The sequence below is a fragment of the Sturnus vulgaris genome, chromosome 5 (genome assembly GCF_052056855.1).
Source record: "Sturnus vulgaris isolate bStuVul1 chromosome 5, bStuVul1.hap1, whole genome shotgun sequence".
Lineage (NCBI taxonomy): Eukaryota > Metazoa > Chordata > Aves > Passeriformes > Sturnidae > Sturnus > Sturnus vulgaris.
The window spans coordinates 9915761-10204118 of NC_142247.1; the positions used below are offsets into that span (position 1 = coordinate 9915761).

At 43.4% G+C, this 288358-nt stretch overlaps 4 protein-coding genes and 3 long non-coding RNA genes across 34 annotated transcripts; 1 reads left to right on the plus strand and 6 right to left on the minus strand.

The window, feature by feature from the left end:
• Positions 1-14081: 14081 nt before the first annotated feature.
• Positions 14082-29247, minus strand: NOBOX (NOBOX oogenesis homeobox). The gene is made up of 9 exons (XM_088166052.1): positions 29193-29247; positions 26109-26732; positions 25621-25727; positions 25404-25489; positions 24364-24497; positions 18127-18400; positions 17324-17631; positions 14942-15246; positions 14082-14377 (listed from the first exon to the last, which is right to left on the minus strand). Exons 1-9 carry the CDS (start codon positions 29245-29247, stop codon positions 14339-14341), a joined length of 1932 nt encoding a protein of 643 aa, XP_088022178.1. The 3' UTR covers positions 14082-14338.
• A 3303-nt stretch (positions 29248-32550) lies between these two features.
• Positions 32551-64914, minus strand: ARHGEF5 (Rho guanine nucleotide exchange factor 5). 2 transcript variants are annotated; one of them, XM_014880868.2, is made up of 15 exons: positions 64782-64914; positions 43637-47168; positions 42192-42273; positions 41759-41823; positions 41219-41478; positions 40142-40302; positions 39181-39333; positions 38408-38537; positions 37395-37469; positions 36505-36594; positions 36035-36189; positions 35221-35382; positions 34776-34846; positions 34341-34445; positions 32551-34130 (listed from the first exon to the last, which is right to left on the minus strand). In XM_014880868.2, exons 2-15 carry the CDS (start codon positions 47151-47153, stop codon positions 33976-33978), a joined length of 5181 nt encoding a protein of 1726 aa, XP_014736354.2. In that variant the 5' UTR covers positions 47154-47168; positions 64782-64914; the 3' UTR covers positions 32551-33975. The 2 variants fall into 2 exon arrangements, with proteins under 2 accessions (XP_014736354.2, XP_088020949.1); XM_088164823.1 differs by lacking the exon at positions 64782-64914 and having other exon boundaries at positions 43637-44003; positions 44307-47291.
• Positions 64915-66084: 1170 nt separating this feature from the next.
• Positions 66085-82622, plus strand: LOC106855896 (uncharacterized). 14 transcript variants are annotated; one of them, XR_015803696.1, is made up of 8 exons: positions 66088-67791; positions 67897-67964; positions 68562-68642; positions 69261-69388; positions 72425-72545; positions 73232-73391; positions 77532-77700; positions 78937-82622. It is a non-coding gene; the product is annotated as an uncharacterized LOC106855896 (long non-coding RNA). The 14 variants fall into 14 exon arrangements; XR_015803687.1 differs by having other exon boundaries at positions 66085-67791; positions 68562-69388; XR_015803692.1 differs by lacking the exon at positions 68562-68642 and having other exon boundaries at positions 66092-67791.
• Positions 82623-89810: 7188 nt separating this feature from the next.
• LOC148223546 (uncharacterized) lies at positions 89811-95820 on the minus strand. The gene is made up of 5 exons (XM_088166053.1): positions 95748-95820; positions 94898-94960; positions 93458-94078; positions 91908-92009; positions 89811-91832 (listed from the first exon to the last, which is right to left on the minus strand). The coding sequence occupies exons 1-5, from the start codon at positions 95818-95820 to the stop codon at positions 91477-91479; spliced, it is 1215 nt and encodes a 404-aa protein (XP_088022179.1). The 3' UTR covers positions 89811-91476.
• Positions 95821-103599: 7779 nt separating this feature from the next.
• On the minus strand, positions 103600-224095 carry FAR2 (fatty acyl-CoA reductase 2). Of its 6 annotated transcripts, none has more exons than XM_014880831.2 (13): positions 223979-224043; positions 223379-223454; positions 165151-165376; positions 132485-132660; positions 129396-129575; positions 124595-124772; positions 123432-123476; positions 118651-118769; positions 117545-117612; positions 114042-114213; positions 110116-110245; positions 109161-109288; positions 103600-108162 (listed from the first exon to the last, which is right to left on the minus strand). In XM_014880831.2, exons 3-13 carry the CDS (start codon positions 165337-165339, stop codon positions 108000-108002), a joined length of 1548 nt encoding a protein of 515 aa, XP_014736317.1. In that variant the 5' UTR covers positions 165340-165376; positions 223379-223454; positions 223979-224043; the 3' UTR covers positions 103600-107999. The 6 variants fall into 6 exon arrangements, with proteins under 6 accessions (XP_014736317.1, XP_088020951.1, XP_088020952.1 ...); XM_088164825.1 differs by lacking the exon at positions 223979-224043 and adding an exon at positions 223553-223570; XM_088164826.1 differs by lacking the exon at positions 223379-223454 and having other exon boundaries at positions 223979-224095.
• Positions 224096-238411: 14316 nt separating this feature from the next.
• Positions 238412-246584, minus strand: LOC148223547 (uncharacterized). Of its 6 annotated transcripts, none has more exons than XR_015803704.1 (6): positions 246522-246584; positions 245501-245642; positions 244660-244873; positions 240365-241221; positions 239856-240022; positions 238412-239403 (listed from the first exon to the last, which is right to left on the minus strand). It is a non-coding gene; the product is annotated as an uncharacterized LOC148223547 (long non-coding RNA). The 6 variants fall into 6 exon arrangements; XR_015803705.1 differs by having other exon boundaries at positions 244660-244767; positions 246406-246577; XR_015803703.1 differs by having other exon boundaries at positions 246406-246577.
• A 10832-nt stretch (positions 246585-257416) lies between these two features.
• LOC148223548 (uncharacterized) lies at positions 257417-269508 on the minus strand. Of its 4 annotated transcripts, none has more exons than XR_015803707.1 (6): positions 269424-269508; positions 269046-269265; positions 268395-268540; positions 267375-268266; positions 262972-263095; positions 257417-260114 (listed from the first exon to the last, which is right to left on the minus strand). It is a non-coding gene; the product is annotated as an uncharacterized LOC148223548 (long non-coding RNA). The 4 variants fall into 4 exon arrangements; XR_015803709.1 differs by having other exon boundaries at positions 257417-259888; positions 260038-260114; positions 269046-269486; XR_015803708.1 differs by having other exon boundaries at positions 267375-267509; positions 269046-269486.
• Between the last annotated feature and the right edge of the window lie 18850 nt (positions 269509-288358).

The window sequence follows — 288358 nt, forward strand, 5'->3', positions numbered from 1 at the left end:
TGCCACGTCCAGTCCTGAAGAAATGGGTTCTAAGGAATGGCAGCCCTAAAAATGTGTGTGTGGCACTGACTCTAAACAGGGAGTAAGTTCCTGTCTTTGAGTTAGGTCAGGAATAGAATGTGACTTGTGAGGTTAGTACAGAGGCAAAAAGGGTAACAATTAGGTTGTTCTGGAAAACAGGAATGGGAGATTGTCCTAAGCACTGTTTCCCCTTCAGTATAGCAATGTCAGAGCTCTGGCAAAAGTGGTGAAATGCTTGTGGAGGGAGGGAGAGAAGGATTCCTCTGAGGAATACATCTGCCCAGATTCAGAGGGTCAGCAGAGAAGCAAGTATTGATGCTGGGGAAAAAAGGAGCAGGGAAAAATTAATCTAGGATGGCATGTCGACATGTCTATTGGGAGGAAAAGATAGGATGGAGGAAGACATACAAAAGTAAAACACTTTATCTTTTCTTTGTCATCCTTCCCCATCAGTAAACAAAGGTGCAGCTATGTTAAGACCTTAAAGCCTGCCTGGAATGTGAGAAACCACTCCAGAAAGAAAAAGGGCTTAAGCAGCTTTGTTTCCAAATAAAAGCAGATTTCTTCTTTACACCCAGGTGCTACTAATTCTTTGTTGCAAATGTGCTTAAAATAGCTGTGGTTTATGGCCAGATGTGACACTATATATTATATTATCTATGGGATTTGCATGTGGATGGCAAAGAGCTGTGAGGTCTGAGCAATCCTGGTCTAGATATTTTCTTGGACTTGGATGGTAGAAGAGATGCTTACTGGTAATGTAAGTCCTGTTAAGGACTAACATAAAACAGTCTGTAACACTGTTAAATCATAAAATCACAGAATGGTTTGGAGTGAAAGGGACCTTAAACATAATTTCCTTCCAGCCCCCCTGCCATGGACAAGGGCACCTCCCACTTTCCCAGGCTCCTCAGACCCCGTCCAGCCTGGCCTTGGACACTTCCAGGAATGGGAATTGCTCTGAGGCTGCTCTCAGCTGTGCCCCTTGGCTGCTGTGAGGAAAATAGACAGATCAAGCCAAACCACTAAAAGATATGGCTATTTATTTGTTGTAACAGAGCACCATGCAGAATATGGGCATTTGTACCAGCACACAGGCTGTTACAATCTTAAAATAAGTGTTTGACTAAGGGGAAGGGTATAGCAGTGAAGTCCTGAGGAAGGCTGTATTTGATTATCTACAAGGTACTTTTGCCAGAAGAAAAATTTTTAGACTTGGGAAAACTGGAGCTAGCCTGCCTCAAGAATGGAGGGAGCCTCAAGCTAGCTCCATGGTCAGCTCTGTGAGAAAGTGTACCAAGGCAGGGAGAGCCTGGTTTTCCAAAGGGAAGAGTTTATTGCTGGGAAATGTCTTTCTCCTTTACAATGGAGCTGGGAAAGTCATCTGTGGTACAGCATGTTGTCATTTTACAGCAGCCCTGGCACATGAGCACCATAATTGAGTACAGGGAAAAAATGACATTGGGCCCATGAAGAAGTGGGGAAAGGGTGTGGGAAGCAGCTGGCTACAGTGGAAAGAGAGTAGGCCTGACACATTGGGAGGGTTGGAATAAATTCTATCCTCTTGTACACTTCAAAAACTTAAATCCCTATGTTTCAACAATTAACAGTCTTACTCACAGAGGGTGCAGAGATGTGTTTGCAGAAGGGGAGGATGTCATTACCTGTAGGGTGACTTCCAAAAGAGCTCCTAAAAGAGTCAGAAAGAAAACCCTGGATTTATTTGACAGGCTCTCTAAGTCATGACTCCACCCACCAAGAGAAAAGAATAGCAAGTGTTCGCAGACAGTTTTTAGGAACTGCCTGTATCTTTCCACTATTTTTCTTCAGATGAATCTCCAAGCCCAAGCAAGCCTTGCAGAAGCTGGGCTCAGAAAAATTGTCCGGGGGGGGTGGGGGCCGCCCTGCTTAGGAAAGCAGGGCCTAAAATCCCAGTGATTAATGTGAGTCAGATGCTGTTTCCATGGGGGATGTGCTGTGAAATTCAGTCTGAGCCCTGCCCTGTTCTCTTGCAGTCACTTGCAAGCCTATGCAGGGCCAGGCTCCATCTGCAAGCAGTGATTAACACAGTGCCAGGGATCTCTCCTACTGCTCCAGCATCTTTCTCCTCCTGAAGTGCCTGAGAAGGACCTGGGAGTCCCATGAGGGATGTCCCAGGGGACCAGTGCTGTCCCTGGGTGAGAGATGCTGTTCCAGCTGTGGAGTGCAAGCACAGCCCAAGCTGGGGTTTGTTGGGTTTCTATGTTTAGGGGATGGTTTATGCTTATAGCCACTGTATAATTATGATTATAAAATAGCCACCTCTTCAGTTTCTGCCTCTTGGCAGCTTTCAGGAAACGACCTAATTTGAACTGCCACCAGTGAGGACCTTGAACCCTATCAAAAGTCGCTTTTAACTGAACCTAGAACCTCTAGACATTTACCAGGCTCTGCTGTCAGTGACAAAAATAGTTAAGTGAGGTTTTTCCATTGCTGGACACAGGCTCCCACAAAATGAATCCACAAGGCAGCCATTCATGGCATGCTGAATACCTTCTCTTCTCTCACTGCCGACTTTGGGATCAATAAGAATTCAGGCTGGGCTGAGAACTGACCTTTTATGCCTTGTTCTAATGCTGGCCTTTAGTCCTCACCTTGCTGTGCTGTGCTCCTGCTCTGCCCCAGCAGCAGCACTGCTCCCTTTCCAACACCAACAGGGCAGGTCCTGCTGGTTGAAAGGAGCTGACATCTCCAGCTGCTGCTCCTGCAGTGTGTGAGGAAAGAGCAGGGTGGAGGAGAGCTGGGGAAGCTGCACAGGACAGGTTTTTCAGCTTCGGGCTGGCTGCACCTCCAGCTTATACCAGCATCGCCTCTGCTTGTGGAGAGAGACCACAGGCTCACCTCAGCTGCAAGTCTGTAATTAAAAGGAACAGCTTTAAATATCCTGGCAGTGGAGATGCAAGGCAGAGAGAGTTCTCAGCAGGGACTTCTACATGGCCATAGCTCAGGTGATGTCCCACCATCATCATCAGCACAGCAGGGGCAGAGGAGAGGTAGGGCCAGTGTTCAGCAAGTCATGATTCATGGCTTGGGCCACTTGCACAGTGTGAGTGCAAACAGATGGGAAAGGTTGTGGTGGCTGTTCAAAAAAGTGCCTCTTCTTTTTTGGGATTAGCCACTCCTTTGCAGCTCTCTGTGACTTAATTCTGCATGGAAGTGAATGCAGAAAAATCAGGGGTGCCATGGGTCTGTCACTGTTTTCAGGTAGAAGCCACATAGCCATGCCATGGAGTGGGGTGACTGCTCCACAGGTGGGGAATGGCTTTATTTGCAGTGTGAGTTCGAGGGGCAGCTGCTTATCCTGGCTTTTAATACCAGGGGATTGTGCCTGGTGGCTGCTTTGTAGCACAGGGCCATTCTGATTTGTACACCCTCAATCATTAACATCACTGGACTACCAAATAAATAAACTTTTTTCATTGTGGTTTTACTCCTATTTTCCTTCTTTTTAAATTTTTTCTGGAAGACCTATACACCTTCAGCTATTAGGTGAGGCACAGAAAGGCATTTTTCTCCTCATGCACAGACTGTGGCTGCAGCCTTTGTCCTCAGCACCAAGCTGAAGATTTGTGCATGGCGTGCACATCAAGAATGCTCTAGGAAAGAAACCAGGGTGGCAAATATAGTGTAAATAGATGGAAGAGGGAAGGCTGTGTCAAGTCTTCCCCTCCTGATTGTGCAGATCATATTTTTATGGCAAGTGTGTGAGGTGAATGAGTGAGGCCTTTCCTCAGCAGGGTCAGCCATGAAGTCAGAGCAGGTTACTCAGGGCTGCACCTGACCCCATCTTAAAAATCACCAAGGATGGAAACTGCACAATTTCCTGGTCCCTTGGTGGTCTAATGTCCTGATGAGAAAGTTTCTTTCAGGAGTTTGAACTTCTCTGTTTTCAGCCTATGCCTGTTGTCTCACCATGGTGAGCAGCCTGGCTCTTTTTGGTTGTCTCCCCACCGCTACTGGAGGGTTGCCATGAGCCCCCTCCCAACCAAACCCCCTCTTTGCCAGGCTGGACAAGCCCTGTAGCCTGATCATGTTAGTGCAGCCCAGGCTGTCATCATTGCATGGTGGCCCATTAGTAGCCAAGGTCAGAAGAACTTTATCAGTGGAAAACCAATACGCAGTTCCTTCGGTGTTTTATGGCTTGGTGAAGGACAATGTGTCTTCTTCCAGGACTTAATTGTGGAAAAAGAAACAAAACTGAAGGTAAAAACCTTCAGGGTTTCCTGCCCTTCAGGGGCAGAAAAGCTGAGCAAGCAGCAAACACCCCTTGGCAGGTTGTTCCCATCAGGGACTGTTAATCTCACAGGTCCCCTACACAGTGAGCTGCTCCTCCTTGTGAGGGCCAACCTTGCTCCACCCTTGGCTTGGCACTGCAATTAGGAAAAGCTGATTTGTGCTGCCACAGTTCCCCTTCCTGAGCCTTTCAGTGCACCTCGTGAGCTGCCACCTCTGTTTTTCCAGCCCTGCAGGCAGCAGTGAGCACATCCCTTCCCAGAACAGAGCCCCTTGCTCCCTGCTGATGGCACCTCCTCCCCTGGGCCTGCTGGAAGAGCTCCCATCTCACTCCCAGGGAAGATTTCTATTAGTCAGTGTAGATTCTCCTTCTATAAGTGGTTTGTTTTACAGTCTAAGTCACATTTATCTGTAAAATTAACCCTGCAGCTGGTCTTAGTAGTTCCTCCCTACTTTTTGTGATTGGACTGTGTTGTCAGCATCTCATCATTTCCAGAGTTCAAGTGTCTGGGCTAAGACTTTCTCTGCTGCCTCCCTCAAGGTGAGTGGAGTATTTTTTTTATATGTACTGAAGTATCTTTGGTTAGTGCCAAAAATTATTTTAGCAGAAAAACATTGTTTTGCCTGTACTTAAAAAAAAAAAAAAAAAAGCATCAGCTATTTTACTTGAAGCTCAGCCTCTATTTTGGAAGCAGTGCCTGATGGCACAGTGAATGATTTCTGCCTTTTGTTAGAGAGGTGCCTATGGTTTTTTTAGAGGAAAAGTCATGGAAGTGTGAGCTTCTGGGAGACACCTTTATTTTCGAGTCCTGACAGACCAGGAGAGGAAACCACTAAAATACCTGGGCGCCTAAGCTTGTCCTTGGGACTGAGGTGAAGCTCAAGAGCTTCACCTACACTCAGCCCCCAGGCCCCTGGAATGTGCAGATAGTCATCAGGCTCTGCCTGGGAACAGGAGCTGTTGCCTAACGCAAAACAAATTTCCTGAGCCTGGCCAGAGCTGAGTTGAGTGGCTCTTGCCTCAGGCTTGCCCCCAGGAGGAGGTGCCCTCACCTGCCTCCCTGGGAAGGTCTCCCTGTGCAGGAAGGTGCTTCCTAGAGGCTTATGGACAGCTACAGAGTTGCCTGGAGGGTGGCATGCGGTGTAGGTGCTCCAGAGGCAAATTTTCTCACGGACATGGCAGGAGGAAGGGTATTTTATAGAGCAGATTCCCCCCAGAGCCCCCTGTCTGCCCAGGGAATGCATCCCCCTCACCCATCCCTCCAGCTGAGCACCCAGATTCCTTCTCCATGTGCAATCAGCGGAGCAGACCAAGCTTTTTTTCCTTTTTCACAAAGTTCACCCAGGTGCCATGCACACCTCTGCTATCAGCTTTGTGTGGGGGAACACAAACACTTCTGGAGGGACACCATGACCAGCTACAGCCTGGAAGCACCAGACGTGGCACAGCGCTGAGCAGCCAGCCTGCTGACACATATCCTGAGGTGCCACCCTCTCAGGCACAGCTGGAAACAGCCTCTGCCCTGGGACAACACCCTGTGGATTTTCTGGTTTCATTTGGATTCGCCCATTTTTCCCTCTGCCACCCCGGCTGGTGAAACACAAACAGAATGGATGTAGCAAGATTTAAAGCAGGGATTAGTCTTTAGGGAGAGTGTGGGAACACAAGATTGCAAGTGAAGAGAACACAGAAGACAGTCCTGGTCGATCACTAACTGGTCTTTACCTCCTCCAGTTGCCCCAGCCTCTCCTGGCTGGGAGGCACCTGGTGCCCAGGCGTTGCCCCAGACCAGGGCGCCTCATTCTGGGGCATTTTGGAGCTAAGGCCATCAAGGAATATGGGCTTTGGGGATCCTTACTGGTATCCCAAGTGCTCAGCTCTCCATCTCAGGAGGTTCCTCACCAGGAAGGTCTCAGGGGACCTTTCAGGTAAGCCTGGAAGTTTCTCTTGGTCAGCCCTCCTGGTTAACTGGTTCATATCAGTCTCAGCTTTACACCAAACACTCCATGGCAGCTTCCCAGAGGGGTAAAAACTCTTGTTTTTCAACAGAAAAATGCAAAATCCCATGGTAACCAGTGGCCCCTTTCTTTGTGCCAATCCCTAGAGCTACCAAGCAGTGACAGAAGCCATCCCAAAAATCCTGGGAGAGAGCCTCAGCCACTATAACCCAAAGAGAATGAGTAGGGGCTCATTCTCCTTCCACTCCTACTCCCCTTTCTGGCACCATTTTAAAATCCAGCAGTACATCATTCCCTGCGTTTGCTAGGAGCAGCATGGAAAGCTTCCCTAAGTGTCCTGTGCTGGGACCTGGAGCAGGATGTGCTGGGAACAAGGTGGGATTTAGATAAAGGGAAAAGAAGCTGAAGACAGGGGCTTGGAAAGTAAGGGAAGGGAAGGGAGAAAATAGGAGAGGGTCAGTGCTAGAAACAGAGCAGGGAAGGCAAATGCAGAGCACAGATACAAGGATAAAAGTGGGGGGGAACAGCAAGATGTGGGGAATAACAGAACGGGTAATATTTGGGAGAAAATGTAATGGCCTGGGCATACAGGAGATCAAACAAAGTGTAAAATATACAAAGGGCTCTCAGCTTGAAATGCTGGCACCACAACAGGGTCTAGCAAGTGGTTCTTTAGTTCAGATGACGAAATCAAAGACTCCAACCTTCTGATGGTCAATTTGTGGCAGCACAACCTCACACCACAAACTAGCTATTTCCAATTATTGAAAAAGAGAAAAGCAAAAAAATTCCAAATCAAAACCCAAACAAAACCACCAAAAAACCTGGGACAGAAGTAGAGAGCATGTGAGATTAAGACTGCAATCTCAGGTGATGCTGGCATGAAGAGGAACATGCATTGCAATGAAGATCTGCAAGATCTGTGCTTCCCTTGGAGCTCTATGGAACAAATCTAGGAATTCAAGAAAGATAACACAGTTTTGTGATGAAGGCATATCGATGTTGTTCTGCTTCAGATCCAAAGTGATGTGAGGCAAGTCAGAGATTCTTGAGCTAAAAATAATCTTTACTAACTAGATCAAATGTGCATAGGCCCAAAGGAGGCTGAAAAATAAAAAAAAAAAAAAGTTATGCCTTCCTAGCAGCCCTTCCTAATTTTTGAATTATTGGCTAATTTTCTGCATTTTTTGGAAGTGAAGCATTTACACTTTTCAAAGTGCTGTTTTACTCTCTAAAACTGGTTGTGTTAGGCCTTCCTGTCATTGCCTGTTCCATGGAAAGTCTCTAAGTTGGGTTTTGTTTGCTGCCTGCCAGCTCTCTGCCAAGCAGGATATTTTCCATTTTGCATGCAACTGCCAGTAAAAAAAGTCCAAAGAATTCCACGTGTGCCTCTGCACCTCTCCAGATAAGAGCTCCTTTTTATGTTAGTGCAACTATGTTGTAGCTTATTTTGTGCAAGTACCTTTGAGGCCAAAAAGTGCTCCTGAACCAGAAGCTTAATTTAGTCGATGCTGTGTGGGCTCAAGAGTTCCTCACTCATTTTCCCCTGGCTAGGTCGGGTTTTGCAGATCCAAGAAGTTAAACAACCAATTCTTATTTAAGTATTTTATTCAGCAGCATCACATTTATACAGTCACTTTTCAGAGCAAAATAGGGAATTCCCTCTTTTCTTCCTCTTCCCCCTCCTCCTAATTTTTTTCCTGTGCTTACAGTCCCTGAACCAGGACAGGATGGAGGGTTGGTCCAGCACTTCATTGACCAAGAGTTTTGCCCATGGGAGGATTCCTGCCATCAGCCTGGAATATGCTCAGGCTCCAGAGCAAACACTGCTAAAAACAGCTTTCACTAAAGCCAAGCCTGCTGAAAATGCCATTGCCAAATCCAGCAAAAAGATTCTTTAGATCCCTGTAGGACTTGGCGACCTCCCTCTGGCCTGGAGGCAGCACCTCTGTGCTCTGTGTTTCCACAGACACAATCACCTTCTTTCTGCACATGCCAGAGGTGCTGCTGGAGACCCTCTGGCTCACAGCAGCCAAGCAGAGGAATGATGTCACTGGAGTCTGCACCCACACCTGCACAGAATCCCAGGATGGGTTGGAAGGGACCACGGTGGGTCACTGGTGCCACCTCCCTGCTCCAGCAGGGCCATCCCAGAGCACAGGGCACAGGATTGTGTCCAGAGGGGTCTGGAATATCCCCAGTGAGGAGACTCCCCAGCCTCTCTGGTCTGTGTTCAGTGCCCAGGCAGTGCCCAGGGAAGAAGTTGTGCCTCCTGTGCAGGTGGAACCCCCTGGGCTCAGTCCCTGCCCGTGGCTCTGGTGCCATTGCTGGGCCCCCGGAGCAGAGCCTGGGCCCTGCTCGGAGCCCTCCCTGCACACAGGGACACCCAGGGCTGAGGGCCCCTCTCAGCTGGGGCTCCTCTCCAGCCTGGACAGCCCCAGCTCCCTCAGCCTTTCCCTGGCACAGATGCTCCAGGCCCTGAATCATCTCTGCAGCCTCCGCTGGCCCCGCTCCAGGAGCTCCCTGTCCCTCCTGTGCTGATGATCCCAGAGCTGGACACAGCTGCCCAGATGTGCCTCCCAGGGCTGGGCAGAGGGGCAGGATCATTCCCTGACTTTCTCTTCCCAGTACACCCTAGGCTGCATGTCCTGTCCACCCACCCACGGAGGCTCAGTGTAGCTCAGCCTTGGGGCACAAACTATTCCATTGCACAAGGAATGGTCAGAGAGGAACTAAACCCATTCTTGCATTCCTAATTTGTACCCTCTATGACCAGCCACATGCTGCCCACTTCACCCCCACTTTTCCACCTTCATCCAGTTGCTTCTTAGCCACAGTAGAGAGAGACATACATATTCCTTCAATCATTCATTCTTCCCCAATGGAGAGGCTCTCCCGTGGGAGCAGCTCAGCACCACAGGGCAAGTCCCACCTATAGGGAGATGGGGATTCCCTTTCCATTTCCTTCCTTCCTGCAGACAGAGTTTGAAACAGTGTTTATAAACAGTGGAATGACTCAGGAAAGCAGCTCTGGCAGGGTGGGGAGCCTGCTTTGAAAAAAAAAAAAAAAAACAAAAAAAAGCAATGACTTTTGCTTTATAATACATTGGCTGATATTCAGCTATCAGTACACAAAGGGCTCTTGTTCCTGAGCCATTAGCTAAATGAATCAGCAGAGATTTCCAGCAGTGTTTCTCCTGAGCCCCACCTCCTGCTCTCTGAAGGCTGGGAGGGCACGTATCCCTCTGCCACTGCAGGGACAAACAGGACACAAACAGGAAGGTGCCTTTTCAAAATGTAAAAATAAATCATGACTCTTCTGCGGATAACAGCACACACAAATTATGGGAAATATTTTCAGCCTTTGCCATGGCAAAGGGAGCGAATGCAAACAGCCCAGCTGGCACAGCAGGCTGACACCGGCTGTGGGATGGCTCTCAGCCCTGAAGCTCCAAGGCTGCCACAGCATTCCCAGTGTTCCCAGTGCTGTGGTGGGGAGAGGACAATCCCTACGCTTCGGGGGCTCTGATCCAACCAGCCCACTACACCCACACCAGAGCAGGTCACCCAGATTCGGGGTGGGGATCCCCCTGTGAGGGTCTCCAAATAACCTTTATTTCAGTTCCTTCATTCCCAACAGCTGTCCAGAAGTCATTGGAGCACCTTCCCTATGGAGAACAGGCTGGTAAAGTTGGGGCTGTTCAGCCTGGAGAAGGAAAGGTTGGTGTGTGGACACCTCACAGAACCTTCCAGTAGCTGATGGGGCTACAGGGAAGCTGGAGGAGGACTTTTCATCAGGAACTGTAGTGAAAGGGCAAGGAGAATGGCTTCACACTGACACAGAGAAGGTTTAGATGGGATATCAGGAAGAAATTGTTCCCTGTGAGGGTGGTGAGGCCCTGGCAAAGGTTGCCCAGAGAAGCTGTGGCTGCCCCATTCCTAGCAGTGCTCCAGGCCAGGTTGGAGCAACCTGGGATAGTGGAAGGTGTCCCTGCTCATGGCAGGGGGTTGGAACAAGCTGATCTCAAAGATCCCTTCTGACACAAACTCTTCCATGTTTCTGTGGTTCTAAGACTCCCAAGGCACCAGGAAGATTTTGGGCACCTTCTGGAGCCTTGTGTGCTGCAAGGAAGAGGCTGTGCCCAAGCCTCCAGGCAGGCCAGAGAGATTGACACGGGAACACACAGGTCTGCCTCCCCCACTCCCAAAAAAGCAAAAAAAGGAAACATCCAACTTCCCAAAGCAGCTGGGTTGACAAAAAGTGGCCATGTGACTTCCCTGCTTAAGGTAAGTGAGAAATGCAAGGATGAAATCTTCCCACAGAAGAATGGGAGAACTATGGAGAGGCTTTTATCTGTCACAGCAGGGAATGCTGGAGGGTCTGGGTTCCCTCTCTGTCCCAGCACCAGAAGATGAGATGGACCCAAGGGGCATTTTGCTCCAAATCCCTGAAAACAATCAAGGGACAGACTTCTCCACCTTGTTTAAAGTACTGTAAAAATCTACAGTGAGCACAGAGGGCACGGGAAATATCCCAAGAGAATGGCTTCAGTCCTGTATATAACTGGAACTTTTAAATTACTGGCTATTTACAGCTGCCTTGCTGTAAAATCAAACACCTCTCAGCAGTTTTTTTTCTCCAACATCAGCTCTTAGCAGACAGCTATCACACCCCTGGGCTCTGAAAAGCTGTTGCCTTTATGTTCAAAATTTACCAACCCCTTTTTCTGATGGATCAGCCAGACGTGGGATGTGGGACACACAAGAAGATCAAGGAATGTGTCCCAGAAGCTGGTTTGATGACTGAGCTGTGCAGGCTCACCTGGCAGATGCATTATCAGTGCTGAATGTGTGATTATCATTAAGCTAATGAGGTCTCACAGGTGTTTCCAAGCTCAGCACTTGCCTGTGAAGATGGAGGGCAGTGGCAGGTGATTGATTTGGGCTTGTTTTGTTTTGTGGGGGTTTTAAAGTGTTCTGCTTAGCACAGCTGCATGAAGTGAAATCAATATTTATCACCCAGCAACAGATGATTGTCTCATCTGATTTGTAGCAATCTTTATAATACATGCAAAAAATTATTCCTGCTGTTGAACTGAATTAATGCTGATACTTTCTAATGTATCCCACCTTACAAAAACTAAGAGGCCTGTAAGAAAAGATTTCTCTTATTTACTAAAACTGAAGTTAGTTCACGTGAGTTCATGTACTCTCATTACATAAAATGGGACTTGTTTGTAGAAAATACAACAAAAAATTTGTATTTTTGCTGACCAAGGCATACAAGAAAAGGTTAATATACCAAATTTACCTGGTTACACATCAGCTATTTAGAAGCACCAAAAGTTTAAAAATTAATTTTACTAAAATATGCAAATAGAGGATAGACATGCACATATGTGCACTGCCAGCTGAACAGCCACACTTTGGGGAAGTGGGCAAAACCTTGCTTCTGTGAAAATCAGTTTGTGACAATACCCTCACTCCCATTTCTAGTCTTACAGTCACAGTACTGCATGAGTCTAAGAGAAATACATCCACAGTCTGCCTTGTCAACTCAAAAAAACCCCAGCAACACTTGATAACACACAGCTTTCTCTTTGCACCAAGTCTGACTCACTTCAAAATCCTGACTGCTTGGCACTTCCAGTTCAAATAACAATACAGAGGCAAAACAATTCTCCACACTTCAAAGGAGGTGCCAGTCAGGCAGCCATGGAATTTGGAATTTTGATCCTGCCCACTCTAACAAAATGAGCCTTCTTGAGACTTAACATGAAAAGGGAATAGCTAATGAAAGCACCCATGGAGTCTTGTCCAATACACACCTAATTCCACTACAAATTGCAGCAGGGAGAACAGCACGAGGAGCCTGGAATGCTCCTGGGATTCCAATATACCAGTGCAGCATGGATTGCAGGTGTAATAGGGAGGGCCACATGAGGATGGAAGGCTCTTCACCTTGGTGGGACACCTGCCACCATGGTCAAGAGCTGTCACTGCTTCTGCCAGAGGCAGCACTGGGAAAAAAAATCCTGCCTGTGGTTAACCCTGGTTTGGCTCAAAGCCAGCAGGAGCACAGAGGATCAATCTGGCCATCCATGTACTCTCAGGTACCCACCCTTTCCTCCTCTTTCTGATGGGAAAATCTCAGTTCAAAACTCCAAGCCAAATTGAACCTGGCAAGTTTAATGTACAGGCATGGAAATAAAATCAGGCCATTCCCAGAAAAGTTGATGTTTTACCCAAAACCTTAAACACAAAGGATTGGCCATTTCAAAAATTCACTGTGCTCATTCTCCAAACCTTTTGAGACTGCAGCACACAAAACTCAGTGCTTGGTGTCACATTTGGATTGGGAATGCTGTAGGCAGATCATGAGAGCTGAGGCAGGGACTATGCCACCAGACAACATCCCAAAAGCCTGTTTCTGAAAATGTGCATTTCTCAAAAAGCACACTAAATTACTTCTTCGTCATTCTATGAGAAGGAGCAGGTAGGGCTGAACAAGCTGGCATTCTGTTGGTTTTGTCCTTTTCCAAACCTGCAAGAGCTGGTTTGGGATCCAGGCAAGAGTCCCAGCCAGCTTTCACTATGATCAGTTTTGCAGTCATCACCACAAACACCTTTCAGAGTGACTTGTAATTGCAATGAAAACTCCTATTCACACCTCTTGGAAATATTGGTTTAGGCTGTTCAGCTGAGGATGAGTGAAACAAGTGTGAACTAATGCAAATTCCCAACCAGCTTATTACAGGCAAGAATTAATGTTTGCTGGAGGAAAGGGAAATTCTGGAATAGCCACACAAAGCTGCAGTCTCAAAATCTGTCCCTGTCTACTGCTTAGTCCTTCAGCAGTACTAGCTACTGCCAGACATAAACTAGTGTTTTACAGGAGGAAGAAAAAGGAGAGGAGCTGCAGCATCCAGCTCCTGCCAGACACTGCATGGCCAGATTGCAGAGGAACTGAAAAGACCTGGTAATGCCTACTTGCACAAGGTACAAGAGGGGCACCCACATCACAGTAAATATAAAAATGATTTGAGCATTATCTGTGTCAAAAAGCCAGTGGAAAGACTCAGGGTTAAACACAGGAAGTAACAAAGGAAATGCATGTCCCTCTTCCTACAGCACAATGGTCTTTCCTCACAAGAACACAGCCTGACACCCATTTTAGCCACTCCTAGTGTACATCCCATACATCCTACACATCCAGATGGTTCCAGCTGCTCTGGGAAGCACAATTCCTGGGGACTGCAGCTCTCAGAGTGAACAATCTCTTCACTGGAGTCCTCTGCTCCTGCTGCTGACCACTGATTTTAGAGACACATTTCATCTGTTTCCCAAGCAAAGCAGGAGCCGAGACGATCAAGCCAAGTTCTAAGAGATCAATTCAAATGGGATGCTAAAGAAATTAATAATAGACAGGGACCTGCTTACACTGTCAGCAATTATAGTCTTGCTGCTGTTTATTGTTATAGTTTTATTGTTATAGTTTTACAATGAAAATAATTTTTTAGAAGTAATTCAAGGCTAGCAAACACCGAATCACTGGTGGACTTCCAGCGACATTTCTTTTGCTGTCTGGAGTCCCTAAAATCAGGTGTAGTTGCTGGAGGTTCTCCTCCTGCTTTGTATGTATCTTATTCCTCCTGGCTTCTCTTCCTATGTATTCCAGGACAGCAGCCAGACCTTCTGATACTTGCATGATCTGGAATTTTTACCAATAGGATTCTGGTTCCTGTATCAGCTCTTTCTTGTCTGAGGGCTGGTCAAGATTAGAATTAGTTAAGAAGAATAAACAAGTAAACAAGGAGTGAAGCAAAAAAAAAAAAAAAAAAAAAAAAAAAAAGACAGAGCAGAAACTTTTATTGAGTGAAATATCCCTGCTTCTTTCTTCAGCAAGAAGAACAATCATGGCAACAAGAAAAAAAAAATAACAAAAAAAAAAAAGTGCATCTGCTGCAAATAATATCATTCTTATCTTTTTTTGACTCTTCTTATTTTGCAGAGTTTAAAACAGCAATTCTTCCTCTTCCTTTTTTTTTCCCTCAGATTGCAGCATTTTTCCTCTTCCTTTTTTTTCTCAGATTGCAGCATCAGTCATTGGTTTCTTCTTTAGTTTCTGCACAAAAACCCAAACAGATTCATAAGGAAATGTGACACAAAATACACTGAATTTTTCAAATGTTTTATATCTCAAAATTAGATACACATCCCTCACACAGACACCCTTCCAAAGAATATTTATGGCATATGACACCTTTCAACAATTCTAGAGTAAGGTAATTCTGTTTCCAAGATAAAAGCCTTAGACTCCAAACAGAAAACTCTCCCCTCCCCTTCTCCCTTCTTGGTGAAGTTCAGCCCTGAAGAGAGGTGTCTATGCCTCTGGAAATCTTAGAAATAATCAGTTCTGTGTAGCCATACAGCTCACAACAGATGATGTCTGAGGAAACACAGAACTTTGCCATCTATTTTACTGACTTTTCTGTCCCCATTCCCAAAAACAGACGGATCTAAGAACTAGGTATAGGATAGGTATAGGATGATGGGACCTGCCACAGGCAGCAGCTCACAAAAAAATAATGCCACGCTTTCCATCCTGCATTCAGGAGAGCTACTGCTGTCTTAGAACTCTTTTCTTTCCCCCCTCCTTCTGCAAGAAAACAATCAGCTGGTTACCAACAACAGTTTCTCCTTTCTTGCTGCTGTTCTCTACATCCTTTTTTTCAGTGGGTGCTGCCAACTCTGGCTCTGTTTGGTAGCTCTGGTAGGAACTTATCTCTGGTAGTGTCACTCCCTTTTGTTTTCCCGTCTGTGGCATGGATTCCAGTTCTGTTCCATTGGACACTTGAAGGAGATATGGCTCTGTGAAGTACTGTCCTCCTGCCATGCTAGAATAAGGCATTTCGGAATGCAACTGATTGGAGAAAGGAGCTCCCTGCACGTAGAAATCATTCCAGGGGACAGCTGGATAGGCAGGGATGTCTGCTGAGGGAAAAGCCACCAAGAAAAGAAGAATAATGAAAATAATGGAAACACGTCTACATACAAGAAGTGTGTGTTGTGCTTTGCTCAGTGCAAACACAGCACTGCAGCAGACACCACACACACATCAAGGATCACTTTGCTCTTTACATTGTACTTCCAATGTATTTAACCAAAGCATGGTTCTTAGGAAGAAAAGCTTAGGAAGCTCATAGCATTTTTATAATCTAAAAAAAATCCATGCCACTCAGCACTGATCCTGAGCGTATGCAATGATAGTAGAGATTATCATTTTCCCCCCTCCAGTATTTTTTTCTATTCCCATTTTCCAAGTTAGCTCTGCCAGGCATAAGATGGATGCTTAATCTTCACTTTCACTTTTTTTATTTATAAAAGCTGCAAACCAGGAAGTAGAAATGTTTTGTTAATTAATATTGGTAAGTCAACTAGGCTGCTCACTTGTTTATGTGCTGATGTAAGACTCGGTGTGTCTGCACTGACAGACTGGTTTCCAGCCCTGCACTTTAGGAAACCTGGAACCTTTTCAGGAAGAAATGCCTCCCTTGTGAGGGTGGTAAGGTATTGGAATTCAGAGGAGTTGTGGCTGCCCCATCTCTGGAAGTGTTCAAGACCAGGTTTAATGGGGCTCTGAGGAACCTGGTCTAATGGAAGGTGTCCCTGTCCATAGCAGAGGGCTGGAACTGGATGAGAATTAAGGTCCCTTCCAAACCAAGCCATTCCAAGATTCTATGATTCTGTGAATTTGGTCATCCTCACTGCACAACAGAAAAGCCATTTACTTTTGATTGTGCTCTGGACAGAAGTATGGAGTAAGAGAATATCAACTGCCTCTGTTCCTTCAACAACCTTCCAACTTCACCAGCTTGCACCTTTATACACCCCTTGATGCCCATACAACATGCCCCAAGGAATGCAATACACACTTGTGCATCAAGCTAGAAAAAACATCTCATCTGATGCAGTCTGGGACACAGCCCTCTCATTATTTCTGGCACTTCAGACTGAAAAACCACAGAAAAGAATAATTATGCCTTGGAACTAGAGCAGGGAGCCAGGGCCAAGTGCGTTTGATAGCATGGGTGCTGCCAACCTGTCCTGCACAATGTCAGCTGTGAGGAGTGGGGACAGAAGCCAGCTTGCAGCCTGATGTGAGTCAGACTGAGACTTCCCTCCCTGACAAGGTCCACAGAACTGGTACAAAACCAGCAGTAGCATCTGTGGGCTAAACCTCTTTGTTCTCTCATGTCGTAAGACAAGGGATGGAGCTTTTGGAGTGTGACCTTAATTTAACAAACCTGTCAGTCCAAATTAATTAAATACAACAATTTGTCATTTGACTATACTTGGGCTTGAATAACTTCAAAATACAAAGCCCAGACTCAAAACAAGGAGATCAACAATGTCATTTTTACCTAGGTTTTCTGTCTGTTTGCTTTTGTTTTGTTTTTTTTTTCAGAAAATTATGCTAGTGTGCCTTCATCTCAGTGCTGTTGCAAATTCAAGTCAGAGGAAGAATCTATGTTCATACTCTGTTGGTTCCTGTCTCTCTTCTCTTGCACTACCCTATGATAAGTAACATGATTTCAAGCTGGTTTCTGCAGAAGCCAAACAGCGAGAAGGCTGTTTTTCCTCATTATCTCCAACTATCGCATCTGCTGTGGCACCTTTTCCACTTTGCACCCTTGACTCCCACCACATGCAACAAAGGGCTGATTGTGTACACAACAAGACACTCTTGGAAAAGGAAAGTTACTTCTCCAGTCCAGACAAAACCTCTGCACTATCTGACACATTTAATCCTCTTCCTGATGTGTGCAGCAGTTTGGGTAGTAACTTTTGATTCAAATGAATGGGTCACTCAGTACTTTTGAAAAAACCAAGCATACACGCAAATTAAGTGAAAAAAAAAAGATGGGGACATCTACAGATTTGTGTAGGTACGTGGATGTTCCTTCTTTGTGCCACAGCCATCAGTGAATCCACTGATCATGTCGAATGTTTCAGGGTATTATTTAGTTACTGCAGAGGAGCAGGATGCCAAAATATTTCAGAAATTTACCTGAATTGCCATTTGGCTGCTGCGCCATTAGTGGTCCCCCCGTGTGGTTTTGTACATAGTCTTGTGTGGCTCCATAGGATATGGCTCCACTGTTGTCAGGTAAGTCTGGGAAAGGTGGATGGGACTCCAGGGGTGTTGGAGGAGGAAGGTGGTCACTGGAGAACATATTGCTGGCCAGGTGACCTTGGTGACAGAACTGGGAAAGCTGACAGATTCCCCCCTGGATGCTGTACTGACAGTAGGTGGCCTCCAGGCTGTCTGTAGGCTCCAGCTGCTCGGGGTAAGGACAGGAAACTGGTGAACTGAAGCTGCAGAGAGCAAGGAGAGAGGCAATCCAAAGATTAAAGGACAGTCAGCAGCTAATTGTTGTCCAATTAACAACTGTTTTATTGCCAAGCCTTCCTCTCAAATGCCAGGCACAGGACAAAGGCAACAAAAGCCACTTGAGCGAAGAAGAGCTTTTACAGCAAGATTCTTTTGCAATTAGTATTAGTGGGGATTATTTTCCCACTCTCCAAAGCCCACCCCAAAACTTGGAACAGCCTCACTTTCACTTGACAGGAATACAATCCTGAGAGCACACTGAGTACAGGTAGCACCTGTCTCATAGCAGGCACCCTGTCCTATTATACACATTATACAGTTTTTCACACATCCTTTAAAGGATATTGTCACATCTGCATCTCACTTTTCATTAATCCTCCCACCTAATTCCTCATCCCCTGTCCCACATTCACCCTCCCAGGGCTTCTACCCGGGGTCGCTTTTTCACCTCCCTCAAAGACACTCTCATCTGCTCCTACCCTTGGTTCTGGACGCCGTAAGAGAAGGCTTCCCTGGAGCCATTTTCCTGACTGGCCAAGCTGCATTGGCTGCTGGGCGGGTCCAGCATCAGGGGAACATTGTGGCCGTGCGGGTTGAAGGCCAGGCTGAGCGGCAGGCTGGCCCTGCGGATGGGAGGAGGGCTGGAGAAACTAGGGAGGCACTCCACGCCGCTGGAATTGAAGTGCAGCTGCGGCAGCGCCTTGCTCTGAGCTTGTGCTTCACAGGGTGCCACCATTCCTGCCACCGAGGAGGCTGTGAATGAAACAGAGACTGTCACACTGTGCTTGTCGCACTGGGAATGTGCAGGAGCAACCAGAGGGAATGAAAAGAGGAGCAAGAAAAGCAAGATGCCAGCGAAAGAGTGGACGTTAAATGATGAGATTAAAAGCAAATGAGTACCAGCACTGCTGTTGAGAAGCAAAAGGGAGTAGCAGCAAGCTCTCTGGAACACAGGATGATGCTTATTGGTTAAATAAAATTACCTTTGTGATTTCAGTCTCTGCATACTATCTTTATCCAGCTCTCAAGAAGGCAGCCAAATGAAGCAAAGTACTTCTTGGAAAAGAGTCAGGAACAATCCCCCAGTCATCTTCCATTTCTACTGTCCTCTGGGATCAGTAGAAAGCTGCACAGATCACCCTTTTGAAAAAATGAATATGCTTTGAAAGAAACAAAACTGTGCCTTTACAAATCCACAGTCTTGGCTGTTTTGAAACAGATTTTCTCTCCTGGTTTGGCCTCTGATGAGTCATGCCAAAAACAAAAATCAAAAAAGTAGAAATGGCAGCTGAAGGTCCTTGGGAAAAAGAAGATGGGAGACAGAAAAGGAAACCAACATCTTTTGGTTGCTAGAATCTTGTTTGGTGACCTGTCTCCTCAGTCACTGCTGGAAAAGGAGAGAGGAACAGTTTCCTACAGAACAGCCTCTGTAGAAAGAGGACAATAGAGGAAATTAAAGGTCAGAATCAGATATGCTTGTGATCCCAAGTGACAATTATACATGAAGCTCAAGAAGCTTGGGCATGGTGCAAGAAAATAAGCTTCTCTCTTACTGTGGCAATTAGCAAATGGTTTCTCTCTTCACAAATGTAGCCATCACATGTGCAGGAAGATGCAGTGATTTCTCCAGTCTAGCCAGGCTGAACCAGCACAAGGATGAGGAAGAGAAGAGAAAATATCACCAGCTCCTCAGGTGAAGCTCTCCCACACAGGGGAAGTCCGCAGCTGCACTTCACCCTTGCAGGCATAGAGAATAACATCAAATGCACTCCACCAGGTGTAACTCAAAGGCCTTAAACACAAACCTAAACATAAAGATGCCACAACAAGTATTAGCAGCCTTTAGAGAATTTTGGAATGCATATCCTGAGAGCTGATGAGGAGTTTTTACTTCAACATCTTGCAGCACTGTTTCTCAGATTCCCCAGTGTGCTGGGCAGTTTTGTGCCTCATCTTCCCACATTCTGCTCTTTCTAACTTTCTGCAGCCATGAAGAGAAGGAATCACAGTATTTCAATGAAAGCTTTTCAGGTTTTCAATAGCCCTCATTTTGGGCTCAGTCAGAAAACTGAAGCAAGATCTAGGATGGTGTCTCTAAAACATTCACATGCCCAGGCAGTTCTCAGTGGTTTATTTTTTCTGTTTGAACACACTATTTATCCATGCCAGGCTGCAACTCAGATGTACCTGTCACATTCCTGCGTTTTGGCTTAGCCAGAAATGAAACTGAAGATTTCTTCTGATTTTTTTTAATCCTTCTTTAGCACTGGTTCTCCTGACCATTGTGCCCCAGAATGTTCACACAAACATTATGGAACAGCAGCCATGGGGAGGGCACAACTTACCTGAAAAGCAATCTATATCCAGGTAAAACTCCAGTTCAGTAATGAGAGCTGTTCTGCAGATGGCCCTGCTCTTCCTCACGATGAACACAAGCAGCCCAGGAAATCACTTCTAAACCCACTTTCATACCTACTAAGATTTTTTTTTTAATATTTTAAATGCTCAGTGCAAATAATCTTTGTGGATCATAGCAGTAAGACCCCCAGGCAATGAGAGTATGAGACAGCACCCTCAATCTCCAAAGAGCTGGTTCAGCCTTTTCTAAAGTCAGTTCTGCTTCTCTGTCCTTTCAAAGATACACTGAAATTGTGTCTTCTAAATAAAGTCACAAATGCAGTAAGAATAAACAATTCCCAGAGAAGTCATATCTGCTGAATCTGACATATCTACAGAAGATTGCAGAGTTGCTCTATGAAGAATTTTGACCCCTGCCTTGAGATAATACTTATATTGTACAATTCTGTGGCTTTTCCTGACACTGATGTAGAGAGAGAGAGAACCTCAAAAGGCTTTCCAGTGAACACGGGAATGTAACAGCAGGATTTTTATTTCTTGCTTCCATTACTTCTGGGTTCTCAGTCCATGAGACAATCTTGGGAATTTTTGGAGAGCAATTTAATAATTTACAGCTTCAGATCTCTGAACCAGTCCTGGCACTACACTTGACTTAACTCTAGAATGGTTATTCTGTTTCCAGTCTTTACTGGAACATCAAGGACCATAACAAAGCTTTTGATAGATTCATCCTCATCTTGAAATTGTGAGAAAAGGAATTTGTTCCAAATTTGTTTGGAAGCCAGAGTTCTATAAGTGAAGTCATTGGAGCTTGTCATTTATTTATTGTTCTTTGACAGACCATATCCAGATTCATCCAATTGCTCCCTAGATTTCCATTACAATCCCATCTCTGCCAGTGAATTTAATCACCTTTGCTTAAGAGTTACCAGGTTGGGCTCCTGACAGGTGTCCTCAGCAAGGCAGATATCTGAAAAAAGGATTTCCTGCAGAAGCACCAGTGGGGCAGAAAAATCTCCTCCCACAAACCAGAGGCACAAAAAGGAACTCCAAAGAAAACATAAGCCAATGAATCACAGATATACATGTATCTGTAAGAAATCTCAGAAGGCCAAGAAAAGCTTCAAATAACTGCCAGTGTAAAAAAAAAAACAACAAAAAACAAAACAATTTCAATCATGCTGTCTAGCAAAGTAAAAACAACAACAAAACATTTCTAAGATCAAAGCAAGCCCAAATTTGAAGTTTTTGAGGCACAAAAGGCTCTAAAAAGGCAAAGTAGTGTGGCTACTATATCCAAATCAGAAGCCATAACTGCCAGCAGACATCTCAAATACAACTCACTGACATTTTTAATCAGCTTGTTTGGAGAACTGGTGGAAACATCAAAAAACCCAGCAAACCCACAAACCAACAGACAGTACTGGGTACAGCAAGGAAAAACAATGAAAATTGCAGCACTGAACACTCTGCAAAGGTCTCATGCACTTAAATAATTTTCTTGTCCTGCTGAAAGTGGTTAAAAAGAAAAGCACCTGAATAGCCATTCCAGCAGGTCACACTGTGGGCCCAAATGCATCACGATGCACAGATCACAAAGGCTTTTGCTGACACCATCCATGAGCTGTTTCCACAAGGGACACTACTAAGCAATTGGTTTTGCCTTGTAAATTGAAAACTTTTTATATTCATCTGTTTCCTCTTCTGTTTTGCTCCTGTTAATTTGGATTTTATCCTATCCAGGTTTTGTTTCCTTCATTTTCTGAGATATCCTAATAGAGAAAACATGGGTGGCTCTATTTCTAGGCAAGCTTTTTTTTCTGAACAAGGAGTTGAACAGATTCAAACGAAAGATTGCTTTCATTTTCCTTCTCTTTCATTTTTTGCTTTCATTCTTAAAGAGAAGAAGTCTGAATTTGCAATGGTAAACAACAACAAAAAAGTGAGTTTCGTTCCCCATAGCTGTGTTTTCCTGCACCTAGCAAGGCAAAACTGGAACTGGAGTTTTCCAGGTGATTGTGCCATGCAGATTTCTCTTCTACAAGGACTCTCTCCATGTAGTATCAGTCTTTTCCCTCACAGAGGACATTTGCCCTTTTTTCTTCCTTACACATTGCACCAAGAATTCAGATGGGATCTTTCTTTTCTATCAGAAAGATTTGCTTGCGTTTTCCACGTGGAGAGCTGCATCCCAGTGTGCAGATCCCCCAGAAAGAAATGTCTCAATGCAAGCAGAGCACAAGATCATGTCCCTGAATGAAAATTCATTTCTCTGACAGACATCTAACAGGGCAAATGGCTTCATGCTGACAGAGAGCAGGTTTAGACTGGGTATTAGAAGGAACTTCTTTCCTGTGAGGCCGTGGCACAGGTTGCCCAAAGAAGCTGTGGCTGCCCCATCCCTGGAAGTGTTCCAGACCAGGCTGGGGCTCTGAGCAACCTGGGATAGTGAAAGGTGTCCATGCTCATGGCGGGGTGGTGGAAGAAGAAGATCTTTAAGGTCCCTCCCAACACAAACCATTCTGTGATTCCCTGATATTCTCTCCTGACTAAATAGTGTGTCTGCAGAGCTACTTTCGGAAACAGGAGAGGGTCCTAAAGCATAGAAATCAGAGGATATTTGGTTTGTTTCCTTTAAACAAATTCTTGGTTTCTATCCAATACAGGGCTCAACAGACTTCACCACTTCGTCACTCTGAGAGCAGTGAATTACTCAAACACTTTGACCATATTTACTCTGTTGCAAGAAGTGGAAAAACTGGAACTAACTGAATTACAGTCCTATTGCTTAAAAAGGTCATTGGATTGACTAAAGAAACCCTTGCCTTGAGAGGATGACAAGCAAATTTAAATGACAGAAGTACTAGATTAGGTTATAAAGAAAGTATCTCAATTACATACTCTTAGCAACACATGAAGCATTCTAAGCTTGTTGATGCAATCTTTCAGTTGCTTTCCACTGTACCAAAATACCTTTAAAGTAAAACCATTACTAAAACATTGAGTAATTCTTAGAAAATTAGTTTCAGGAACTGCCCTTAATACTGTTAACTAAATACTGATATATTTAGAATACAACGAGGAGACAGATATAATGGCATGAAATTCCAAAGAATTCATTATACTGGGTAGCAACAAAACACACACAGCAGTACCACATGTCAGCACATCTACTGCTTGGGATATCCGTCCCTAAGGAAGTAGTGGAGTCCTCATCACTTAGGAAATCTTTTCATATTGTGCCAGCTTGGAAAAACAAACGTATTTAGGAAATGCTTTTTAGGGAGCACCCCTGACTCTAGGGAATACTCTTGGACTGCACACATCAATCAACAATTAGACAAATCCTCTCTCTCTCATTGCCATCAATCTTTCAACACAGCTCAGGTAGAAAACTGGTTGAACAGCACACCCCACTGACTTAAAAGTCCACTGCAACAGCGATTAAAAATCAGCCCTCAGCTTTGGAACTCAGCTACTCTCACTCCCTCAAGATCTTGCACAAAATGGAAACCTGCCCAGCCTGGAGAAGCCAAGGAAGCCCATTTGGATGTTTTAAGGTGTGGAATACCTGATGGAGTCTCTACAACACCAGCAGTTCACAAGAGTGAACCTTCCTTATGCAGCTCACTTGGCTCAGGCTGTAGCCAAACGTTTCCAGCTAAACCAGAATACGGGGAATGTGTATCTGCCACGGAGAACATCAGAACCAAGAACTCCTTGCTGGCTTGTGCTAAGACAGAAACAAGGACTGCAAATCTGTCTCCAGAATTAGCACAGAGGCACCACGGTGCTGGTACATAACTGGTAGAAACTCAATCAGCAGTGAGCTGCTATACCTACAATCACAGAATCACTGGAAGAGACCTTAAGGACAACCTCATTCCACCCCCCTACCATGGGCAGGGATGCCTTCCACTATCCCAGGCTGCTCAGAGCCCCATCCAACCTGGCCTTGGACACTGTCAGGGATGGGGCAGCCACAGCTTCTCTGTGCCAGTGCCTCACCACCCTTATAGGAAAGAATTTCTTCTAAGTATCTAACCTAAATTTCCCCTCTTTGAGTTTGAAGCCATTCCCTCTTATCCCACCACTACAGTTCCTGATGAAAAGTCCCTCTACAGCTTCCGTGTAGGCCCCTTCAGATGCCAGAAGGCTCCTCTGACGTCTCCACAAAACCTTTTCTCCTTCAGGCAGAACTGCCCCAACTTTCTCAGCCTGTGGAGTGACCTGGTGTCACTTTTTGCACCGATGGCATAAGGCTCTGACAGGGCTTTTCCTAAAGCATTTGGGAACCTCCCAGCTCCACCAGCTAATGCTGCAGCTGTGCAAAACACTCGTGCTGGTCATGGTCTCACCTGAGGCAGAGGTGGGGGATCCAGGGTGTGTGCTGAGCAGGCTGGAGGAGTTCCCAGCTCCAGGGTCTCCTTCCAGCAGGGCAGGCTGGTCTCCAGCAGCATCAGGCAATGGAGGCACAGGCAGAGGAGGTGCCCTGCAGCAGACACAGAGGACAGGCAGGGCATTATGACCAATCATGCACTCTTCTATCTGACAAGAGGCAGATTCTACATCACCAGCAGGTGCAAAGGGAAAGCACTGGCTGACTACAAGGGTAAGAAATGCAGTATCAGAAGTCTTTGGGGAAGCAGCTACAGGTCACTTGTATAGGACAGGCAGCAGGAACAATGCAATGAAGTAAGGTGCTCTCCAATTTTTCACTTTAATTTTTCTTCTTTTCATTGTTTTCTTCATAAGAAGACACTCCAGATTGCCATAAATACATCCCTATGGAGATTGATTTCTCCCCTCACACATTCCCCATCCCTTGAAAGACCATCTATCCTCTCACATATTCCTTTTTCCCCTCTATAAATGTCTTCTGCTCACATATGAAAGATGCTACCTTGTATTTCTCCAAAGAAGTCCATGACTTTCTAAGACTGATCTAAGCAAGCAGCATTTCCATCACCAAGTGAAAATCGGTAGAAATGGAAAGCAGTGGTGGGAGAACTGGGTTAAAAGAATCCCCAAGCACACCCAAAGCACCTGGCCAATGCATTCACACAAACTAAAAATGAAGAGGTGATTTCATAAACTTTTCCATCTCATCCCTTGCTCTCTACATGATTTCAGCCAGGGAAATTTCAACAGTTTCATTTCATAATTAATTTGATTGATTTGCTACAGGTTAATCAAAAGGACTTCTAAGAGGATCCACCACAATTTGCCCAGAAATCTGACAGGCTACCTAGATCCAACTCAGGCCAACTCTTCACTGTTTAAATGTAAAGGGGAAATGGCAAAAGAAAATACTTAATTTCTTAGGTATCAGTTGTGGAGAAATGTCAAAACAGAGAAAGTTCCTCACCCATAGCCCTCTGTTCCATAAGGGAATGACAGAGCTGATGCTGGGTATTTTTCGTTGCCCTTTATACTCAACTTCTGCAATTTCCGCCACTTTGCCCTGCGATTCTGAAACCAGACCTGAAAAATGGGAAGAAAGAAATGCAGTCAGGGAAGAAACCATCTACAAATGGGAACGCTGGCAATGTCCCCGTCCCTGCCCATCCCTGTTCTGCACAGAATCCACAGGCATAGAACACAGCAGGCATTACCAGGATACGCTGTGGTGTCACACCAACCACAGCTGCAATCTCCCTCCTCTTCTCACTGTCAGGGTAGTGGTCTTCCTGGAACATCTTCTCCAGCTCTTCTAGCTGCTCTAGAAATGATGCATTGTCCAAAGAGAGAGAGAGATGGGATGCATGTGACAAGAAAACAAGAAAAAAAATTAACAAGAGAGGGAAACAGAAAAAAAAAGATAGTATTTTTACTATCCTTAGAAATACACAAGTAATATAATGGATTTTTTAAAAATAAACTACAAAAATAAACAAAAATCTTCTTTTGCTGTTTCAAAAGCAAAGAGCATTGCTAGCAATGCTTCAAACGAAAGACACTCAGCTACCTTTATTAATGGAAGTCTTCACACATGTAATGGTGTGGAGTGCAGTGCAATATCAGAGCAGAACAGGGAAGGGAACACCAAGCTCCACTGGCACCACAAGTGTCACCGTGTGCCTGTGTGTGCCCTGGGATCTACCTGCACTGTAGAAGGTGCGCTGCTTCTTCTTGACAGGTAAGGATGTTTTTCCCTTGGCCACATCACAGCTGCCTCTGGACTCCAGGACTGAAGAGCCCTTGTAGGAATTCTGAGCTGCATTGCTGGCTGGAGCACCTCTGGATCGCTGAGGGGCTGGGCCCATCTCCTCCTGCCTGCAGGGAGCTCCAGCCACTCCAATGGATGCTTTCTTAGTTTGTTCCTTCTTTGCCTCCTTTTCAGTCCCAGCAGGGCAGTCACTCTCCGAGTGCTCTTGTGACCCTGACTGACCTGTGGGCTCCTGTGCTAATCCAACCTTTGTGTCACTGCAGAAATCCGATGGTTGCCCACGTGCTGAGGCAAATTCGTGCTGGCCATCGAGGACCATGGAGCCTTGGGAAGATGACCCAGCTGCCTGCAGGGTGTTGTATCCCAAATCTTCTTCCACCTTCTTTACAGAGCTGTTCCTATCTTCTATTCCCAAGTTATCTTCAACTTTTTCTTGTGTGGCTGTGCCTGGGAATGAAGGTAGCACACTGCTCCCCGCACCATGGCCACCAACAGCATCAGCATCCACCACAAAGTGCTCTGTATTCAGCAGCGTGTTCTCCTTCTCATCCTGGCACTCTACAAGGCAAAAATGGGGGAAAAAAAACCCAAACCCCACCCCACAGGCCCATTACCTAAGCTAGATGTGCCTGGATCAGGAGCTTCAGATATGGGGGAAGGAAAAGTCCACACAACAAAACGCAACAGTGACAAGAACCAGAGAGCTCAAAATAAAGACAGGTGTTGCCAGGAAAGCAACAGCAAAGAACCTGATATGGTCAATATTGAGATATTCAAACATGTGATGAGAAAAACCTCATTTTAAAAGCAAGCTGTAAACTACAGAAGAGAGTAATTCCAGACATGGAGAATAAAGGGAAGCTTGCATATTACAAATACAGTAGTGGGAAAACAGCCCCAGGGATAACACAGGTCTCTGGAATAAGCAACAGAAGAAAAATCAATGACCTGGCAAGAGCCTGTCACCTTACTAAAATGAGCAAAAGAAAGACAGAAGCAAAATTCTGGTCTACTGTGTCAGCAGGGATTACCTGACAAATGTCATCACTTTTTTTACTTTTACAGAGTTCTATCATACCAAAGCTGGCTAAGCAAAAAAAAGCCCATTAATTGTACAAACTTCTAATAACTGCCTTAAATTATTTCTCTGTAGTTTCAACCACACTTCTGAATAACAGACTTACAAGATAGGGAATGAAATAGGGGGATAAGGACAAAATTAGGTACAGAAGTCTAACTAAGTTCAACAAAAACCACAAACTGTGCTACAATAAGAGACTGAATAGTAGAAGACAGATCAGAGAGAACACAGCAAGAGAAATAATTGAAATAGGCATCAGAACAATACAAAAGCCTTATACTTTCCCAGCTGGCACATACATTTCCAAAAGTTCCAAAAACCTCCCAAGTGGCTCAGAATGTGTGAGTCTGTGTGATTTCTGCTACTTGAATTTTTTTTTTTAAGTTATTGTTTCATAAGATAGGAAGTAGAATAATAAACCCAAACCCATGTATTTGCCTCTGTCTGGAGAGAAGAAAGCTTGAGCAGACTGTTGGCAGCATTTCAATAGCATGTGACAACAGAGAAACTTGCTAGTTTAATTTTTTGGGGAAAAAGATAAAATAATTTCATTTCGCTGTGCTCTGCTTTTGATATATATTAGTACAATGCCAAAATAAAGGATTTGTTTCTGCCTCAAAGTCTCTTTCTGAAACAAGTGTTAATCAAGGAGGAGCCCCACAATTCCAAGCAGACGAAACTTCATAGAAGTATGAGGGGACTGCAGGCTGCTCCAAGAGCATCTAATTTGCTTTTTACAGGATTAAGAGAACCAAATTAGTTGCAGGGGAAAGAAACAGAAGCAGGAAACTATGCAGCTATAATAATTTGATTTTGTTAAGCAGCAACAAGTTTCCACTGCAGTTAAATGAGATTAAATATCCTGACGGGGAGGGTCAAGAACTGAATGAGGCAGAAGATGTCTCTGGTCTTTTTCCACCATCCTCCTGGTTACATCTGAGCTTGTTTCATTTATTATGTGGGGGAAAAAAAAAAAAAAAGAGTATTTTCACATGATTTGAGCAGGGTTTTTACTTGTTTCTATGCAAATCCCGGTATGCATTTACATCACAAAATAAGTGTCCAGGTCTTACGTGGGTACCTTGTAGCAGAAATAGGCACGTGAGAGTTTAATATTCTTTACAGAAATAATCCTCCAAGTGAATGTAAACTGCTATGTTTTATTTCTAGGACAGATGGCAAAGACCTCACAACCATTCGGGACTGCCAAGGAAAAGAGTTGAAAAGAAAAGCAAGTTTGGAGAGAGAGATGAGCCTTCCTGGTTAACAAAGAGGGAGTTAAAAAACCACTCCTTTCTCACATCATTCAGAGACCAAAGTGGACATCACTTTGTCCTACTTTTAGACAAGCAGAACGTTAAGTAGAAGGGATTTTAACCGAGAGGGAACATCAGGAATAGGTAGTCTGGAACACCTGGTGCACTTGCGGGAAGCCAAGCCCCTTTCTCCATCTCACAGCCACCTCCTTAAACATTCCTCGGAACAAGCCAATCACTTAAACTGCAAGGTTTTTAGGGTTGTTTGGGTCATTTTGTACCAAGCCCCCTGAACACACACACAGGGCAGGGGAAAAGGAACGGCTTCAGAGGTCTCTCCACACGAGGAGGAGGAAAACTGGACAGAGAGGAAAGACGCAAATGAGAAACCCCGAGGCAGCGGGAGCCCCTCGGTGTGGCACAAAGGAAAGAAAAATCCCCCTGCCCTCGGCCAGGTGCTTCGACAAGCCAGGGGACACAAGGGCCGGGGAAACCATCAGTGCCAGCCGCGGGGCCAGCACACGGCAGGGCTGAGGGAGGCTAACGAGGGCCCAGATAACATCGCTGAGGAGCGATTATCCTCCCCCGGCGCTGCTCATTAGGCTCATTGCCGGGTGCCTCCCCCCGGCCATTAATGCGAGCCGGCATCACTCATCCCCCTGCTCTCATCCATATCCTTACCACAACCTATTCCTAGCCCTCCGGCCAACTGCTGCTCCTCGCCCGTCCCGTCCATGCTGGCTCCGACCCGCTCCGCTACGGCCCGGCCCGGCCCGGTTAATGCCCCGCCCGTCCTGTCCTGCCCGGCCCCGGCCGCCTCATCAAGGGCACCTGGGCACAGCGGGAGAGGCCGCCCCAGCCCCACACAGCCCTAGGAACCATCCTGAGTCCTTGTTCCCCACACGGAGGGAACGGGAGTGTTCCAGCAGCGGTGAGCATAGCTCCGTGAGGAGCCGGCTCTGGAAATATCCCGTGTGAGCCTTGGTGCTAAACTCGCCAGCCGTGGGTGAGGGGGGCCTCGCCGTCTGGGCTCCTCAGTACGAGAAGGACAAAGAGCTACTGGAGAGGGTCCAGCGCAGGGAAACAAAGATGATGAGGGGTCTGGAATGCTACAAGGAGAGACTGCAGGGTTCTGGCTGTGCAAGACAGAGAGGGGATCTCATAATCCATATAAATATCTTTAAAGGGGTGGCATAAAGATGGCGCCAGGCTCTTTTCAGTGATGGCCAGCGACAGGACGAGGAGCAATGGCCATAAACTGAAACACAAGAAGTTTAATTTCAACATGATGAAGAACCTTTTTCCATAGAGGGTGGCAGAGCACTGGAACAGCTGACAGGGGAGGGAATGGAGTCTCCCTCTCTGGGGACATTCCACACTCATCTGGACACGCTCCTGTGTCACCTGCTCTGGGTTACCCCGGCTAGAGCATCTCTAGAGGTGCCTCCCAACCCTAGGGATTCCGTGATTTTGTTCTTTTGCAGTGGCCTGGCAGGAAGACATTTATTTTTTAACATGCTCTGGCTGCAGGTGTCCGGCAGCTTGTGGTTCTTCAGCAACCGGGGAAGTTGCAAGGAACAAATGGCACTTCCTGACTTTTGGGCACTGTAATTTGTGTCCTTAATTCTTAATAAAAAGAACAGAACAGTACCAGGTAGTGCTTGCATGAAGAATGAGACTTGCTTGTGTTCTGATGCACCAAAATAGAACGTGCTTCATCTTCCTGTTTATTGGTTCACCATCGTGTTGCTGGCACAGCACTGTTCTCCTCAAACCTCCTGTCTTTGTTTCAAGGTTCACTTTTAGCTTCTAAGGCCTTGCTTCTGCACATGCTTTCACCTGAGTCCTTTCATCAGGTTAAACGTGTGTAAGCTGAAACATCTGTGCCAACGTTTTGGAGCCTGTATAAATATTCTAACAGTGCACCTGGTTCAGCCATCAGCTCCAAGAAGTTTGGGCTAAAATGGCATTTAATTTGTTAACAGCATTCAGCTGACAAGACACAACAATCTTGGAGGGTCATGGGACCTCTTCAATAATAGAAAAAGTGCAAATATAAAAACCACTATCTGCTTTAAAAGTTTTTTCTGAGCAAGATTGTGTTTATTTACTGAACTCTGGTCCTAATGTCATCTTTTTTTTTGTGAATATAATAAGAAGTATGGAGAATGCTTTCATTTATTTTCCTTGAGGAGGGAGCAACATAGGTCTCCAGCACTGGGAGATTTTGGGGTTTTTTTGAGCCTCACATATATGTGTGTATTTTTATATATATATATATATATCTATATATATATATATATCTATCTATATATATATATATATAAAACATGTATATATACTTTATATATATTAAACTACTTTATACTTGAATATATTTTAAACTACTTTATGTGAAAAATGTCAGCAGTCATAAAATTTGATTTTCAGACATACACCATGACTTTCTCAGCTTCTCAACAAAACTTTTTAAATGCATCTTGTACTTCGTTGCTGTCCTCATCACAAAAAGAAACTAGTGTTAAAGGCAACCCTCAGAGGGCAGTTAATTGTTTCTTTTTTTCAGTGTAGAAATCCTGAATTTCTTTTGTCCAGATACACTTTATATCAGTCTCCACAGGTTCCTGGGGAAGATACAGTGGCACCTCTCACTGAGTCCTTGGGAATAGCAGGAAAATGTTGGGATTTGCATGACATACTCTATGCTTCTGTTTAATACGGATTTTCTGGTAACTCAGAATCCACATTAGATAACATGGGGAGAAATCCTCACATTATTAAGACTGTTACAGGACGCAAAAGGCACTCTGCTAACGTGATTCCTGCATTGTGAATGTGCAGCTGGGAGAGATATTGTACTAGTTTGATTAAGTTTGTACAAATCAAAGAGCTGTCAATCAGTTTCAAAAAGCACTTCAGTGTAGATTTGTTTATGGATTTTGGTGGCAGGATGGTGCTGTGGCTAAAAGTTTAACTAAATAGTGAGAAGTTGAGGCCTATCTGAAATGTAAGAAATTAAAGTAACCCGGGGTATAAGCAATTGTTCTTAGAAGTGTAAGCTGACCTTTAAATGCTCCTCAACATAAAAAGGCCTGACATCAGGAAATAAAGGCTGTCCCTGTGACAGGGACAAGTTAACCTTTTATACAACTAGTTAGAAAGAGTATAGAAGTGCTGTCAATCATGACAACAGTACCCTTGAAGTTTCCTATGTCAAGTGGAATTTTAACAACATATGGAATTTAGCACAGAAACCACTTTGGGAGGCTCTAATGAACAATCTGCCTGCTTGCTTTCAAGAGCAGAAATTGAAAGAGTAAAGAACCGTCAACTTGAGGTGTTGAACAAGATGACTTCTAATTTAGGATGGGAATATGTATGGCTGGCTCCTCCTGGATAAAGCAGATGTGGGATGCCTTGACTGCCTGTGTGAGATGACCTTACACAGATGTGCTGAACTGATCCCATGGCAGCATTGTGTGTCCCACCTGAGGCACTGACAATCCTGGGGACTTGGGAACTGCATAAATTCATGACAGCCTGGGACAAGCAGGCATTTGGGATATCTGAACATTGTAGGTCTTCTGGAGGATTATAACCCTTCTTATGTGAATGAAGTAGGTATCTCTGCTTTGGCTTTTAGCTCAGGATGAGCTGCAGTCCTTGTGAGGGGGAGAGAAGGTGTTAGCAGATTGTTTTCTGGACCATAGATTAAAAGTTGAGTAACTGGGTCCTGTCTTTCTGCTTTAGTAGGCTGGACTCCCATTTTCTGTAGTTCATCCCTTCAGCTTACCTTCAGTTATGGATGAGTAACACCGATGTGGAACCTGCAGCATCAGCTCTCCAGGGTTGGAGATAACACTGAACAATCTTAAGGTTGGATAAACGCAGCTCTCCTCACTGCTTCTGCTAAAGAGAGCTGTTTGTACTTGACAGTCACTTAGAAAGGAAAGTTACAGCAAAAAAAAATACTGCATGTATATCCAGTAAATTACTTACATTTGAGAGGAAAAGCTAAGTAACAAGGCAAGCAGAAAGGTTTTTAACTGGAGAAGTGCATGAGTTTATTAGGACTAAAAGCAACTCTTTTTTTTTTCTTTTAATCCAGCTAAAATTATTGATATAAATAGGCTGTAATAAGCTATTCTAGATACAATGTAAATGGGATTTAAAGGCAGAATGTTACAGAGACAGAAAGCTGGAGATATGAAGGTAACTAATTCTTCAAATATATTAAATGCAAGAGGCTACACGTGGCTTTCTCTTTGGTGTATTGATTCTTAAACTTGATCTTGCATTGACTGAGCTGAACACTTTTAACAAAGAAACAGTATTTTACAGTTGAAGGCATATGCTCAAACAGACAAGTTCTGCACAAATGCATGTAAACTGGACTTAAAACCAGAAAGTTCTTAGAAAGTGAACAAAGACCCTGGTGCATATTTTGACTTTATCTACAATGGCTAAATATCTCAGTGTTCTCCGTAAGTGTGCAAAATGGTGCATGCAATACCACATCAGCAATCAGAGTAAGAGCAGCAGTAAAGTGCCACTTCATTACATGTGCCTAGTCCTGGTTATTTTGTACAGGGTGTGTACCAACACAAAATATAAATCTTTGTCAAAAGTCACTGATCTACTTCTGCGGGAGGCAGACTTTAAAAAAAAGTCAGTTCAGATGGCTTAGTGGGACACTTCTTCAGAAGAGAGGTGACCTTTGTGTAGCAGATTCCTCAGCATGATAACCCTTATGTGGGGGAAGTCATCACAGTGGCTTCTGAAAACTCTGCTTAATTCCAGTGAATTTTGTAATGCTGTCAAGGACTCTTAACAGCATTTCAGTACAATGAAATATTTGCCAATCTAAACCCCAGTAGACTTGCATGATCTAATACATAAATTGCCGTAAATGGAAATTACACTATGGAGATCAACGCCATGAAGGTATCCAGAGGATGTTCAAACGGAATATTCTTTCTCAGCTCTGTTGTGCTTTGCACTTAGCACCTTCCTTCTCAGGAATTCGAAGCTCTCAGGCTGCTAATACTAGTGAATTTAGCCTCACAACATGCAGTGAGGTAGGTAAGTTTACCCCCATTTTGCAGATGGCAAAACTGAGGCGGAACTCTGAAGTGACTTGCATAAGGTCCCGCAACTTGTCAGTGGCAAAACCAGGAATATGTTTTCAGAAGTCCAGACCCCAGACCTCTGTCCGATTTAAGTCCCTCCCTACTATCACAAAGCAAGCAATACATGCAACCTTTATTCCTCCTCTTGCTGCCATAGTCCTGCTGACACAGAGGAAGTTTTTCCTGATTGAATTCCCGCTTTTCTTTGGCAAAAAGCACCCAGTCCTGTCAAAGTGCTGTGTATTATGCTCTTCGCAGAGGCAATTCTTCTGAGGCACGATAGAAAAGCCATGGTTTCTCCATGGCAGGGAGACTGTACAAGTCCAAACAGAGTCTTATTTCTTGCAGAAGACCTGCTGCTTGGCATTCTTCACCCGTTGCTCCTCCTTCAGGTTCTTCTGCCGCACGTGTTTACTGGAGATGTTTTCTACATGTTCCGAGGGGAACCAGCCTCTCTCCCGGTCTGAGAGTTTTACTCCTTCTATCCACCCTGCGGTGTGGGGAAAAGCACAACATGAGGCAAAAGTCACATGGTTTTTTTCAGTTTCCCAGAAAAAAAAAAAGCCCCCTCCGAAAAGACCCTAAGAGCAAAGGAAAAGATCTCCTTTCAGCTTCCAAATAAAGCATCCTAAAGAAGATGAAGAATCCCTTTGTACTCTCAATCCTACAGTTTAAGACAGGCATTGTTCATTCTGCTCACCATCATTGCTGTTCTGCATAACCATGACAATATCTGCCTTCTCCAAAGCCAGCTCATCATTTTCCCGAGCCTTGTAAGCCTTTATGCACTGAACCTGTGGTGCATCTGCAGGGGAGGAAAGATCACATTGATATACTGGAAAGCAACAGTAAACCTGTGGGCATCTGCTCTAGAGGAGGTGGAGAATAAGGAGCTGCCCAAATAAAAAGCAGAGAACTGGCAGGGATACTACAGGTCTTCATCTAAAACAAGGAATTAAAATAGGTAAAGTAACTGGCAGCACCTGGCACTGAGGGAAAGCCCATGAGTATGTTCTTCATCTAAAAAAACTCGAGTATTCTGCCTTGGAATCCTTCTAGGGTGTCCCACCTCACAGTGCTTGTGACTCCTGTGAGCCAGCCCACCCCCACTGCTGCAGCAGCAGAGCAGTCTCACCAGGGCATTCCAGGAGATCTGGTTCTCCTCGTGGAGGAGCCAAAGCAGAGATCCACCGCAGCTTCTCACTGCTGGAAAACAGCGCAGGATAGGTGTCAGCATTCAGTGTGAGGGGCAGCAGTCTGGTAACTGAAATAGGGTGGGGTAGGGGGGTGTTTGCTCATACAAAGGGAAGCAGAGAAGGGAGGTTGGAAAAGACAAAAATTCTCATTTTTGGAGGCTGATGGTATGACAATGTGGTAGTATTGTATGAGCAGCTACAATGTGAGAGGAGGAAGGTGGTTCACAAGGAAATAGTTATAGCAAGAGGATGCTTTTCAAGACTTCTGCTCAGCAACTTCATTTGGTATTTCAGCATTTGAGTTAGCTGAGGGACAATGATCAAGCTACTAGGAGGTGTCTGGCCCTGGTAATGGGATATCCAAGGGTAAACTTGAGCTCTTACTGTGTCTCTGTCCGAAACAAGAACTCCACTCTTTTCCCCTGGTTATTCTGAAGCAGAAAGAGACGGAACAGATTCTTGTTTGCCCCGTGGAGTTTCATCTCGCACTTCTCCCCACGCACATACGAGAAAGCAGCGTGGTCAAACACAACAAAGCGTCCACCCCTGCAGGTGAGGAGGAGGAACAAAACAAGGGGTGAGTTTTAAGGTGATGAGGGTTACAAAGTGAGTCCATATAGTCTGCAGGAAAGCAAAAAGGTTTTCATGAGTCTTTATCTCCTTCAGACATCCTAAGCAGTGCTCTTGTTAGAAGTCTCAGAAGGCCAGAGAAAAGAGATTTAATGAAAAGGGTAGAAATACTAAGCTCTGTCCTGTCAGAATTTCATTTGTTAGCTTCAGCTTAAAAACAAACCCACCACCCTCAAAATCCCAACACAACTAACCAACAACTCTCTTGACAAACCAGTGATTTGCACATTTACTAGTCCTCATACTCTGCTTTAGGAAGAAATTATTTACAAGTAAAACTAGAATAAATGGTTATTGTTCAAGTGTTTGACATTGTAGAGATGCAAAGGTAGAAGTGTTGTGTTAGAGACCACAAGGTATGTTTTTATATTATAATATGTAATTAAGAGTTGGGACTATCAATTTCCACATACTTGCATGATACTCACATCAGGTCTGGACAGTAGAGTGACTTGACAAAGGCTGCCACTTGCTGGCAGGCAGAGGGAAAGGATTGTCACCAAAGCACAGACCCCGAAAGAAACAGGTATTTTAGAAGGGGCAGGAAGAATTGTGTTGAAGCACTCACTCCTTGGGCCGAGACAGGAGCAGACAGTCATTGAAAAGGTGCAGGTAGATGGGTCGGGTGGTGACTTTCCATTTTGGACTCAGGTTGTTGAAGTCCAGTGCTGTCAACTCACCACACTTCACAAGTCGCCTCGACTGTGAGATAAGTGGGAATATCTGCAAGACAAACATAAATATTTATGCACAAGAAAACAAGTCTCTGTGAGTTTTGGATTTGCATTTTTGCCTTTCTCTTGAGGAACTGTGCTTTCAGTTTTCCAGCTGGAGAGGTGTAAGTCATGGCAGGCACCTTCATGTGAAGGTTGACATGAATGATTGGGCAAGGGAAGCACTGATGAAGTGTTGGCCTGTGGATGATGTTGTGGTTCAACAGCTCTGTGTATATAGGAGAGGAGAACAAAAAGTGGCTTTGTGGTCAAAGATAGAAAATACATTAGGCTGGAGTAAAGCCCAGGGAATGGATGAGCTCACCTTACACTCAAATTCAATCTTCTGGCTGAGGTAGATCAGCTCTTCAGTGCTCTTCATGCGCTGGACATTCTCATTGCAATCCTTGATGAGCTGCAGAGAAAAACAGATGAGCAGTGAAATGGGAGCAGAACTGCCTGGTGGGATCAGTACTACTCCCACGAGCCCCTCAGGAGTCAGCATTAGTGAGAATTCCTTAGGCATCTTCCTGCAAAAAAAGTATGTATTACAGAATATTCTGAGTTGGAAGGGACAAAGATCATTGAGTCTAACTCCTGGCCCTGCACAGACACTGCAACAATCCCACCCTGTGCATCCCTGAGAGCATTATCCAAACATTCCTGGAGCTCTGGCAGCCTTGGGGCTGTGACCATTCCCTGGGAGCCTGTTCAGTGCCCCACACCCTCTGGGGGAAGAACCTTTCCCTGATATCCAGCCTGACCCTCCCCTGACACAGCTCCAGCCATTCCCCGAGTCCTGTCTCTGGTCCCAGAGAGCAGAGCTCAAGGCCTTCCTCCTCCTCCTCCCCTTGTGAAGAAGTTGCAGCTCTGATCTCTGATCTCAGTCTCCTCCAGCTGAACAGACCAAGTGACATCAGCTACTGCTTTTGTGTCTTTACCTCCAGACCCTTCACCATCCTGGTGGCTCTCCTTTGGAAGTCAAATCATCACCAGACAGAACAATCCACCTTATGAGGCTGTATAAATTGTAGATGACTATTTGTCCCAGAAAACTTTAAACTTTGCCTCTATAATAAACAGGATAAGAGGAAGGGATGCAAGGGAGTACTGCTGTGGGTTTTTTAAAGCAAGATTTTCTTGCAGGGACAAGGGTGGGAGTTGATGATTACTTAGAGACAAAGGTAAGGCTGCAGAAAGGCCAGGCACCTTTACCTTTTCAAGGGCATCATAGGCTTGTGTTGCTTGCACTTCCTCCTCAGACCCAGGACGAGTTCTTTTCAGAATATTCTGTGTGAGAAAAGATGATTTTCATGATGTAAACAAGGAAAGGTGGGCATTACCACCACTGAAGAGTAGAACAAATAATAAAGCAGAAGTAGCTGGTGACATGTGGAGACAAGAAGACCAAAAATTTGAGATGCCGAATATCACTGGTAAGTCACACTGACCAGAGCATTCCTGTAAATTTAAACTGTATTCATTATCACATAGAAATCACATAGCATAAGAAAGCAACCACTAGCTAAAACACAAAGGGATGTATGAACAGAATAGAATTGTCCTTTTCTCCTGTTAAAAAGAGGCTCGAATAATTAAAAAGACGAATTTCATAGAAAGAGCTCAAAATTAATTCTTTAGGAACTGGCTGGTTTCCTGTCTGGATGGCTCCTTATTAGTCAACACTGCAGGCAAAGCATAGACACAGTCTGCCTTCCAGAGGGCAGCCAAAGAACCCTTGCTTTGTTTTCCTAACAGGAAGCCAAAAGGTTCAATAAAATGTAAATCAACATGTTCTGAGAAGACTCCATAAATTCTTTATTAGAGTATAATTGAAGTAGTGTCACAACAAAACTCTCAGTGATTCACAAACAGCACTGCCTCACGCAGTGCCACATCCATAATTTCCTGAACACCTCCAGCAAGGGGACTCCATCATGTCCCCAGGCAGCCCCTTCCAATGCCTGCCAAGCCCTTCTTGCAAGGAATTCTTCCTGATGTCCAACCTGAACCTTCCCTGGTGCAGTTTGTGGTCATTTCCTCTTTCCCTGTCCCTTGTTCCCTGGAAGCAGGGCCCAAACCTCCCCCCCAAGCTGTCCCCTCTTGTCAGGGAATTATGGAGACCCAGAAGGTGCCCCCTGAGCCTCCTTTTCTCCAGGCTGAGCCCCTCCAGCTCCCTCAGCTGCTCCTAGACACAGCTCGAGGGAAGGCAGAGAATCACCAGTTACCTGTAGGAGAAGTTTGAGTCGAGTGATGCGCTGGAAGGGGAGGATGAGGAAGGATTTAAGTGAGAGGCGCTGGCACACTGGATCACTTTCCAATCTCTCCAGGACTTGCTGGAACCCTGCATTTCCATTTCTGTGGGAGTGGCAAAAAAAAAAAAAAAAAAAAGATATCCAGGCATCAGAGTAAATAAATAACCTTCCTAGTATCAGATTTCAGGGAATGTTGGAGTACTCCCAACAGTCAGGTTTTTCCCTGGGGCAAGAAGTGTCAAAAAACTGCACCACTCTGCTGCTGAAGAGCAACTATGGGTTTCTAACAGCTACAGGATGGCAGTACAGCTGTTATTATCTCTCTCCTCTTTCCACAGCCCTCTGCCCTCTAGACTAAGAGCCAGAAGTAACATCTACATTTCAACTCCCTCTATCAGCAGTGCTCCTTTCATGAGTGGTGGTTTGCACTCTGGGTCTCAGTGATCAAGACTGAAAACCATTATCCAGGACAGTCGTATTTGTTCTCTTCAGTAGAGGGCAGACAGAGAACAGTCTGTAACAAGATCAGATATTACATATTATTTTCCTCTCCAACGCTATGGGAGAGAAGCCTGCAGGAACTCCGTCCGTCTGTCCCAAAGGCCATTGAACTGAGGAAGGTTCTTCTGGGGTCGTAGCAAGAGTACTGCTCAACAGCCCATTCCTGCAGCGTTCCCCATCACCTGAAAGAGTCCATATCCATGCAAGTAAGGGGGAGAAGGGTGCAGCAAAGGAGAAAAACTTACAGTAACCTCTGGAAGGTTTGCTCCTGATATGTCTGGTTTGTCACATATGGAAGATACACCCGGCGGAAGTCAGGGGCGTGCTTCAGAGCCACGTCACACACATGGAAGGTGAACATGTCCTCTTCAAATTTCTCCTCCAAGTCAAAGAGGAAACTGCAGCACATGAATGTGATGCCATAAAAGGAGATGGAAATATCAGTATCATTTAGTCTTCTAAAACCCTGACAGCCCACAGATAAGCACAAGACAGCTCTTTAGTTCTAGAGAGAGTGTAATGTTGGGACAATGACAATTTAGGGCTTGGTATCAGCAAGGAAAAAGCAGAGGCAAAAGACCTCTATTCTTAAGAGGTCATGCTTCTATAGGCATGGTCAGGTAACAGCTGGAAACTAAGACCTCACCAGAATAATCCTGCTGGCAGAAATGGAAAAGGTAGCAGCAAATCTTACCAGCTTAGTGATTTATGTAGTCAAGCCTTGCAGGAGGAAAAACAGAACAGAATCCTACAACATACAGGATTCCTTGCATGTGGGGTCATGTCCACATTTCATGAATTACGCTCTATTGATTCACATTAGTTTCTGTCAAGTGATGGTTGTAACTTAATTTTTTTCCCTTTTCTCCCCCTGCTTTTTGTCAGGGCCCATGCAGCTGCCCCTTTTGTCTTGTATTTGGCAGGAGCTGGTTTGGGTTGGGGTCTAGTTAGTCAAGTTTAATTGCAGTTGAAAGCAGTGGCACAAGGCTACGTCACCATCTGCAACATTTTGGTCTCCTGCAATGAGCTCTGTGCACAACTGAGCCATAATATCAGGGATTTAATACCAGAATTTACAATGCCCTGTCACCTAAAAAGGCGACTATGCCTTTCCAGGCAGTGCTGTATCTGCCTTGAACAGTGAGCACGCAGAAGAGGAGTGAGAAATGTTCCTGCTGGACCTGGAAGCAATGTGCCACGTCTCACCTGGCGCTGACATCGCGCACATCGGAGAGGCGGGAGAAGAGCCACTGACGCTCCTGGTTGGTGAGCATCGCCTGGAGCTCTGCTGAGCGCTGGAAGTGATCCACTGCCACGTTCAAACTGCGCAGGTAGGAAGCCTCAGACATTATCAACTCAAATTTGGCCTTGGGAGAGAAAACAAAGGAGCACAGCATCAGTACACTGCGTGAGTCTGTGAGGAATCTTACGCAGAGGAAATGGGGCAAAGCAGGAAACTCCCAGCACATGATGCAAGGAGCGTGTAACTACAGAAGAGAGGCTTTAGAAATGAACAGCAAGCATGCTATTATAGACTGTCTTTAAAAAAACAGACTTGTGGTATGACTTAAAAATAGCTACTTGCTCTCATTTTACTTTTTATTTCCCCTCAACACCACTTTCACGACGTTCCCCATTTTACAAGCTCCCATAAAGTCCAGCATCTGTACCACATGCATTTTTCTCCCTCATCACATTTCCCATGCTGTTGTTTTCACCTTTCTCTGGGTCTTCCTGTCCACTTCTCACATCCTTTCCTTTTCCTCATCCAGTTTCTCTGTACCACTGTGCTGAATCCATACATGTCCCTGTCTCCTCTCAGCCCTGCAGCTCACACAGGCAAATTTGCTAAAACTCACAAGGGTCGATTTGCTAAACTCATATTTTACCATAGAAAATGCAATTTACTGTGGTTTTATTAGCATCTCTCACAAGCTGATGTGTGAGAGAATGCTGCAAGTCTTCTACTTTTATACACCCTTTTGCATTGAGCATACTCAAAACTCCTTCTCTTGTTCCCGCTTTTCCTCATGTTTTCTTGGAATTATTGATACAGTGCAGAGCCCATCCTTCAGTGCTGCTTTTCTCTAAAATTCAGCACTTCAGCATTGCTCTACTTCACATCTTCTCATCTTCACATGCTGCTTCCAGGGGTAGAAGTGACCTCTGCCTCAACCACCTGCATTCCCACATTGCAGTTTTTGCTCTCTGCTTTAACCCCTCTTCCAGGGACTCTTTCTTGATTACAGACCATGCATTTACCATGCCACATCTGCCCCTTACCTCCTGTAGTCTCTGCTCCTCACGGGACATGTTGAGCAGTATTCTGCTGCCCCGTATCATGGGGATGTCCTGCCAGAGGGATGCATTAGATGAGACTGACAGACGTTGCAAATATGAGTCCTGGGGAGGCAGCACTTTCCTCCGTAGCCTCGGGGAACTTGGGAAACTTGACTCTATATCCTCTGGATAATCTGCTCTCTTCTGGCTTTGGATGGCCTTGTTCAGAGCCACATCACTGTACTCCTGGTACAGCAATCTTGCTGTGAAGAAAGACACATACATTTATCTTTTCTGTAGTAGCAACTCACCCTCTGCTTCAGCCTGGAGAAAACTCTGCCCCGCATTGGGACAGCCAAATTCAGGCAAAGCTCCCCAGCTGCCCAAGTGTACTGCAGGATTCCAGCTGCTTTCCCTGCTTTCTAACACTACATCCTCACAACCACCACGTGGCAGGAGTCTCTCTCCTTTGTGCTCATTGCAAGGGTGAGAGATGCTGGCAGAGAGGGGACTGCCACAGCACCCCAGGCAGGAGGTACTTACAGGAGTTGATCAGTTTGGAGTGCCGGCGCTTGAAGTTCTCTGTTGTGTCTGCAGGTTTCTTCTCTCTGCCAGGGAAAAAGGATTTCAAAACACAGAGTGAATGAAGAGCACAGCACCAGAGATGGTTTATCCATAGCTTAGAAACTGCTCTGTCACAACAGGGGCCTCTCCTTTTCCAACAAGCTCAAGCTCCACAAGATTTACTTGACACAAAGGGCAAAGTTTGGCTTAATGGAAAGGCAGTTCTGAAGGCACAGAAATACCTCTATTGCAGTGGGGTCCTCTTCAAGAGAGCACAGACTGAAACACAGGCCTAGGGCATTTAATTAAAGTTTTCCACTCCTTATCATCATCTTTGGTAACTCAGAAACAATGGAGGTGCCTGTGCTGCACAGGGATTGGGGCAAATTCTAAGGGTCATTGAGAGACTCACCGCATTGTAACTGTTTCTGAGCTGACTGGTGGTTCCCTGTGTGTCTTGTGAGCTTCTTCCTCTGAAGGAACAGAGGAAACCTCTGTACAGAAGACAATTGGAAAGTAAAACATCAGTCCATTTTTAGACTTAATCTACAGTCCAAATGATACACAGATACCACTTACCTATACCCCACCTAAGAGGCAGTCTTGAGTTGGAGTACAGGTGCCCTCGTGACATTTATTTCTGGGTCAGAAATATTCTAGTTTTAATAATCCTTGACATTACTTACACTTTTCATCTGTTAGCCACATTCACTTTTCACACAAAGAAAAAGTCTGACATTTTAGGCAGCAGCAGTAACTCTAAGAGCTTCCCTCTCCAGTTACGCAAGCAAAGACACTGCCTGTGTGCCCTGTTTGGTGCTGTCCTTACACTTTCAGCTACTAGGGCCAGGCATCAGGAGATCAGTGGAGCCAAAGTGTAAAACTGGAGAAATCCTTTTGGTTTGTGAGGGATTTAATCAAATAATGTGTGAAGAAATTCTAAATCTGAAATAACTGGAAGCAGAAAAAGGAAGAAAGCCCAAAGACTGAGCTGCAGTTAAGGATAAGGAAAAAGACAGTACTATTGCCTTGAATATTTTAAAATTTAGGATTAAGAAATTCCAGGTCAAACATATGAACAAATCTTGATTCAAGTTCTGCCAAACCTTTTACACCCCCCCACATCCCCCTCCTTCTCCTCTGTGCCAAAAATCCAGTATGTTTCAGAGCTTCAAAAAAAGACTAAAGTAAGAGCTAAAAAGAAGCAATTATTTAACGTGTATGTAAGATATAGTAAAGAACAGACATACATCCTGATAGCAAGTACTGCTGAACCAGCTGCATTACAGAAGATGTATGTTTTCCACTTGTGACATCAGTGATTTGACTTCTGTGCAAGCTGGGACCTTGGGTTTGACAAATTTGCATTTTTATCTGTACTCTGAAATCCTGCGCTCACAGGAAAATCATCTTTTTTAGAAGGTCAAGTGGGAACCTAAAAGTACCAGTTGCAAAATAAGGCAAGGCAGCAAATAAACAACTGATAAGAGAGATGGGCTACTGAGGGTGGCTTTTCCTTACTGCCTCGGGGATCCATGAAATAAGTTTATTGTTGCAGGTATTAGTGTGGAATGGGGAGACTGAGCCCCAGAGTGCATCCCTACTCAAGGGAACAAGCAGGATACACAGGGCAGCAGAGAGGAAGGAGGGGACAGCTGGAAAGGGAAGCTTGGGGCAGGATAGGAGGGAGCTACAGGGCTGGAGCAAGGAGTATCACCAGAAAGGCACAAGAGCCATGCTAAACTCACAGCTCTCATGCCTCTCCATGACATTGTGTATTTAATTTAACCTTACTTCTTGATAACTGCACTAAGTTGGAGGGGGGAAGGAGGAAGAGAAATAGAAGAGAGGACTCACGTTGCAAGATGTCTGGTGGTACTGACATCCTCTTCAGGCCTTGACGGTGCCAGTCCTTGGATTTTACTCGGCTTTTAATTGGGTTTTCTTGATTGGCTGCTGGCTCCTGCACAGCTACCCCAATATTTTTTTTGTCTGGCCAACTTGATGATTTTTCCAAGGGTGCATGTTTGGCCATTTCTCCCTTTGGCTGGTGTTCTCCTCCCAGCCTTTGCCTGACCCTCCTCTCACCTTCTGTTTTCTCTGTGACTGCCAGTGGAGCCGGGATGTTCTTTGTGTCCACACTGAAGCTGCCTGTGGGCTGCTCCCATCGCAGCTCCTCATCCTGGCAGGTTGTTCTGGTGGTCGGTGGCGATGGAGGGCTGAGCTGGAGGAAATGGATTGGATTGGTGAATGCAAGGGTTGGAAAGAGCTGTGCAGAGTCTCTGCTCTTGGAGTCTGGGGATGCTATCAGGCCTTCCAATGAGGGCCAAGAAGGGTGGTCAGGTGAGGATTTCCCACTCTCTATATCCATGTGGTGATCTGCTGTTTCAGGGCTGGTGTCAGAGCAGCCAACCAACATTTCATTTCCAAGAGCCGAAAAGCTTTTGGTCAGCAAACTGACCCCTGAGTCATCAGAAGTCTCTGTATCATGGGGACCTGAGTCACCGAGATCCCACTCTCCACTCACCAGAACAAGGCCGTCTCTCTCTGCTAGACTTTCTCCATCAGAAGCAGAGGCCACGGAGTTGGAATCAGATGCAGAGGTGGCAGTCTGGAGAGGATGGCCTGGAGCAGGGTGAATGGCTCCCAGCTTACCATCATCCACCTCACAGCTGAGGGGGGGCCCGGAGTGTGGTCCAGGAGCCAGTGGCTGGTAACCTGCAGGGGCTGGAGGTGGAACAAGGTGATTTGCATGGAGTGCAGGGGCCTGAGCTTGACTGGACCTTTGGATGTGGGAAGGAGGATGAGGAAGCTGTTTGGCATCAGGCTCAGACACCAGAGGTAGGCTTGAGTGGGACACAGGGGACAGAGGTTGTCCTTGCTGTGAACCAGCAAGAACTGTATCATCTTCGGAGGGCCAAGTTAGGGTGCTCAGGACACTGGAAATTCTGGATCCAGGCTCTTTTTGGTATAAACTGCAGTCACACTCATCAAATAAAGGCACTTGTGTTTTATAATCCACATTTTCTCCTGTTTCTTTTCCTTGGATAATGGCACTTTTTTGGGGAGAGTTTTGCTGAATTGTCTCTGGGTGGCTCAGGGGAGTGGAAGTCCTTCCTGGTGTTTGGGATGCTTCCAGAGGCCCTGCAATACAAGCAACAGACCTCCTATCCCCAGGAAAGTTCCCTTGTAGAGGAAGGGAGCTCGGGTACGTTACAGAGAAAGAAGATGGGCCACTAAGGTCCTCAAGAAAGTCCTCCTCAGAAGTAAGGAGTTCATGGGAAGTCTTGGCCTCCCCTGCATCTGTCCTTACAACAGCAGTTTCTGCTGGTGTCGTGTCCCACCCTCGTGCAGGGGCAACTTGGTTTGGTGGCTTCCCTGCAGAGTCTGGCAGCTCATTCAGGCTGGTGCCAGGACGGTGCTCGGGGGTCACAGAGGCTATTCTGGCACCCTCCTGCTCTGGAACACACTCTGACGCCGCTGAGGTGAGCTCTGAGGGGGAAGCTGGAATGAAGTCCCAAAGCTCAGCTTTTCCTGTAATGGGTTGAACATCTATGGGATCAGGTGGCTCCAGGTTTCTGGTACAAAAAGAAGGGTGTGCTGGAACAAGAGCCTCTGGGTTCTCTGCACTAAAAGGTGCTGTCACCCCTCCACAGAATGATGCATCTCTTATATCAAACCTCTGGACAGCTTTCCCATGACCATCACCGTGCTCACTCTCCCTGCTCAATCGTGTCTTATCATCCAAGTGAGTTTCTCCAATATCCTGACCACCAATGGAAAAGCTGCCAGAGTCCTCCAGGTCTTCTGCCTGGTCAGAGACATGGCACAGGTGTGGAGCTTCCCCTGCTGGGTTCACGTTATTTGAGGACAGAGGGCCGACAGCCGGTGGCTGACATTTAGAACCTGCTTCTGTGACATGAGCTTTCAGCAGCACATCCTCACCATGATGCTGATCCACAGAGAGAGGTTCCCCAGGAGGAAATGCTGATCCTGTTTGCTCAGACAAGGAAGAATACTCCAAACCACACTCATCCACATTATGCCTGGGAACAGAAGGTATCTCTGACCCAAAAGCTGACGATAGAGCCTCTAGTTTGAGCTCTTCTCCCAGTCTGAGCTCTTCCCTTTGCAGTTGTTCCAGCTCATTTTGTTCCTTGTTTTTCTGATCTTTGAGCTCTAAAGGTCTGCCTTCTTCCGGCAGATTCTGCTCTTTGCACTCTTCCTCCTCCTCTTCTTGCTGAAGTTCAGACGCTGGCTCCTTATGCCGTGAAGCATTCACTTCCTCTGTCCTTTTAGCAGTACTCTTTCCTTGGAAAGCACTCTCTGCTGAAGGGGCAGGTCTGCCCTCAGTTTTTCTGTGATCATCTTCTAGATGAAGGCACTTGGAAGCAGATGAGTTCTCTTTAGGAACCATTCCCTGGTCTTTGACCATGCTGGTATTCCCTGTTTCACCAGCTGAAGTGTTTCCTTCTGCTTGTAGTGAACTCATTTGGCTGTCACGTGTTAAGATGGAAGACAGCTGATGTGAAGTGGAAGATTCTATATTCTCTTCCAAACCCTGGGGTGCTCTTACGCTTTCCTGAACAGCTTCAGAAGTGTAAGGTTTAGCTGTGTCTTCTACTACTCCCTCTGAGGTAGGCTGCTCATCAGGTGCTGGTGCCAACTTTTTGGTGCTTTGCTCCTGCTCTACACCAGCATCGACCTCCTGCATAGAATCCTTGGAGATGTTATCCAGAAAGGGTTCAGCCTTATAATGCCCTTCTGAAACAGTTTTACACACCAAAAAGCACTTAGGTGTCTCCCTCTGAGAGGAAATGGCATCAGCCAAAGGGGATTTTGTTTGCTGGGCCTGAGGGTCTGAGCCATGAAAAGCTAGTTCTGCCTGGCACAGAGGAAACTCAGGGCTGAGGTTCACAGCCAGCAGGATGGGGCTGCCAGGGGCTGGCTCATCCTGGACTCTGCTGTGAGAGGAAGAGTCCTGGTTGCTTTCCAGGCCAACCAGTTCCAATTGCCTAAGTTTCAGAGAATAATCCAGTCCACCCTCCTCTAAAAGCATTTCTCCTTCCAGTTCTGAGAGTCCCTTTTGAGGCTCTGTGTCCCCTTGGCCTTGTTCCAGTCCTGCTGGCACTTTTTGCATAGGGTTAGAGGGTCTGCCCAGCATCTCTGCTGCTTTCCCTGCAGCAGCAAGGCAGTCCTTGGGCGTGCTGAGCTCTGCTCTCTTTGCAGAATTAGATGGGCTGGTGCTCATTTTGGCTGCTGCGTGAGTGGCATGATGCTCTCCTTCCACGGCTGAAGAATTCCAGGCTTCCCCAGTGATGCTGCTGGCTCCTGGGGGAGTGGCACCTCCCTCACTGGTTTCTTCAGACTCCATCAGTGACACATCCTACTGAAGAAAAATGCATTTTCCTGTTACTACTTCACAATGATACAACGGATGCAATTCTGGTTCTACTGAACAGCTGATAAAAACCAAAAACCAAAACCAAAAACAAAACCAACATCACATACCTACTGGGTGATCAGAGCTGGGAAACAAACACAAAGACTGAGAATAGGCAAACACCACATTGCAGTATGAGAGTATCACCAAAATAACCCCACTGGTGTCTTTTTAGTTTCACATGCAAATAGAGAAAATTACTTTGGTCAAAGAGCAGAGGTGCTGAGCTCTCTTCAATGGCCACAGTGCAACTTATGAAAAGTGGTGGCCATGGCTGGTTATCTCAGACTCAAAAGGGGGTACCATGAGGCATCCAGAGAACAAGAAAATTTTCCAAAATCTTCATTGATTTTCATGGGGCATGGTGGACAAATAGTCCTGGCCTCTTTCAGCTGAGTTTAAAAGTTCTATCTTATTTTTGCCTGTTCATTGGAGCTGATGGCTCTCTTTACAGATCTCTGTGTAGGTCTGGACCTCCTTGCAAATGATTGCAGGAATTAATTAACAAGACACAGGAACATAAGAATTTGATTAACAGGTAACTAGGACATGACACAAGACATGAGATATTTGAAGGCTGTAAACCACATGGGTTGAGAGGAGTACCTCTGGTGTGTGTGGACTAATCTACAGATTATAAAGAGAAATGACGTCATCATTTAGTCTACTCTTTTAGGGATGGGGAAAGAAAAAAAGAAAAAAGCTATCTCAGGATTGTTGGACAGTTTCCCAAAGGATATAGTGGAATTTCCCATCCACTATTGCATTTGAAGTTCAGACATGACAAAGCACTAGGGAATGCACATTTGGGATATGTCTGTGAAAAGGACGGAAGAATCTGATTCACCACTTTTATCTCTCTGCCTCCTACCATGACCCACAATCCCTACCTGGAAAAAACCTGAGAAAGAGACAAACCATTGTGGCTCCCTGTCTTTTCTTCTATGATGATTTCCTTGTGCTAGAGTGGCTCTATAGTCACAGGTACCAACCTCTTCCCACACAGAAAGTAAAAGCAGTAAGGGCATAATTACATCTGAACTAATTGTCCCAGTTAGCTCCATGGCAAGGGCACGCCTGGCCTGAAAGCTGGTTTAGCTTCTATTTTCTCTTACGTCAAGTGAAAGAAAACACCTGCTCTGAAGGCAAGGAGCACATGCTCTGGAGTTAGAACTGAAGCGTTTTATACACCTTCATCAGAGGTATTGTCATCACAAAATCATATAATGGTTTGGGTTGGAAGGGGCATTAAAGATCATCCAGTTCCAACCCCCTGCCATGGGCAGGGGCACCTTTCACTGGCCCAGGTTGCTCAGAGCTCCTGAGCAAAATGTGGCCTTGAATACTTCTAGGGATGGGGCAGCCACAGCTTCTCTAGGCAACCTGTACCGGTGCCTTGCCACTCTCATAATAAAGGATTTCTTCCCAATATCAAAACAAAACCTCTCCTCTTTTGGTTTAAAACATATCCCCCTTTTCCTATGACTACCTGTCCATGTAAAATGTAGCTCTATTTCTATATACCCCTTTTAAGGCTGAAATGACGTCTCTCTGGAGCCTTCCCTTCTCCAGGCTGAACAACCTCAATTCTAAAAAAAATGAAGAAAATAATTGAGTTTACTCATCAGTTAACTACTTCCTGTGTATTTTTTCTCATGTAATCTTTAATTTTTGTTTATAGTGAAAAGACAGTCTTTCTTACAAAACCACAGTTTTTCAGCAATTTGGATTTTCTCTCCCAAGCAGTGAGTAGCTATAATAGCTATAATTGTAATAACTAGTTTGTTTCAAAGGGGTATGTCCATTCAGGGAGTTCCCACGAGGTTTCCACCAGGTCTTGCTGCTGTCAGCTGCTGTTAAACTACCTGGATGCTGCTAAACTGTCTTTTCAAAGGTTCCACATCAGATCACTCTTGTGCTATGCTGCTCTTGGCTCTCCTGGCTATCTCAAGTCTCCTCAGCTCCAGGCCTAGAAAAGTACTACTTGTCACACCTAATACAGACAGATTTCAAACACAGGCTCCCCAGGAGCAGAGAGAATGTTGAGGGACACAGCAGCTGCTGGCTAAGGAAGGTTTACTATTACTAAAGCTAGGATGGCTCATAAAGATCTGAATAGTAAGGTGCTAAAACTCTAGCCCACACTTTGTCAGAAGAACTCTTGCTCACTGTGCTGTTTCACAGATGTACATAGCACCGAATTTCCTCTTATAAGCTCAAACCCGCAGTTTCCACTTCCATGGCTCTGTTGCAAGGGATTTGGATGGGCGAAAGGACGAGTTTAAAGCTGCATTTGGAGCAGTTCCATGATGATACTGGGAGGCAGGGTACAGGGAGGTGCACAGCACATCAACACTGGAAGCTGCCAAGAGAGATTTGTCTCATCCTATTACTGCCAGGTGTTTTGCACACCTCATGGAGAGCGAGAGAGGAGCTTTGGGAAGTGAGGCTGGAGAAGGAGCAGGCCAAATTTCTGCAGACACAGGAGGAGAGGACTTCTGCATCTCTCCAGGGAAACTGTTAACCTCCTAATCAAAGGCCGGGTGCACCATAGCAGAAGACATGTCTGCAATAAGAATTTCATGGAGATGGAAGAGGAAATAATAGAACAAGGCTGACAGCACCTGCAGTCTTCACATGCAGAGCAGCTGTGTACAAGAGCCCAGTAACTACTAGAAAAGAGTGTCTGTGGAGCACTGCCATGTTAAACTCCCAATGCAGGTCTGCTCCATCAGAGGAGGGCCCAGGAGACCCCCAGGAGCTCAGCTACCCAAAGCAAACTTTTAATCAGCATTTTCAGCAGGGCAAATAACATGAGAGAGCAGCACACAGAACCAATCTAGCATCTGCCACTAGGAAGGCTATGCAAACTCTCAAAGATAATTCATTCTTTCCCCTTTCGGGGCTTACCGATCTTTCACATCACTCACTGGATCAGATGATGAGCTGGCCATCATTCCCTCATATGCTCTGTTTGTGGAACAAGGTAAACTAATGTTCCCTGTTGAAATAAAGCCACTCAGGGTCTTCTCCCAAGAGGGCCTGGAAACACCACACTTCTGCTCCCATGCACTCAGCTTTTAGGTGATTCTGAGTGCACAGAACTCCTTCAAGCTGGAACAGTGAGAGGGAGCAGCTGGCCACACGCCAGCATGAAAACAGAGGGGTAATGCTTGATCCTGCTGCAGTCACAGGCACAAAATCTGAGAGGAGAAGGGTGAAGGAGCTGGCCTGGTGAGCAGAAAAGGACAGCAGTGAAAGCATGAGGGCACAATCCATCCACGGCTTTGCCAGATTACAAGAGGCAATGTGAGTGTCGTACTTGCTTCCACTGTGGGTTAATTCACCTGGACGGAGATGACAAACACTTCTGGCTTTAAATAGAAAGCACCTCACCTTCCCTCCTCCCCTCCTCCAACAAACAAGAAAGGAGCAATAACAAGTGCTATCAAGTACAGACAAGCCCTTTAGCTAGCCAGGAAGCAAGGCTACACACAAGTGGAGCCCAGAGATCCTCCTCCTCCAAAAGTGGGGAGAGATGGAGCTTTCTGCCTGCGTGGTGCCGGGTACCGCCCGGCCGCCCTCAGCCCTGCTCCCCATCCTGCTCCCCTGCCCCGGGCCATGGGGCAGCCCACACTCCCAGGCTGCTGCAAACACACTCCCAGCAGAGAAAAGTCCTGCCCTGCGACGTGGGGATGGAGCTGCTCCGGCCCAGCTGCAGCCCTGAGCTTCTGGCAGCAAGAGGAGAAAGCTGTTCATGACAACGTTTGAGTGGCATGGGAGAGGACACCCCTTTACTAATTGAAACAAAGGGTTTGCCAAGTGGTCTCTAGTTTGGGCTTATCCTTGCTGGTGCAGCCACAGCCTGGTGTAGAAATACCAAAGCTGGCTTTAAGGGCTGCAGCTCAGGCAGGAAAGAGTTTTGTGTTTGGCTCTAACATCCACCCAAAAAAAACAAGGCTGCCCTGAGCCTTTTCCTGTTATCTCACCCTGCTTTAATCATCTTGGTCCCACAGTTCAGGTATACTTCACAAGGAGCTGAAAGAGGGGAAATTTAGGTTAGATATTAGGAAGGAATTCTTTCCTGTGAAGGTGGTAAGGCTCTGAACAGGTTGCCTAGAGCAGCTGTGGCTGTCCCATCCCTGGCAGTGTCCAAGGCCAGGTTGGATGGGGCTCTGAGCAAGCTGTCATAGTGGAAGGTGTCCCTGCCCATAGCAGATGGATTTGGGACTAAGTGATCTTTAAAGTCACTTCCAATCCCTTAACATTCTATGATTTGAATCAGCTCAGAGCCGACCTTTCTCCTTACGAAATCCAGAGCTCAGTGTGCAGGACAGCATCATCTCTCCCAGGAAGACACACACTGGACTTCAGTTTGGTGAGACACCCAGGAAACCGAACACAAAGCCTGTCCTGCCACAAGCCTCAATTTTTATATTTCCTCAGCTAGTCCTGCCATGCTTAGGCTGGCTTCCTCAGCTGCATGTGCCTCCATGTGAGAGATTCTCATTGCACATATTCCCCTGCAAAGAAACAGTCACCAATCTTCACACACCACCCTGGGCTGCTCTATCACTGTACAACCCATCAAGGGAGGTGAAGGAGGGGGGTCAAAACTCTTGAGTTCAGGAAGAGATAACACAGAATGCTAGAGATAAGAAGGAAAATAATGTAACGTGGAGTCAGCTTTGAGGGCGTGGAGAGCAGAAGGGACTTGCTGAAGGAAAGGACTTATAGAGAAAAAAAGATTATCTAAAAAAGCAAAATAATGTAGAGTCTGCTGCTGCGCTACATAGGGCTAGTAATGTTCTGGGAATCAGGAGCTGCCTCAGGTGACTTAGGCAGGGGAGAACAAAGCAAAGCTGCCAATAGCACCAGACCTCCTGGAAAATGCATCTGAGCTGCTACTGAAGTTTGAGAAACACAGGTGAGACCTCCCAGTCACAGCAATGCAGAGAGTCTGCCTGCGTTTTAACACACCCAGTTGCAGCTTTCACTCATCGTAGGCACACTCAAGATACACTGAGCCTATTAATTATCTAATGACTCACTAACTAAGGGAAAAAAAAAAGGGATAATTTTCCATACTTTTCTTACATTGGTTTTTATTTAAGTAGATTATAATACTTAATGCTAACAAAAAAAAAAGTGTCAGAGACACACCATTTTGGGTTGAACACAATTTCACCTTGGAAATTGCTACTGAACATTTGGCAAACAGCGAGTGAAGAACATGGCTTGGATTGTACATTGCACTTCCCAGAGCTGCAATAAAAGTGATTCATTCTTAAGATAAAATGGGATCACCTGTAAAGCAAAAAACCCAGTTCACTATAAGCAGAAGTTAAGTTTATATTCATAAAAGCAATGGGTAAGCTGTGATATTCTGCAGTATTCTCATATGAGAATAAACAAGAATAGTGTGTGAGTCTCACTGCCAGAGCTCAGTAGAAAGAAAACTGACACTACCTGGTGAAGAGCAGAATTCCCACAGTGGAAGTAATGTACTGAGTCACTACAAGTTGCTCTGTGCAGGTCTCTCCACAAACTCTGGGGACGGAGACACAACTGACAAACTGACAGAAACATCTGGAGCACAAAAGGAGGCAAGACCTTCCCAAATTACTTTTCTCTTAACATTTTATGCAGAGGTAGCTGCTAGCAGCATGCTGCACACATTCCTAGATAGCATGTCTGCCGTGAACTCGAGGAGTTCCCAGTTCCTCTTTGAGAAGGATGATTCAGGACCTTCATGGGACAGATTCTCCAGTGAGCAGCAGAAATCTCAGAGTCTCTCACAAAGCCTCAGACACGAGCCAGAATCCCATGCTGCTGTTTTTGAGTCTCAGATTAAAGAACACTCATATTTGCACCAAACCATTCTGACAGATGCAAATGTCCTTAAGACATCAAAAGACCTGGAAACACGCTTGAAAGCTTGGCCTTGCCCAGCCTGCATAGTGGAACCATTTGTGAGCACAGCTGCTGTCACTTACCTGTACCCATCCTAAGCACAGTTAAGCTACAGGCAGATAAGGATGAACAATATTCAGCAAATTGAACTGGGACAAACTGTCCTGCCCTGGAGAGAGGGCCTCCAAAGTTATCCTGTCTGATGCAAACACGTAATATAACCTCTTTCACAAGTTCCACCTGGAAAATTGTCAGATTTCTGGTAGCTGTCAGAGCCCCACAGAAGATAAAGCTAGAACATTTTAGCAGTGTGGGATAACTGACGAGCTAAACATTGATATATACCCAGCCATAAATATACTGGCAAAATCCTGCTTTTGTATCAATAGGTGAAGCACATCCTATGCAATCAAAAAAAAAAAAAGGCTAAAATACCCATAAAACTGCACCTGTGTATCATTCCATGGTAGTGACAGCACAGTGTCATCAGTCATAACAACAGCAGAAAATTTTGTTGTACTCTGGCTTGAATATTGCACCATCAATTGGAGAGAACAATAAAAAATTGTTGGATTCAGAATCCCATGAGATAGCAACCACAACAACAAAATCACACATTTATCCTAATGTTGTGACCTCAGAATGAATTTTTTCAGCCTTAGCTCCCCATATCAGTTTTAATTACCTTATGACTCCAGCAATGAGATTTATTTTAAAAAGTGATGAGATTTGTATCACAGTCAAAAAACTTGGCACTACTGTAATAGTGATGGAGCTTTGTACTGCAGCTAAAGAAAGAAAAAAAACCAAATCATCCAAAAGGGATGTATGTGGGAAAAACAGGTTTTGGTACAGCCCTCCCCTAACCCAGCTTCTTGGTGAACAAACCATTTTTTTCTTGGGAATTTAACTTGTGTCCTTAGAGCGAAGAAGCTACCATGAGACAAGTTTGCTATTGGAAGCAGAAAGTATTAGCTATAAATAAAATGTTATAAGAAATGTAAATGTGGGAAAGCACCAGCAGGGACCCCTTCCCTCTCCCTTGTGGAAAAATAGCTTCACACACCCAAAGCCACAGGAATTGTGTGGGTGCTGAATAGGAAGGTACTAATGCGAACACACGGAAAACTTGTTGTTACTCACGGCCTAAGTCTTGTATGGCCAACTGGCACAGGTTTATTGTGCACATCACAACATCTTCTGTTTCTCATACAGTCCCACTTCCTAGAATCATGTGGTTATGTGAGAGTTTTGGCTTACAATTAAGAAAAAGTGGATGTATGGCTTTAATGGGTGTGGAAAAGGCCAGAAAAACTAAGTATGACTCAAAAGTTAGATCTCGCTGTCTGGGTTTATCTTAATTTCTTAATCTTAAACCTTAATTTGTAATAAGGAGAGGAAGGGCAAGTCCCCATTCCCTCTCTGCCTGATCCCTGTTTTTCAAAGGGTGGGACTCATGACAGTGCAAAATATTTAGGCCTGATGCAGTGAGTTACATGAGCTAGCAGATACTAAAAAAAAGGGCAGTGAAACACACTGTGATATGACTGGGTTAACAAAGATGAATAACCAAATTTGACCTAAATACCAATTTAGGTATTTGCAGATATCCTGCAAAGTTCATTTGTTTACATTCCATTCATTTAAAAAAAAAAAAAAAAAAGAAAAGAAGAGTTTCTTCAATTCCTTCTGCTGCTGACTATACAAACTATCCACCTGGAACTGAATCTTAATAAATCTCGATTAAGACCTGACCTGGAACCCTGAAAATCCAGAACACCTGAAATCTAGAGCAGACCAATTTGCTATGCATCCAGGGTGCTGCCAACATCTCCCTTGTGCCAGCGCACACGTGACCATGTATGAGCCATCCCAGGGAGTTGTCGAGCCAAAAAAACCCAACAACCCAGGAGCAGAGGGATGTGAGCAGCCATAAAAGCATGACACAGGAGAAAAGATAAGAAAGTCAAGGTAAATCTGACAGCTTCCTGCAGTAGTTGTATATGGAATCAGAGAATGGTTTGGGTAGGAAAGGTCTTTAAAAGCCTTCCTACCCCCTGCCATGGGCAGGGACACTTTCCACTAGCCCAGGTTGCTCAGAGCCCCATCCAACCTGGTCTGGAACACTGCCAGGGATGGGGCAGCCACAGCTTCTCTGGGAAACCTGTGCCAGGGCCTCAGCACCCTCACAGGGAACAATTCCTTCCCAATATCCAATCTAACCCTGCTCTGTGTCAGTGTGAAGCCATTGCCCCTTGTCCTGTCACTCCAGGCCCTTGTCAAGAGTCTCTCTCCATCTTTCCTGTGGCTCCCTTCAAGCACTGGAAGGCCACTAGGAGTTCACCCCAAAGCCTTCTCTTGTCCATGCTGACCAATCCTAATTCCCTCAGCATGTTCTCATAGCAGAAGTTCTCCATCTCTCACAGCATCTTGGTGGCCTCCTCTGGACTGGCTGCAGCAGGTCCATGTTCTCCAAGTGCCGGGACCCCAGAGAGGCTGTACAAGCTGCACGAGAGGACAAGAACACGGGGCTGGGCAGCAAAGCAGGAAAGCAGAAACCTGGACTTAGCCCTGGGTTCTGGTGAAGCCACACCCAGTTGCACAGGCCAGTCCCTACACTCCAGTGTAGGCGTCTCTCCATGTGTGAGTGCCAAGCGCTCCACACACACACAGAGCCAGGCATCCTCAGCAGCCCACACACACCAGCAGCACAGCAGCCAGCTTTTACACCCTCAGTCCTGGCCCTCTGCTGGGAACACGTCTGCTGCCTTCCCAGGTGAGAAGCGGGCACCAGGGGAAGCAGGATATTCTAACTGGATTTACAATCATTTCCAAACGAGCCGTTTTTGTTATGGTCTCATGTCTCCCTGTCTCGGTATTGCCGCTGACTGTGCCATTCCAGTGAACCACCATCCCACTCCGGTGAACCTTCTCCCCATAGGAAAGGGCTGGCTCTGAGGGGATGCTGCATCGAAGAGAGGTGAGTTAGGAGACAGCCCCTGTGACCAACTCTGAAAACAAGTAACAACACATAGGACATCCTAGAACCTCCTCAAACCATCTGCAATTCTAGCAAGGAAACACTCCAAACCGAAGGGAAGGGGAAGACATTCTTGTGACTTTGTCTTTCAGATCAAGCTGTGAAAAGTTGTACAAATCAGGGGTTTAAATGGTGTAACTGATACACATCACTCTTAGAAAATGCTTTTTATAACCAGCTTTACCAATTAGTAATACTAATAAGGTAGTAATACTACCTTATTTCAAGTTTTATAGCAGTAATTACAGCCCATAGATGTTGTAGTTAAGGTTTAGCACTACTTCCTAATACTGTCATTAACACAGCATATTATAAAAATTAAAAAAAAAAAAGGTAGAGCCCTACAGGTACAACCTCTAAAAAATTAAGAAACTGCACACACAGACGAACAATACTGATATTCTCTGTTTCAGTATTATTTCCCCTTCTTTGTCAATGGGCAAAAATTACATGCATATATTTTCATGTTCAGTACACCTCCAAGTGTAGATTAATTTAAAGCATTCATTTTATATCAGCTCAGAAATATCACTAACATTTCTTTGATGCATTAATTAAAATATTTTTCCCGTTTCAATGCATAAGGAACAACTATAGATATTTTAATCCTTCCTCCCTCCATTTTCATTTTTCTGCATATGAACGAGAGGGCAGAGTCTGCTTCCCACCACCACCCTTCCAGATTTTCTACACAGCACTCCCTGATGGCTTCATGACTTCAGAGAGTAACTGAGCAATCAGGATCCTAAGATTGCCCATTGGGAGCCTTTGAACACATCAACTCTGACTCTTCTTGACTGGCCTACAGCTTCCATTTCCTCAGCCCTGTGGCATTTAACACCACCTCTCTCCTTCCCCTCTCAGGTCCCACCTTATCAGATGGCAATACTGAGGAGTAAAATAAGGTCTTTGTGCCTCAAATTCACCCCAAGAAATTAGAGGATGAGGCAACTTAACAGTGGCCTGTGAGTAACAGTGGAAAATTGAGCCGATAAAATTTCCTTCACCTCTTTTATGACACGGTCACAAACCGACAGCTCTGGCTGAGGAATGCAAAGTCCTCGCGTCCCCCGGCCTACGCAGGCGTGCATGGCATATTCTAATTGGGCTGGTGCATACCTCCCCATCCATGAGAGACTTGCCCTGGGAAGCCATAGGCACCAGGCAAATGAAATCAGAGACCCATTACCTGCAACACGCTTTGATCAGTGGGACATAAATAAACACGTAAACGTCCCAGCTCTGCCAAGGTCAACGAGATGCAGCACAGCTTCTCCAGTCACCTCAATGAGTTCTCTGGACTTGGGACAGAGCAAAATGCTTTGCTGTGCTTGAAAAAAATCACTGGATGTAACAGCAGAGTATGATGTGGTGTGACCACTGTAGTTTGGGAAAGCTAAGGGCAATAGAGAACCTGAAAGGGAAAGGGTTGGGATTGTCACTGAACCATGCCCAAGAATGAGGGAAGAGCCAGAGCTCTCCTTCTTGGAGTCCTCTTCCCAAACACCTTCCTGTATGGAAGATTTGGTCTAACCTCTGCCAGACTGATGCACCTGAGGAACCCAGCTTCCAGCACAGATCTTTGCTGCCTGTTACTGAAGCCAGCACCTCACCTCTTCCAGCTGTGCCAGCAAAGGTGCAATTACAGCTATCCCTACAGCAGGACACGCAGCACTGCTGCTTTTGATGCAAACATGGGGAATACCCCAGCATTCCAAACCTTTGGCTATTCCTGCACTTACCCTAACAGAAGGTGGCAAAGATGTATGCTGCTGTTTTAAGTCTTGCCTGTCCTCATGGTTATGGCTTATGAGCAGTTCAACATGGGTGCAGTCACCAGATATTTCAAGCCAGTGGGGCCCACAAAGGACAGCTGTTATCACCAGTAATATAATCCAGGCTGGAAGGGGAGCACACATTAGGATACTGGGAGCTCTCCTTCTTCCTTCAGTGCCCCATTGCAATCATTCACTAAAAGGAGTCTCTACAGAAGACTAAGATTGTAACTGGTTTTGGTTTAGGGCAACCAAGAATGGTCCCATCCATCAGAATTTCCAGTTCCTAATTCTAGCTGTTTGCAGTAGTTTCTGCCTGTCTGAGGGTCATCTGTGCAGCTGGGGTAATAGTAACCCCTCCTACCTCACAGCCATACTCTGAGGATTAGGCAGGGAGTGGCTGCTCAGTGTACTGAATATGCAAAGGCCTGTTATAAACCCTGTATCTGATTGCAACCATAAGCAAAGTCTTATTTAAGCAATCCCTTCCCCAACAAAAATATATCAGCTGCTCACTCTGTTCTTTCCTTCCGTGTCATTTTGCCTCCAAGTTCTGCCAGATAACAAAACACATTACTAAGATATTCTCCTTTTGTGCTGTAACGTTGTTTACTACAAATGATAGAGATTTGTCACACAATGTAGTGTACATAATTAGTTGTTTTGGCTCATTCTGATATCACACTTGTACTGGAGGAGTCTCACTGCCCTGTCAGTGAAAGCCCCACTCCCATAACCTCACACACATCAGATATTCACAGGTGTCTATTTCTCACTGTGCCCACATTCAGGGGAGACCCCTTCTCCAATTCTATCAATTTTATGAACTTGGGACACACAGCATCAGTTATTTTTTGCTCCCACTAAACACAAAACTGTATTTCTCTACCAAACCATAGTTTAAAACCAAGCTGGTGTTTTTGCACATGCTTGCTTGGCACTTCTGTATTTGTCTCCCATATCAGTTAATACCTTTTTCCGCCTTTCAGTGCACTTTGTTCACTCTTTTTAGCAGTCACAACAAAACCTTTTACAATGCCACCTTTTAAATTAAGCTTTCAAAGGCAACGTTCTAGTAAAATGCAATTATAATACATTTCGGGGCAGATTTGCTTCCACACAGCCTCACTGAACATGAGATTTCTGATCACGCCAGTTTTCACTGCATACAAAATGCAGCACATCTTGACTTCTCTCGTTCTGGTCTCCTCTAAAGTCATTTTGCTATTACTATCAGAATCAATCCATCTTTCCCCTTTTACACTCAGATGAGTATTTTCATGTCTGGTATCACTGTTATCACACACTCAGCAACTGGATAGGCTAAAATGACCCTGGTAGGGAACAAAGGAATAAATGTCTGTGGTGGATCTAATAAAACCCACTGGGCCATTCAGCTGTCATGATTCTTCTAGACACACAGACAAAATTTTTAGCTGCTTTTCACGGCCCTGACCCTCCCTTGTGGCAGAGTACACACTACAATGACATAACTAGCATGCCTGGCCTTGCTCTTCCAGGATAAGGTACATTTCATTGCTCCAGCATACCTCCAAATTGCTCATCTTCCTCCCTCTGCCCCTCTCTGAAATGAAACAGCTCAGTTTACTCATTGTGCAGGGGCAGGAAGACAAGGCGAATTGTAGGAGTAAGGTGAGAGGACGAGTGCCTTCCCAGACAGCACCAAAACAAGCAGTGCTCACCCTGTGCCTACAGGAACACCTTACAGCCTCCCTTTCAGCCTTATCCACATGCCCTGACAGAAAATTCCCTCTTCCCAGCTGTGCCCAGGGACGAGAAGAGAGTGACAGTGCAGTTATGTATTCCCTATATCACTAGTTGTTATTAGGAAATTACTGGGTGACTTGAGGGGTAAACCCATCTCCCTCAATCACTTGCACATTTAAGAAAACATGCCACAACCCATAATTTGCTGTAAAAATAGTGGGATAGCCCAACTTCCCTTTGCCTGTCTCTCTCTGCCCCAGGGTTTGGCACAGCATAGAGTCATGACAGGGTTGTGTGCTGTACTGCAGCCTTGCCAGTGCTACCCCCCTTGCCCATCCTGAGATTCTGCTTGCCTGTACCTGGGACATGCCTTTCCAGGAGAAAACACTTTGCCTAGGAGCTGGACATCAGTGATCCTTGTGGGTGCCTTCCAACTCAGGATATTCTACAGTCTTGTGTGAAGGAGTAGAAAGGAAAGAAAAGTGCACCATTCTCAAAGCACTCTAAGATATACCAAGCTCTGTTGTATCCAGACTGAAGCCTGAAATATCTTCATGCACAAAGCAAGTCACAAAAAAAGAGAATAAACAAGAATTACTTCAGCCATGCATTAGCCATACCAACCATCAGGACTGAATCCTGTTTTAAATACTGTGCACTGTTCCTATCCTGAAGAGCTGGCAGCATATTCAGAACACCCCTTCTCCCTTAAATCCAGCAACAGAATGGAAACAGACACACTGCACCATCTCAACCTCACTAGCAGCCTGGCAGCCCTCACCTGTAAAACCAGACAGTGATCTTGGAGCACCTCAGAAAGGAGAGTGACTCAAATGTTGCAGCTGGATTACATTTCATAGTCTAGAGTTACCCTTGGATGCCTGCACTATGGAATACCTGCAGCAGAACTTCGGCATCTAAACTCAGGCTTAATCCAAGGATTCAGCCTGGAACCCAGGCCCACTAAAGACATCTGAAGCTACAGCATCACAGCTTTGCTAGGCACTGGTATGGCTTCTTTTCCTGTGAAAGCTATACTCTTCCCATCTACTCTTTCCAAATTTCCATGAGCCCCTCATCACAGACAGCAATCTGTAGTGAAGATTTAAGGGCCCAAGTAAGATTTAAGCTATTCAAACACTCTGTTTAGGCATTTTTAATCATTACACCTGTAAAGGTGAGTGTAAAGCACATACACCTCTTAGTTTACACATCCTGATTTTTTGCAGCTGCCTAGCAAGATCACGGGCAAAGCATCTTCCTCTTCTACTGCTCCCAACAGTGGCCTTTGTGAATATATTTCTGTTACCAAGTGAATATGCAAGTGTAGCCAAGGCAGCCACTCTATGGCAGATGTGAACAAGGACCATGTCCGACTAGTTACAGGTCTGCTTGTAACACACACTCCTGTTCTCTGATTATCCCTGGGCTTCCACAACCTGAACAAATCATGCCCTAACATGACCACGATCCTAATCCCCTCCCCTGCCTCCAGAGGGGTGTATTTTGGATTCATAAACTCTATTGCTGGATTCGTTGATGAAGCAGGAGCTTTCCCCTCCCCTCACCTCCTCCAGTCACACCCTGTGTAAGGCTGGGTCTGCTCACCAGTGCACAGCTCTGCTCTACCCATGGAGGGGATCACCCAGCTCGTGGATCCCACTGGGCACCAGCCCAGCCTGGCCCAGGTAAAGATTTGGGAATTTCTGTGTATGATCAGCATTAGATACTCCAGTGCTTAATGACTCTGAGCACCAGCAATGTCATGGGCAGTGAATCTCACACTGAGCCACTGCCCGCAGCTGGGTGTTCACTTTGAGATCACAAAAAGGTTTGGTGTCCAAATGTCACACACTTCTCCGTGACCCTGCAAATAGGATATGTTTTCAGGAAGGGAACTTATGGCCATCTCTGCTCTAATGCAGTATTCAGGTTCCTATGCTTCCTCCCACCTCAGTTCCCTCCTTGTGTGCTATCCAATTACAGTTTCTTCAGCCACTCCTCCTCAACCTCTCCTAGCATCAGAACACCCTCTATTTTGTATACATTTACATATGTGTGCCTGTTTATCTATGTACATTTGTACACATGTCATGGTAATCACCTTCCCTCTTCTAAATTTTTCCCATTATCAAAACCAATAGCCCTCCCCCTGACCTTGCACTGAACTTGTACTAAAGTTATGGGAATTTCTTCTTTGACTTCATCTTGCTTTTAATCCAACCCCCCAAACATGAGGTCAAAACAAGTCCCCACCACAGGCTCTGTTCCTCATCCTGCAGTGCTCCACATGGGACTTGAAGGAATGGTGTCTAAAATAATAGATGGGGAAAGGATTTTGTCTCAGCAAACCAATTCTACTCAAAGGGAAAGAAAGCTGGAGTTACTTTTTAATGGAAAAGACAAGATTAATGAAGCTTTCCCAAAAGGGCACCCCACCTTGCTCAGCACTGAGCACCACTGAGAACTCACATCTAGAACGCATGAATGCATTAACTTGGAACTTTTCTGCACCACTGAACCCTTCATAGGTAGCAGTGTGTCACAGCCAAGGCTCAGACCTCCTTCTTTCCATGTTAAATGCTCTTTCCCACACAACAAATTTCAATACACACTTCTTGACCAAAGACGTAAGAGCAGCTGACCTAAACCCAGTCCTGGCTAAACTCAGTTCTCCCAAGTTAATCTGCACTACTGAGTAAATCAGGGCAGCTGCTCTCACATGTCAGCTGCAGAGGGAAGGCAAAAAGATGCACTGAGTTCCATGAAGGTTCAAGATAAGGCGTGCTTGTGACAACTCTTCACCTTGCCAAAAGGAGCTCCATCCTCTGCCCTTTCTCTTCTGGTGGCAGAGGTGCATGTGTGGTCTCACAACAAACCACAGCAGAGAACCAGCAGAGATGACAACAGGCAGGCACGACGGCTTCTTTCAACAGCAGTGCCAGCTGAGAGGATTTGTGCAACCACAGCCTTGTTTATCCAAGCACAGAAATGTAGGAACTAAATGCATGATTCCCTCTGGCATCTAATCCTGCTGTTGGAAGAGGTGGTCCCTCACCACGTATCTCATGCCCAGGGTCACGCTACACTTCTTCAGCAATCTCTCTGGCCACAAAGCAGGCTAATCCAACTTCTATAGGCTTTTTCTTTAGGGAAGGGGGTTAATATTCAGTTGGAGCAGTGACTGGACTGATCCGAGGCCACTTGGTCACCAGAGCTGATCCGAGGGAAGCAGCAGGAGCTTGCAGTCAGGTCTGGATGAGAACAGGATCGTTCCTTCAGCAGCAGCCTGTTGTGCTGCTGGGCTGCCCATCATGTGAGGCCCAGCTCGAAGCAATGCGAGTTATTCAATCACAGCTCCCAGGAAGCCCTGCCTGCACACAGACACCAGGCCAGGCACCCTCCACACCACTGCTCTAAACCACACTGATCACCCAGACTCCAGCTCCACAGCTGCCTCTTCCCAGAAGGAAGAGCTCAGCACAGCCAACAGCCATGGGCTTGCAGTACAGCAGGCTCTTTTAGCTGGAACGTGTCACCCTGGCAGAAACAGGCTCTGTCACCTGGCATGAAAACTTGTAGCAAGACTTTGTGGTTAGGAGCCAGGCTGGACAGATGGAGATAAGAAATTAGCGAGGGTAATCAGCCATTGGAATAATTTACCTGGGGAACCAGTGCAGCCTATCACTTGGTATCTTCAAATCAAGACTGGGTACTTTTCTAGTAGAATTTTGGATTTGATGCAGTGATAACCAGCTGGGAATGTAAATACCTGCCAGGGGTCAGGTGACAGTATCTGTCCCCAGCTGGCTGATACTCTGAACGTCAACTGTGTAATTACGTCAGGAAAGAGGGAAATAACCTCTCTGTAAGGCCCAAGTGCCAAAACAATAGAGCACAACTGCATTTGCACTGAAGTCGCTTCTGAGTACTTCATTAAAAGATTCAACAGGACTTCAGTGAGGAGCTGCAAAGCGGAAAGGAATTGCAAAACTTCCGAGGCATGACTACTGAAATAAACTAGCTGTGGATAATTTAGCCAAACAGTAACTAAGCAAACAACATCAACTGGAAAGATACCAGATGACAGAAAGCACAGTAAACTCTTAGAATCAAACATCCTTGGAAAAAAATGTGATTCTAATTAAGAATTTGAAATCCCTTGCGGGCTGTTCCTCAAATTTTGCCTGAGATAACTATGGAGAGGGAATGTAACATGAATACAAACTAATTAAATAAAACTGCCCACTTTAAACAAGACTCTAAAGTAGATTACATTAAGAAGGAAAAAAAAGGAAAAAACCATCAGAAACTATAGCATAATTTGGCTCTTTCCTGCTAGAAAGCACATGAAATAAATGAACCATAAGAAAGGATAAGATTCAACAGAACAAGCACGAGAACAACCATCCAAAGTTAGCGGGATGAAAAAAAAACAAAACAGACAGACTCTTGCGATCAAAATCTATCAGGATGCACAAGAGGTTCCCAGAGGAAATATTTGTGTCTCACTATTTCAGAGAGCAGGAGCATCAACCTCAAGCCCAGTCACCTCCTGTCATGAGCGAGTGGACCATATAAACCCACTGAGATTTATCCAGACCACCAGGCTGCTGTACAGGCAGGACAGGACAAATGCCACCCTCAACCACCACCAGGCAAAACGAGGTTCTACACAGAAGCCAGCTGAGCTCTTCCTAACATTAACAAACTTAACAAGAACTTAGATTTATTACAACTTCAAGTCTGATTATGGATGCCTCCTCCTCACCCAATTCAGGTGCAGTCCTAAAATCTGGGTCACCCATACATTATTCCTCCAAACCAAGCCACCTCCCTCCGTTGCAACCCTTTAAAAGGACTCTGCCCTTATCCAAGCCATCTCCAAGTCATTTAGGTTATGAGAAACTCCAAAACACCAAGGAATCAGGTCACAAAACTTCCAACAACACATTACACGTGTGCCTTGGCCCAGGAGGAGCAGGCACCCAGCTCCAGGAGAAGCCAACACATGGGCATCCATATCCAGCAGCGCCCTGGCAAAGTCAGCAACAAGTCAAAACCGATGAGCTGAGCTCAGATCTCTGACCCCATAATTCCTACCAGGTTTGATGCAGTCTTAGCCAATATCTGGAAATAAACGAAGCATCAAGCAAGGACAAACACGGGTGCAGGGAGGACGATGGGTCAGGTGAGAGCCGTGGGAGCTCCGAATCCCCCCCGGGCAGGTTGGTTGGGGAGCTGGGGTTGCCATCGGAGCTGCTGCGGTGGCCGGGCTGCGGGAAGCAGGCAGGAAGCGAGCAGCAGGCACGGATCTCGCCTTTCGTTCCTCTGCCTTCCCTCCGTGACAGGCCATAAAAGTCACGAGGCAAGGAGGAAAACAAGGAGGTGTCCAGAGTTCAAGCACAGCACCCCCGCGACTCCCGGGCCGCAGCTCCCGGCGGGAGCTGAAAACCCGGCGAACACCGTGGGATCTCGCTCCTGCGTGGGAGGCACCATTTCTGCGGGAAGAGGCTCCTGCTGCTGCTTGGCAGCCGAGCCTGGGACCGGGCCTGCGCTCCGGGCCCTCCCTGCTGCCGGCACGGGCGGGGGAGCGGGGGGCGGCACGGGCGCTGCCGTCGGGGCGCGGAGCCCCCGCCAAAGATGCGGCCCCCGGCCAAGGCTGCGGCCCCCCGGGACTGCCCCGGGCCGGGCGGACCGCAGTCCCTTTCGCCGTCCCCTTGGGGGGCACCGGGGCTCCCGCCGCGACCCCGCGGAGCTCCGCGCCCCGATGGCGCCCGCACCGCGCACCCGCACCGGGCCCGCCGCGGGAGGAGCGACGCTCTCCCTCTCCGGAGATCCCTCCTCCCGTCCCCCTCGGGTCCTAAAATGGTGGGTCGGCCGCCCTCCCTCCCCTTCCTTCTCCCCCTCGTCCCGTCCCCCCACCCCGTCAGCCCCGCGCTCCCGGAGCCCGCCCGTCGCCCCCGCCCCGGCCCCGCGGGGCAGCCGCCCCTCTGTCCGTCCCGGCCCGGGATCCGCGGGGATCCGGCGCCAGGCCCGCGCCTCTCCCGGGAATACGGCAACGGCGATCCCGGGAATACAGCAACGCCTCTCCCGGGAATACGGCAACGCCGCCCCCGGCGGCCGCCCTTACCTGCGCCGGGCTCACATCGCGGGGCCGGGGCCAGCGCTGCCCCCCCCGGCGCCCCTCGGCCGCCGCCTCGCCGCCGCCCTGCGCGGGGCCGCAGGTATGTCATGAGTGCCGAGCGCGGCTCCAGGTGAGCCGGGCACACCTACAGGAAGGCAGGCGGGCCGCCCTGATTGGCGTGCGGGGCCGGCGGCCGCGCTCCGACGGCACCGCGGCGGGGCAGGGCAGGGCAGGGCGGCCGGGGGCCGCGGCGGACACGGCGGCCCTGGCCCCGCTCCCGGCCCGGCCGGCCGCAGCCCCCGACACGTCCGAGCGGAAGGTATTTTCCTTAATTTTTTTTTTTTTTCTTTAATTCAGTAGTAAGAATATGGGTGAAGGTCGCAGAGGGAATGCCACACGAGGAGCGGCTGAAGTCGCTCGGTTTGTTCAGCCTGGAGAAGACTGAGGTCAGAGCTCACAGCAGTTCTGCAGCTTCCTCACGAGGGGAGGAGGGGCAGCTCTGATCTCTGCTCTGTGTGACCAGGGACAGGACCCAGGGAATGGCTGGAGCTGGGTCAGAGAGGGTTAGTGTGGATATCAGGGAAAGGTTCTTCCCCCAGAGGGTGTGGGGCACTGAACAGGCTCCCCAGGGAATGGTCACAGCCCCAAGGCTGCCAGAGCTCCAGGAATGTTTGGACAACGCTCCCAGGGATGCACAGGGTGGGATTGTTCCAGTGTCCTGTGCACGGCCAGGAGTTGGACCGGATGGGCCTTGTGGGTCCCTTCCAGTTGCAGTTCAATTCTGTGATTCTGTAGTAACTGTGTCCCTCTCAGATTTGGACACAGCATTTGTTTGCTTTGCCTCTGGAGTGCACCTGACCCACCAGCCCAGGTGTCTGTACCAGCTTAAGAATCGGAGGTGCTTCTTATTTCTTAAGCTCCCTTCATTATCCGAATCTCTTGTTTTCCCACTCCTTAACTTCACATGCATGACTCCTTTGCGTTTCCTCCCAGCAGGCAGCTGGGGGTTCAAGGAAAAGTGTTGGGTTGTCCTGGGCTTTATAGGATTACAGGATCCCAGGCAGGATTTCATCCAAGATCATCAAATAAATGTAAATTAATGAAGCACCTGAATTCTGAAGAAATTGACCAGGATGTGGGTAGAAAAGCTCTGTAGGCTGCATTAAAAGCTGAATCCACATCTACGATTCCTGAGTGTTCCGTCTCTTGTAGGTACACAGGTGCTTATAGGGATACAGGATTTATGTGAGGGTGCACTTTGCCATGGCATATTATATAGATCTTTGCTCACCAAAATTGCAAAGTGTGCAAAGCATTATCTTAGGTGGCTGAGGAAGGCATTATATATTATATATTCTGTCTCTTCAAATTGGTATCCAGAGTTGTCTCTTTGCTAAGTCTGGTTTTTTCTCCTAATCATTTCCTGAGGCTTGCAGGTGTATATCCTCCAGGATGTGTTCGGAAGATTTCAGCAAAAGAGAAAGAAGGAGCTTGGCTCAACCACCAGAGAAACCCTGCAGCCCACACCCAGGCAATCCTGAGTCCTCCCTTCCCTGTGAGACCCGTGTGGAGTCTCCCAGGCAGGAAAACTCCCCTCAGAAGTGGAACACTGAGAACTCTCCCCAGACAGCCACAGAATCATCCTCGTGCCTGCTTCTGCCTTCTGATTCAATTACTCCTTTCATTCGTTTGTGTGGGTGCCTTTTTTCAGCAGAGTGGATCAGCTCCTGCAGCTGAGATTCCCATTCCACATCACTGCATTTACAGTCAGCAGTGAGGAAAGGGATGCTTCAAATTCCCGGAAGCTGACTCTGGATCATGTCTCTCTTAGTTTGGTGTCAGACCTCTGGGACATTATATAAATAGCCCGTGCATCTTCCCACTGCATTTTCTAAGTTCCTAGCAGCTGGCAGCGGGTTGGAGTTGGTCATCCTGACTGGAAAACTGCTCCTTTTCTATCCAGAAAAGGGCATCTTGTTGTCTGAGGTGAGCTTAACCTCTCCCCCTGTCCTTGGCACCTCCAGCAGCTGCAGAAACAGTTTTCTGTTTGGTTTTGTGAATCATGCCTTGCTTTCTCTGCCTGCTGCACAGAGAGTTTGAGTGCCTGAACACATCTGGAACCCAGCACAGCGTGAGCAGGAGAAGGGCTGTTCCATGCTGTGAGTATCCCAGGTGGATTAGGCTGCAGAGTCTCTTAGCCCACCAAACTCTAGGCTGCAGCAGCTGAGTGCTGGTATGCCCCTTTCCCTTCAAGGACATACCTCCTTGGGGTGTGTATATATATATATATATATATATATATATATATCCCTGGTATGTCCCTTCCCTGCAGAGAGGCCCAACAGCACCAAGAGCAGTGCTCTGTACCCTGAAGTGCTCCTGCTTCCTGCAATGCCTTGTGCTATCGTGGGGCTGAGGGGCAGCTGGGACATTAACCTCCCACTCCTCCCACTCCGACATCCTCCTCGTAAACATCCCGTCCTGCTCAAGTCCTGTGCTGTCACATCCTCTCTGCTCTGCCCAGGCGCTATTCTGGGCTTAGTTCTATATGCAGAGCACACAGCTGGGCATGCCAAAATCCAGGCAGGCAGCAGGACAGAAAGTAACTTGGTTCGACTACTGACATACCACAAATACTGCAGAGAAGGAGAGTTGTTTAGGGCCTTCTTAAAACTAAAATCATTTGCTTGAGCCCTCCTTGGAAAGCCAGTTTGCTTCCCTAGGCGTGTTCAGCAGCTGTACCTTACTCCAAGCAGACGCAAACCTGTGCATATGGCATGAAAAACCCTGGTAATAATGGAAGGGAGCAGAACAGAGAGCTTGGAAGCTGCAGCACAGTAAGTTTACACAAGCAGCAAGTAAAACACCCATCCCCGGTGAGTCAGTCCCGGCCGTTTCCTTCATTTCCTCCAAGGCTCGCTGTGAACATCCAGCGGTAGCGGCCCTTCTGAAACCCAGTGTCTCCTTTCCTGCCCCTTGTTTACAGCTTTCCTTCAGCAGGGAACACAGTTCCAGCCTCCAGCACTGCATTTTCACTGCAGCAGGCTGAGAAAAGTGCAGACCCTCCCCTGGCCTCAGCTCAGCTCTGGTACTGCCAGTGCTCTTGTTGCTTTTTTGGGTGCCAGCACCTTCTTGAGCTACAGCAGGTGCTGAGGTAAGAGAGGAAAAAGTGTCACAGTTGCACAGTATATATTTTTTTTTAAATCTTGAATGCAGCTGTGTCATTGACAGAGGTTCTTTATCCCTACAGCCAACCTTTGGATTCAGTCTAGTGGGGCAGAAAGGATGCAGTGGGGTGTTACATTGTTTTAAGTGTGCAAATCATCCCTCAAAGATACAGGTTGGAGCTTCCCTGCTTCAGATTGAGGTGTATCTCATGCTCTGATTTCTTCTCCACATGACAGCAGCTAGGGAGGAGGACTATTTTTAGCTTTTGTTTCTTGGTTTGTTTACAGGAAGTTCTTCATTTGTGGGAGTGAGCTTGGGTCTGTCTCAGTCTGAGAATCTGCTTCAGTGCCAGTTGTGGATGTAGTTACAAGAGTGAATTCCTGCTGTTGTCTGGGAGAGGCATCATTTATCCCAGGTATTTGAGAAACTCTGGGTTCACACAGACAAATACTGATTTCTGGGATCTTTCCTGAAATTTGTTCAAGGAGATGTTCCAGGTGGCTGTGACAGAAAAGTTTAGGAAAATGCAGAGCTGGGAAGTTCCTTTGGGCGATATGGCTAGAAATGCTTTTCTGTGTGAAACTAGTTATAAATCCACATTGCTGACACAACCTGAGTTAATAACAGTAGCTCTGAGACAAAACCCATATTGTCAAAGAACATGAACATCCCAAGACAAGAACAGACCAAAATGGGCTTCCCCTATTTCCTTCTCAAGTGCCTTCTCCTGGGAATTCCAAATAGCCCGCAGCCAACAAGTGACCTAGATACAATGCTGTGTTTGCTCTTATGGAGTAAAACCAGGAGCAAAATAATCCACCCAAATTATGTATCTTTATAATCCTTATTCAACTTCATCCAGGATTTTTCCATACAAAAAAGCAGTAAGATTTTTGTACAAATGGATACCTGCAAATGAGCCACGGAGGGATAGTTTTTTGTCATGATGAATGATGTACCAGTTACAGTGAAGGTCTACATTGGATGGATTAAGTATGAATGGCCCATTTGGTGTGTTGTGCAAATTTTTTCCAAAGTAATTGCAGTGCCTGGCCTGATGTGCAAGTCAGGCCATTATCCTACACAGCTAAATTCCCCTTTTTTAACAGGGTCTGCCAGGAAAATTTAAACAAATGGACTTGAGACAAAGGCTACTGTTAGGGGCATGAGAATAAGGGATGGTCTGGAGAGTCCCTGCCTGTCAGCCACACAAGGTGGTAAAAGAATGTTTTTATTTGCACGCATCCTGTAGCCTGACATTGCCCAACAGTTCACTTGATTATAAGCTCCTGCCTGTTCTAAAAGGGATGAGGTGCTTCTGAACTTGTGGATGTTGGCCTGGGGGAGGCTGATGGGCTTTCCCAGCTCAGTTTACAGCTGCAGTCCAGACTGATGTCAAGGAAAATGACTGCTCATGCCACAGCTTCAGAAAGGTTTGGGCTGCACACATGCAAATGTTGGTTTTGTTGACCTTCCCTGATTTTGATGGAATTGAGGGTTGGAATGGCCAATTTCAAACAGCAAAAGCAGGCAAGATCACCTGAGATGTTACTTTAGTTTAGCTGAGGGTGTAAAAAACATCAGCTGGGCAGAAGGCAAGACAAAATACTGCTAAAAGCATAGCTACAAACCAAAGAAAGAAGAAAGAAATCCCCACAGTGTCTCCTGCTCAAGATTTCACATGATCAACTGCAGAAAAACATGACTCAAAACATCACATCTATTTGCTTATATACTGTTTTTCAAAAGACAGAAGGAAATAGCTTAGAAGTTAGTTCAATTCCAGTAAAATCCTTTTATTTGGGATTAAGAAAATGTGGATTCCTTTCACAAGCAAGAAGCTCCTTTGAATAAATATTGGAAAAAGGAGCTATACTAAAGGGGTTATATTCTCAGAAGCAATTACCCAACCTTTAATGATACATACTGTGCTTAAAGCAACTATCTCCTGCTCACCAGTAGCATTTGGCAACTCATTGATGGAATTCTCAGTGGAACAGTAGTAAGCGCTTACATTTTTAGGAGGATTTCCCTCAGCCAAATTTGCAAAAATTACATTTGATATACATAATGCATAACATCACATTCTCTTCTTCCTGTTGAATATATAGTTTTTTAAGCCCTATTCCCACCTGATTAATATATGGAGATTTATATGGAAGTATCCATGCAGGTAAATAATACAAACTTGAATTTTAAGGTTCTTTTTTTCAAAATACGTAGTGCAAGGAAAGGGTGGTTTATGACCAAGAACATTAATGAGGGTATTTTTTGGTACTTTATGCTGAATGTCAGCAGTAATTTTACTGAATAAAATTATTGCAGTAATTTCTTGCTTGGAGTCTACACATATCAGGAGGTCTTACCTGAGGAGGATCCACCAAAGATACCCAGGAAACACGAGGCAATACCTGTAAACAAGGATCCAAAAAATAAAAGCAGATTGAAAAACCCCAGTGCTTCATACTATTAAGATGCCTCCAAAAGGGCAGAAAGACATGAAGAAAATAACATGTACTGGGGGAATGAGTAATCAGACAAAGAAGAAGATAGGAAAGCTTTTAGTGGGCTTTGCTTTTTCTCCATCATCCAAAGTTTTGATTTTCCAAATTTTTGAAAATCCGGGATCACAGCATTGATAAATCCAGAAATACCACACACAAATTTTGGAAAATCTTAATGAGAACCGGTTATGCAAATATTTCCAAATAGTTCTTTTATAGTAGTCGATATTGGCAGTTCCAAGCTCAGTTACAGTTTCAAGGAAATCTTTGGGCTTATCCTTTTTCTGCCCTTAGATGCTCCATGCAAAGGGTACCCCAAGTTGCTTCTTCTTGGCAGGTGCCTTTTCCAGACTGAAATTCCCAGCTGAAGCTCCCAGGGAGCCTTTGGGAGGCAGCTCTTGATTTCTGTGGCACTTTCCATTTCTGTGTTGTAAGATTCTGAACTCTGCAAAAAGCTGGATTTTCCCCCAAATCCTTCTGTGATTCTTCTGTTGCAGCTAAATCCTTGTGCCCTCATGCTACAGTAAATTATTGCCCAGCCATGTTACCTTTCACATCCAAGTGCAGGTAATTGCTGGATTGGAGTCTCAGCCTTGCCCTTTACCTGCACCTCACACACTGATGTTTCTCTTCCTTCCTTTAGCAGTGAGAAAAAGCCTAAAGAGAGAGGATCTAGGATAATGAACATTGTCTGCTTTTGCCCTTTGAGAAGTCCTAGAGAAGGTTACTGGGACTCTTAAAATACTTCCACTCCATTTGGAAATGCTAAAGCAAGAACTTCATCAGTCTTCCTCTGCACTTTTATATATTGGTGTTGATGGCAATAACTTAAGTTGGGCTGGGGGAGGTGACACTCAAAGGCACCTGTAGAAATTATTCTGAACAAACCAATCAATTCACTACCAGAACATCTGGAACACTTCATTCTGCCTTTCTGTTTCTTTCAGATTCAGGAAGGCCACCTACCCTGTGGTCATTTCTTCACACTTTCTGCTCCAGCTATGAACTCTAGAAATAAATTACTGTAAGGGAAAGGTGGAATATGAACAAAGTCACACTACTGCACAGGTACTCTCATTCTAGTCCAGACCTGCTGAAATAGTTGGGACCTCTAGAAAACTGAGCACAGAGAGCAGAAGTGAAAGCAGCATGCTGCCTTCAAGGGGCTTGCCAAATATTCCTCTGATTCCAGCTGAAAGGGGGGATGTGGCTGGGTAGGAGCTGCAGGTGTGCAGGCTTTTCCCCATGCAGGCAGTATGTGCAGCCAGGTGGGAGGATGACAGCAGCTTTCCCCTGTGCTCAGAACAGCTGCTCTGCCCCAGCCCCCTCCTGCCCATCCCTCTGCACTCGGAAACCACTGTGCCAGGAAGTCGCTTCTTCCTAGCTGAGATCCTCACATGATAATGTCCGTTTAAGTGTTCTTGCTTGTGGTGCAGGTCAGTAGTAATGACTCAGGCCCGCCCTTCACTTTCCTTCTTCTTGTTGGCTAGACACAAAATCCAGCCCACAAATTAAGCTGTCCCATTCACCAATAACCCTGTTCATTAAAAAAAAATTGCACACAGAAGTCCTTAGTTTGTATTAAGGTCCTCTTCAGTAGCTGTGAAATCAAGCACTTAGAACTTCAGAAATCCCCAATTCTCCCTGCATTCCAGATGTAGTGTTTGGGATTTTTGTTCTGGTTCTCTTGGTGGATAGAATTACACATAGTTGTGTCGCTTTTAACGAGACAAACTAATTTTTCATCATCTTAGTTTTTGCAGAGGAGGATAAACAAAGCTGAAGTGAGCTTCTCTCTCTGTTCAGTGTCTTTGTACAAGTCCTGGAGGTGGAGATCTCCGAGCCTGGATGTGTGATAGTGTAGTGCCCCCTCATGGGAAGCTGTTCCTGACACTGATTCCTGGCTGCATCCAGGTGAGAGAACATCAGCCCAAACACCATTCTGTTTGCTGTACTGCTCCTCTGTGTTGGTTGTTGTCACACCAGCAGGTTTAAGAGAGCAACTTCCCTTTTCCACCCTCAGGTAGTTTTTGTTAGGATTGGGCACTGGATTGCTGTTAAGGCTTTCTGTCAGTGTTCAAGAAACATTGTAGTTTCACCTTTTTAAAAAATAAAATCCCTGGGATTTTAGCCACCCATGGTGGCTTTCCTGAAGGCCCTAAACTTATGTAACATAAGTCCTTTAATTAGATAACCAATCTCATAATAGAAAAATGAGCACAGATTCCCGACATTGGCCTGTTGTATACTGAGAGAGGTTCCCTGTGCCACTTACTCCCCTCAGTCTGGAAAAAGCAGCCTTTCCCATAGGATGGATTATAAAGATGGATGTGAGCTTGCACAGAAATATAATCATGCACACTGGGTGGGGAAGCATTGTTTGTTTGGACTTCTGATGCTGTTGGAAGGGCAGACTGAAGCAGGATTGTTTCCTTTGAGCAAAGGCACATTTTTCTTGAATTGAGCTTTTGTTCTTAACACACAAAAAGGGCCTTTTTTGTGATTCACACTGTGTGATATTTTTAGTTTTCTTTGCATTTAGTTAAGAACAGCACAAAAATAATCCTGCAAGTAAAATATAAAAGCAGAATGACCCTGTAAAAAGAGGGGGGTTTCAGCAAAAACTTGCTGCATTACTGTGGAGGCTCAGGGTGTAAAGTGGCTGTGGAAGGACCACATCCTTGTCCTGTGGTCAACATGCAGTGCCACACACTCTTCTTTCTCTTCTGACATTTTCACACCTCCTGAGACATGTGAGTTGAAGTCCCCAAGGAATCAGAGAATAAAGAAACAAAGACCAAAAGGTTGTTTAACCTTGTCACAACTGTAAGTAGATGTTTGATGTTCCATTGCCAGGACCTCCCCCTCCCTTGTTAGTGATTCTCAGAAAAACCATATGAGGCCCATCATCTTCGTAGGGTACTCACATCCAACCCCTGCTACCCCGTGTCCTGGAGCATTGTCAGATTGTTCTCTGTAATTCTGGGGGTTGTGCCTCATATTCCCTGCAGGATTCCCAGCAGTGGCCTGGATATCTTTGCCTTTATCCCAGCTCTGGTGCTGGACTGCCTTCCTGGCAGGTCTCACAGTGAGCACATTTCATTCAGGGGCTGGTTTCCTGCCGAGGTGCTTTCACTGATGCTGAGTAAGGAAGGGGTGAATCCTGGCTCCAGCTCTTCTCACTAGGAGCAAACAGATCAGGGGTCAACCAGCTGATCCTGAGTCAGGTCAATTCCCATCAAAACCCTTTCCATATGCGCTATGGGAGTCTGCCTAGATTGTTTCAGCTTAGATGCCCATTCATCAACACAAAAACCCCCTAACTCCATGTCCTTTAGGTAATCCATTACCATAAGACGTCTTGGTGGCCTTAATTACTCCTGATGGACCAGGAAGCCCAGAATGCCTCTGTTTTGGGAGTATTGTCTGTAGTGGATCCCAGAAGAAACATATGGTCTGGGTTTTCTTCCAGTGCCTGAGGTATATCTTATGGCCCTATATCATCAGATGCTGGAGATATGACTCTATGACCTTCTGTGAGACTGGCCCAGCCCACAGACATTTCAACAGGAGTAAAAATGCCCCACAGAATATCAAGTGGCTGCTGCTTCTCTACATGGGAGCAGGAGGTAACAGAGGAAGGTTGGTTGCAGGAAGGAGCTGCCATGTGACAGAAATAGCACTAAAAGGTCTTGGCAGCATTTACCTGCTCAACAACTGCAGGTTTCTTTGAGAAGAAAGATCAAAGTTTTCTATCCAAATAATATTTCAAATTTAAATGCCTGCATTGAAATCAGGATTTGTAAATCTATAGTAGCTTTGTTATCCAAATGTGAAACTTTACTCATCACCCCTATATTTAATGATCCATATGACATGCACGGATGGTTTCTCATTTGTATTTGAAAAGGGTAGATGGATTTTTGCTTTCCAAAGGCTATCTTGGGGACTAGCTTGGCAGTCCATCCTCTCCTGAGAGAGCATGGTGATGTCTGGTTAACTTCTGGTGCTGGGGGTTTCACAACCTCCCAGATAATATTTTCCAACTCTGGCTTACGCAGAGAAAGGTTTTGCAACATCTACTCTTGTTCTTTTCTCCTGTCTTCTTTTCTTTCCTGGAAATTAAGTTGGTTAGATTTTATCTCTGTCCTTCCAGCAGTGTAATCGCTGCCTCTCTTAATAGCAGCCTCTCTCTACTGCACTATCATGTCTTGCCCTATTTCCAGCCTTCTCCTCTAGACTCAATAAACTCAGTTCCCTGGTTTCTTCCCAGAGGTTGTTTTGCAAACCTCTTATCATTGCAGATGTGTTCCCACACGCAGCCTGCACCAGCCTGGCTGTGTGCTGTTCCCTGTCCCGTGCCAGTGGTGGCTTCTTGCTTCTCCTGGCCATGTGCTGCTGCACCCCCTTCCCTGTTCCCAGGGGCTCCCTGCAGTGGGGTTGGCCAGGATTCCTGCGTGGGTGTGGGGGGCCCTGCTGGGCCAGGTGCTGGGAGCAGGTGCCAGGCCCCCAGGCCCTGCTGAGCACAGGAACCAGCATGTGCAGCTCACTCCTCATGCATCTGCCAGAAAAAAGAGTCCCCATGGGACTTCAGGGCTTTGTCCTCAATTCCCAGGTTCAGGAGTCACCAGCTCTCTCCTCAGGGGCTCCCAGATCACAGAATCAGAGTGGTGCTGGAAAGGGCATTAAAGCTCATCTCATTCCAACCCCCTGCCATGGGCAGGGACACCTTCCACTATCCCAGATTGCTCAGAGCCCCATCCAGCCTGGCCTGGGACACTTCCAGAGATGGGGCAGCCACAGCTTCTGTGCCAGGGCCTCACCACCCTCAGAGTAAATAATTTTTTCCTCATACCTCATCTAAATCTACCCCCTGTCAGTTTGAAGCCATCCCTCTTTTCCTGTCACTCCAGGCCCTTGTAAATTGCCTCCATTTTTCTTGTAGGACTCCTCTGCCTATTGAAAGGCCACATAAGGTCTCTTCTCCAGGCTGGGGTTGAACAGCTCTCTAGGCCTGTCCTCATAGGAGAAGTTAATTAATTTCTGATTGATTTCTGGTAATCTGCTTTGGAGACTCTCCTAGGGGGAAGAAGTTCCCATCTTCTAAGGAGTGAGAGCATTTCAGGAGCTCCTGAGGAGGAAGGGCTGCCAAAGAACAGGTGTAAGTTGTCTCCTTCATTTTAGGAGCAGCAGCTTCCAGGATCAGCTGGACTTATGTAGCCTCCTTGATTCAGCTATTCGTGGTCATGTGCAGTGTTATACCACCAAATCCTTCCAGTCCAAACAGCATCTAGAGAGCTCATTATTCCAATATTCTAATTAATACTTTATTATGAAATTGGCACATTCTGCTGTCATTTATTTCACCCTCTTCCCAACACCCTTCTCCCCCAGATCATCCTTATATCATTCTCATGTTCCCAACAGATTCAGTGATCCCAAACCAGGTATTTTGTCCTACTGCCTGGACAAGATACTGCTTAAAATGCCAAAGAGCATGGACAAGGCAGCTTTCCCCTGCTGATCCTCCCCATGGGGATGCCAGTACGAGCTCTCTGCTGAACCTGGCCACTGATCCCTGGCTAAAGGAGCATTAATCCCTGGCTGTAGGAACACTGATCTCTGGATATAGGAACCTGCTCATCTCTGATTCCTCTATGTGCTTGTATTTGATTGAAATGAGACACTGGTTCCTAATGGGCAGCTGACAGTGGGATAAAAAAAGCTGTATTTCCTTCAGAAATTAGAGGAAAATACTGTCCCCAAGCCTGTCAAAACTACACCATGAAATTAATCCCCAAATCTGAAAATATGTATTAAAATCAAAGAAAGCTTCTGAACTGTGTTTGATTTTGAAACTTCTTGGGAGAAATGGACACTGTTAGATGGTGATTCATCTGATTTGTTTTAGGTGTCTACCTTAGGAATAGGTGAATCATACCCTAGAAATGCTGCTTTGATATTTGAAAAAGGGGCTTTTCTTATTTTGTTTGATGATCTATTCTCAGTTTGTTATTACTTGTAATATTTTACCTTTTTTTTTTTGATACTCAGTTAATCTTTGCTCAGGATGAGGATGGGCTGATTTCTCTGAGACCTGTGGTTTCAAAAAATTATCAGTTTCACTCCTGTGATTTCGCAGTTTGTCTTCTGGAAGGGATGTGTGGAATAGAAACAGTGAAGTTGTAAGACCAGAGAAGACAGAAGCCCAGAGGGGAAAAAGGTGAGCAAGTCAGAATCTGAAACAACAGTCAGGAAACGCAGATGATGTGGTTTCTCTAAAAAGCTTGTTGGTTCAGTTAGAGGGAAAGGGAATTTGTGTATGCACAGCTGTAGTTTTACTAACTGTATATAAAAAGGCAGATTAATTTATTGCACACGCTATCCAATATTGTTATATTAGATATTATACAATACCAGGATATACTGTTGGAGCTTCTGTATGTGTGTGTATGTACTGTTGTAAACTCCAAATCTATGTGCAGAGCAGCTTTACAGAAAACAGCCTGTATGGAAAGTGGTGGAATAATTAATTTTTTTCTTACACCCAGTGATCCAGCTTTTTAAAGTTGCTGAGACAACTCTAACCCTTCAGTATAGCTAAGAAACACCTGCAGATGGGACCTCACCTAAGGGATGGTCCCCTAATGTAAAGATAACTCAGTAGGACATAGACTTGAGCTTTAATTCATGTTCCTGTGGTTGTCTCCCAGCCCTAGGCCAGGTTTAGAGGTTCTTCATCACAGATATTTTATTCTCTTTGTTATATTTGCTTTCACCTCCCACTGAGCCTTTTTCAAGAGCAACTAATGAGCTGCATTCAGTGTCCTTTTTGATGTATGGGCTCTTATGAAAGCTGGATTTAAAAGTAGAAATGTGTTCATAAACTTTACTAATGAAAAGGGTGATAGACTGAGGGATAAAACTAATTTTGTTGGGCAGAAATTAATTTACAGTAGATGAACATGCTGTTACTCAAAGTAAGCAGCATCCAAGCTATTCATGGAATGGCATTTGTCTTCAATAAATATTTTACATAATACATGCAAGTTATTCATGGAATGGCATGCATTTTTCATAGAAGTTTTATGTAATGCTGGCCACCTGGGACTCCTAGGAATTAAAGATTTGGTAACAACGTGGTCTCTCATCTTATTTTCCATGATTTTGATCTCAGAGCTACAAAAGTGGTTGTAATGTGAGGGTTTCTTTTTTTTAAAATCCAGACCCCCTGAACATTTCCAGTCAGCTGCTGTGCATACAGGCCTACTAATAAACATTTGCTTTCCTTTGTGACCTCTCACAGATTTCACAGTATTTGTCTTAATGCCCTCCTCCAAAAAGTCAGCAGCCTGTAAATTGGAAATTTGCAATATGTCTGTGATGACTTGAGTTTCGAGAGGTATGGGCATGCTATTTTAAAGCATGACATAACTGAGGGGGGCTTGCTTTGTTGCAGGTACTGATGACAAATTTCCCTGGAAGCTCAGACATTAATCCTTGGGAAAAGTGAGTGTCAGGAGCCTGGTTATGGAGCCATGGGGCCATTTATGGACAGCCTTTGCTGGAGGTGGGTGTGGCCACAGCAAACTTCAGCCAGAGGGGGCAGGAGATACTTTGCCTACTGAATCATGGCACTAAATGTTCTTTTTACAATTATTAACAGTGAAATTCAGTGGAAGAATGAATCAGGTCATTGGTATTTAGTCTGAACCAGAGTTGTGAAACTTCAAGTGACTGTGCAAGGAGAGAGGTCACCATGATGATGTGCATCATCAAGGGAAAACATGTCCTTGTGCTTACACCTTTCTTTGTATTTCTTCTTGCTAATGTAGAAAAACTGTATCTTTCAGGTATTGAAATGAAAGGTATCAATGGTATCAAAGGTATCAATTCAGGTATCAATGAAAGATTGAAAGGCTTTTAAAAATTTCCTAAATGAAACTGCTTCTTGTCATCCCTGGATGCAATTCTGAGATTAAAAAAAGCCAGCATTTGCACAGATTTGTAATTTCCCAGGACAACCCCAAAATAAGTGGGAGCTTTGTCCATGTTTTCAGAGTGCTGCTGCAGTTGTGATCATCATAGAGAAAGGAAAAACACACAGATGAACCATGCAAAATAAGATGGTTAGTGGTTGGACTTAATGACCTTAAAGGTTCTTTTCAGCCTAAAAGATTCAGAGTAGTTTGGTTTGACCTCACTGTGGCCTTCCAGTGCCTGAAGGGAGCCCACAGGAAAGATGGAGAGAGACTCTTGACAAGGGCCTGGAGTGACAGGACAAGGGGCAATGGCTTCACACTGACACAGAGCAGGGTTAGATTGGATATTGGGGAAAAATCCCTGTGAGGGTGGTGAGGCCTTGGCACAGGTTTCCCAGAGAAGCTGTGGCTGCCCCATCCCTGGCAGTGTCCAAGTCCAAGCTGGATAGGGCTCTGAGCAACCTGGGATAGTGGAAGGTGGAGGTTGGAACCAGATGACATTTAAAGATTCCTTCCAACTCATTCCATTCTCTTCTGTAAATCCTTTCTCTGTTTCTGCCTTTGGATGGAACAAAATCCTCATGGAACAATATCCCTACCATTCCCTGCCCACAGCAGCAGTTGGTCAGGCACCAAGGAGCATGTCATATGCATCAGAAGTGGTTTTAACTGACTAAATAAATCTTTTGCTTCTGAATAAATCTCTAAATTTTTAATTATACTTTCCATCTTTGTGTCAGAATCACTATCTTTTGGTAGTGGCCAGTATTTAGCATGTGTCTCAGGCATGGTTTTTGACCACTATAAACACATTTTGCACACTTCTGGGTAGCTGCTCATGGCTGGTGTCCTGGCAAATTTTGGTCTCTGCAGGACTTGACCTTTAAATGTACAGGCTGGCCAAACTACAACAGGTAAGGAAGCTGTGAGGAACCCTGGCTGCTTTGCCTGCCAGCAGACTTTTTCAGGCTCCCTGCATTCATCTTGCCTTGATTCGTGCAGAAAGGGCCATCTATACCAGATACAGGGCCCTTTCCTTTCTGTGGCACCAACTTGGGAAGTTCCCTAGGTTTTGTTTCTTGCATAAGAAGTAAGACAGGGAGCTGTAGAGAAGTTTAAATAACTGCTGCCAGGCATTTAGAGCAATCATTCATGATTGTGGTTTTCCATTTGGTACCAGTGATGATTAAACTCGGCTAAGCCTCTCCTCTGCTTCCCTCAAACATTCTCCTCCTGTCACACTGGCACAGCTGTTTGCATGTCTGTACAATGGACTGGATCAGGAACTGATCCAGCTAAAAATAACCAAGGGTGAAGTGGGAAACTATTACTTTTCAGTCACTGAAATTTCAATCTGCATTGCACTGCAGCTGCACACAGAGCTGCACTGGCACCACAAATAGAGCTCAGGAGGAAGTGACCACAAGTACACACCGACGAGCAGATGAGGCTTTTGGAGGAAAAGGAGGCCGAACCAGAGCTCCAATGGGATGAGCAGAGTAGTACAAAACTGGCAGCTCCATTCCTCAGAGGTACTTAGCAAGAGATGAGCACCAATTCCAGCTGTGTGACATCCACTCGAAAAAGATTCCTAAACTGAACCTCCTCTGCAGATACTCGTGTGCAAAAAAGGGTACATTTCTGTTTAATGCCTTTGTTCTTCATCCTCTTAACTCTCTGCTGCTTCCCCCAGGCTCCTGTTTGATGGTATGGATTGGATGGTGGCATTACCAATTTAAGGAATCCTGAGATATTTGTTACCACCAACCTCAGACTGCAATTTTCCCTCACTTGTGCCAGCCTTGCGGTTTGTGGAGCTGTGCTGAGCACTGGATCGGGGAAGCAATCCAAATTAAAAATAACCCAGTGGTGTGGCTGGGGATGGCAAGAGCTTTAGCCATCCAGGATAATCTCCAGTTACAAATCACTGAGAGTGACTTGCCATTTCAGGATGTCATGAAAGCCCAGCCTCAGAAATACTTATTTAATACAAGGAATATGAACCTTTCAGCCAGTGGAGGAGCCGAGGGAATGAGGAGGCAGGAATTCTTTGCCCATGTTCATAAGGGACACAAGAGCAAACCTCACTGTCCCCAGATGGTAGCACAAAACATCTTCACACAGGCTTTGAACAGGAACAAAAGTTAGTGGCAGTGTGTGCTGTTCTACTGATGGATGTTCTTTTTTCTGTGGATTAGGGAGAAAGCTACCCGGATTTTTAAGGGTACTGCAAATATGGGGGCTGTGGTATCACCAAGAAAGGGAATAAAAGAGCCTTCTTCACAGACAGCTTCATGGTACAGAGTGAAGTAACAATTTGTGGATGCATTCCAGAAGAGGATGTATTCCTCTTCTCTGCTCTAGAGAAACAAAGCCACTGCTGTGATGCACCAGCACCAACATCCATGATCACACCAGCAGTGACGTCACTTTCACCTACTCACAGACTTGGAGGAAGCATCTGTAATTAGTCATTCTCTCTTGTATTCCAAGCTGTGTCTGGGTTTCTTCTGGCATCTCTCTTCAGTTCATGGTTCATGCCTCCTGGGTTGAGTATTTTCAAGTACCAGTCATTTCCTTTTTCTTTCCTTCCTGCTTCTGACTTGGCACTTCACTGCTCTCCCCAGGAATGCTCCTGCTGGGAGGTGACTGACTTGAGCACTGATGGCAAAGGTGGTGAATCCAGAGACTCCGAGCCTGAGAAACTTCAGGATCTTCTCAGGTTACATTTCTAGAGAAAAGAACTGACTTTCTCTCCATGTGCATTTGTAGCTGTGGTCACAACGGTGGAAGATGCAGATGAAACCCACAGTCACATTGGCAGCTGCATCCCAAATTAGCCAAAGGAAAGCAAATGCCTGAAGCTTAGGGCAGGATGTGGCTGCCCTGAGGTAAGTCCTGAGTGTTTTCACAACAACCCACATCCTCAGGACAGCTCTGACAGGTAACATCAAGGCTAACCACGCCAGGGAACTTGGATTCAAGGGTCCAGACCAAATATCATCGTGTTTGTTCATTGATCCTAATTCTTCCTTCTCTAGACACAGGAAAATGCTTCTGTTTCAGCCCCTTGCTCCCTGCATTCCCATTGCTGCTTCCCTTCTCCCAGTAATTGTTAAAATATTTTTTTTTTTCAATAAAGCATCTTGTGGTTCCTGTTTCACCCTACGTTCACATAAAGCCTTGATCATATGTCCAAAGAATTGGGAAGATGCCTGAAATCCCTCTAATGTGTACTACATGTAAACTCTGTTTTTCCTGTTTTGCTTGGTATTTCTGCCTCGAAGGCATCAGGAGAAATCCAAAGGTCGTCTGTTAAAGAAATCAGGCAAGAAAAGAAAGCAGTTGACCAGCAAAGAGGCACCTTCTTAAGCACAAGTCAGGTGCAAAGCTGTGGGAAGAAACTTCCCAGTCCCTGTACTGGAAAAGATCTGCTAAGGCTGGGAAAAGGGAAATGGAAGGACACACACAGGCCTGTCAAAAGCTCTGCCATCTGTAAAAGCAGGGGCACATCCTGTGTGCTTGGAGGTGCTCTGGGGTAAGCAAGGTGAGGCTGCCCTTTTGTTAGGGGAAACACTGACAGAACAGAGAAGTCTTCTCTGTGGTTGTGCTTGAAGATGGGAAGGCACAAACAGCTCAGCCAGTCAGGCAGAGTTCAGCAGCTTTGTGGGGAAGGTCAGCTGGAGGGAGAGACAGAGCAGAAAATGGCCCAAGGCAACACATGAGCAGCAGGGCAATGCAAGAGCTCTGGAAAGCAAAAAGAAGCAAGTCCAGGTATGAGGGATCAATGGGAGGATCTGGAAAGTGGTGACCATTCTCCCATGCAGCTGCTATCACCCCAAATTACATCTTCCCAGCAGCTTCAGGAAGTCTAACCCTCCCTCAGTCTTCCTTCCTAGTTGTTCATCCCATTTCAATCCCTTCCACTCTCCCTTTCCCCCACGTGGTGGCCTGGTTGAGTCATTCACTGCTGCAATGGCAAAATGCTTTGGGACACCTTAACTTTGAGTCTGTTGCCTCTTCTGGCCTCCTTTTGCTCAATCTCCTGAAATTTCCTGTATTTCCTTTTTTTTTTTTTTTTCCAGAGATGGGGGCTCCTGCTGATGTGTCTCTGGCTATTCAGACCAGTGTTGCTAAGGTGAACATGAAACAGAGCCTGAAAGGAAAGTCTGTGCATGCAGGGACACTTTCATTTGATACGTCTCAAAAAATGTTTTAGAGAATAGGCATAAAATACTTCTAAAAAATTACACAAAACACATCTCTTGTCCAAGATCAACAAAAATCTGTTTTTCCAGTCACAATGAAACAGAGAGTGTAAAAAGCTGTATTTCAGTCATCACTATTACATGCATTTTTTTTCCCAGCAGCAGACTGGAAAACTAGATCCCGTATAACCCAGGTGGCAATGAGAAAACAACCTCCTCAGAAACAGGTTCTTCTACCAGCAGGATGGTGTGTCACTGCAGAGAAAAAAAGACAAACCACTTTCCTTCATAAAGGAATGGTGACCACTGAGTGCCCTCCTCTGGCTTTTCAGATTCTTTCAGAAATGTGAGAAAATTAAGACCAGTTCTAAGAATGTCCCTCAACTCCAGATTCTTTGGGCTGAGAAATTGATGGGAACTCACTCTGGAGAGAAAGAAGGAAAGAAAGGGAAGCGAGGGAAGGAAATGATAAAAAGAAGGGAGGGGAGAGAGAGAGAGTCAGGATAACACCTCCAGGGTGACAGATTTTATTTCAGAGAAATCATTCATGCATTTCTGTCTCTCAGGTATTTCTAAAGTGCCACAGTCTCACTGCAGGATATAAGCACTGTTAGCACAACAGAAATTTACAGTATTCTACATCCCACAGCTGGCAGGAGCATTTGGGCACCAGCTGGTGACCACAGGTCTAGGATGAAGCACGCTAGGGATGCTCTGCTGGAATTAGAGTAACTAATTTGCTTTTTCCAGTAGTCTCCCACTGTCTTGAGGAAGGGGCTGGCTGCTAGAGAAGCCAGCGAGGTGGCTGCTATCAAAGTGAGCCTTCTGGTTCTTTCCTTTTTGCATGCCTCCAATACCTTCTGAATTTGTCTCATGAATTCATGCTGCCCACAAAGTGATTAAATCCCAGAAAGGAGCAAACCCTGCAATTTCTGCAACAGCAAAGGAAAGGTTGGTACCCAGATTCTCCTCTCCAGCTACATGACCACAAAAAGTAAAGGGCAGACAGGCCAGGGAAAATTAATTACTTCAGCCAAGTGACACTGAACAGGCAAAACTAACAGTGACTGTGGAAAGGAACTCCAGTTACGTGCTTAGACTGGTGAGCAATCCCATCCTAGATACTAGACAACAGCTGTGACCCCTAAAGCCACTTAAATTGCAAAATAAATTAATAAAGATCTTAGAAATAAATCCATGCCAATCCTTTTAATTTTAGTGCATTGCTAAGTATACCAGCACTTCACAAAACATGGAGAAAGGAAAATAAATGTCCGGAGGGTTGATGTGAAGGGACAGACACCTGTCACCAGGCAGGGTGAGAGAACACCTGCACCTTGGCCACGTGGCAAATGGCATCAGATTCTAGTACGGGGGAAAGAGGATGACTGAGCTTTGGGGTGCACAACTACCTCTGGAACTCCCTGCACAATTCTAGTCCATGCCTGGGGTGTGCTGGGAGGAGGTGACTGAAAAGTGCAGTGTGGGCCAAAGGAATCACTATGTCCAGCAGTCTGGAATCCAGGGGACCTGGTGTGGCCACACAATTGTCCCCTCGCCTTGTACCTCAGGCCTGCACCAGGAGCTGCACCTCGGATCACGCCCAGAGGACACCCAGGGATGCTGCCAGCACCGGTGCCCAGCTGGTGTGCCATAAGGAGTGGCTGTGACTGAAGCCCTGCCCACAGTGGCAGCACTTGGAAGGTTTCTGCCCCGAATGGGGGAGGGCAGAGCTGTCACTCAAGCAGGTCCCACCCTTGGCTGGCTGCTGCACTGCATCGTCCCTGCTCCTCCCAAGCCTTCTGGGACTGAGTCTCCGGGACACAGAAGGGACTCATCCCTGTCACAGCCTGGAGGAGAAGCTGCCTTCATGAGAAAGTCTCCACAGAGCTCTGCTGTCCCCAGGCCATCCCACTGGAGACCAGGCTTTCCTTAAACACCTCCAGCTGACTCCAGCTCTTCCATGAGCAGCCCCTTCCAGTGCCTAATCACCCTTCCAGAGAAGAAATTCTTCCAGATGTCCAACCTCAACCTCTCCTGGCACAGCTTGAGGCTGTTTCCTCCTGTCCTGTCCCTGTTCCCTGGGAGCAGATCCTGACCGTCCCAGCTGTCCCCTCCTGTCAGGAGTTGTGCAGAGCCAGAAGGTTCCCCCTGAGCCTCCTTTTCTCCAGGCTGAGCCCCTTTCCCAGCTCCCTCAGCCCCTCCTGCTGCTCCAGCCCCTTCCCCAGCTCCGTTCCCTTCCCTGGACACGCTCCAGCCCCTCGGTGTCCATCTCATAGCAAAGGTCTCAGAACTGGACACAGGATTTGAGGTGTGGCCCCAGCAGTGCCCAGCACAGGCTCCACAGGCTCCCTTGCACTCCCACATTCTCCTGTTGTCTCAGTTGTTCTCTTCACCTGGCACGCCCCAGCATCTCTTTGTATCACAACTGTCTCTGATTCCTCCCTCACATTTCTTCATTCCACCCCCAGAAGAAAGAGAAAGCTCCGGGGTCACCTTATTGTGGCCTTTCAATATTAATAGTTTCCTCTCCATCTTTCATGCAGGCTCCCTTCAGGTACAGCACAGGGTAAATCTTACCTGTCTTTTCAGAATTTGCCAATGTTTTAAGAACCCTCTGGGTTTTCAGGTGGGGTATTTTGGACTTACCCCTTGGCTTCAGTGGGTATTATTCTGCCAGCCAGCCCCGGCAAGACTGTGAGAGATGTCTGCCTGCATTTGAGTGCAATGCAGTTTCCTTGAGTACCAAGTGATGGCAGATTTGGAGTATATTAAATCAGTCCTTTCAACCTAACTGTTCCTACACGGGTTAAAGATGAAATTGTTACTCTTTCATACCTCTGATGCCATTTAAATGGCTTCAATTTAAAATGGAAAATCTCTGCTTCTGAGTATAATTAGTCCCTGAACCCAAGTTATCTGCTATCTGCTGTTCTTATCCAATTTCTGCTAAATCAAACTTTATTGACTAGACTTCTTGAGGAAGGGCTATTTATGATTGTGTCTACTTATTTAAACTAATTAAGTGCTATTGATTTAAAGCCTCTGCAAGTGGATTTAATTCCTATATCAGCTGTACCATGCAAAATACCCACAGTATTTATTAAGATTTCCATAGAATTTAGGGGGGTACCAGCACATTAAGTGACATGGGGCTTTCCAAAGGAGGGTGGGCACAGAGGATGCCTGTGATAGTTTGATTTCTTGCTTTCATATATGTCAAGGAACTTCTTGGGTTTAGTTCTTTCTTCAAACCCAGGAGCTAATCTACCACTGCTGTACAAATTTTCCTGAGTGATAAATACAGGGTGAATATTTTGAGTCTCTTTGGGTTTGTGCAGCATTCCCTGGATTTGACTCCTGTGAGCATCCCAGCATCACCATTGGAGCTTATGTTGTGCTGATACTCACCATGGCTTTTGAAGCCTTTCCCTGAGTCTGTGCCTCCCATGATAGATTCTCCATTCCTGTAAGTGTGGTCTACAATCACAGAAAATTAAATCCTCTACCTCTGAAAAATTCACTTCATTATCCTTCCTTGAAAAACAAGAAAATCCTCAAAACCAGGGAACCTGCTACAGTATAAATGCATCTACAATATACTACCCAAACCAAAATGCATGGAGTAAAAATAAACATGGAAAATCCATGTCTTTAATCCTAGTCTTAAGACCCCCTTTGATGCTTTTCCAATTGTTTGTTCATCACAATTTTTCAAGTGCTTCCAGGAAGCATTCATTCCAACAGCTATAGTCTGTGACCGTGCTTTGTGCAATTCCTTAGTTTCCTTGGAAATGTGGTGGGCTCTCTTTTTGTCCTGGAGATTTTGGAAAGCTGAAATTTGGGTCATATTCAATTACAAAAAGGCAAAACCCATGCAGTAAATCACACTAGAGTTCATTCTCTATAAAAGTGCTTCCCATTTGAGGGAATTGCATTAATACTGCTCTAGACTGAAAGTTGTTTGTGACAGGAAACACCATTTCACTTTGTATTTGCACAATATCTAAGTACAGCTGTCTCTGCCCAGTTCAAGGTCCCTAAGCTGCTGTGGTATAAATAAAACACAGTTGTAGATCCCCACCTGCTGGGTTTTTCCCATACTGCTGCTAAAATTAGACTGAACTACTGATTTTGAGAGGAAAAAGTTATTTTGTCTATAACTCCTGCTTGTTAAGGAAAGAAAGAACTGTATGTAATACTCGAGCTGATGCATTTGTTATCCTCTGGTGACCAGACCATTGAGATCTTGGACCACCTGCACATTCCAAATAGCTCTGCTGAGATGGAAATGCAACCACTTTGGCCTGGCTTGGAAGGGACCTCAAAGATCATCTAGATCCTGCCATGGGATCTTCATCAGGGAAGACAAGTTGCAACACAGCCTTGTCTCTGTTCTCTGTTTAAGCTCTGTGTAAGTGAAGGGCAAATGCACAGCTCCTCCCCTTGCTGTTGTTTCAAGTTTTATGATTTGGCTCAATTTTTCAGAGAGACTAACAAGAGAGAGGGATGATGAATTAGAACCAAGGCTATATAAAGGAACAACATATCCACTCTGAGCTGGAATCCCTGCACAGCCAGCTTAACGAAGTGCTTGTTCCACGACTACTTCTTGATAGAACTGAATGAGGGTTTGGAAGATGTTTCATCTCAAATTACTACAAAACATCCCCACATACAGCTACTGAAATGTCTAAACTGAAATGGGAATATATCTGGGAATGTGTTGAATTTATCTGGAACTCAGTGTCACATTACCATCCACAGTGCCTTATCCTCAACTGAGGAGGCACAAGCTAAGACAAAAGAAGTAACTGATCAAGCTGGAGAATTATTTCAGTCTATGCAACCACAAGACTAGTTTGATCATGGGTTACAACCCTGCTAGAGCCTTTAGGGCTTTAGGACAGAAAAAATGGTTAGCATGAGTTGGAATTGCAATTGTCATTGGATTTGTGTTTTTAAATGCTGGAATTAGCCTAGTTAAGTGGATAACATGCTTATTTATCCTTGGCATTTTCTACTTTTCTGTTTTCTCTCTTTCATAAAGAAAAATAAAGGTGAATGATGACTTTGGATTTCAACATTTAATCTCATTTGTGTTTTAATCTCGTTTTTGGGTGTGCTGAGAACCTAACTCCTTTCAACAGCTGTGGATTGAGGCAAAACTTGTCTTTTTTTTCCTGCAGAGTACCAGAAAATCCCAAAAGGTAACTGATGCACAGTGGTGTCTTTCCCATCATCACTAATGAATGATCATTTTTAGCCTTAAAAATTTTGGGCTGAAGACCTCTGTAACTTTTATAATATAATTAATTAATGTCTTATATGCAACCACATACAAATGTGATGTGATGTAACTCAGCTGAAATAATTATCCTTGTCTCACATGATTAAAAAATTAGGATGCAATCCAGATTAACAAGGCTAAAATCCTTTAAAGACTGCTGGGCCACCAGCAACATCAATCTTTAAATTCACAGATCCACATTAAGACCTCCTAAATGTCATCCAGGATTAATATTTCACATTGGCTGTCTCTTTTTCCAGAATTATCTTGCCATAATAAATTGTGTGATTAAGGTGTAATATGGGGTTATATGTTAATTCTTTTTTTATTTTTCTACCTGTTGACCTCCACACAGCTAACAGCTTCAGAAACTTCCACTCACAACAAAAACACCTCAATTACCTTCCTGAGTGCATAATTTCTTCAGATGCACTTTAATCAGCCAACTTTTTCAAAATTCTCTCCTGCTGTCATCGTAGTAACAACTTCATGAGTTATTTTATTTTTCTCTGATGGAAAGAAAATCCTTCTGAAGACTGACAGGTTAAAAGCAAAATTGGGCACATTAGTGCCAGTTTTACAGATCTGGAACTCCAGCTGCTACTCAAAAAATTGCCTTCAATTTCCTGTATTTTCAGATCATTATTTCTTCTACTTGTACCATTCTCTTGTTGTTATTATTGTTATTCGAGGTGAAGAAAATGGAGCCAGGACACCTCCAGATTTGTGATCAGCAGAGAAAGGGAAAATCCAGACAAAAGCTGCCAGGACCAACAGCTCTGGCTCGTCTTGGACTCCCAGGGGCAACCTCTACATAATATTTTAGGAAGGACAAAAACTCACCAATGATTCGTTTCTAACAGGAATGGAACATTTTAATAATGAACACCATAAACCCAACAGAAATACAAACATTCAACCATTGATTTCACAAGGGGATTCTGCCTTATGCAGAATGACATTAAACATCAAAAATTATGAACAGTACCCCTGAGTTTCCATGGAACAGTAGCAACTCTTACTGAAGCTCTGAAGCCTGGAGGCACAGGATTCTGAAATGCTCAGCTGATGGAAATTACACCTCAGAGATACCAGCACAAGATCACTCAAGGGATGTCCTCCTAATTTGGCTTAAATTAATATCCTGATGAGTTAAAACTAATCCAAAATCCCACACAGTAGACAAGACTGTGGGATTTTCAGTCTGTAGTCACACAGCAGAAGTGACATACTTGGCCCCACAGTTTTAGTTTTGAGACAGAATGTGACATTCTGTCAACAGTAAGAAGACTTGTTAAAAGAATCAGTGTTTCCCATCTCTAAAGTCTAAACTTTATTTTATTAATTACTAGGAGTGCATCCTTTTAACAAGGTAACATAAAAGAAAAAACAACTACAAACCACAAAATCAACCATGCACGAGCACAGCATCAGTTCAAGAGAAAGACTTTTTGGCAAAGGTACAAGCCTCAAAGTTTCTTTATCCCAGTTCAAAGGTAAAGGAGCATTTTCTGCACTTTTGAAGCTTAAAGGTCCTGAGACTACCCCAAGTCTGTCACTGATGGAACAAGGTAGATCAGACCAACATGTCTTAAAACTCTGCACTTTCCAACCCTGACAGAGGGTGGAATGTCAGAGTTTTAAGATATGTTAATGTCTGAAATATCAGAGTTCTACAGGGAAAAACTGGAAAGGAAAAAATTATTTCCTCTGCTGTTTTCACAAGATTATGCACCTGAGCCTCTCAGTGTTCATTATTCACCCCACTCCTACCCCTAATTAATACATAACAGCCAAAACCATATAACAATCCAAATAGGGTATGACAAAGTAAACTTAGGCTCACCTGAGTTCACCTTTGAACAAAAGAACAAATGCCCTATAAACCAATTTGGCTTTTCCTCATGAACTCTTGGTAAGCAAGGTAGACCTGAAAGGTGGTATTTTGTTGAGGGTTTTTTGGTTCGAGTTTTCAGTTGGTTTTTTGGGGAGAGGTGGGGGGGCTGTTTGTTTTAAACAAAAAGCAGAAAGTATTTTTTTCTATTTTGAGCAGTGCTGCTGGCCTGAGAATCAGTAAAGTCAAGGATACCTAATTTAAAGACTTCCTAAAGGAAGGAAGCTTTTGCAAACAGATTCTGGGGATAGGGGTGCTGTTAAACTGAACATCTCTACATAAGCATCTTGCTTCCCTCTATATAAATCAAACTTAACAGGAGATACTTATATCATCCCTGAGGACTTGATCATTAGTTTCAACTCATTAGGAGAGGTACAATTGACCAAGCTCATGCTGGAAGATGTATCAGGTAAAAATACACTCAAGTTTGATTCATTATCTTGTATATTAATGTGGCACTTCACTGCACCCCTCAGCAAAGTCATTCCTGGCCAAAATCCCTGCAGGCTACAGGGCAGGGATTTGATCAACTGCTGCATCTGAGTGTACAGTCAGCACCTTCACAGGTACAACAACTGCACCACCACAGCCCAGAGGTCCCCTGCCCCGAGTGACAAAACAGTCACACACGTTTACCCTGGACACGTTCACAGCACAACGCTGAGCAAGCTGCAGAAGCCACAGGATCTTGAGAGGTTGGGAGCTGAGGTGCAGGCAGAGCTCCAGAGGCAGATGAAAGGGATAAGGCACTGGCACCTTCACAGGAGAGGAGACTGCTGGGATTAAGAAGGGGGCAAGAAATGGATGCTGCAGCAGCCACCTGCTGTGCTAGCAGGAGTCCTAAGCTATAAACATTGGAATTCAGGAGAGCATTGCCTGGAAGCAGAATATTCAGTTGCTTCTGAATTTCCTGAAGCACCCGCAGCTGACTTTGCTGATTCAGGAGAAGCATATCCATATTTTCCCTCATTTTCTTCACTGTACAAAGGGAAGTGAATGTTATTGCCTGCTATGTAAAAACACGAGGCAGTTTAGAAGTAATTTTCTACTTACATTCTTCAGAAACAAGATAGCAGTGATCCATCTCACTTTCCTCTGCACCACACTGTCGCTCCTCTTTCTGATGCAGAGATGTAAATTCAGGTTGGTTTGCATCTAAAAGGAAGAGCCTGCAAGTCAAGAGCTGCAAGGTCTGCATTCCAAACATGGAAGCCTAGTAACAACTCTTCCTCTCATCCACATCTTAAATTCAAACTTCATTCAAGTCACACAGTGGTCCAAACTCAACTAAAACCAAAGATCGGGCAGGTACAGGGTTTTATTTATTATTTTCTTTTTTTGAGGGCTGGGGGGAGTGGGGGCAGCACAGGGAAAGAAGAAAGCAAGGGATCTGTTCAGGAAAAGGGAAATTGAGATTTAGTAAAAATATGTTTGTATTTGCACACTTTCTTTAGAAGTGGATTCAGTGTTAGACTAATCTGATACTGCTCAGTGTCTAACTGACAGGGCAAAAATGAAGCTTTTCTTCAGGAATTATGAACTCTTTCATCTTGTAAAATCCATGAAGAAAAAAAGACAAGGTTTAGGAGTGTAAGGTTCCATGCTTAGGGTTCCTCTCTGCATCTACAGACCGAGAGGCCTCAAACCCTACATTACTAATTCAGTTTTGCCATTCTATCACAAACTTGATTATAACTCCCTATTGTTAAAGTGAAAGGCTCTTGGTTTTGTTTGTTTCTTCTGGGAAAAAAAAAAAAAGTAAAACAACTCCAAACAAACCAACCACAGAAACCAAAGAAAAACCTCACACACAAAACACCTGCTTCTCATGCCAACACCTACAACAATTCTATGGGTGTCTAGGCAAGACCCAAGATATCAACTTAAAACATTTTTCACCAAGAATAAAAGGACTGCCCATGTAAAGGTACAACAGGGAAAACCACCCCACAATGCCAGTTTTTATCTCCGAGTTTCAGGTCATTACTAGAACACAAAATATTGCAAAATCCAGAAAATTCCCTACTTGAAACAATTACTTTGTCTGACAGCCTGTACTGTGCTAAGAATATTCCAGAGACTTTCCACTGCAGACAACAAGCTAGGATTCAATATCCACATATAAGAAAAATTAGCTGCTAGAAATGACCAAGGCACTGTTTACAGCCTTTGGAAGTCAAAATTCCTTGCATTTCCCTAATCTTAGCATTTTGGTGGCTGAGCACCACTGAAGATCTAAGGCTAGACACCAGGCAACAACACCATGAGGCTGGAATTAGTGAGATCTTTATTATTAGTGGGATCTGAGAGCTTTGGGGAATCTAGGGTAAGACTTTACCATATCAGGTGTTACCATTACCTTCACGGTAACACCTAAATTTCAATTTCAACTTTTTCAAGTAACTTCCTCAGATGGCAGAGATAAATGCATTATATTAGAGATGGGGGGGAAAAAAAAGTAACAAAACCAAATCAACCAATCCCCAAGACTCATATCCAGAGCAAAGAGGGAGAATTATTTAGGAAGAAACAGAGACCAGGAAATTTCATGTATTCCCTGAGATTCTACATAACTTGAAATAAACACAACTTCATTCAGTTACCTGCTGTGTGCTCACTGGCTCTCAGACGTTGGTGTCTGATGAAGTTTGAGCTCACACTGATGCTACTTCCATGCTCTGAATGCCTATTTGGCTTCTCATCTGTATGGACTCTCTGATGCTGCAGCAGAGCTGTGCTCCCACTGAAGTTCTTTCTGCATATGGTGCAGGAAAAGGTTTTCTTTTTCAGATGGGTTTTGTGGTGAGCAAGGAGGCTCGAGGCATGGCTGAAGGTTTTCTCACATTCCTTGCACTTGTAGGGTCTCTCCCCTGTATGAACTCTCTGGTGAACCACCAGGCTGGCCTTCCTGCCAAAGCTCTTCCCACATTCTTCACACACGAACACCTTTTCTCTCGTGTGCATTTGCAGGTGGGTCAGGAGCCTGCAGTGCCCCTTGAAACCCTTCCCACATTCTGGACACTTGAAGGGCTTCTCCTCACAGTGCAGTTTCTGGCCATCAGCGCTGAGGATGAGTTTCCTGGAGTCTGTTTTTTCATGAGGGGAATCATCACAGGCTGCCTCCCTCTCTGGGCTCTGGGCTCCACGTACCTGAGGTACCTCCTCTTGTTTCAGGTCTTCAGGGAAGCCTTTCTCCTCCTCATTATCCCTCAAAACGCAGTCCCCTGATGGAGTAAGAGACCCGTCTTAACACTCCTCTTTCCCTAAGGCAGATAAGCTGCTCCTTGCAAAATAACTCAATTTTTTAGGCACACCTTCAGCTTACACCAGACTCCCTTTCCCCAAAGAGGAATGGAAATTCTGAAGACTGAGACAAGAAGGAGAAAAGTGGCAAAGGGAATAAGAGAAAGGTAAGAAATGTTCCTCTTCTCTTCCTTCCTCTCCCCATGTCCTTGTACTTCTTCCCTTCAGAGAATGGCAAAAGGAAGACTGCCGAGATGAAGGGAAGGAAAGGAACATTCTAAAGCATCTCACCCATCCCAAATATCTACTTTGAGCTATTTGCTCCCACACACTTAACTCAAAAGCTTTCCAGCCTGCTAAATTATCATTAACACACTGCTTCAAAGTTGGACATTTGGGTGGAGATCCTTCAGGGAAAAAAAAGCCCACGTAACCTTCATTATGCAAGGCCAGCAGGCAGATTTAGGTTGTTTCTCACTTGTGCCAGTTCATGTTCACCAAAAAATAGTTAAATTATGTCTTTTGTAGGTTAGCACACCAGGTTTTTTTCTCTATCACAACAACAGTTGTAAGTACTGTAAGGATAATGCATCAGAAGTCAAAGGGCTCTTTCTTGATTAAAAAAAAGTCAGCTAATTCCCAATTAACTGTTACGATCTCTTTTCATAGCTTTTTCAACATTTACTTTCCTTGCAATGACAAGCTAAATAAGTTGCATTCTGAAGAAACTCACCACATTCAAACATGTCTTCTTCTTTCCTAAAGAATGCAACCCATTTATTTCACAAATGTGTATGTACCATCATACACCCCACAGTAAGCTCTAGGTCTCTTATCCAGATGGATAGATCGTTTATTTACAGCTGTTCAGCATTAACAGAATTATAAGGATCACCTAATAAACACTTAGCCAAAGTTGATTTTTTTTAACAACTTCAGGTGTTTACTATTAATTCAAGCAGAGGATTTAGCAATTAGCATCTGTAATGTAGCATTAAAATAGTACTCACACGTTTAACACAATAAAGTTTGTTTAATCCACTAACAAAACCAAATCTACGTTCAAGATAAAATTCTGCAGGGCAATTTCAGCCCTACCTCTATGATACAAAGGAACAAAATTCTTAAATAACATCGCCACGAAAAGGCAAAAGGATCTGTTTACATGGACACGGCTACCAACATCTAAATAGCAGTAATAAAATAAGCAAACCTGCTGAGAGAGGGAGTCTTCTCTCTTACATTAAGGAATTACACCCAAGAGGGAGCTTTCTCCCAGAGGGATGAAGAAGGCTCTCTCTGGCAGGAGCACTCCTTCCTCACCCTACAACCACGAGGCCGATGGTTCCCCGAGAGCCTTGACAGTGCCAGGGAACCACAGAACCCTTCGTTCCCACCCACACACTTCGGATGCAGCTCCACAACTCCCTTAGACCCTCCTCACCTGCGAGAAACCCTGGAAAAGGGAATTGTGCTGTCGTTCCTAATGAACTGAACTGTCTTATTTTAGAGAAAGTGCTGGAGAAAGGAGCAGAAAGAAACCCAGAACGCCACTGCAGCCTTGTCTTTAGCCTGGCCTGGCATCCCGGGGATGGAATGCCGGCACCACGCTTCCCTGCGGGATTTAACTAGCACGAGTTTACATCTCACCTGGAGACCCTGCAGCATCACTCCTCCCGGGGCTCTGGAAAACGGAAAGTGTGGACTCCATTGCAGGCTCCATCTAGGAGAGGAGAGGACAAGGAGCGTGGAGCCTTTCCCAGTAGACAGAAAGGGATCAGGAGGGAGGGGCGGGCACTGGCACAGACACCGCGGCAGTGCCCGGCCTAGCAGCGGCAAACCTGCCCCTGGCCCCGAGCCCGCCGGGACAGCCAGGGCCGCTCTACACAAAGACCTGGGTGAGCCTTGAGCTTCATCCACAGACCAGCGTGATATGAAGCGCCTCTTCCTAAGCTTAGCCTCCCTGGAAAGCACCAACGAGGCCCTCTCACCGTGCTAGCCTTCCCGGCCACGCTTTAATGCCGGCCCTGGGCGCTGGTTCCTTGGCGGGGCCCGCTCCGCCCTCTCCCAGCCCTGGGCCCCGCTCCCTGAGGGCTCCGCAGGGCCTTGGCTTCGCCCCGCAGTGCCGCCGGCTCCTCCCGGCACACCCTGGAGCTCCTGCCCGGGGGTCAGGGCCGCTCCCCTCAGCACCGGGCTCGCCTGGGGTTCGCCCTTGGGCACCGGCACCCCTGGGAACGCGGAATTGCTTCCTGCGGGCTCCATCCCCGCTGGGCACCTGGCAGGGTCAGCTCGGCCATGGAATGGCCATGGTGCTACCGCCTGCTCCAGCAGCGTCAGCCCAGAGCACACAGAACTGCGTCCGGATGGTTCTGGAATATCCCCAGTGAGGGAGACTCCACACCCCTCTCTGTGCAGTCTGATTGAAGTTCTGCCTCACCTTCAGGTGGAACTTGTGCCCATCAGTTCCTGCCCAGGTGCCATTCCCACCATATGCAATGAAAATAATATCTCCCCAGTACGATAAAAAAAGCACAAGAATGGGATGCCCAAAGAGGTAATGAAGTCTCTATCCTTCAAAGTTTTTAAGGCCTCACTTGACAAAGCTCTGAGCGACCTTGTCTGAACTCCATATTGAGTAAAAATTCCATATTGCCTTGAGTAGGAGTTTGGATCAGAAACCTCCTGGGGTCCTTTCCCACCTGACTGGTTTTGTGAGTCTGTGAAACAGAATGAGAACTCCTCACCTGATAGGGATATCCATTATCAGAGTGCCTTGGGAACCTCTGCAAAATAAACTTGGAGAAGACATTGTCCAAACTGATTCTGTGAGTGGAGAAGAGCTACTGCAGTGATCCACTAAGCTTGTGCTGACACAGCCTTTCCTCGTGCTGGATCCATATTCCAGAGGATCATTGCCCAGACCTGGAAAGGCATGTAAAAAATCAGGGGCTATTGCTGGAAATGCTGTGGGCTACAGAAAATCCTGACTGATTGTCTGGAATACCAGAAAGGTGGTACCTTTGGCATCCAGGAGAGACTGAACATTCTCAAAAGGTGACATAACAGATTTAAAGGACAAGAAGGACACAAAAGGCTGGGAAAACCTCGTCCCCTACTCCTCCCCTAACAAACTAGGTGCAATTACTAACAAACACCTAATACATGCTACTGGAACTGGGGTAGGACAGAGAAACAACAGACCATACATATTTTGAACAGACTCCAGTACCTTTGTTAATTCCCTATAAATCATTATCACCATGCCCAGAGAAATAGCAATTCTAACTCATGCCCCTCTACTGTAAAAGCTACATTTTAGGGACAAAATTGGAGCTATCTGTGGTTAAGAAAACAAGCCTAAGGACCAGAAAGATATTATTACCTCAAACAAGCCTGGGGGCCAGAGAGACATCAGTGCCTCTACCCAGAGATACATTATAAATTCAAGCAGCATGGCTACTGACTGCTTTATCCCAAAACAGAGTAAGTAAAACCAAAATGCAATTAGTACAAGTTTTTTTTTTTTCCACTTTCTTGAGCTGCATGTTGGGCACCAAAATATTTGTCTTCATTTGAGACAAATTTGGGAGGAAACGTCCAAAAGGTCCTCTGAAAAGTCAAATTCCAGCTAGCCACTCCCCCAGCTGCTTCCGGAAAGATTTCCTTGGAGAAAGTGGGAAAAAACTGTTTATTTAACAAAGCAAAGTATTCACAAGCAATAATATTAAACAATAAAACATCTTGCTGTTTCGAAGAGATGGCAAATCCACAGAGTCCTTCTGTGGGTGTGGCTCTGTCTCCCCGAGTCCAGAGCTGGCCTCTGGGCTGTGGCCATGGGGACCCTGGGTGATGGTCTGGTGTCTTGGACTGGAGAAAAGCTGGAAGAAGTCCTGGGAAACTTTTTGTCTTGGCTAATGAACAAGAAGCTAGCTTAAAAGCAAGGGAAAGCTCTCTGTTCTCTCTTCCTGCTGCAGGGCTGAGAGGTGGGAAAAACCGAGAGAGCTGAGGAGAACAGAGAGCTTTATATCTGTGTTTTTGTAAACATGGGTGGCAAAAGTTTCCTCCACTCTCCCGCCTTCGCTGGGCCAAATTTAAAGCTACAGGACCCATTTCTGGACAAAAAAACAGACGATGGGGATACTGGACCATACAGTCACCCCAGGACACTGATCTAGGCACCCCAAAGAGGAGCATAAACCTTCTCTCTTCTGTGCTGGAGGATGGTGCAGTGCTAGCCCAAGAACAGAGAAATAGAGAACAGCCTGAGTTGGAAGGAACCTTAAAAATCATCTCATTCCATCCCCCTGCCATAGGCAGGGACCTTCTACTATTCCAGGTTGCTTAGAGCCCCATCCAACCTGGCCTGGAACACTTCTAGGGATGGAGCAGCCACAGCTTCTCTGGGAAACCTGTGCCAGGGCCTCAGCACCCTCACAGGGAACAATTCCTTCCCAATATCCAATCTAACCCTGCTCTGCGTCAGTGTGAAGCCATTGCCCCTTGTCCTGTCACTCCAGGCCCTTGTCAAGAGTCTCTCTCCATCTTTCCTGTGGGCTCCCTTCAGGAAGGCCACAAGGAGGTCACCCCAAAGCCTTCTCTAGACTGAACAATCCCAATTCTCTCAGTATCTTCTCATAGGAGAGATGCTCTAAATTTGTTTGGGGAACATTAAATATCTGGAGATTAACAGATCCTGGGCACTCTTTAGAGGTAAAAAACTCATAAGGCAACAAGACCTCTGGGCCAGTGCTGGCTTTCCAGCTGCATCCTTCTGGCTCATTGCAGTTGTTATTAAGGATTGTGGAGGGACTCACAGTCCGTATTTCCCAGTTCCAGAAGCTGTCCTTCGCTGTGCCAGCCCTTTTGTGCCCTGTGGGATCATGGCTGCTCCTTTCAGACCTTCTCTGTGTTCGTGCACACACCAGGGCCCTGGGGCAGCTCTTTGACAGTGATACCCTGCAGCTGAGGGCACAGGTTTAAGTCCCGTGTGCTTTCAGTAGTAGCCATTCCTTGGTGCTCCCCTAAACTAAGGTGATTATTTTGTTTAACTTCTGGATTTCAGGCCATTCCCCCTTGTTTTTCAGGATTAATTGTGGTTTGGGAAGAGCTGGACTCCATGATCCTTGCAGGCCCCTCCCAACTTGGGATATGCTGTGATTCAATTACGTGACCTTGTTTTATGGCAGTCTCAGGTGCTGCTCATTGCTTGAGCTTTTTCCTTTCTGCACTTGTGTGCTTTGGAGGATAGAGGTATCCCATCCACAGTAACAGCCAGTATTTTGCAATGAAACAGGTATATTTTCCCTGGACTTCTTAGTCCATGATTTAGATGTGAAGGAGCTCGTTGCATTAGATGCTCTTGGTTGTCAATAGACCTTTATGCAGCATCCTAATAAATCACATTCCAGCAAGGTCTGTTCTTCCCTGCAGGGAAAAATGGAAGCCTGGATTAACTAACTTCAACATATTGGAAGTTGGTGAAAGCAATAATATTACCACTATCTAAATGAATCTGGCCTGTAGAAACTCAAGTGATGAGTGTCATAGAAAAGTGAATTAAGAAATGAATGATTTTCTTGGCCCAGCAGAGCTTGAACAGTGTGGCATGAAAGCTTGTAAGACCACCAGGTAACAGAGGTGCAAAAAAATGGATTGTGAAGAGTTTTTTCATTTATCCCTCAAGTTTACTAAAGAAAGCAGGGGCTCTTCATGCAAAAATAATGTGTAAGTAATAAAAGAGCCTGTTACAATACATGAGGAGGTTAGAACACATTGCTATGGCATTTTATAATTTTAAATTCTTGATTTTGGGAAACTAGTAATATTCATTTATATAAAATACTTTCAAGACTGTATCTCAAATTAGACAAGTCCATATTAGATGTTCGTGGAAGTTTTTAATTTGAAAGACTCACTAATTTAAGTAGAAGCTTTGGGTTTCAATTTAACAAGAATATTCTGAGTTTTAACTAGCCCTGCCCCCTGCTCTGCTCAGAGCCTTCTCACCTTGAGACCAAGGTTTTAAAGAGCCTATTCTCTATCCCAGCATTCATATCTTTAATGAATCCGTTGAATCTTCTCATCTGGGGTTACATATAATGTAATTTCCCAGGTTAACACTGAATTGCAAGTAAGTATTGTGATTTTCTGTCAGGTTTTGCATTAATTTTGTAGTGTTCTTGCCTCAGCTCCTTTGTCAGAATGATCATGTGAGATAAAAACCTTTTAAAGCACAGACTGTATGCCATCTCCAACTCCTCTGCTTTTAACAATGCCTCTCACTCTATTGTAAGAGAAAATTGGATGTGACATAATTTGCCCATGGAATTCCACACTATGATTGTTTTCCTTTTTAACTGCTGTGTGACTGCTGAATATTGTTCTTGTACCGAAGTCAGGCTCACTAAAAATAGTTTCCAAGTTCTTGTCCTTTTGTATTTCCTCTGTCTTCCCCAACCTTGTCCATCTTTCCTGAGCTCTCCAGGATATCTACCAGCCTACCTCAGCTTGCTCCAGCCTATAGGTGACATTAAAAAAATGTAAATTAAGTACTCTGTAACCTTTTCTCTGTCTGCTCTGAGTTCTTAGCCTTTTGATGCTGTTCTTGTGTTTATTATATAATGCTAATCTTCCTAGCAAAGACGCAGATCTTTTGGTTTTGGTTGGTTGGTTGTTTTTATTTCTGTCGTCTTCCAGTCAGCATTATAGAATGTTTTTGGACTGATCTATGTTCCAGTTACTTTGTTGCTTGGTTGTGCTTTATTTTTTATAATACATTATTTTATGTAATCTGACCTACTTGTCACATCCTGTGCCATTCCTGTTCATAATTTCAGACCAGTATGGAAATTTGTGGCCTGTCAGATTTACTCTCTTAACCTTTTGTTTCCCTTTCTCTAGTTGGAGACAGTACATTCTTTAGCAGTATCTTAAAGGACATTTAAGTGCACTAGCTGTTCTCCAGGGATTTACCTGCCTTGGGATCTTACTGCTGGTTCTCTGAGACTGCAGACACCTGATTTCTGGAAATACAGTCCTTTCTTTTTTGGTGGGTATCCAGTTCTCACCATTTCTTCAGCAGAAGTGAGGAACAGGATTTTGCCTTGCTTTTTGTGCCCTGGGGCAGTGGATGTTGCCTGGGATCTTTGCTCTCAGTATTTTGTCTCACTTCTGGTAAGGCAAAATCCTTGTATTTCACAGTTATCACAGGATCACTGATGTTGGAAAAGACCTCCAAGGAAATAAGCAAAACTTGTCAATGTTTCAAATCCATATTCATCACAGGACATAGCACTTCCAAATAAAATGCCAAAGGCTGTAATAGAGCAAGCTGTAAAGAAAAACTTCTCAGCAGATAAATTCTTGCTTTACATACCAAAATATTATTTTGTATTGCTCATTGACTGATTTTATGCTAAGGCTAAACAGTATCTTAATTAGAAGAAATATTAATAGAAGCTAGTTGGAATTTACTGCATATTAATTTCTAGCTAATTCCTTTGCTTGCTTTCACATTCTATATTGTCAGTAACCATGAAAATGAAGACTAGGAAAAAATTTAATTGTTTTTCTGGAAATATTAATGTCATTCTAATGCCAAAGATTAAAGAATGAATAAAATAATGTAAATGTTGCTTTTATTATCCCACCACTGGGACCGTCATCAGATACCTGAACTCACATCATCTCTCCCAGCTTTGACTGCAGAGTGCCAAACCTGAGCCTCACTTGTCTTTTCAAGCTAATTTAACTCATTAGTCTCCTCACTGCTGAATTTGCCTTTGCTGAGTAAATCTTAGTTTATTTTTTTGGCAAATCCTACATGGTAGCCATTTATTTACCAATAAAGCTTTCCCAGAGGTGTTAAGTGGTGGCAAACTTCCCAGAGACCTCCACGGGCAGCTGACATTTCTCTTTCCCCAGACCAATTGTCACATCAGCCTCAGCTGGGGGGGAGTAACAAAATGTGCTAAAATGATCAATAATCATGGATTGTGCAGAGACGGCACAAATTCCCCTTAAACTCAGTGTTGCATAAACACAATCACTGTTGAACAAGTTAATGCTATTCAAACTTTCAAGCAGCCAGTTTTATTTGTTACTCTACAATTACAATTGTCTTTTTACTGTCTGTAGTTGTAATTTTTCGTTCATTCCTCAGGTTCCACAATGCCTCCATTTTTAAAAGCCTGAGGCAAAGAGAAAGATATATTTAAATTCACCTGCCTCTCTGCAAGATTGTGCCACGGTATAAACTTTCTATTACTTTCTGCTCAAAACCTACCTGCCAGAGGCACTGGGGTACCTGCCTGAGTTTTTGGAGCTCTTCAGTGTCTTGCACAGCAGTAACAAATGACAGTGGCAAAGGACCTGTGTTATCAGTAGCAAAATATCAGTCTTTGTGGGCCTCAAATCTTGCTTATTTACAGCTCCAAATACAGTTAAAACTTCTTTCTACAAACATTTTTGCTGGCATTTTCACCAGCTCCGATTTCTCTGGCCAGTTTCTATACATTTAATCCAATGCTTCATTTATTGCAGCAGCTTTGCCCAGGTTAAGCCAGTGGTCCTCAAGGGTTTGTATTCTCTGGAGTGGATATGTGACCTGCAGTGTATCAGCTAAGGACTTGTCTTACATTACATCATTTTCCTACCCCCCTATTTTTGCTTCCCTTAAAAATGCAATTTCCCTCGTTTATTTAATAGATTATTTGCCTTGATAATACTGTGCAATTAGAATGTCAGAAGAAAAGCTTTAAATATTGAAGTCTGCAGGTTGACCTCTAAGTCTGTTCTTTGGAAAGAATTTGAACTTTCTTGCTGATGGCTTTAATTCACTGATGCATCTTAATGGAAAACTGCTTTTTTTTTTTTTTCCTCCATAAAGATCACATTTACATATAAAAAAAGGAAAGTGATAGTTCAAGGAAAGATTAGCTAACAAAATGAAAGTGATATCTTTGAGGTATGCCCTGGGTTTCAGGACTGGAAATAATTTTCATTAAGAAAAGGATCATGATAATGGAGTGTCTTTTCCTCTCATTCAAGTCTGCTATATTGCAATAAAGTGAGAAATAATTACTAGACATTATCTACTCTTGCTTGACAGAAAACTAACATAATGAGGTGAGGTCTCTATACTAAACTACTCTATACGAAAACTAAAAATCTGGAGTAATATACTCAGGTACAAACGGGATGTTGAATTCGAGGAAGTTGGCTGGGTTACTCCCCATTTCCCTTTGCTGCAGACCTGTTCCCGTGAGCTTCCACAGGGCATTCATCACAGCAGGACCTCCCAGTCTTCTGTATCAGCGTTAAAAGCCTCACTGTGGCAGCCTTTAAAATTTGGGTTTCCCTCCTGTAGGTGGGGCTGCTGTTCCAGTGCCAGCTGTGCTGCAGATGTGGGCAGATGTGCTGGAGAAGCAGCCTCTGCTCAACTGCGATTGCCAGCAAGTCACCACCTCGTCTAGCAAACCAAGAAATGCACAGTGACCATAGCTTTAAAATATTTTGTTTTATTAAATGTTTCAAATAACATAAACATCATATTAACAGTTTTATGGCTGAGGTTCACATAATTTGTGGTTTGATAATTTTATCTGAGAGCTCAAAAGGTTATGCCTTAACATTAGAAACTCTGTAATTAAGATTTATAACAGGAAGTTGTCTCATAGCTAACAAGAGGATAGAAATAGCAGATAGAACCGTAGAAACTCTGGACAGTGAGAGAGTACATATTTTACTATAAACCAGGGTCTGCCAAGATCATGTAAGGACAAGAAACCTTTTGTAAGTGGCTTTATCTTCATCTGAAAAAACAATTCATAGTTGGCTTTTAAGCAGTAGAGAAAAGTGGGATAATACATCTTTAATTTTTCCCCAAATACACTTTATTTTTTGGATTTTAGTTCTCATTAAGTAAATCTGTACCACCTTCATACCAATATTTAGCACCATGTAATGGAGTGTTCACCACTTACCTTCTGGGGAATGTTATTTGCTCTGTGCTGGAATAAGGGGTCCAATTGTACTAAAATTGTACTGAAAGTTCATCCTTGTTTTCAGCGGTAGAACGTCAACGCTGGAAGAGCAACAGCATGCTTTCAACCATGAAGCTGTAGCTTATTTACAAACAAAAGGATGCCCCCCTCCCTCTTTTCCCAGTTGCTTATTTGTGATAATGACTCGATTAGCAGCTACAGGTTAGGTTCCCTTTACACTGGAAATGAGGGTATGTTTTAATTGCTTCCTTGTGAACTGAAGTGGAACAGGGCATGCCAAACAAACACAGCCTGGCACTTCAGGATGAGCTCCACTGCTTTTACCATGTCTGTTTGGTGCTGGAAGATGCAGCTGTACACACAGGCAGATGTACTCATGCTTCCTTAGAAAATGTAAAAGAACACATTTCTGCAGGAGGTGGGTAATGGGCCAACAACCTGTGATTTATCAGTGGTCTGTTAGCCCTCCCTCCCTACTGTGGAAGAATTGTTTCTTAACAAGGAACAGAGGAGGGTGGAGGGGTAAGAAATCTTATTTTTTTAGTAACAGACATGCTGAAGATAAATAACTTTGGTTGTCATTCAAAAGGCAGTTAAACACAGATTAATTGTAGGGATTTGTTGTGGTTGTTTTGTTTGTTTTGTTATCGCTGTTTAATTAAAAGAAGATACTTGATATTTATGAATTGCAAGCTTCTGCCCATTGCTGATGGTGAAATGATACTTAGTGTTTTCTTTCAGATATTTTCCCCAAGGCTTGGGTTTCTTCAGAGCACAAACAAATCCACTGAGGAGCACAAAGTAAACCACAGAACATCAGCCACTGCTTGAAGTGAGAACAAGTTCTTATGCCCAGCTCCTTGTGATGACAGTCACAACGGACACTCAAGGGCTACTGCCACACATCAGCCCCTGCACTGAGGCTTTCTGAAATAGGTTTCTGCTTCAGACAATCAGCTGGAAACATCTCAAGCCGCAAGAAAATGTATTAAAGATTCAAGTTCCCCTGCATGTTACGTGTGTGTTAAGACAAGCTAACAGCTTGATCTGCCCCAGGCAAGGCCAGAGCTCTGGAGCCAGCTGCTGGCAATGCTGTGTGGGCTATGCGAGGTCTTCAGAAGAGCAGACACCATCTGTTTTTCTAACCCAAACAACGGCTGTTTTTTTGGGGCTGAGTAGCTTTACTGCAGCTATTTCCTTCAGCAAAATGCTGAAGAGCCTTAAAATGTCACACTACCCTGTTCTGAGTGCAGCACCTTTTTGTGTATTCAGAAAACCAGGTCTGGATATGTTCAAGCGAGCAAAAAATACACCTCAGACTTGTGGGGACAATACAGCCTGTGCACACAACTGTGAATACCTGAAGGCATATTGTGAGGAATTCCTGGCATGAGTAGGGAAGGGAAGAAAAGGTGGGACACTTCACTCTCAGGAGAGCTGACTGATGTCCGTGTGGCAGCTCTGCACCTTTGACTTTTCTGAGAACCAAGCTTTTGTCTGTTACGTGCACAGCCCAAGACTTATGATCCCTACTGCTCCTTCTCTTTGTCTATAAGGCAGGCACTTTAAAAAGACTTTCAGGATAAGTGTTGAAATGATTTCCTAATGTTTGAGTGGAAGTTTGTTTCAAAGTGATCTACAGTCTCGGTTTCCTTTGTTTTTTAGCCTTTCCTATGAGGACTGCAAGCTGCCTGATGACCCAATTATGTAACTGAGGGAATGCACTCCTCCTGGAGGAATCCCTGCAGCAACCTGCCTCAGCCCCACCAAGGCAGCAAAGTACAATGCCACAACCTTCAACAAAATATTGCTGTGGCAGCACTGGGCAGGGGACGTTGGTCTCCAGCCCCTGAACTCACAGCTCCAGGTTTCTCAGGTGCTGACACCTTGCACAGCGTGCCCTGAAGCTGGAAAACACACACCCAACAACCAGTTTCGCTACAGAAAGCACATTTCCAAGGCAAGAGCTTCAGAAATTTGCACCTCTGTAAACTGGGTGCTTTACCTATTTAAGCACAGATCAAAAGCAGTTTGTGACAAACACAGAGCCGTGACATCCTGGACACCACATTTCTGGTCAGGCTCTGCTGCAGGCATCCTTTGGCAATTGCTTGGAACCAGATCTCTGGGGCACAGGGGCAAGATTAATTCCTAGAACCTTTAGAAAGATTTCTGAATCAGCTTGAAGTGCTCAGATATAAATACACTGTCATAATTTGCTCTTACCTTCACTACCAAAACCAAGTATAATTTTTGAGAAATGCCAGGTTTGTAAATTCTCTGCTCTTCTCAGCTCACAGAAGAGCAACTGTGTCTCTTTGTTGTGTTTTTTTGTGTATTATTTACTTTTTCAGACAGCTGGCATGACACAAGACTAGAGAACTGGGTGCTGCATTGAAGACTGATCATCTTAAACGTGGTTGTTCAGTGTTATCTGAATAAAAAATATTTCAGTGTAAGATTTGACACTGCAAGTCTGACAACACAGTAAATTTGCTGCAGTTGTTGCACCAGCTACTTTCAAGAAGGCTCTCTCTGCCCCCGCAGGAATTTACAGTTCACAAGAAACAAGGATCTCCAACAGCCGTGAGTATTAGGAAGGTCCTTGACTTCCTTTCTAAATTGCAATTTAATTCTAAAACTCTGAAAAATCAAGTTTCGAAAATTTTAAACTGCAGGATAAAGTGCGTTACCTTCACATTTGCATGACTGTTCTTACAGAGAAGTCAAAGAATCACGGAGCTGCTTAGGTCAGAAAAGACCTTTAAGATCATTAAATCCAATATTAACTTGTTCTCAATAAAAACAAGTTTCAGACTTTTTAATTCCTCCTGACAGGAGTGGCAGCAGAACAGGCCCAATGATGTTTCCTCCGTGTGTGTCTTTACACTTTCCTTGCCAGTGAAAATGATCAGCTGCAATGTGATTTAGCTGTAATGGTGATTTAGCTGTAATGAAAGCCCAGTATCAGGCTGATTTTGAGCTACAGGGAGAAAGATTTCCTCCTGGGAAAAAAAGACCTATATTTCAAAATTAATGATGAGTTTCTGTATTTTTCTTCTAATTTTTATCAAGTCTTCTCTTCATTCTCAGAGTTAATACAGCATTTTTCAAGACCCCAAAAATGTTCCAAGCAAATGTGATAAATGCAAGACCAGGAATTTTTTAATAGACTGAAACCTTAACCACAGGGAGAAAAGAAGACCTCTCTGTAAGAAAGCAGCTTGTGAGTGAGCAGAGTTAACAGAGGTGCATGAATTCTATGTGTGTCTTCAGGTATGGCCTGAAAGCATCAGTCCTCAACAGCAATACAAGACAAGATCTGAAAACTATTCCTTGTGTTCACTGGCCTCGTGTGACTGATCTTTCCTCCTCCTAAGTTTAGAAAAACTGAGAAGGTGCAATCTTGTTTTTCAATAAGGTACCATTTCACTAAATGAAAATGAAGGAACAGCTGCTTTAGGAAGACCTCTTACAGTTCCATTTCCTTGGCTGGGTCTTCTCTGGTGGCATCCTTGTCTTCCAAGGTCATGCTTTAAATTTGAGGAAGAAGATGGGATTAAGATAGCCTAGGGAATAGTACATGGGAAGACAATGACTTTGGTTAATCCTTACTCTTGTACATCAGACTCTAGATGTCTAGAGGGGTCCCAGTTTGACCTGTTCCTAAAGCTTCAGTTATGGCTTTAAAAATTGGCCTGGTCCTGTGGAAGAAAGACCACCATGTATGAAAGCATTAGTTAAAATTAAAAAGGTGAGCATGTAACAGTGTACAATAAATGCCAGCTGCTGTTGGAGGGAGTGGATTTTTCTGCTACTTTCAGACCCCGATGCCCACAGTTGCTGATTAGAGGAGATGGAGGTCCTTCTGGAAGAGGCTGGTTGCTGATGGGTGGCTTCAGTGCCTGAGGGTGCTGGATGCCCTGAAGTAGGACAGGAACTTGTAGCAGAGGCTCACCACAAAGTACCAGATGTTTCGAGCCATCTGCGACCTCGCGATGAAGATGCGCCAGATGATCACGAGGAGGGTGGTGTTGAACGCGTATCGGATGTTCCTCAGCCTGGGAAAGAGGCAGCTTATCAAGAAAAACACAACAACAAGCTCACCAGCCCTCTGCATTTCCTACAGGCAATTCAGGAATAAATCCTATTTACAAGTGGCCCTTGGGCTTTTTGCCATTCCTGTTTTAGTGGAAACGCTGTGCTGGAGGTCCTTGGTCTTGCCAAGGACTGTGCTGAAGCTGGAGCACAGTGAATAGTTCATGGGGTAGGTAGACCATCTGTACTGGAATTCTCTCTTGTTCTGTACTCTCATTTCAAACCAGAGCAAAGTCACATGGGGAGGTTTTTCTTTAGGACAGTCTGTGTCCAATACTTTCTGCTTTGGTTTCATATATTGGCTATTTCTCACTTTGCAAGATTTGAGGCAGGCTAGAGAACCTTCACAGGAGTTGATGAGCAAGGTTCTCTTATTTGGGTGAAACTCTGTATTTAGAGTCATGAAATTATGTAATGCTCATAAATGGCATTCACTGTTGCAATACTGCAGGGATTTTTTATTTTTTGGGGGGAGTGGGTTAGTTTACAGCATCAACTTCATTGGTATTACTGAATTTTTCAGATCCTTATGATCCTGTCTTCTTTCTGTCAAGCAAAAGTTTCTGCAGTTCTCTAATTGTCATTTTCCCGTTGCTTGACCAAGGGAAAAAAAAACACCTAAAGACCTCAAGAGCTCAAAACTAGTTTCATTTTTATAAGAGCCCTTTTATTTTAAGGTGAACTTATCACACATCATGGCCTGAGACAGTCAGTTGCCCATTCCTGAGGTCCTTATAAACTTCCTAAAAGTGATCCATAAATGAGGAACTTGTTTAGGACTCTTTGCTATGGCACACTATTCCCTTATTCTATGTTTGTAAATACTGACAAACCACTGTGATAAGAAATATTTATCTCCATTTTAATAAATAATAATAATGATAATTTTGCAATGAAGCTAGACTTATTTTCCCCAAAGGTAGCCAGGAGTTCTTTATCTTTGTCCCTGGGTGTGACTTACTTGCGTAGATGCTGCTTTGCTGCTGGAATGCCAGCCATGTCCTCATTTAGCAAGTACTTCTTAGCACCTATGCAGTAGCTCTCAATGTACTCTGACCAGTGCAGCTGGCGAACATCAAAGTTGTATAACTGGGATTTAAAGACAAACAGTGAAAGCTGAACACCAGAGTTCAAAACAAGTTCACTTGAAGCATCAGTTCTTCATTGATCTCTGTTCCTGACAAGGCCCTCTCTCTGAAATGCTCAAAGCCACCGAGTTCCCAAGCACTGCCAGACTGTGTTTCACAGCTGCTGATTAATGTCCACCCAGCTGGGAATCTGGGCAAAGCAAGCAGAAGTGTAGTGCTAGCTGGCAGAAAATGAACGTGTTTATCTTTCAGGTGGCAACTCTTCCATAAATACATGTATTTGTATACACACACACACACACACACACACACAGAATCATGGAAGAAAAATGGCATTCCACACAGGCAAAGAGATTCAAATGAAAATCTCCACGCAGTTTTAATGTGCCATTAGAATTATATATAAATAAATTAACTGGACATTGAGTCCAGCAGGTGCCTCTGTGTAAGTGTTACTCTGAGCTGTGCTGCATTCTCTTTTGGCAGCTAGGTCAACAGAAATCCAAAAAATCTCGCTGCAGAGCCAACTACCCCAGTTCATTTTAGGTGCTCATATTGAACAAATTGTTAGCAAGCTCTCAGGCAGCTGTTTGTTTCTCAGAGCAAAGAAAGGCTTTGTAGAGAGGAAGAAGTTTTCACAGAATGGGTTGGATTGTAAGTGACCTGAAAACATTCTCTTGTAATAAATTGAAAGCTCCTGAAATAAATAATTTCAGATTAAAATCAATTCCAGTCATCTAGATATCATTTAAAAGCTCAATACACAAAAAAAATTGCTGCAGATGAACAAAATCTGAGATTAGCAACCCATATTCAAGTAATATTTACCTTTTTGTCCTCTGTGTTAAGGTGACTCATTAACATATTCATATTATCTGAGGACCAGTTCCATGACTGGGTGGAGAAATACTGCAGGAGTGTCATAGACTTGTGCAGCCGATTGATGATCTTCATCATTCTGAAATAAAGGGGGAGCATCAGAGGTCAGCAGAAGTCTGACCTTATGTAGAAGCTGCTGGTTTGTGTTTCCACCAATCCAGGTGAATAAACATTGCAATTCCTCCTGAGCACTGCCCTACTACTCACTAGGCTGAGAACTTACTCAGCCAAGTCCAAACTGCTCCAGCTGAGCTCTTGAGCCTACAGCTACCCAGCTTTTATTGCTGGCTCCAATATAGGAACAAATGTGCCTGCTACTGATGTCCAACTCACTGGTCTGACCTAAGCAAGGACTGGAAGCTGCATCTACCTCATGTACTGCTGTGGAGGGAAGAGCCCATCTGAGCTAGCATGAAGTCTGCACCACAAAGGTACAGCACTTCTGTTCCCAAGGTGGATACTTCTTTTTCTATCACAGGAATTCTCTTCTGCTCCCAAGCCTGAGTTGTGTACTGAAGCAAGGCTCTGATTTTTTGGCATTAGCTCCAGTATTTAGTGACCACATCTGCAGTATGGATGCTGAGCTCAGAAGTCATTTGCCCAACTTCAGTTTTCAGAAAGAACCAAAGAATCACAGAGTGCCTTGGGTTGGAAGGAAGCTTAAATATCATCTTGTTCCAACCCCTGCCATGAGCAGGGACTCCTTTCCACTATCCCAGGTTGCTCAGAGCCCCATCCAACCTGACCCTGGACACTTCCAGGGATGGGGCAGCCACAGCTGCTCTGGGCAGCCTGTGCCAGGGCCTCAGCACCCTCACAGGGAACCATTTTCTCCTGTATAATCTAAATGTAATTTCTTCCAGTTTGAAACCATTCCCCCCATCCTATGATTATGCTCCATGGTAAGAATCCCTCCCCTTCTTTCCTACTGGTCTGCTTAAAGTACTGAAAAACTGCTACCAGGTTTCCCATGTGCCTTCTCTTCTGCAGCCTCAACAGTCCTGGATCTTTCAACCTGTCCTCACAGGAGGGGTGTTCCAGCCCTCTGACCATCTTTATGGCTCTCCTCTGGACCCACTCCAACAGCTCCATGTTTTTGTTGTCTTGCTTCAGAGGCATAACTGCTTAAGCATTTGGGAAATGTAGGTTCAGGTCCTCTCATGTGTCTTGGCCTTTTCTTACTCGTTTTTTAATATAAAAGTGGATGACAGTAATGTTGTCCTACCCTGCAGGATTATTTCAGTTGTCCCAGTGGTCATGAGTAAAAAAGGCCTCTGGCAGTTAATTTCAAGTGTGATGTACAGGGCATGGTAAATTCTGAGAGGACACCACGTCCTCTCAGACTGTGTAAGGGCAAGAGAAGGCATTAAAAGGCTGATTTTCGTGGAGAACAGAGCTGTTTTCATGTGAAATATTGAGCTGCCCAGAGGGTAACGCAGTTGCTGTGACAAATAAAAGGCGGCAGTCTGGGGGAGAATGGTGCCAGGCTGGCCTCTCCCCACGCAGACGTGACTGCCACGGCGATCAGCACTCAGCACAGCACAGAAAGACACAATGAGTCCATCAGCTCAGAGCAGAACTGTGCAGCTCACCCAAACCAACTGGAAAGAGCACTAAAACCTTAGACAGGCACTCCTTAAAGTGGTTTCATTTTAGAAGCAAAGCAGGCCATCAGATTAAAGGAACCTTCATTCTGAATAATTATGTGCACGTTGACTGAATGCAGTTTATCTGAACTGCTTTAAAATTATTTTAGATTAATCTTCCTGTGTAGGGCAAGCACCATGGGGAAAAGCTTTGTGAATATTTTAATACATTTTAGGAACTTGGGAAAAAGAAATTATACAGCTAGATTGGAAAGCTGCCCCTCAAGCTGACTCCCCAAAATCTTTTAAGTGCTTAGAACTAATGGAAACTGACAGAGGAAAAAAAAAAAAAAGGATAAGAGAACCAACTCTTTAGTATATGGAAAAAATTCTTCCCTTTGAGGGTGCTGAGGCCCTGGCACAGGTTTCCCAGAGAAGCTGTGGCTGCCCAATCCCTTGCAGTGTTCCAGGCCAGGTTGGATGGGGCTTGGAGCAACCTGGGATAGTGGAAGGCGTCCCTACCCATGGCAGGGGGTGGAACTGGATGACCTTTAAGCTTCCTTCCAACCTAAACCAGTCTGTGATTCTATGATTTGAAGAGGTGTATGTGAAAACTGTGTTTCATGTCAACTGCCTGAGCTCAGTTGTTGTGACCACATTCAAAACACTGACTAATAATTTGTATGAAGGAAAGGTCTTCTGAAAAACATCAGCTGAGTAGAAACACGGCAAAAATTTCTTACAGGAAGTTTCATCCTCCACTGTGGAGGAGCTGAGAGGAATAAACTGCGTATTAGCTCTCACTATAGCCACACTTCAGACATGCATTTTGTCTTCTAGAAAACTGTTTACAGCAATGATTTCTTTATTTGCTCCCATACAGAACCTTGCATGAGCAGATCCTCAGGCGAGACAGGATTGCCATAGGAGACTGCTAAGGGTATAAAACACATTATGCTCTAAGTCATGATGGATGTGCAGCACTCACAGGAAATCATTTAGGGCAATTTTGCTTGATATCTGGGAAGTTATGTGAAATGAGCTTATACCTAAAAAGGCTTTTTAAAAAAATTGATGTGGTTTATTGCCATTAGACCATAAAGGTCAGATAATCAGGTAGCTGGGAAAAGAAGAAACAATGAGCTACTACTGTGTTTTCTACCACATTGCAGCAATACCTGCATGAGTTGGAGTAGTGTGTAAAAAGAAAAAGAGAATGATATTAAAAAAAAGAAGACTTGAAAACTCCCAGTTTCATTGGTGAGCCTTCTCTGCTGAGGCTCCAAATCTTAAAGTTCAGAAGATCATGCTGAGGTCTGTTTGACATTTAACTACAGCATTGCAGGCAGTGTCCACTGGTTAATTATGCCAATCAGCATGGAAAGAAATGTCAACTGTAATGGCAGTGCCAAGATCTTATTGCTGCCCATTTCAACAACGACTGGAGATTCCAGCCTTATTTTCAGTTTACCTCTATTTCTAGAGTAATTCTTTCCTCCTAGATAACTGGAAGTCTTTTTACTGACCAGTCTGCCTCTGAAGCAGAATGTCAGGGATAAATCAGAGCAATGCCAGGGATTTCTTACAAAAAGCTGAAGCCAGCTTTCTAGCTGCAGAGGAGCACAAGAGCAGCTGGCATCAACAACGTGCTGGCATCCTGTTCTCACATTGCACAATAAATCCTCCTCAGTTGTGGCAGGGAGGAAAGGAGGACAATGTCTCCAGTAACGTTACTTACAAGAGGATTCCTTCCACATGGGACATGGATATTGCTGTTACTCCAAGCCATACCACTGCCAGGGCTCAGATACCACCTGTAATGGTGAACTGCCCTCCCAAATACAATTAGAATTTAAATCATACTCAGAAACAACTGCTTCCTAGATTTCAGGCCAGTGCTGGAAACAGCTGCTTAGACATCTGATTTATGGGGGGGAAAAACATACTAGCTGGTATGTTCTAAACCTTGCCAGTCTGAAGTCTTTATGCAAGCTCATGCCAGAAAGGGGTGATCCCATTGGAAAGCTGAAGTGGTGGAGATCTGGATATAGAGAAGACAGAAGACTACCAGCCCTCCTCTGCCTTGGGAAGCTCTGAAGTGCATAAAATTGAGTTCCAAAAAGTGTGCGAGCCCTAGGCTGTGCTTAGCTACAGCCATGCATTTTCCTCATCTTCCTCAAGAGGACGAGACAGGAAGAAGCTCAAGGACTGCAGTTCTCATCACTGGTGAGAGCTCTGCTCTCCACAGGAGTGGCAGGCGTGCAGGAGGCTGAGGGCACCATTCCTTACCTGGGCTTTCTCCCCGTGAGCCTCATGTACAGGTCATAGAGGATGGCAGGTGCCTTGTGGCTGACAGTGATCCAGTACTGGTTTATCAAGTAGCTGGAGGTCATGTGAGCGTTGGGAGTTCGGAAGGCCTGCTCCAGGGGGTTCCTTTTGAACGTGGACATCACGTACTGCCCTGCAAAGGAACAGGCATTTGTCACTGGCAATCACTCACTTCCAGCTGGGCTGGCGTTGTGCTTCACACCTCCAGCCCACAGCTCTTTGAACTGTCACCAGAGCTTGGACCAGGTTGTCCCTTCTGCCAGGAAAACTGATTACTCCATCTATCACCTGTTTGAAACCCAATCCTGCTCCGTACTTATCACCGGCAGACAAAAACATCCTTGTCAAAGCACCAAAACATAAAGGAGGGAAAGCAGGCAGCTCTCAGAGCTTCAAGGAGCTGCAGTTCTGCTTTCACCTGCAGCAGATGTAAAAGAAATTGGTAAATGCTAACATTTCTTTACATCACTGAAAGCAAACTTTGACCTGCTAGCATAAAATAGAAATGACATTTCTAATTTTCAATCAGGTTTTCCAAAAGGCTGATGTTCGAGTTAGTCTGTTCCTTACAGGGGGTGATAACTTTGGAAAGACTTCATTGTATCCTTTCAAACCACATCCGATCCACACCACTGAATGTTTGCCTGTTTTCAGAAGACCTCTGGATGCTCTAAGGCAGCAAACTGTCTCACATTCTTAACTCAAAAACAAATGATAGGGTGGGAATCTTCCCTTCCCTTTGCATGTTAAGGCAAAAAATATGCTGGGCCTGATTCTGAGCTCTGGCAATGGCACAGTGCCACAAAGTAGCATCTAGATGTGAATATCTGGGGTATTTGCATATTGCAGAGGCTTAATAGAACTGCAATAGTTGAGTGTAAGACTATCATCCTAGGGACTGATAAACAGATGGTGCTATTCCTGAGCACCAAGCAAGCTCAAGAAAGAAGAGTATGTGGGCTTTTTTCACTTTCTAAAAAATTGATTTGAGAGTTAACGACATCAATCTGTGCTCATATTATAGTTTAGTCTCTAAGCTTATGTTACAAATAGAAAATCAGATGAGAATTTGCAAGCCACAAGAAACATCCAGATCATCCTCAGATAAGTAGATTCCAACTGTAACATTCAGACAGGACTTTCCAGTGTCTGTGGTCAGCTCATTACTGCACCTGAAGCAGTGCAAAGATTTCAAGAAATTCGTCACCTCTCGGAGCTACTGCAATGACTTCGTAGGTGCGTGGTCTTTCCCCTCCAACCTCAACAAAAAAAATGCAGCAGCAAATCTTAAAACTCAAAGGCAGGTTCTGCAGGGGGACAATCAGACACAGGTCTCACCCAGGCAGACTATCAAGAATAAATTGAACTTAAAATTTTTGCCAAGCTGAACATCATTTTCCAGCCTCTTTTAAGGTTTAGTTTTGAGGAGAAACTGCAAAATGTACTTCATGAAGTCAGACTAACCAAATTCACATTGCAGCAAAGCAGAATATGCTTCTTCAGATAAAAATTTAGTTGTTTGACCACATCTTTCTAACAGCATGGAAAGTAATGACAAAGGGAAAGAAAAACCCCAAGGCATAGCAGTATTTGGAAAAGAAAATCAGTTAGGGTGCCTTTTAACACTAGGAGTTTTTTATCTGTGTCTGAGGAGCTTTAGAATGAACTGCCTTGCAATGGATGTTTAAGCATAAACTCTCTTCTAGATCTCTTTCTCCTCCCTCCCTCCCTCCAAGCTCATCACTCAGAATGTACTCAAAGCATCACCATCCCAGTGACTTCTGTTCCCAACCCTCAGTATCCTCAGCCTAATCCAGCCTCAATTTCTCTGATCTTTCTCCCCTTGAAAAATCTCTACTCTTTTGTGGCCACCTGTCACTCCTAGAGCAGGTCCTGGTGTTACCTGGCCTAACCTGGTAGCCCAGGCCCTTCCCTCTGCAAACCCCATAAAACTCAATGCCAGGTGACTCCCATTCCCCTCCCTGCTTTCTCAGCAGCTTCCAGACACTCAGGACCTTCCACTCTGATGACCAGTCACACACTCTGACTCCTTGAACAGAATTATGTCTGTTTCCCAAAAAGAAATTGGTAGGAGACTCAGATGAAGGCTCAGACTGGATGGCTACGGTCATGTAACACTGTGATGCAGTAAATCTTTCCCAAATTTATTTCTTCATCCATGCAACATCTTTAAAGGCAAAATTTTGGACTTTAATACAACATTCTAATTCTCTGCAGCATGCTGCTCTCAGGAAAACTGTGGCTACAACATGTGGTAGAAAGAGCTTCATAGTGTCACCCAAGGAGAAAATTCTGCCTTTAGTTCCACAACACAGATGAGCTGCTCAGGGAGGCTGCTGCTGCACCCAGATGATTTCATGGCTAAATCCACAGTTATAAGCAGAGGAACAGGATAAAAGGAGGAATGAATAAAAAGCAGAATAAAACAAAGGACAATGCACTAATATATTGCTGTTTTCATCAGTAAATTTACACTGAAAAGGAGTTAAGAAAGGCAAACCTCAGAAAGTGATGCTATAGTGGCTTTTGCTGAAGTAGCAGCCTGTAAAGAATTTTGCATTCACTCCTGTGAAAAAGCCATAGAAGGTCTGTGACTAACCACAACATTTTATCTCTCATTTAAAAATTAAAAAAAAAAAAAAAAAAAAAAAAAAAAAAAAAAAAAAAAAAAAAGCCAGGAACTTGGTATGATGTCCTTATCACTCAGCCAGTTGCTGAAATATCTTCCCTGCTAGGCCACATGATCAAATATCATGGTTAAGACACTTATTCTGTAAATGCAATTATGGTCTCATTCTCTGCTGACTTCGTTTGCCATGTAAATAATGCAAGGGGAAAAGCAAAGCAAAGGCTGAGAGATGGAGTAGCCAGCCTCTTGTATTTAAAGCAAGATATTAATGCAGGGGTAAAAGAAAGTAAACCAGGCCCAGTACATCTGTCCATGAATGTACTGACTGTACACAGTACAGTACACAGCTGAGACAAATCCTGCTGCTTGGCTTCAGCATGAGTTTTCCTCTGCAAGGGTATCAGGATCTGTCTCCCTTTCTTTCACCCCTGCCTTGGAAGTACATCCACTTGAAGAAAAGTCATCCATGAAAATAATTTGATTTTTTTTTCCCACAAAACTCATGATGAAAATACAAACTGTTCTTGAAGCCCATGTGTTATCTCAGTGTTTTCCTCCTCAAGTGCACACCTGTTATTTCTGTTCAGGATTTTCTGATGGGCAAGAAAAACCACTTCACTTGCATAGTATCACAGAATCCTAGAATGGTTTGGTTTGGAAGTACCCTTTGCCTCATAGGACCCTCACCCAATGGAGCTAGGTCCCCAAAATGCAGTTTGAATGGCAGACACTGAATGCCACCTAAACTGTGGAAACCAATTTTTCAAATTGTTAAGGAACACTATGGATGTTCTTCATTTAAATGAGACCTTACCCATTTCTCCCCAGAAGAAAGGGTTGATTCCCCCTGTTGTGCAGTTGTACACCAACAGGTTTTTTGGTCTGGAAAACAGAAAGAAGTATTATTTTGAGATGTGAAGAAAAACTCAGTTTCTTAGGGAAGGGATTAAAAAATCAATCAATTTCAAGAAAATTCCTGGTTTAATATCAAAGTTTGCATTTTTTGGTGTGGAACTAAACATAGATCACACTGATTTTATTTCTTCCTTCAACATATGTCAAGAATTAATCAGTTTTCTTGACCTAAGCCTGCCTTGCCAAGGGTGTCAACTGATGACATCAATACAGTATTTTTCTTACTGTACACTTGAAAACTACGCAGTTTTAATTTGGTGGATTTCTTAATAATGCTTTGAGGGGAAAGCTGGTGAGCTGCTCCTCAAGGTCCTTTTAGGATCCATATTTAGCTTACTGGATGTAGCTATACCCTCAGCTCAGAGCACTTACTCTGTCTTTCAGAGTAAGACATGTCTGCTTTTTATTTGCCTGGGTTTTATTTCTCAGAGTTGCATAAACCTCCAGAATAATTCATGTGGTTTATTCTCTGTAGTCCTACCAAATGATTAAAGGCCACGCCAGAGGTTCACAGGAAAAGACCTTAAATCCTTAATATCACTTCTACATACTCTTCTCAACAAGGCAAAGGAGGGAGATTTTTTAGATTGTATAACCTATAAGCCTATAATATATTTACATTGTGCAGTGTTTCCCAAGGAAAAGACACAGAGCTTTTTTACCAAGAAAACTCCAGAACACACTTGAAAAGCAACTCAATGAAAATGAGGCCCAAAAAACCACTGCTGCAAAGCTCTTGGCTTTCAGAAGAGTGACTTCTGAGAGGCAAGGAACAGGTCTCACCTGTAGTTGTAGAGATTTTCTAACTCTAAACCCTGCCTTTATTGTGTCATCTACACTCTCAGTCCTTGCCCACCCGCAGGGAGAAAACACCAACCAGAAAATCAATCAACCAGCCTCTTGCACTGGTTTTTCATCACCTCCTGGTTCCCTTTGAAGTGCAGGGAGCAAATATTCCAGGTGTGTGGCCGAAGAGGAATGCTAGGAAGAGGGATGCCCTCCCACCTGTGCACAGCCGTGTACCACCCGGCTGCCAGAGTCAGGTTGATGGCGACGTCGACGGGAATCATGTCTGCCACCGCTTCGTTGTTGGCGATGACGGTCCGCAGGATCCCTTTGCCTGCCTGTGGGACACAGGGAAAACAGTCACCCACTTCAGGCTGGGCTGAGATTTAACTAGTAGGACTCCAGCAGTGTGCACTGGGCACCAGCCAGCACCACAGCAAGTTTTTTTTTTCTGCTGCGGATTATTTGGTTTCTGTGACAACAAAGATGGATCTCCCATGGATCCCGCTGTCCTGCATTTTCAGAGGACGCCTGGAAACGTGATGATATCTGTGCTGTGTACAACTAGAAAAGATGGGCCTCTTAATTTAACTCAATATGGAAGAAATACCCAGGGAAAGAAATGTATCTGAATTTGCTGCTGTAAAGTTCCCAGTGATGCCTGAAAGTTACATTTTCATAAATGGCACAGGCAGACAAAGGTCTGAGTGTCCCTCAGAGACTGCAGTCACTTTGGAAATGACACCTTTGAAAAGCTGACTACCTTTCCTTTGGATGTATTCACACAATCCTCTTTTCCAATGCTGTCTGTTAAGCACAAAGATACAAAGGATGGCCCCTGCCTTGAAGAGCACATCACTCACCAAAAACTCACTAAAAGGAATCATTGCAAATACAAAGTACTGACAGTCAAAAAGAAGAAATAAGCAAGAATAAAAAAAGTTCACCTTACTTTGGTTGGAAGTTCATTTTTCAGGGGATCAGGCTCTCCACAATATATACATTTAACCTGAATGCTTTTCAAGGGGTTTCCATAATGACCAGTCAAGCTTTGGAGGTTCCACAGTCTGCCATGGCAACAGAATGGCAGACTGGATCAGAGAGGACAAGGCAAAATACAGAAACGTGGGGGTGAAATGGGGTGAAGGAACTTTACTTGGTGGGTCACAGATGAGGGCTGGACAGAGTACGTAAGAGAAGAAATCCCACACGGCAGAGTCAAGGTTGCAATCAAGTTATTTCTCATGTGGGAAACAATGCAGTAAAGCTGAGGAGCCAGGGAAAAAGCTAAGAGGATAAAAGTGCTGGTGAAGCAAGGAAGCTCTTATAATTCAAATCTGTGCAAAAGCAGAGGGAAGGACTGAGTGAAGGGGCAAAAGAACATCTGCTACAGATCCATCAATATTTAAAAGTTAGAGCAAAGGAAATGTTATAGCTTTTCTTAAATTATTTTCATACAATCTGAAACTCCAATTTCATTATAAAATAGAGTAAAATTTTCTACAGCAACTAAACAGGAATTGCCTAGTTGTGGAAAACCCCTTGCCTAAAGTCTGAAGAGAGGAAAAAAAAGTCATTTAAATAGCATTTAAGACTTGCTCTTAACTTGTAAAGCACATGCCATTGTCTAGTGGTTATTGGATTTTAAGGGACACTGTATCCCCTCTGTGGGAGGTGTTTATCTTCTGGGATCGTTTTGGTGGCTGTTCTCCTCCTCCTTTCCAATTCTGAAATCAGATGTGTTTGTTGTATTTCACAGCCTGCAAGTAAGGAAATACCACTCCTGACTGATTTAATTTTCAGGAACTGAGATTTCTGAGCAGTCCCATCTCATCCTTGGTGCATCTGGCAGAGGGATCACAGACTGTGACATAGACAACAGTGCAAGATTCCCCACATGGTCACTCCATTCTCCTCAAACCTGTGTCATGCACTGAATTCTGCTCTCCTAAGCTGAACTATGGTTAGGCTCAGACACTAAAACTTCAACTTGCAGCATCACTATGATTTTCTTTGTGTACTTATTACTGCGTTTTTTCAAGGGAGAAAAAAAAGCAGAAAGAAACAAAGGAATCAATCAAGCTTAGTTCTGAATTTTCCACTGCTATGAACACATGCCCACTAGAGACCACTGTGTGATCAACTATCACATTTTCACACTAAAAACCTTCCTGAGGTCTTCAAAATGAGGATGTTTGATGGATCTGCTGCAAAATGCGTTCAGAGCAGCATGTGATGGTCATACACACATGAATGATTTTGAGATTTCCTATGTTTTGTATTTAACAAAGGCTTGAGGTTTAAGTTTTTTAGGTTACTTTTTCACATTGAAAATGGTTCAGCAGTATTTCCAGCAAGTATGGCTTGGTTTTTATTTATAGATGCTGACATTTTTCTCTTTAGTGAAACAGAAGCTACTGCAAAGTGAAACCTCCAAAATAATTTCCTGGTCAGAGTCTGATGTTTCTGGACAGCCTCTCAGCTGAGGTGCTTTGGGGCCAGTCACTGTCCAGACCACAAATTAAAGCAGTTGTGCCCTACAGCTTCACTGCCTCGCAGGGAGGAAGGTCTCTGCATGTAATAGGGAACAGGGAGACAAAATGCCTTAATTACACTCCAGTGGAAATGTAATTAATTTCATTTTGTTCCTCAATCAACAAACACAGCTCCCCACAGCAGCTGGAGCAACTGTAGGCGAAAGAAACATAATTAGATTATCAAGAACAACTTGGACTCCCATATTTCATGAATATTTAAAAGAAATGTGTCTGTTTCTGTAATGAAATGATCAGATTCAAACACTGCAACTGAGGAAAAAGGCTTTGCAAGATTTGGAGTCCAGATTCTGCCCAAGTGACATGAGAGATCATCTGAACCAAACCTGAATCTGGGGGATTCTCCAGTTCTCCATATAGGATGAGCTTGGTTAGAAGTCGGAAGTGAGTATTTTGGTGTGGAGGGACGCTTGAAATGCACAAAACCAAACCACCAAAACCACTTCCCTTTGCTTTTTTCAACACTTAATTAAAACAAATAAAGCTACTCATCTAATGATCAGTTTAAAATACATTTGGCCAGGAAAGCTGGTTGTACTGACACAACTTTCAGGTAATCACACTGATGCATCAGTCAGATCTTTAAGGGCTCATTTTCAAACAACTCACCACATTCAAGCACATTAATTCATGTACTTATTAATTCCCTCCCTTCAGAAGAAGAAAGTCTCTTGGGTCCCTAATAATACTTTTCCCTTCCAGAAAACATTACAAACAACTTTGTCTCTACACTCTGCATCCTTGTCATTGTTTTTTGTCTTTTTGTTGGCCAACTCTCAATGGAGTTACAGACCACATTTCAACACCTAAGAGCTCAGTGTAGATGACAAATTTTATTGTCTCTTTATCTACTATACTGAGAAACCTCAGAGCTTCAAACCTGGACCAAAAAATACCCCCTCTTCTTCAAATCTCAATGCAAGTCTAATCTTTGGTATAAAAAGAGAAGCTATTTCCCACAGAGACCCTAGAGTCTCATAATCTTTGCTTTCCATGGAGCTAATTTGAATCTAAAGATACAGGCTGCATCTGCATTGTTACAAAACCTGGCCAAAAATTTCTTGCCAATCAGTTTTGGATAAATTTTGTGACAGACATCATCAAAAGTTAAGATGTTAAAAAACTCAAACAAATCAAAACAAAAAAAATGCCCAAAATAAAATTCCTGTCATTACAAAAGTTAGAACCTGACATATGAAAATGTAAGAAGTGCATCTGCAAAATTAAGGAATTGCAAAACATTTGATAACATCATGAAAGAACCCAGAAACCAGCACAAGATGCTGTAACTAAAGCACAGAGGCAGTACAAGCTTCTTGAGTTGCCACCTAGAAGGGCTTTTTTTAAAGAAACTGTGACATGGTTAGAAATCTATAATTTGTGAACAAAAACTGAATGTCTCTGAAATGTACAGATGGGGTTCAGATGAAAGCATTATTTGTCCTGTGCATTCCATAACTCTAAGAGTTTCTACTTATGCTCTACTTCAGATATAAATGAGCTTTTTTAACAAGATCATATTTGGATTTTCTTCTGCTCTCCTATGATTGCAGACCTCTAATCCTTTTATACACCACACCAGGCTGATTAGAACATAGTTTTGACAAATTAATGAAGTTGGACAACTCATACATGAACATAAATATCTGCCCAGAGCTATACAGCATTATGGATTGACAGAAAGACCCAAGGCAGTGATTTTAGTTCAGGAAAAAATACTGTAAGGCAGGAGAAAAGGTATGCAACTTTACTCTTTTCATGTATTAATTGTAATTCTTATTTTCATCTTACAGGGAATAAAGTTAGGAAAAAATATAGCAGATTATCCATGTGACTGGTAGAGTCAGAATCAATCATACACATTATTTAGGTGTAGTCTGTACAGGGAGAAATCCTGTACAAAGCAGTGGCAAGTGGGAGACAGAATTTTTGGTAATGTGGAGGGATAACAAGTTATAGCAGAGGATTTGGAAACAATACAAACAGAGACAAATGGAATTATATATACTGCTGCCTAGTATTGACAGTGTGGTAACCTGGCCTGGAAAATAAAGTTGTGTTAAAAGATTCAAGCTGTGACACCTGTGAATTACCCTCATTTCAAGGATGTATCTTTTGCTTTTTTTTGGAAAATTTGGCCAAATGTGCCCAAACCTTTAGTTTTTTCAGAGTTTTCAGGAACTGCAATTCATGTTTTAGTGAACCAGCAACATGGATACTCTCTCAATATCCTTTTTTGAGCTCAGCACAAACAGACCATCCTCTGGGTCCTACTGACTGACAAATGTGTGGCAAGTGTGTGACATCTTTTTCCCAGACTCAGAAAACTCCTGTGGTGCTTTACTGCATACAGTTTCTAAGTGGGGCTGTAGAGTAACATCAGAATTGCTATTTTAGTAACTCAAACTCTGCTTTAAGGGGAGCTTAAATAGTAACCAGACATACCGCAATAAATATTCCACTGGTCCCGTTGAAGTTGTCAATCCAACCCTGTGGAAAAGAAGAATGATTAGTGTTCCTTTCAATGATGTACTGCTTACAGAGTCTTCTAAATGATGGCAGTGGTGTGTTGTAGACAAAGAAGGAAGGAGACACCAGTTTAGATGGATGCCAGTCCATCTGGGACAGCTGCCAGGATGCCAACCAGTACCAGGAGATGCATTGCCTGCAATTTACTCATCAACAACAGAATCTAAGTTTGTTCTTATAAGCCACTTCTTTCCTTTCCCCTGGCCTCAGGAATGAAATTTGGTTTTAAACACCACAGTGTCTTGGTGCTGCCACACTTGCTGAAATCTACTGGAGTGATCTTATCCTTGACAGACAACATGAAGCTGTCACCAAGAGTGATTTGGTCACTGCAGCTAATTTCTAAAGCAAGGAAGGAAAAAAACCCAAAACTAAACCACACCACTCCTTTTGAATCCTATCCTACTTCAGGTCAGGGAAGCTGCCACTTGTGGGAGCTGGAGTTCAGAGCAGTGATGAGCTGTTTGACCAGGAGCAGGTTGTGACACCAAACAGAACTCTCTGTCTTTCCAAGATGGGGAGCTTGGCCCAGAGCCTTGGCTGTATCTCAGCCATCTCTGGCACACTTCAGGCTGCATGAAAGCCAAAGGTGACTTTGTGCTGCCTTTCCAATTTGGCTGCAATGTTAGGGCACGTTATTCCTATTAGTATATTTAGCTTAATGAATGATCTCATTCCAAAATACTGGTGCATTTAATTACTGAGTGCCTGACATTTGTACCAGAACCAGAATGCACCAGGAGTATGACTGACCCTCAGATCTCACATTTTGAACACAGAAACTCCCCTGGTGTGCCTGAATGGACAATCAATTGCAAGCCCAGCATTCTGCAATAATTATCCCAGCTCTTCTTATTATTGCTTAAATGTTGTCTTTTCACAGGAGTTCTTCCCAAAGATGCTGAACAAGACTTGCTGTTCTACTCCAGCACAGGATCTCCACTTCTTCCTCACATTTCCCTATGAACTGGACACCTGTTTGTCAAGATACTGCTACAAGGAGGGACAGATTGCTGACAGTACCACAGCTCCAGCTGCATCCAAAGGATCTTGGTAGGGAATTGTGTATTCAAGCTTACTGGGAAAGGCTCATGCCAGCTGGCTCCCACGATGGATGGCCTGATGATAGCAATGTTCAAGTTTCCTTTCTCTTGCTGAATCAGGTACTCTGACAAGGCTTTGGTGTAGGTGTAAGTGTTGGGCCACTCCCCAAGCAGCTTGGGTGTGATGTCTTGAATGATGGATTCATCCAACCACCTGCAGGAAACAAGGAGAATATCATCATCCACCACCATGCAGGGACAGAAAAAGACTCGGGCAAAACAGACCAGTGAGACAGGAATCCTCACCTGAAACAGAGGATAAGCCAGTCAAAGTTATTTTAGGTTTGGATTTAAAACAGCTCTGTGGGAGAAAGTTACTTTTGTCTTCAAAGTTCAAAGTAAACCCTGGTGAGCTTCATGCTACAATGTCCAGCTCCAATTCAGGTATCTCTACAAACTCACTTCAGAGTAATCTCTTGCAGGGTTAATGCTAGACTGCAATCTGTAAATATATCATAAATATTGCCATGGTCTACAGCCTGATGGAGCTCTCCCAGCTAGGAATCCCACTAGGCAGTGCCCATCCTTAGCCAACACAGTCCCTGTATACTCCCAAATATATTTCTGGATATTATGGGTAACCTAGAGTTAGCAAGTTGTGTAACAACACAAAGGTCTCAAAAGCTGGAACAACATCCTACAGGATATTCCAACAATGGATTTCCACCATTTTCAGTGTTAGATGTTCCTTCTAGCAGGCTCTCCAGAGGTTTGCTCACAGGAAACTGCTGGTGCTTAAAAAAAACCAACCAAAATCAAACCACCAAAAAACCCCAAAAGAACTCAGCCAAGTTGTTTTCTATTTTTTGAAGATACTCAAGTACCTAACCCGTCAGAAGCAGTTATGCAGATAGCTTTTAAAAAGCAGCCCTTACCACCATGGAGCTGCAGGCAGGGCCTAATGCCCAAAGGCTCTTCCCTGGCACAGCACCAGGACCTCACAGGTCCTGCCAGCATCTGGGTGTAAAGGACAAGAACTGGCTGTGCTTCCAGAGCCCTCGCTGCCAGTCCCTGACAGGCTCCCAGCAGCCTGGTGTTACACCACAGAATCGAAGATTAGCTCCTATAATCCAATTTGTAATTAAGTCAACAGACTTACAGTTCAGTCTGAAGGGGTTGACTCTTCCCAGGGGCACTGCGAGGATACTGCTTCCTGCAGATCCTCACTTCACCCCTCCTCGTCTTGAATTTCAAAAAAAGGGAGAGGTCAAGGGGAGAGAAATACGATGCTGACTGTCACACCTGAAAAATTGCTTGATCCTGTCAACCCCTCGAAGACATGGTGGCTCAGGTGGCACAGCACTTTTCACATGGCACTCATTGGGCACAGATGGGAAACTGCTGGATGTGAAAGCACTGATTCACAGGGGAGCGCTGGACACAGCAAATCTCTCAGTTTTGGAATGTGTTAAAAATCTGACAATTTGTAGTATATAGGAGTTTTTACTTTAAATAAAAAAGCCCTATTGAGGTACAAACACCTTCCTTTGCAATCTGGTCCCATGCTGCAGAAATAAGGCAGAAGAAAGCATTTGAACATAAAATATGAACTATGCAGAGGTCACAAGCAGCACATAATATTTGACATACTTTGCAAAGCCGCTTAGGCAGCCACTGAACCTCAGGGTCTCGGCTAAACTGCTACTGTTTGAATCTGTGGAGTAGCTAATTACCAGCCTACCAAAAGGAGACAGCTATTTCTGAAGAGCCTGAAGGAAGACTAAGTTCATTTGGGAACTCAGGTTAAGCTGTGTGCAAGTCTTTTTGCCCTTCTCTCTTTTTTTTTTTTTTTTTTTTTTTAATTATCATAACAGGGCGTTGCAGGTTTGCATTCTCACAAAGCAAAGACAGGTGTAGAAGTACAAGCAGAGGCAATTTCCCCTTGCCCTCATCCTTCCAGAGAGGTCTCTGCATTACCTGAGGACCTGTCCCAAGGGCACCATCCTGCCAAGTGATTTGATTGACCAACATTCCCATCAGGGAAGCTGAACTGACACTTCAGCAAGGAGAACTGCTCTGTGACCTGTTTGGAAGATTCTGGAATGCCAACTCACAAAAGCTGCGGCTTCTGCTCACTGCTGCATTTGCCCCTTCCAAGCAAATAATGCAAATTAAACCATTAATAACTTGTCCACCAAATTATTCTGCCACAGGAAAACACAACTTGCTGTTTTAATGGCTTTGCATTAGTAAGATTTTCTTGTGAGCAATGATGGATCTGTATTTTCTGCAATAACCAACCCACAGCTTCAGCTGAGACTTTGCTGTGTGCTGTGTTCCTTACCTCAGCACACCCTTCAAAGCTGATTTCCTTCAGCTTTAGATTAAGGCAAACCATGCTTGATGCAGCAGATTATATATTTCCCCTACTGGCCTGGCAGCACTTAGAAGTGTGACTTTTGGTTTACATAGCTTAAGCCTCAGGGTTTACTTGCAGGTTAAATATCAGAATACTGAAACAGCAAGATGTAGCAGGAGGATAAGAGCAGAAAAAGAAACAGCTGGGAGTCTTCCTTGAGATTTCAAGTGAATAAGTAATCATAAGCATATATCAAGTGCATGGCCAAAAGCACTGTTAAATGGATGTTATTGCATCCAGTTGTTCAATTATCCCTCTTAAAGCACTTGCAGAGCAGCACCTTAAGACAAGGGTTGGCTGTGAAGGCAATCATTCACAGCTGGCTGATGCAAAATATAATCTGTATTTCTCCCCATTTTTGAAGGTAGTTTATATTTCCTTGTCTGCTTCCTCTCCCTCCCCTGTGAAGTTAAAATTCTGATACCTGATACTCTCCTCTCTGAAACCTTCTGTACCCTGATATCCACACACTGTTTCTTTCACTTACATGGCAAATATTAAAGGTGCATCTCAAACCTCATCCTCTCTGCTGCATTTTCAAGCTATGATACATAAATTCTTAGTGTTTTACATGAAGCAGCTCAAGTAACAACCTCTGAGGTAGCCAAGCCCTTCTCCACACTTCTGACTAGCAATCGGACCTGTGCTGCATTCCTTTTTTTAATCTGAGCCATCAACACTAATTGTTTTCAGAGTTGCAAGTGATGGTAAGCTTTTTGGGACAGTGAAATGGAGTCTTGACACTGGACACTGATGAACACCAAAGGACATAAAACTGAGTTGGAGGCAAAAGGATGACAGAGCAGGTTCACTTTTAGAAAAAAGCAGTCTATCAGAACTGGTGTTAGAGGTTGCTCAGCTCAGAACTGGCAACTGTAGCTCAGCAGAAAGCTCTTGAATCACAGCTGACAGCTCTGAAACCTCCATGTCAGTGAGTAGCAGCAGACAAAAATATTAAAAAAATCAATTAAATGCTGGCCATCATCAGGTACTGAGAATGAGACCAGTGGTGTAAGTTTGAAGCTATTTAAATAAAACTTTGAGGGACCTCATCTTGAGTACTGCATGAAGTCTTGTCTGACCTCACACCTCAGGGAGGGAGTAAAGTTAAAGAACAGGTAGAGAGGAAGGACAACTAAAACGAGGAGACAGTAAAAAGGCTGAGACTCTTCAGGTTTCTGTGAGGGGAACAGAAAGGAGTATCCAGGCTGGTGTAGTTACCCTAAATAGCATCTCTCAGTGACACCCCTGAGGGCAAGGTACTGGGCCAGGGAGCCCATTGCTCTAATGCACTAAGACATTTCTCAAGTTTTTATCATGCTCTACTTACTGAATAAATGATAAATGATTGATGACTACTAGCTGGAAGTAAACATATCTAAGAATATGGGCTACTAGAGAAATTCAAATAGAAAAACTAGTTTGTACTAACTTTTCTGGAGTGGTGCTTAGACAGTTAAATTATTTCTTAAAACAAACTTTTATTAAAAAAAAATTAAAAAATCAGCGGTTCTCTTAGTGGGCATTAATTAATTTCATCTTCCATTACCCTAAATCAAGAAGAATAAAGATTTTATATCAGCTCTTTATGTTAATAGATCACAGATCAATTGCTTATATCACCCACTAGAATATTAATGAAAATACACTGGCAGTTGTAGGAAAATTCTTTTAAGGAGAACGTCTCCTTGGGCTTTTATCAGCTGATTTTGTTATTCTTTCTAATTATTCTTTATTTTGGTAAATTCAGTTAACCGAGCTTTTTTTGTTGTTTCATCAAAGCCCTGTATTCCTGTCCAGGTTGAGAGGACATAGCCTCACGCTGTGCCAGGAGAGGTTTAGGTGGAAATCAGGAATATTTTCTTCACTGAAAAGGTGGCCAGGCATTGGAAGGAGTTGCCCAAGCATATGGCAGAGTCACCAATCCTGTAAGTGTTCAAAACCCAGCAGTACAGTGGCACTCTGTGCTCTGGTTTAGTTGCAAAGTGGTGATCAGTCAAAGCTTGGACTTGGTGATCTTAGAGCTCTTTTCCAACCTAAATGATTCACAATGAACTGTCTAAAAAAGCCTGTTTCTTACTCATCCCCATATAACTCCAGTTAAATACCACCGGATTTCTGAAAGGGGTGGAAACAATGTTGGGAAGCTGAAGAGATAAAAGAAATAAGGTATATGAAAAAAATCAGTTCTTACTAAGGCAGCAGCAGAGCTGAGTGCTACAAAAAGCAGCAACTCCACTCTTGGCAGAAAATACACTCGTGCAGAACTTAATACTGTACTGTCATAAAATCAGAGTCTTTAAAAACCCACAAAGAAACAGCTGAACAGAAATCCCGCTCGATGCTGTGAACAGTTCCCAGGTCTGCTGCAGATGCAGGGAAGGCTGCACTGGAAGGGGCAGTGCAGTCCTTACTTACTCTACCAAATCGAAGAGTTTCTGGGGCTCGGCTGGGGGTGGGTAGATGATCTCCTCGATGCATTTCCTCACGCAGTTTGCATAGGCAGTGGAGATGTGGATGAAGGCCTCGAGGTTGCGCATCTGCCGGGCCAGCTCCAGGAGCCGCTGCGTGCCCATCACGTTCAGCTGCAGGGCATGTCTAAGGAACGCAGGGAAACAAGCAAAAGGCATTTCACTGGGAAGAACGTCTGAAGGCTGAGCCTTACCCAAATCATCCCTCATCATGGAAAGGGAAGTCAGGCAAGAGCAGGGGGCATGGTGGAGCAGAAAGTGGCAGTGAAATGCAAGTGTGAAACCAGCTTTGAAAGCAATGCTGTTGGATTTGCTTGTTCTGGACACTGAATGTCTCTCAAATATTTTTACTCCATTTGAAGAGTCACAAGTAAAAGACTTCACTAACATCTCTAAATGTGACATGGTGGCCACCCCTCCCTGGAACATGAACATGTATTTCTAACCCCTGGGGCACTGTGGCTCCTACAGTACACATTCAGTCTTCTCTGGAGGGACCACTGCTAAACCACAGGAACACACCGTTTCAGAAAGCAGGAAAGGGTCCTTGGGCCAAGAAAAAAACATCATAGAATGGCCTGGCTTGGAAGGGACCTTACAGATCATCCAGTTCCACTCTCTGCCAGGGCAGGAACACCTTCCACCAGACCAAGTTGCTCAGAGCCCCATCCAACCTGGCTTGGAACAGTTCCAGGGATGGGGCAGCCACAGCTTCTCTGGGAAACCTGTGCCAGGGCCTCAGCACCCTTACAGTAAGGAATTTCATCCTAATATCTAATCTAAAGCTGCTCTCATTCAGTTAGAAGCCACTCATAATTAAAGAAGACACAATTAGAGATAACAGCTTAAGTTCCCAAGGAATGGAGACAGGAACTGATAAGCACAAGAGAAAGTATGTCCTGGTTAGCAAGGCTGACCTTCAAGCACTCAGCATAGCTAGAAGTCGTCCTAGAGACAATCTGCAACAGATCTCAGCCAGCAGACTCTGTTGCTTGCTTTGTATTGGTATAGAGACACTTTCCTGCACAGAAGGTAGGAGGCTCAGGAATATGCAATCTGCTCAGCCCAGGAGTAGAAGCTTTCAAAGACATGTATAATGTTAGGAATTATGCCATCAAGCACTGAGCGCACTAAAAATACTTAATTATGTTGAAGAGAAATTGTAAATAGTCCAAAGGAATGAAAACATCAACTAAAGAGCATGATCAATATTTGGATCACAGTATCTAAAGCCAGAGATACTTTTCTTTTTACATGCTGCAATTAAAGAGAAGCATTTTCTGTAGATTTCTATTTTCTCCTGCCCTTCTAGCAGGATGAATACTTCTACTTCAGCTACCCTTCAGACAAAACTTACTTTTCTAAGCGCATTTCTGTTTGGCTGCATCTCTTCTGAGAAGTGGTGAACAGAACTGTGCTCATAATATGTACCTAGCACAGATTTCTGCTGAGTTTCTTAGAGTTCCTTTAGCCTTCGAAGGGAATATCATCTAACTGTGTGGGGGTTTTTTTGTTTGTTTGTTTTTTGTGGTTTGTTTTTTTTTTAATTCTTTATTTTTTTCTAGTTCTATTAAAACAGCATCTATTAATATTTCCATATAACAAAGTTTTTGAGATTTCTGCCTCCAGGAGCTCCATCTGGAGAATTCCCTAAATGTACTGCATGTTGATGCCAATAATTCATTTAATGTCTCCAAATGATTGTTTCTCCAGCATCTTCACAGCAATGCTTTTGCCCCTTTCTTATCCACTGGGTTTACATACTCTGTTGTAATCCTGGAGCTTCTGTCATGTTGATAAAATAATTATATTTGTGTCATCATCAAGTTGCTGCTTGAAATTCTTAACTGAGCAGCAATACTGTGCTTTCACATTGGTAAAATATTTACTCATCTGATATATTTTATTATTCAGTCAGGAACAATTTGAGTTGAAGAACCATTTTGCCCTCTAATCATCATTTTCCTGGGTCTGTTAGAGAGATTTTTGACAGATCACATACAATCCGTCTTTAAATAGTTTCTCCACTGCCTGCAAGCTGATGACCTTTTAAACTTTTAGCTTCTTTCTAGCTACCCTCCCTATTAAAAATGTGTTTTCCTTTTGATGTTTCATGCCACTGAGACTTATTTTAAAGTAGGTTAATTTGTGCATTGATTTAAGAACATTCGTGACTACTTATGTATTGGCTCAAGATCACATCAAGAGCTGCTTTCTTTCTGGTGCTTCTCTAATTAGTTGTTCTAAAAAGCAAGTATTTATGGTGGACATAGTGAATATCTCTTCAGCCTATGATCAAATAAAGATTGATAGTGTGATTGATGAATTGTGTTTTCTACTATCACAGCTCTGGTGTTTTTCAAAAAGAATATGAGAATCTGGCAGTGCAGCTCATCCACCTCGGTTTGTTGAACTGGACAATCTGCACATAAGCACTTACACATCTAATCTTGTTTCAGTGGTTTATTTCTGCTGGTTTTTCTTAATGGAAAAGCCTGCCTGGACAGGCACTTCCAAGGGAACTCCTTCAGAAACCAAGCACTTATTGTAAACAGTTAATTACAGTGAGAGCTGGGTGTTTTAAAGGTTGTGATGGGCTGTTTTCTCAAACCACAGCTCATTTCCCTCTCCAGCTACTCAGTGACAAAGAAAGGCCCTTAACAACACCAGCTTTAGAGACAGACACAACACAGTTTCACTTCAAGCTATCTCCAGCTCTGCCAAAACATCTCCCTGATGGCTTAAACCACACATTTCACCACCCCAGTTTTAGGTCATATTTAACTCCCTTATTAAAACCCAGTCCTGCAGTTCTTCCTTCTGTTCCCGTGGGACTGTGCCAAGACAGCTCCCTTTTGACATGCACACACACACACGGCATTTTCAGAGCACATCCCCTGCACGTTCAGCACAGAACCACGGGGAGCATGAACATGGAAGTGGTGAATTAGCACTGCAGCCATGCAAGGGATGCTCTGGGCAGTGCCATGGTGCACCCTGGATCACACTGAGCACACACACAAAGGCAGGACGTACTTGAGGGGCTCGTCAAAGCGAACTGTGGCTGCACAGTGGAAGACAACATTGACCCGGGTCAGAAGCTCCTCCTCGTCTTCAGCACTGATGGCCAGCTTGGGCTGAGTGAGTTCAGCATTAATAGGCTTAATCTTCTCGTGGAAATTAGGGCAATCTTCTCGGACCCTGTCAAAGACCTTGAAGCACAAACAGAGAGAGATCAGGTACAGAATTAGGCTGCTGAGATCGCTTTGATTAGCAGCCAGTCTGATTACATCAATCAATGCAAAAGAGAATTCCTGTCAGGGGGGACACAGGTGAGACGATAATGTAGTCCAATCACTTGTTGCCCCCCAAGGGAAACAGAAGAACAATACAGGGGGTAATGCATTGCTCTGAAGAGATTAATGAATCTTCTCTGTCACCACTCATATCCTCAGAGAGCCACCAAAATTCCTGTGTGTCCACATCTCCTGCAACCACTTGCTACTTGACCTCGAGGGCTGCCTGTAGGACAGAACAGGAGCTAAAGAGCAGGACGGCAGAGAATACGGAGTAGGAAAGCCTGTGCAGCATTAGACTCAGGCTAGACAGTTCTACCAAGGACTTGCAGAGAGGAGAGGAACTGGCACAGTCTTGCTCCTCCTCCTCCTTTGCTGCTCCTTGTCTACTATCACTTTGTTCATGTCAGAGGAGTCCAGTGGGGACCTGCTTTTTGGATGGCAGGATGAGGCATCTCAATAATCCCCACTGCTGAGTACCACCAGCAGTTTTGTATAACTGAATATGTGTGCAGCTGGTTGGCTTCTCAAGCCATCTTCCAGCCCTTATTGTTCCTTACAAGTATGAGCCATAGCTCTTTCCAAGACACATTTCTGCATTATTATATTTGAGCCAATTCAACTGAATTAACAGAAACGGTTAAGTACAAAAAGATCCTTCCCTTTTTTGGGGGGGGCGGGTGTGGAGCAAATGGACATCATGTAAGGTAGAAAGAATCAATAGCATGGAACGGCTGTGGGATCTGAAGAGGTATAATCTAGATTCCAAAGGATAATCACACCTCCAAGTTAACAAGTCTACTGACAGGAACACATAATACTCAGAGAGGGTGATTACTGAGGGATACAAAGGATGAATCACACCACCTTTGGACACCTTTAAAAGCTGTCTAAATAAGCAGTGCCAGGAAAGGCAGGGAACAGCTGAACCTGCCTTGGCACAGGAGGAAGGACCAGCTGACTTTTCAGCAGCTCTGTATTTTCGGGGTGCCTCCCCTCCTCTGCAGCCTACACACCATAACACCGAGTTTGGAAATATCTTTACTACCATTGCTTCTTGTTTTCTTAGAGTTTCTTCTACCTTTGATGTGCCCAGTGCTCATGTATGAGCAGCAATTGTGTGATATAAATTAAACATATTAAGAGACACATGAAAGATTAAATTGATCCTAATAGCAGTATTTTTTGTTTGTTTGACTAAGGGATTATCATCTTTTTGCTTATCTAACAAGCAAATCTAGATAAACCTTGAGGATCTTGGGGATGAAGAGGTGATAAAAGAATCATTAGCCTTCTCCATTATGCACTGCACTCTGTACTTATTTTAAATTGCCACACAGCTGCACATCCTTCATACACATGAAGCTTTAGCCCAACTTAGGACAAGACAAAGCCATTTCACTGCTCTCAGCTGCACCTGAGTGCACACATCTTTCATCAGTGTGGCTAGGCCAGAAAATACATCTCTAGAGAGAGTCATTAATAGGCAAAAGTGTTGATGAGAGCTGGCTGGACAGTAGGAACTGAATTCCCAGGCACCAAAAGCCCTAAATGTCTGCAAAAAGCTTGTTTTCTAACAAGATGCTACAGTGGCTCTCCAAATACGGATCATATCCTGAGAGATGCCAGCAAACCCTGATGGGACACAAAGTGGAAAAGTTTCTCAGAGAACACGTGAGACCAAAGCTATCTTGTGGGACTCTCAGAAATATTAGTTCACATTTGTTCTGTTGCAAAGAGGGTGGAAAACGCCATGAAATGAGTTATTTCCCATTTGTTTGGCATAAATAATGCAAAGGCAGAGAAAGAATGAATCGGCCCTTTCTCCCTTTCAGTCATGGCACATAAAGTAAGAGTAGTATTTCTGCAGTGCCAGTCATGGACAGTTAAATTCTTCCTACGTCTCCTCCTGACATTCCCACTGCAGATTCCCTTCGGCTTCTGTGCCTGCTGCTACCACGTGCCACTCAGCTGCTGCAGTTTTTCATCCCCTCCAATGATTCACTGCATTCCTCTGAAGGATGAAGGCAATTTCCAAATGCAAGTGCACAAGTCAGCACACTGCTTTGGAAACCTTCTGCACCACAGGAACATTCGGTACATTGTCACCATTAAATCAGATAACGGGAGCAGCTGCTTAATCAAAGTCTGCTGCTTCTTTTATGGAAGCTGAAGGGTTCAGACTTGTCAGTGCTTTACAGGGAAATGAAGGAAGATTTAAAGGCAAAACAAATGCAGCTTATTTTATACTGCTTCCTGCAGTTCAAGGAGTACTTAACATAAAGACGATGCTTAGTCTGAAGGTAAACTGTAACTGCATCTCTAAATTCTGATGAACTCACCAAGAGCATAAATAATAAATCCCCAGTAACTGTGTGAGGCCTAAGAATTGTTCTGTCTTTTCTTTTTAGAGGCCATCTGCCAATATAAAACACTGTCAGTGGACTGGCCTGATGTACTGTTGAAATTACATGAAAAGATTGGCCAGGTCAGAAGCACTTCTGAAGGGACTGCCACAAAAATACACTGAAGAGAAAGGAAAGGCCTTCGACTTCAAGCTGTCCAATACTATTGAAACCAAAAATCAGTAATAACGTTATCCTGTTTGCAGTGTCTTTTTGAGCATCCTAATGCTGCTATTCTCATTTTTAACCTCAAAATAGGATGTAAGTTCAGCATGGGCTGTGCTGCCCCTCAACAGAGGGGAGAATTTCTTATTTCCCATTTCATAATCAGGCAATTCCCATATATAATACTAATAAAATCTCTGTGTTTTCCCCATACATTGTCAAAAAATGTGAAAATAGGGCATCTGGAATTTCTCCCAAAGTTCTAGTCGAGTGTGTCTCATGGACACTTCCCCTATTCCTGCCTTCCTAAGCTCTGACCTCCCTTTCCAAAGCACATCTGCAGCTCTTGGTGTTCCCTGCTCTTGCCTTAAAGCATGTAATAATTCAGAGAGTTTCTGCCTACCAATCCTTCAATCAGAAATTTTTCCATGCCACAAAGATACAAAAACCTCAAAGAAAGGGCAAATTGCACATCTATGGAACAGCACAGCTGAGAAATAAAAGAACCACTGAGCAGTGCAAAATGCCAAAGGCTTCACATCTTCCTCAGGAGGCACTTTCAGTGAAGCAAATACAAAGTAATGAGAAGTATAGTGCCTAAGTCATGGTCTACTTTAAAAAAAAGAGCTTGCATGAGTCTAGCCTTGTCAAAGCCTTCTCAAAGGCCTGGGTATTCCTTTCTTTTCTGGACAGCACTCCTGGATCTCCCTCCACCCCATCAGGCACTGGTGACTGACCCAGAAAGCATCAGGTTTTTAAGTGTGACCAAGACAGACAATCTTTTTTCCTCAGGTGTGTTTAATAGGTGCCAGGAAATTCTCTGGGAGGATTGGTAACTTACATCACAACATGAACATTTCAACATTACTGTATGACATTCTTTAAAATGGAGAAAATCCAGAGAAATTACACAAAATTGAACTCATATGCAATGAACCAATGAGAACATTAAGGTTGAAAGAGCTCAATTAGAAAAAAAAATAAAAGAAAGAAAAAAAGTAAAAAGCTACCACCTCTCAGATAAAGAAATGGAAGGGATTGCTTAACATGATTCAGAAGAATATAGGCAAGAATTGCTCCTTGTGAAGGAAATACATAATTTATCCTGAGAGACACAGGACAAGGGGTAAAATATCACTGCAAGAATTTATTCAAAGAAAAAGATGTTCACTGGCTGTGTGGAACAATTTTAAACCCAGGGTGTTTGAAATCCCTCTTCTGAAAAGAGCACTGGTGTACAAATGGAGGGGAATAGCCTATGTATAAATACATAAAATAACACCCCCCAGGGTGTGCATCCATGCCTCAGTGATTTCAATGACAGCATCATAAATATACAAGTGACCATCACAAATTTAAACTACTGAAGGTACCAAAGTCATGAAAACAACTCTTAAAAAAACATCTGATGTCTGCAGTTTAGTCCTGTGAAAGGGTTTATCAGACTTGTGTTTGCCATTGATAAAATCCTCCAATACATTTAAGGAAGGAAGGTACACAACTGTTTTAGAGTTGCCATTGTAGCTAATTTGAGATATAACTGGGCAGCTTCAAAGTAATTAGCCAGCAATTAATCTTTAGCCTGGAAGATTTCCAGCAATAAACACCAGGATTATTCAGTCAAGAAATGTGTGAAAATGCAGATCAGGAAGCTTTAATTGGGATAGAGACTCTCTCCCCCCTTTTTTGCACTCTGCCTCATTTTCTCTTCAGAAAATTGCTTTTAAGTACAGTTCTTCTCAAGGCAAATAAAGCATAATTCATCTCATCAGTTGCAAAGCAGGCAACAGAGCGTTCCTCATTACAGAAAAACAAATGGCTTATGCTTCAATCCAGAGCTATTACTTTCCCCTGAGTAAAGCTAATGTAGTGGAAATACAGGACCCACCACCACCATCTAGTAAACAAAATAGCTGATCATTTAAAGATGAAGACCACAGAAACAAAGAGAGGGACAGAAAGTTTCAATAAGGTCAGCTAAGACTATTATGTATATCCAGCTATTTGGGATGTGGTGTTGAATGGCCAGTTTCCACGAAAATTGGCTGCTGACCAAGCCTGCTGTTTTCTAGCAAGAATACTCAAATTACACAGCAGTGAATTTGGAATGTGGAATTTCCGAGTCAGACGCTGTGGACAGGAGCATGAGGGATTTGAGAGACATGGAAAAGCTTTCCATGATCTCTAGTGCCACCTTATAGGTGGGTGGACAAGTCATGGACAGAACAAGGAGGTTTTGGATGTTTATCACTGATGTTCCTGGTGCCTCTGGGTGGTACTTTGACATCAGAATTGGTGTTTGATGTAAGTGCAGGGAAGGAGAATGGTAACTCTTGGAGCTTTTCCTACAGGAACCACTGAAAATGTTTCTTCTCACACATTTCCTAGGACTGTTTTCCTTCTCATACTTCCCCATAACTATGCCCCAATGAGGCCATGGGATGCAATTCCAAATTTTGTTTCAAGGACAAAACATCTGGGCCATTCAGCTCCTAGGAATACATCTAGGCAAGTCTTGAGATGCAGTCTTCTGAACCGGGGTCCCTCCAAAGAGCTCTTCCAAAGGATTGGCAGTCTAGGCTGGGTGTCTGCATTTCCTCACCCTGTCCTCCTTCTGAGGCAGAAAGCAGAGAACATCACCATGAAGAGGATCAGGGGTAATGTGGGCACCAAAGTGCACCTTAAAAGGGTAAAGGGAGGTAAAAATCCTTTGATGTCACACACAGCTGAGCCGAACAAATCAAGACAAATGCATCAAATATTTAAAGCTACTCAAAAAATAATAGAGATTCTTCAAATATTGCAGTGCGAGGGCACTCAAGTGTAGAGAGCTGAGTATCTGGGAAATGAGTACAGTAGAGTAATAATTCACTCTTCTAAAATGAACTATGCTAGAAGATTACCAGAAAAAGGAACAAGTCACTGGTCACAAGTGAGGAGTTAGCCTGGAAAAGCCAGGGCTTTTCCCAACAGATACCCTACCTGTGGCCATGATGTCTTGGAAGGTGGGAAAGCTTTCTGGCATGACTGCAAGCCATTTCCTGCCAGCTGGTCTCAGTGACTGAAATTCATGCCAAGAATACTGCATTTATGGACATGTCAAACAGTATACAATCAACTAAAGATGGAAGTTTTGCAGGAGGTTCCTGGAATGTGTGGACGAGAACTTCCTTCTCCAAGTGATAGAGGAGTCAATGAGCAGAGGTGCTGTGCTGGACCTTGTTCTCAGTAACCTCTCTTTCTTATCAACAGGTTCGGATGGGATATTCTTGGAAATTCCTCCCTGTGAGGGTGGTGAGGCCCTGGCACAGGTTGTCCAGAGCAGCTGTGGCTGCCCCTGGATCCCTGGAAGTGTTCCAAGCCAGGCTGGACAGAGCTTGGAACGAGCTGGGATAGCAGAAGGTGTCCCTGTCTATTGCAGGGAGTGGAACTGGATGACTTTTATGATCCCTTCCAACCTAAACCATTTGATGATTTTGTGATTTACCTAGGACGATTTCTCATTTCAGCATTTTTCTTTTGTGCTCACATCTAACACAAACATTTTGGCCTCCTTATGTCATCTCACATGTATTTTTGTTATCTTTATCATAACAACATAATATTTTGAGTGGTGATTAAAAGAAAATCCCTAAGCTGGGGTACCCAGCCTGTTAAAATACCTGCCTTTTTTTCCTTCCTATCACTTAACTAGTGAACATATTTCCAAGGTCAGGCTACAGGCAGCAAACAGAGTGAGAAAACAAATGGGAAAATCCCTGAGAGATGATCAGAAGTTAATGCAATTTAGAAGACTGATAGGAAGAACAGGGACACTACTAGAAGTGAGGGCCCTTGTGAATGTGGGACCAACCAAGTGAAGAAGGAAACAGTTGATATTCTACGAAAACATCTAAGAAAGGATGTCTTAATCATTGTAAACCGATTTTCTATAGTGTCACTATTCCAAGCAAGCAAGGAAGTAAGAGAGTTACAAGTAATCCTTGATTTCCATCCAAGGGGCCTTCAGCTTAGGGAAATTAAAACTTCTCTAAGAAGATAGAACCATCTGTCCAAATAGAGTCAGCTACTTACAGCACAATCTAGCTCTACAAGTGCCCCTGCTACTGGAGACAAACTGCAATCAATGCCTCTGATTCTGGCCAGTTCTCAGAAGAATCCATAGAAACCTTTTGGATATGGTTGCAGAAGCCCCTCTGGAATCACAGACCAAACTTTCTCTCTGAATCCAAACTCTTTGCATGTTACTCAAAATATGGACTGCTTTTTAACAATGCTTGGCTCAATTGGTTCTGCTCATAATGAACATTCCTAAAATTCACCAATTCCTGGCCACGGGTAAAAAACAAAATAAAAAAAGGTTATTAAAAAAATCAATTCCACTGAACTTTGTCAAATTATCCGGATGTAAGGAAAAGGCAGAGTTGTCCCAGGAAGTCTGTAGCAGCCTTTTGGCACACAGACTCCCTTTCCCAGTCGTTTGGGTCTCATCAAGCAGGAGGTGTTGTCTTGTTTCACAACAAAGATACCTGTTGTCAGGAGGGCCATTTCCCGTCAGCCTGCCATAGTAACACGTCTGCCAGGAGCAGATGTCGCTCACTTCCCTGTACAAAGATCAGAGCATTGTCACAGATGGCTCAGCTACACCCTCTGAAGTGTTTCTCCCTCTCTGCCATTGCAGTTGCACCCCACTAGAATGTTCTGACAGGCCTGATGGTAAAAGACAAGAGAGATGATATTTCACACACCCAGCAAGACGGTTCCTCTCTAAGGCAGGGAAAGATGAGTTTTGTCTGCAGTCAGGTAGGACTTTATCTGTGTTTTGTTGTTTTGTTCTGGTTGTTTGTTTTGGTTTTTTTTAAAACAATAGAGAAATCCAGTTATTTTAGTATGGAAAGAAACACATACACATTTTAAACAGGATCAAGACAGCAGTATCAAGTGTCTTTAAGCCAGGCTCAGGTTTTAGCTTGCTCTGGCACCTCAGAGACTACTGAAGGGTAATCAACAAGCCTAAATCATCGTCTCTGGCACTCTGCTAATTCTTCCAGCTAAAGACAGAATGTTAAAACTTTCTGAGCACAGGATTTGTGGCTCGAGACATCTTTCACACCGACATGCATTCTTCCATACATCTATCAAGAGAAAAGTTGCTTTTCTCTGCAAGTTTATTTTCAACTCATACTGCTTCCAAGGGAGACCGAAGAGGATAATCCATATAAGCTGAGTTGGAATTCATGCTTGGTGCCTTGAGCTTCCAGCTCTAGACTGCAACAATTAATTTTGTGTTACCCAGTCCATACAAGGCAGAAAAGTGAACACTTGGGCTAATTACGCCTCAGGTGTAACAAATCACTTGACTACATGTCACCAGAATGAGCAGTGTTTCCAACCAGGTTAAACTGTGCAGGACCAGGAGTTGAATTCGATGATCCTTGTGGGCCCTTTCCAACTCGGGGTATTCTATGATTCTATGAACAACAAAAAGCTGTTTGTACACAAAAGCCTCCCCATCTGTCTGAGCAGGGATTACCAGTAATGAGCCTGTGTCCTTGGCCATGGTCCCACGAGGTTATAAATTCCTTTAATGCTTTAATCTAACAGTGAAAAAGCCCTGATAGAAGGAGTGGAGGAGAAACAAACAGAACATACCCCAATCAAGCATCCCGAGGTACTGAAATGCACCTCTCACCCCACACAAGTAAGAAATGCACAATGTTTGCAAATACTACTTGCATGAGGCTATACTCTATCTCCTAACTATGTATTTAACTGAGGGAAGTACAGGTCACTTCTCCACCTGTCCTGCTACAGTCAGTAGAAGCAGCCTACTGGTTTTCCAGATTCCTGGGGGAAAAAAAACAACCTAATACTTAAAGATCTGCCCCAAACTATGTGGTTGTAAAGTTAGGATCTCTAGGGCATACAGTACAGCTACCACAGTGTGATAAGGTGTATGAAGGAGGTCCTGATGGAGCACCAAGAAATGCTTCTTCTGAGAATGAGAAAAGAGATTAAAACAGCTCAAGGACAACAAGCTGCAGGAGCACAAAACCAGAGTGTGACAAATACTCTTGGTGCTGTGTTATGCAGGCTATGCTCAAGAGTAGAAATTGCTTGTGCTTAATTAGAACTGGGTAGAAGAGTCAAAACTAAAATAAAAGTGTCTTAGTGAATGAATATGGTAAAAAATATGATGCCAGCATGGACTGGATGTTGACAGGGCAGTTTTGTGGTGCAAAGTCTTCAAAGCCACCTGTACCCAGACAAGTAAAACTATACAAATCAAGACTGACTGAGTAAAAGTGCTGAAAAAATCCACCAAAGTTGAGTATGAATACAGCAGTAAGGGGACCAATTAGGAGAAAAAGTAACTGGGGACAGACAGTCTACTTGAGAGGAGTTTCGATAGAGAAAGTGAAGTGCAAGTGTGGTCCAAAAACCAAACATCAAAAACAAAACAAAACAATTCCCAAAAAACAGGAAGATATAAAATTAGGTAAAAAATAAAAGAGGACAGGGCTTTTTTTTTTTTTTTTCTGGACTATGGACACCTACAGATGGTGATGAATCCAACCAAGTCCACAGTGATATCAAAAAGATCCCAACTAGATAAACTGCTGGAGCTTCCATCATGTCTTTGTCTGAAAAGACCTTGTGTGAGACAGTGGAAAAAAGGGGGGATAGCCTTGAAGTGGTTAGGGAGATACAGTTATAACTCAACTGAATTGGGATGTGATTCATAATAATTATAATGATAATTAGTAGCTTTATAGTTGTGTGTGCTTTTAGATTAGATATAATTTAACTGCTTTATTAGCCTCTTAGCAGTGTATTGCCTAATTTAATACCATGATAATCTCTTAATTCAGGTTATGTCTCAAGCCTGGACTCTGAAGGGGAGAGCCAGGTTCATGCTGCTTTGGCTCACCAGCCTGAAAGACCAGCTCTATCCTTCAATCAACAGGGACAGCCTTCAGCCCACCTCCAGATGGATGCTCAGCCTCACACCCAGCCAGTCTCTGTCTCCATCTGCCCACCAAATCACACCTGTAATTCCAAAGCACTTGTAACAGAATGAGAAAACACTAATCTTGGTGTTCTCGGATTTTCTGTACTTGACTCATGACATTTCTGCTTCTCACACCTGTACAAGAAAATGACAAGTCCACTGCTGTGTTTTAATCTATGAGAGATTCTGGAATTGTTTCGTGGTGTCATCCCTGTCAGCCTGAAGGAAGCACGACAGCACAAGCAGATTTTCACCATGAAGCTGAAATTGTGATGGGGGGACTCTCGTACTGCACTGCCCCTCCACCATCCTCTGTGCTCTTCTTTTGCAAAACCCTTTTTTGGGGTTGCCATACCAATGAATCTCCAGCTCTCTGGGACCCATTGTACCACCCATGAGTCAGGATCCCCTGAGCAGCTGTGCGAGGTGCCCAAGCAGGAAAGGAGAAATACTGCTGTGCTGCAGCTGCAGGAAATAACCTCTGGAGTGGGATGTGCTCCAGTGGTGAATGTGTGTTTTGTATTCTCCAGCAGTATCCGAGTTAATGGCCAAGTATCTCACATACAGATTGCTCTAACTGCAGAGATATGCTGCTTTCAGACTCATTTACACAGCAGAAAGGTTTTAGCTCACCAGGTCAGCAGAACTATGAGGAAAGGACAAGGAAAATCCTGGTCCATGTAATTTTCCTTATGTGAAACATTTTATGGCAACTCACCCCTTTCAAATGAAAAGCACTCAGTTTTGGCATCTTCTCTCTGGGGATAATAGCACATCTATTATCTCCCCATCATTTGCCCGATTCATCACTCAGAGCATTTCAATTTTGTCTAATTCAGAGAGAGTAAAAACGTACTAAACCAAGAATATCTTCTTCCCTTTTACACTGCAAGAGATGACTCTCCAAAACACTGTGTTTCCTTCCCTCCCACATGCCTAAAAGCATCTCCTGAAAACACTCACTTTATATAGTAATATCTGATCACCACTCTCTGAACCAAGAGAAATAACAACTAATATACAACACTGACAATGCTGGAGCCATCTGTGTTCTACTGGATATGAAGAGTGATGTGCCACCATAGAAACAGCAGCTCAGGAGATCATTTCCAAGATTAAAGTCCAATTCCAAAAGGATGCTGAACTATGTTCAGTATTGCAGCCATGGAAATCTGCATTTCCTTGCATGTTGCTCAGAAGACCTTGCCAGTTTAGGTATGATTTTACCAGGACAGATTCCATTTCTAAAACATGACTGCAAGATGTTTTGTACTGGATAGCCCTCAGCCCTGCAGTTTAATACCAGTTATTGTAGCCAAGAACGGTTTAGAGCATACACAGTCATTTATTTTAAAAATGGACATTTTTACTGTAATGTCAAAGGGAAGGAGAATTTAAGTCTCAGATTGCTCAGCACTGCTTCTATTAAACCCAAGTGAAACTCTGCCTTGTCTGCTACATTTTTAGTGGCAGCAGGAGAGTATCCTGGACTACTGGTTAACATAAGAGGTTGGGAATTCCCTACTACATTGCAGTCAGCCCGAAACTGAAGTTTGCCATAAATATGGCCTTCTAAATAATCTTCCCTGAGCTGTGCTGAGTCTTTAGACCTAATAGACTTAAAATTGCATTTCAGTCAATACAGCAACCAAAGAAGTCCTGAAAAAATACTGCCATATAAGAAAGAGCCACTCCATTAAACCACTTTCAGACGTCACACTGGTAAAATTGAGATGCTAAGTCCCAGCTGGTGGGATTGTTAAACACCCTGAAAATGAAACATCAGCGTATCAAATGGCTGACAAGGAGCTCATAAGAGATTACTCAAGATTGAGCAGTAGCCCACAGTCCTGGGCACTTCTTTTGTAGAGGAAAATCTGTTTCATGGGGAGAGGCTTTAATCCACCCACTCAGAAATTGTTCGGTATTGGTCATGAAAGTCGTTATCAGCGCCTATAATTAAACCATGACCTTTAAGGGATAAGTGTGTTTTTATCAACACTAGTGGTCTGAAATGAGCTTAAGTGAAGAATTTGTCCCTTCCAACTGTATATATTGGTGGGTCTTCCACCCTTAACAGTTTCCACCTTCAAGGAGGCAGATGCAAATATGTGGATGCAAAGTTTCTCCTAGTGCTTTTTTTTTCATTCTGAGTTTTGAGTGCCTGGTTTTCTGCCCTCTTGTGCTCAATGATAAATAAATTTGCATCTGAAAAAGAAACAGCTTAGAGAATCCTTTCCATAAGAGAGCTATTAAAAAGCAATTTCTTTACCAGGGAGAAATACCGCTGTCAAGCATTCAACAGGCAGCCTTGCTCCATCGTTCAATTTTGCGTTTGTATTATGGTTATTTTTCCTATTTCTGTTCATCTGCAAATCAGCTTGATAGATTAATTCTTTTTTGAGAGTCGGTCTTAGTCACTGGAGTCTGTTCACCAAGAACCATCTGTTCCCCAAGATTTCCCTCCCACACACCACAGCAGAATTACGCCTACAACCAGTTTCTTCTATTAGGAAAGAAACGACTGTAACAAGCTGGGTGACGAGTCCCCAGGGAGACAACACACAAACTCCTAACTTTGCTCATCATTATTATAAAGCAATACACATTACTCAAGGACTGACTCTGGAGGGTAAGTGAACCTGTCTACACCTTTCCTCCCATTCTCTTGCTACAATACCAAAAGGTCAAGACCTGTCCAAGAAGTGGGAATGAGGAACTACTGGATGATGTCCTGGCAGCCCTTCTTCTTCTCCCACAGCTTGGGCCCCAATTTCCTGGAGTGTTTTTATGTGTAAGCTAGGGATGATGCTTCTCAAATTGCTTCCTCTGCCTCCAATTTTTAATGATCATGCAAAAGTCTCCTAATCTTTCTGACTCCGACTCATCCCGTCTACCTTACCTAAGCAGGTGACTGGGAGAGTTTAATCAGATTAAACTGAACGAGCTAAACGATCTATTATGAAGGTATCACCTCACATCAAATCCATGACATCTGCCAAATAAGAGCAGTGAAGTGGAAGCCTCATCCCAAGTGCAGGACACAGACAGACAGAAGTTGGACTGTAGCCTGTGCCAGGCATTCCAAGACCAGGATCAAGTGCACCCTGGGTAGCTGCCACCTTCGTTTCTGCCACCCGAGCAAGAAGCCAAATTGCCAAATGGCAGTGGGGGAGAGAGCAAGTAAATACATGCCTTGCCCTCCACAGAAAAGACTCTCCTGGGAAGGACTGAGAAAGGGAATTGCTGGTTTCAGGTTAAAGACAGCACTTCTCTTCCCTCCCACCTATACAACATTTTCCCTCAGTCCCTAAAGTGACCTGCTAAACCAACTCCCTGGAGGTGTGCTGCTGGCCTCAGAGAAAATCTCATCTCTTTTAATAGAACGGTAATCTTTTCAGAACAGAAATGGCATTTCTTGCCACTTCCTCTTTTTCAGTGCTGCAGCTTAGAAGTCCTGGCACCTTCCCAGTGCATGGCCTCAGCTGTGCCTTTGGAGCTGGAATCCATCTAGCCTTGCAGGCAGAATAAAAACTAACGAAAAGAAGGGAAAAGGACTGGTGAGTTAATTAAATGCAGCTCCTGTCAGAGGATGGGAGCACAAAAGCAGGTGTAGGCAGAGAAATTATCCAGGGGCACAAGAACTACCACGCAGGAGCAGAGCAAAGATGTATTTGATTTGAGCCACCATCTGACAAGAGCTACAAGACATGTTTCAAAGAAAGATGTAATTCAGCAAATTACATCCAAATTACAGTCAGATCTCATCATGGTCTATAGAAGAAAGAGAGTGGTTTAAGTGTTTCATATGCAGCATTACCTTCTATGTATATTAAAATATGTATTTTTAACCATACAAATGTTTAGTACAGCATAAAGCCTCATTTCATTGATTAAACATCATACATAATTAATTTTAAAATCTAGCTATTATTTAGTAAAACACTCTTTCCTTCTTCAGTGCTGAATTACTTTCACTGAATGCTGCCTTTCCTGGACACTGAGCTTATCTTACTTTGGGGGTTTATTTATTTTTAGCACAGCTGTCTCTCACCACTCTGGTTTCATGTTCTGCTGATTCCCCTGATGCCAGGGATTTGAACATCTATTAGTACCTGAACAATCTGCAGACAAGCACACAAAGCTGACTGCTTTCCTCGAGAGCACCTGCACTCCAAGGAACTCACTGCTTCCGTGGGTGCACACAGAAAGCAAACTGAAAAAGGATGGTCTCAAAGTTGTATCAAGTGACCAGGGAATGACACTGACTAAATGTCCCTCAACCTCTAGATTAGATATTAGGCAGAAGGGAGAGAAGGGTAACTAAAGGTCTCCAGACATGTATTTTGCATTTCAAATATTCAAAATTCAAAATTTTTAAAAGTTAAATATTCCATGAATACCTATTACACAATCTTCTTCATCAGCAAGTTCTTTATAAAGAAGAGCCACATAATTTTTCACAGGAAGAAACCGACACATAGATTTGAAGTGACTTACCCAAGATCACACAAGTGGAAGGAGAATCTAGCTATTTTAAAGCCCTTTAGGAGGCAATATGCCTTCCTTAACCAAGTGCTTCTTTCCTGACAGCTGCCTTTTGAGGGTCAAATTAACATAAAAATTTTGGCACTAACTCAAAGCCTGATCTATGCTTAAAAATATATATATACAGCACATGTTTAGGCTTGGGAATATTATTTCTCTGTAACTGGATAACAAGAAACTTTGTTTAAGAAAGGCAAGATTCATTGGGGTGAATAGTAGAAAACCTGAGTAACAGGCCTGTGGAAAAATCTGCTCTTTTTTGTTGGTTCTATGTGCTCTCCTCTGACATTGTTCATTGTTTTTCAGTCTTTTTTCAGCACAGGCCCCCAGGGAGAAGCAAGGGAGAAGCACATGGGTGAGGCAGAGGAACACCAGCCCCAGAGAGTACCTACCAGTCCTGGGAAAAGATGAAGTTAACTGGAGAATGTCTCTTGCCTCCAAGCAGGCTGAGAACATCACTCTTTTCAGCTCTAAGCTTACTCAGGAGGGTACAAATAACTGCTTTGCTCTCCATGCCTTTCCTACCCACCATAAACTGCTTTTGACTCCTCTAATCAGGAGTTAACATTTATCTGGAGGAAAACTGCCCAGAGGTAGCAATCCTGATGTGTCTGCAGAGTTAACACGGATAGGAAACACAGAAATTGCCATTTGATGATCTGGGGGTTTCATCTAAACCAAAGGAAAGCTGTAAAACCTGTCTTCAGAGGACCACATCTGAAAGGGACCAAGGAGTGAGTGATGTGTGACCAAATCAGACACCGGTGAATGGAAAAAATTGATGGATAGAAACTATGGTAGAAAATCAAAATAATCCTCTTTGCAATGCACAGATGAGCAGAGGCAGCTGTATCAACTTTTGTTTGATGCAGCACAGACCCCAAATCAGTGCTGAAATGGTACATGAAAATCACTGACAGAAAGAGCCACAGATCTCAAAGCTTTTCATAGATCTCAGAGCTTTTCACAGAGTCCATTTTGTGCAGATGGATGGGTGACACACAATTGGATGAGGTTAAATGTACACCACTCCTATAAACAGCAGCAGGGAAGCGATGTCTCGGGATTGCTGGTGCTTGTTTTTCCTGGTCCACTTCAGCAGGAGGTTAATTTTTATCACAGACATAAGCAATGCTTCAGTTTAGCCACACCTTTGGGCCTCTAGCACAAAAAATGTTTGGTCTTAGAACAGTTGCTCAGTCATCCCCTGCTCTTATTCCAAATAAGGAATCCATTATGTTCTCTAGAATCTGGATCCTCACAGGAAAACTATCATTACATTTAATTTTGATAAATTATATACCAGTGCACTACTTCTGCAGTTGATTCTGTCCAGCACAAAGGGTAATTTCACAGCATGTATTTTTGTGTAAAAGTTAGGCCTTCTACCTGAATTATCTGCTTTCTCCTACTGTTACTGGAGAAATGTTCACCTTTGAATCAAAATCAATGTACATATTCACAGGAACACAGAGACATATCCCACATGCACCTACTTCAGGTTATGCCCTGTATTTAAAATACACAATAGCACACATGGAGAGTTAGTAACACATACAACCAGCTTCTCAGTTAAGTGGAAAATTTAACATGAGAGATTTTGGTTTTCAGCCTGGTTTCCTAGGAAACATTTCCAGCTACTATTGGTGGAGGCTACAGGTTGACTGTCAAGCCCACGATTTCCTTTGTTCCCAGTCCATCAGTTTGATTTCTTTTATCATCTGGTCTTCCCTACTGAAATACATCTAATATAGGGGGAAGGGTTCCTTAACACATGCAAAATAATCAGTATTTCCCAAACAGCCTCCCTGAAAGAGAGACATAAAGTGATTAAAGAAGAATAAATGAAACGAAGTTATTAGTATTAATTTAAAACGTGATATCCAGATTTGTATATGTTTGAGTCTGCACAGTGTTGATAAATATCTGCTAGAGATAATCTATAATTTTACTATTTACCCCTAACAAACAGATGGGCTTCTGCATTGCCATTTACAGGAGTATAAACACATTCTGAAAACAAGAAGGAAACAAGGAAGAATTTAGGAATATGTGCACAAGTTTTTAACCCAATGTGCCATTACTTAGGTGAGATTTTATAACCCTTTAGAACACCTGTATTTTCTAAAATTAAAGCATTACAGACAACGGGGACTGCAGAAAATCTTTCCCAAATATCACTGCTCTTTGAAGACAAGAGGCAAAACACACTGGAGTGTATCCACAGGAAAGAAAACAGGTCCCAGCCCCACAGACAGGCACTGACCTGGGCATGGTGCCTTGGTCTGGAACCTTCCTGGCTTTGTTTCTTACCAAAAAAAGGGATTGCTCCAGAGAAAGAGAGGGCAGCTGGGTATTTTCATGCACACAGAGATGAAGTCTTGCTTGCAGTGCTTAATAAAGTTATGCAGACTCAAAGATTTATCACTGCTTCTGCTGTCACTCGCCTTTCTGCTTGCTCTTTCTTTGTGCCTTGGCAGGGAAAAATACAGGCAATTGTGGTGGTGGCTCCCTTCTTCTTCCCTGGTGGAAGGAGAGTGGACTCCTCCCTTCTGCCCAGGACACTCACCTGAGCTCAGACTGCAGTATTTTTGCAGCTGTTCCAAACCCACGGTAGTGCTAGAAGGCTGGTATGGCTCTTTTTAAGGATGCTATTAATAACATCTTTCAGACACCTGAGAAAATTTTTAGCAGCTATTCCCTTTATGCTCATGGAATACCCAGTCTCTCTCCTCAGCTGTTTCAGTCATAAAAAATGGGCATACAAGTGGGTATTGTTTTTGCAGTGGTGGGGTTTTTTTGTTTTGTTTTGTTTTTTTTTTTTTGTTTAACAGACAACATCTCCAGTGTCTTTCCATTGTACTTTACATGATTCCTTCAGCTCACCTTTCTCTCCTGAGCCAAACTACCTTGAGATATTCCATTATTACAAAAAAACTGTGGGTAGCACAAGAGCAATATGTACTTTTTGGTACTAATCACTGAAATTGTTGGAGAAATAAAATGCTGTCATTTCACTTAAAGCCTGAAGCAAAATTCGCCTGGTTGACAGTGAACATTACAAAGATTCATTTATTTTATGCATTTCAGTTCTCAGCATGACACACCTTCTATTCAGGGATGTGAATGTATTTGCAGTGTACCTCAGGAGATGGAGTATGTCCATCAACAAACTGCACAATTTATTCATGGTTAATATTTCACAGCAATAAACATTAAATACGTTCCTATTTGATAAGATAACCATCTGAGGCCAACACCTTCCCTTTTGAGGCTCCCAGTAAAACGATAACCTTTGAAACACATCAGCTGCCTGATGTAAAAACTGAGAATTGTCTCCATCAAACAACTCAATAACTGATCTATATCTTTATGAATACAACTTCTCATTATGAAGATACAGATACCACCTGAACCACTTCAGTAAGACACAAGCAAATGTGGGGTTAGCTCAGCATATCAAGACACTGATATGAGTAAGTTCTGATGGGAAGTCCTCCCAGCTGAACAAATCCCAAACCACAGGGCATTTTTTGGATTGGTATCCATGGGCTGCATAGCTAATATTCCTGCAGTGCAATTCAGCTGTGAACTGGAAGAGAGGCACACAAAAAATGCAAGAAAAGGAAAATAAACAGTAAATCCCATTTGGGAAAAGGGCAGACACTCAGGGATAAGAGGTTTATATTATGGTGAGCAGCAGCAAAGATACACAGAGGGGTATGGAATAAAGGACTCTGCTTCCTAAAAAGAGATGGCCTTTAATATCACCTGGTTTAGTGAAAGGTGTTCCAGCATGGCAGAGGGCTGGAATGAGATGAACTTGAAGGTCCCTTCCAAACCAAACCAAACCAAACCAAACCAAACCAAACCAAACCAAACCAAACCAAACCAAACCAAACCATTTCATGATGTGAAGATGGGACTGAGCAGATCATGACTGTAAGGAACTGCAGATCATTAAACAGATATGAGCAGCAGAGCTGCACACTGGATTTAGGGCAGAGATAACTTGGAAAAGGTGAAGCTAGAATTGATGATGACTGAGTGACGTTCTGAACAAAACCTTCCCTGGAGATTTCTGGGGTTAGTGGAAAATGGGGAAATGGGTTGCTAGGCCCCAAGGCAGCAAATCCTGTCTGTCAGAAACAAATGGAAGAAGTGATAGGGGAAGGGCAGAACGAATGATCATCTTTCCAAGCTTCAAAAGGAAGGGCTGAAGGGCAGAATTTTGGAAGGATGACAAAATGATTTACTGCTTCCATGCCCTATGGAAGCACAAGGTCTCCATGCTGCTAAGAATGGTTACTGTCCTCTCACTCAATGTACTGTGCACATAAAAAATCTGACAGGGAAGAATCTAATTACCATTCCCTGAAGGCTCAGAGACTCTCCATTGATAAAACTCCATCAAAAGCATACAGGCACTACATTAACAATTCTGAATTGCAGCAAACTTGATTTATTCTGTATTCCTTTCCTGTTCAGGCTGCAGTGCAGAGTCCTGATGCTCTTTGGACAATCCAACAGAACCCAGCCCATTGCCTTTGATCAGTTTGTATTTCTGCTCACTATGAAACAGAAACAAGCAAAATCAGTAGTCAGGATTTGTGGAGACACTAATCTTTTAAAGGATCAGGTTTAACAAGTTAAAAATAATAGAATGAGACTCATATCTATGTGCCACACCATATTTTTAGCACATATAAGCCTTCACATACAAGAATTTTGCCCCCTCTGAAATTCCATGCTTTGATCTCTTGTGCATCCTTTCTTAGTGTGAATCCTTTAAACAGATTATATTTAAGAACCACTTATTTGATGCTAGGAAAAGACGCTAAAGCAATATTTTGGCAGGTGTTTATGAAATGATTAAAATCTTCTATTTTTTCTGTACAGATATAAAAAAGGATGGGCATTTATTTTGCTAATTGACATGAAATGGTAACTTTCTAGAATTTAACAGAACTTTAAACTGGTGGAAATACAGAAAGCAGAACCTGATTGTCCTTTCTTCATTGGACAAAGCGAGAGCCCCATGCAGAGAAAATCCTATCCTTGAGGAACCTGTGTGGTGACAGCACAAAGGAGATGGATGAATCAAAAAGGATGGAGAAGAAGAAGAGAGTCCCATCTCTCAGTCCTTTGAGCAAGCCTGCATTTTCTCTGCTTATCTTTCTGAATACACCCAGTGGATACATCTCCCTCTTCAAATTCTTATCCACAATACAGGTTTTCTCTGCAGGCTATTTCTATGTTTCACCACACTCTGTATGACATTAATAGTTACATGTACATTTATTTCTTGTTCTCTGCCCTTTCTGGAAAACAAAACAAAACCCCAAACAAAGGAACATATACACCCCAAAAACAAACCAACCAAACAAAAACCCTAAACCTATCTCAGCTTTTCCACTACCTTGACAACAATAAAACAGTAAACTCTATTTTAAGAGAGGAAACCCATGGGTATCTCAGAGATGGTATATTTTGGGTTTAGGCATTACCTCTCAAAAAGATGCATCACTTTCCTGATACCACACATGTGGAGAGAATGTGACATGGGAAGCAGTCAAGTGACAATGACATTTTACAAGAAGTTACAAGCCCCACCTCCATGTTCTTAGAAACTTGGATTACTTGGAAAGCTGAGTTGCACTTTGGGCATGAAGTTTGGAAGAGAACCCAGCTGGCAAGAGCATATTTGAACAAGCAGCCACATGAATGAGCTCTCAAACACATTCTGGGTATCTCTGGCAGCACAATGTGGAATTCTGTGGCTGTGGAACTTTACCCCCAACATGGGAAGGGATTTCACAGCTTAGTATTCTAGCTAGGGAAGATGAACCCTACTCTTACAGGTCTTGGATTGTAAAAATCAGAACTCATGAGACACAAGCTCCTTGCTTGCTTTCTGCTGACACAGGTCAAATAAACCTTGCTCCAGGAAAATGCCTAAGTAGGTATTTCAGGTGTTTTATTTAAAGAACGTTTGTTGAAATGGGAACTCACTGCAATTTCATGTGAGCTTCTGACACACTGCATCTGAAAGATGCTCATCTGGTTTATTCCACATTAAAAGAGGGAAAGTAATTTTCATTTATTCGACAGAAGGAGTAACTGATGAATCTAGATATTTAAACAGCTGTCCTGAAGGAAGAATATGAAGTTTTGAAGTATTTCGTATCTTCTCAAGTCCTTCTTCAGCTTTCTCATGGATCTCCTTTAGGCACTGGTAGGGCTTTTTCCTTCCTAACCTGCTGCCTGGATGGCTGAAATGCCCCACGAGGAGCAGGAACTGTGAATGTCAATAGTAAGTGCTGTTAATAGTACTGCCTCTGTTTTAATCCCTTTCCTGCCAGCCATTCACTTGCTTCACTATCACCAAGTGCAGTAATTCCCGTGACTTAAAACACCCTGCCAGGACATGCTCAGGCAGCTGGAAGAACTTATCTCACTAAGGTTTGTTTAGGGAGTGACCTTTGGAACACAGAAACTTCCTTGTAATGAACACTGCCCAGCAGAGGCAGAAAAGCAAAAGCCAAAGGATGTATAAAAAGACTAGGAAAGCAACCAGCACCCAGGAGCTCAGAGATCCAGATCCTGTTTCCCTTTTCCAGCTTTGATATTACTTATGACAGCACTGCCAGTTAACAGTAGAGCCTGTGGCATAAAGAATGCACTACAGTCTGGAGATTTTTTTTTAAGGTACTAAACAGGGTAAGTTCCCAGACAAACCCTTAGGAAATTCTGCTTATAAGTGACCTCCAGGCAAAGTGTGGACAAAACTCTTGCAGTCTGAATGTCCAGCCAGGTTTCTTTTCCCCACCTTGACTGTAGCATCCTTATCTGCATGTTGGCAATCTGATGGAGACAATGAGGAAAGCTTTGCTATTGACAAGGTAAATGTTACCCATGGCTTTCCCCTCATCCACAGATTCAGTCATTTTATCCCAGGTCCAGATTGGTCCAGCTACGTGTACCAAGAGTATATCATAAAATCATGGAAGGATTTAGGTTGGAGGTGACTTTAAAGATCAGGGATCCAGGGGCAGCTACAGCTTCTCTGGACTGCCTGTCCCAGGCCCTCACCACCTTAAAAAGGAAGAATTTCATTCCAATATCCAAGCTAAATCTATTCTCTTTCAGTTTGAAACCATTCCCCCTTGTCCTGTCACTCCAGGCCCTTGTCAACAGAATCTCTCCATCTTTCTTGCAGACTCCCTTCAGGAACTGGAAGGCTGCAATTAGGTCACCTCCTTTCCAAATCCATGCTGACCTTCAAGTCACCTCCTTTTTCTTCAAGTACCCAGAAATGTGTCAAAAAAATTCACAACGTGATTTTCTTATTCAGAGACAGAAGTGAAACTGCCTGGTCTGCAGCTGCCTGAATTATCCCTCTTGCCCTTTCTGACAAAGGGTGAAGCATCTGCCCTTTTTTCCAGCCATAAGTGTTCTCCAGAATGTAGAAATCCAGAAGGCTTCTGAAATAAATGGAATACATAGTTCTTTATGCTCTCTTCACCCCCTTGGCAAAGAAATCTGCTGCAAAACCTACCCACACACGGAGTTCTAGTAAAGTCAGCTTCCTGGAGATCAAAGCAAGGGCAGCAGCTTGGGAACTGCCCACATCCACCAGGGAGTCAACCATCAGGGAGACAGCGTGCCTCCAGGCATGGATACAGCACAGTAAGGAACACAGCAGCTTTCTGATCAGGTTATTGCCTTTCTGCAAGCAACCTCCCCAAGCAGAAATCTACCCATAAAAATGTTTTTCCCTCCTCCACCACTGACAATTTTGACACACTTTGTATGGAAATGCCCTTCCCAGTGCTAAAATTATTTGTGGATGGATAGTACAGGTGGTTAATTCCTCGGCTGTGGGCACACATACAATGCCAGAAGTGGCACAGTTGTATTCACCTGGTCTTCTGAAACATGAGCTTATCACTTGAAGAATGATAAACCCTTTTCTTACCCTCCTGCATCCTTACTGTTGTGTTCTCACAGCCTGCTTTACAGCTGAACACCTTGAGTAATGAGTGAGGTACTTCTACAAAATGTTCAAAGAGGTCAGACTGAGAGCTGTTACAGAAAGTATCATGAAACTTTTGAGTGGAGGTGTAATTATCCATACTTACAGTGTGTGTGTGTGTTAGCAGATTTTGATAAAAGTTTAATAAATAAAACATTAATATAAACTTCAGACAAGTACAGAGCCCTCTGGACACCCTAATTTTCCAAGATGCATTCATTAAAAAAAAAGAGAACCTAAATAACTTATTCTTGCTTCATCCAAAGGAGAAATTTTCAATGTCATGGAAAAAAATGGCAACTGAGTAGAATTTTTTGCTGTCATTTAGAGCTCTAGTTCTGAAACTATAAAAATAAAAAACTGAAATAGTTTAAAAAGTAAATTGTTAATTTGGAAGAGTATTTTGGGGCTTGGAGATGTTTTTCCCCCCCTCTTTTTTAGAGCCCTGGGTTTGGAGCTCTATCAAAGCAATCAAGGTAATTCAAGAAAAAAAGTCCATTTTGCTTGTCCTTACCCATATTTCCTATGCAAGAAAAACATGTGGGAGGCATTTTTTCCCCCTCCCAACTAGGACGATACTGACTTATTCACTGTAAACAGTTTATTATACAGATGAAGCACTCATAGTGTTATACACAACTGTAATCCCAGTAATGCCCAGCTTGGAGCCAGATCCAGGCTCCTGTTTTGCTGAATTCAGCAGTAGATTGAAGGCCTGAAAACACATTTTAGTGTTTTGCAGATACAAAACCAAAAAGAGACCTTTGTTCCTAAACTAAACTATGAAATCCCATTTCTAGGATGAGATGGCAACACAAGGAGACAACTGGCAGAATAGACAAGAAAGATGAGAAGACACAAAATAATGGAGATCAAAAGTACACACACACAGTTAGCTAGTATCAAAGGTTTGTTTGGTTTTTAAACAAGCCACAAGTCAGTGCTTGTTTTTGTTATTCATATTTGCTACTTCTACTGCAGCAGTGCTCAGAAGTCCCATCAGGACATCCCATGCTCAGTCCCTGCTTTTAAATCTTAATGCAATCAGACACTGACTATCCTAAAGCTTCGTGTATCAGGAGATCATTCTAAATTTTTTCTTTCATCTAAGTCATAAAAATAATAAGCCACACACTTGGCAAAACTCACCCAATTCAGATTATAACAACACAAGGCAAGTTTCTGTTAATTTTTCAGTGGCACCCACTTTGACACAACCTCCTTGAATTTAGGATAAAACAGACCCAAAACTGCAGCACAAGACTGACGCACCACTGAAGACACACCAACCTTCTTCAATGAAAAAGTGAAAGCTTATAGTAACTGAATATATACAGGGTCAAAAATCAGTCTAAAGATAATTTTCAACGGTGTGAATAAAGCATGCCTTGATTTTAAAAATATTTAGCTAGACTAGCAACCCTTTCCCTTTGCCAGCTCCAGATCAAACACAAATCAGGCAAGAACAGCAGGCTCTGGACAAGCACCTCCACAGTCCAGAGTGTGACAATGAATCATCTCTGTTCCCAGAATTAATAGGGCTTCCCTCTGCAGAGTCAGACCAGCTCATTCTGGAAGTCTGGCTGCAGACAGTTTGTGCTGTTCAGAGTCACACCATCGTTCACATTTAACTTTGAATGGAAGAGCTGTTTCATTTCAAGAAGCAAAATGAATTTACAACACTAATAATACTCTCGCCCACAGCTCCCTTAAAAGAAAACAAAGGCCTAATCCAAGCACCCAGAAAATCAGCAAAGTCCAATTTTCAGGCTTGGGTTCCTTGGCACAGTTCAGACATTTTGATTTGTGTATGCAATGACGTGAGTCAGAACCTCATCGTTTTCTAAAGCAATCTCCCTAATGATTTGGCAGTTCTTATGGGTCTGGTAAATGGAGTAAAAACAGAAGGTTGGATTTGCCAGAGTAAACTGCAGTCAAAGATGACCTCCAGAAAACTTTTAAGCTGTGTGATCCTCTGGAGGATGGATTTTAGGATCAACTGTGGGACACTTAGAAGATCAAAAGCTCTGGATTGTGAGTATCAAACACACCCCTGTGTCACAAGCAGGAGCTCTTTCAGAGGCCCAAAGGATCAGAGCACTTCCCCTTCTTCTCCCCAGTATTTCAACAACTTTGTTTATCCATGTACTAAACAGGGATCAGGTTTTGAGAGGGAAGCAAAAACAGAAGTTTAAAGATTCTGCCCCACAATCTTTAGGATTCCTTAAACTGCTGTGTTGACAACAAAATGTATTTCTTTGCAGAGTGCCCCACTCAACCCACTACACAGGGTCTTCTGGCAAAATTGGTCTTAGCCTTCATCATTCAGTCACAGTTGGCTGCCAGAGAAGAAAAAATACTGGTAAGGAAGGCCAGAGTTTAATTTAGGGAAACAGAAAAGCTTTCTATAAGAAAAAAATGGAAGAAATAGCTGAGGATAGAATGGAATAAGATCAGACACAAAGGATAAAACATGAGTTAACTTTACATTGTATTGAATGACTAAATAGCCAATTCTGCTCTTTGGGTGCTGATTGATGGCTCCACTGTCAACCCACTCCAGAATAAAAAAAAAAAGATGAGCCTGTGACCTGAACTACGATTTGCAGGCCCTCAACCAGAGGTTGTCTGAGGTCAGCTGTCCTCATTCAGCCCCAATTCCAGGCAGAGAACCCACACCCACAGATGAGCTGTGGTACACGAGCAGCTCCGCCGGTGTCCAGAGCAGTTCTGAAGTGCAACAGCCCAAAAAGGAATTGTGCCAACTCGCACACATCAAGAGCCAAGTCCCAGGCTCCAGCAAAATGACAAACATTGTTTAAAAACGTGTTTGCTGAAGGCCTCGTTGGTGAACGGGTCACTTGGCAAAACTCTGAACACAAGGCATGCTGTGCAGCTGCCTAAAAGCTCAGCTCTCCCGTGTGCCTGAGCAAAACCAGGATCCAGGAGGAATCAGCAGCTTACAAAGGATGCCCAACAGGACTTCTCTAATGATGCTGCTCCATGGCCTTGCTGCCAGCAAAAGCTGCTGGGAAATGGCTCTGATTTCTGCTACTGATGTAAAACTCTCAAGCCTGCGTAGGAGAGCTTTTCTCCTCAACGCTCTTTGCTCTTTTCCCATCCTCTTTGAAAATGCCATGCTGAACTCCTCTATCCCTCTCATGCACACTCTCCCACTTCCTCGAATTTTTCCTTCAGGATATGTAGACAGCAGTGGTGGTGATGCTGGAAGTTTTCTCCTGGCAAGGAGACCTGGAAAGGCACAACTTTTTGGATGGAGAGATCTCCCATTAGCATAAAAGTAAATTTTGTGGATTACAGAATCTAAAGCTTCCCTTTAGTCACATGAAAAGAATTCTAACATTAGGATACTATTTCCATCTCCAACTTGACACACAAGGCTGCGTTCAGATGCAATCACAGGGGAAAAGAGGTGGATGACAGCAGTACCAATAAAACGATTACTGCTTGGGTTTAGTAGCTTGCAAGCCCAGAAACTCTCTAGCTTGCTTATGCTCCAAGGCTGGAATCAGACAGTATTGGTTTCCTATATTTAGAAGAGTGATTAACTGCATTTTCATCTCTGTACCAAACACTTTTCCCTGTGTTTAAATCACTATCATCTGAAGCTGAACTACTTGGCAGGGAAATCAAACTCATACATGTAATCAACCAGAACACCACCAGAAATGCCACAGAATTAAAAGGATGAGGAGTGATCTACTTATTTGGGCCCATCACCTCTTTGAAATCTACCTTTCACGAGATACTCAACCAAAGCCAACTGAACGTACCAAGAGAAATTCCAGGAACTGGGCCTTGGCTGCAAACCAGAAAGTACCCAGGCATAAATGCAAATTCAAGCAATGTTATGAAGATCCTTTAAAGCTGTGACTCAACTGCAATCTTAGTTTGCTAACTCCCTTATGAGATTCCCTCTTTTTTCTGGATGACACCTTTGCACATTAAAGAAAAAATATTGTGAAGTTACAGGCTGTAAGTGTCCCAAAATATCACTGCTTATGGAGCACTAAAAATGCATTTCATTTTACAGACAGCAGCAAATGCAGCTTAACTGCAACCTCTACGCTGTTACTGGCAAGAGAAAATCTTATTGTTGATGCTTTTTTAATTGCATCATTCTCAAGATACTGCCTGCTCATTTGCTTCAAGGGATGAACTTTTATTTTGCCGTTTATCAGCTGGCCAATCTTCACTGCAGTATCTTCACTAACACAGAAATCCCTTGGGATACACCACTAAATAAAACAAAAATGGCTAGCTTGAAAGAGAGTGCCCTCATGCATATGTGTGTATTTGTATCTATACAAATTTGTATGTGTTAATTGGGCTGCAGAGCACAGTTTTGTGCTGGCTGCATAAGAAGCTTGTCCCTAACACTCCTTGGACAAAATGAGGTCTCTGACCATCAGAGTTCTCAGACAGCAGCATACTATTAACCATAATATTTTACAAATTTACCAGAATAACTGAATATTAAAATATTTAAATATGTGCTCATCTCTTGTTAGATATCTTTTGTGAAACTGAGAAAATTCTTTGTTTTCAGCTTTTTTTAAACTTTACTGCATGAGCAGCACATGCATTAGCACACAATTGGCTGTAGGGATTTTTCTGGAATGCTTCTATTTAAGGCTCTGTATTCTCTCCTGGAGGTGTTGCTGTTTAGATCACAATCTACTTTACATCATTAAGTCATTTTAAGAGGAAAAAACCCAGACAAACAAAAAACTCCTTCTGAAATCTGATGGTTTATTGTGGTTCCAGTCCAGGCCACAGAAAAGTAGCATGAAATCAAGAAGTAAAGATAAAAGTGAGGGGCAGCTTTTACAGATTGCTCTGCAGGTGGTGGGTATGTGTGTAGAATGACATGAAGACAGAAACCATTAACCCCCTTGCTGTTGCAGCTGAGCAAGTAGGCACAGAGAAAGCTGAGCTGAACAAAAATATCTTGCTACAAGGCAATTTTTCTGTACACACACCTTGCAAGGATCAAGACTCTGCTGAGCTGGCAGCTGCTGCCAGGCAGGTGGCCCCTGGTTGATACTGGACTATCCTAATTCATGCTGGGTTTTCTCTTTCCAGTGGAAGATGAGGAAACTGATGTGCCGGGTTTTGACACCAAAACATTTTTCTTCACAGAATGATGAACACATTTGAAATGAACTGAGAAGCATCTTTACTTTCAATGACTTATTAATTCCAGAGTAATCCACCTCGTTTCTACAGTTTCATATCATACTGTGGTTTTAATTTGTTTTTGTACTTGTTTTTCATTTAGAATCTTATGTCATTTAAACACTCTTAATTCCTTTGTGATTTACCATGTACCTTTGTGCAACTGGAGGAAACTGAAAACTACGGTCTATTTTTTTTTTAAATAATTGACTTTACTGCTGTGAATACCCACAGGAGCAGAAGGACTGAAGACAGTTTGCAAAGATGGAGCATTACACTGTGACCTCTCCTTGACAGTGATAAAACTGATGTTTGAATTCTGCACCATCTGGCAGAGCTTGTGACCTGGAGACAAATGGCATCCCCAAGGCTTGTCTGGGTTTCAGCAGCATTGCTTCTTTTATTAAAAGGCAACTTACCACATCATTAGGTTATAATCCTTCCTAGAGCTCCAGCACTGCAAGTTCTGCTTTTAAGGGGCAAGAGCAGCAGGAACCATGCTGGTAACACCACAGAACTTCATCTCTAAGTGATCAGAAACCGATGTTTCAGGGAGAGAGTCATGCAAGAGTACAAGGAGAAGCCATGTAATGTAAGGGACACAGCTTCTTGCAGTCCAAAATGCCTTCAGGAAAGGTCTAGAGCACAGGTGTTAGGAGGAGTGGCTTAGAGAGCTAGGGTTGTTTAGCCTGGAGGAAAGAAGGTTCAGGGGGGTCATTGCTCTCTACAACTACTGGAAAGGAGGTTTTAACAAAGCAGAGGACAGTGTCTTCTCCCAGGTAACAAGTGACAGAATGGAAAGGAAACGGTCTCAAGTTGTGTCAGGGAAGGGTTAGACTGGATATCAGGAAAAATTTTTTCACCAAAAGGGTCATCAAGCATTGAAACAGGCTAGGAGTGGTTGAGACACCATTCCTGGAGGTATTTAAAAGATGTAAAGATGTGATGCTTAAGGACATGGTTTAGTGGTGGATTTGGCAGTGCTGGGTTAACAGCTGGACTCCATGATCCTAAGAGTTTTTTTCTCAAGATAACTCATTATATGACTCTATGATTCTATAACTCATTTGTTTGAAGAAGATAGAAAAACTATTATTTCAGTTTTAGCCTTGAACTCTTTGAGGGATGGGGCACATGGAGAATCAGTTAGATTGGAAAAGATCTGAGATCATCGAGTCCAACCCATGACCTAACACCACCGTGTTCCATCAACCTAAAAATCTCATTAACCCTGATCCAAGTTCAGGCCTCTCTACAGTGGTCACAGCAGATTTCAGGGATGCTATTCCAAATGGAGTGGCACTGCACTGGTTTGGCATGGAGAGCTTTTACTGCTTAAGCTGATGACTGAGGGGGCAAAGACAAAGTCATAGGAGGAGGGAAAAGATAAATCTGCAATGATTTGCTGAAATGTACAGGGCCTCACTGGATGTTTGGTGATAAACACAGCACATTTCACGAAGAAATACTGAAGATAAAGATGCCTGATAACATTGCCCATCCCAGTGTGCAGCTCCAGACAAAGCTTTGCAGGGAAGAGAAGGTCTGTCTGTAGCATCCACTGTAACTAGAAGGGTTAATTGTGGTTGGACGATAGGAAAAAGCAGCAGCATTTTACAGTCACACCTAATTCCCCATTTTCAGCAGCATCATTCACAGCCTCCCCATTTTCTCTCTGAATTATCAGAGACATTAATAAGAGCCTTTTCCACCCCCCACTTTGTCTGATCTTTCTAATTAGGAACACTGAACAAATGTATCTGAGAAACAGCCTGGCAGCAGCAAGTGGCCTTGGTTCACTGCATGCAGGGAATGGAAAATGCTCTGCTCTCCCAGGGACAACGGGAAAGCTACAACCAGTGACTCAGCATTAGCCCAGTAAGTGCTCTCCAGGGAATCCAAGACAGCCCTCCAAGCATTCCTGCCTATTTCTGTGCACAGAGGGATCAGATAACAAAAAATGCTCCTTGAAACAATTCCCTACCTCTGATAAAGACACATCTCCCATCAACTGACCATTATAAGCCCTGGCCAGCTTTGCCTCATGATCCTCATCTCTGGACACATTCAAGTAGCAGCCAGTACTGAAATCTGGGTTTTTTCGTGTAACAGCTGCGCTCTGCACAAGGCAGACGTGGCATTTCATTAAGCACAGGGTAATAGCTTGATTCCCTTAGGGAACTGCTGCTGTAAAATAGAACATCTCCTTTCATAAATAGGCAAGGTCACCATGCTTGTTTTGGATTTGATGCTGAGATAATTGAGTATTTGTTCACTACACACTGAATACTAATGCACCTGCATGTAAAACTTATTTCACTAGACTTAAAGAAAGCAGTCTTATATTAAATTTCAATGCCTATTCAGCTACAGAATGCAGTCAAAGAATTCTGATTTATACCCAAAGTATTTTCTGTATTTTACTTTCCATGTTGGATTCAGAAGTTGAAAAATTCCAAGTAACCAACTGTTGAGCATGAACTAAATTATTTTGCCTTTTCACACTCTATCACCCTTTTGTAACCCACAGCTGCTCTTCTATTTAACAGGAGTCATCTTCCAACATATTCACATGTACACACTATGAATAAGACAGGGCACAAATGTGACACCTCAGTTTTTAAACCCCTGTAGATATAACGATAAATGCCACATAGATTTCATAGAGATTTATGAAAAGGGATCAAAATTCTAGGCAAGTTCTTTCAAAATATTTCTAAGTACTACCAACACAGAGGAGTCCCCAGAGGACCTTACCTGAAGAACCGAGACATTATGCAACTAATTCTAACCAGTCTGCTTCACTTTGATCTTACTTCATCTCAAACGTTCATTTTATCTCTTTGTTCAGAATATTTAGAAGTTGGCAACCTGTATTTTTCTGTTCCTTTGGTTCCTGGAATACTTCCTTTCTGAGTGTGCAAACAAGAAAATCCAGAGGACAATACTAGGTAAAAGCTAAATGCAAAAGAAGAAAGAATTACTTGCAAAGTGAAAGTGTCACAGGTCAGTAGGGAAGTTTACATAGGGCAGGATATGAAAGAATAAATAAAGTATGTTCTCCTAAACCCTGATACAAATATTAAATCAGTAGTGGGGAAAAAGGAATAATTATTCACTAGAGCTTAGAAATTATAAAGATACACGTAAATAGTACACATAAATAAGAAAAAGGATTTTATTTTCTGTTTTCCTGTGGTTACTCCAATATCTCTCATCAGAGATTATGATCAGAAATTTCAAATGGCAATGTTGCCTGAAGATCTGGAACAAAGTTTTGTTGCATTTTTATTCATTATATACCTCAGGGATTTCCCAAACTGGAGGATGCAAATCACAGCTGTAAATGAAAAGGCAGTCTCTAGATTGTGATCAACCAGAAAAGATCTGCAAAAATGTTAAGAATAATGTTTCCTGCCCTCCTCATCTGTCTTTAAATTAACATCTAATGGAATTAACAGTTTCATTTCTAGGAAAAAAAATCTGTAATGGTGTCAACATTTGTAGATGGCAGACATCTTCGAGGAGTAGGGTTTCTGCCTTAGGCAAGGATTTTTGAGTAATTTTTAAATGATCAGCATCAGAAAGACACTTTCTTCCCTGAGAGGACCTGGATGACTTGTGAGTTTTTTTCCTCTCAAGGCTGCAGCAGCCTAACTTAGAGCTCTGCCTTCTCCTTCTGTTCATTTGAAACACGTTGGAGCAGGCTGCCAAAGGTTCAAGGAGAGGTTATCAGGTCCTGTTTGCTGTTGGCATATCTAAAACTGCTGACACATGCTAGGAAGAAAAATGGGAACATCTAGTACAACTGCAGCAATAAAACAGCTACTAGGGAACCTCACCTAGACCTAACAACACCTCCAAGCTGTGCTGCCCAACTGAAGAGATAAGCCAGTATTTATACAGTAGTATTTATACATAAAATGCAAACAGAGCTTACAAAAGTCTTGATATATACCTAGGTTTATCATTTCCTCAAGTGTTTTAAAACACAAAAGGCAAAAACACACCACATTTGAGATTTTGTTGGTTGGTGATAAAAAACATTATCCACTGTGATGAAAGCTGAGGGTGGACTTGGCAGTGTGAGGTTAAGGGTTGGACACAAAGACCTTCAGGGTCTTTTCCAATCTAAATCTTCTATGACAGACTTGCAAAAAGCAACCAATGTGACTGTTTCCTTTTTATATCACTGACAATCTTCCTGAATATAAAAACAATCTACCCTCTGTTAAAAACACACCAAAAACAAACAAACTGTTCTTGGACACACATAAGATGTTCCGAGCTTAATGCCTCAAATCATTAAAAGGAAAAAAGCATGTTTTCTGACACACCTACTTGTCTCTCAAAGTCACCTATTTTACCTCTGACTTCTACAGAAGGAGGAGATTCTTCCAGTCAAGTCTTGTTTAAACTTTTAGACCAATACTCCATAAAGATATGCTGACATTTCTCAGATTAATTCCAAATAATTCCTTGCCTGCTAGGGTCAGATCTGTCCCTTCCTCTCATTTCACATCAGCTATGTACAAATTCACACTAGCATTAGGCACGAGTGTGAACTCTGGCATTTATCATAGCTGGAGGAGTCTGAGCAAGTTCACAACCTCACCACTGGCTTAAGATCCACAGGATCTTAAGAATCCTGGGAGCCTCAGGCCAAGTCAGTGTCTCCTTACAAATGTTTACATTAAAAACAGCAAAGGGCTTTGACATCCTTCTTGCCACTGGAGATTTCCTCACTGGGATGGCAAACTAAACAGGATCAAGACACATGGGTAGGGATGATGCAAAAAGGGAGGTAAAAAGATTACATTGTTACAGTGTAAAATGCTGTGGCACCCAGCACAATCAGACATTTACAGGTTTGTTCATGTACAATTCTTTTGGCTGTTTGTCTTAGACACAGCAAAAATACACAGCTGTTACAGCAGAAGTCAGCATTTTGCTCTTCATGAACTGAGTAAAACAGAAGCCCTTTGCTCCACCCAGCTAAATGAATTTCAAATTAGATTCCAGAATAAACCACATGAACTTACCTTACATTTCAACATGTTGGCCACTCTCTCTTGCATTGACTGTCCAGCCTTTGGCCTGACAAGAATATAAACTGCTTTCACTTCAGGGCTGGAGCGCAGAAGTTTTTCCACCAGCACTTTGCCCATGAAACCTGTAGCTCCTGTGATAAGTACGGTCTTTCCATTGTAATAAGCTGAGACTGAAGACATGATGCTTTCTTGTTCTGTCCCTTCTTGCAGCAGGTACCTGAGAAGACAAAGAAATAAAGCTTTAAAGGCTTTTGGGATAACCTTTTTAGTCACCCAAATTAGTTCAGTCAATGGCAATTTTAAAAATTATTTTTATTAAAAAGTCTTTATCATGAAAATAAACCACAAAAATCTGAGAAGCTTAAAAAAAAAAAAATCAAGCTCAGCCTTAACCTCCATGTGATACCACAGCTGCACACAGAGGTCAAACACAGCTCGTGCTGTCCAAGGCTCCCAGCAGGAGATGCTCACTGCAGTGCTGAACAGTGTTTATCTGCTACTGTGAAGTGGCAGCCATGAAGATATGCAGCTATCCTTACAAGACAAAGGAGAAAGAGACTTCCTCACCAACACTGCAGTGTTTTCCACTTCAATTCCACTGTGCCCATGGCATTCCCTGTCAGCCATCACTCATCAACATGCTCAGTCTTTTCCTGTTGCCTTGGCTTGGAATAATACCATGAAGAAAGTTCTTCCTCATGGAAGATAGAGTACAGTGACATTGCTCTGCACAAATGCAACACCACGTGCAGGTCACCACCCTTTCTGTCCTGTAATGGCCAGAATTCATTCCAGTTCACTCTAAGGAGTGTAGATGTGATAGGCTCCCCTTTGGAGATCCACTGGACCAAGCTCCCACATGACATGTCCCAGTTAAATATTTTAATTAGATGCAATGGTTTCAGGCCTGAATGTTCCCAGCCATCCTGATTCAAACTCTTAAGTTGATTAAATGAAAACAAGGCCAGACTGAATCCTCTTAGAAAAGCCCCTCTTCCCTTATTAGCCTAATGAAAGCAAAACAACCATCTTTGAAGTGGGGCAGACCACAGAAAGCACAAAACACACACTGTAAGGGAAAAGGCTCATGAAAAATACCAGTAAATGTTTTGTACAAAGCCTACTGAATTTGCAACAAAAAGAAGCAAGAATAGTAGAAAGCTGTCAATCATATATTCAAGAACCAGAACGATGATCTTCAAGTATCCCAGAAAAACTCTTCCTCTAACAGAAGCTTCAGAGGCACAAAGTAGGGACTCAAGCCTAACAAAATATTACTTTTCTTTCCCAGTGCTGCCTGGGACCACAGTACTCAGCATCAAACAAATGAAAATCCCCAAATTTCTTTATCTACGATAAATCATCAGGTGTAGAATCCACTTTAGAAAGTGGGTCAAGCAGAGTAACCTCTCAGGGATACTATTTTACAACTAATAGCTGTGGGTATTCTGGCTCAGTAAATTTGGTTATTAGCCTACTTTCAGATGTTGTCTAGATTATAACTTAGATGAATGCAGAAGGCTCATCTAGGCCTATTAAAAACCTGTCACTATTAAAGAACTGGCCACTTGGGAAGTTAAAGTAACAGGTTAAAACTATTGGATAATTAACTTATTTATAACAAAATCTCACATCTCGTTCCAGTTCAAAAAAACTGACTCATACTGGAATACAGGAACTTGAAGAGCCTGGAAGCATGTGAAAGGTGCACAGGGCCAGAAGAAGGTTGTAGTTTAGCCAGATGAAGACAAAAGACCTCAGAAACTTGGCATGACACATGTCCTGCAATGTAGAAAAATGAAGAAGTCCTTAGCCACTAGAAACCATACCAATCCCACTGAACAACAGGAAATAAAATGATAAAATATAAGGACCACTTCCAGCCACTGGATACTTGCTTTGAATTTGTATCCAGAAGATTTGCCGAAACAACAGTACATTTATAGAGTACTTTGCACCACAAACTTGGAAATTACCAGAGGAGTTACTCTCCTTCCCACACTTCAGGACTAGAGAGCATTTCCAACCTGCATCACTAAGCATTGCTGCTTTGCCTTAAGAGTTGTAGACTACTGCACAAATAACTGAAAGGTTTCCACGTGTGGACATCAATTTATTGTGTTGTTTCATTTGAGTTCCCTGCTTCAGTTATCGAAAAAGGGATTAATTTGTTTTGGCCAGATGTTCAATGCCTGCTAGAATAGTTAAGTAAATAAATCACACTACTTTGAAGTGTCCCTATCATTAACCATGCAGCCATGTTTCATCAAGCATTTCTGACAAGGACTACATGCACATAACTGGCAGTTCCTCTCCATCTAGTCTGAGATCATTTTGAATGTCGGATTTCAAACAAACCCGAAAATTTCATCACCCAAGCCATTCTGGTATGATGAAAATGGAAGTACCAAACACAGCCACTGAAAAAACCAAAATTTCAAGGCAATCTGTTGCTATTCTTGATTACTGGCATAACCTCAGGCCTCATCCACAATAAAAAGCCACAAAGAATGAGATGGTGTTTGCTTGTTTTGGGAGCAGATTTGTGTCTCTTCACACCACATTTATTTTTCCATTTCCTAAGTGAGCTTCAGAAGAAATTATAAAAATCCTGTGCCATCGGATGCCATGCTAATTATCAGGAAAGAATATCTGTGAATTTGTTTCATGTACACAAACAACGTTATGTTTTGAGATCATGACACAAAAACCAGAATGCTGACATTTGGAATGTTCAGACAGATCCCTGAATCTCCACTGCTTAAGCAAATTTAAAGAGGCTTTCATTACAATCCAGGTTCAAAAGCAGATTCCAGTTTATATACAAGATTGCTAAGATACACTCCTTTCAACTTAGTCTTGAATTTTTCATTTTGTACAACTATCTTTGGTTTTTTATATTTTTAAGAGTGTGCTTGATTTTTCTCTGTTTTTATGGATTTTGCTTGGCCTTTGTAAAGAAAGTACTGAAGAACATATGGAGATTTTAAGGAACCAAAGGATTTCTGAGGTCAAAGGGCGTGACACAAGTTATGCTGGCTGACCTGACCCTTTGGAAGTCTACTTCAAACCAGGGAGAACTATATGCATGCCTTTTTGGCTTTTTACACTCAAATTGTTTCCTGCAGAAGGTTATACTTTGCCTTTCATTTTAAGGAATAAATAGTCAGTACTGAGCACTGACTATTTTCCAGTCAATTAAACTACAAGGGATTAAGTGTCTGGTAGAACTATTTGAACTATGGTCAGAAGTTGCAGTGAGGTGACCCTTAGTGAGGTACAGAAGAATAAAGCCTATTTCATAGGCTGAGGTTCCTGGCTCTTCCAAATCTGACTGGAGGTGAGAAAGCCACTGGATTGTGGAGAAAATCCCATACAAGGGCTTCCCGAAGCCCAATTCAAGCGAGTGCATGCAGGCAACTCAGATGTTTCAGGCACTAACCAGAGCAGGAAAGTAATCACTGATGCCACCTGAATTACTGAGCACAGCATCTTTGCAGCAGCACTAATCTCTCTGATGCTGACTCATCTCCAGCCAGAGCATGGAAAAACCACGAGCCAGGCATCCCACTGAGGCAGGCATCCCACTGAGCATTTCTGCAGACAAGTGCACCAGCTGCTCTGAAGGTACTGCTGCCTCTCAGTCTCCTCTGCATCAAACAGAAAGGACGAGCTACAGTGCTGAGTTACAAAGCCATGATCTTGTGCCGAAGGAGAGGAAAAGGGAAAGGTGGGAATCCTAATCCTCCCAACCTAACACTTCCCTCCTGTGAAGGACAACCCTTGTGTCCTCAGCTGAATAGCACAGGAGAACTTCCCCCCACCGAGAGCAGGTACAACTGAGCTGATACTTAGCAGAACAACTACACCACTGTCCTCATCTTTGACATATTTCAGTGATGCCAAACCTGCACCCAGACTGGAATGGTGTAATGCAGAGTGGCTGCTCTCAGATCCAGAGTGATGGGAAGGGAAATGAGGACCTGAACCTCACTGAATGCTGGCACTGCTCACGGCAGCCCCACGGCTGCAGGGGTCAAGGAGGGACACCAAAACGGAGAACGAGCAGAGGAGGTCGGCTGGAAAAATATTTCAGTATTGTTTGGATCACTGCCCTATTCAAACAGGACAGCAGCCATTCCAGAAGCTTATCTGTTGAGATATTTGTCTTTTCAACTAAACTGCATAAAATGAAAAAAAAATTAGTTCAGTGCAAGAGCAAAGCATCATATGCCTACAAATGTACATCTAGATTCAAAAATGGTCTCTCTGGAATCTCCTTGTACTTAGATTGGTTTTGATGAGCTTTTTCTTACATAACTTTATGCAGGGATGTAATTTCCATAAACAAGAGCATTGGCCTGTTCACATGAGTCTTTCAGACATCATATTAAACACAATGAACTGGCTTCAACCAAAATTGCACTAAATGAAAAGGAATAGTTTTTGAAACAAAGTTACAGACAGCAAGAGTCCTTTAAGACAAAATAATTCATGTCCACTTTCTGAAAATAAGTTTTAATCTTGGGTGAAAATATCCAATCATACGTAAGACAATTTTCTTTAATCAGGATTATGGAAGAGTTATAATTAACCTGGAGCATGCAGAGAAAGAAAAATTCCTCTGTTGTTTTAGATAACTTGTATAGCTGAGGTCAGAAAAAGCAATATAAAGTAGTCGCAGACTATTTCTGTCTCATCAATTTACTTCTTCAGTCTATTAATTATTTTATGAGTTTTAAATGGACTGAACACTGGGGATGCCTGAACAATACGTCTTCATATAATTATTTTCTCTTTTATATTTTGTCCCAGAATGAATTACAGAGATTCTCCAAAGTAGGCAAGTAATTATAATACATAAAAGCAATTATTTCTAATACGTGGTTTTTTGCCTGAAAGCATTCATTGCTTGTTTAATCATCAGAAAACACACATTATGCATACTAGAAATAGTGACTTGTTTTACATCATACTGACTTAACTCCTGGCTCCTTGGTAGCACCAGAAGAAGGTAACTCAGCTCCCTTGATTTCATTTTTCTGGGCCAAACTCACATCCAGGGAAGTTCTACTTCAATGCCCAACGTTTCAATGAGGATTAATGTGAATTAGCTTAGATTTAAGCCTGTGGATTAATGTTTCCTGCATTTCCTGTAATAAGCAACAGTGAATCAGAGCAGAAAATGGCTGTAGTTCAACACTGCACACCATTTGTGACAACAGCGCTGCTGATACAAACAAGCAGAAAGTACCAGCAAGGAGGCACTGAAGTTACATAATGCATTTCCAAAGGTCTTTAGGCACAGAAGGATTTGTGTAGCCTATGAAGGCAGGGAGATTTTACTAATGACAGAAAAAGAACCAAAGAGGATGATAAAATGGTTGTTCTGCAGAAAAATTAAAAGTTCCTTATGGTTTGTTGAACTTCCACGGTTATTTAACATCACCTAACAGCAACAACAAAGATAAAACTTCTCTCATTTAGCTACAGAATTAAAAGGAAGGTCATAATCCACCCTTTGTACAGGCACTATAGAAACTAATGCAGCACAAAGAAATAAAACCCTGCAATTCAAAGATGGGCACATTTACAGCCAGACTGAACTCCTGATGATAATCCTCTTTGCAAAAGAGATTTTACTCCAAGCAATTTACACCAAATATAAATGTTGTTGTTAGAAGCCTGAAGGTTAAATCACTTTTCTCCAGCTAATACATTTCAAATCATTTTTTGTTTGCCAGCAGTAGCAATTCAAATCCGTAACAGCATCTCCAAGTAGCAACATGCAAGGAGAAACTCATTGCTCCCAGAAACCCTTCATGCCTTGAAAAACCACACCAGTTTTGCAATCCATTTTAATTTATAGCAGTTAAATCTAAAGAGACAGGGAAGTGTGACAGCACAATTAAGAGCTGGAGACAACGAGCAGCATGCACAGCTGGATCCAGCAAACTGCTGAACGCTACACGGCAGGCAGACAGACACGGAAACCTCTGGGAATTGTGGCTGCCAGGCCAAAGACCTCCCCCCAGGACAGATGTGGGCAGAAGATGGAATTTCCAGATTGCTTAAGCATTACCTACACAGATGTTCTGACTCTCCCGAGCAGCACACACTGCTTGACCACCATGAAGAAAGAGAAAAAAAGAAGGAAGTAGAAAGGCCACTGATGCAACACAACGCAGGAAGAGCCTCTTGATTTTTTAGTGCAACCTGTTAGTCTTTCTCAGTCTCACAATGTCTTCTCTGAAAAATTAAGGAAAACAAGCCTCTAAGCATTTTAGAGCTGAGACAAGGCCATGCTGTTGAGGATGTGTGTCATGTAGTATTTTAAAGAACAAATATTTCGCAGTAGCCCAAATATCAATGTATTCTGCCTCAACCCTATTTAATTATCCACCTGGTAAGAACAGCAGCTACCAGAGACTTCAAAGACGCAGTTTCTGCAGGCTCCTTTCTGCATCACGTAGTCCAGCATATGTATCCACTCTCCCTTTTTTTTTAGAGCTAGTTGTTGCAAAGCCATTGAGCAGGTTACAGGATCAAAGCAAAGATCAGGACTAGAAAGAAGTTTTTGCTTTGCCTCAGCATAATTAAATGCAGACATCCTACATCACAGCTTCTCTGCAGGCAACCCTTCTCCTTATCATTCCCCCAGTTCACACTTCACAGCCATTTTCCTCTTGCTGTTTCTCCTAGGATCTCTACAAGCAGCAGTCCTCTCCCAAAACCCACTGCCACACCCCACTGCACCCCAGCACTGCACAAGTGCGGTCTCAGTGAAGTCAAAAGTTAATTCTCTGTGATAACAGGCTTGTCCAGCACATTTATTTTATTTTAGACATCTCAGTTGGTAACTTCTTATCCAGCAGCTAATGTATTGACAATGTTTTTCTGTCCTTTTCCACTACTCATCCTTGTCCCCCATCAAAAATAGTAGCACTAGCATTTATGACATTTGTCTTTTTTTTTTCTCCTGAACTGGTTATCAAGCATGGGAATAGGCTTCCCAGGGAAGTGGTGGAGTCACCAACCCTGGAGGTATTCAAAGATGTGTAGCTATGGCACTTGGGAACATGGCTAAGCAGTGGACTTGGCAGTGTTAGAAGCACAGACCCACAACATGGTTTGGGTTGGAAGGGACCTTACAGTTCATCTCATTCCCACCCCCTGCCATGGGCAAGGACACCTTCCACTATCCCAGGTTGCTCAGAGCCCCATCCAACCTGGCCTGAACGTTTCCAGGGATGGGGCAGCCACAGCTTCTCTGGGAAACCTGTGCCAGGGCCTCACCATCCTCACAGGGAACAATTTCTTCCTAATATCCCATCTAACCCTACTCTCTGCCAGCCTAAGGCCATTTCCCTTGTTACTATCTAACCAGGTGAGAAGTCCCTCTCCAGGCTTCTTATAGGCCTTCTTCACATACTGAAAAGCAGCTTTAAGATCACTCCAAAGCCTTCCATTCTCCAGGCTGAACAATCCCAATTCCCTCAGCCTTTCCTCCCAGCAGAGCTGCTCCATCCCTCTAATCCCTTGGTGTCCCTGCTCTGGCCTGGCTCCAGCAGCTCCCTGTCCTTGCTGTGCTGTGATCCCAGGGCTGGAGGAGCTCTGCAGGGCAGGGGGATCTCAGCAGAGCGGGGCAGAGGAGCAGAATTCCCCCTCCCTCCCCTGCTGCCCAGGCTGGGAGCTCAGCCCAGCACAGGAGTGGGGTCACTGCCCACTCACACACTGCAGAGACGCTGAGCTCCTGCACACCAACACCCTCCAGTCTCTCTCCCCAGTGATCTTTAAAGTCTTTTTCAACCTAAATGATTCTGTGGCTCAGCCAGTTTAGGAATACTCACTTAAAAATTTGAGGGTAGCCAGTGGCTGAGGTGTTTTGGTGCTTTTTTTTCAAGCCCTACTCTTGGAAAAGTCCAACTAGCACAGCTGCTCTGAAAGACAGCAGCTGCAGGATTGCTACCTCCCCAGCAATTTCCACATTTCAGCACTCACGGAAAACTATCCCATAGTGGCCCCAAAAAGGACTGGGTGCCTAAAAACTGCCTACATTTCTGCTACAAATGGAAATGAAGAGGTGATTGACAGCAGCAGTGCAAATACTTGTGTGATTACAGCAACCACGTTCTTCACAAAGACACTGTCATGACATAAAGAAGAATGGTCTTCACTCAAGATTTAGAGTCAACAGCAATACTGATCCAAGTAAATCAATATCACTGATCATTATCTAGAGAGTAAGTTAATGCCATGGAATGATGGAGAGTGCCTTTCTGAAACTGCCTTCCTTTTTTCTACTGTCTCTCCATCCAGTGCTCCTGCCATGTAAATATCCAAGCACAACACTCCAAAGTCTTAATGAAATAAAATAAAACTTTATTTCTATGCTTTCATAAGAAAACCTAAAAAAAAAACCAAAAAAAACAAAACAAAACAAAAAAAAAACAAAAAAAAAAACAAAAAAAACCCCAAAAACCCAAGAAAAAACAATCAATCAAACAAACAAACAAACAAAAAAACAACAAAAACACCCCAAAAAAACCCTGCAGAAAACAACAAAAGAAGAAACTGAGGACAATGTACAGGAACGTGGTCAAAATTATGACCCTCGTAATGACCATGGTTTTAAAAACAATTATCTAAGCCATGCTACTTTCCTATTTTCACAACTTTTTTCCCACAGCTATGTCCAGTGGAAGATGCAACTAAAAAATACAAACAGCTTTTTACTGCTGTGCAGAGTTATCACTGGAAATGTGTATTTTTGTTTGTATTAATCTTCAAAACAAATGCAAAATAATTAATCATTGGCTGAGTAACACAAGCTGAAAGAAAGTAAGACAGCTGTAGGGATTCAAATATACATACATGTATTTATAATTCCTAGTTTCTGATGGCCACAGATTCCCCCTGTTCATACTGCTTGGATTCCTCAGAGCATAAAGGCTTGCACTGGAGCCTTTTCTTTAGGAATGTGCTTATTTCCTTAAGCCTCATCCATTTTTGGGTCATCAAGAGCATGATGGCAGTGGTTACAGAATACCTCAGACTATGAACTTTTACAAGCTCTAACAGGGCAAATACTCCTTCTCCTCCATAACATCTGCTTTTGTTCATACTTTCCTTATAAGACAGGAAACCATTTATCAGCTGAGAAGTTTTTGACATGCTGTGAGGGAAATGTCTTGATAAGTTCAGATAATACAATAGCCGTGGTGACTGCACTAAGAAGTTTAGCAGACCTGTGACAGCAAGCTAAAACGATATTTCACACTTTAAATCTCAGATCTAACAGAGTGGAAAAATTACCTGCTGTGTTCAGACACAGATTTAAGGCTAACTAAGTAACTGTAATTATTTTTCTTTCCAATAGGAAGCCAAGCTCAGCAGTCTGAGTAGCTTTGTGTCAGTGTTTCATTAAGAAGTGCAGTCTAGAACCCTACTCTTGTCTTGGTTGGAGCTGAAAGGGAAAAATGCTTGAAGTATTTCCTACCAAGAAGAATCTTAAAAGGATGACCAGATGAATGTGACAGTCTATACTATTAATTTCATAGCAAAGCATATATATAGACACATATTTTCAAACCCAAAGATTTAAGATACCTGCAGGTTGGGGTTTTTTAAATTGAAACCTGAAAGAGAACATTATCAATAGAAAGACCACAGCTTTGCCTTTTCCCTTATCATTGACTCAAACTTCAGGCTAAATACAAAAAAACCCCACCATTTATTTTTTTAATTTTCCCCACATTTATCTTTCAGGCTTAGAGCATTTGATGCACCTGGCAAAGCTGTTCTGCCTGGAGCAGGACTGAACTCTTCAGCAGCAGGGAAGAAGCATGCCCAAAGTCAGTGTGCTTGTGGAGGACTTTCCATTCAGCTTCTACCAGGAGGCACCTTACAGCAAACTGGGAGTGCCAATCCAAGAGATCTCTTCACCCTGCTATGCCCAGAATTACCCACAGCAGCTTCAAACTTCAGGTAGTTCTGAGATCTCTAAACACACGAAGCCAAACTACTGCAGGGAGATATCCTGGCAGTCTGCAACATGGATGAAGTGGAAAAGCTCTTCCAGAAAACAGTTTCCTCAACACCAAGACTAATAGATGAAAGCAATTAAAAAACACCTATAAGGATCTCTTCACATGCTTTGGAAAATTCATCCTTCTCATGGAATTTGCCAACTGGCCTGCTGTGGAAAGCTGGCAGCACAGTCTCCTAAACACGGGTGCTGATCAAAGCAGGCTTTAGTCAAGCAGGACATAGTTCACTAGGAAATAATTTCTTGGCATCTGACAGCCACTGCTGTAATATTTTGTGACAGATTTTGAAGGTGCAGTTTGCAAGAAGGTATCAACAAAACACAGAAACCATGGTATTATTTACACTATAAATGTATTTATGCTTCTTTTCCTACCCTCATTAGCTCTTCCCTTATTTGAAACTCAGCTATGAGTATGCAGAGAACATTCTCGTTCTATTGAGAACATTTTCACAAAATATTTCACCATTAACACAGCAATGTTTCTCTCTCCCTCCTGCTGCTAAAAATGCTTTTTTTTTAATGCAGCACTGTATTTGTGCAATCCTTGTTTTATACACCTTAATTAATGATCTCTGAAATACCCCAGAGAAACAATGTAAACATGCACTTTATTATCCCCATTATCAGAAACACAGCCAATTAAGGGGCTGACAATGAATTAATGATGCAGTCCAAACCAAACACCTTGGTGTTTTGGAGACTTGTGTTTAATTCCTTGATTGTTTAGGTCACACTACAACAGGGATCACAAGCAACATCCATTTCACAATCCAAAGAGCCCAACAGCAAGACAGACCACATATGCTGTAAGATACATTAATTTCATCGAAGCTGTTGTTACAGTATTACAATTTCATCCTTATCAACAGCGTATGTTAATTTTAAGAAGTATTTTGTTGTTGTTTTGGTTCTTGATGGGTTCTGGTTTACTGCTAGATTTTTTTTTTGCCATACAGTTACTTCTCTCACTCAAGAGCAGTAAGACAAAACTCTGGATTCAGAAGAGAAAGTATTATTATAGGTGGAAGAAGCCAAACTAGAAGATGAAAATTATATCCTTCCAAATTAAGATTTTCTCACGAACTGCGTGGAAAATATATCCCTAAAATCTCCTTGGCTTCTGTGAAGACAGACAGCACAGCCTGCAGATTTTTCTGCCCTAAGTTCTCCAAGAAACACAAACATTTACTCTTCAGATAAAGGGAGAAGAACAGGAAAAGGAAACTAAAGAGAATTCCCTGGAGTTAGTGAAAGCTGCATTAAGGAACTTTCGTCTTCACATCAGCAGCTCTGAATAATGAGGCAGCAGTGAGCTTTGCAGCACTGGGAGCCTTTGAAACACACTTCTCCAGAAAGAAGAGACAATAAAATGTCAATAGAAAATGCCTCTTGGCTGGCACACACTGGCACAGTGAAAACTTTTCCTCCTTTTGCACAAAGGGGCCAATTCTTTTCTTCCACTCTTCTCCAATATTTATAAGACAAGCTGATGAGAGATGACAAGGCACATTTACAGTAGTTCAAAAAAAACCAGCACTGAATAAAACATAAGTGAAGCATCAGAAAAGGATGGTCAGACTGTAACAATGTCATCTAATACATTTTCTGTGCACTGACATTCAAGAAGGGAATGGAAAGAAGAAATTCACTGATGATTTTGGTTCTAAACATCTGAGAGAAATCTGAATTAAAGTATTTGAATAATCCTGCTGTAATCAGTGCCACATTCAAGTTAGTGTACAGGTTTGCCTTAATCACAAACTTCCTTCTCACCCTTCAGAAGCTCTGCATTCAAAATTTCCATGTTCTTAAAGAGAATAAAGGTTTTTAATTACTTATTATATTTAACAATATCTTAATTATCTGATAAAGAAAAATATCCAAAAAGTTTGCAATCCTGGCTTCTCCACTCCTCAATCTCATCCTAGCATGATCTATAAAATAAAGAAATCCTTATTTCTAGGGAATCCCATATGGTCCTATTAAACTCGACTCAGTTTAAATTTTGAAATAATTTTAAATCTGAAATTGAGGTATGTGCTGACTTCACAGGCCTCAGGAAGCCCAATCCCATGGAACAATCCAATGTCAATCCCTGCAGCCTATCTGGTGGTAGTGCCTCTGGAGGGACTAGTATGTGCATGCCCTAAAAACTCCCAGGACCACACAAAGTTGGTATATTAGCATAGCTTCATGGACCACACAGAGGTATAGAAATAAATATGCCTCCTGATTATTCTCCTTTTCAAACCTTTTCCAATCTTGCAGGGATAAGAAATTGCTATGTGCCAAAGTGAAGGTATTTAGGACCCATCTAAAAGGAAGGATTTATCAGTATCAATTGAGGAAAAAATAACTTATTATTCAATTTTTAAAACCATTTTTAATTTTTCCAAGAGATCATGCCCTATTTAACTTTTGCATGACCTCATGATCTTGGAGACAAAGCCCACAGTCTGAACACAGAAATATCAAGCATTACTGGCTCTGAAGCACTCCCAAGCTGCTTTGGTGCTTTTAGGTCCACCACACTAAGACATGCAAAGCAGGCACACTCTATCTTAAATCTCTCTGTTCTGTTCATTTTAAACTTTGTTATTCAGAACAAGCCACATCTCCCTCTCTTAATTAATTTGCGCCAAGCACAAATATGAAAGATCTGCATCTTAAGCCAGGTCTCTTAGCTCCCTGCATCTCTGCAATCACAGGATCAGTCTGCCCTCAGCCCAAACCCTGGAGACGCTGTGAAAATAAACATTAAGTGACTTGGTGTAGCAAGTAAACTTTTACAAATCCCTGCTTCTCTGAAGAGCAGCCAAAAGGCACAAGGTCCTCCTGCTGGTGTCACCAACTGAATTATTGTCCACATTGTCCAAGCCTTGTGACACTTGTTGGCTATCCCTCACCTTGGATTTCTTCCTGCTAATCTTAGGTCCAGATAAGAGTCCTATTAGGAAGGGCTGACGTGAGGTACACACAGATTTGCCAGGCTGGAAAGTTGCTGCCAAAATACACAGCTGAATTGGGCAAGGACATAAAAAGTAGTATATAACCCCACCAGGCTTGCCACAAGAAAGAAAAAAAGTTCTGTTATTAACAGCCAAAACATACATTGACCTTGACAAAGAGTAGTCTTCGAGGCAGAATACTTTGTGCAGAGACATTTACTAAAATCTGCATTGAGATTAGGGCTCCCACTCAACTACACTTCTTAGGAAAGTAGATCTTAGTACATGGTAGCAGCAACAATATTTTTTCTACAGTTTAATAGCATAAAACAACTTCTCTGCTGTCATGAGAGCAAAGAAAAACAAAGTAGGAGGGGTGTTTCACTCTGCTCAAAATTTTAGTTCTTGAAATCTCTGTAGCAAAAAATCCTATTTTTAGGAAAAACATATTTCCCCCTGCTCCTCCCCTGGCAGTACAAAACAGCCTGAAACTAAGCATATTTGGCTTCCTGGAAATTTTTCCTGGCTAAGTACTGAAATCCTACAGAGATTCTCTGTTAAAATTGTTGCCAGCTCTCTTTCTTGACCCCTTTCCAACAGGATGAGAAGAGAAAAAAGGTGGCAGTCAGAGAAACAGTAGAACCCAAAGATGCTTTTTTTATCTAAAGGTGTTTGAAACCACAGTAAACAGTGCACCAAGGTGGCCTTAATTTGCACTGGAAGCCAGTGTAGATTTTGGGAGACTGCCACCACATCCATCATAGCTTTTGCCACCACATCCCTCCTCTTTGATCCTGTACTGCATGCATGCCAAGAAACTTGGATTTTAACAAATTAATGACAGAGATGTCCTACAAGAGAGACAGTCCTTAATGATCAGAGGGTCATTAAGGTCTGGGGATGCAGAGTGAGCCTTTTGACAGAAGGACGTTTAACCATAGATACAGGAAGGAGACGATAGGTGATTTGTGCTGGGAGAAAAAAAAACCCCTTGTTTAGATGATACTTGCTCAGGAATTATTTGATCTAACTGAAATCTCCTAGAAACACAGGATAAAATGATTGCTGTTAAGACATACAAACTGAAGGGCTAAAGAATAAATGCAGTAGAATGATCCTGTGTACCCCAACTTGAAAGAATATAAAGAGATCAAGTCTAAGGAGACTGGATGATCCATTTCCTGCAAATTAAAGTCAGGCATTTTTGTAGATTTTCAAGCCCTTCAGTAAACTTCAGCATTCAAATTCAGGTCAGAAAGCCAGTGTTTAGCAGGACAGAAAGAACTTAATGTAATTATTTCACAGAACAAATAGATCATCTTAGAAACAGTGACAGAAGATGAAAGCTGTTATCTCTGACCTAGAAGTCAAATGATGACCACAAGGAAGAGTAGAATAAAGACGCCTTTGCACTGCCAGGCTTCCCAGCTGGCTGTGGGACCTCAGGCTTGCCAGATGCCAAACACTCCATAAAACCTATTAGCAGCTTTAATCACCATACAAAACAGTGATGCCCACAGGTGATACTGAAATTTTTAGATCATCTTTACACTACAGAGAAGTTTTCTTACAGGTTGATTCTTCCAGATTTTTTTACCTGTAGTTTAACTCTGAGACAGAGCCTGGGCCAATTAATTTACTAAATGTGTACGTTCATGTGCCTTAATTTCAATACTCTTCAGCTCTGACAGCAAGCCTAAGACAATCAGTGCAGTGTATTCACATGGGAAACTCATCCCAATGCTCTGCTGCTCTCTTTTATAAAATCCAAAATGCACTATGCTCACACACAGAGGGTTTTGGCAGTAGCTTTAAGGTTTTCTAGAAATTCTTACCTGTTGTAATTAATTGTCGAGACAGACACAGTCAGTATCACCACCAGCCCTTTAACTGGCATTCCCACCAGTCCTTTATTAGCAAACTCTGCATGCCTTCTTCTCTTAATGAACATCTTACCTTACAACTCCCACTCCTTCTTTCACAGACCTATCTCACATGCAACTCCGACTCCTTCTTTCATGGGCAACTTCACACAGCACTGCTGCCTTCTCTTACAGCAGCTCTACACAGCACTGACTCTTTCTTTAGTGTTGCATGACTGGCTAACCCCAAGCTGTCCCTTTCCCGGCCACCTAACCTCAACTGTCCCTCACACAACATTTTCTCACCTTATCTATCTCTTGCACAACCACATGTCCCTTACCTCCTCACAGCACAGCCAGCAGACTCCATCCCAAACTGCAGCACAACCTGAGTCTCAAGATGAAACCACAAGTGCCTGTAACTAGTGGCCAGCTAACCCATTCTTTTATATCCCCCAGACTGACTGGGCAGACACATCTTTCACTCCTTGGTAATGAGTACAGCTGCAAGTCATTGGGAAAGATTCCCTCCTGCACTATCCGTTCAACCTGGCTACCTACACTTACCTTTAGCAACTCAGGACATATTTTTCCTGTCCCTTTACGTGTGCAGGAAGAAATCTTGTAGGATCATGTTGTGAATTAAACAAATACACCGGACTGGTTTATGATGTGGCTTGGAGAAAGAGTTGTGTCAGCACTGCTGAGGGTGTTGTGAAGCAGCAGTGGGACGAGAAGCAGGGGCAGGAAAGGGCAAGAATATGCTGGTCCTGCATGATTGCCCAAGCTTTCTCTCAGTGAAAACACTGGCCTCTCCAGGAACATTTCATCCACCTTTCTTCAGCAAGTACTCCAGTTTCACTATTTAACAATCGTAACAGTTACAGCAACTTGCCCCTGGATTTGAGTGATGCCTCAAATATTTCAGATTATCTCTCCATCTCCTTGTGGATGTTTTGCCAATACTCTGCTAATTCTCCTTCAAAGACTTTCTTTTCTTTCTCCTCATTTATAGAATTATAACTTTGTATAGAATGGAAAAGACCTTTAAGTTCAACCTGCCGTTTTGTCTCCTGAACTATGAAACTTACAGTAGGAACAGATCCTCTGTGGCTACAAAGCAAGAAGGAATAAAAGAAACTCCTGATAGCCACCATCAGCCTTAATTCATCCCTTCTGTGAGAGTCACAGCCAGTAGTGGAGAAGTGAGGACCAAGGATCACTTAAAAAGGGAAAATCCCAGCCCAACATTGAAGAGGAGGTCTAGTATCACTTACAGGGCAAGGATTTAGGAACATGACTCACCTAAAAAAATGAGCTGCTACCCAAGTTTATCTGCAAGCAATTAGTTTAAGTCTAGAAAATCAGCCAAACTCTCAGATAACATGGGAACATTTATTGCAGACACAGTGTGGGGATCAGCTAGTTTTCTCTTTGCCATGAGGCAGGTATTGTGAGGTTTGCAGTAGAAGCCATTAGTTATTAGGAAATAAAATGGCTCTAAGGACACATGCAATCATGGCACACCATGCAATCATAGTGCACCATGATTGCACAAACACATACAAAAAAATTGCAACATTTACAGACAAGCTGGCACTATAGCCCAGGTGAGCTTTTTGTTTGACAGCTATTTCTAGAAGACATACCCTGGTCTTTCCACAATGGCTTTAGCATTTTTCATTTTCAGCTGAATTGAAAGGTAAGCCACTTTATCACAGAATAACTCCAGCATATCTCAGGTTTCAGCCTGTGAGAGAACTATCATGCACACAATATAATCTATTAAGACAATTTGACATTCCTTTCCTAATGCCTAGGGAAAACAGCCTCTTTATTCCAGAATTTACTGTATCTTTGTTTCCACTGAAATAGCCTAATATGTTGCTTTCGTGTTTTTCTCCACGTATCAAACAGATCTCAGGCTGTAAGTCTTCCCTGTGCCCCATCTTAGAGCAAAATCATTCAGTTCAGCAAGAAAGCAGAAGAAACCCAGGATAAAAATAAAAATTACTTTCTTTCCCCATAGAGAATACTTATCTCAGCTGTATCCAACATATTTTCTTGAAAAACATTGTAAATTCCAAGTGAAAAGATGCATGTTTTACTCATGCAACTTGTCCCCCCACTAACAGAGGACAATACTGACACAGTCAAGATACACACAGAAGAGCTTGCTGCTGTTACTGTAAGGACCTTAAACCACAGTCCTAAGCAAACGGAGTGAGCAGCTTCTAACCTCCTACTGAAACCAGCCTGCCTTGACTCCCAGGGCGTTGTTGCAGGGAGGAAGGTGGGAGAGAAGGGCATGAAACACCTTGAAAAGAAAGATCAGTGATCTCTACCCTGTGTCTCCTGTCTGCTGGCATCAGCACAGGGAACCTCCTCGGTCCAAGACCCAGGAAAGGGCCCTTGTTTACAAGGAGGCTCCCAAGATCTGCTGGAATGCTGGACCACCCAAGCACAGCTCTGGATCAAGGGACCAGCCCCAAGCTGCCTGCACTTCTGTGGCTTGGCCCGCTGAGACTTTCACCCTTGTTCCCAACTAGCTCAGATGTCAGGATGAAGCCTCAGGGATCTGCCACATGGACGTGAATAAAAGATAACAAAAGAGGCTCTTTCCCCCCCGGGGAGAGTCTGAGGTTTATTTCTTGTGGTCCTCCAGGAGCGAAAAGAGGGCGAGGTCAGGGGGCACAGGTCTTTTCTAGGGTCTGTAAGGGGGGGCGAGAAGAAATTGGATCTCGGCCAGCTAGGCATGGCCAGAGAGGAGAGGGACCAGACCACGGGACATTGCAGGTCACGGAATCCACCATTTCCAATACATCTAGGGAGTTACAACACACTTCATTATTCCCTACCCACTGTAACTTCCGTTTCCCTTGCAGGAGTCACTTCAGCCCACAGGCTAAAAACTACTCAAGTAACAGTTTGATTATCTTTGTAGCATGACACCTCAAATGAGCTAACTGGGGTTTTTTTTCCTGTTATTGTGACTCCTAGGGCAGGTGTTTTAGAGACTCCCAGTCAAGAGAGAAATTTGTGTGAGCTCCTATGGAGGCCTTTTCTCCTAAAAAATTACATAAAGAGCATCCCAATTAAATCCTATTCCACAAGAATAAATACCCCTTTCACAGAAGTATTTGTTGCAGAATAACAGCTGATGGCTGCTGTACAGCCAATGAAGCACACCTGCTGATCTGGAGATCTTCATGGCAAAGCTGAATTAAACATGAACTTTAAAAAGGGTTGCATAAATGTCCTGCTTTTCTCTCTCATTATAAAACCTACTTGTCATCCCAATATGCTTCCAGAAACGATGTATTTTACTTTCCCTTTTCTACCTAGAACACCACATGTGTCACGCTTTTCCTTTGAGAGCACACACCACCTTCCTCCATTTCTTACACATGACAATTTTCCCCCCTTTGTCACAACCTACAATCCATTATCACTATCAGCTGCACCTCTTGACAGGCTGTATCTCCCAACAGAGACACTCTCATGCAAAATCCTAGCATGTGCTGTGACCTCTATTCTGCCAAAGCTCTCTGGATGCAGAGCAGGAGGTGCATCAATATCCCTCACCAGGGCAAAATGCTTGGTCAGTGACCCCAGCTCACAGTGATCAATGTAGAGATCTCTGAATTGCCATTCCCAGGACTCATTCAAAGTGGTGGGAGAAGACAAAATGTCAAAATTGGTCCTTAAAAGAAACCGACACCATCCTTTGGAAAACAAAGATTTTTCATAACCCTCCATTCCAGCACAGAAGATAAATGCTGAAGTTAGGAGAATTCCCTGAGGGAAGGAAACAAGAAGTTTTAAGTCAGCTCTAGTTATTCCTCCTCCTCATTTCTTCTCAATCAGTGCTTGCTATGTCTTCTACTATTAAACTGTTTCTCATTTATCTTTCCCAGTCAAATCTTTTTGTTTAAGCTGTTCTTTAAAACTCTTTTTGATTTGCTGACTGTTATCAGAGTGAGGTGAGGAACAGAATTACAGTCCTCCCTCTCAGGGAAGCATCACAATGCCTTTGCCTAAACACATGAAACTATATTGGGTTCATCTCCATTTCATATTTCAGCAGCCTGGGGGCTTCTCCTGACTGTTTACCAAAGAACAGCATCTGCCTTTTTGTCAGCTCTGCCTGCTCCTCCCCATCATGCTACAAAAGTAAATTTCATTTTACTACTTTCTGTGAACCCTTCTTGGGACTGCCTGTGCAGAAAGTGAAAATTGTCCTGGGTTGCTCATAAAATCCATTCTGTCAGAGTGGGGCATCACCAGTTCCACCAGTTACAGAGGCTGGAGAATCGTAGGACAGGACATGCTCCAGGCACTGCACTCTCCTGGCACTGCACAATCACAGAAGGAAAAGCAGTCAGAACTGCAAAGAGATTAGGGTAAAAGTCTTCACTTTGGAAGCAAGAAAAAAAACCCAACCAACCAAACCTTCACAAGCTCTTCAAAACCACTTCAGGTTTCCTGCAACTTGAAGGTCAAATGAAACTCCATTTTCCAAGCTGCTTTAGATCAACTCTACATGGAAGTGTCTGTATTTAAAATATAACATTTTAAATTGTATATTTTTATACAGTACGTGAAAGTACTTGAAAAAGGTGTATTTTTTTTAAACAGGTCTTTACTTTTTCTAATTATCACTCATTTGTTTTTTCTCCATTTTGCCTTCTCCTTCCCTTTGTTTAAGCATTGTGGCAAATCACATCCTATACTCCAGTATAATTAAGCCCTTGAAAAAATTTGATGAAGTTACAACTGGTTTTGCCCAGTTTGAGGGGAATAAGTCATTATTTGCAAAAACCCCAAACACTGATGTGAGAAAACTAGGGTTCCATCAGTTAGTTCTTTTTTTTGCTGCTAAATTACATAAGTCCTGATATTGGATAGAAACTGCAACTTCAGTAGAGGAAATTCTCTTAATTTCTGCTACATCTGTGTAGAAAATATAAATTTGTAAGCCTGTGCTCTAGACTTCTCAGGTGCCTGTATCTTCTAGAGGAATCTGAGGGAGAAAAGTGTTACCTGTGGTACAGGAAGATGGAGTGTGGCACTGGATGGGAAGCATCCAAGGGGCCTGAATGAAGTTGTTGATGTCACTGGAAGTAAACAATCTGGTATTTTGGTAATGCCATGGAGACTGAGAACAGACCCATGGACAATAAAAGGCAAATGTCAAGACCATCTTCAGGATGGGGAAGGAGAAAGAAACTTCCAGAGGTGGAAGATGAACCATTCTGTATTTCTGTAATTCTGTGTTTCATATTACTCTGACTGTAACCACATTTCATTGCATTTTTCCTTAGAAAAAGACAAGGAAGAAGAAAACAAACATATAGAAGGGGAAAGGGGAGCTGAAGTTCAGTTTCCTTTCTGGGTTGGCATTCAGTTTTGCTTGCTGTAAATGGTATGCTGGCCTCTGGGAAATATCTCCAAGTAACAGGCTTTAAAAACAGCCTTCATTAGCACTAATGAAGATGATAAAAAAAAAATAAAACAAAACTCAATACAAATAATCCTGTAGCTTAGGCAAAAACAACTTAGACATTATAGACAGACATAAATACGACTAATTCTTCCAAGCTAAATAAAGAACTCTATCTAGAAAAGAAATAAAAATACTTTCAAAACCACTGAGTTTCACAGAATTATGCAACTTCTCTATAGTTTTGTTTTTTTAGTTTACTAATCAAACACCTTGATCCTGAGTATGACAACTCCTGGTTGTCCAGATTACCATGGAACCCAATAATTATTTTGGTCAGAAAGGCTTTCCTGAGATGTCTCAGTCTCCTGCCTCAACCTGCTCCCCAGAAAACAATTCCTTTTCATCGAAGGAACACTGCCTGCCTAATGACAACCAAACCCAAATATTTTTATTTTTCCTGCATTGGGAAAGCCTCCAAATAGCTAGTGAATGACTAAAACCAGGGAGTGTCCGAGCAGGGAGACTGATTCAGGAAAAAAGGCTTTGTCTCTGCTCTCTGGAAGCCACAGCCTGTGAGCTGCCTTATTCTATTCCTGTTACCCTGAGAGCAGATTTCTACATCTTTCTGAAGTGTTGTTTTATCAGAATGAAAACCCAAAATGTAATCTTACTACTCCAGTGATATTTCCATGAAGGCTTCTGTGGGAAGCTGGGATGAGCAGTGGCTCTGTTCCATGCACAGCCAAGTGCTCTTCCTTCTGGCTGCTGCTGTCATTCGAGGTCACTGACGTGGACAGCCCAAAAAAAACTCCCAAAAACAAAAAATCAAAAACCAAAAAACAACAACAACAAAACCAAAAAGAAAAAAACAAAACCAAAAAAAAACCAAAACCAAACAACAAAAAAAACCGAACAAAAAACAAACAAAAAACAAACAAAAAACCAAAAACAAAAACAACAAAAAACCCCAAAACAAAAAAAAAAAAAACCCCACAAAAAACAAAGTAACAAAAACCAGTAAAAAAACAATCGTAACAGATTCTGACTCTCCTTGTTGGACACTTCTCTTTCTGCCCACTAAAAATAAGAGGAGCAAGAAGTATTTGGCCTTTAACTTTGAGGTCTCATCTGCAAGAGCAGAGTGACTACATAAAACGACTTTACTGTTGCTGACACTAGCCCTAGAAAGGGCCAGAAAGTGAAAGAGTACAAACAGTAAGAAATAAATCAGCACCTAGAGCAATGATTAGAGATGAATGAGTGTTTCAGATACCATATAAATAGAAGAATATGTTTAATTGAAGATTTTCTGGTGTGTCAACAAAACAAAAGCAGAAAGATATTAGTGAGGAAGCTGTTTTTTGACAGAGTGTCTTGAGAAGTTCTTTAAGGGAAAATAATTTCCTGACCACCAAAAGATAAATAAATTTTGTCTTTGTTTTGTGAAATATTTATTACTTGTCTTGATCATTCTCTGTCTTTCTATGATGCTTGCTGTGATGATGCTGCTCTGGGCTTTTTTCTCCTTTTCTGCAGATCTCTTTCCTTCTCCCCTGAGTACTTTTTCCCTTAGCTCTGAAATATTTCACTTTTAAAATAAATATAGAGGAAATGCTGCTTCCCTAGAGCACTCCCAGAGGCAGCTGTAAAGGACTTTTCAATGTAATGCTGATTCCTGGGTCATCCACCTGACCTGGCCGTTTCTTCATTAGGTCAAACCAGAAAAGACATAACATTTAAAAGCCCTGCAAAGTGGGAAATCTGCATGGCTAAAACTCAGAAATCTTGGATTCTCTGTAAAAGACTGCAGAAAAATGGTACCATAATATAGCTGCCTGAATAACTATGGTAGATTTGAATTAATTTACTTTAAAATGTATGAAATGCATCTTTGCTAAGAAAGTTATTTCATGTCACCCTGCAGCTTTTGATTTTTACGCTCTGACTTTCCCACCTAAAAGCACAGTTATGGAATAAGGAAAGGTATGTCCACCTACTTTCAGAACTGTTAAAGGTGCAGGACAGCTGGCAGTATTTATTATAATATACACTAATAATTAATTAGACTTCATGACAAGGCTTTAGGTTCAAGAAGGGCCTCTGGTAGATTAGAATCAACAACAACTGGACTCTGTTTCTAGTCATTGCACTCTTTCTGGACAACCTTTCAAGTCAAATCCAAAAAAAGTTTTATGATTTTTACTAACTTTTCCCGCATATTATTCTTTTCCAATCTAAGCCATACATAGCACTTTCCAGCTCACTGCATCATTGTAAGGTAGAGAAATAGTGCTGCATTTAATTTAGATCCCTTAATCTAATAGAAGAATAAGGAATCTGATCAAAGGAGACAAAAATCACATGGGGAAAAAAGGAGGAGAAATTATCTGATCTGGTGGATTTCATTCCTCTACAGCATTCATTCAGTGCCTGGTAATTCAGGCTGGAATGGGGGTGCACCTGGGTTTGGGAGCATTCCCTCTGACATAATAGGAACATTGTAAAGCAAGAAACGTCTAACAGATAACATATGCAAAACAATTTTAGTTGCTGCCCAGCTATGACAAAAACCTTGTTCTTAGCTGCTCAGAGAAACTGAAAACAGCTGTTGGGAGTTGCTGAAGATGCTGAGCAATTGTTGAGTGAAGTTGTTACAGCAATTGACAAAACCAGACTGCATCCTGCAGGCTGGAGCTGTGTCAGGGCAGGGTTAGGGTGGATATCAGGGAAAGGTTCTTCCCCCAGAGGGTGTGGGGCACTGAACAGGCTCCCCAGGGAATGGTCACAGCCCCAAGGCTGCCAGAGCTCCAGGAGTGTTTGGACAACACTCTTGGGCACAGGGTGAGATTGCTGGGGTGTCTGTGCAGGGCCAGGAGTTGGCCTTGTGGGTCCCTTCCAACTCAGGATATTCTACAATTCTATGGTTCTAAGGAGGGATTCCAGAGAAATCTGAAGGAGGAACAAATCTGGAGTGAGAAGCAGAGGACAAGGCATTGTTGATGGAGCAGTTTAGCACACCAGCTGTGTCCTCCAGGGAGCTGTGAACAGAGAGTGCAGAAGGCCAAATGGTGAGAGGAGAGAAAAGGAGAGGGTGACTACGAGTGCAGCCAAAGGTTGATGAGGACTCAAAGCAGCTTCTGGGTTAAGGGAGGACAAGTAAAGGCACTGACCTCTGAGGAGTCTTCAGAAAAGAAAAGCATTTTTCTGTGCACTCGAAATACTGATTTTCTTATTACACCAGAATGACCAGTTAAAGAGCCTGTCCTGCAAAGTTAATAACCTCAGAGAACATCATTAAGCATCCAGCTTCTAAGAGTGTTAGATGTCTTTGGAGGCAGGAAAATGGCACAGGGTGTTAACATGACTTACGACTTTCCACTATTAGGTGTGACAACTCTGTAGATGTAGAGGCTGAGACTTGTCCAACTCTCCTTCTTCCAACTCCAAAACTGAAACAGCTGAAATTGCCAGTGCAGCTACACACAGTGTGAACTGGTTTGTCCATTCTTTCCCCAAAACCACAGTTTAGAAAGGTAACAACAGAAATCACTGTTAAAGTGCAACCTACACTTCATCGTGTGAAACAGGATTTCCTCACCTGTCCTGGTCAGCATGCCACAGACAGAATTATGCTTAAAGCCATCTAAAAAAACCCTCATCTGCAACTCTTCCTACCCAAGGAGGCTCTTGGTACTCCCAGAGAGCTGGTACACGAACAGATTTCATCTGCCTTAGAGTGGCAAAAGAAGAATCTGTAGGTCTTAAAAATAATATTAAACCACAGTGACATTAGAGTGCTGTTTCCTTCAAATCACTCACACAGCATCAAATCTGTTCTTAAGCTGCCTCTCTCTTCAGTGAGGGATGATGGGATGAATTTGGCTGAGTGTTGGGAAGGGAAGCTTGCTGTGCTGTGCAGAACTAAGCACTGATACTGCATTAAGGCCAGGGAGGGGGCAGGAAGCATGGAAGGGTGAGGAACACAGGATACATGCTGGGGAGACACATAACAGACAGAAAATCAGTGGTTAACAGCATTCACCTGGAAACTCAGTGACACTGAAAAGCCTGACATTTACTGCCAGCTAAGCTGCTCTGGAGGCACCAAACTCCTCCTAGAGCTAAGCTACAGGCAGCCTTAGGAACACTTCTGAGTCAATCAGTCCAAGCCTAGACTTACAGTTCTTTTAATTCTCAAGTCAGAAAGGCATCTAGTTAGAAAAAGAATTTGCTGGCTAACCACTGGCAGAACCTGTACGAGCCTCAGACTGTCTTCACATGCACTGAGGAACCAGGCTTTTTCTCTTTCAACAAGCACATACTAAAAATACTGGTCTAAATCTTTTGGCAATGTTCAGGGAACATTTTTTCTTTAAGGCCAGGTTCATTTATGGTTTTAGATGGGAACAGTTAAGTAGGGACCTCTTTGAAAACCCTGATACAATATAAATATTTAATCTTTAAGAAAATCCATTGGACCTTGCTCCTCTGTTCTCAAGCTTACAATCTACCAAAGGCAGCAACAGAAATGACAAAGTTCTGTTGTAATTCCTAAGAAAACAAAGGAACTCCTTCACAGGCCAAGTGTTTAGCAAGCACATTCGAAGACAGCAATACACACTCACATGAGCAGAGGTTACACCCACACACAGACACCCATAGGACAGAGGGGATGAGGGCTGGAGTCAGAATTCACTGCAAAGCTTTGGGTGGCAGCATGTTTAAGTCAGTGAGGTATTGCTTTTACAATTACTTTCAGACATACGAAAGAAGCCAGCTTTTAAAGAAATACTTTAACTACTGGAAAGCTTTAAAATTTACTCACTTGGTAACAGTGCAATATTTACCATTTCGATGTCATCTGAGCATATATTCTCAATCTTTCATTGAACTTTTCCATTCCAAACATCACTACCAAGTAAAAAACTCATTACTTCATTAAAATAATTTTCTTACTGTGTTTAGAAAGGGATAGAAATAGGATAAAATCCCATGAAAGGCCTGTCACTTTTAATTATTTCATAGCTGTGTGCTTTTTATATTTCTCATTGATTAAATTAAACAACAGTAAAAGTAACCATGAAGTTTTCCATTCTCAAAATTATTGATTCCTCTGACATGAAAGTCAGAGCTATTAAACACAGTGATCTGGTTGTACTTTCCATTCAGAAGAGCTTTCCAAACTTGTTTGTGCAAAGGAACATCTGTTCAGGCAGGGCAGCTTTCCAAATTTGCTCATATATCTGGCTGCCCTAACAGCTACGTTGCCATCCTGCCACCAAAGCTGCAAATGACCAGGAAGTTCACGAGGGAAAATAGTTCTTATCTTACAGCCACTGGTGGACAATTCTCAACTGTAACTGCAAATATTAGCAATGCTTTCTTTCCCAGTCCCCTCCCGAGATGAACAGATGGTAAAAGACACAAAACCCAGAAAAATCCTCGTTCTCATACACACATTGGCGAAGGACTGCCCCTTCCAACAGAACCCAGGACTCAAGCCCTATCTCCAAGCCACCTGACCATCCTGTCACCATCAGAAACGCCTCCTCCTCGTTTTTTCACAGCAGCCTGGATAAAAGAGGCGTGGATTTGCCTGTTTTCAATTGCAACAGTCATCTAATTGGGAGAGGACTTGAAACCTTTGTTGCCCAAGACATCTTATGTGACAGGGAAGGTGTCACCTCTTCATCAAGAGGAGGTAACACCTTCATCTCCCCCCTTGGTCCAGGGGCCTTTCCTCCCTGCACGTCTTTGACTCCTGTCAGAGGACACACTTGTTTTGCTGAGCACCAGCTGTGCTCTTCAGAAAGCTGATGTCACCAAAAGTGACTGAATTACTGCCATTCTCTGCTGTGAGTCTCTGTGGTCCCCCCAGAGCAGAGTAAGGCAAGTCCCATGTCACTGCATGGGAGTGACCATCGTGTTGACCACTGGGTCAGTTTTAAAATCTTTCACATAAATATGAATCAATTTAATCTGTTCCCTTGCTGCTGGCAGCCCTGCCCTGCCTCCTCTGAATGGATACCTGTAACCTTCCTCCTTCTCTCCTAACTATTAGGCCTTTTTTTACCTGCTTCAGCTCAAAATGTGGTGGGGTGTGATGCAGAAGTAGCAGGAAGCATCCAGGAGTCCTGGGTGACTGCAGAGCTAAGAAGGAAAGCACAAAGCTCTCTGGTGGTGAACAATGAATATTCTAAAATATATCTAAATTACAAGAAGAAAGGAAAAAAGAGAGATGAAAGCTGACCTTGCTTCTTCAACTGAATCAGCAGATTACAGCTGGAGAGGAGGAGCATGTTTGTTTTCAAAACAATAAAACCCAACAAGCACACATCATTCTGCAACTATCATTCTTAACAGCACTCTTCACACAATGCTCTTCTGTCACACACTAAAACCAGATCCTTTGTTTCTACTAATAAAAAACCAAAACATCAGTATAAGAAAACAACAAACCAACCCGAAAAACAATCCCTTCTTCCCACAACAAAACAAAAATGCCCAAAGGCAATCCCAACATTGTCAGTGCTCTAAAGACATGATACACTCACCAAAGCAAAACAGACAGAAATGTGTTTACCAAACACTTTCATTTGTAGCATCCAAACCATCAGCCAAGGGAAGAACAGCCTGAAATGACCCTGAAGCAACAGAGGACTGCAGGGATAACCTGGTCTAGCCGTGATCAAGCTGCTTCCAGCACCAGGAGTGCTAAAATCCCCTCCAGACAGCACTGCTCCTCAATTAATTAACACTGCTCGTTTAAGCCATGTGCCAGCTGATACTGGATGTGCCTTTGAAGCTCTCAGCTCACACCGTGCCCCAGCACTGCCAGACTAAGGTGCAGCACAGATGTGCCCTCAGCTGACACAACCTCTTAACCCTCTTTTTTTAAACATCTCCATCGAACAGCAATCTCCTTGCACGAGGGAAAGGCAGCACCTCACTCAGCAAAAGTAACAAGTAACAGGCTTGGAGCAAATTCACCCTGCTGCTTGCCCCAAGCAGAGCAGTGGATTTGAATGCTGGGGCAGTCATTCTGGATCTGCATGAAGAATGGCAAGCAAACAGATGTGGTTTGAAACACAAATGCATGTGCAACATTTAGGGCTGCAAAAGACTGAGAGCTGTGGGCAGTATCTTCCTATTTTGACCATTTTACATTCAGGGAAGTGGGGCTTTGCAACACAGAGACAATTCCACTTCCTCACCAGGAAGACTCTTAATTTTTAATTACTCAAACCATATTTTGACTAGATGAAGGTGTCATAGGATGAAGTTTCAAATCAGAATTCATGCCTCGGGCATTTCTGTGCCTACTTGTTGATTGTCAGCTTGCTCTATTCACCAGCAACACTGAAGAGCAGAGTTCTGTAAAGACAACTTAAAAAAACCACTAACATACACCAAAAAAACACTCCAAAACTTGTCAGACTCTGCCAGGACCTTGTCAAGCCAGTAAAGGGGGTGGTGAATATTTCCTCCTCTTTGCATTGTCAGAACTGATTTTGTCAGCAATTCCAAAAAAGTTTAAGTAACAAAACTTCTTTTTGCTTTGTGACAACTTAATTTGAATCAATGTTCTGATGAGGAAGAGTGTGTGATTACAGGAGTAAATTCTGCCTACTGGAAGTCTTTCTTCATGGGTACCATGGCAATGAGACAGCAATATAAGATTCTTCCAAGGAGAACAAATGCAGCTTGATTAGAAGAAATGCAACCAGGAGAAAAGATCAAATCCATAGCATTAATATTGTAAGAAATTGCCAAACAACTGAGTTTTACTCAGTGCTGAAACATAAAGTTTTTTTTCTAAAAAACCTGTCATTTCCTTTCTCAAAGTCTATGGTATTTTTACATAGATTTACATAGACAAAGGTGGCTTTCTCGTAACAAAATGAAAGGTAGAAGCCTTATTTCATTTCTGGAATATATATTTAGGGGAGTTTACCTATGCTAAAGGCTGCATTCCAGTTGGCAGCAGTGTGAGCGTGTTAGTGTGTTAAGCCTAAGATAATGTCTACTGTCTTATCAAGGGCACAGTGACAAGAGGCAGTAAAGCCTGTCACTACAGGTCAGCCCTCATCCTGAGCTCTGTTCCCAGCCTGATCCACCTGGAAACAGGTATCTCAGCTATTGTGTCTAATCTAGATGCATACAATCTGATTTTGGCTACAGAGATTAAAGTGCTTTGTACCCAAAACTGACCTAGGACCTTCCTCCTAGGTTGGTTCCTTTAACAGGAACCAGTGCTCTCCTGACGAGAGCAGGAGGAATCCCAAGCAAAAGTGAGAGGAAGTTTTTCAAGAAAAAAGGGTGTAGGAGAGGAAGGCATCTGTGATGCACTCTGTAATGAAACATCACCGAGGTGCAGGAAGTGAGACATATGCTGCGATTCCCAGCTGGCTGACAAACGTGTTCCCAGCCCTCAGGCTTAGGTCTGTTTCAAAAGCAGCTGGCTGGCAATTGAGAAAGTTCTCCTAAGGTGAGGAGAATTTTTCTAGGACTGATCAAAGAACAGAACTGATGCTCCTTACTACCTGCTGGGAAGAGTCAGATCTAAAGGACTGATTTAATACAAAACTTGGGTGATGTGTTTACTAGAGCAGCCACAGCATGGTCCTGGTGTGAATGGAAGACAGCCCAGCAAGTGATGCTCCCACAAGACTTGGTATCTGCTCCTTGAGCAGAAATTGAGAGCAAACCAGAGAAAAATCTTAGTCACAATCTCACTTGCAAAAAGCTAAGACAGACAAGCAACTGAATTGTCACTGCTGTCTCTGTAAGATGAACAGATATTCTCAAAACTATGTTAATTATACGTCATAGGTTTAGTACTTCAGGGTGATGAGCAGACTTGCAAACAGAGAACTGTAACTGTGTTATTTTAAAATTTAAAAACTGAAACAGCTTTTAAAGTTTTAAAGTTTTAAACTTTCAAAGTTTAAACTTTTTAAAAAACTTTTAAAGTGTTATCACTTTGGTTTATCACTTGTGAAGAGGTGGGCTGACAACGTGGACAGTTTAACCAGAACAATTTTCTTCCTCAAATTTTTCTCTCTGATTTTTCAGATAGCACTGAATTCTAATGGCAAATAATCCTTATCCAACAACTGCACCCGCAGTGTAATCTGCCCAGAGACATTTTGTTTTCTTTCATCTTTCAAAATACTGTAGAAAATCAACTAATCCTTGCTTAAGAAAGGAAAAGAAAAAGAACTTGTAGAAGGAGCTTCTTTTTGTTCTGCCCAGCTCCCACCTGCACCTGCAGACAAAATTCAGGAGCAGAACTGGGGAAGCTGGCCCAGAATGAGGGACAGAAATGTTTCCAGCCATCCGCATCTGAGTTGCTCCCCTCCTCCTCCTCCTCGCCAGATGGGTGTGAAAAATCAAAAAGTGGAGTAACTGCTCGGGTTCTAGCTTCTCCCTTCCAATCCACAGAGGAATGCAGCCTCTTCATCGACCTCCAGGCTTTTCTTACCTGCCAGCCCACGTGTTGTGGTGTAGCAAGGTGAAGGACACTTAATAGATTCACTATTATCTGCAATTTTGCAAAATGCTATCAAGAGCAGGACTCTCCCTTTCTGCATCTCCTGTGTTAATTAAACATTCCTTGAACCAATGGAAAATTTAGAAATTATATTATTGCTTGTGGTATTTTAGCTTCTTGGAATAACAAACTTATATTACATATGTGCCTTCAACTCTAATTTAAGACCGCAGAGACTCCAAAGATGGAACAATTTTAAGAATAATTTTAAAAATCCTCTCGACTCCAAGAATATTATTCTTAAGTATCATTAATACAGCCTTAGTGACATTTCCTGTTGGACATAAACAACCAGAGAAAAGAAGGACAAGACTCCCCTCCACTGGAACAAGATGAAGTGTTACAGGTACCTCTCCACTCATTTTGCCTTTTACACTGGCCCGTGACTGGACACACCACCAAATAAACTCATTTTTCACGTATCTTTCACTGACAGAGCTATCGAAAATCGAACTATCTGCTCCCAATTGTTATATTATTCAAATTCTCTTAGCCTCCTATAAGAAAGGGCTGGGAGAATTGGGATTGTTCAGCCTGGAGAGGAGAAGGCTTTGGGGTGACCTCATTGGAAGCCTTCTGGTACCTGAAGGAGCTGACAGGAAAGATGGAGAGAGACTCTTGACACGGGCCTGGAGTGACAGGACAAGGGGCAATGGCTTCAAAATGACAGAGAGCAATGGCTTCAAAATGACAGAGAGTGGGTTTAGATTAGATAGTAAGAAAAAAATCTTTCCTGTGAGAGTGGTGAGACCCTGGAACAGTTTATCATGAGAGGCTGAGGCTGCCCCATCCCTGGAAATGTTCCAGGCCAGGTTGGTGGGGAACTGGAGAACCAGTCTAGTGGAAGGTGCCCCTGCCCATGGCAAGGAACAAGAGGATCTTTAAGGTCTCTTCCAACCAAAACCATTCCATGATTGTGTGATTCCATATCCAGAATCTGGGAAGCATCTGCTGAACAAAGCAGATGGCTGGCTAGAGACACTCAGAGGAATACAAAAGTTCTCCTAATAGTGTTTTCCTCACTCCACAACCTAGATTTGGTAACAAGAGGCTGCAGGAAGAAGGGGCTGCTGGAAGCAGGTTCCCTGGTTGCATTGCTTCTCCATGCCATCACACCTTTGACACAAATCTGGCTGAACACTTCACATTACATGAGCAAGGGAATGATTGTGAAAGTGCCCTCAAAAGCCCCAGAGAGGCACAGAGAGTACTCCAGAGCTCACCAGCAGTTTATGCAACTTGTTTAGTCTGCACATATCTTGCAGTCTGTTACATCCTCCAGTGTTTACAGGTGCCCCAAATTATGTTAGGAACTTTGCCTTATCATGGGTGTGTGCTGCTGCGCCCACAGATGTGGACAGACAGAAAGACAATCTTTTTTCCAAGTAATCCCAAGGTTGACTGAAACTGTACATCAGCACCTTTGTAATGAACTTTGTTATAGTGCATTGTCCAGTGAGGACATCCTTGTCTGGCTGGTGTGCGAGGATGAGCAGTTTCTTTCTGACAGCTACATCTAGATCACTTTCTCTCTTCATGGAAAATCAGGATAACAAACCCCTGCATCACACAAGGATTGTGGTTCCTATTCAAGAGCTGCCTTGAGGCTCTTGTCTCAAGGAACAGATGTTACCTTCACCTACTCCAGCAGGCCCTTGGACTGCAGAATTCACTTGGTAAAAGGAAGGCATTGGCATGGAAAGTGTAAGCAACCAGTACAACAGCAAAGCTGCAGATTACCATTCTGAGGCTGATACAGTGGCTGTGATGATAGCAGCTGATAAAGTGACAGTGGTAAGACCACACCAACACAGCAACCAACTCTTACTGAAGGGTGGAGGATGATGAGATGAGTGTTTATCACGTCGTTATTGCTGTTTGTTATTGCCCAATACCAGGAGGAAAGAAAAGGTGGAAGAATATAATACAGGTATCTGATACAAGATGCATAGCCCTTCCCACTTTATAGCTCCTACAAACTTAATTTTTAATTACACTCTTACTGCTAGATTGATCAGGTTGGAGAGGAAGAAGAAAAAGAGGTGGCAGGCAGAGGTTTTTATATTAACATATACTATTTTATGAAAAAAGGACAAAGGAAACAACAGGGAAAATGTCAACTAAGTGCACACAGTATTCGTTAAACATAAATGTGCTTTTTTCTCAGTGAGGACCTTTAACTTGTAGCTCCTTCTACAAGAGAAAGAGAAGGAAGAAAAGAGAAAGAAAGAAAAGAAAGAGAAGAAAAGGAAGAAAGAGAAACAACTTACAGCTCCAACTTCGGTGCTACTAATTTTTTCAGTGATTTAAGAAGTTCCCTTTGGTATTCCTACAGTTTGGTATTCTGTAGGCATTTGAGCTTCAGTGCCTAACAAATGGAGATAACTGTGAATCAGGTATTTTCCTTTGTGTGATTTAAGATTGCAATTTCTTTATAGGTACATTTATAAGAGTGAAACTATCCCTTCCAGGGGTGAAAAGGTACAATTCTCAGTCTAGGAATCAAAAAAATCTAAAAAAGGAGGTGACATCATGGCTGGCAGAAAATAACAACCTGTTTTTTATCAGAGAAACAGTATTTTTCATTCTGTTAATCTACTTCAGGAAGTTTACCTGCTTGGTTCAGAAAGGTACAGAAAACCCTGTTTCCCAATTCACATCACTAAACTGCAGCCGTGGGCCCAGAACTCATTATATAAGTCTGCATCAACATAAAGCAATGAAACAGTTCTTGACCAAAAAAGCCCAACTGTTTAAAGCAGTACCTGAAGTTTTGACAGTGAAAGTATGCATGTATACATATCTGGAAGAAAATCAGTTCTACTTAACACATTATGGCAGGAACAATAATTTGTGTACGGCAGTTTTGTAATTAATTATGTGTACCTGACACACCCAGTGTGACACAGTATCACATGAGCTTTAATAATATGCTACCTAGGGAAAAAAAGCAACATACCTCTAAATATGCATTGCTAAAAGGAAAACATGCATGGAAATGAAAAATCTGGTTTAATATTTGCTATTCAAAAATTTAAAAATAGGCGCAAGCTAGCAATCTGCAATAGATCATCTTCTGCTTATTTTAGGATATTGGAGTGGAGGGGGAAGCAAAGGAAAAACTTTCTGTAGATCTCATTTATGGAAAATGTGCCATTACATAAAAAGCCAATCACAGCAGGATTCCTTCCATTTCTCAGGTACTTTGAAATGCTTCTAGGAAGCCACATTAAGAGTTATTTTTAAGAAAGATTTATGACTTGTTAAGAACTTCTAATTAAGCTTCCCACCCTTCCATGGTATTTCCATGAAACATCTTTAAACAGCATTGAGAAAATGCCTCCAGTTATCCCTGTCTGGCTGCTTTTTAGTTTTCATCTTTCCAGCTACTGTGGAAAAGGAACTTAGTTCATCTCCCAGGTTTAAAAAGCCCTCACTCCTCTTCCCTTCCCACAGGTAGACAGGTGATGGAAACAGTTAAATTCTTACCATCTCCAGCATGTGGATTTGTTAGGTGCACATACTGCAAGTGAATGACAATGGAACCCCAGGTAGTAGCACCTGACCTGCAAAATCAGTAGCTTTGAAGCAAGGAAAGGCAGGAAAGGAGCAGCTGCTCAGTTTTCTCTGCTGGAAATCATTCTTTGCATAGTTTACAATGAAGATGTTTTCAGGCTGACACTATCAAATTAGCAGGCAACAAACACTACTCTTTCCTGACATCTGTCTTCTGGTTTCCTGCCACTGATCCAGGTCCCTGACTGTGACCACAGAGACTCCTGCGGGGGTCTATGAATCACTGCCAAAATCTGCAGGTAGAAGGGACAGAGAGAGATACATTGTCATATAGGCAATATATTGGAATTTCCACAAATCAAAAAAGGTTCAGAAACACTGCTTATGCCAATTGCACGTGTTTACAGCTTGGGAAAGGAAGGGGTTCATGCTGTGCACCACACCAGGTGCTGAGACTGGAAGGCAGGGAAAGTAACATCAGGTCCCAAGCTGATAATTTCATAGATACTGGTACCTTCTGCTGTTTTTCATGTCATCTTAGCTTGGGGCAGTATGAAACACATAAAACAGTCAGTAAATTGAGTAGATGACAAGTCTTGGTACTTATCTGAATTTTCCATGTTTTTGCCCTTAGGTTTGATGCTGTAATTCAAGATTGCTCTCATGTTACTAGTCCTACATACTCTTATCTAAACTTAGTCTCACCCCTTGAAGCTTTCATGCCAGCATTTATTAACAAATAAAAAAAGAAAATACTATAATTTTTTTCTAAACTGGTAGATACACAGCTTAAAGAAAAACATAAAATGAAATAGAGTTCAAGATGAAAGAAAAACCCCAGAAAGCCAAACAAACAGCTACTATTAAATATAAACATCTTTTTAGGCTCTCTGAGAGAGAGGTCACAACAACCTTGAGGTACTAGCACCACTGAGACACAAGATGAAGTTCCTGAGGTGCTCCTGTTGTTACATGGGGTCTACTTCTCTTTGAGCCTGTTATGCTGGGATGGTGCTGGGATTGCTTTTCAACAGAAGGGTAAAACACCATGTCTGCTAGAAGCCAAGGCAGTTTAAAAAAAACAAAACAAAACAAAACAAAAAAAGTAGTAAGATATTCCTTCTTTTCTTTCCTTTTCCTTTCTGCAGCAAAAATTCTTCAGAAAATGGTAAACGAAGGCATTCTTGTTCATCTTTCTTTATGCTTACCAGTACAAACAAGATAATCCCTTTGTAAATAAATAAAATGTTTCAGGAAACACATGGCATACAAAAAATATTGAACAAACCTAAATTTAAAAGTGTGTATACACCTTTCCTAGTTTATTCACCTTTGACTTTGCAGCAAGTACATTTCCATCCCTGAGATCTGCTAGAGGGCAGAACATGTGGGAGGATAATGATACAATTAAAGTTTTATCGGGATTTTAAACAAGAGAGACAAAGCAGTATGCATGAAAGAAGACAAAAGCAGTAAGTCAGCCTGAACTCAGAGTCATGACTGCACTGTGGTTAAGACTATCACTAATTCCAAAGATCATGAATTTTAACAACTGTTCAACTGAGCCAAAAACTTTAAGAGTTAACAAAAAAGGGTTAGTGCCCTGGCAGAGATGTAAAAAAATCCCACCTTCCATCCTCTTACAGGCATTAGTCAAAACTGGAAAGAGCTGTTTTTACGATATGTAGGGCACATATACATTGCATGGTCATAAACTCACCGAATGGTTTGGGTTGGAAGAGACTTTACAGATCATCTCATTTCTACCCCCTGCCATGGGCAGGGACACCTTCCACTATCCCAGGTTGCTCAGAGCCCCATCCAACCTGGCCTGGAACACTGCCAGGGATGGGGCAGCCACAGCTTCTCTGGGAAACCTGTGCCAGGGCCTCAGCACCCTCACAGGGAACAATTTCTTCCCAATATCCAATCTAACCCTGCTCTGTGTCAGTGTGAAGCCATTGCCCCTTGTCCTGTCACTCCAGGCCCTTGTCAAGAGTCTCTCTCCATCTTTCCTGTGGTTCCCTTCAGGCACTGGAAGGCCACAGTGAGGTCACCCCAAAGCCTTCTCCTCTCCAGGCTGAACAATCCCAATTCCCTGAGCCTTTCCTCCCAGCAGAGCTGCTCCATCCCTCTGATACCTTGGTGTCCCTGCTTTGGACACCCTCCAACAGATCCATGTCCTTCCTGTGTTGGGGACTCCAGATTCTCCATTCAAGTTTGCAGCACTACTGTGCTCCTGTACGTGTATAGTCAGTAATTCCTAAGGACTTTCTTAATTATTTATAATTACTGCTTTTATCAGTATTTATTGGTATTCAAAGATGCTACTGTATATTCACAGGAGGACGTAAGAAACATCCAGCAGCTCTTGGCTGCAGTATCCTTCCAGGAAGATGAACACAGTTCCAGGAGTAATAATTTTCGAATAATTTGGAAAAGGACAACAATAACCAAAAAAAAATTCCCAAATTGTGCCAAAACTGTTAATTTCAGCTTTTGACACCATGCCCTTCCCATAAAAAAACCCAAATATCTTTAATACATAGGTCCAAGATCCTCAAGAATGACCCTCACAGCTGTCTGCTCCAGAGAGCCTTGAGGGCTGAGGTCACAGCCTCCAAGTTGAGGCTCCCAGGGTTTTATCCCTTTCCCTCTCCATGACAAACACCCTATTGTCCTGGGCCAGGCTGTGCCCACAGAGCAGCAGTGTTTGGGCGCTGTGGATCTTTCAGAGGCAGGCAGAAATGTGCCAGAGTACAGCATTTGCAAAAGTTGTTTTATTGGAATTTTTCCAACTAGATCTGATTATCAGATCCCTTTCTGCCATATATGTAAATGGATTGGCTGAAGCTGTAAAACACAGTGCCTGGGTGCCTGGCCAAGTGTCAAAACAGTTTCAAAGGCACGATTTTGAGTAACAGTGACAAGGTGATTGTTTTGATTCTCCCTGGCAATTATGGGGAGCAGGTCTTGGTCAAATGAAATGCATGACAAAAAAAAATTGTCGAATGTTCATAAATTCAGAAACAGTTCAGAGTTAAAAATCAGAAAGACAGCACGACAAACCAAGTTAATATATTCTAAAGCCAGCCTGAAAACTGACTTTCCTAAGGAATTTTTCCTTCTGCAGAGTTCCACTCAGAATTAGCAAAATACAAATTCCTAACTTTTCCATCTCTATTCTGAGCCTGACTTGTGAAATGAATTTTGAACAGTAGCTTTAAAAAACTTTTGAGTTGTCTGAAAGGAAGCTTGTTAGAGAGATGACTATGTTCCATAATGTTATTAGGTTTTAGCTGTTCTCATGAATCAAAGAAATGATACAGGGAGTGCTCGGCTCCAAAGCCAGTTAGGAATTATGGAGATGGTGCTGCCCTTTCCAATTTTCAAATGCACATTTATTAGATCCTGTGGGCCTTTTGCAGTCTAGTGAAGCTTTAATTCTAAAAGATACAGACATACAGCTTAGTGGAAGTGGCATCTTCAGTCTCTGTTTCCTTATCTTCTCAAAAACAGCTCTGAGAGTTAAGCACATGGATTTTGCAGAGTGCTGCACTCTCATCCCCCATTTTTATCAGCTGTTCAGCTTTGAATAGCAGCTCAGTATTCACCATGTCAGCAGTACTGCCCTCCAGGAGCTGCATCCCCGGCCAAACCTCAAAAGAAAGAATCACTCCTTGGCAGAGGCAGTTCCTCACAAGCTGCTCTGCTTCCTGCCAACCACTTTGGGTCGAGGCTCAGCTTCCAGCACCCAGCCACAGAAGATGCTACTGACAGCAGCACAACTGATGCTCTCAACCCACCCAGCTCCTCTCATCTCAGAGCAGTATCAGAAATAGCTGCAAAGAGCTGCAAGTGGCTTAGGAGCAGAGCCACTTCTGCTCTGGTAGGATTTTTATGGTACAACTGGAAGGCATCTTCTCACAGTGAGAACTTTTGCCTCAGAGGGAAATGCTCAGTGGAAGCTGGTTCCTTTTAACACCATTCCATGACGTGGTCTGTGACATCTGAAGTTCAGCAGCTCTACAAGTATGGAGCAGAAATTCCTCTTGGTTGTCAAGTATTTGTTTGCCTCAGATCCCACTAAAGCACGTTTAGCATGACTGGGATAAAAGAGGTTTTACTTTAATGTACTGCTTATCAAGGGGGAAAAAACCCTATAAACAACTAAAAAGTCAACCACATCCAAAACGAGATTTAATTGCAAATTAGCAAGGACAATTGAGTAGCACTTAATGCAGCCACAAATCAAGAAAGGAGATTAAGTGGTTCACCACAGACTCCCCAAGATACATAATTTTGTAATTAATGACAGTTTTCTGTGCTTTAGGGTACAATGTGTATCACCCCTCCTGGAGCCAAACACAGGATTTGTTTTGTGGTTTTATTTAAGCACACTGTTGACCACAATTACAGGAGAAGAAATTAATTTAGATGACATATAAATGCATAATGTTTTTTGAGAACTCTTTCAAATTTTCCAACTACCAAATCAAGTCTCAAAAGTAATTCAAGCATGCTATAGGCCATACCCTACATAGCAACATACCATTTCTTAGAGTAAAACCAAACCAAACCAGAAAAACCTCATCATCAGGTTAAATAACTCCATTGTTTCCACTGGAAGATGCCCTCAGAAGCAAAAGGGTGAGCAGGAGCAAGCTTCTCTCAGGAAGGCTGGCAAAGGCCTTGAGGCACGAAATGCAAGGATTTTTCCAAGTGCACCATGAAGTTGTAAGCTCAGCACTAACAAAAGCTCACACAAGGAGAAGATGAAGAAATAAGGCAATTCATATGGAAACAAAGCCCTTGGTGGTCTATGTTTTGATTAGTACTGAATTCACAGCTGCTGCTGCACCAAAACTGTAGCATCCCTTAGCCAGCTTGGCCATACCTTCTTTCCCCTAGGAGTGCATATCCTTTAATTATTTTTGGGCAGACTGCAATAATCTGTAAGACAGGTGATGTTATAATGCTCCTTAACTGTCAGGATAGCTTTTCACTTCAAGTACTATTTTCTGAACTTATTTATTTTAAAAGGAACAGTGAATCTGAATTTCTTACATCAAAATGCATGCTAGAGTATAATTTTTAAGCTTTCTATGAGCATAAAGAGTTTTTTTAAAAACACACTACAGAAATGAATCTGTTGTTAGGAAATCTCTTCAAAACAATTACAGAGAAATTTCATAACACTCGTTTTTGGAACATACTCTGTCTGCTTGACTACATTTCATAAATTACAAATGGGTTTAATTTTATTGGCCTCATCTGAAAAATCATTGTTAAGAGTTTCATAATGAATGAGCTCGTAAGAAAATTACAAGGACATAATGCATTGCCTTAACATAGTAAAGAATAAGACAGGCTGACCTCATTAAATCCATGAATTTGGGAAATGTTCCTGCTCAGGACAGCATCTGAAGCACTTCTTTCAACTGCACACAAATTATAATGTCCTAAAAGGTTACCACTTCAAAGAGATTTAGGACTATATGTACCTGTTTAGATAACAAGACTTCAGCTGAATATGAATCACAGAAGACACAAAATATTCAAAAGGCCAGGATGCTTAAATGCAAAATATTAATAAATAAAATACAACACCGTCTTTAACGTTTATGATAATTCGCACTTCAAGTTAACTTTAGATCTTTGCACTTCATCAGATACTGACTGTAAGTACCTGCACAAGTCTGTGTGAAAACAACAGACACTCATTGGGTTGTTGTTGTTGTTGCTGTTATGCATGCCACACTTTCTTTCCCTTCCTGATGAACACTCATCTGCTTTCACTCATAGGAAACCTGTCAGACAGCAAAATTAAGATGTTCCAAAACATTTAATTTCACTTGGCCTGTGGCAAATAGTCAAAAGAAAGATTACAGCACTACATGCCCATCCAAATTTGCAACTAAAAACTACTGCACTCTATGATACTTTTAATGTAAATTAAAATGCAAGTGAATTGTTTTGTAAATCAAAATGCTACATATTAGATGTGGAAGTCCTTGGAATGGAGACAATAAATATTCCCTACTGAAAAAACCCAACAAAACGAAACCCTTAGGAGATGCTTATGTATAGGACTGCTAGATCTTAATTTAAAGTTCACCATGACGGTGTTGAAACACATAATTCCAGGAGCTGTAACATCAATTAAGATTAAATCAGCAGCAGCCAAATGGTGTTTATCAGATAATAAAACTGCACAATGTCCACAGTCCTACACATAAAGCCATATAAAGTTAATCTGGTTTGAAATGGTAACTACCCAGATCAAATTTGCTAAAAGGAGTTTAGAGACATACTACTAAAATCTGAAGTTTACAGGTGATTGCCCTATGAGGCTGGAGAAAAACTTGATTATTTCCACCTTCAGCAACATCAAGAGACAAGCGCAAAATGAAAACTGAAGAAAACAAGGGGTTGTAAAATGACTGATAAATTAAAATTCTTGCTCATGCATGAGCCAGCTGGTTCTATTCTCATCCCTTTCTGCTTCTGAAATACAAGTACCCAAAGTCTAGAGAACAAAAGAACACTTGACTGCATATCACCTAAATTTGGTATTCTGGTAAAAGCTTTGAGTGGACACATGGACACAAAGCATGCTGTGCCCAAAGGAAACAAGGTGCTTAAATGTCCCTAAACCAAGCAAACCAGAAAGATCAAAACGAAAACTACAGAGTTCAGCCACACCTTGTCATCGTCTTGTCTGGTGAGCTGTGATTGTATTTCGCATCAAGAAGAACAGAGAATATTTTAAAACAGTTACATTTTCTGGCAAGTTTTGTACCCATAGTACAACAATTTTTGCAATAAGTGAACCCCTATGTGATTTTAGTGTTTTCTTCCTTCAACTAAGTAAAGCAAAGAAACACTGTCCTGCTTGTAAGCAAATTGAACTGACAGCTTATGTATGGAGAAAGCTGAATCCAGAAGAACCAGTGGACATCATCCAACACATCATATTGGTTTTAGTTGTAGCTAAAATCTGTTACAGACTACACCCAGACTACAGTATTCCCATCCTTTGCAATACCAGAGCGATACCTGCAATAATATTTTTGTTGAACAGCCAGGTCCTGGACTCCCTGATTACACGTGGATTTTGCTCTTCCAGCCTCAGTTACTGTAGTGAGAAGACTAAAGCTCAGGAATTCAAACATATTTGCTCATTTGTCCAATTGTTTCCTCATTCAGTGATTTCCCATGGTTTTTCAGGACATGATTTATGTTTCCTGAATAGCCAAGAGCTTGGCAGAACAAGTGCCATTTGAGGATAACAGAATCTAAGGAGAATCATCCCTGAAGCTAAATCAAAATGTCTATGAGTCAGGCACAGAGGAAGGGTTCCAAGGTTATGCACTCCCAACTCATCTGCTCAGTTTATAGGCTTCATTAAACAAAACTAAATTTACAGTGGGCAAATTTTAAAAGAAAAGCGACAGTTCACTACACAGTTGTATTTACACAGCATTTCGTAACACTTTTTAGCAAGAAAATGAAGCATTTTCAACAACTTAAAAAAAATTAAACTAATACAGTTGACAAGCCTCATACCTGAATGAAAACCATTTACTTGAGTCATTTCATAAACTTACATTCAGCATGATAATGCATTTCCCTTTCAGTCTGCAGCATACAGGCACTAATACCCTCTAGCACTTGGAGGATACCCAAGGCAGTTTTGAGGCATTAGATCTACCCAAGTAACTACCATGTAGGACAATATACTCCCTTCATTGAGCCTTTAAATTATTCTTGTTCATAAGAACGTGCTGAATGCTTTCACAATTAGGAGATTTAGTAAGGCGTGTAACACAGAAAACCAAAGAAAGCTTTGCCTTCAAATTTGGCCAAACAGTGTTTCTGCAGTTTGTAGCACTTGCAGTGTGCAGACTGACTCCATCCCATGGCAGGAGGCCACAGAAATGCAGACTGCTGCTCTGGTAATGCCTTGTGGTTTGGATTTTTGCTGTTGCTTAGCAGTTATGAAAACAATCCACTTGACAAGGTCAGAATTCACGACCAAGAAGTGTGGCGAGCAGAGCAAAACGTACATATAGCGCCCTATCTTTTTAAGTACCAGCTAAGGCTTTAAAGTTGCTGTAGTCATGATATCAAGGTTACAAATAATGTATTTTCTAGTAGGAAATCAGAACAAAACTTGACATTTTTTTGTTCCCCTAACTTATCCCACACTGACGCACAAAAAAGATTTCTGCTCGTTACCGAGTTCTCTGCAATTCTAGTTTACTTAAATGCCTTTTTTAACCATGAAAAAAGTAAACAAAAAAAATCTTCAGTGACCATAAACCAATGCACATCACTCATTTTGCTGAAATTCCATTGCAGATCAAATCTATAATAATAATAATAATCTAACACCAAAATATTAAATTACACCATCCAGTTTATTCCAGCACCAACAGGAAAGACAGACTCTGCACTAGCATAGTGGAAAGAAGTGATAGATCAGGGTCTTGAGGGCACATGTTAGGCTTTCAGGTTATGAAGAAAGTGAGCATTCCATGCCCAACATCTCACAGGTATGCCTGGCTGGAAGGCAAAACCTGGCTTGCAGCACAGTCCCATATAATGTTGTCTCTCCAACTCTACCAATTCATCACCAGCAGTATCCTGGAACCAGAGAAACTATCCACAAAGATAGAATTTTAGAGAAGAGAAGCTGATGAACTGAGTCTTACATGTGAATCATGAGACTCAACAGGCCCATGTCAGAAGTGGCTCACAGCCTTTGGGACCCACATTCAGACAAAAAGTTTTGCCTACAAATGCCATATCATACTTTGTAATCTCATGGTGGTGTTCATATAAAATTTCCTTAGGAAATTCAAATTCCAATTTAAAATTAGCATTCCAAATGAGAAGAGGCTGCATGCTCATCACATGCATAAAGTTCATGCTGACTCCTGGGTTAAGCAGTCTGTAACGAGTTTAACTACAAGATTTAGAGGCACTGGTGTGTTTCCAATAACTCTTGGGTGGCCCTGTGGTAATGACATTAGTCACACATGAACCAGCTTTGTTTCAAACATGTTTGAGTTCAAAAACTCATCTGTGCAATGTGATGCTCCCGATGATAAAGCTTCAGCGATACACTTCATTCCTCTCCTCTCCAGTGACACAAGTGATTTTACCTCTACCCTACAGGTTTTGATGACATAACAAGCATTTCTTCATTCCTTTTGGTTTAGGGCACCAATCACCCAGAGAGAGGTATTAGCAGGGCTCTTCTGCAGGGGCACTTTCAGGAGAGGGGCAACCAAGTTACAGCCTGAGGTAGAAATGAGTCTGTTCTCAGAACTCACTGAAAAATAAAGAGAAGGGGTGGGCTCATACTAACACAATGATTTTGGTACAAGGGGCCCAAAACCACTTCTCACCTATTCTACAGAGACAAAGGCCCTTCAGTAAACTGTATTTATATCACACCTCAAGAGCGTTGCATCTGTCAAATAAAATCCAGTCTCAAGTCTAAGCACAAAGTGGAATTTAAAATGAACAGGCCACTTATTACAAGATAAACAGAACCAAGAAATCCAGGTAAAGCTAAAATTTATTTCAAAGCTCTGTGACTGCAAACTCAGCTCAGAATTCCCAGCTGGGCTGCTCAGACAAGAAAGACCAGATAATATCCCAGAAATTAAAACTGATTTATGCTTTTGTTTTCATAACAAGGACCCCTCTGCTTCTTGAGCAAAATGCAGTTACAAATGACTGATTGCACGCTTACCTTAGCTGCTGTCACTCTGCAGTTCTTAAGTTCATTTCATAAATGCTCTTGCATAATGTCCAGGGTTTAACCAGAATCAGGTTTGTATATTCTAATTGCTATGTGCTTGTGGGTTTATGCATGTAGTCTAGCAACGAGATTTGCTGGCTGCAGTCACACAGTTCACTTTCATACCCAAGAAGACAGGTGATGACCTTCCCATCCTTCTTAGATACCCCCTGTGCATACCCTTACTTCTGAATGCTGCTCCTAATTCTGGACTGAAAACAGAAACATGAACAAAGACATAGTCCTGTTACATGAATAATGTGATTTATACAAGAAATGTTTACCAGGAACACTGTCTCTTTGAAATATATTTTCAAGATGTTCCACATGTTAATAATTTCCTTTTTTTGGTATGCCTCCTCTGAGATCTATACAAGATCATAATTAACCCCCCAATCAATATATCCAGCAGAGGCAGAGACATTCCTAACAAGAACCTTTTGAGTAAAACTGCCACAGTGAACACTAATGGTTAAATTAAGCTACAATAAACACACTAAATCCAGAGACTGAAAAACTCTGTTCACACCTAAAAAGAACTTATTGAAAAACTGAATTCCTAAAAATAAAATTATTTTGTTGAAATGAAAATTGATGCTTGGTGGGGGATGAAGAAGAAAAGCAGGTATTTATTTCACTTGACATTCATTGCTAAATACAGATATAATTTACTACATTTAAGATCAATGGCAACTTTTGTAATTACAGTCATAGCTTGGAGGGAAATGTTGCTATAGCAATACCAATCGTAAGAAGGAAATCCACATCTCCTCAGAGCAGCATTTCCACATTGCATCATTCTTATAGCAAAGTCCTTCAGCACAGAATATTGCAGTAAATGAAGAGTAATGCCAACTTTAATCACATAGACATAGTTCAGACAAGTATTTCACAGAAATATCCAGAATGGGGAAATGATGACCACACATCAAGTAAGGTTTTGTTCAGTTTTGTACTTTCATTCAGTTTATGTCAATTAAAGTCAGGAGGTTAAATTCAGGCTTTTCTAACCCAACTTCTCCTAGATTCAAAACACAAAATATTTAGGGGTTGGCTGGGTGTTTTCCCCCTGTTCTGTACATAATCCCAAGCAACCTAAATGAGATCTGATCCTCCTTAAACTGGTTTGAGTTAGGTCTGCATGGTTTCTTGGCTCAGGCAGTAAGTGAAAGAAATAAAACTGGTTTGGAACTGGAATCAGCCCTGAAATGAGTGCAGGCACATTTGCATGTTCCTACCCCTGATGCAGCTGGCATCAATGTTTATCTAAGAGTCAGATAAAACAAGAAGGATGACCAACACATCATTGCAACACCTCCTGGCCAGCCTCAAGGGAGCGAATTCCCACCCACAGGTTTTTGGCAATGGGAATTGGGCTGTGGGTTTGGAGAACCAAGACTTTGGGTGTTTCTTCTTAGCTTGTCAAAGGTTGACCCCATTCTGTCTGCCTCTGCTCCTACCCTGGATTACTGATAAAATCATGCTCCCAATTATCCTGGCTTTTAGCTGACTTCTTTTTCACCTTTCCAAGAGTTGGCCGCTTCAATTAAATCTTGCAGCACTCGCAATCAATCACAGTCAGATTTAAAACAAAGATCAAATCAATTGAAAACAATCATCAACACCAATCTGTGAAAACAGATCTATTATGATTCTGACAGCTGATTTTCTCACATCTCTTTCTTACTTTTGACAAATTAAGTTTCAAAAACAGATTTTATACATTTCTACAGTTCCTAGAACACCTACAAAGAGAGAAGCAATGACTACAGTAGACAAAATGCTCAACAAATAACACAAATGAAATTTGAAAATGGCTAGGCAATATAAACCCACAACTCATACAGAGTTAAGGATTCCCAGTACATGGATACATTTCAAGCTAACAGTAAGGAGGAAATCTTTACAGAAGGACTTCCATTGTCTACCATTTCAGATTCACCCTCGTGGACACAGGAATATCACAGCCGTACAAAATTCTTCCTCTGCATTGCTCAGCCCTGATGTCCTGGGCAGAGTCACAGAAAACTACAAAAAACCCTGCTGTGATTCTCTGCAGATTAGCTCGTTAGATTAGTTCGTTTCTTTGCTTGGAGAAGGACTCTCATCAGTGCTAGACAAGGTCTGCCACAGTTTGGTCCAGCTGAGTGTCGAAAACACTCAAGGAAAGATTTCACCACCTCTCTGGGTGGCAAGTTAAAACTCTTGTGCTACCCAGTGGTGAAAAACGTTTTCCTAATGCCAGTCTGAGCTGCTGTTTGTGACAGTTGTTCCTTGTTTTCATAATCTGCCACAAACAAGAGTTCATCTCCATGGTCATCAGAATTTGCCTTCAAGAAGCTACAGGCTTCTCTAAGATGGCTCCTTTGCCTCTTTTTTTTTGCCAGACTGAAACAGCCCAAGGACCCTAATCTCTCCTCATTACTTATGGTTCCCATGGCTCAGAATTACCTTGGCAGTCCTCTCTCCATTTTCTAAACATTATGCTTTTCATTTGATGAACCTTGGGACTGACTGAAGAACCAGAATACTCAGCAATGCTCAGAAGGACAATTACTCCCCCTGATCTGCTGGCCATGGAGGCCACTATGCTGTTTGCCTTATTTGCAATGAAAATGCACCACTAACTCATTTCTGACTTGGCAGCAATTATCATATCCCATAGCTTCCCCACAAATGTTCTGTTCACCCAGCTGCTTCCCAGACTGTGCTGCTGTAAGGAGTTGATGTGCACGGGCACAGAACTTCTATGTTTATTCTCACTGAACTTCAAGAGCTTTCCATTAGCCAAATCTCAAGGCTTACCAAGATCCAGCTGAAATGAACTGCCACCCACTTAATGCACTGAACTCTCTCTCATACCTATAACTTTCCTCCAGATGCATTCCATCTCACCATCTAAGTAATTAATAGAGAAATGATGTGACTGGCCCAATCCCTCACAGGCCACTTGTTCTTTGTCTCCAGTGAGATGCTGAGATATGCAAGACTACACTCTGAACTCCCGGGATGGGGCATCCACAACTTCTCTGGGCAACCTATGCCAGTGCCTCACCACCCTCACAGCAAAGAACTTATCCACCAATATGCCCACATCTACATATTTGGTCATTTAGTCACAAAAGGCATTCAGATTCGTCAAATACTTCTTGCCCCTGGTACATTTGGGTCAGCTATTCTTGATTATCTTCTCGTTCTTCTCACATTCGGAAACAAATTCCCTGGAGACATGATACATAATATTTCCAGGGATTGCAGAAGGCTGACTAGCCCTGAACTACTCTTCTTAAAAATTTTGGTGTAATAAATAAAGCCTTTCCCTAGTTTTCAGGAACCTCTCAGATGTATTTTCATCTTTCAGCATCCTAGCATCAACCCCATCCAGCCTGATGGATTTGAACATAGCCAGCTTTTTAAATAGTTCTGAGTACTAAAATATTCAGTTTCCTGTGCTGCACTGCTTATTTAAGTTCTCCTAGGCAATCTTTGCTTTTGTTCAAAACTGTATTTGGAACAAGAACGAATTATGCCTCTTGCTTGATGGGACAAATTGCAAGACAGGCCACCTCTTGTCTGTGCACTCAATCCCACACTGCTTGGGCTCTGAGGACAAAGCATCTACCCCCACCCCACCCTATAAAACAGGAAAGGGCTCTACCCTCAAGCTCCATGAGCAGTTATCTACCAAAAACTGCTTCTCACAACTAGCCAGTGATATTAAAAAGAAGAGAACCTATATATTCCGAGCATTAACCTCAAAATACTGAGAGCAGAGAGTCAAAAAATACAGCACAAAAAAACCTTTCAACACTCCTCTTAATGGTATCTGCAAAGTAACTGAAGGAATGAAGAAAAAAACTAACTCACCTTTCTGACACATGACCTTAAACTTACTTAATAGGACTAAAATAACTACATTCCACATGGATTCTGCTGGGATGTAGTTCCCCCAGGGGAACAACAGAGACCCAGTGAGACTCCCCTTCACTGACATTAAAGAATATCTCTGCTGTCTGGGCAGATCTGCCAGGCTACCTTCCTGAATGCTCAGTACAAGATTGCTACCTATCCTTTCCTTTGACTTTACCAGGGACCTGCAATCTGCTGCAGACTTGTCACTACTTGTTTCTGAGTGGAGAAACAGGAGGACCCAAATGCTGTCTAATGGCAGCTTTTACAGAGGTCTTCAGACAAAGCCCACTGTGCAGTTGCCAATTGTCAGTGTTCAGAACAAAAGAAGGGAAGCCATTTCCACCATAGGCAGTCTTTGAACACTGCTCCCTACTCCATGTGTTTAGACAATGCATACACTCTGTTACAAAATCCCAGGATGGGTCAGCTTGGAAGGGACCACGGTGGGTCACTGGTGCCACCTCCCTGCTCCAGCAGGGCCATCCCAGAGCACAGGGCACAGGATTGTGTCCAGAGGGGTCTGGAATATCCCCAGTGAGGAGACTCCCCAGCCTCTCTGGTCTGTGTTCAGTGCCCAGGCAGTGCCCAGGGAAGAAGTTGTGCCTCCTGTGCAGGTGGAACCCCCTGGGCTCAGTCCCTGCCCGTGGCTCTGGTGCCATTGCTGGGCCCCCGGAGCAGAGCCTGGGCCCTGCTCGGAGCCCTCCCTGCACACAGGGACACCCAGGGCTGAGGGCCCCTCTCAGCTGGGGCTCCTCTCCAGCCTGGACAGCCCCAGCTCCCTCAGCCTTTCCCTGGCACAGATGCTCCAGGCCCTGAATCATCTCTGCAGCCTCCTCTGGCCCCGCTCCAGGAGCTCCCTGTCCCTCCTGTGCTGATCATCCCAGAGCTGGACACAGCTGGCCAGATGTGCCTCCAGGGCTGGGCAGAGTTAATCTCATGTTCTTTGTTAACAGTGAAGTGGGAAACACAAGTGCAAAGCACTGCCTTGCTCCTCTTCATTCAGCCTGTATCATGCCGGCAGACCTCTGTATCTGATTCCCAATCTACCATGTTTACTTAATTTTCACATACTTTGTACCACTTATTATCACTCATGTGCTTTGCTATGTCGCCTTTGCTTGCCAGTACTAATGCCATTTTCTCCTACAAAGAAAATGCACATCTCCAATGAGCAGGTGAGTAAACACAAAGTGCAGAGTCAAAACGACCACTGAAATCAATATTTTCTGACGGAAAACATTCTCAAGAGGATGGAGACCACACTATCTGTGGTCCAGCATATGTTGTTCTTGTGGTATGCAGTCCTGGTGGAGAAACATTAGTAGAACTTTCATGTTTCTGCTAAAACATCAGAACACGTTCCCTTGCTAACACTACACCAGGTATTTATTTGCAATATATTAAAGAAATTATTTAATCAATGAAGAAACACTCAAAACAAAACACACTAAAAAAAAAAACAAAAACAAAACAAAAAAGAAAGTTCTACAGTTCTGAATAGGAGGACAATGAAAACAGAAAATTTATATATTTCACCCTAACAGTGCACTCAGATAAGAATTTGCTTTTTAAAGGAATGAAGGTAAATCTCCATAAAATATGAAAAACATGGCATTTTAAAAAGCTATGCCAATGACGTATGACCTTTCCATCACAGAATTAGTTATCCTTACTGTATTTTCAGGGCCTTAATCTTCCTGAACATTTAAAACAATTATCAAATAGATGCAGCATCTCTATTAGTGCAAGCGGAACTTTCTTGTTTGTTAAGATTTTTGCACAGCACTGTACAGAATAAAAACCCATCTACCTATGGGACACTCCAGTGAAACGTCTGTAAATGATTTAAAGGAAGCTGCTGCTAGCAATTATGAGCACTTTAGATAAAAAGCATCTCAGACAGGATATTTTGGGCAGTATACTTTGCATGGAAAGGACATAAGGTTGCACATAGCAGGTAGGATTTTTGAAGTCTGAAAAAGAAAAAAAGGAGAAAAAAATAAGTGCAAGGAAGTACCCATTTTATTTTATAAATGAGTCAGCAGTACTGGGTGATATTTTTACAAAGCTGGATGGAGCAAAGCACCAAATGCTGCCAATGCTACTCTAGAGTGATAATATAGACAACACACTGAAAATTATGTTTAGAGTAAAAATTCGTATGAAGACTTGCATGCATTTCACAAAACCAAATCCTACTGTCTTAATTAATTCCAAAAATAGATGTAATAAACTCAGCTTACTCTTCTTAACCAGGAGACAAGGTACAAGTTTCCTGCTCTGTATCTAGGAATGCTGTGAGAGCTACTTCTAGAATTCCACTTTTTATTTAAGGGCTCACAATCACATTAGTCACGCTCAGTGTAGGTGTATGTAGAAACTAAGAGAACTACTCTCTTTGAAAGCACCCTGTCATTTAGTGAAAGATTTACAGTATTGTGACTGTTTTAACATTTTGAACACATGAATCTCAGATCAGAAACAAGCTCCTAGGAAGGGCTCCAGATCACCTTACTTCATCTCCAGAACAAGACTTACCTAGGCTGCCACGAAAATTAAGTGTGAGCGACAAGCAGAGGAGTTGGGTTTTGATAAATGCAGATTATGTCACTTCAGAGGGCAAGAACTTCCCCATCTTCAAGGATGCAATCTATAGTCAGCAATGGAATCTCTCTGTATTATTTTTTCTTTTTTTCAACATGCTTATCTAATTTTTAAGGTTAAATACCAACAACCAGACGTGCCAACCTATAACCTTTAAGACTGGAAGTTTAAAATCATATTGAATGCCAAGAGCAAAGCAACCTGTCCTCCTGGGTATATCAGCATCCTGGGCTGGGGGAATTCTGGCCTTCCAGAAAAGGTGACAAATATGTTCAGTATTAATGCAACTTCAGCCTGTTGATGATTTACCAGCAGAGGGGTGACTACTGAAACACAAATATTTATTATTTGAAAACAAATGTTGCAGTACGAGTAGCATTGACAGGCAAAAATTTCCAAGAGGAACCTGAGAATTAAGACACACACACCCTGTCCAAGTAAAATAGTATGAGCAGCTAATGCATCTGTAGGCTGTGATTGACTTGCTGTCAGATCACAGTTTAGTTTTGCATATGTGGTTGGTTCAACAGTATTACTGTGTTGGCAGAGTCCAGAGATCTCATCTTTAAAATATGGGTGGGTTGTCATCAATCATCTTGGAAGCACACAGTTCCACCTTCTCCTCGATCTGCTTGCTGGGAACTCTTTGTGGAAAAGTTTATCAGCTGTAAGCAATGCCTTATCAGTCCCTGAGCCAGCCAAAGCAATAGGCTTTCCCTTCGGTGGAAAACTGAGCACTCCCAGTGGCAGGAAAACAATCTCAGCTGTACATGGGCCAATACAAACATCCAGCAGAAAGAAATGCTGGGCCAAAACACCTAAGGCCCCATGTATGGAGCATTCCAGTACCAGGAACTGATGCTTCTCCACAGATCAGCTAATTTGGACCCTGCAGCAAACAGAAGAATGCCAGATTTGTGACAGGTGCCTGTAAAAGCACTGATTTTAGTGTAAATACAGACAGCTTTAGAACATGGTGGAGATGGGTTCAACTCTACCCTGAGCCAAAGAGATTAATACACAGCTAGCAGTCTGCCTGCCACTACAGAGAAATGAGGCGTCAGGAATAGGCCAAAACAAAGGTGAAGTGATAAACCTCTGACAGGAAATGAGTCTTTGTAGACACAGTCTGAGCCCTCCCAGTTTAGAGAAGTGACAGCAGAACCAGGCAAAGGAACAAACCAAAATGCCTGTGAAGGGGCACAGATAAGGAAATGCAGGAAATGAGAAAATATTAACTGAGAAACAAATCAAGGATCCAGTACTTTCTATAAAATCACTATGTTGTTTAGGGTACCCTGAAACCTTAAATTCAACTATAGTAGAAACCCACTGGCTGCTTGGAGGACGCACAGGACAAGGCAGTAGTCACTGAACATAAACGTAAGAATAAAGAAAAATTAAAACCACAGCGAGACAGTATAAAGGCAAATGTTACTGGTCGTTTGCAGAACCACAAAGGTTTTCCACTGAGCTGGCAGGTTTGAGTACTGCATCTAGATGCAAGATTTGATGGTTACTTTGCTACACACAGCAGAGCATGGCATAAACACCCGGTACACCCAGGGCTCCTCACCCTCTCCTCTCTGCAAGTGTCATCAACTTTATTTCAGATGCAAAGAAAGGCATGAAGAAGTGCAGAGGGGGCCACTGACATTTTGTTCTGTACTAGGAAAGTATTGCTCTGGAGTATCTAATGAAGATAGCAGCAATGAGGACTCAAAGGAGGTCACTGGTAGAAACCAGTGTCATTCAACGTCTGTAACATCTTGACCTGGGATTTCACTTCTTCCTGCAGCACCGCTCCACAGGGAAGCAGAAGCAGAACCAAATCAAAGCAATAATGTGCATTACTGGAGAAAGGATCACAGGGCATGTAAAGAGATAGGCTGAGAAGTTCCAGCTGCAGTCACAGGAATAAAGAAGAATCTACTGCACATACTGCATGGCTATCAGAGCTCCAACACTGCATAAACATATCTTTTATCACAAAAGCAAGCAGCTTGTTTCTTTGCAGACTGCAGGGCCATAAAGTAGAGCAGCAAGGATGCTGTTATATGAGCTGAGGGTTAACTAAGGGTGTAATTCTGTCACATTCAATTTAGGAATGTGAATACATTCCACATGAGTTTGGGTATTATATTAATGGCCTGGGGACCAATAGCCTCAGCCTCTTCAACAATTTTTTGTCCAACAAAGGAGTTGGGTCCTTTACAGCAATTACATTTAATTCAATAGCCAAAGGAAATCTAGAAGCAGTCCTGGACTGTGATGCTCCCCTTGACTTAAAGCTAGAAGCAATGAATAAGCTGATGTCAGTATATGCAATAGTTTTGCTAAGGGCTCCTTCTGTAACAAAATTTCACCCTCAAAATTGTCCTTAAAATTAGGTTTAAACAGAATCATGCCATGCATTTCAGACCAACAGATAACAAAAATAAAAGAGCTCTGTGAGCATGTAGTACATCAGAAAGTGCTCTATGTCAGGAAGGCAAGTCCTTTCATCTCACTCTCCCCCCACTCTCCCTCACAAAAGAGCACTTCTGAAACTCCCCCATTATATACCCACAGTTCAAGCATGGGACTATAGAATAAATCTATTCATTTCTGTACTTACAAAGAAAGATTTTTAATACTAATGCTCAACAAGACCACATCTTAGTGAATAAGCAGTGACAGGTGGTAAAAGCAGATGGTTTTGAAAAGATTTGCGGCAGTCCCTGGCTCCACCATCCTAGAAGCTCCACAGGGTACTGGCAGAAGAAGTGGTTCCTTTCCTCTTCTTTCCTTACTCAGCAGCTGATCTCACTGGTTGTCACAAAGGCAGGAAAGGAAAGGCAAAACTCACTCATGTTCTTCATCCCACCTCCAAACTGCTTTTTCCTCTCTGTAGAAGCCCAGCTGAACACAAGCTGTTGCTCTAGGCTGTGCACCTGACACGAGACACAAACCCACCCCCGTGTTTGCTGGTCCCAGCAGGACCAGAGTGGGCAGAGCTCTGGGGTTTGGCAGTCACTCACCACAGACCACGACCACTTTGCTTCTGACCACAGCGGAGGATGGAACCTAAGAGAGCATCACGGCATGCCCCAGTGCTGAACCCCGGCACACACACCTGCCCCCAGGCCAGAGCTCTGCTCAAAGCACCAGCACTTGTTTCTGAAGGCCCTAGTGATGAAAGAGACACCTCAGATGCTGCAACCCTGCACAGCTAAACATTGACAAATGGTGAATAACTTCATGTCAATTAATCATAGAGCAATACCGCAATGGGAGCGAAGCTCATGGAAGCACAGCTATTTACATTACATCTCAAAACATTATTTCATGTGTAAACGACAGCAGTGACAGAAAAATATATTTCCAATGAGTGTTGCGTGTTTGGCCAAAGCAACGTTGATTGCTACAGATGCAACCTTCTCCAAGTTACTGCTATTTATGCTCAGGGAACAAGGACCCACTAATGACGAAGAGACAGCGCGAGTGTCACGCCATCGTTTTGGGCACTCTGCCTCAGCTGGAGCACAGCACCAGCTCCAGTCAGCTGGAACTCTCCTCTGAGCTGTCACTGCACACCTAAAAAGATGACTCAGACAATTTCTTATTCTGCCAATGAATCACTACATGGTGCCACCTCTGGCTACTACCAAAGTCACCTGTAACCATCTCAGCCATTAACTCCACAGTACATCCATTCCTTTTAGAACACTGCTCTGCTCTGTTAATACCTGCATTTTGTGAGTAAATTAAGAATCTCTCTTTCAGCATTTACTAAAGTGCAGGGCAGGAACTACACTCCTGAAAAAGCCTGGTACTTTTCCTATACAGCATCTCCATTTTTCAGATTTTCCTCAGAAACAGGAGTGATTGGCTCAAAATCAACATAGCACTTATTCTTGCTTTACATTTCTTCAAACAATACAACTTCATGGCTTTTTCTTGTTGTTTATCTATTGCACTGTTTACAAAATTGCAGTCAATTAACATTTTCATAATTTCACCCACAGTATCAAGGTAGTTAATGAAGGAATATTCTAGAGAGGGTTGTAACACTACAGTGCAATTATATTCAGCAGTCCCCAATTAAAAAAAGGCCTTTTTGAACCATCTACAGCAAAATAAAGCCTCATTCTTTACATTAAATCAGGGAAACTTTCTTTCCTTCAAACAATTAGGTTTATGGCTTCTTTTAGGAAGGTAAAACAGAAAACAAACAAACAAACAAGGAGTTGTCAGTCCAGCCAGACCAAATTTTATACAGCACTGCAGAAACAGTACTGAAAACTGAGTCTGCTACAAAGGTAAACACAAGCTACTCAAAACTGGAATCAAAGCCCTGTATTTGTTTCCAGAGAACACCCCATGGTAAAATTGCCTCTTACCTTTGGACACAATAAAAGTCGGATCTGGGCTTGGACAAAGGCAAGGCTGAAAGATGGGTTTAGAAATTACATTGTAAGCATCCAGGCTTGAGACCAGTCCTGCCATTCTTGAATGCATTAATTAGTCATCAAGTTTCGTATTTTTTCTGTTAACCCCACAAGACAACCACCTACTACTCAAAGCAGATATGGAAGATGGATACTGGTAAGAGGGTTAAAAATTAATTGAAGTATGAGGAAAACCTATTATAACCATATTTTATGGGCACAGCTGCACCACAATTACACTGTGGGTGGAGAAAAATTAATTGGGAAGGAGAAAACTTTGGAGTCCAACACAACAGCGTATTTCTGAGGCACAAAATACCTTCTTCTGTGAGCATGAGTGGAAGAACAGAGCCCCATGCAGTTTCCAGCCACTTGAAACTGCCTAAGCAGAGGTAAACACAAAGAGAAACACAGTCAAGCAACTCTTGCAAAACACATCTAATATAAGCTTAGAACAGAACACAATTATAACTGAATTACAGGTATTTTTGCCAAAGCTTCAATATGCTTCATGCTTTAACAACAAATGTAGCCACAGATTTGAGAAAGGGTTTTCAGTAATTATCAACAGAACATTAATTACATGCCTACTGTTATTATTTCACTATGCAGACCTAGTTGGCTGTAATTTTAATGCTGCATGTCACTCAAAGACAGCTCCATTTTCTAAAGAAAGCCTTAAAGCACTATGAAAATAAGAATTAAAAAAAAAATTTAAAAAGCCACAGACAAAATGTCTGCCTCAGATGACATTAAAAATGGGACATATAGGCTTACCATTCAAAAACTGAATGGAAAAGAATTGTAATAAAAGAAAAACCATCTGCTGTAGATCTATCTTGAAGGACATGAAGTTTCCTCTTTGGCTTAGTCTGTCAGACCCTTGAAGGATATGTCTACACAGGTGACTGGAGACAGGCAGGCACCTCTCCTCCCTCTTCAAAGTGGCTAGATAGGAGCCAAATTACATCTGGAGGCTGTGCAGAAGCATCAGCACAGCACCCAGTGAGCTCCTGAGGCTGAAGGTCCCCTGCTTCGAGGAGAGGGGACCAAGCTCACCATCCCCACCGATTCCTGATTCCTCGGCGTGTTTTAGTCAGGAGTTGAGTCAGACCCAGGAATTCATCCAGCTGAAAACCAGGCCAAGAGCAACAGCGAGAGCAGATCTGCATTTGGCCAGGAGCAAGGGTCCCATCCCAAGAGGGAGGTGGGGAATGCATAGCCAGAGGTGAGGCACGCAGGCAGGCAGGATGACCCCTGGCCAGGCAGGAGCTCACATTTAGGGAGCAAGGTTTGGGTAGGGAACAAGTGCCAGCACAGCTCCACATGGGCACAGGTGAAGAGCTCCCAAACCATGACTGCCTTGGTGAAACAGCTGCCTGAGCCAGGGAAGTGAACGTGCTTGAGATTATCCTTACTTTCAGATACATCTGGTGATGCCTGACTCTCTCCATGACCCATTTCTAGTAATCTAGACAGTTTTAATCTCACTGGACAATACTCAAACTTCCATTTCTTAAGCCTCCTTTGTGGACTCCAGACCCTTAGGGAAACAGAATGCTATTTTTCATAGTGATAATGCGAAATAATTCAACTATAGGACAATGCTAACATTATCCCCTGCAGCTGTTATTCCCAATATTTTCTTCCCAGCGCAGCAAAACCAAAAAACATAATAAGATAAGCAACACTCCCCAGATGAGTCAGGTACAGTTTTCTCTATCCCACTGAGTTGCCCATATGATCTTGTCCCTTGCTACTGGGGGAAAACCTGGCAAACTCTTCAGAACTAGGATCTTTCTATGTGAAATGTATGGGGGAGAAAAAAGGGGTTTTTTTCCAATGACAGTCTAATTTTGCAGGCTGCTTCTCTGGAGCAAGGATCTACACTCTGCCACTGGACTTGAAATCATGAGTACCCAGAAGATTTCTGAAGACAATGACCACTTGTGTGCTCTACTGCACCATGCAGACAGATGAGAATTTCTGTGCCTTTGGTAATTCTACCAACAGTCCTTGTCACAATCCTTCTGCCCTGTCATCATCCATGCTCTCCCTGCTAGCACTCCCACATCTTCCCAACTCACCCACCTCCCCAAGATTCAGGTTTGTCAGATCTGAACTGACTTTGGGGAAGGTACAAGAAGCTTATCATTGGGGAAGGTACAAGAAGCTTATCATTCAAAGCTGCCTCTTGTAACAGAGCCACAAACTTTGTGCCTCTGTTAAGAGGCCATTTCCTACTATTTTTCTTGTAGTTGATCTCTAGGTATCTTTTTTCCCAGCTGACATGCCATGGGTTCTATTTACTCAGCCTTTTCTCACATGGTCTTCAAGATGTTTTAAAACTATATTTCCCCATCACAAGCCCTGACAGGGATTACACTTGAATCCTAAATTGGAAGAACTGAAAAATTTGCAGCTTTGTTACAATATCAGATGCATCCTCAAACATATTCTAAATATAGTAGAAGGCTGGCCTAAATCTGCTATTGCTTCATGTTTAATTCAGATACCTTTAAGTGAATACATCCCCACCCCCCTCAATCTTCTCATCCCCAGTTCTCATCACCTATGTACTGAAATTTATGGCGACTTTAACTTAGACAAACACCCCAAAACACAGAGGAAATGTTTCAAAACACTATAGTTATGCAGAAACAAGTCATCAGAATAACAGGAGAGATCTAGAGGTTAAAGCACTACACTGCAGCAAGGATTTTACAACTTCACTAAAGCAATATCAGTGCAATTTTTAAACTGTGTAGTTCCTTCAAACAGAAGACAAGTACCTAACTCAGTAATGAACAGAACTTGCACTTTTCTAGTCAAGAACATTACAAGTAAGCAGGAAGCGATGATGCTTTTGATACTGCAGTGCAAATCAAAACAAACTCTACTAGCAGATCTCTGTGCCACCAACTTCCTAAGTGGGGATGAAGGTTCCCAGAATGCCAGCACGCACAGAAAGTTACAGTCTAAGCTAACAAGCCAAAACAATGCGAGCTTTGGTATTGAAGTTTCTGAAAGGCCTTGAATTTTGTTGTTTCTGGGATCATCTAATAGTTCAACCATACACTTGTTTTAATACAAATTCAAGTGAACCAGGATTAGAGCTGGTATGGATTTTGGAAAACATTTTTCTAGCCTAATAATGACCTTCAGAGATCGTAAACTCTCAGTCTAAATAAAGACACAAAATTAGCCTTTTGACTGAATTTATAGTGCAACATTTCTGGGTGAACTCCCATTCAGTTTTACTGCTCCCCCCCACAAGACAGTAGTCTGTCATTAGTTATTTGTTTCCCTAGCTATGCCTTTAAAAGGCTCCAAGGCAAACACGTAAAAACAAATTGTTCCGAGTAACAACATTACTGAAAAGGACTATATAAGACAAGACAAGGTCACATGTCTCTAGTTTCCAGAGAACCGAGGATATCCTCATAGGATCCTGTACCAAAATTTGCGTTTGTGGTGCTCTGTGCGTGGAGTCATTTCCCAAACAAGAGACAGAAAACAGCACCAAAGGCTCTGAGTAAGGCTCTCTCCTCATATGATTAAAACTCTATTGCTGTCTAACACTACACTTCTATTAAAAAAACCAAACAAACAAAAACCAAAACACCCGTATGGGCTTAACAGCAGGAAAACAAAAAGGCAACCCTCCCCTAAAAATTAGATTAGATCTTCCTTTATTTTTGACAGCATCGCACTGACGATTTACTCGTCCCCGGAGCCAACCCTGCGGCGAGGCAGGGCGGGAGCCGCTCGCCACATCCTCTCCTCGTTCACGGGGTCGCAGCCCGGCTTCAGCTCACCCAGGGAAGAGCCCCAGGGCACGGCACGGTACCGGGGGAACCGGCCCGACCCTCCTGGTCCCCGGCCGCGGTACCTGCCCGGCCCAGCCCAGCCCAGCCCGGCCCGACCCTCCCGGCCCCGCTGCAGCCGGCCGGGCCCCGCCGCCTCCCGGGCATCCTCTCTCGCCAGCGTCGCCTGCTCCTCTCCCTCGCCCCCACACCGCCTTCTCAGGTGCTTTTGGTTTTTTGATTTGCTTCCCTCTGCCGTGCCCCAGCGGGTTGTTACCTTCAACTGCCGCTTTTCCGAACAATTCCTGTTGCCAGAGCGTTGCCCCCCACCTCCCCTAGCACGCAAGCAACTCCTGGCAAAGAAGAGGAGGAGGAAAAGAGAAAAAGCAAGCAATCAAAAAAAAAAAAAAAAACCAACAAAAACAAAACACCCCAAATAAAATTAACAAACCTCTGGTGGCGCTCCGGGTGTGACAGTGTGTATCCGGCCAGGGGAGGAGGGAGGCGGGGAGCAGCAGCGCCTGCCCCGCTGCTCCGAGCGCGGACCGGGGGAGGATGCGCGCCCGCCCGGGGTGCGGAGCGGGGCCGGCCGGCTCAGCGCCGCGGGCTCTGCAGCAGGAGCCGCCGGGCACGGCCGGGGCGGAGAGCGGGGCCACCCCGGGCAGCGCTGGGGCCCGCGTGTGCCCGTGAACCCCCTCCTCAGGCCGCCCTTCCTCGCCCCTCAGCTAAGAGGCACGGGCGCGTTCGGCGGCCCGGCCGCTCCCCTTCGCGGCCGTGCCGCAGGAGCTGCGGGCACGCCGCGCCAGCAATGCAGGCGAGAAGAGGCTCCCTCTCTCCCTTCCCTTTTTTCTCTCCCTCCCCTCTTTCCTCTCCTTACCGCGCTGCCAGGGCTCCTCTGCCGCCTGCGGGCTCGCTGGGGCCGGAGCGAGTGGCGGCGGCTCCTCCTCAGCGCCTCCCCGAGCCCCTTCCCCACCCTGGTCCTCCCCCGCTCCGCCTGCGCCGGCGTGAGCCGCCGGCCGGGAATGCGGGAAGCGCCGCCGGGCTGCGCCGGAGCCCCGCAGGCAGCCGGGGGAGGGCGGCGGAGCCCCCGAAACTCCTAAATCCATGGTGAAGGGACAGGGCGAGTGGTCCCTCGGGTGTCCTCCAAGGTTATTGCATCTCCTTACTCTCTTCACCGTACAACAGAATTTACGGCTGCGATTAAAATGACCACGAAGAATGTTGTGCACAGAAACAGAGTTATAAAATAGGCATATTAAGTTAATTACGCAATTTGTCTTATAAGCGTTAGGGGAAAATCGAGATATGCAGTATACCTACTCAGCCCGGAATACCTGCTTTTGCCACCAATATTAATTTTCTCGCTTCAGCACTAGAAGATACACCCTCAGATCTTTTCAACTCAGCATCAGAATCAGCAAGATGTGACGTTTTTATAGACTCTTACTACACTTACAGCATGTATGAATATTAATTAATTTTACAAGGTTGTGTTTATTTCATGATTTCCTTCTGTTTATTAGTGCTGGGAAAAAGCCAGCCCGAGAGAGGTTGGGTAAGCTGCTCGCTGATGACTGAGTCGGTATGAGAGCTGTCAGCAGAACACCCCACACAAAGGGATTAGGTACTGCACCCACAGCTGCAGCTCTCCCGCCTCTGGCTCCTTGCTTGGGGAGCTTACAGGCTACAGGTGCCTGCTACTTCTACACGAGACCTACCAGTGCCTGCTGGCACACCTGGGCACGATGTAAGACTAGGTGGAGTCTCCAAAGTCTCTTCCCATTTTCACCTCATTCTGCCAGGTGTCGTTACACTACACGTGCCGCTCCCTTCATGTGACACAGGATATAGGGCTCTAAGACCCGGGCGGACCATAAAAATCCAACCAGGACGCAAGGTCTGTGTCACCTGCTCTCTACACCTGGGAATCGGAGTAGGGTCATACAGAGCTGTGCGGGCAATTCACCCCACAGAAACGGCAGCAATGTAGAGCACCTTGCCTTCATAATTCATACAGATGGAAGAAAAGCTTCTGCCTTCTCTAATTCCCAAGTGCTGCCACAATGATTTGGAGCACTCAACAGGAGAGTGAAAGCTCTGTTTCCATTTCATTTTTGCATTTACAAGAAAAAATAACCTATAGCTTCTTTTACGGTTGGACTCGGTGATCTTAAGGGTCTTTTCCAACCTCAGTGATTCTGTGATTCCAGCAAAGGAGTTTCAGATTTCATTCACTGGAAATGTAGCAGGAGGAAACTTACAAGGAAAGAAACCACAGGATATGGTTCTAGCAGAGGAGGCCCCAGCTGTCTGCAGAAAGTGACTGATTGTTGCTGGGATGGTTCTGAGTAAATATAGTTTTGGTTGCCTGCATCATAGGCATATTCTTTAATATAAACATCTGCCTTGACAGGCTGGCCAGGCTCTGTCGAGACTGAAAAGGCCATACCTGAACTGATGGTGACTGTTTGACACCAAAATGAGGAACAAGTAGACAAAGAAGTGAATTAAAAGAACAGTCAGTGAGGGGTGGCTTTATTCAAAGACTGTGATCTTGCTGTTTGAAAACGAACCAGATGGAAAGTTTTTTGGAAGCCCAGAAGGAGAGAGAACTATTGCAAGTATTATCTTTCAGGACACCAAATAAAGAGCTTGATAAGCATCAGTTCCTTCAGAAACTCTTCCAAGAGACATTGAATAGGAGACATACAAATCTGCAAACTTAGAGAAATTCCTTTGGGAAATTTCCAACAAGCAGGCAGGCTAGAAGAACAGTTCCTAACTGAGAACCAATTAGGACACTAAATTGCTCGCGTGTCAGACGCATGACACGGTTCATGACAGCTTCCCAGAAACCTCTAGAAAAAAAAAAATGCTGTGAGCGTGATTTGATTAAGGAGATGAAGAAACATCAGGGAATTGCGCCAACCTGAGGAGGCTGCCCTTTGAACCCAGGAAATGAAGGTAGCAGTGAAGCTCTCAAATGTGTCAAGGGCTGGGGAGAACGTGGAGGCTTCAGCTTGAGAAGCAATAATAGTCTGTCTGAAGCCTTGTGGGAGTTTGGAGGAGAAAAGTGTTACATGCTTTTTTGGAATGAAACAGACAAGGATGAACTGCATGAAAAGAGCACGAAGTCAAAACATCTGCAGGTTCCTCTAAAGAGGACTGCAAGTAGTTTGATGCACTGGGAAATATGCTACAGGTCCTCAAAACTCACTCTGGAGCATCTATTTTTTTGTTGTTTTTTATTTCATTTAATTAAAAGATAAGCTTTCCTTGGCTCCTTCCCAGATGTCAGTTTTTCTCTGAATTCTTGCCAATGCAAGCAATTCAATTTTGGTGAGGTACTCACTCTCAGCAAAGCAATCATTTCTCCATTAAGCATCCAGAGGGGAAAAGAAATATAACAGAAAACATGCAAAAGTAATTAACCTTGGTTTTTTCCCCCCAGAAATTTCTACCTGTAGCTTTGCAAAGTAGCAGCTTGACCTAGGAGATTTGTGTTGCTTTGAGGCTGACCAAAAAAAAAAAAAAGAAAAAGAAGTCAAATGCAATAATTATTAAGTTTATTCGAAGCAGAAAATCATGTCTCTATTAAAATGATTTTTACCTGCCACTCACTCCTACTTATGGCTGCCCAGCCTCAGTGATCTGAGGGGTTGAATTGAAATCATTTTTACATAGTGCTTATTTAGCAATAAAATGTTAAATGGACGTCTCTTACCTCTATGGCTCCCAGTACCCACTTCTTATATTTCTGATTTAGCAAGTCAGCTTGCTAACCTTTTCTCCAACTTGGTTGTTCCTCTGGATTTGGAAAGGGTATATCTTTTTCAGTTCTTAGATGCCCCAGACTAAATGATTTCATGATTCTATAATACGGACCAAGTGAAGCAAAATGAAATGTAAAGGAAGATGTTGATGATTTTTGAATCATCTGTTAGACAAATACTAAAATTCTGATTAATGGAGTGCCACACACATATTGAAGAGTCATAAAGGAGTCAAACTCCAAACAGAGTATTATTTGCCAAATATTGCAAACATATTTTAAAAAAATATTTTTCTACTGATAAATATTCATTTCTTTTTCCTTGTGAGAGGGAGGGAATTAATTAAGTAATATTGCTTTAATTTTCTTTATACAAGGAATTCACATTTCACAGTTCCACGTTTATTCCAATGATGTGTTAGCCTTCAGCCAAGGTACAGGTGAAGAATAGGGACTCTGAGAAGAAAATTTTAAAATAAAGCCTACAATTAATGTGATTACTATTTAAAAGTAAAAAGATGTTATTAACAGATCTTTTCTCTGTCAGCCTGTTCAAGTTGTATCAAACCTGATGTTACATTGAAGGAAGATCATAGCTATGCATGGAAATCTGCCAAAGAGACTTTGGACAGGTTGATTTCTTAAATAACAGTAATTTCAGTAATTTAACCCACTTACAGCTTCCTCATGTGGACATAATACCTGAGGTGAAAGAGAAGGTGGCAAGTTGTTGAATGCAAACCAAAAACAAAAAAAAAAATTTTTTTAATCACTCTACTAGTGCAAGTATGGCAGTGCACAGAGAGGGTTGGGCTCTGCTCCCAGGAACAAGGGACAGGCAAGAGGAAACAACCTCAAGTTGCACCAGGGGAGGTTTGGATCGGATAATAGGGAAAATTTCCTCACTGAAATGGCTGTCGAGCATTGGCATAGGCTGCCCAGAGCTGTGTGGAGTCACCATCCCTGGAAGTGTTAAAAAACATGTAGATGTGGCACTAGAGGACGTGGGTTAGTGGTGGATTTGGCAGTACGGGGTTAAGGGTTGGATTTGATGATCCTCACAGGTCCTTTCCAACCAAAACCATTCCATAATTCCGTGGTTTGAAATTCCTTGCTGCTTTTCACCGATTTAGTGGCAGCACTGAGTACTGAGTAACCAGCAATGAAATGTCATAGTGCTGCAAATAATTAGTTAAATATCTCATGTTTTCAGGTCAAATTATGCCTAAACAAATAACAGTCTGTGCATGTCTGAAGTGCCTCACATCACAAAATGCTAAGCCACTTTGCATTAAGTGATTGATGCCAGACACAAATAAGCTCCTTGTCACACAAGCCTTAATCTTGCTTTTTTAACCATAGACCTTGCAATGTTTGTACTGTAATCTTTCAACTTTTCAATGGGAATCCAAAGGTAGATTGGTTATTTCCTAATTGGCTAATATCTAAACCTGTAAATCTACACATATGAGCAGTTTTCTGCTATAGCAATTTTTTAATTATTTTGATCAGTATCCAAAACAGTTCGATCTGGAAATTAAGACAGAAATGTGAGCTGACAACGTCCCAGTATTTCCTGTAGTTCAGAAATGAAACTGAGCTTCCAAAACCTTTACAGAAGTCAGGCAAAACCCAGTCCTGTGGTATGCATTTAAAAGAATTTTTCATTTTATTGGATTTTCCTATCCCAGAATACAATTAGAGAAATATTACCATGAGAGAATGCCTAGTAGTATTTTGCAGAAAGTCAGGAATGTACACTACATTTTCTGAAGGCACTTGGTTTTTTTATATATATGAGATCATGCTATCCATTATTCCCTATTGATGTCTGGCCTACGATATTCCAGATATTCATTGAGAATTCTAGAGAAAGTGCAGATACCTTGGCAACCCCTCTAAAGAAAGCACAGACCCAGTTTATTCATAAAATTACTACAGAATATTTTATCATCATAATAATCAGCTGCAATATGCAGCTTGTTACTTCTATGTCTCATTTGGTAGTATTAATTTTTTACAAGTGCAGATGTTTTGTCTTTTTGCAGTTGGATAGCATAGGTTCTTCCTTCAGATATTTTCAATTCTTTACTGACATTTCTTCCTGATGCAATCCTTGCTATAAACTGTCTTTATGTGTCTTATGTGAGTAGGGAATTTTAGCATTTCAGCAGGAGATTCACAGTGTGGCAACTCTTAGTAAACCATTAGAAGCAGACAAACAGCAAATGACTGGTAAATATTATTAATTAATTATGAAATTTTGGGCTCCAAAATTAAAAAGTTCCAGAACAAATGACTGTGCCATGATCTACTATCCTTGGCCACTGCCTGCCTTCTAGAAGCACAGGTTGTGTGATCTCAGCAAGCTTTGAAAGAAGATTTTTTTTTGCTGATTTTTTTTACATCTTGTGCAATGTAAAAAAAGACTGAAATCAAATTGAGACGGCAACAATGAGAGAAAAAGAGAATCAAGAGAAAAAATAGCAACATGGAAAATAACCTCAAGCTATAATATTGTAAAGTCAGAAGTCAACACAGCAAGAATTCGGATGATGCTGTTTAAATAGCAGAGGGCAATAGTTTCCCAATGGATTGCCAGCTGCCCAGCCAGCAGGCCAACATCTGTGTGCATGGGGGTGGTAGGCTTTTAGGAAAGGCATGACCTGTGGGGTAGCCTTCTCAAGATTCATTGCATTGCTTTGCCTCTCAAGATCAGCATTTGCCCAATCTGATTTGTCAGGAAAAAGAAAGACAGGAACGTTTGAGCAGATCACCGTCCTTTTGTTAGAAAGTAATCTAAATGAGTGAAAAGATGTGTGTATTTTATGAAAGCTGCACTTCCCAACATCCTCAGGCTGTGTGGAAAACTTAACAAAATAGAACCCCTTAAAAGCAAATGATTCGACCTAAGAAATCAAATTTTCAGGCAGCCTAAATTGCCCTGATGAGCTTTCTTCATGTGTTGTTTTCACTGCAGGAAGATATTCAGATCACAGTAAACACAGCTGAACTAAGATAGCCATAGTTTAACAAAAAGGAACCTTAAATTACTAATTATGCAAGAGTGCAGAAATGAGTTGTCAGAAAAAATCAGGATCAAAGGTTTTTCAGTTTTCAATTTTTCAGAATTCGAAAGAACACTCAGCTGTTTTAGCTATTCTCTTTCAAAGGGCTCTGATTGTGAACTGGAAAAAATAAAGATGAAGAACACAACAAAAAGAAGACACCAACTTGCAACTGAGACAAAAATCAGAGAGCTCAAGTACCTGTGGTAATTTTGGGCAGTTGAACTCAGATGTGGAAAGATTACTGGATACTTTTGTTTTGTCCTTTTAACTACCACATAGCACCAACACTGTGAAAAAAAGAATATATGTGTAAAAACATTTAAACACAGATACAACCTTCTGAGTACAAAGAGATAATAGCTAGCTATTAATATTTATTTTTCATATGTGACCCAGGATCTATTTTCTTTTAGTCGAGTAGGAATGTTTTTTATCATATCAACAAATAATTATTTTACCTTCAGAAAATCTCACTGATAGCTTACAGTGGCAGTTCATTTCAAACAAGCTGCTTCATTCTCTTCTGTGCTGCTCTACTTAGTTACTACAGCATGACATTATCTGGGGTAGCCAATACTGCATTTGGAATAAACAATAACAATTTATCGAAGCATGAGATGATGTTATTCATTTCCACCTCAGGCCACCGTGGGCACACGTGAAGTAACAGAGCACTGAGCCCAAAATACCTCAGAAACTCCTGTGTGTGTGTGTGTGGATTTTCAGCAATTCCATTGCCTACTAAATCCTTCCACCTCTTCAGCTTCCAGTGATGTGATCAGATTTGTGATCAGCTTTGTTGCTCAAGCCCTCATTTTGACTACCCTGTGTTGAAATGTTCTGCCACAACCGAAGCTGATAGGATGGCACATCCAGTCAAACCTTGTGGGCAGTACAGCAAGGTACTTTCATAAAGTAAATTGAATTTCATAAGGCAAGAAGACATAAATGCATCAACCTCCTCTATGCATAAATACTCTCTTAGCAAATGCTTTTTGGGCAATCAGGATGTTTGATTCTTTCACTGGTAACACCTTCACTGATAATTGTGGCTATTGTCAGGGTCTACCATTTTGGCTCTGCAGCATGGCCCTCAGGAGGTTTCTGAGTAGGTAAATCTGGATTGAGTTTTAGCACTTTAAAATGTAAAAAAAAAGAAAAAAACAAGAAAGCAAAATAAACCAAAAAGGAACTCCAAGCTGCTTGTGGGGTTTTGCAATTGTCACCGAGAATGCTCATTTTTCTCGCATGGTAAGTTATTTATTCGTGTGAAAAAGAAAGAAACCTTGAGAGAATGGTAAATTTGCTTGTCTTTCATTATACAGAAGGACAGAGAGAGGAAATTAACTTTCAGAAATTGCAAATAACAAGTATAGTAGGCGATGAAATCAATAAAGCCATAATCTTCTGATTTCACTACTCATCCGATTAAAAAATATATAAAGAAAAATTATATTTGAAATTAAACTTTAAGAAGATTTGTTGTTGTTTGTAGCTCTTTTTTAGTTTAGAAGTTTTTATATAACGGATTCTAGACAGCAGAGACAATTTCAGCAATCTGGGCTTTTTGAAGGATTACTTTTCCTGCTTCTGAATTAACTCGAGTAAAAAGATTAGATTTCATAGCAAAGATGAATATATGTACAAATTTTTGGAGGAGAGACAGCGCTGAAGCTGAATTACTCCATCATGTCCAAGAGGATGCTAGGAGAAAAAACAAATCACCAAAACCTCCAGGAAACACTGTTTGTGTGTGGAGTTGGAAAGGTGAAGGCTTAGTTAAAAGATTTAAAAGATTTAATGGGGGGAGAGGTTGAAGAGATCCACAGAAGATGTTAGGCAGCACCAGGGATGCCTGGTGGATTTCTGGATTATCTGACATGGACAGAGCATCCCATCTCTATCCACTCCTTTTTCAAACAACACCTAGGCTAAGCTTTTCAATACATGGCTTAGAAATTTCCCCCCTTGAAACCTGCAATGCAGAAAGCTGAGCACTCTCCTTGCTGAAATAATGAGGCAAAACCGAGAATTATTTCTCATCCAGCTTTGAAACAAGTTGGAGAAAACAATTGCCTCCCCTTCAGATGGAAAATGCATTGCATGATTCAACATCTCTGTTTGGATCTGAAGGCAGTGACTCTGAAGTGACACTGAAAAATGGGTGTTGAGCAACCTCACAGGTGTCATTCAAACCCTTCTTGTAGCAGCGAGTTCTGAGTCTTCAGGACAAATGCAAATGTCTGACATTTATTGGACCTGCACAGTTGCTTAAAAAGCATTGTTTGAATGTTCATCAATGGTAGGCAGAAGTCCTAATGGAGGCAGGATGACAGCTTTCCACCCTGAGGGGGAGATTTACTTGGCAGCAGGAGCCTCTCTTTTCCTGAACTTGCAATCCTCATCCATACCAGTCATCTGGCTTTGAAACCTCCAGTCATCATTATTCACTCTATTCCTAGCATGACATTTTCTTCAGCAGAATTTCATATGGCTTCTGTGGCATGTTATTGTTTCTTTTATGAATGTTAATAAGATTTTCCTGAAGGGAACTGGGGAAAATAAAAAAAATAAATAAAAAAAAAAAAGAAAAAAAAAAAGAAAAATAAATTGAACAATTGAACTCCTGAGGAAAACAGAAAGGAATAATAATTTAAAAAAATCAATCAGTAAAAACAGCTCTGGATTTTAAATTAAAAAATTTTCTTCTACCTTACTATAAGATTATCCTAGCACCTTGGAATGTTAATATGGAGGAGTAGAGAATTAGTATTATGTTGACAATGGAAGACATGGGTAACTGAGAGGAAGGTTGTTAAAATGCTTAAAATGAAATTTGTCTTTCTTCATTCGTACTACTTTCAAGATTGCATTTACATGCAAGAAACAATCCCACCGCTAAAGACTTACTTTTACCATTGCTTCAGTAACAATGTGAGAGTTCGGGGGATGTATGTGGAATATTGCAATCCAGGGACTTCTGAGGAAAAAGAGCACTCCTGCCATAACTTTAAACTGCAGTAAAAATATATGCTGTCTATTAATCACTGCAAAGTTCCAAGGCATTTGAAAAAGAGATCTAAAACTTTCTGCATATAAAATAGCATTATTAATTGTTCTACAGAAAAGCAAAAATGCATGTACACAACACTGGCTTGTAATTGTGCATCAGGTGGTGCAGCATTAACTCTGTTTAGTAAGGATTCTGCTGGAATCAGTTCCCTGGGTTCCCTGGGATGTTCCTCTCAAGCCTTCTGCTATTTCCAAAGCAGCACTTCTTACAGGGGATGGAGCATTTCTTTCTTACAGGTAATGTGCTGCCGGTGTTTGGGGCTGCAAAGTGACACTGACTTCGTGTTGTGATGAAAACACATCCTCGGGGGTTTGTGTGCTGGCACGATGAACTGCTCCTAATGTATATTGTCTGACTATTGCCCAAAGCTTTCATCATTCTTGAGCACAGAAGAACCTTCTACATGGTGAATGGTGAGACAAAGTACCCAGTTGTTTATTTTTGACTGTTGTACATTAACTATGATCTCTTAACTTTGTTTTATTCAAACCTCACTTTCTCTCAACAGAAAATGAATATATTAAAATCTGTCATCCTCATAAATATGGCAGGAGGACTAATCAATCTGCTTTTACACGAATCCTGAGAGACTAGGAATTTTGAAACTGTTTACTTCCAGAAACTTTTTCCTTTTTCAGCTGCCTACCATTTTTCAAGTATGTTGCTCCACCTTTTCAGAAATAGTTTCTTTTTAAGCTGCAGCTCATTTAAAGCAGAGGAAAATTCTAAAAATACTCTCAATGTGTGAGTATAGTCCCTTAAAGTTTATTTTCTTAGCTGTATTTACTAAGGCCATAGCGCTTCAGGGATGATATAAAAATATACATGAAGATGTGCAGACTTTTCTGACATGCACTTTTCCTAACAAATAAAGACTTTAAGGCTTTACCAGTGTATTAGCTAAAACTGTACATCTAGGTAGGATTTAAATCATGAGTATTTAAAGGTCTGTTGGATCAAGGTCCACATTCTTTTTGAAAACAGATGTTGCTATAAATAAGACTCCTTCCATTTTGTAAGAAGTAAATCTGTGCATATACCCAAGCAAGCAGGTTTTCAGCATTTTGCAAAAAGTGTGACTATCTTGTTTACATCATCCTTTCTGAAATTCCAAGGAATTTCCCCAGGAGACATTATACCTTTGTGGACATGCACATCCCAGCAGGGCCCTAAGGAAAGAAAGGTAAGAATTGTCTTATGATTTCAGTGGAAATATTAACAAAAGCTCAATTTCGAATATGACTTTTAGAACTAGGACTTTGAAATCTCTGCCTAGTGGTAGCTTTGGCAGCTTGAAAAAGGAGACAGCTCATAAAAACTGTTTCCAAGTCATTATTAAATGGATCAAGGAAAAATATGTACATCAATTAAATAAATTTTTAAAAAGAGGCTTGAAAAACCATCACTGGGCACAAGATACCCAACTATCTCAATAACAGGCCCCAAATAAAGATACTTTTGAAATCTTGCTGTGTGTTCAAGGGAGCAATTAGCAGAGCAAATGAAACACACCACTTGAGGGATGATTTTTAGCCATACATTTTGGCAACTTCCAGCAACCACAAACTGCATCACATTCTCAGAGTCTAATTTAATATTTTGGGCTGGGACATCTTCTGCCCTTAGACCCCCATTCTTCTGGATTCTGTAAGAAGGGCACTTTCCTTCTCTAAATTAATATTTTAATGGCTTTTTTCCTAATTGTTCTGCTTGCTGCTGTGAGTTAGATTGCCTGAAAGCAAAATCTGTGTGATTAAATCATTTGTATATTTTAAACAGAGATGGAGAGAGGGAAAGGAAGTAGCATGAATAAAATACAAAAATAAAATGCATTGCTTTGTCTGACCTGCTTTAAATGTCAGATTAATGTCTGCTTGATTTAGGTTTATTTTTTTCCCCCTTGTTTATCTAACAAATGGTTTCATAGCACTGTGTTGAACAGAGTTTAATTTTACCACTAAAGCCCTGGATCCCAGTAGGGGTTATTAGTACTACAACAGGAGCTTTAAAAGCTCAATACCAGGAACACAAATCTTTTTAAAGAGAAGAGATTTCATGTGTATCGCTCCTGAATCAATTTAACTCTAAAGCACCTTCTCTAAATTGGAATATGTTTCCTATTCATTTCTTGAGCTATTGTGTTTAAATAAAAGTTTCCTCATGGTCCATTTAGTTTTACTACCTGTACTTTAACCACTGGACCAAGGAACACGAAGGCCTGGAAGTCATGATGCCTGCTCTCTGTACCCAGCTCTGTCATTCTCCTAGCACTCCCTGCTGTTTCAATTTCCTCAGTAAAGAGGGAAGAGGTGATAAAATTTTCAAATATTTAAAGCAATTTATACCAACTCTGTGGCTGTTATTAAATTCCAAAAGGTTGGCTTGTGCTTTATCTCTTATCATGATAAATTCCAGTGCAGGAACATTTTCCAAATCATAAAGTTATTGCAGCCCTTCTTTTAGAAAAAAGCCAGAAGGGATCCCATCCTGTCAGCTTCTTTTGCCCAGAGAAGCTGTGGCTGCCCCATCCCTGGCAGTGTTCCAGACCAGGTTGGATGGGGCTCTGAGCAACCTGGGCTAGTGGAAGATGTCCCTGCCCATGGCAGGATGTGGAACAAGATGACCTTTAAAGTCCCTTCCAATAGAATATGGATCTGTTACATAATTTAGCTATAAAATAGAGCATTCTGCAGAGATTCGTTGGTACTGATTTAAATTTGCATTTATATTTTTTGGTTAAGTTTTGAAATTTATCTTTGTTTAAATGACGAATTAAAAATCAGTTTGTGGAACTAGTTTGCCTTTGGTTTTGTTTTGCAGAGCTCAGAAAATGTCATTGAAGAAAATTGCTTTAGGGAATTTGCCATTTTTAAATTGCACTTTGAAATATGAAGTGTCAACCAGAACATGGCATTTTAAAAAAAATTATTTAGTGATTTTTCACTACTAACAATAACGACATTAGAGTGATAGTGCTGCCAGTAGTCAACTTTAGTATGAAATAAAACATTTGAGGGCTTTTAAGTATTATGGACATCCATGTGAATGTGGTGTCCTGTGTCTGATCTGAGTAAGGCCAGATGAAAGAGAACAAACAAATGAGAAAAATAGAGTAGGATAACCCTCATCTCTGCCGGTATTAATTAGATAAATAAGAATTTACTCTGAGATAATCTGTGAGCATGTTGTTCATTCTCAGGAAAGGAAAAGGATGGGGGGCATATGGGGGTTGTATGTGTGTATTAAATTTCTGTGAAGTGCAAATTGTGATTAGAGTGAATGATAGGACAGTAATTAATATCGTTAGGCTTCCTCCTCCTCCAATGGGCAGCTTCAGCCACAGCAAACCTGTCTTCACAGAGCCCTTCTCCAGTCTCTGAAAAGAGGGAGGCTCGTCCAGGGTCTGACACAGCACATCCCTTCAGTCCTGAAAGGCACTGGGACAATTTCTCCATTTTTCCTCAACCATAAAGCAATAATCTTATCCTGTATTCCATGGGTACCTCTAAGGGTGCTGCAAGGTGTGCCTCAGAGCAGCAAACATTTTCACAGTGTATTTGAATTCAGCTTGCAGGATTTTTCACCTGCAGCAAGAAATTGTTAAGGACTGCAATAAAAAGAAATTGAAAATCACTGCTTTAGATGCTGCCTAATAAGATCGTCCTTGTGGATCTAAAGTTAGCTGCTGTGAAAAAGCTTTATATGCTGTTTTCCATTTTCAAAGCTGTGCAAACGTGAGATTTAATCCACTGAATTTCAGAGCTCTGTGAAAGCTTAGACCTTCCTGCAGTGTTGCACAGCGTGGTGTGACACACTTACATATCAGTTCTAGGATGCACCCAATTACCAACGCCTTACCCTGGACTCTGATTTCAGCTTATTGCCCTACGCTGCTTTGGCACATTTTCTCTCTCCTTTTATTTTTCCTTTCATAAGCATTCTTTACTGCCATCTACCTGGACAGTCAATTACAGCAGCACAAAATGCTACCGAAGCAGAATAGTAACATCCAACCTCCACTTGAATAAGGTGCAAAAAACTGTACGAGTATTTCCCTGTGTTCTTTTTCTTTTCTTGAACACCTTTTAATGATAGTCAAATTCTTTCAGCAGAACACTGAGGTGACCATACTGCTGCTGCATAGTTCATCGAAAGCAGTTTTGGAAAGTGCTGGAGCAGGGCACAGCTCCTTTGAAATCTATGAAAATTTGTAATAGCATCGTGCAGTTGGGTTTGGGGAGATTTATTTTCCATTTTGCTTTGTTGTGTATTCAAATTTATTTTGTTGAGAATGCAGGAGAACATCCGTGCATGTCCAGATCTCTATTTCTTCCCAAAGCTAAAGGAAATATATCAGAGGGGTTAATTCACCTTATTCACCAGCAGGGAGGAGTAGAGACACAGTGTAGACAAGGGATTCACCAGTGAACTGCTTTCTCCATCCCGAGGCCCTGAAGGTGCACCCAGGAAATGCTAATGAGAGATGAGGACGGTGTAACCCGACTGTGGTTAATGCAGTCCCAGCCCAGACAGATCAGTAACCTTCCAGCTCACTCATCCATCAGCAGCTCAGCTGGCTCTGCCAGTTTTTGCAGTGAGCTCTGATTAAGCTGGATGTAACAAAATACATTAGTCGAGGAAACAAAGGCACCTTTCCCCTTGCTATGTCTGTGTTTGCAGAACACCAAGCATGTCACAACAGCCCCGCGTGGTGGCTGTGGTGTGCCCTGTGAAAGCAAGAGCATGAATGGAAGGCAGTGTTTCAGGGTATGGCTGCTTTGGAAACAATCCATGCAACCACAAAACAGCCCAAAACAGAAACAGGAGGTGTTCCTTCTACATGGCTTAGTAGCCAGATCATGTCAAATGACAGTGATCAGGCAACCCCTGTTTTATCAGGGGTTAAAAACCTGGGCTGTCACAATTAATTTGATATGGTTGATGGATGGTGAGAGAAGAGTTGTGCCTCATATGTAAAATTATATTTAGGAGATGGTAGGTTTTTTTCACAATACCTCTCAGCCTAAAGAACAGGAATAGCAAGAGAGCAGTATCATTTATGCTGGCTGTATTGTCTGTTGTAGGATTACCAGGAATGGATTTGATGCATGCTACCACTAAGCAGCACCAATGACAAGTAACTGGTTTTGGAATGTTTTGGCTGACAAAGAACTTGAAGATTAAAAAAATTATTTTAGCAAGGTATGTAAAGGGTGTTGTCTCTTCCAACCTCTTTTTTTTTTTCTTTTTTTTTTTTTTTTAATCTGGTCTGTTCTGACATTCTGTGCAAAGAGGGTGCTTGTCATCATCTAGACCTGTTGTATCACCTGGTTGGTGATATCCCACAATAAATTCCAGAGGGTGTTCCAGAAAGAAAACCCTCAGACATCTCAGTAGGCTGCTGAATTTTTTTACTTTCCCGATTTGAGCTTTGTACTTGCAGCATGAAAGAAGACAGACATGATCAGGTTCTTTACAGGATTTGTGTGTGAGGAAGGTAAGAGGAGGAAATAGGGAATGACAAAACATCCACAAAATTATAAAGACAGAAAACCCCACAAAGCATCTAGAAAAGCCCAGAGAGAAACAGGGAAAGTGAAGATTGTTAAGAAGCATGAATTGCTTAGGGACTGACAGGAGGAGACTGTTGGACAGCACACAGGCTCCATGCAACTTATGAAGGAAAAGCTGACATATAAGAAAAGGTGTTCTATAAGGGATGTGCTGTTCCCTCTCTTCTCCTGCATCAGGTTACATCACAGGTGGCTGACTAATGCACAAGTGCTGCTGTCAGATCTTTTATCCCTCACTGTAGGACCTCTTCTTTGCTCCTGGAGTTCCCCAGAGCCACAGGGACTCTAAAGCCTTTCTCCAGAGCTGCTTTTGGAGTCCAGGGCTGAGAAGGGACATGGCATGTGCCAGGTGTAGGACTTTCTGGCAGCTCAACAGGTGCTCAGGAGATGGACCAGATGAGTGATTTCAATGCTGAGCACAAAGCTAGATGCTGGCCAGCTCCAGAAGTGTCTCCAGATGTTCCTCAGTGCCCTTGTCCTGGAGGAAAGTGATTTCCTGATGTCTCTGTAGGCCTAGAAGGTGTTGACCTGAGACCACTGGGTAGAATTCAAATTTTAATCAAATTGCCTTTGTGAAGATGTCACTGAAATATAGCCCAGTTTCTTGATATGTGAAATCAGGTAGTACATGAACTCACTAGGTTGAAGGGAGGAAGGGAAAGGGAAAGGGAAAGGGAAAGGTGGGTGCCTGGGAGGTGGGCAGACAGGAAGAAGAGTGACAGGGGTTAGGTGGAACACATCACCCATCCGGATGTCTCGTTGCTCCCCTCCGTCTGGTCCTGGTGGTGAGGGTCCCCTGCTGCTGCTGCCACACTGCCATACACCAAAGAGTAGAGAATTCTGTGAATTAATATACATTTGGGCCAGGTGGGAACACCCACATGTCTCCCTAGCAGGGGCCAGTTCGACACTGTCCTTTGCAACACTGAGGGTCTGCTGCATCATGCTGCAGTGTTCTGGTGCTGAGTCTGGGAACCCCTTTGTGAGGGGGGAATTTTGATGGGCTCTGTTACCCCATTCTGCTGTAGATAATCTTATCCCTGGGTGAAGGGCCCCACAGATAAGCTGCTATGCAAATCAAAGCATGTGTTCACTGCACCTCTCACCAGAGGGTCTCCAACAGACACTTAGACCATCTCTCCCCCTAACCTTCAGTGCAAATGCCTGCAAGAGCCTAGATGCTGATAACCCTGGGGACGTCATCTCCTCCCTGACATGCCAAAAGTGTGCTTTGTAAATATCCCCAGTCCCTGAGTTTAGCTTACCTTCACCACAGAATATCCCGTGGCCTAGGAAGTGACAGCTCCTGGAAATTGCTGCCGTGTGTCTGGCTGCAGGAAATACCTTCTGGAACGGCCTTGACCTCCAGTGTTGCCTTCTGGATTTTCCTGGCAATTCTGCATGCTCAGGGATGAGCAGGTTCTGCAAATACCTATGGGGGAAAAAAAACAAAGGCAACTTAGAATAGGTGAACAAAGAACGCAATTCAGTCAAGTCAGTTGATCGGTAACAAAGGTTCTAAAATGGACTAAGAAGTAAGGTCATTTGGAGAAGAAAGTGTTCTACAAGCACTTGTTTTCAGAAAAAAAATCTGATGGTGCTCCTAGGGAATTGACCATCTACATTATTGCTTTGCAGACAACTGAGCATTTATACTATTGCCTAGCCAGGCTCAAGCTATTTTAACCTGATACTCAAAAAGTTATAAAATCCATGTACCTTTTTAAGAAAGTCTTCCAGGCACATGAAGACTGGCTATGTGAATCATTCCTACCTTCCAGATGCCCACGGATCTGAGGCTGCAGGCAGTCCTTTCCAAAGGCCTTCTTCCCTCTGCAGTCTGGATGCTTACACGCAGGATCTGGGAGCTATGAAGATTCTTGCCAGAAGTCATCCAGTTGTGGAGCTCTTGCTCTCTCTGCTCCTACTCTGCGTGCTCCAGAGACTTTGCTAGGATGCTGTTGCCTTTGCTGCTGGAGGATCGTGTCCAGCACCACAGCAAGGCTCTTCTCCCATGGCACAACTGCATTTTCCTGACAGCAATTGGCAGCTCCAGCCGATTTGCTGCAGGGACACATTCTTCTGGCATTGCCTTACTGGTGGGCGCTCGACTCACAGCTTTGATTTCAGCCTTGTCCTGCCCCTCTGCAGCCTCAGGGATGAGGCTTTTTGTCCCATAGCCGTGGCTCTGAGGGAGCAGGGATGCCTGTCCCAAGGGCTGCCTCCCTCTGCACTCTGGCAGCTCTCACCCAACCTCATCCAGGGCTGATGGATTATGGAGAAATATGCCTGGGCTGACATCTTACTCATCCTGCCGTTCTTCTGTTGATTTCAGCGACTTGTCTCTAGTTGGGAATGCCTGTGTTTAGCTCTCTACAATGTTGTGTAGCACTATTCAGAATGCCCTGTCCTTTTGCAGTGCCATAGCCTCAGTGGAGCCATCGAGTGCAAACTGCATGCTGTTGTAGCATCGCTGCTGGGACACTTTTCCAGTGGGACGATCTTCTTGGAAATGGTTGGCCTTTCCTTTTTACTTCTGGGATTTTCCTGGGCATCTGCATCCTCAGGGCTGATTCGCTGCTGTTCCTCTGCCTTCTGGTCATGTGTTTTTGAGGCCTATTTTTTCATATTCTGTTTAAACAATAAAAGAAATTTCATACCTTTTTTCCCTTCTTTCACCTTTGAATTTATCGTGTGTTCTGTAACTCTTTGCAGTGTAAAAAGAGTTGATATAACTTCTTTCTGAAAACCTTTATTGTGACTATGGTTCATAAATATTGCAAGTGTTATTAGTTCATATCCTAGATTTTATGCTACATTCTTCCAGATTATAATTTTAAAATATACAATACAGTTCTTTACTTCCTCTATGTACAAGATGTAATTACCCACATTTGTCAGGTTTTTTTTTTTCCATCAAAACATGGGCAAGTTTTTATCTTTTTATATTCTTCCCTTCTGAACTCATCTGTTTCCTATTTTCACTTCCTCTACTCAGAAGTTGTTTCCTATGAATTACTCTTGTAATGGTTCTCCAATCCTTCCATACCACTTTATAAAGATGTAGCTGTTGTAACATGTACTTATTAGATATTTTTTGTTGATTTATACTTTAGTAAAATGATAAAACATGTAGTTTACATTTCTGTGGGCTGCAAAAATTTTTTACACTTTTAAGAAAATATATATTAAAAAAAGTTTGATAACATAATTTTTTAAAAGATTGTTTCATTATCTGTCCAATAGCCATAAAGCAGGTCCGTATCTGTCATCTAAAAACAAGGCAAACTTTTGATTTGACACACACATTTAGACTTTTTTGTCCTGTATGAAATAAAGTAGAAAAAAATATGCTATTGCCGTTTTATCTTCAACTGCATATCACTTTTAACCTTGAGTGAAGACTCTGCATTATTGAAGAGAAACAATTTCGGCAGTGCAGCTCTAGACTAACACATGATCAGAACCTTAGACTGGTAATTAAAAGCAGAAAACAGTTTGGCTGCCATCATGAGGCAGCAGCACATTCTCCTGTTGTCCTTCCCACTGTGAGTAAAACTGGAACCAAGCAATTCCATTCCATCACAACCACCCTTATACTGCAAAGGTGGAGCCCTGATCTCAGAAATGCCAGAGGTGGCAGAGGTTTTCCATGTGTGAAGGCAACGTCCCTCCCAGAGATATTGCAAGTTCCCCTCTCCCCACTCTATTCCATCTGTAAATTAAACACTGACAGTCCATAAAGCTTATAAACTAAAACACTGGGATCTATTTTGTTCCTTAGGTAGATCTAAAGCAATGTGGAAGTTGCTTAGCCTATTGTGCCTTCTTCAAGTGAGCACTTGTAACCTTTCTTCTTACAATAATCCAACCAAACTACTTTGTTAACTGCTCCAAGTAATTACCAGAACATTTTACTGTGTTTTCCCATAATGTTTTATTAAACACAAGTTAAATAAGTACCATTTTGTAAATATTTACACTTTTATATTTGAAATTTCCAGCATACTACACAGATTTAATAGATTTAATAACTTCATAAGTGATATTGACCACAGAGTATAAATTATAGGAAATATCAGGACTAAAGTCCACAACTCATCCAAACCTGCCATGAGATCAGTGCATTCGGCTGCTTCTACAAAACACTTTTCAATTTACACACTTTTCTACTTACTCTAAAAACTAACAATATATTTGTGAGCCATAATTAAAAAAAAAAAAGTCTGTTAGCTTGAACATAACTATCAAGCTTGTTACAAACTGCATAGTTCATACTATGATCCCTCTTTATTTGTTTCACTTTGGAAAACAGAATTCCAAGGAGCTCTTGAAATTAACCTTTTCCAAGACTCTGAAAGATAACTATGTAACAAGAAAAGAAATAGCTGAAGGAAAATTAGCAGGATTCTATTTGGCCTGAAACTAAGAATTTATAACCTTAAATTTTTACAAATAAGATTTTACACAAGTGATAGGGAATGGAGTTTTCATCCACAGTGAGGAAGTAGATGTGACCTTCCCTATAGCTGCAGTACCTCCAAGGCTTTTAACTGCTCTGCCAGGAGTTTATCCATGGCCATGGCTCTGAGGGGCTCCAGCACGACCCCATGCACAGGCACTGATGTTTCATGGGGCATCTGAGCATGGCCTTATCTACAGCCACAGGGGCTCCAGGTTTATCCTTGGGCCACAATCCCTTCTTGGGCACGGACATGACCACGGCCACAGATGCTCTGAGAGGTTCCTGCTCTGCCATGGGCTTATTCCCAGCCACTGATGCCTGGGGATGTCCTGTTCCCATGTGGGCTCATCCACAGGTCACAGTTCCCTCGACTGGAGCTCAAGCAGCACAGAAACAGCAGCGATGCCCTGGCCACCTGCCAGCCCAAGTGTGTTGTCATGGCTGTCATCCAAGGCACAGCACAGGAAGGGGAGAAGTACTACACCAGCAGCAAAATCAAAATTAAACACCTAATGAGCCCCGTGGCAAGCACAGGAGCCTGACAACTCAACAGCACCAACAGCTATAAATCCAATCCAGAACATTCCAGCCAAAGTTGCTGTTAACTCAAACCCTTTGTGATCCATGTCAGACACCAAAAAAGACTCTCATGGTTTAGCCCCAGCTGGCAACTCAGCCCCACACAGCTGCTTCCTCACTGCCCCGCAGTGAGATGGGGGAGGGAATCAGGAAAAGGATAAAACACACAGGTTGAGATAAACACAGTTTAATAGGTAAAGGAAAAACAATGCACACAAACAAAGCAAAATAAGGAACCTATTCCCCACCTGCAATCTGCAGGCAAATGTTCAGCCATCTCCAGGAAAGCAGGGCTCCACCACATGTAATGGTGACTTGGAATGGCAAATACTATCACTCCTGACACCCCCATTTTCTTCTTCCTCCAGCTTTATGTGCTGAGCATGATGCCATATGGCCCAGGATATTCCTTGGGTCAGTTGAGGTAAGCAGTGTCCCCTGCCAGCTCCTTCTGCTCACCCAGCCCACTCCCTGGTGGGTGGGGCGAGACGCAGAAAAGGCCTTGATGCTGTGTAAACACTACTCAGCAACAGTGAAAACATCCCTGTGTTAGCAACACTGTTTCAAGCTCAAATCCAAAAGTTGCCCATACCAGCTACTACCCCAGAGCAACCAGCTCAGCTCAGTAGCTCAACAAAGCCTGGTTTAAGTATCAAAACAAACTCAGTCGGTCATGTTCCATATTGTCAGGTGCTGAAAATGCCACTAATTTATAAGAGTTTTCACAAACTTTTGTTTAAGATCAGGTTCTGCCAGTTCAGCATTTCCACTGCTCATCTCTTGACAAGCAACCAACAATCAAACCTCCTCTGTAGGTGTACTTGTGACACTGAAGCTGCCAGTCCCATGGCATTCAGCATGAGACACAGGGGATGGTGCTAGTGAAGCTATACACTGCCTAGAACCACTGCCATACACTGGCCTAGCTCCCTGTGCCAGTGAAATATATTGTCATTCAATTGATACACTCCAATCTTATTTAACCTCTGATACCTAGTATTCTCTCATTACTAAAACTCACATACCAGTCTTTTGCAGGGGCAGGGAAATAGCAGCCTTTCATCGTTGCAAATGCAGCCACTGCATATCCCAAGATACTGGCACACCACAGGAGAGGAATCCAGTTGTCAAAACTGATGGTAGGTGAGAAGAAGTGGAAGAAAGAAGCATTTGCAAACCAAAGCACGTGGACAATGATCCAGACCTGAAGTCCATTGATTTAATAGTTATTCACACTACCTAAAATATGAAGAAAACATGTAGTGTTAGTGACCCTGCATTAATACAGCTTTTAATTAATATGGGTATGCACAGAATACACAGAAGCTCCATCAGGTGCCCACAAAATGATTTCTCTCTCCTCATCCTCCCAATTAAATACCCTGAGGCACTTTGATGACTCTTCCTTTAGACTCTGTTGTACCCATCAGGCTTTGTTAGGCTGAGTTTTTCTCCTTGCAAAACTTAGAATTAAGACACTCTCCCAAACCCTAATAATTAGAGTAAAAAGTTAGCAACAATTGTAGTACCTTTTCTAACAGTTCACATCACACATTTTGTTCCAAGTCCCTTGGGTTAAGGGAGCTTGAGCAGTTAAAACTATCTTGTTAAATACCAGCCATAGTCCACTGACAATTTTAAGTGCCAAAATTATCAAGCAGTACTTTCCTATCGATAGTGTGGTGCCTACCAGATCAAGAATTTTACTAATTATAAGACATACAAATGCTGTAACTTATTCTAAAAGATGACATAGATTGCTTTCTAATTTTGTTTGAAATGATCATGTGAGGAAGGTGAGAGCATTTATGTGCACTTTTTCTCTGGCTACACAATGGTTATTAAAGACTCTAAGAACAGACATACTATAATTTCAGAAGATTACATGGCGTGCATGTATTCCAGGGAAGACCTTCCCAGCAGGGGTGACAGCACCTTCTTGTACACTTCCCACATAGCCAGGGAGAAGTTTATGGCAGAAGTCAGGAATGGACACGTACAAAAGCACCTAGAAGAGAGAGAATGTATTCACAGTAAATACATACAAGACAAAATCCCTCGAAACACTATCCCTTACATTCATATACCAAAAATCACATTTCTATTAAGTATTGGGTAAGCCAATATAGCAATATATAGCTGTTGTGGTTCTAGATTAGTAATACCTCTAACTTACTATACAGCCCTAAATATATATTTCATGTAAGGTTGTAATCCTTTTTTGGTGGGGAGGCAGGACAGTTGGTAAATAGATTCAGCTCCTTGTCCTTTAATTTTGGTCTATTTCTTGTGTATCAATTTAAAACAAATGGGTATTGTTGTTATATAGTCGATTTTTCTTAAAAACCTCATTAAGGAATATGTCACACGAGGAATATTTGTGTATATTCCCTACATACTTATTTTTAAGTACATAAGCTTAATTTTGGAATACAAAATGCCTTAAAAAGTGTTAAACACCAAAGAGTAAATGCGAGTGCAACATTCCACCATCCTTTGTGCAAAAGGATTCATCCAACAGTTGTGAGAGAAACCATGCACTGCATCCAGATCAGAACTCAATAATGTACCTAGAAAGTGACCCAAAGGGAATAAATGCCAGCAGCCCTAGGAGTCAGTATGGGAGTCCTGTTCCAGATGCCAAACAGATGCTTAATCCCCGTCAGCAAGTACAGATGTGGATAAGTTAGAGAGCACGGCTACTGGGAACAGAACGCGAGACCTCGCCACGAGGGGCACTCATTAGGGGGCACTCATTAGGAGCCACTCACCGGGCTCACTCCCCCCCGGGGGTCAGTCAGTTCCCCGCCGGGGGTCAGTCCCTCTCTCACCGGGGGTTGGACACTCCCTCACTGGGGGGTCAATCCCTCACCGAGGATCACTCAACCCCCGACACCGCCGCGGCCGCCGCCGCTCCCACTCTGCCGCACCAACAGCCCCTCAGCCGGGACCGGCCCCTCCGGGCCCCGCCCCTGCCCTACGGCCTCAGCCAATCCCCACCCGCCCCGCCCATTTCGCGGCTTCCCATTGGTGGCCGAGCAGCGCGAGCTGCGCAGGTTCCGCCGCCGTCCCGGTGCTCGCGCTCAGCGTTCGGCTGTCCCCGGGGCAGCGGCCGTTCCTGCGTGGCTGCGCTGCGAGCTCCGACAGCAACAACAGCGGGGGCAGGAGGCGCTTCGGCCAGCGGGCACGAGGGAACGATAAATAAACCCAAACGTTTTGGAACAGTGGGACCTGGTGTCCAAGGAAATAGCTTACACCTGCTCTTGAGGTACAGCATCCCCCTGCAGCGCTATTGGCTGGTTACTTTAGGCGGGCACAGAGCCCTTAAGGGGAACTGGGCCGACTTGACTTATTACCAAAGCGTCCAAAGAGTCGCTAAATCAGACTAGGCCCCTTGGAGTTGTTAATAAACTGTCCTCATTGCACTGTCAGTTCTCTTCAATTTCCAATGGCCTCACAGAAAAAGACCTTGAGGTGCTGGCTAAGAGCTCTGTAGAGAGCCTGGTGCAGGAATAGCTGGAAGAAAAAGGCCATAGTCAGATCAACTTAGTAAAGCTAGCAAAGTGGGCCTCAGTCTCACGGATACAGTGTCCTTGAGATAAGGAAGACACGCAGAATTGAGAAAAACATGAATGCCGAAGTGCTTAGCTAAGCCGCACAGCTAGACCAATGATGAGCTCAGATTTTGCACTATGCATGAGCTAATTAAGCACTGTATTTAATCGCCACTCTGCGTATCAATAAACGAGACTTTGCTGATGACCGAATTGGTGTCCGCGTCTCCCTTCTCCGACATTTGGTGAACCCCGACGTGCCTCCGTCGCTGAAAAGAAAACGGTTTCAGAAAACGGGGGAGAACGCGCCACGGTCGGTGAAGTAGAGTTGGGGCCTGCTGCAACCGGGTCGGTGTCAAACGACGTAGGGAAGACACCCCCAGGAGCCATAAAGGTGGTCCTGGGCCATACGTGCTGCCGAAGCCGGAGAGTTGCAACAGCGCTGACGACGAAAAATGGACAGGCAAGCAGCATATGATTTATTTATAGCACATATAGATAAGTTAGGGTTAAAAGAGATTAATCCCAGGAAGGATATACCGGGGTTGTTAGTCTGGGGTTATGCTAAAGGTTTATTCTCTAATCCTCACACCGTGCATGATTTAAATGAGTGGCGTAAGTTAGGGGATGCACTGTGGGAGGCGGTATTACAGGATGATAAAACAGCAAAAAAGCTGGGAAAGATCTGGCGGGTAGTTCATAATGCGCTGCTAAAGCAGCAAGCAGAGAGAAGGGCGGCTCGGGAGGCAGTAGAGGCATATAAAAGGAATGCTCAGTATGGCGATAATGAGCCCCGAGCACCCAGCACGACCAGAGTAGAAATACCTATCTCTGGGGAGGCGGCAGGAATGACAGACATGGCTAGCTGCGCTTGGCCCTCGGCACCCCCCTTAGAAGAGCTCGAGGAGGATTCCGCCGCGGCGGCGGAGACAATTGCAGAAGGCGGAGTAACCCCGCCTTCCGACAGCGAAGGGCCCCAGACCGGCGGCGAAAAATCCCCTTGCCAGTCTGAGCCTACCGCCCCTAAGCCCACCGTGGAGCCAGCTCCGGTCCCTAGGGCGGAAAGCGACCTGTGGGAGGAGATGGCAAGACGGCGGGGGGAGGCGTGGAGTATGCTAGCCAGACACGGCTTGGAGACTGGGGACGAGAGCGCTGTTGACGCAGCGAAAACCTGGGCTTTCCCCGTCACGTATACACAGGGAATAAACCAGCAAGGACAAGCCGTCCAAGTAGGAGCATACTCGCCTCCCGACTGGAAGCTGCTAGCCCAGCTAAGACAGACAGTGAGTCAGTTTGGTTTCCAGAGTGAGCCAGCTAAGCAAATGCTAGATTTCTTGTTCGATACATACCTGCTGTTGCCAAATGATATGAGAAGTATAGTGAAACTGATTTTCACGCAACATCAGCAGTTGCTATTTAACGCCCACTGGCAAGCTCTTGTTCAGGAGTCAATTGCAGTACAGAGGGGCCCGGGAGATCCGTTAGCTGGAATTACCATAGACGAACTGATGGGATTAGGTCAATACCGCAGGACAGAAGCTCAAATGATTTCGGGACCCGACAAGGTTAGGGAAGCCATGCGTCTAGTAAGGAGTGCCATCGGTCGGGTCAAAGATAGCTCAGGCATACCCATGTATATGGGGATAAAACAGGGAAGAAATGAATCCTTTGGGGACTTTGTAGATAAGGCTGCTGCTGCTATTGAAAAGGCAGGAGTCCCAGAGTATATGAGAGGGGCGCTACTAAAGCAATGTGCGCTGCAGAATAGCAATGAGGCAACAAAAAGGGTATTATCAACTTTAGGAGCCAATTGGTCGATAGAAGAGGCATTGGAAAGGATGGCTTTACAGCCGACAGGGGCACAGGTTTTCTTAGTTAATGCACTAAAAGAAATAGGCTTAGGGCTACAGAAACAAGCCGAGTCCACACAGTCACAGGTGCTAGCCGCTCTTGCTCCTCTCCGTGCTTCCACAGCGGCCCCAGCCACGTCGAGTGATCACCGACCTCCCTCAGCGCGCTGCTACAGATGCGGAGCAAGAGGCCACTTCCGACGTGAGTGCCGTGCCCCAGGAGTATGGTGCCAAAACTGCCAGAACAACACGCATAACACATCAGCTTGTCGCCGCAAGTCGGAAAACTCCCAGCGAAGCGCGCCCGGCAGCCGCGCCCGAACACAAGTAGCCGCCGTGACATCAGCGCCATCTCCTGTCTACAACCAGCCACAACAGGGAGCCTGGGACTCGACCTGGCAGCCGCAGTAAAAACATCTTTGATAACAGATCGCCCTGTCAAAGTCCCAACTGGAGTTTATAGCCCGATAAATATCAAAGGACAAGCTTATGGAGGACTAATAGTGGGACGCTCGTCGAGCTCCATTGTAGGACTGTTTGTGCTGCCAGGTGTCATCGATGCAGACTACACGGGAGAAATACAAATAATGGTTTATACTCCTTTTCCTCCTCTGACAATTGAGGCAGGTCAGCGTATTGCTCAATTTATTCCACTTCCACAGTTGAGCCGGGGTGTTCAACCACAAAGACAAACCCCACGTGGAGACCAAGGATTCGGATCATCAGGTATTGCTATGCTCACAATGGATCTCCATACCAGACCCAAAAAGAAGGTGAAACTAACCTATGCAGGAGAGACAATAGAAATGATGGGACTCCTAGACACTGGGGCAGATACCAGCATTGTCTCACCAGAAAAATGGCCCCACAACTGGCCATCACTGCAAACTACGGATACCGTGACAGGCGTCGGAGGGTTCACCCTTGCTAGAAAAACACCTCCAGTAAAGGTCACTATAGATGGGCAAGATTTGGTGACTGTGTTGTCCGTAGTTGCATTACCACCATCGGTACATTGCTTGATTGGAAGAAACATTTTGGCTCAGATGGGGGTCGTTTTATCCAACGAGCACCCTTTGGGGTAATTGCCATTGCTTGGACTTTCCCAATCCCAATCACCTGGACTACCAATGAACCGGTAATAGTTAAGCAATGGCCTCTAAAAAGGGAAAGTCTAATACAAGCACATCAACTCGTAAAAGAACAATTCCAACAAGGACATTTAAAACTCTCGACAAGCCCATGGAACACGCCAATTTTTGTGATCAAAAAGAAGTCAGGAAAATATCGTCTTCTACACGATTTAAAAGCAGTAAATAATCAAATGGAGGCAATGGGGGCATTACAGCCAGGCCTCCCCAACCCAGCAATGCTCCCACAGCATTGGCCTCTTCTAATCATTGATCTAAAAGACTGCTTCTTCACTATTGCCTTACACCCTCAAGATACTAAAAGATTTGCGTTCACCCTACCAGCAATAAACAGAGAAGAACCTGATAAACGGTATGAATGGACTGTTCTTCCACAAGGAATGAAAAACTCGCCTACCCTGTGCCAACTGTATGTGGATGCCGCACTACAACCATTGAGGATACAGTGGCCCAACACAATTATTTATCATTATATGGATGATATCCTCTTTGCTCAAGAATCAGCATTTACAGACACTCAGATGCAGGAAATTCAAAGCACCCTAGCAAAGGCATCCCTCATAATAGCTCAAGAAAAAATACAGCGATCCACACCATGGAGGTACTTGGGGTGGTCTATCACAGACCAAATCGTACGGCCGCAGAAGCTCCAGCTTACAACAAAAATCACCACTCTAAATGAGGCACAGCGACTGCTAGGAGATCTGCAATGGCTCAAGCCGATTGTTGGGATACCCAACTCCTTGCTAGACTCCCTCAGGCCACTACTTAAAGGAACTGACCCAACCGCACCCGTAACCGTGACCCCACAACAACATGAAGCCCTCAAGGGTATTATACGCTGCATCGATGAGGGGTTTGTCTCTCGCCGAGATATCTCCTCGCCCATCGATCTTACCATCTGGAGTACTGCCAACCACCTACTCGGTGCACTCACACAGCTACAAAAGAAAACACGGAAGACACGGGTACTAGAAAGAACAGCCTCTCAGCAGCCGTCCTTGTTGTGCGTGTGGGGGGTCATGGTGTGAAGCCTGGGTAGCCCTAAAGTGCGGGGGCTGTGGGGACTGCTCGTGGGTGGAACAGAGAACAGTGTTTAATTTGTGGTGCTGGAGGTGTCAAAGTGACGACCTAAGAAATTCAAATTGGGGTCGGGCCCTAGAAAAAGAAGCAGGAGTGCCATATGCCCAGGTACGAAACCTATACGAGACACCAGAACAGCTCCTGTTAGCTTGGGCCCGGTGGGAACTTACCAACTGGATTAAGAGGCAGCACATCTATGCAAATTCACACATTATCGCTGCAAGATGCAGACATAAAGTCCCACACCTGCCTTGGCCTCAGGTAGGACCAATTAAGCCCGGTACAGACCCAGAAGAGGTATTAAATCAAAGTATAGAAGAGGTAAAACAACTGCAGATAACAGGGAGCAATACAGGGCGTAAAAAGAATAGGCCGCCAAAGAAATCAAAATGATGATCATTACACTGCTTATGCTTGCTAACTTTGCTCACACAATATCTTTTCCAATGCAGCATGCGCCTCGGGAAAATGTATAGGTAACATTCACTAACATAACAAGACAAGAATCAATCTGCTTAAGTCTAGGAGGAGTACAAAATCCCTTTAAAACCTGTCTAGTAAGGTTGCCAGTATGGTTGCAAGAAGTTCAAGGGAATGTGCTGCATGAATTTATCCAACCACTCTGAGTCCATCCACAAAAAGATACAAAACACGCAGCAGAAATTACACAACCTAAAAGAAGAAGATGGTTGGGGCATTGACGAGTGGTTAAAAAGCCTAGGTCTTGGGGGATGGATTCAAACCATTATTAAGTATGCTATTATGGTGTTAGATATATTCTTGTGCTTAGCTTTATTGCTACCTTGCTTGATAACTCGCTTACAAAATTTTATTCAAAAGACTGTCAGCAAAGCTTGGCATGCCACTCTTCTAGCTCAAAAAGAAAACGGGGGAAGTGTAGAGAGCCTGGTGCAGGAATAGCTGGAAGAAAAAGGCCATAGTCAGATCAACTTAGTAAAGCTAGCAAAGTGGGCCTCAGTCTCACGGATACAGTGTCCTTGAGATAAGGAAGACACGCAGAATTGAGAAAAACATGAATGCCGAAGTGCTTAGCTAAGCCGCACAGCTAGACCAATGATGAGCTCAGATTTTGCACTATGCATGAGCTAATTAAGCACTGTATTTAATCGCCACTCTGCGTATCAATAAACGAGACTTTGCTGATGACCGAATTGGTGTCCGCGTCTCCCTTCTCCGACAGAGCTCCTGAGCACGAGCCCAGGTGGCCAAGAAGGACAATGGCATCCTGGCCTGTGTCAGCAATAGTGTGGCCAGCACGACCAGGGCAGTGACCTCCCCCTGTTCTGGGCACCGTTGAGGCCCCACCTTGAATCCTGGGGTCAGTTTTGGGTTCCTCACCCAAGAAAGACTTGGCAGGATACTGGCTTGAGGAAGATTCCTAGTGATAAAGTATCTATCCTATGACCCTGTGTGCCAAAAAGATCATCACTGTGTCTTTATGATTTGACAGCTGCGAGACCTTGAGGAGGATGGAGGAGTTTGCTTTAGGGCACGTGTTTTTAAAGGCTGCCTAGGCAGTTGCATATCGTGCAAAGGTGTATGCTCTGCCCGAGACTTTGTGGGGGGTGAGTCCTGCCTGTCAGAGACTGGAAAAGGTAATCTTTTTTGAGACATCCTGAGGAGATAGGGGGTAGATCAGACCTTGCTCTGGGGATGTAGTGCTCCGCCCACAATGTCTGTCAGTCATGGCACACTGGAGGCAGCCCCAGTTTTGCCTAACCCAGTCCCTGAGTTCCCAAAAGACCAGAAGCCCCTCCTGAGAGGAAGGCCCAGGATGGGATGAAATGGTTTGGGGTCACCATAAAGAAGAAGGGTCACCACAAGGCAAGTACATGGTCCTTTAGCCCTACCTTCAGCTTGGAGTTTTACATCACTGGAAGGCAGGACTCGGTAGATAGATGTCTCTTTTTCTACATCTTTCTTGTCTTTCTGGTTCTGTCCTTCTCTCAGCCGGCCGCTAGGGACGCTGGCCCCGCCCCCTTCTGCCCCCGAGCTATTCTGGCCCCGCCCCCTGCGGGCCGCGAGCGGTTCTGGTCCCTCCCCTGCCCCGCAGCATCCAGCAGCGCCCCCTGCCGGCTGTGGTCAGAACTGCAGCAGAGGGCAAACAGCGCTCAGCGCGGGGAAACTGCTGCGTTTGTGTTTGTTCTGTTCTGTACATATTTTATACTAAATAATTCTTAATCCTTTTCCTGCATTTTTGCTTGGAAGCCCCATAATTTTCGAAGTTATAAGGATTTGGAGGAAAGGGTCTTCTTTTCATTTCAGCAAGGTTCCCACCTTCCTTAGCAGACACCTTTCCTTTTTAAACAGGATAGTTTGTGAAAAATACCCAAACCTGGAAAAATTTCATGATTTCGTGTACTACATGATTCACATATAAAGAAAGTGGGCTATCTTTCCATTTCAGAGACATTTTCACAAAGGTAAGTGCATTAAAATTTGAATTCTACCCTTTTCTTCTCAAGCAGTGCATTGCTTTGTCTTCAAGTACAAAAGCAACAGAGTCATTACAGGTAACAGTGGCAGAATATGATGTGTTAGTGTCCCAGAGATTCTCAGCTCGCTTCACTAGCTCCTCTCTGTTGTTTATTGCTACCTACTGAAGATGAGTCTCATTTTCTTTATCTGGTTGTCAAACATCATATCCTGCTTCTACCAGTTGTTTGCATTGCTCTGGCACGCCACTCCTTAAATGAGAAAAAAACCTCCCATTTACTTATCATTTTTTCAATATTCTGTAATCTGGAGATAGTTCTATCCAACAGAAAAAATACATCTCAGTGAGCATCACCCAGCAGTTCCTACTTGAGCAAATTCCACATTGCATTCAAAGGAAGCCTTGTAAAAAGAGTGAGGCTGTGCCCTGAGGAGTAGAAGTTTCTACTTAACAACCCTGCCTGAACTGCCTTTGTTTTATTTACAATAGTAGCTGTGATTTTTCTTCTTCCACTACAGGGAGAAAGTGAAACTGAAAATGTTTCTTTTGTAAAATGGAAGCTTTGTAACAATGGACATCCGCTGATGGAGAAAACGTGTCACAGCCTTTGGAGAATTGGCAGTTACCATTCACAGGACATTAGAAAAGGGATAATTATCACTCCCAGCTCAGCCTCCAGTCCAGGACTGACACACAGAGCTCTCGACATCCCCTCACAGTGGGGTCCTGGCTGGAAGGATCATGGGTGTGATCGGGTCACGCCTTCGGGTAGAGACTTGGAGAGCCATTCAGGGTACAAAAGGGTTGGCAGCCCTCCTAAAAGAAAAGAAAAATGAAAGAGCATGTGCATTTATGAAAAAAAAAATCCCCAAACCCTGTTTTGGTAGGTCAGGGCAGTAGACAGAAGGTGGCACAGATTTGTAGCTGGCACCTGGGTGCATTCTTGTAACTAGACTGGTTACTATACTTTCCATTTCCATCAGTTATTTTTAGGGTAGAGGAAGATGTTTTAGGGGGCACAATGGGCCCACCACCATGGAAGCAAGTTCAGGATCTCAACAGCTTTCAATTATGAATGACCAGGAAACCCAGGAGACCAAGTCAGGTTTTTTTTTCTTATCCTGAAGGTGAAATGGAGAAGGGGAAATTCAAAGTTGACAAAAATATACCATATTACGGTGCACAACTGCAGGGAGAGCTCTCCCTTGCTGGTCAGGAGGTACTATGGGCATTCATTGATTTTGTGTTAGAACAGCAAAGTCTCCAGAAGGGAGCTGGGTAGGAATGCCATTCCCAGTGTTCTAAAGCTCTGGGCTACAAGGGTAACAAAGTCATCCATAACCTCTCCATTACATAACACAACTGCTGCATGTGAGACAGGGTTTGAGGCTGGTGACACTGGGGGTTTCCCCTGGAGTCCCTAAGGATGGCTTTCTCTGGGGCTCCTTCCTCTGCAGTGGGGGTCTCCTCACGCACTTTCCCTGCTCCAGCACGGGAGCTGGAGCATGTCCATCTGTCCTAGAGTCCCTTTTGGCATCTGTGCATCCCTGCACAGCTCCTTTGGATGCCCCTGAACCAAGACAGACAGGGCTGCGTTTGCCTGCTGCCGACTTGAGGGGAAATAAGAGGAAGAATTCATCAGGGCTCGACCTAAGGTCATTTTTTGTGTTTTGGTGCTTCTGGTTCTTCTCACATCTTTCGCAGCAGAGCAGCATGTCTGTCCCTGCCACCCACTCACCCACAGCCCTTGGAATGCACACAGGGGCCGTGTATCGCCTCAGGTGACCCGAAGTGGCCGCGATAGTGTGAAAGGACAGCTGCTGTTTCACTGATGCAGTTCTTGGCTTGTTAAAACCCCTCCTTCCTGTACTACAGCCTGTGCTGGAAGACACCAAACTACCTGCCTGGAGAAGGTATCGAAAGCTTGACAGAGGCTGAAGGGAACTCTCTGATTACTTCTTTTCTCACGAGGTTTCTTTAGCTGAAGTTGCTAACAAGGGCCAATCTTGAAACCCAGGAATGGGTTTCTTTTTGTTTTATTTTTCGGGTCCTCAGTCCTGCGTGGGACTCGATAACTGGGTGCTGCAGAGGCTTCGGCAAGGCATCAAAAACGCTCGCCCCGCACCCAAGGGTGGCACAAGATCTGCTCCAGCTCTGGCCTGTCCGCGGGGTGCTTGGACAAACACCAGCAGATCAGATGTTGGCATTCCGGGAAGAGAAGCCAGAAAGCGCCGATCATTTGCAGAAGGGTCCAGCCCAGCGGCTCCCAGCCGGGTGCCTTGGCTCAATGCGGGCTCGGCGCGGGCAGAGGGCGAGCGGTGCGGGCAGGGAGCAGCGGAGCTCCGCGCCCTCGGCCCCGCTGGAGCCTCGGGGCCGCCCCGAGCTGGGGCTGTGCTGTGGCAGGGAGGGAAGTGGGAGCCGCCTCCGCTACCGGGCACCTGCGCCGGCTCCCCAAATCGGTGGGGGATGGAGACAGAGCCGGCTACCACAAATTGGAAGGGGAAGGAGCCTGGGCAGGTGCCCCCCAAATCGATGGGGGCAGAGATTACCCCCGGTCCCCTAAATCGGAGGGGGAGACCACCCCCGGCCCAGCAGAGGTGAGATGGAGAATGTCTGGGGGCTGCGAAGTCGGCGACTGCATCGACCCCCCCAAATCGGAGAGGGCTTGAGCCCCCGCCGGCCCCCCAAATCAGGGAGGGCAGGGAAAGTGCTGCCCCCCCCAAAGTGGAGGGGGACGGAGCCAGCGCCAGTCCCCCCAAACAAGGGGGGCAGAGATGACCTCCAGACCCCCGAATTGGAGGAGGACGGGGCCCACGCCGGCCCCAAAATAGGAGTGGGATGGAGCCTGCGCCGACACCCCAAACAAGAGGGGGACAAAGATCAGGGTCCCCCCCAAATCGGAGGGGGACGAAGAGCCCGCGACGGCCCCCACAAAGCGGAAAGGGGGCAGCGGCTATCCCCTGTCCCCCTACATCAGAGGGGCACAGGCACCACGCAGGCTCCCCCCATATTGGAGGGGGTCGGATACAGAAGGTCCCCCGAAAGCGGAGGGGGACCGAGACCACCGCTGGGCTGGCAAAGGTAAGGAGGATGGAGAAACTCCCCATCATCCGGCGGGGTGAGAGGGACAAGGACATTCCCCGTCCCCCCGAGTCCCTGCCGAGCATCCCCCGGGGTGCGAGGGACAGGGACCCCTCAAGCATTCCCTCGCGGACCAGACAAAATAAAATTGGCAGAAATGCAACTTAACAACGCACCAGATACTTTGACTGGTATTTGCTCTCCCAACGAGTCACTCCTGATGAAAATGCGAACAATCGCAAAACCCCGGCTCTATTCATGGGAGAGGAGGGCGGAGACAACCCCGGCCACCCCACAGGGGAGTAGAGGACAGAGGTGCCCCATAAGGGAAAGGAGCGGGGAGACCCCGAGCTCTCCCTCTAGGAGAAAGGAGGATAAGAACTCTTGGCAACCGCAAAGGCGAAATGCGGATGGGGAAGCCCCCAGTCCCCCCAAAAGAGAAGAGGACAGAGAACCCCCCCACCCCCTCCCCCCGGCCAAAGTTAAGGACAAACGCAGACCTCCTCCGTCCCCCAACTCCCCCCACATCCCCCAAAAGGGGAGGAGGATGGGGACCCTCAAGCCACTCGAAAGGGGAGAGTGGACGAAGGTTCCCCGGTCCCACATAGGGCAGATGAGGATGGAGACCACCCGGACTCCCATAGCGAAGAGGAGTGAGACCCTCCCTTCAAAAGGGAGAAGACTCCTCCAGCCACCCCATAGGGGAGAGGAGGGCGGACACCCCCGGTGCCCCCAAAGGAAGGAGTGTGGAAACCCCCGGCCACCTCCTCACCCACGGGGGAGAGAGAGGAGGACAGTGAAGCTCCTGTGCCCACCGCCTGCCTCTCCCCATGCACCACTTCAGGCTGTGGGATGCTCACAGGAACAACAGCTTTGCAGAAAACCATTGGGGTGTCACGCTTGACAACATCAGACAGCAATGGGCACTTGCAGCCACGCGGGACAAACATTCCCTGGGCTGTGTTAGGAAGAGTTTTGCCAGCAGGGTAAGGCAGCTGAGGACCAGGTTCTTCTCAGGACTGTCCAGTGGTGGGCAGGAGACAATCAGCATAAATTGCAAGAAAAAGGAAAAAAAAGAAAATGCATTTCAACAAAAGACAAAAGTACTTTTAGTCCAAAAGTGGTTGAGCACAGGCACAGATTTCCCAGAGAGGTCATGGAGTCTCCTTCCTTGGGAATATCTGAAACAGGATTCAACATCTTCCGGGGCAACCTGGCCCAGCTGACCCTGCCTTGAGGAGGGCTTTGCACTAGGCAATCTCCAGAGGTGCATCTCAGCCTCAGTAGTTCTCTCATTATGTTGCTAAGGGGGTTTTTTTTGCCTACCTTGCTGGTAGACAAAGTTTATGTAAGAGATAAATAAGTGTAGAGTTTATTTATAGCCATTCTGATGTGGTACTATCAAAAGCTCACTGCAGCAATCATCATCAAGAGGCTTCTCAGCTCAACTCAATGTTTTATTAAATTAGGTGAAACTCAGTGACTCATCTGCCTTTACTTTGAAACAAAGAATTTAAAAAATCCTTGGAAGCAAAGCAGATAAAACCAGAGCTAAGTGTCAAAAATAGTAAATAAATGTATCTCTCTGAGCAGGGTACACCCTATTAAAGTCCCACTCTGATTTTTGTGGGACAAAGCCAAGCAGGCAGCTGTCTGCCAAGCCCCTTCCATGATTGCAGGAATCTTAGAAGCAAGGAATCGTAGAATGGTTTGGCTTGAAAGGGTCCTTTAAAGGTTGTCAAACACCAAATCTTCTGCAAAGACCATTGACATAAATTTCTGAGGCTCGTTTATTTACCACAAGATGCCCACACAGGAAAGATCTTGGCCAATTCCACTTAGATTGCAACCCCCCTCCAAAACGAGATTTTCTCCAGAAAGAGGAGTTAGCTTTCCTTCTTCTTTACGACTTATTTTTTAGTGAGTTTCTGCTCCTCAGTAGAGAACCACACACCAGGTCACTCACAGTTCTTACTCATGGGAAGGTTAAACAGCCACTGGTCTTGCTGCTTCCCTTGTGACATATGATGAAGTCTACTCAAAAATTACACATTGTGTCCTGGCTGATTTGGCCCAAGTCTTGCAACTCTGTAACTTTCTCAGTCTTCTGGACCCATTAGTTTTGGAAAAACTTCTGATGGATCATAAAACCAAGATCTGTGGCCATTTCATGAACAGCGTTGGTTCAGGTAATTTTTTTGATTCTGTGTGAAAGAGAAAGCTTAAGTCATCCCACAGTCATGTCAGTGCAAACAGCTTAAGGGGAAAATACAGAACAGCAGTTTGGAATGATTAAGGGATGAGCCCTGTGATTGAAAATTTTCATCACTGGCATGTTGGCTAGGGAGGTGCTGCTAAAACTTACTTTGTCACTTCAGCTGATTTCCCTGATGCATTCAGTGGTGAGCCAGGGAATCAGCTGCACCTCAGTCAATTCCATCCAAGAGCTCAGACTCACTATACCAAAGGATACATCCAGCCTGTGGCTTTGGGCCCATCATTATAACTTGTGAAAGCTGGTGTTTGCTGGGTTAAGAAGGGGCAGGAATTATCTTCAGTATAGTATTTTCCTTGGTCTCTGAAATAGCCTTTGGCTTGTTTCAGTCTCATTTCATCCTTTCCCAGGTTGTATTTATTCTTGTTCACTTGTAAAATCCCTGGAGTTTTTGGACTACAAAGCAGGAAGAGCTAAATGTTGACATCTGATACTTGCTTCTTATATCTCTAAAGGCCTTTGAGAACATGGAGCAGTGGTTTGTGCACTGCATGGAAGATTGCTTGGGAAGGGGTTGCTGTTCTAAAGAAGGACATAAAGCAGATGATGAATAGAGCGTGCTCTCCCCGAGAAACTGAAACTCAGGCAACAACAGCCAACAGGCTCAAGGAATTCCACAAGTGTGCAGTGTGGAGAAATTTGTCTGACTGAGGACAAGGTGTGGATGGATGACTCCTGATTTCACTTACAGCCTCAGATTGGAGCCAGCTGATCCCTCCAGAGGGGAGATCACACATTCCTCTGGTCCCTTCTTCTTTATTCCATCCTGGAGGCACTCAAAGGCATTTAAGGCATTTGTACCCTGGAAATTAAGAGGTATATCACAGCTGTTTTTGGTGAGGGTGGTCCCAGTTCCATGTGTGCATGATCTGCTTGACACATGGGACATGCCTGATAGCGGTTAGTTTGCCTAGAAAATTTTGACTGATGTGTGGAAATGTCATAACTTACTCAATTCCTGTTGGCCATGATAAAACTTGAAGGGAATGAAACCGTTTCCAAGACACTTGCTTGAAACCATCTTTGATCTGTGTATCCAAACACCACTAAGTGAGTGAAAACAGTGAGCAGAGACACCAGTGTATTTTACCTTTACTTTTGTTTAGCAGAGTCTTGCATGGTAGCACCATTGCTGTGTTAAATGCACGAGAAGGTTGTGGGAAAGGGGAGAAAAATCTGGCTGCAGAGAAATACAGAACATTGCCCAAGTAATTTTTATGTGTGGACCCTTCCTTAAAAAAACCCAGACAAAATACCTGCTTCGTTATATCTAGAAAATAATAATAATAATAATAATAATAATAATAATAATAATAATAATAATAGAAATAGAGAATAAATTGCTTTTTTCTTTTCATTCTCGTAGTATTCAATTGTATAAAAATGATACAATAGTTAAGGAAATGCAAGTAACAAACATTAGAGCCCAGATATGGATCTATGGTACCTAGTTACATCATGATTCAATTTTGAAGTCAATATGAATTAACTGTCTATACTTTGTTTGGGGACTTGAACTCCAGCTCTCATTTTCTTGCCTTCGTTTCCCTCTAGAAAACTCCTCAACACCAGAGGAGAACTTAACACTGTCTGGTGGGTAGTCCTTTCAGTATCCAGTAGCTGCTGTTAAAGCTTTCTTGGTGTTATCCCTGCCACTGTCTGAATCTTTGTACCTTTCCCCCAGCTTGGGACCCCACCTGTGCATCACAAGCTGCTCCTTGGAAAAAAAAAAAGAGTATCACTAGAAGTACAGGCCTTCCCACAGGTATTTTGGATGGATCACATCTATAAAACCTCCATGGGGAAAAATATACTTTTGGTCTGGAATTAGACAAATGCCACTGGAGCAGCACTGTTCTATAGCCTAGCTGGATTTTTCATATTAGCCAGCTTTCAGAGCTATATAAATAAAGAACAGTGGATTGTAATGTTTAAGTGGCCTACAGAATGACTTGAGTGATGCCCACCCACCCTCTATTATTATACCTGCTTCCTCTCTATGGACACAGATGCTAATGTTTATGTTAGCTGGTCTAAATTTTCTACTGCCATTTATCAGGAAGTGAGCACTAAGTTGGATTTGGGAGCAGTTCCAAATTCAGCCAAAGCAGTTTATTTTCCAAAGAAAATATTGTCGACAATAGAATTGGAGTTTACAGACTGGATCTTCTGAATGCACCGAGACATTCAAAAACTGCTCCCTAAAATATGGAGTAAATACATGAACTGGCCTCTACATACCATCCTAACACTGTCCCTGTGTATTTGTGCTTTTGAAAAAAGGTTCAAGGTGAGGGATTTCAGCAGCTCACAAGGTTTAATGTTGCATGGCACAGTCTGATTTTTTTTGCAGGTTTATATTGGCCAATATTTATTGAATTTTATTGAAGAGCTGTATTTTGTTTATATTCTGGCTGGGATTTTGAGATCCCTTCGCCAGACACCCACAAATACCTAACTACTTCTGAAAGTACAGGTTGTACAAGAAGAAGCAAGAGACAGCCTGTCAAAGCCACGTTAAAGGGAACAGAGTGTTACTGAAACTCTGATCCTACGATTTTGGTGGCACTGGGGGTTTTGCAGGATCTGCCCAGCCTTGGAAATTTAGCACAGACTGTAGGAGAAAGACCTGGAAAGACCTATAGAAGTTTCTGGAGTCTCCAGGGGCAAGGAAAGATAAGGAAGCACAAGGCTAGAGCTGGGCTGAGACTCCTCCTTGCTGCACGAACCCAGCTCCCACAGAATGGGGAAGAGCCCATCCGGCCTAAAAATCTCCCAAGGAGCAAAATCACAGCAGAACAACAATAGGAAAAGAGCCTTGAAAACTTTTCCCTGGTTCTTAAAATAGCTCTTCCCTGTGTGCCTGCTCCCCTGCCCTCCCCACCATTTATTGGCAGCTGTAGCAAGTAATTAGAAAGGGACTTTCATACTGGGACAAACACGCAGAAAGGAAAACATTTTACTTTTTTTTGCCAGTATGTACATTTCTGAGTAAATATTATTAAAGATACTTGCATGAGCAACTGAGCTTCTTCTCCTGGAAGCCACATGACTTTTTCTGGTTTTATTCTGCAGTTGACAAGATGATGTCTGATTACAGCAGAGTAATAAAGCAATTATTCCCTGATAAAATTATAAAGCAAAGCTTCATTTTACAATTATCCATGAACAGAGTGAGGGAGGTGATGTTGTATAAATCAGAAAGAGCATTTGTCAAACTTCAATCACTACAACATACTGTGTGAAAAACTGGCTTAGACTTTTTTAGACTTGTGTTTTCATTCTTAAATTTGATTTCATTTTCATTTTGAAACAAAAAAACTTGATCAAAAAAACTCCACCAAAACCAACAAACAAAACTCCCCAAACCCAAGATGAATTTAAGAAGATTTTTAAAAACAGCAAATATAGCAAAAATCCTTTCCAGAAAAAAAAAAAAATTCTGGAGCAGGGAATCAGGACCAGTCCTGGTCAGACTTTTGCCAAACCCATTCAGAATCAGTGGTCTCCTCAAAAGATTTCTTTTGTTTTCATAATGTTACAGCTCATCCCAATCTTCCACTTTAGTTTACTGCTTGTTTTGTGATGGAAAATTGTTCCTTCCACAAGGGCAGCATCAGCTTTATTTTTATAAATAGCTACCTCCACGATCAAGATTTATGTTTATAAAAATATTTATGCTTCCTCTCGTGTTAGGAGAGGAAAAAATATATTTTATAATTAGGCAGGAGCAACAAACAAGATGTGCGATTGCATTATTAGCATGTGTGAATTCAGAATAGGAAGCCCTGTGAAGTTTTGCTTGGAAAAAAAACGTCCTGGGCTTGCACAGTAGGTGACTGTTAACTTGCCAGCTCTCGCCAGTCTCAAAATACCAAGACTTACCATATTAGTTCACTATGGGTCAGAGTCATTCCCCAGCAGTGGGCACTCACGTGTTAGTTAGGTTTCACTGAGCCTCTGACAGTGAAACTTCAACGATCCCTGGGCCTTTTCCACGTGTTCTTCTCTTCCAGACAGGTTAGCATGACAGAAAAGAGACATGTAAAGAAATTAAATTAAAATATGATTAAAAGGAAACAGCATTAGACATTAAATTTTTAAGTTTTTAATTAATTTTTTATTTTTGTATTATTTTTTATGTATCTATATGTCTCTGTACAAATATATCTGTGCATGTATTTATCCCCAATAACAGGTTTGCCTTCTTAACTTCATCAACTTTCCTTGCTACCAAATATGCAAATTCATCAACCCAGAGAGATTAAAAAAATGTTTCTTTATGGCTGAATTAAAATTTACAGCCTTTCAAATAGCCCCTAAGATTAGAGAAACTGTTCAGCCTAATTACCTTTTAGTGCTGCACGCCAGAGTTATATTCTAGCCCATATGATAAAAGCAGGTGCTTTGCATTAAAATTCCTGGATACCACCTCTTACACAATAATTACACTGAGGTTTAGCCTTTGGATGCTGCTACTTTGAATAAGCAAACTGAAGTTTATTTAAGTGCTAGTTTAACCAAGTGAGGTTCAGAACATGGCCTGGAACCTGCATAAGAGTAGGTGCTGGTTAGCCAGGGTGTACAATTTGCAGTATGTGGCAACCTGTGTTACTTCTGTTCAAAAGGCTTTTTGTTTGTCCATTAAGGCTCAATAGTTTTGTACTCTTTAAGAAAATAATGCAAATTTTCTGTCCTTTCTGACATCGAGGAAATGCTTGTGAAGTCCTCCTCTTAGCAAAGTGCCAATAATTAACAAATGTCTTTTTCAGTTTGAGCATTTCTGTTAACAGAGTACAGCCACTATAGCAACTGATGCACACCAGGCAGGCATGAAGCCACCACCCTTTAAGAGTGAATTTATGACCAGCTGATGTGGTTTTAAGTGTGTGATGCTCCCAAAGGGATTAGTCCTGCCCTCCCTCTACTCACAAATACCAAGAAAAGAGTCCTTTCTGTGGCATTTCTTTCCTCACCCTCTGTGGACAAATGTGCTCTGCTGGGAGTGTCCTGTAAGTGCCCAAGGCAGCTCAAAACACCAGGGGCTGTGGCAGAAACAGCTACTGTGGGTCAGCAGAGAAGGGAACTCCCATGGGCACCCACCAAATCCCTCATGGGTATTTATCCCAGCTGTAAATCCAGTGTGCTGAGTGAACTGGGTGGGTGATGATCCCTGAGCCCCAGAGACAATTTTGCTTTGGCTGTACCCTCTGTCCTTTGTCATGTGTGACCACATGAGCCTCCCTGCATGGACAGCCTGAGGCAGAGACCTGTTGGACAGATGACCACTGCTGGTGGATCTTGCCCTGGGAGCCTCATTACAAGCTCACAACCAGCAGTGTGGGATGGCTTCAGGCCCAGTCAGGCCATGTGGATCTCACAGAGGCTTTAAATAAGTCCTGGAAGTCACCCATCACCTTCAGGCCACGCTGCTGGGTGAAGGGAATTTCGTGGATAGCATTCAGCCTTCTTCTGCAGGCTGGCTCACCTTGGCACTTGGTGCACAGAGGATACACCTTACCCTCAAACCTCCCAAATAAACAGGAGCAGAGCTTCTGTGCTTGCAGGCAGCCTGTCAGGCTCTCACAGGTGCAAATAGCTTCAATGTTCAAGGCTAGACTTAATTTGCTGGGCTGTCATTGGGCTGGTCAGGTTAAATTTTGTGATCTGCCCAACACAAGCAGCATGTGGTTGGCTTGCCCACTGACATTTAGTGGCTTTGTATGCCTGCAATCATGTGCACCATGCATAGAAACAGGTTTCTTTAAATATATTTTATTTCTTTTCTATAAAAGAAATACATAGAAATATATATATATATTTCTATAATATTATATTTTATAATTATATTAGAAATATATGATAAACAGATGATAAATATATATTATAGCTAATATTTTATTTTATAAATATATTTTATGCTATATTATATTTTTATTTTATGGCTGTGTTTCTCTCTGCTTGTACTTCAGCACTTTCCTGGTAACAGTTTTATTCTGAAAACCAAGCTTCTGAAGAGCTGCCACAGGAGGGCTCCCGTGCTTAAGGCTTCCAGATACAAGCACATTGGCAGTGCATGCAAAGGGCTTTATTTCCCTTCACTCCTCCCTTCAGCACTAGGGAGGTCTGGCTCACACAGGCAGGGAACAAACACTTGTACTTTGAGCCACTCACAGTGGTGGCTGCTATGACCAGCCTATGTTACACTGGAGCTCACCCTCCATGTCTGCCACATTATATCACTGTTCCCCTGGCCTTCATTTCCTAATATTTCCAAACTTGAACTCCTGATGTGATAAGTTGAATTATATTCTTAAAGAACCACATGATGGAGGCCTGTAAAATGAATTTGCCTAATTTACTTTCACTGGCTGAAGCAATTTCTCTGCTCCATCTTAACCAAATGCAATTGCTTTATCGTCCTGGTCTTCTTATCTGATAGGACTAACCCTGCTGGGTCCCTTTGAAGCAGCTGAATGAATCAGGAAGGAGTTCCAGGATTGCTACAGCCCCCTGGTCTGTTCAGTTACCCATGGGGTAAGAGAGCTCAGCTATGACAAAGGCTCTGGCCCAGGATCCTCACAGAAAAGTTTAGCTCCTCAGACTGGTTTCATGAAACAATTTCCTGTCCAAAGATGCAAATACTAAATGCCTTTTTGGAAAAGGCTAGAAGATAAAGACCAGAAAAAAAGATGTATGGAAATGTGAACCTCTACCCTTTTTTTCTTATTTTTCTGTATGAAAATTTCTAGCATGTCTTAAAACTTCCAGCACAAGATCTTTTCCATTTCTTTCTCACTAAGTCAGTTTTTCTCTAGACTCAGCAAAACAAACTCAGTTTATTAATGCGAGCTTGTCCCAAGCTCTGGTTTTGCCAAGTCTTGAGCATTAGAAATCCCCTAAAAACCCTTTCCTTCTCATCCATCCTCCTAGCCCTTCTCTCCCACAACATACACAAGGCACTTCCTTCAGGTTTGCTCTGAGATCAGAGTTTCCTCAGGATGTTCAGCCTCAAAGCTTAAGAAACACTGCAACACATTAGTCACCTCCCTCACCACAGTTCCCAAACACCAGCAAGCCAGACTTCCAGCTGATGCAATTCACCAGCATTACCCTGTCAAGTTTCACTGAGGACCTTATCCATAGCCACTTGCTGGCCTTGTTTTGTGGATAACCAGAGAAGCACCATGTGCAAAACTAACGTGGGAGAAACTCATCCTGTATGCTTAGGGTCATCTGAAGATTAAATTTTTGCTTGGAGTCAGATACAGATAAAAAGAAGGGGATATGTGTGTACGCCTGTTATTGAGATTTGTAGAAATGTGTTGATAATAGTATTAACCTGCAGGAATATCTCTTTGCCTTCTGTGTCTTACACTACTAGAAACAATAAAAGCACGTACAAGAAACGTCAACAGAGGGAGTACACACCAAATGATATTTACTCAATCATGTGTGAGAACTCCGCAGTGGATATAATTCACCCAAGGTGAATTAATTATTTTTCTTTCCCCTTGTGTCTTCTCCGGATTTCCAGGTTTTCAATGCCATTTGCTAGAGGACAGTTTGTACAGCAGAGCTGTGGTGTCTGTCCTGACGTGGGGCAGCCACAGCATAGGGACTGTACGTGTTGCTTACGCAGGGGTGACACTCACGTTCCTCTGAGGAAAAACACACTCGCATTCCCAGCACATTCCAAAAGATAACTCCAGTGCTAAAATGCTATCTAACTCCATTGTCCCCTAACTGTACAAGCAGAGGGTGAAATCGGGAGAGATGAGTAAAGAGATGAGGAGATACCAGAGTAAATCTACAGGGAATCACGTCTTAAAAAAGTTCTAATCGGCTTCCTCATCAAAGCCCAGCTGTGTTTTCTGCTCTTGGTTTTCTCACTGGATGTGCAAGTTAATATATCCCTAAATAATTTTCCAGAGAAGTTTTGTTTTGTTTTCCAGTTTCACAGAATGGTCGAATGGATTTTCCTCAGACTTTCTCCCAGAAGCCATTGGCTGAGCACAGTGATGGAAAATTTCAGCCTAGAAAGTAGAACCTTTCAGAAACTCAGGAGCAAGGGAAAACACTGGACTTGGAACAAAAACTGTTTTGAAGCCTTAACTACAATACTACGTCAACACCCATGTGGGTGCTATGGTACAGACACAGCATTGATTTACACACGCAAGTTTTAAGGCTGAGGCAATCAGTGTTAGTTATTTTATGGACCAGTAACACAAGAAAAACAGAAGATGCACACAGCTGGGTTGTGCTGCTGGCCTGATTTGACTCACCAGACTTTCTCAGGAAATGCTTGAGCGTGTTTCATTCAGCAGGTACAGCCGGCAAGCCTGGACAGAGCACCCCTCTGCTGTTTGATGTGGTTCCTAGGGCTTGCACATCCTTTGTATCACACAGGCTCGTGGGTGCTCGGGGCAAAATGAAATTGGCTGATGATTAAATGGCAGGCAAATACAGTGGCACCCTCCAAAAGTCCTGTGATACTATTAGAACATGCAAATCAGAGCCTGGGTGACAAACTTATCTCTCAGTTCACTCCCTAAAACCACATGATGGTGCAGAGGATGAGAAGGAGCAAATCTGAAGCCAGAAACGTGGTAAACACTCATGGAATTTAATCCTCTGCAGAGACACCATCATTCATCTTCTCTATGAGAATCAGGAGAGAACTTGCTTATGGGAGCAGGCAAAAAATCATTTGGAATCATCCCAGATGTGTGATGTAGCCTTCCCATTTTGCTTTTCATCCTCTGTGAAAAACTTCTTCTGATAGGTAAGAGAGGGTTTGCTAACACAGCCTTAGCCATTGGATTGGAGCTCACACTGCTTCATATGGAAGAACTCTGAATCCTAATTGTGCAAGAACAAGTGCTCACAGAATAGCAATTACTGTGTGCTTCCATGCTGTGGAATAATTATTGCTCTCTTATAATACCAGCAGCAGCTCAGGAGAAACCCATTTGCTGCTGATGCAGTTTGAAGCAGGAAAAATAGTTAACTTAAATAGAAGCAATCTAAACAAAGTGGTCTTTGGCCTCAGTGACCACAGCTCCTATCTTAATTTACAGCTTGGACCACCAGTTGCCAAGACACTTTTTAGTTTTCAGGTTGGTGAAGTGGTTTCGGATTCTGTGCAAAAGGTAGGGTCTTTTTGTAAGCTTTGATCTGCAATGAAAAAAAAATTACATTTTAAAGGCAGAATATCTAGGCATTCCTTTGAGAGTAGGAGAGGGATTGATTCTTGCATAAGCTCAGTCTAAATACCCAGAGAAGAGAAAAAGTATGTTCCCTACCCTAAATGCTTGTGGTTGCTTTGTCATTCTCGTTTCCATTAGAGGGTGCCCTTGTTTCAAAATTCCCCAGTCTGGGGTTTCTTCCGTCAAAGGGTTGCCTTTAAAGCAGGTCTTCAAGTTAGGTGGTCCAGTCCAGTTAGTAAATGCTAAGCAAGGTAGAAGACAGCATGATTAAACAAGATAGCATTACTTATTTTCCCTGCTGTACGAGTCAAGAGCACTGCAGACATTAAAGATCAGGAGGCAGCAGCTGCTCCCCTTAGTCTCTCATTACACAGACCCTGCACAGAGCCTTACCAACAAGCTAAAAACACTTTTCACAGTTTCATTCTTTCTTTCTTTTGGAAGAGAAGAAGCCAAAGGACTGTTTACATTTTCATTTTAAAGTCCATTTATACAAAAACCTTCCACTTTGTACTGAATACTGGAAAGAAGGTGCATCTGATATTTATAAGACTTAACAACTAGGTGCACTTTAAACAAACCAAATAAAGTACAATCAAGCGCTGGATAGGTTTTTCTACTGTCACCTTGGCAGCAATGACTCAGGAAGAGGAGATGCTTGATCTCTGCAGCTGTCCAGCCCAATAACCTGCACATGATATCCTCCTTCCTGCAGAGCCTTCCATCTAAAAGGCATCAGGATATTACCTGAGGGAGATGCTGGCACAAAAGGCACAACACAGCCACTTTCTGTTCCTCTCGTCCCTTCCGTTCTTCCCAACACTGTTTCTGTAGATGATGAAAATTTCCATCAACTGTTCTCAATAGGTGTCTTCCTTCTTCTTCACCAGCACCTGGTGTCATGAAGTCTGTATCCCAGCTCTATCCCGACAATCCATACAGATGCATTTTTTCTAAGTGCTCAAACCTGAATGATTTTTAAAGGAAACAGCAACAACGACATCAGGTTCCTGGAAGTACAGTGTTGGCTGAGCACTGTCAATATTTGAGAATCTTACAGCTAAACATGTCTGCATCTGCCTTAGAGAAGAGGCAGTTAACTCTTCAATCATTGTGGAAACCTACCCCACCCCCAAGATTCAGCTGCACGCTGGGGAGAAACCAAACTCTCCCACCACTTCAGTTTCAGGCTGCTGCATTTGCAAGTGACACTCCTGGCTATGATTTCTACCAGTGTTCAGCAGCAGCTGTGCCCCCAGCTGGGAGCTTTCACTTTCTATTTTTAAAATCAGTGAAATCAGGAGCATATGTAGTCTAGAATTTACCATGTATTTTTAATAATAAAATCCACTCAGCAGTGTATCAGTTTGTAACTCTATGCAGTAGATGCTTTGCTCCCTAGGAGATCCTTTATCAGGGTTTAATATACCTGCTTCTATTGGGGGACTGATGTCCTCTGCAATTTGCCATCATCAAACTGTACAGTACATCACACAAAAGCCTAAATCATAGAGAGTTTGTTGTCCAGAACCAGGCTCAGAATCAAATAAGTGAAAATAACTTCTCACTTTGGTGTAAAATTGGAAATAGTGCATGGAAGCCAGTTACATTCAAGATATTCTCTTATTCCTGGACTGTGACAGCAGTAAGTGAATACAATAGATTTTGATTCACATTTGTGAATTTAAGTGGTTTGTTCATTTAAGTGCACATGTATTTTAAGCATTGCTGTATTTTCAGGTGGCAACTATTTCTAGCTAGAAGACAAAATGCAACAGGAGAAGGAGGAAGAAAAAAATGTAAATAATATCTGGCTAAGGGTGAAAAGAAAACTGAGTTGAATGGCAAAAAAACACTGTAGGTGACATAATTTTTGCTTGCCATAAACAAGAAGAGTCAGTTGGGACTCACAGTGTCAATTCAAAATGTTTTGTTTTTTTTCCTTTTGCCCCTTAGAATTAAAAGTACTTTTTTCGTTTCATAGAGGTATAAACTGTAGGAGCAACGGTGGTCAGGACGGTCAGGACTGATGGAGAGATCTCTAAAGCCGGGTTTTGGAACTTGTGGTTTATTGCAAAGGGCGTGGGTAAGAAGGCCCTGCTTGGAGCTGCAAGCCTGTAGGAGCAGGAGGGCAAGAGTAAGCAGTAAAGAGAGAGGTAAGAGAGCAAGGGGTAAGAGAGCGAGGTTCCCGTTACAATACAATAAATCTTCTTCTGTGTTGAATATTCTAATTTTCACTAACCAGTCTAATACAAGATACAAATCCTATAGCATTTACATACAGCCTATAAGAATCGTTACATTACCGGACTGTGTTACACTTTAAACCCTTAAAACTACTCTTTGGACCCCTTCTGCCAAGCTAGGAGGGTCTTCTCTGACCCTTGGACCTGTCTGCAAGCAGAGGGAATTGTTCAGTCTAGAGGGGATTACTTTCAGCCGGCCATACTATTGTTTTCTAGTTGTTCAGTAACTAAGGTTTGGTATCTCAAAGATGGCTTTCATTTCAATCTCGCTTATAGTTTCCATATTCTCAAAATCTTTTTCCAGGCAATCATATTTATAAGGTTTTTCTATCTCATTTTCCGCAACAATAAACCACATGTGCTACAGCCTAATCTGCATGTCTTTCAGAACTAGGCCTGCTTCTGACATAGGCTGCTCTAATGTTTACAGTGAAAGGTTTTGGAATAATTTTTTGTTGAAGTCAGTAGAGTTACATGAGTAGCCTGTAAGAAAAGCTGAAGTGGCAAATCACACAGGTCTTGAAAGAAATGCAGCATGTTTTAAGCACCCCTACACAAGCAGGTAAGCAACTAATTATATAGCAACCCTTCTGGTGTTCCCCTGTTTGTAAAGATTCTACTTTTTGCCAAGGGATCTTTTTATGTTAATTGTCTTCCCTATGTGAATTTAAAAGGCCACCCAGAGCTTTCTACACTGTCCCAGGGGTGCAAAGAAGACTTGAGTAATCTTATGAGGTTCTGATTAAGAATGATTTCTGACATTCAAAGAGTGCCTATTTCTCATTTGCTTTGCCTTATTATGATCTGCTGTAACCAGTTAAGCACTCAAGATTTCCCTTGGGGACCATCCATCCTCCTCTGAAGTGCCAATGCAGAGAAAACATGTGGCCCTGAGGTGCCACTGATTTGCAAAGGCATCAGGTCTTGCAAAGATTTCTCACACATTCTCTGTATGTTTGCTGTCAGACTATGCCCAACAGGCCTTCCTCTTCCTGGAGGTGTTATGTGACTAAAACCTGGTCAGATCTCCATCCCCGGGGTACGTGATGGGTTTTATTGTCACTCTTGGAATGAAAATGAGCTACAGTTGGTGGTGATCTCCTTTAACGAGCCATCAAATTTCTATTCAGTTTCTCAGTAGTGTTTATATTGTATCACTACACTGTATTGTAATTTTTGTTGTTGCTGCCTGGAATGGAGAGTGGAGGAAGCTGTAGAAAAATCCTGCCTACCTACCTGTGTAGAAGTTTTCATAATCCATTTATAATTTCATTACAATGCTTCAAGGAAAGTGACAAGAATAAGTGTTCAGACGATTTTTTCAGGGCCTTACATCTAGCGATATCTTTGACTTAGAGGCTTGACTATGAATGAGATGGGCAATGAGTTCTGTCCTCAGGACTAGGGTGTCTGGCAGGACAATCAGGGAAAGCTTGTCAAGCTGCTGCCTAGCTCATAGGTATACAGAGAAGCCAGCATCTAAGACAGAAGCCTGCACCTTTCAACAGATCTAAATTCATGTGAAATAAAATGATGTCAAGCAGAAAAGACTGGTTCCTGTTGGCAAACTCCAGGAGTGGAATAAAACTGATGAGAATGATGTGGATAAAGCTGCTAAGTTGAATATCTCTAGACCTTGGAGCCAGAATTGTTTTCCCAGTGCGATCTTCCCTGCTTTAAAGCTTCTGGGAATGGTGTTGCTGACAGGTTTAACCCAAAGGTTAGCTGGTGAAAAATAAACACGACCTCACAGAATCATATTTTTCTTCTGCTCAGTCATCAAAATGCAATTGTGTCTTATTTGCTTCTCCTTTCAAAATATTTCCAGCTTTCATACTCAGTTATCTGTGAAACTCACTGGCAGTAACTGTCTCACTGGGACCAGTACTGTTTGATGTCTTCCTTAATGGAACAGACAAAGGGATCAAGTGCACCCTCAGCAGATTTGCAGATGACACCAAGCTGAGGGAGCAGTGCCACACCTGAAGGACATCCAGAGGGACCTGGACAAGCTCGAGAAGTGACCCATGGGAATCCCATGAGGTTTAACAAGAAGAAGGGCAGGTGCTGCACCTGGGTCAGGTGCAACCCCTGGGATCAATCCAGGCTGGGGATGAGCAGATGGAGCAGCCCTGGGAGAAGGACCTGGGGGTGCTTCTGGGTGAGAACTGGTCCTGCCCTGACTGCGTGTTCTGGGACCCAGAACCTTCCTGTGCTGGGCTGAGTCCCCAGTGTGGGCAGCAAGGGAAGGGAGAGGGTCAGGTGAGACCCCCTGCCCTGCAGAGCTCCTCCAGCCCTGGGATCCCAGCACAGGAAGGACAGGGAGCTGCTGGTGCCAGGCCAGAGCAGGCACATCAAGGGGATCAAAGGGATGGAGCAGCTCTGCTGGGAGGAAAGGCTGAGGGAATTGGGATCAATCAGCCTGGAGAAGGAAAGGCTCCAGGGCATCTCTCAGTACTTAAAGGGGATGCATAACAAAGACAGACGAAAACTTTTTATCAAGGCCTTTTGTGACAGGACAAGGGAGGATGTTTTGAAACTGAAAGAAGGTCAATTTATATTAGATTTGAGGAAGAAATCTTACAATGAGGGTGGTAACACCCTGGAATAAATTGACCAGAGAGGTGGTGGATGCCTCATCCCTGGAAAAATTCAAGGTCAGGTTGGATGGAGCTCTAAGCAACCTGTGATGTGGTTGAAGATGTCCCTGCTCATTGCAGGGGAGGGAGGAGTAGCTGACCTTTAAATGTTCCACCTGATCCAAACTATTCTATGATTCTATGGTCACTATCCAGGACACCACTTATTTACAAGAGTGGTGCTCATTATTCATAAACATCTGCTCAGTTCTGCCAGAACTTTGTAAACAAGGTTCTGGAGAACCAAGCAAGTGCTTTAGCTTTTAAAACATTAGACTCTTCTGCTCTAGCACCATCTGATGTAGATATGGTCAGCTCACTTAAAAGACAGAAGTGGAAACTGAAAAATAACTTGGCTAATTATATCCTGTGCTTGAACCTGCTTTGGCAGTGGGATAGATAAGATAGATAAGATAATGTAATAGACCTTTTCCATCTCTGGTTTCTAAAGTCACCATAGGACTCAGGAAATGGTGAGTCAACAGCTTAGCAGATACTTCTGTTTGTTTTGCTCTCTCCTTTACTTGCTCTGTATCTCCTGGTTACCCTGGGAATAAAAGAAAACCCCAAAACATATGATGCAAGTAGGGAGACACAGAGGTCTGAGGCAAATGAGGTTAAATAAAAGTTTCTTATAACATATTTCATAAGGTAATTAATTCTGAGCTGTGATTGTGGTTGTCTGGGGAACCTGGTTCAAAAATCTTCCTGAACCAGGCACAAGAAATCAGAGAGTTTCCATCCATGTAAAATGCTTTCCACATCGACAGCAAATTGAGTGTCTTTCAGACCACAAAAGCAGCATCCTTCCCAGAGGTGGACATGCATGAGGATTGCTTGATATTTATTAGATGGGATGGGAAAGTGAAGGATTAGTGGTTGGAGTAACAGTTAGTCAAAGTCCTGGGACAGTTTGTGTGTTGAGATGCACTCAACATTGTCAATGCATGAGAAAACTCCTGGTTTTTGAAACCTGAAGCTTTCCTACACAGAGTCTACCAACTGGTTTAATTTCTTTAACAAAGACAAACCTACAAGGAGCTAAGAAGAAAGTAACTTAGTTATATTCACTTTTTGACCTGAGCTAGAAGTTCAGCTCGCTTATCTGACAATGCAACAGTCTCAAAGCAGCAATTGCCTGTGTCCCATTTTTAATAATATTCCAAGAAAATGACAAAGATATATTTTAAATGATATATATTTAAATGATATATATTAAATGATAATGACATTTTAATGATATTAAAAAAAAAGACAAAAGAACCCACCCGTCTCATAAAATGTGACTTTGAGGTGCTTAAACCCTCTGGTAAAAGAAGAAAGGGGAATTGAGGTTGAATTTTGAGACAGAGACTTCCAAAAGCCAGAACTGTTGGTAGAAAAGAAAGAATACAGACCAAGGCACCCCTTTTTTATCTCCTGTTATGCCAGGGGAGGCTACTGCTCTGAGGAAACAGCGGAAGGGTAGAGGTATAGAGGAGACTGAGTAAAACTGAATGTGAATGCTGATGTCGGCAGTAGGTAAAGCAGCACAGGGCAGGAGGTTCCAAGTTGCTCCAGTCAAGTTGGCACATTCCCATGGCACAAAGCCTTTCTGTGATACTAGATCAGGTCCAGAAGTACAGCTCAGCAGCCTCAGCTCTCCTGCTCATTCCATGGTGCAGTGAAAATAAACCCATTGTACCACCAGGGCCGAAACGCTGAGCCATTATTTTTCTTTCATAATGTCCATTTCCAAGCTGGCTGTGCCTCTGTGCCAGGTGTAATGTGGGTAACATTCACTCTGGAGCACTGGCAGTGAGCAGGTCGTTTTCTAGGAGGCTTCTTTACTCACTGGCAAAGAGAAAATACCTTCTTCACACCCCCACACATGCTCTCCCAGAGGAACAAAGAACAGAGCAGTGCCTTCTCCAGATATGCACTTGCCAGGTCTGCTCTTTAAAGGGCCTGCAAGTCCCTGGGAACACCAGGAGCACTGCCTAGAATGCCATACATATCCTACAAGATGCATTAATTCATGGGTGTGCAGTCCCCCGACCTAGACTGTGCCTGCAACGTCTTCTGAGACTGTCCCAGGGAGAAACTGCTCCTGGCTGCATGTCCAACAGGAGTGTGACATCACCCAGGATCGCTGACAATGCCACCCACTGGCTGGAAACTGTGACACTGGAAAGCACGGTCCCTCTCCTCCACATCACCACTTCCACCCCCGGCTCTGCCCATGGTGTCATCTGCTCAGCAGTGGGTCTGGGAAACTGCAAAACAGAGCTCTGCCTCTCACAGCAGCGGCTGAGCTCTGCATTAAGCCTGCTTTGAAAGATTAAAGAGTCAGGAATATTAGGATCTTTTGTATCCTCCCTCTCTTTGTTCAAGTAAATGGCTCCTGAGAGGAGACAGAAGACCTCACCTTAAGCTCTTTCCAGAAAGTAAGTAAGCAAGCCCCCCTACTCAAGTCTGTCTGTTAATGTAAATTGTCAGGAATTATCCTTTTAAGAGATAAAGGGGAGAGAAGGAACAGAGAATATGATTGTGCCTTGCAGCCAATTTTAGAGGGAAGCTGATCTGGGTTTGGCATAATGCTGGCTCAAATTTCACCTGTAAAAGACCTGTAGACATTAAAAAAGCATTCATTATCCATCCAGACACAAAAAACTCATTATGCACTCTTTTTCCAATCTTGCTAACTATGTTCTTGCTGAAGGACAGTATTACTTCTTTCAGATTGCATGCATTTTATGGTTTGTTTTTTTTTTAATGACACAGGAGGGTCTTGGCTGAGCTTCTCCCAAATGATCACGGACCTACATGTAGGGACTCCTGGTTCCTTTTTAAAGCATTCAGGTACAACATAATCCCAAGGCCTCCCCATCTTTGCCATTTCTTGGGATATTCACACATAACAATCAAGTAACTTGTTGCCCATAGCCAAAACAGCTCAACTAGAATCTGATAGCCCAAGAGAGGTGTTTTCCACATTTCTGAATATAACAAATCCTGTGCTAACAAAGGACTAACTAAATGTCTTCCATTATCTATTTAGCCATTTTTCTACAATTTCCCTCCTGCGTGGTAGAGAAAGGTCTATCTTGAATTTAATGATGAATGTAGACATCCCTATTAAAGGCTTAGCTGGACCCTATAATTAGGTTTTATTTCAATTCTGCTTAGACTTTTATTAGCACTTTGGCTTCAGGTGGAAATGTGTTGTAGCTACCCTTAACCATGACATCACAGCTGTTAGCACAGCAATAACCTCCAAGAGCCACAGTGTTTTTTCTTGACCAAAGGCAGCAATTGTATCTCATGGTCAGATATTAAGTGAAGTTTTGGCACTTAATTATGCTGCAGAGCACAGGTACCACCCTGGGTGTGCTGCCTGCCAGTCATCTCCAGGCTGAAACCAGGGTTCTGCCATCTGAAGGCACCAAGTCTGTCTGCCTACCCTGGTCACAACAACCCCCTGCAGCTCCAGGCTGGGGACAGAGTAGTCAGGAAGTGCCTGGTGGGAAAGGTCCTGGGGGTGCTGGTTAACAGCGGCTGAAGATGAGCCAGGTGTGGTCAGATGGCCAAAAAGGTCAATGGCACCTGGCTTGGATTAGCAATGGCATGGCCAGCAGGATCAGAGCAATGATTGCCCCCTGTGTGGGGCACTGGTGAGGCCACACCTCAAATCCTGTTTCCAGTTCTGTGCCTGTCACTGCAAGATGGACATTGAGGGGCTGGAGCATGTCCAGGGAAGGGATGGAGCTGGGGAATGATTGGAGCACAAGCCTGATGAGGAGTGGCTGAGGGAGCTGTCAGGGGGGGCTCAGCCTGAAGAAAAGGAGGTTCAGGAGGAGCCTTCTCACACTACTGACAGGAGGATGCAGACAGATCAGGTTGGTCTCTTCTCCCAGGCCACCAGCAACAAGACAAGGGGAAATGGCATCAAGCTGCACCAGGGGAGGTTTAGGTTGGACATCAGGGGATATTTTTTCCTGGAAAGAGTTGTCAAACATTGAAATAGGCTGCCCAGGGAGGTGGTAGAGAACCCATCCATAGAGGTGTTCAAGAAACAACTGGACTCAGTGCTTTAGTCTAGTTGATCTGGTGTTGTTTGGTCAAAGGTTTGAGGTATTTTCAAACCTGAATGATTCTGTGATTCTATGGCTGTGTAGACAGGACCTTATTGAGGTAACACCTGGCTTTTTTTTAGTGGCATGACTAGTCAGAAATTTCTACCCAAGTTACACTGTCGCAGATCGTCTCTGGCTTCTCTGGGGCTGCTCTGCAAAGACCTTACACCAGAGCCATGCTGCTAGGAAGGAGGAAGTATCTGGCACATGGCAGGGAGTTTGCTCTGGAGCTGAGCTTCCCAAAGATGTGGCATGTTCTTACCCTGTGAGCACTTAAAGGCATCCTCTGGCTCCTGTATATATGTGACAGCTCTGCCTGTTCTATCAGAGCTGAGTGCTTTTGGGAACCCTCACTCTAAGCATATTGCAGCTTTTTCCTCAAGACCCAAAGGTAACTTGGAACTACATTTTTTTTCTAAGGAACATAACTAGCTTGAATATGTCCTTCTGTGGAGTTCTAATTTAACAAAAGCAGGCACTGGGAGTTAAGCAATGCTTAATGAAACAGCTAAATACTGCTGAGGTTCCCACAATGTGAAAGCACAACAGAGAGAGAGATGTAGGGGAGGATTTTCTTGGCATGGCTAAAGGCATCCTGCACTGAAAGGGTTTTTCCCTATGTAGATTCCTCAGAAGAAAATAGAATGGTGGATTGAGTGGGACACAGTAGATGAATCACCTCTTATCTGGAAACCCTGGTCCCAGCGTGGATGGGTGGCAGACAATTTGGTGCCGTGCAGCATGAGATGATCCAGATCCAGAGAGAAGCTGTGATGTGATGCCAAGTGAAGTGCCAGCCCTGCACTGATGGACTGTGAGACAGGAGACAGCTGAGGGAATCTTCAACCAGAGATTGTGAGATTTATCAGGTCTGGGACTGGCACTGCAAAACTGTTGCAAAACTAGCTTGAGGTGACAGCTTTGTGTTTAAAGAATCTTGTATTTTTTTGTACTTAAAAAAACAACAGAAAAATCACCAGCCTCAAGCTTTCTTCAGCTGTACAGTCACTTGTAAACTCTAGCAAAGCTGTGTTTCAAGGTAAGGGCAAAAACCTAAGAAAGTGGGTGAAGGATATATGATTGTTTTCCTGCAGCATTTGGTTTGTGCCTCTCCCACTAGGCACTAGGTGCCTGAATTCCTGTTAAAGAAGTAGCATGGCAAACCTTTGCACATACATGCATCACCTGCGAGGATTATAACAAATGTTCTTCAACCCCATGTTTATTTCTCTGAAGCGCATGGAGGCAAGCAGCAAGAAAAGCCTTAAATGGTGAGAATTATTTGGAGGTGGATCCCCTGCATACTCTAGCAAAGGTTCTTTCCCTCCATAGCTTTCTTCTCCCACACTTGGCCTTTATCTGTTTTTCCTCTTGAACCCTAGACGTTTTCTTTTCCCACAAGTTCTCATGCTGTACACTTACAATGCTACAATTTAAGAGTAGGAGAGGAGAATTCCTATTTTTAGTTCCAGCATATAGAATGTTATCTGGGGACAGGTCATTTTGTCCTAAGTGATCAAGCAGAAAAAGGATATGGCAACAAATCAAACCTTAGAAAGGATATTCATGTGGTTAAGGCATTAGCCTGTTAATTCTTGAGATCTGTGTTCCTCTTCTGGCTCTCTGACAGCCTCCTTAGGCCCCTCATGGGTTAATTTCTGTTTTGCACTTCTCTTCCTGCAGTATGGGGATAATGCTAACTTATCCAACAGCTTGGTGCAATGAGGATAAATTAATTACTCTGTGACAGATTTTCAAACACATTAATGCTTGCTGCCACAACACAGCCTTTTATGTAAACAAATACCCCTGGGAAAACAAGAAGCTGGATTTAGAGATTGATTTGGAGATAAATTCTTATACCAGTACTCCCACCATGGGCACACACCCACACCAAAGGGAGAAAAAACTGGAAAAATGTATGGTGTCATGCTTTAAAGATCTTGAAAATCAGCCAAATCCGTGAAATGTTAAGGAGACTTAATGCAATACTTATATATCTTGGGGCTAGTTCTCAGGAATGCTGGGTACCCTCTGCTCCCCACTGACTGTGAGTTGTTGGCATTCTACAAATTCAGATGGAAAATAATCATGTAGTGAACAAAGGACATTTGAATTAAGCTTTATTTCTCAACCCGAGCATTTTCACAAATGCAAAAGCCCTTAACTGTAAGAAGTTCCACAAAGCTTAACTGCTGTAGCATCTGCATGCTTGGAGATCTGTATCTTAAAATACTAAAGAGGGACCAATTATCTCTTTTCTCCCTCTCTGATTGTTCCCCTAACCCATGAAAATCTCATTGTGTGGCTCCCAAGAAGGCAGCCAGGGAAGAAAATAGGGTGAGGATTTTGCCGTTATTTTCTCAAGTCTCTAAGATGGCCTTGGGTTTCCCCTTCTCTCTTATATGCATCCTGGAGTCCCAAAGTTCAGCAGCCTGAACCCCAAAACTCCCTGGCAGATTGGAAACCTTCTCCCTTGCATCCATTTCCCTTCATAAGATGTGAGGAGAAGAATGTGATTTTCCACTTGGTCAAAACCAACGTGACAGCTTTGAGCTTCTTAGAAAAGCAGCTGATTTATTTCTGAATATGGAGCTTGATTCCTTTCTGCTCTGAGACAGCTTTTAAAACTCAATTAACAGTAACACCTGGCTTCTGAGGATGTGTTTGAACCAACGCTTCCCCACCTCAAAACATGTCGCCTTTGAGGAAGTTCACACCCAGACCTGAGCTCGGTGTGGAGCCGTGGATAAAATCTTTCCTTTGAGGGCGTACGGGAGCGGGATTTTATCGGTGCAGAGGGCTGAGGGGTGATGGTGGGAGCTGCTCTGCTGGGGACGCCGTGTGTGACCGGACACGGCCTCAGCGAGGCCGGACGGGCCCAAAGGCCAGCGTGACATTCCCCTGGCCGGCACAGGCCCGGCTGGATCAAAACCTGGAAAACAAAGCCAAGCCTAGCCCGGGCTGGGAGGCACACAGAGCTCGTGGCCAGAGCGTGAGCCCCCATCCCTCACCCACAGCTCACAGAACACTTGCTCGGAGCAGCGCAGCCGGGTGAGCGGGAAGGGAAAGGAAAGGAAGGGAAAGGAAGGGAAGGGAAATGCCGGAGGGGCCGCCGGTGCCGAGGGCCCTGTTTACCAGCCGGGGCACGCTCCCTCGGCTTGGCCGCGTCACCCCTCTGAGCCGGTGACCAGCCTTGCCTCAGACCCACCTCAGAGCTCTGCTTTTTTTGGCGGGGCCTGCGACCCCGGGCAACCCAGCCCGGGTGTTTGAGCCTTGCCCGGCGCGTTGCAGAACGGAGAACACACGGGTTTTTGTTTCGAAGATATTGCTTAAAATAACTCCATCTCTAGAAAGTTGGACACCGCCCCCTTCTACCTTTTTCGCCTCGCTCTCCCCTCTTTGCACAGCTGTGGCTCCCATAGGGACCTAAAGACAGATGTGCCATGAGGATCTGGTTATTGTTGCTTGTTCCCACCTCCACCAAAAAAAAAAAAGTAAAAAAAAGTACTCCTTTCTCTGGGCTCCTGGACAACAGCAAGTGTCTGTGAGAAGAAGTGGGGAAGTAAAGCTGAAAAACATCCCCTGCTCCCTTTCCACCCCCCCCGTCATCCTGTGCTCTCTTCAAACACGTTTTTAAACATACCAGTTTTGGTCTGGTTTCCTGGATGGCACATCTTCGTGTCTAGCTGGGCTCCATCCATTTCCTCATGAGACAGGGTAGAACCAAGGTGACAAGATTGATGAAACATTTTGAACGAGGGGAAGGGGTGAGGAAACCCTCCCAGGAAATCAGTGGAAATGGGGCGAGGGAGTACTTTTGTTGAAAGACATTGGGCAAATCTGTTTCATGAGAGAAAAGGTAATTTATATTCTAGAGACATAATTTGGCATTTCCTCTTGTTTGTCCTACCAAAATGATGAACTGACAACTTTCATTTTATTTTATTTATTTTTTTATTTTAAATTCAGTACCTGAATTTGCCCATGTTTCATTTTCTTTTGCGGTTTGGAGGTGGGTGAGTTAAAATGCCTGCCTCACCTAGAGTTCAGAAGCAACCAAGTTACTTCCACTTCTGGAGGGTCCTATATTTTATTCCAAATTGGCACAAGATCTGTTCAGTTATTCTTAGCCTTCCTGACACCTTTTTGCTTTTGTTACATTAATGCATGGATGTGAAGAGGGAAGGGACTCTGGCTTCTGGATCCTGTTCCACTGAGCTGCTAATTCACATTAAGAAAGGTCAAATCTAATAGAGCACTGCCTTATGCTGAGGCCAGGAGGAAAAGGAGTTCATTTGAAAACTCACTTTCCAGGTGTATTAACCCCTTCAAGTGCCATTAGGCTGTGTATCTGTCACAGCAGCAGCTCTTTTATGGGGTAGCCCAGATAAACCGGCTTATTCTCAGCTTTCAACTCCAATTCTCTCCAGCTCAGATCACATCTCTGCTACGCTCCTACTGCTGCTTAATCTCACCTTGTATCAGGCTGTTGCCTGCTAGGGGTAAAGACTCTCCTCCCTGCTAGGGTGTGGAGTCTGTACATGTCTGTTTATTTATCAGGGCACTCGATGCAAAGTGAAAAAAGGCAGCAAAACCAACTAAACAGGATCACTTAATTTTTTTTTTGGTAGGCAAATGCAAAGGTACCTTCATGGGTGTGGTTGGAAGAATTTTTCTTCTTGGAGGAAGCTAGAAGGGTGAGGGGATACCATGCACAGAGAAGCTGATCTTTGCTACTTGTATTCCAGCAGTGAAATAAAGGACCTGAGTAGCCTAGAGGTACTGGCTTCTGCCTGACACCCTACATATGCGATTGTAAAATATGATGACAAAAGAGAAGAAGGCTGGATGGCTGCTCAGAAGATGCTCAGGGAAATGGAAACAAAGTTCATCAGGACAGAAATACATCTGTTTATCTTGAGCAGAAGTAAGAGGTATGAGGAGTAAAAGAAAATTTGCTTTTGTTGAAAAAGAGAAATACAGATCATGGTATTTGGCCACAACACAAAACTTGAAGCTGATATGAACTCTTTAAGAAAACAGAACTCTGGGCTCAGCCTCAAGGGAAAGAACAAACAATTTACTTTTCACTCTGTCTCAGTTCAGGCTAAGTTAAGAAACACTTTTCTGTGACAGGGACAGTGCATAATGAACAAAACAAAGCAAAAGTATCTCTGGGATTGTGGGTGGTTCTGCACAGAGTTTGGTACTGACCTGATTTCTGCAAGGAGAGAGCCCCAGGCAGTCTAGTGAACATAGATGCACAGCCAACATTGGCTCGCAGTGCCCAAATGAACTTGTTAAAATACAAAAAGACTGCAAAAGGAAATGAAAACAAAACAAGAGAGATATCCCAGCTGTGTATATTCTACTCTTTCAGGATGTCTACTTCTACAGGGAACCTTTTTCCTTAACCTCAAAACAGTTCATTTTCTTTTTTCGAAGAGGAGCTACTTTAGTGGTGGGTTTTTCTTCTAAACATACGGTGTTTAGTTTATGTCTTGCAGTGAGACTACATGTGTGATACTTTTAATATATATTTCTGTGCATGTGGGAATGTAATGGCTCCTGAACCATTTAATGGAAGTGGCGTATGATGACCTTTTCCAAAGCTTCTCTGGACAATGGCAATCTCAAATAAACCCTAGAGCTAGCACTAGTGTTGGCACAATACACCAGATGTCCCTTTCCTCATGAATAAGGCCTGGTGAGAAGCCATACTGACCAGGTGACACAATGGGGAGCAGAGGTGATGTTTTCTGGAGAGCAAAGGGATGAATCCTGAGTCGGTGGCACATGGTGCTCCTGGTCAGCGCTGCCCTTTTCCAGGCACTCTGACACCCCACGAAGCTGGCAGGCACCCTCCCTCCAGGAGGGGAACTCCCTCAGTGTTGGCTGGGAGAAGAAATTTAAGTCTTTGCCCTGCGTCCTTCGAGAAAACAAGAATCTCTCAGTTTGCGTTTATGAGAAGATTTCACATTTTATTCCAGCTGGAGGAAAATAGAGAAAAAAACACACCTTTTCCTCCAGCCAGGCTGGAGGTTGTCTGCACATACAGACTGGGACTGTAGGTAATTCCACAATGGTTTGAGTATGCCCCACTTCCCAGCCCTGCCAAGAAAGTCTTGATCCCAGGGGAAAGCAGCACATCCTCGGGTGGGAAGGCCTCGGAGGTGGGCAAAGCATGAGGTGTGGCTGAGACGGGCTTCGTGCCACTCCATTTGGCACAGCTAATGACAAGGTTACTCTGTGGCTTGCCAGGAGGGTGCCAGTACTTGGTGGAACTTGCCAGGAGGGGCTGCTGCTTGCAGAGCACCTTCAGTGTGTAGCTCAGCTGTGAGAATATGCATATTGGGAAAGTCTTTCTCAGGGCTTTCATCGCCAGTTATTGGTTTCGTGAAGGTCAAGGCATTTTTGTGCAGAATCAGAAATCCTAGAAAGAGTCCCAAAGCACAGAGTTGTTCAAAATCTGAAGTATTTCTGGAGGAAGAGGCTGAGTTCAGGCTCTTGTAGATGGAGGGTGCCAAGACTGGATCTAGACACAGATTTCTTGAGAGAAGCTCACGTGTGAGAGTGCCATCGCTTCTCCAAAGGAAGTAAGGGTGAGACATGCAGCTCAAATTTTGCCACATCTTATGTATGCATAAAGCTGAAGCTCCAGGTGAGACATCTCTGCTTAAATCAACCAGAGAATCCCCAGGTGAAGGCATAGGACAAGAGCCAATGGTCCAGCTGGCCTTGCAGCCCTCTCCAGCCTTGAAGGACAGGATCTGCTTTGGAGAGGAATAGGAACTTAGATGGGAAGAAGATGGGAACCAAAGTGACCACAAACTGTGTAGGAGTGGAGAAAACAGGAGGATCAAACAGATGTCATCCTGAAATCCCAATTCTCCCTAGTTGTCTTTAACATGCTGATGTGAATAAAATACCTGGAAAATGGCATTTTGTGTCACCTCTGTCCTGCTCACCTTTCTTCTGCTCAAGAAGGGAGCATCTGTTTCAGCGTCTGGTCTGCACTAGTGGGTGGGGTAAATGGTTTCATATAGCACCAGCTGTGAGCTCCAGCAGGATTATGTTTAAACACCTCTATGCTGTTTTCTCTACCTTCTGTTGTTGTCCCACATTCTTCCGTGGCCTGCAGCAAGGCTGAGGAGAGCAGGACAATTAGATGCAGAGCATTAACGATCCTGATAAGAAGAAGAACCGATGCTGAATGCAATTCCCATTTCTCATTACTATGCTACTGTAGCTATGGTTTGGCTGTCCTCCTGGCCTTGGCAAACATGATCTACTTCATCTCCTGCTTCTCCTGTTGGCAGGGCTCCCATCTTCCTCTTGGCTCCTGCAGCCAAACTCCTGGCTGACTGCAGTAATCCCACATAATATTTCACGCAAATTTATATGAAGCCCGTTACAAAGCTCAGCAAGGAGACACTGTTTCTTTTTCTTGATACAATTAATCACTTGTAGCTCTGCTCCAAGGACCGGCCTGTCTCCTGTGTAACTGCTCCTTTCTGTCAACTGGGCTGAGAAAGTGCAGTACCACCGAGGGCAGCAAGAAATCCAGCTCTCCCTCCCTCTTCCACAAAACCCCAGGTGAAATCACTCTCCTGAAAAGGCCCCCTTCCTCCCTCTTACCTGTCTCACCCAGTGCTGGAGCAAGTGCTGGAAGAGATCCCACCTTGTTCTGCAGCCCACCCTCCCTCCCTGCAGCCTGGGCTGCCCTCCTGCCTGCTCAACACCTTGGTGAACACACTCCAGCTGCTCTCCTTTCTCATCCTGGGAATATTGCACGGCATTGTTCTCACCTCCTTTGGTTTCCATTGCTTCATGCTGTCTGGTTAATCTTTTGGTACACAACTGCTTCACCCTTCCTTTCATACCACAGTCTCTTCAAGTATTTCTAGTGTTGCGGCTGTTTTGTTTTTGTTTTTTGGTTTTTTTAAAAAATACTCCAGAAAGTTAACCCACAGTCTAATGTTTCTGTGGCTAAACAGAAGACCCAAGCCTCTGGGCTTGTCAATCCAGGACCTCACACTAGTACTGAAATTCAGAGAAACAGGAAAAAATCCAGATCTCTTTTTGGCTCATAACTGTGGGTGTCCACTTCTTCACTTGATACTTCCTTGCTTGAGTCCTTCCGGCACATCTCCCACTTTCTTGTCTTCCTTGTCTCAAGTATAGCATCAAGAAAGTAATTAACAAACATGTGCTTAACAAAAACCTATATCTCCCATTTTAGCATCAGGCCCAGAAAGCAGTTGAGAGATGCAATCTGTTTTCTGCTATTCCAATTTGAAGTGGTCTTTGAGTTCAATAAGAGAGAGTAAAGGAAAAAGTGGTTTAATTATGTGTTTAAGAATTCTTAAGACAAATGCTAGAAGAACTGGCTGTATTTATTTTTTAAGCTAAGTACCCAGAATGTCCCATTTTCCCTCCCAGAACAAACTCAGGCTATGTGTGGTAAAAGAAAGAAACGAAATAAGAAGTTGGCCTTTTCCTCTTATTTCCCACTCCAGAGATTCATTATGGGAACGTTCTGCATTCTCTGAAGCACAACCACTGATTGCTGTTAAGTGAAACACTCTTGCCCAATAGCTGCGGTTCCTGTGTTCAAAGCATATTTACAAGTTCCCAAGGAATTTGGGGAACAAATCTATTATACTCCAGAAATATTTTCCAGTTGCCACTGGCTTACCTGCCAGAGAAGTATTTCCTCTCAGCAGAGAGTTATCTTTCACTGGCTCTCCAAATTGATGCATTTCAGGAACCTATTTGCAACCTGAGATTCGAACAATAACAAACCAACGTGAAGGGAGGTTGCAGTCACATCTATCAGGCAAAATAATTCTGGAGGTCAAATTTGCATGACAGCTTTCTCACACCTTTTGTTTGTTTGTTTGTTTTTTAATGATACAGTAATTTCCTTCTAAATCGATCCAGTATCTGAATGGCTGAACAGGCAGCAGTACTTGGTGGAACTTATTTAGAAATTATGGGATCACAGTGAAAAAAATGTCAACAAAACAAACTGTGAGAGAAAGCCAAGGTATGAATCTGATATTTATCCAATACTTCATCCTCTGATCAGGAAATCTCCAAACCATTGGCTTCCAAGGGATTAAACAGCATGCAAAGGGAAAGAACATACCTGGAAGAAATAGACACTTGTTTCTTATACTTTTTTTGGTAAGAAGATAATAATTTCCACTGTCAGAGACAAGATATGGGGCCTGAGAAACCTTTTTCACCAGCCTAATTTTCTTATTGCCAAAACTACAAAATCACTGTGTGTGTCTGGGTGTTGTTTCATTTTGGGTTTTGGTTTTATTTCTTTGGGTTTTTGAGAGTTGGGTTGTAGGTTGTTTGTTTTTCAGTCAGCAGCAAAATACTTTTCTATCAGTTGCTTTTTTTTTCTTGTTGTTGTTATTAGATGTGTATTTCATTCACACAGTTTTCAAATTGTTAAAATTTACATTAAAAATAAAAGAGATAACTACTTTTCATATCTTTGTAGAGCACTATTTGCCATCTTCAGGACTGGCCTTCACAGGAGACTTCTCTTTGAACAGTTAAAAGTAGAGCAGTGAATTTTCAGGGCAGCTTTCATAAAAGGAGAAGGAATTGAAACTAAGATTTAGATTGCTGTTTATTTTCGTTGATGTGTTTTTGGAAGATAACAATTTCTTACCACTCTTTTAGTAAAAAATACTGCAATCTTTTAGTTTAGACTTAGACCTGACCAAAGCTGGGATTAAAATGGTTATTACAGGACTTTGAAGCAGCCAGAAGTTTGAGGGAGACTTGCTTGTATATTTTCCTAAAAGCAAGAATTCTCCCAGAACACCAAAAGGAATTACAAAACTCCAGAGCTGGGGTTTATGAGAACCTAAATTAAAGCAGGGATCTTTTTACAACATAGAGAATGAAGGTGTTGAGGTTAACATGCATGAAAATCCAGGAATTTGACAATAATTCTCCCTGCCCATTGGAGGAGGGGATAATTTTGCTCAGGCTAGCTCATAGCATGGCAGGACTTTGATGTGCACCATCTGCTTCCTGGGATACAGCAGCTCTGCACAGGCTCCTCTGGGTCCCTGGGAACAGCTCCTCTCTTCCCATCACCTGGGAGGCCTGGCTCTGTGCCTGCTGCCTGCTCTCCTCAGCACCCCGTGGTTTTCTTCCTGACTCATAGTTGATGTTTGCTGGCCCCCTACCCCAGGATTTATCTGTTCAGATTTTCCAGGGAAGGAGTAATATTCCCACTTTCCCTCTTGTACTGCAGTCAGGGCAAGGAAAAGAGGCAATTCTCCTTTCTATTGTCCAACCAATCCATCTGAAAGATATATCCCAAGGAAGACTGTCTTGTTCTTGGAAAGAATAAGTTGCCAACAGACAAAACCAGAAACTTCCTATTGCAAAACAGAAAAAAAAAATCCTTATTTTTTTTGTTCTTTTAAATTCTTTTAAAATAACACATTCTATAGAGAACACAGCTTGGTGTCCCCTCTTCCTTCCTTCAGCTTCCAACCTATTATCCTGCTCTAAGTGTATCTTTGCAGGAGAACTGCCTGGTAACTGCTTATCTATTGGAAAGTTCTTCAAGTGAGAAAATGATGTCTGTGTTGTTGTCTGCAGTGTTAGATGGAAAATTGCAATGACAAGCTGTGGCACCTGCATTCCTGCACCTATGCCCTGAAGCTTGCCTGAGAGCACCTTCAAAGGTGAATCACAAGAGGCCTGCTCTTCCCAAAAGATTTTCAAAGGTATTTTTAGGATGTTTGAGGTCTTTTCTTCTTGTGTGGTAAAGGGAGAGAAAGCGTTGCACAAGAATCTGTTGATCTCTCAGCTGGAAAGGAGCAGTAATTGTCTTTGAACACTGTGACTGGGGATCCTAATTCCTGGGGAATGAATGCTGCCAGATGTGCTTGACCTGGATGATGCATAGGGAACTGAGGAGGGGCTCCTGAATGTAAACCTGCCAGTACAGTGTGAGAGGAAGTAGTTAGCCCAGCTTCTATTTTTGAGCCAACTGTGTGTGATTTCAGGGCTACCCA

Bases quoted from the DNA above. Each gene is read 5' to 3' on its own strand.
- NOBOX (XM_088166052.1), bottom strand. From the start codon at position 29,247: ATGGACGGGACGGGCGAGGAGCAGCAGTTGGCCGGAGGGCTAGGAATA. The intron at 26,733-29,192 runs GTAAGGATATGG...TTTGCCTTGTAG, and splicing joins AGGGCTAGGAATAGGTTGTG to AGTGCCAGGATGAGAAGGAG. The intron at 14,378-14,941 runs GTTGGTAACCAG...GTTTTTGTGCAG, and splicing joins GCAAGAAAGGAGAAACTGTT to AAACTAAAGAAGAAACCAAT.
- ARHGEF5 (XM_014880868.2), bottom strand. From the start codon at position 47,153: ATGGAGTCTGAAGAAACCAGTGAGGGAGGTGCCACTCCCCCAGGAGCC. The intron at 39,334-40,141 runs GTGAGACGTGGC...CATGTGCTGCAG, and splicing joins GTGCGCGATGTCAGCGCCAG to TTTCCTCTTTGACTTGGAGG. The intron at 38,538-39,180 runs GTAAGTTTTTCT...CCACTCCCACAG, and splicing joins CAAACCTTCCAGAGGTTACT to AAATGGAAATGCAGGGTTCC.
- LOC148223546 (XM_088166053.1), bottom strand. From the start codon at position 95,820: ATGGAGCCTGCAATGGAGTCCACACTTTCCGTTTTCCAGAGCCCCGGG. The intron at 94,961-95,747 runs GTGAGATGTAAA...AATGCTGAACAG, and splicing joins TGATGCTGCAGGGTCTCCAG to CTGTAAATAAACGATCTATC. The intron at 94,079-94,897 runs GTACATACACAT...TTACTCCATCAG, and splicing joins TTACTGTGGGGTGTATGATG to GGGACTGCGTTTTGAGGGAT.
- FAR2 (XM_088164824.1), bottom strand. The intron at 124,773-129,395 runs GTAAGTAAGGAC...TGTTTCCTGCAG, and splicing joins AAACTCTTCGATTTGGTAGA to GTGGTTGGATGAATCCATCA. The intron at 114,214-117,544 runs GTAAGGTCTCAT...GTTCCTTTGCAG, and splicing joins TTTCTTCTGGGGAGAAATGG to GGCAGTACGTGATGTCCACG.